This window comes from Vanessa cardui, chromosome Z (assembly GCF_905220365.1).
Source record: "Vanessa cardui chromosome Z, ilVanCard2.1, whole genome shotgun sequence".
Lineage (NCBI taxonomy): Eukaryota > Metazoa > Arthropoda > Insecta > Lepidoptera > Nymphalidae > Vanessa > Vanessa cardui.
In genome coordinates this window covers 12552908-12796700 of record NC_061154.1, presented here as the reverse complement: position 1 = coordinate 12796700, position 243793 = coordinate 12552908, and the positions used below count along the sequence as shown (strand labels likewise).

General features: G+C 31.2%; 12 protein-coding genes and 1 long non-coding RNA gene across 17 annotated transcripts; 7 read left to right on the top strand and 6 right to left on the bottom strand.

Annotated features, from left to right (window-relative positions):
- Positions 1-749: 749 nt before the first annotated feature.
- Positions 750-40558, top strand: LOC124542967 (proton-coupled amino acid transporter-like protein CG1139). The gene is made up of 8 exons (XM_047120931.1): positions 750-917; positions 31889-31968; positions 33034-33168; positions 35386-35658; positions 35742-36102; positions 36528-36709; positions 37143-37318; positions 38753-40558. The coding sequence occupies exons 1-8, from the start codon at positions 849-851 to the stop codon at positions 39058-39060; spliced, it is 1584 nt and encodes a 527-aa protein (XP_046976887.1). The 5' UTR covers positions 750-848; the 3' UTR covers positions 39061-40558.
- A 3117-nt stretch (positions 40559-43675) lies between these two features.
- On the bottom strand, positions 43676-51649 carry LOC124543142 (E3 ubiquitin-protein ligase UHRF1-like). Its single transcript, XM_047121212.1, has 16 exons — positions 51403-51649; positions 50469-50640; positions 49995-50352; positions 49064-49204; positions 48697-48899; positions 48437-48537; positions 47636-47840; positions 47372-47460; positions 46857-46941; positions 46481-46607; positions 45903-46052; positions 45516-45654; positions 45092-45281; positions 44736-44923; positions 44231-44329; positions 43676-43992 (listed from the first exon to the last, which is right to left on the bottom strand). Exons 1-16 carry the CDS (start codon positions 51550-51552, stop codon positions 43843-43845), a joined length of 2547 nt encoding a protein of 848 aa, XP_046977168.1. The 5' UTR covers positions 51553-51649; the 3' UTR covers positions 43676-43842.
- A 1119-nt stretch (positions 51650-52768) lies between these two features.
- On the top strand, positions 52769-55080 carry LOC124543334. The gene is made up of 7 exons (XM_047121534.1): positions 52769-52892; positions 53753-53845; positions 53949-54036; positions 54265-54384; positions 54461-54576; positions 54658-54793; positions 54873-55080. The coding sequence occupies exons 1-7, from the start codon at positions 52809-52811 to the stop codon at positions 55016-55018; spliced, it is 783 nt and encodes a 260-aa protein (XP_046977490.1). The 5' UTR covers positions 52769-52808; the 3' UTR covers positions 55019-55080.
- A 3574-nt stretch (positions 55081-58654) lies between these two features.
- LOC124543333 (large neutral amino acids transporter small subunit 1) lies at positions 58655-63765 on the top strand. Of its 2 annotated transcripts, XM_047121533.1 has the most exons (11): positions 58761-58775; positions 58963-59281; positions 59805-59907; positions 60109-60224; positions 61514-61639; positions 61782-61881; positions 61990-62158; positions 62495-62695; positions 62879-63028; positions 63164-63335; positions 63512-63765. In XM_047121533.1, the coding sequence occupies exons 2-11, from the start codon at positions 59077-59079 to the stop codon at positions 63571-63573; spliced, it is 1404 nt and encodes a 467-aa protein (XP_046977489.1). In that variant the 5' UTR covers positions 58761-58775; positions 58963-59076; the 3' UTR covers positions 63574-63765. The 2 variants fall into 2 exon arrangements, with proteins under 2 accessions (XP_046977488.1, XP_046977489.1); XM_047121532.1 differs by having other exon boundaries at positions 58655-59281.
- A 5212-nt stretch (positions 63766-68977) lies between these two features.
- Positions 68978-74412, top strand: LOC124543174. The gene is made up of 10 exons (XM_047121250.1): positions 68978-69050; positions 69240-69417; positions 69577-69809; positions 70284-70410; positions 70981-71170; positions 71531-71660; positions 72157-72238; positions 72973-73103; positions 73911-74001; positions 74229-74412. Exons 1-10 carry the CDS (start codon positions 69009-69011, stop codon positions 74309-74311), a joined length of 1287 nt encoding a protein of 428 aa, XP_046977206.1. The 5' UTR covers positions 68978-69008; the 3' UTR covers positions 74312-74412.
- A 933-nt stretch (positions 74413-75345) lies between these two features.
- On the top strand, positions 75346-98171 carry LOC124543451 (serine/threonine-protein kinase tricornered). Of its 3 annotated transcripts, none has more exons than XM_047121681.1 (11): positions 75346-75668; positions 77928-78008; positions 85717-85849; positions 86095-86242; positions 86360-86470; positions 86828-87069; positions 87882-88021; positions 88574-88757; positions 90737-90901; positions 92096-92259; positions 93529-98171. In XM_047121681.1, the coding sequence occupies exons 3-11, from the start codon at positions 85728-85730 to the stop codon at positions 93642-93644; spliced, it is 1392 nt and encodes a 463-aa protein (XP_046977637.1). In that variant the 5' UTR covers positions 75346-75668; positions 77928-78008; positions 85717-85727; the 3' UTR covers positions 93645-98171. The 3 variants fall into 3 exon arrangements, with proteins under 3 accessions (XP_046977637.1, XP_046977638.1, XP_046977636.1); XM_047121682.1 differs by having other exon boundaries at positions 85705-85849; positions 93535-98171; XM_047121680.1 differs by having other exon boundaries at positions 85705-85849.
- A 1558-nt stretch (positions 98172-99729) lies between these two features.
- On the bottom strand, positions 99730-159057 carry LOC124543171 (ecdysone-induced protein 78C). The gene is made up of 8 exons (XM_047121248.1): positions 158864-159057; positions 113565-113680; positions 106151-106292; positions 104985-105254; positions 103921-104096; positions 103343-103456; positions 103057-103236; positions 99730-102778 (listed from the first exon to the last, which is right to left on the bottom strand). The coding sequence occupies exons 1-8, from the start codon at positions 158985-158987 to the stop codon at positions 102539-102541; spliced, it is 1362 nt and encodes a 453-aa protein (XP_046977204.1). The 5' UTR covers positions 158988-159057; the 3' UTR covers positions 99730-102538.
- Positions 159058-181267: 22210 nt separating this feature from the next.
- On the bottom strand, positions 181268-189227 carry LOC124542942 (ubiquitin carboxyl-terminal hydrolase isozyme L5). Of its 2 annotated transcripts, none has more exons than XM_047120891.1 (7): positions 189069-189227; positions 186369-186456; positions 186134-186203; positions 185864-185969; positions 185341-185568; positions 184483-184640; positions 181268-184161 (listed from the first exon to the last, which is right to left on the bottom strand). In XM_047120891.1, the coding sequence occupies exons 2-7, from the start codon at positions 186439-186441 to the stop codon at positions 183822-183824; spliced, it is 975 nt and encodes a 324-aa protein (XP_046976847.1). In that variant the 5' UTR covers positions 186442-186456; positions 189069-189227; the 3' UTR covers positions 181268-183821. The 2 variants fall into 2 exon arrangements, with proteins under 2 accessions (XP_046976847.1, XP_046976848.1); XM_047120892.1 differs by having other exon boundaries at positions 186369-186463; positions 189069-189219.
- A 1480-nt stretch (positions 189228-190707) lies between these two features.
- Positions 190708-206951, bottom strand: LOC124542867 (pancreas transcription factor 1 subunit alpha). Its single transcript, XM_047120755.1, has 5 exons — positions 206772-206951; positions 205948-206170; positions 205147-205240; positions 196608-196709; positions 190708-191099 (listed from the first exon to the last, which is right to left on the bottom strand). Exons 1-5 carry the CDS (start codon positions 206948-206950, stop codon positions 190993-190995), a joined length of 705 nt encoding a protein of 234 aa, XP_046976711.1. The 5' UTR covers position 206951; the 3' UTR covers positions 190708-190992.
- On the bottom strand, positions 199473-200920 carry LOC124542866 (enolase-like). The gene has a single exon (XM_047120754.1). The coding sequence runs from the start codon at positions 200819-200821 to the stop codon at positions 199520-199522; it is 1302 nt and encodes a 433-aa protein (XP_046976710.1). The 5' UTR covers positions 200822-200920; the 3' UTR covers positions 199473-199519.
- Positions 206952-207671: 720 nt separating the features above from the next.
- Positions 207672-210458, top strand: LOC124542860. The gene is made up of 3 exons (XR_006967397.1): positions 207672-207765; positions 208690-208740; positions 210225-210458. It is a non-coding gene; the product is annotated as an uncharacterized LOC124542860 (long non-coding RNA).
- Positions 210459-211185: 727 nt separating this feature from the next.
- Positions 211186-214181, bottom strand: LOC124543044 (dephospho-CoA kinase). The gene is made up of 4 exons (XM_047121059.1): positions 213749-214181; positions 213358-213649; positions 212866-213069; positions 211186-211292 (listed from the first exon to the last, which is right to left on the bottom strand). The coding sequence occupies exons 1-4, from the start codon at positions 213858-213860 to the stop codon at positions 211193-211195; spliced, it is 708 nt and encodes a 235-aa protein (XP_046977015.1). The 5' UTR covers positions 213861-214181; the 3' UTR covers positions 211186-211192.
- Positions 214182-214692: 511 nt separating this feature from the next.
- Positions 214693-236279, top strand: LOC124542926 (autophagy-related protein 9A). Its single transcript, XM_047120869.1, has 15 exons — positions 214693-215195; positions 215465-215735; positions 215821-215941; positions 216021-216145; positions 218234-218361; positions 219152-219336; positions 220534-220712; positions 226584-226715; positions 228082-228256; positions 228839-228985; positions 230005-230065; positions 230332-230498; positions 230968-231072; positions 231549-231728; positions 233551-236279. The coding sequence occupies exons 1-15, from the start codon at positions 215036-215038 to the stop codon at positions 233653-233655; spliced, it is 2241 nt and encodes a 746-aa protein (XP_046976825.1). The 5' UTR covers positions 214693-215035; the 3' UTR covers positions 233656-236279.
- The last annotated feature ends 7514 nt before the right edge of the window (positions 236280-243793 follow it).

Genomic DNA, 243793 nt, shown 5'->3' with positions numbered 1-243793 from the left:
ACCTATTTGAGATGAAAATTTGTTTTGTATTATATTGCAGTTAATGCATATGTAATCCAGATTTATAAATATTTATAATATTTATCTAATTTTATATTTCCTTCTTCGCGCACGTATAAATGATTCGAATAAATGATCTCAGGATAAAATAAACATCTTATTAATAAGGATAAGTCTGGCATGGGATTGTTCATTATGGAAGTTGCATGCACCAAGCGTAAAAAACCAAGACAAGCAAGCGGAAAACCTAAGACGTTGTGGCTTTAAAACAGGAAACAGTACAATAGTTGTACTAGGCTACTAGTAACCAAATAGTTTTCCATATTCATGGTCAAGGTATCCGCTCAGTAATGCATACAATCACAACTTTTTGGCACATGGGGCTCCCTGGACTTTATGAAAAACACCGGTCGGTTCTCATATCTTATCGACGACGCCTTGACAATCAAGACCAGTTTCGGGAAAACTGGATGGTTAGCAAAATTTGGCGTGCGTTGAAATATCATTAAGTTACGCTGTTTTGATCTAACACGTTTCGAATAAGACATATAAATTATGTAGGTATACTCGATGGTAACATCGTCAATTGATACATTTATTTATCAGAAAATATCGTGTGTACTTAAGGGTGTTTACATTAATCTTGATTTTTCTGAAATTTCTTTGTAATCAAAGCGTAGGGTGCAGGAGCGCAGGCTGGTGCGGTGACGTCACGCCCGCAAGCATTATAAGTGCGCGCGCGCAGTCCCGCGTTCATTCGCTAGTTCGCGCGTCCGCCGCGCACCGTGTTATCGCCCGTGAACAGTGCACCCGCGAATTTTCAAACAAGTGATTTACTGTGCATCAAGATGCCGAAGAACATTTTAGCCGAGATGGGCTCCCAGGTGGGGCTCACCCCCGCCCGCCAAAATAAAAAGGTATGCTAATATATTTCTTTACAAGTTCAACCATTGTATAAATTGCGATTATTCCGTCACGCTTATATGTTTATACACTGCCCACATGCTAGTCATTTACGAAATAAAATTAATCTTTTCCAAAAATGTATTTCATATTTTTTAAGTCTTTAACTGGATGTATTAATTCGGAATGCGAAATTTTATATTTTATAACATGAGATGTATCCTGTATTGGCGATGGTATTTTCAGATCGACAGGTCTAAGTCGCGAGTGAACGGCAGCGGCTGTTGTCTCATGGTCAGACGTAAATAACCATGCGGACGGTAGCCGAAAACCAATGTCAATACCGCATTCGTTGTTGTCCCATTCGAAACATATAATGTATGATGTAACGTAGATTTTATGATGATTCTATTATAACACTCTTTTTCTATACCAAATAGGTATTAATTAAATCAAAATATGTAGGTACTCGTATAAAATAAACGTTAAAAAAGATTATGTTACAATAATCCATGTACCAAATGTATTTTCATTTTAAAAGTGAACATTCTTTATGTTACCAGAAGAGTCGTTAACGAATCCACGCAATTTTCTCATTCCACACATTACAAGAGCTTTGACTAAGACGCCTGGAGCGAGGCCAAGACGTTTTTTATCCATTAACACTCATATTAGATTTCGCATATAAAGGATTATAAAAGGTTACAAAACCCTCTTACAGGCCGATCGAAAGTTTTGTTTATCTGAATAATTTATTTTTATTACACCGAAAGAACGTTGTTACAATTACAATAAAAATGATGACGTCGACAGATTTTGTATTCTACCCATAAGATGGCAATATACGGAGCATTTTTCTCTAAACGTAAACGATGGAGTTTGTTATTTCAAATACGACATTTAGTAAAACTCTGATTCACATAATTATGAATAATGATGGTCTTTATATGTCGGTACAATGACAAAATATTTCTGTAACCTACCGTGTAATTCAGTGTAACAAGAACATTTGCTTAGGTTTTGGTTGTTTCAATGTATGCTTTAGTTCAGAATCTTTCGATTTCCTAGCTTCACAATTTTTTAAAACATTTGTTAAATATTCATCATACTTTTGTATCTAAATTCAATAAATAATTTAAGGAAATCAAAAGATTATGATGAGTAATCAAATGTTACCTCTCAAAAGGTCGTTTGCTAAAGAGACTGCACTTTTAAGAAGATCATAACAAGAAATCAGTACAGCGTTTGACAATAACGAGTAACAAATCCTTTGAATAATAAATTTAACACATAAAAATAAGGATCATTTGAATCAGACTTAAATTGATCCTCAATTTTTAAACATTAATTGTTTTAAATATACATTTCATGAACTAGTGATTCTATGGCTACAGGTGACTGCTATCTATCAAAAGATTTCTACCAAATAATGCGAACCAAAGCTACATATAAAATATCCATTTATTTAGTTTTTAATCAACGCTGTTTTAAAAGACATTTTCTTAATTTATAAGGAAAATCTGCAGGTAAACATGGACATAGTATAATTATAAGTAAGCAAGAGTGGTTAAAATATTTATTGTCATGTAGGAAATCATACGTGGTATGAGAATTAAATATAATGATTAGGTTCGTTAATTGGCACATGTTACCTTGATACATCATTAAATTCCCATTGGGAAATCCGGGGAAATTGCAAACACTTGATTCTTATAATTCAAGTATATAAGAACAAAAAACTTAATGATTAGTCATTGCTTAAATTATTACAGCTGTAGGAATTTTCCTCTAGTTTATCATCGTTAGGTTTGTAATTGAAATAAAAGTGGATACTTCTATTTGGTGTGTAAAAATAATATAATACAGTACGAACATAAACAAATACGTATAAAAGCAAACACTTCAAAGACATAAGGCGCACCGCAGTATGACCGAATAATAGTTATTTTTATCCAGATTCTAAACAAAATTTCTGCCAAAAACAAGGAAAGGGCAATTGTTCAAACAATTTTACGTCGTAATTAATAAAAAATAGAATACACTGATAATAGCTTCAATAAACACACCACAAAATCAAAATATGTACATCTTTTGACCATAAGCTTTATTTGAAGAAGCATTTTGTTCATCTAATATGGTAAATTGGAGATCGGTATCAGACCCACTGTTAGGTGGAAGCCACTTCCTTAGAAAAGAAGAGTAATATACAATACTAAAATCATTTGTTTATAATTAGATTTGGCAAACGAACGGCCGCGCCTTTTTTTCGACTCAATAATCGATATTATGTATTTTTTACAACTAGTAGACAACTAGAGTTACTTTACACGTAGTAGAAAACTAGAAATACCTAGAAATTGAATTCTTTTCATGCACGTGTTATTTAAACATCTACCTATTCGTTTTTATTTTACTTTGATTCACGCCTTTTGTCTTTGCTTAGAAATACAAACGTATAATGTTATGCTCGTGAATATATTAATACAATAAATTATGTGCTTTGCTTTGAATCCTTTAAGTATGTAAGATTAATATTAAATTAATAAACGTCTTCCACCTTGATTCTACATTAAGAAAAAACATATAATTCAAACGGAGGCTAGAAGCAAAACTTTTTATCGCGCGTCCAATAAATTTAATTTACCGGTTTTATTAAATTACTCACGCATGCATCATCTCTAAATGTTATTTGTTAAAAATCCAGTTCTAAAAACTTTACTATATTGCAATTTTATATATGGGTAACATTTTTTTATTCAAATTTTACTGAAGATTTATGAAACTAGTACAATTTTGTCCGTATGAATTCATACAACAGTATATTTGGCAGACTTACCGGTTGTAAAATGTTATGTTTAGAACATAACAAAACGGCATTACTACTAATTATAAGGTTTCTAATTACATTATGACTGATAAACACCCACGCAAGATCACTTTAGGAATACAAAAAGGGTTAGTCATAATCTTAATTAATTTGCTAAAAAAAAATCTTTTTTTTTTGTAACCTTATAGTATCTAGAGTGATTAAAATATCTAATTTCAAGGCATTCTTAAAAGTTAATATACCAATATATATATTGTGTCTCTTTTTCCTTGTTTTTATAACATACTTTTGTTATTTCTTCAATCTAAATTAACAATGACAAAAAAAACATAATGCTTTCAAAGTTGTCACCGATTCATGATTGTTTAAATCCAGATACAAACCTACATTATATTATTGTAAAAAACCTGTATAGGTTACAAGGATTTTATTATACTTCAATCCCTATTGACTATTGTATGTTAATACAATGCAAAAAGAGTTTTTAGTACGATTGATTCACAGTTTTTCAGTTATCTGTATTTTTTAAAACATGCAATATTGACAACAGGTCATGGACGAAATTTATGTTAACAAATTTAATTAACTAACTTAATGTTTAGCTAAACAAAAACGATCGATTATATTCGTAACTCGATGACATAATTCGTTGGTTTATAATTGTTGTTTTTATGGCGCGGTGAATGCGAATCTAACTGTATTCTTTATTTATATGCATAGTGTGTTAAAATTAGCCTTTCAAATACATAATAATCACAGTAATTTTTCTAGAGCAGCATGTCATGGTCAACAAGACTCGTTGAGACCACTATTTTGCCTTCATTTTATGGATAATTTTAAATTATCTATCGTTCATTAACCCCAATCAACGAAGTTACGATATTAAATACCATCTGAATCAATCTTATACTCGAAATACAGATTAAAAATATTTTTGGATTCGACTCTCTGGTGCGTCCGGTTCGTTTAGTTTTCTGTGGAAATAATTTAAAATTAATAATTAATTTGTTTAACATTACTTACATTTATATATGATAGTCTAATATTTAAATTTCTTATATTAAGTATTATTTTGATTACATACCTTTTATGCTATTTGTATACTAATATGAATGACATTTGATATGCTATTTTTTATTTTGATAAAAATAGTTTTCTCGACATCACAATATATTTCGTTCGCGACTTCGCATACGTGGTGTGACGAGATGAGAGGGGAAGGACACGTGTTTGATAGCCTTTGTGTTAATAGGTATAGGATATCCCTATTTATAATTACATCCAAGTGAGTGCATTTTTGAGTAGGAGACTTACACTATATTATTTTCTATTTAAACTTTAAAATTCATATTATGAATATTAAAAAAGCCGAAATGGGAATAAGCTATGTGACAATGAAATAAATAATTTACCGTCTTTAATAATATACTGACATTCACAAACTATATATATAATATAACATAACTATATATAAAAGTAACTTGTTTGGTTATATTTTTATATTACGTCAAAGCTACGCATACGATTGTTATGGAAGATTCATATTATTTTATTTTAGTTCCATGTCAGACATCGATTAAATAGTTAGTCAATCCTTACCTTCTTTCTGAGACATATCTTAATTTTAAACTTTTATAACATAACTTCAACTAGTTTCAGAAATGTTATATTTACGCGTTAAACAATACGTGGGCGACTTATACGATGCATTAGCACTGGTTAAGCTAAAGATCAGTGGGCGAGTGTTTATGTCTCATTAGCAAAAAAATACCTTTTTATCCAAATAAAGTCGGGACGGGCAGATAGTATATTAAGATGTGAGTTACTTGAAAAATGACACAATCTCGTCCTCGTTTATTTCAATTAATGCAATCTTTTTAAGGCATATTTTTAACAGATCTTATATTTATATAACTGATAATTGGACCGGCAAATATACCACCTAATGGTAAGTGGTCACCACTGTTTACAAACACTTGATCTGTGAGAAATATTAACCACTACATCAAAGCAATGCACCACCAATCTTAAGAGTTGAGTAAGTTTTGTCCCTTATGTTTACAGTTACACTGACTCAAGAACATTTCATTAATGGGTGGTACCCACCCAGACATGCACAAGTTCCGACCACCAATTAACATCTTTATAATACAGATTTATTGAAAATATTCTCTCTTAAATAACTTCGGTATCGAATGCCAACTAAATTAAAATTTCGTAATGTTTATTAATACCTATACTTTATATGTTTGTAGTTTAATATTATAGAGCGTTTTGTAAATTTGGCAATACTTACAGAAGGTTAGCTGCGCTAATATATTTGGCAAATGGCAACATTCTACTCCTAAACTGGTATACTGGATCAATTATCTGTATTTTGGCATACACGTGAATATTTCGAAAAGACATAATTGCAAAAACTTTACATAATAATATATTAATAGATATTTGAATTTTATACGAGTTTAATTGTAATGGAATATTTTTTATTGATTATAATATGATAACGATAATAACTAAATACATTTTCTTAAAAATAATTATGTAAAAGACTATCCTTGCAATGAGTCACATAAGTTTTTACTGGTTATATAACGCGAAACGAACGAAGAAATGAGATTTGCGATGAACACATAAAATGACTGGGTAGTGAATATTATTACGTCTATCGTTAATTATTTACGGCGAGTGGCTCTAAAGGCGCTAACTGACACAGCGCTAACATATCACACCTTGTAGATACATACATACTTACTCATATGTTGTATCAGAATTACGCATTCAACTAATTAGCTACAAATATCAAACCTACGAGTATGCGATCAAATCATAACGCATCTTTTTAAAAATAGAACATGTTCTATTCATCAATCTACCTTTTACACGCAGATACCGAATAATCAAAATAAGTGTTATATATTGAGCATAATAAAATACACACAAAACTTTTCATATAAAAAAACTTTAAAAATGTTCTTAGGTATTATAGGACCAGCGCCATAGATGTCTCATCTATTATAATGCAATCTGGGGTTCCTAAGACATAGCCACACACGCCTCACCGTCAAAACATAGTAAGCAAGTAATTTTGGAGGATATTAATAGTAATAAATGTTTTGTTTTGCATTTGTGTTCATTATATATTACACAGGTTCGTCTTTAAGATTAGCCTCCGAGTTAGTAATTTGGTCAGAAGGACTTAATTATTATGACTTAAAATATATGAATGTCTAAGCATTTATGAGGGAAGTAATTGCCTCGTAACATTAAATCATACGAATTATAACACAATATTATTAAAACGAATATTTCCGTGTATTGGCAAGATTTGCAATACACGCGAATAAGAGTAAATTAAAGATTAGTTTTCTTAGAAAATGCTGTATCTGTTTTATACATCAGTATAAAGGAATGCATATTTTGAAACTATATTTATTTTGAAACTAATATATATGTTATTTACATAACATTGCAAACCCTCAAGTTGATCACGATACTTGTCAATAAAGTATTATTAATTCGGATGAATTTAAAGTTTCGACAAATTTAGTTGGGGTTGACGGTACGGCAAAATATAAAGGATTTATACCTTCGGCTTCGACTGTAAAAATGTCATATTTCCTAGATGTCCGAAACTCCACATGAGCGCGATTTTAAGACATTTTGTACAACCACTCTGTGGAGACAGCTTTCGTCGACGGTTTTTCCAAACCGATACTTAGGAACCTTCAAAACAAGGGCGTCCTTCATTAAAGGCCGACAACACACCTGCAAGCCCACCGGTAATGCAGATGCACTTCCGTGAATTTGTGTTACTAGTTTGTCTTTGAAAGAGCAATAAAACGACAGACAGATTTACGTTCGCATTTATTAAATTAGTATAGATTATTTTTACAAAATCTATTAGTTCATATGCGTCTAATTACATTGCTGTTGCATTCGTTGCATTAGGTGTTAACCTCATTAGAAAATCATTGGCAAATTGGCAGCGTGAAAGGCCTACAAAGTTCTTGTAACTCTATCATATTTTATCAATGGCCGATATGTTCCAATGTGACGTTAATCACTGCGTGAAGAATTTCGAGTGCCGAGGCCTATCAAAATGACAATGGTTTCGAGTGGATACACAAATAAACAATTGAAATAAAAGATTATATATAGTACAAGTACAAGTATAGTAGTATAAAGTATTCGCTATTCTACCTTAGTAATTAATATTGTTGCAATACTTTGTAATAATAATTATTTAAAAAAAGTTACATTTTCTGAGATAGTAGATGATGTTTTTAAGATACAAAAAATCTATTAAACATATTCTTCTTCAGATCCTCTGTTTTTGAAGATGAAACACGAACAGCTGTAGTAACATCTTAGTAGACACACAGCATTGCGCTAAACATGTTTAATTACCAAAATGCAAATAGAAAACTTTATGTACCCATCGCAATCCACTGATGTTTGGATACTATGTACGAAAAACGATTCGTTTTCCTTAATCAATTTGTTTACGAGGCTACAATAACTTTCGGATATGAATACTATTGGGTACAAATTACGAATAGTCGGATTAATGTACAAAGTAGGTCGAATCCAATCCGAAAAGAATTAATTTTCAATTAAAACTTCAATATCCTACTGAAAGATCAAGCGGAAACGTATGACATGTTCATATACACATTTACTTCAAATAGACTTGGAGTGAATGAAAATGAATGAAACAGCGAAACGCTGCTTCTGTTTACAAAACCTTCTTTGAAACGCGCTTCACCTTTTAATATTAATTTTGTATAAATCGGCTTAGTCGCGTATTAAAAATAGTACCTTTACATAGTAATAATATAAGTATAAGTACAACGCGTCTACGACCTTATCATATGTAATAATATGCGGTGCAAAAAATGAACAGTAATTTACGTACATAACTACACTGCATCATATATTATTATACTATATGATATAGTTTTATATTTAAAGTTTTTTCTCTTGGTAAATGCAAAGCTATGTCTCGTTCATGTAGGTTATTCTTTTGGTCTGAGATCTACATTGAGTAATTGTCATGATGAATGTCAATTCAATTTATCTGAGAAGATGAATGATATTTCTGTTCTTTAAAGATTAATAAAATTGTCGTATCTTATATTTTGTATGGACTCTGCCTTGCATAGCGACTTATTTATAAATTGCAATGCGACTGTTAGCTTGGCGAAAATAGCATGTTTTGCGCATTGAACATTTTTTATTATGCCCATATATTTATTATATGTAATTGTTATACTTATTTATTTATTACCCTTTTATGTCAATTATTATGAAAAAAACATTTAAATATATTTTTCAATACTACAATTTTAACTGTGCGACATTTTTTTAATAAGTTCAAAAGGTTAAGTTTTTTTTTTTTTAAATTAAATAACAAGTTAATTAAATACTTATGAATGTATACATTGAGATTGTTCTAGTATTTTCGTTAATATTTAATGTGGCATTGATAAAGGCATTTGAAAGTAAAGGCCTATTGCTCAATGGGCTTTAGACCAGCTATTATAAGGCTACGGGCTGGAAAATGCATGGACAAGGCTATTGAGTCATTACTACCGCATTGATGTCTATTTGTCACCCTAAAGATAGATAAAGTTGACTAACAGAAATTACTGATGTCCACAAATTCTTCGAGATAAACAAAATTTAAAAAAAGAGTTCCGTTTTAGTTTAAACTTAGTAAACAGCATGGATCAAAAATGTGGAAATATATAAAAACTTTTTTTTCAACTACAAAATTAGCCAAGATGGCTCATTGATTAGAACATGACACGGTTTGTCATATACTTAATTTGTTTTTTTATAATTCATCGCGAGTTCGGTGTTGAAGAAAAACATCGAGAGGAAATAAACACATTTAACGAGTTTTAAGGAAATGTACTTGCTTACAAAGTATTTTGCCTACGCCTCTATGCAAACAAAACAATTTTATTAGACGAACAAATGCAATCGTCATTATTGCTCTATCTCAGAAGACCTTGCTCTTGATTTCTACGATTTTAATTATAAAATCAGGGTTGCCAACTTTTAAACAAAATCGATAAAAAGAATTCGAGAAACTTCGATTACTTAGCACTTAACTTCAACATTATTCTTAACTAGTAAAACATAAATACCTAAATTTGCATATTGAATTAATTACGACATTATAAATCCTTAACAATCAATATGACCATAATACTTCTGTCGGGTAAATATATTTTTTTATTAAAATAAATACTTTAGTAACAGTTAAATCAGCAGCCAGTAGACTCTTTAATGTTACTGCGCTAGGTTTGGTTTGATTTGTAAAATATCAACTTGGATAAATCCGAGGTATCCGAAAAGCGTAGTCACCGTGTTTACCGAACATTAGTTATTATTTGCAGCATCCAGTGACGTTTGTTTTGATTGAGGATAAATTGACGTCTTATTAAAGTTACGTCACGTCAATTGGTTTGCACTGAACACACCTACTATCGGGAAATTGTTACAATTAGCTGAGGCGAGTCCACATTCGCATCATGAGTATAATAATATCCTCAAACACCAAGTCTCGTGGTTCAATTGTGTGAAAGATGACATATGAAAGAATTCCAATACAACAGAATGTAACTACCCTGAAGTTACTAACGCAATCAACTGCAATAGTTCCAAAAACAAACAATAGTGTATATTGAAATCACGCGTAAAGCGTCGGTAAATATAGTTTTGTTAGGATTTCATTCATTTCCAGAAGCACGACCTTCGTGCACACTGCATTCCTTAACGAATTGCACCAAACGCCGCCATTTACTACATACTCGTATGTAGACATTATGCTTACAACATGCTATGCGCTGAATATACAACGTATGAATAACAAGATATATTTCATTCATAGCACTGACCAAAGACTAAATTTATTGCTCTGGCCGCTGTTGTCGACACTATTCAATACATTCCGCAGTCCGTATTCATTGTCAAGGCCCTAACAGCCGCTGCTTCCGACCCATTAGACCAGCTCATCGCGCTATTGGAGTACAACAACAAAGAGATTATCTAGAGATTATATTATTGAATACTAGCGACTCGCCCCGGCTTCGCGCGGGTGCAATGCTGATACTAAGTATACAACAGTTTTTTCTTGTTTTTCTTTCAAAGTACTCTATCTATTAAAAAAGCCGCATCAAAATCATACATCATATCGTATATAGCATATCATACATAAAAACAGGTAGCGGTAAGCGACTTTATTTTATACTATACTATAATAATATCTATATATAATCTAGCACATAATATATTCTTCATTTCCTTGATTGTAAGAGATATGATCTAGTGAGAAAACCCATGATTCTTATATGTAAATTCTGTTGAATTTTTATTCGAAATTATATAAAGTAAGTCTGAGCTATCTCCTGGTGGATCGTAATGCTGTGTTGACGTTATTTGTATTTGCCGCGCTGATGTATATTGTTATGTAGGTAGTCCTTGTAGGTGTTTCCTCAATCGTCACTTCCGACTGTGATCACTAACATCAGCCGCCTCGTTATAGTTAATCTAGTGGGAAAATTATTTTACCGGCCTTCAATACGATGATTCTAATCAAGAACCCAATGAAAACACAAGTAAATTTCAGCGCTTTCACGTCAAATATCATGTAAAATGTGCACGTGAATATAGCCATGAGATCAATTTTACGCAGAAAAAAAAAACGTTATCACGTTTGTACTTCAAGTGGTTTTATCTATACATCTAATAAAATTGGATGACTGTTTGTAATATTAAAATAGCCCTTTTCTACTCCATGCATATGTATGTATAATCGGTACATGTACCAAAATAAGGTTTTTTACGATTTTTTGTCTGTCTGTCTGTTTGTTCCGGCTCATTTCTGGAACGACTAAACCGATTTTAACGGAACTTTCACTGGCAGATAACTGATATACTAAGGAGTAACTTAGGCTGGAATATTTTTTTTTTGTTAAATTCAAACGCGTTTAAGGTCGCGGGTTTAGCTAGTTTATTTTATAAGATACATATATTCGTCGTCTAAACGCTGCGAACTGACAACAATCTTTTATAAATTATAAAATTATCGAACTTGGTATTTCCATTATGCGCAGGATTTTACCTTTGCGCGCGTATCCATAACAAATAATCTTTTCTGGTGAATCTAATTCAATTTACATCAAAAATATAGAATATTGATAATATTTCCGTTTTTTCAAATTTGATAATATAAAGAACTAAACTTATATTATTTATATATAAAGTTTTTAATGCGCATAGTGATACAATGTATTTTAATATACGATTGATTCTAATGGCGTACGGTGTAAAAATGATTACATTCATCAGTGCAAGCTTGAAGGACAACTTGTTTGTTTCCGCGTTTGATACACTCACACATACATTGTTGTATCGGTAATGAATTAAAGCTAGTATTATCCAGATGTAATATGCTAATACTAAAACCAGTACCAAAAGTTGCAAAAACAATTTTATATTCATTTACCTTGTAGAGTAAAAAAATTATTTATACACCTTATCCGTCTTATGCTCTACTGAGAGCAAGCGATCTAATTCATTTTTGTCTTAATAAAGTTTCGATCAAATTAAATCTTATTATACGCTTGTTATATTTATTATGATAAGTTTAGTTCTCAATGAAATTATTCACGTAATTAAACGATTTGCTACGATAAAGCTTTATAAAAGAATGTCGATGAAAGCATAACAATCGAACAACTGTAATATTTTACGGTAAATTATAAAATTGTGAAAGTGTGTTCATTATAGGTTTTTACGATTTTTCTTCAAAATAAGGTGACATTGATTTTTGGTACATTTTTTTATAAATATAAATTATAAATAGGATGTTATTTATACTTACTTAGTTTTCAACTTAATTAGAAACTTGCTTTAAGAGAATATAATTATAAATGGTACCTACAGTTATGTTTTTACATTTTACTTAGCATGTTGAATTCTAGAAGAAAAAAAAAACTATATTTATAATATATTATTAACAATAATAAAGACACAAGACATTATACCGTCATCAAAGCTATAAAATCGGAATTGTCGTCAAATTGACTTCAATTGATTGAATCCTCTCCAAACCGGTGTAGTGTTAAGAAACCGATTGACGCTTCCCCCTGATTTAATCAATTGCATTGCCATTTGTGGACTTGGATCGACACTTATATAATTTATTCACACAAAAGGCAGACAGCCTATTCATCAACGAGAATCTTCTTCCCAGGATCTTCTGTTTCCCATTTTGAATATAATATGTTCCCACTACACATACTTTCATTTTTGGTGGTAGGGCTTTGTGCAAGCCCGCCTGGGTAGGTACCACCCACTCATCAGTTATTTTACCGCCAAATAACAGTACTCAGTGTTGTTGTATCCCGGTTTGAGTGAGCCAGTGCAACTACCAGGCAGAAGGGACAAAACATCTTAGTTACCAAGGTTAGTGGCACATTGACGATGTAAGGAATAGTTAATATTTCTTACAGTGTCATTGTCTATGGGTGATGGTGACCACTTACCATCAGGTGGCCCATATGCTCGTCCGCCAACCTATACCATAAAAAAATGCAACAATACTCGCGCCAAATATCTGTATCCAGATTGCCGTGGTCTGGTAAACCTTAAATAAAATGCAATATAGTAAGAGTCAGATTATTCTTATTTTTTTAAATTTACGTTCCTTTTTTAAATTGTGACATTGTGTTGAATTCATAGTTTTAATCCATTTAGTTTTACAATAACTGATTAAAGATATCTGTTAAACTATTTTAAGATTTCTTCCAGTGCTGTGCAGCTGTAGGTTAGACACAAAGAGAATTTAAATTTTTTTATTGACTTACCCCTATTTTATAGAATTTATTTTAAATTTAAGATACGTATTACGTACACGTAAGAGAAGTTATGTAAGCGAATTAATATGTGAATCGCATTCCGTTTTTCCATATGCAATCCGATATTAATTTATGTAAAGCTAGAAAATCCCCTGGTTATTTCCCGGTAACATCTACACAACTGATATTATCTAGTTATTTAAAGATTTATCAATATAAATAAATCGCTAAAAATGACGATCGTACTAAAAATACTATAATATACATAAAATGCGTTATTTAAATATTAATCCGATGGTGATGAAATTTTGGTAGATTATTCTATTCTAAGTGCCTGGCCAAAAACATCCTAGATATTCTCAGTATGTTTCTCCTTAAATATAATTAAGTATATTATGTAGACTATTTTTCTACCCGTGCAAGGGCGTGGCGGGTTAGTGTACTAAGTATGTTTGTTCGTAGGCGTTGCTGTACCATGTATTTGAATTATTTAAGCCTTTGTACAGTTGTTGTTGACACTTGTGTTAAGGTGTCTGGCATAGTATATGTATGACGTAACGAACAGTATATGACGCACAAGCTCTGTCGGTTGAAAGCTTACAAAATATTTAAAGAGGCTTGCAATACATGACAAACACAAGAATTAAAATATTTGTTGGTAGTATAATTATTACATGTTAGTTTTATAACAAAATCTCCAATTATTTCCATGGCTTAAATTTTCAGCTCAAAAATCACCGCGCGAAAAAGATCGCACCAAAACGAAATTATCAAGTTCGTGGCCTATTGGGCATGATTCACGACTATTTGTTTGACCTTGGAGTAATCACAATCGAAACATCAAATCGTTTAAGTAACGCTTAATTGATAACCCACTGACCTCAGATACATTTCCTCCGTCTGGGAACTAAAAGTAGACTATGTCGGGGACTGTTGAGCAGAAAACTATTTATTTAATTCATTTTTAGTTTAGGTTATAAATAAAAAACAACAATAGCTGTGTTTATGAAAAATACAAAATATATATAGGTAAATATTTTTTTTTGTATCTGTATTAAATATCGAATAATAAAATTTTCTTTCTCTTGATTTTTTACAACTATGGACACAAGTCTCGCTTCTACGTACACATTTTTGTATCTGAATGGTCATTTGCAGGGCAGCACTGTCAGTAACTAGATTTTGAACTAAAGGTAAAAGTTGGACGACCGCTTGTGACATATATATTTTTATTCTTTTTATTGTATTCACAGGTATCGCAGATGGAACAACCTTTTAATTATTTGTTCCTTTTTACTTTGTAAAATTTCGCCCACGCTTGCGCTTAAGTTATAACATTGAAATAAAATATAGAGAGCTGATATTATGTTGTTGCGTTTGCGAATATCGCGCGTATTATTATATAAAAAGATCATAAAATGAGAACGCTCCATTGGACCTATAATATATCTTATTGTTAATCATTTATTCCTTACTTTAACCGGTTTCAGATTTATTTTTATTTTTCATTCGAGGTTTTGTTTAATTTATGCCAATAACATAATAAGGATAAACAATTCAAAAATCTTAAAACCCCTCTTATCAAAACTTGTTTAACTTGCTATTTATCAAAAAAGTGCTTGTTAAAAAAGGTTACCCAAACCGCTGTTGTAGCCTTACTATGCCCCTAATAGTACGTATGGATAGATATCAAACGGATACATATTAGACCCGACATAATGCGAGTGAGCGTAAGTAGATTCAAGGGTGGTAACATAATATACAAATCTATAGTTATACTTACACTTCTGACCTCTTACTAGTAGTCAGAGTTTTCGTCTTACTTATAAATAAAAAATAGTGACTCCTGAATTATGCTTCAATAATAATTAAAAATTTTAAAATGGAATATTGTGTTGAATATTATAATTATATGTTAACATCAAAGTGCACGGCTGTACCCACTCGTTATCCGATATCTCGGGAATAACCTGTTCCTTGCGTATGTCGGCAAGTCCCTGCTTCCTCGCAATTATCTCTCAAGTCCTTCAAACATTTTTAAGCCAAAATAAAATTATTCGTCACAGACAAGATATACTTTAGGGGTCAATTTTGCGTGTTAGCATCCACTTTAAAATTTGTTTGCATGCTTACTCCAATTTTGACATAAAATATTTCTTAATGAATGCTATTTGCACTTCATGTTATATATATAATATATCACGTTGTAATACATCAACGCGAAAATCAAGAGAATTTCGTCAAACTATTCGATTTTCTTTCAACAAGTCAACCTGTGAATATATCATACCAGATTACAATATATCATATACAAAGTAAGAAAAGTACGTTATTTATGAGAACGAAAAAAATATTTTACAAGTTTAATATTATTAATGAATTATATATATAAAATAATCTTATAATATTTAATCGAAAATGTCATTAAATTCTCATATCAAAACAATTTAAAATATAATTAAAGACCGGTGCAACATTAACAGGTACCTACGTGTAAATAGTGTTTATAAATCAAAAACTTTTAACACCTCTTTAATGCTATGACTATTCCGCATAAGTGCGTATATTAAAATTATCTTACCTTAAGCAATCGCTTCATTCCATGTGCAATAGCATCTCATTTCAGTCAATCAGCCCGCAATCAGAGCCATGGCTAGACCGGTTCTATCCGGATTTTACCAGTTACCACATTTTACCTGTAGCGAGTCTTGCGGTACCTCAACTTTGATGCGTTTTTGCGACCACGTTTAATGTTTACATTTCAACACGGTCAAGATATACGAACGGCAAGAAGCGCTACCATTAAATAAATATTATATTTTTTATTCGTTTGCAATTGGACTGTCGGATATCGCTGAGGCCATTATGGCTTTCCGTAACTAGTTTTAATGACAAAAAAGCGGTTGTCAAACGATAGAGTAATGTCAGGTCACTGACTTATCTTCTAAATTATTATAAGCTTAACAAATTATTTTTTTTTGTTTAACCTAGACGGAACACGGTACATGTAAAAAGCAAACATGAATATAAATAGCAACTGTATGTTTATATAGTTCCGTTTATGTGTAACAAACATTATGTAATATACCTATCTAAATAAGTTTTGTATTTGAAACACGTTCGTTTAAGGATATGGAAGAATTGCGGTGATTTATTTGCGAAAGACTCTAGAATGCAATTGTATTCAATGTGTATATTGTAATTTCTATAATATTATTTCGGGAAATTCTTAAAATATCTGGATATTGTAAATTATATAATACAATTTTAATTTAAAGTGGAATCGTTTCGCTACGTAGAGTTTTTAGGTAATTGGACCTCATTTTTCATAGACATGTTGATCATGAAGTCAAAAACAAAGCTATGTCATGTTTTTGTTGTTTTATTTTTGTTATTTTCTATAATGTAACCAAACAAGTAAAACCTTCATAATATAAACACATAAAACACTTCCAGCTAGCTAAGCACGCAGTAGCGCGGGCTGACCACGTGCACACGTACCGGTAGACCGGTCGGCGCGAGCAACCGGTTTTAGTGGAAAATTTTTGCTTTCCTCCCTCTGTGGGACAACTCAGGATCGGTGAAAGGCTGTAGTAATCGAACTGTGCTAATCGTTAAATGCTCCCTCTTTTCTGCTTTGTTTTTTTGTTGAAAATTTCTTCATATATATTTTCAGACACTATTTGTACCTGAAACATTATAGATGTTGTAAACGTATGATGTAAAATAATATGGTGTCATATGTAATATGACTGATAACAATGATTAGAGATTTTTTATTATCCTGTAGTTTGTAAAAGACAAGATTGGAAGATCCGTTTGGATCAATAATAATGATGAGCAGCAATATTTTCAAAGAAATGACCTGACTAAATAATTTTTCAAAAATATTCTTTTTCTATTTCACGTAAAACTTGTAGCTACGGTAATTTGTCAAATAAATATTGAAGATAGTTTACCTTTTGATTAGATTTAACAGTGCAGTGCGCCAACTGTCAATTAACTCATTATAAAACTTCATTGGTTTAGTGATTTGTTCGACAAACACTCATGCGCTCGAAAGTTAAGTATTTTTATCACTTAACCATGTAACATTTCTTAATCTGTAAATGTACTTTGAAGGTTTGATTTAACTGTTTTGAGCATTTAAATGATAAGACGTGTAGAATAGTTTGTATCAATGGTATATAACAATTTTGATTATTATTTGCTATAAGGTAAACGAGCCACCTGATATCCCGTGATAACCGCCCATAGACATTGGCGCCTGACATGTCATCCACATACTTATCCCTGACATAGTCAATACGTCGCCAACCTTGCCAAGGTGTCATATTCCTTTTGTCTACAAAACGGACAGCAGTATGGTATCAATTCAGCTTTATTATTAATTTTCCGGCAGCTTTAACGAATGTGAACTAAATTTTTCTTTTAATTCGATCGACGAAACAAACACTGATTCATTGTATTATTAAAAATGTTTAATTATTCTCATTTTACAAAATATATAAAGATGGGATTTCCACTAAGGTCTCGTTCATGGAAATGCGGGGCCTTGCAAGTCGCGTTTGTCGTCGTGTCGCGCGGTTCGTTGCGAGTTTTCTCCGTTTACATAGAAGCGACACAATTTCAAACAGACGGTAGTACGTAAGATCTATTTGTATCTTTGTTGTTGATATGATTGATCTATTGTTGTAATCCAGCGTGTGGTGGGGTGCATAGAGAATGACGGTTACCGCCACGCCACGACAACAGATATTCTCCATTTGAAAACGGTCAACAAAGACGTGTGTACAATGATAATTGAGTAAGATTATCTTACTCCATTCATATATACCAAGGACACATTACCACGCGCGTACGCGGGGTAGGTGGTGGCCGTCGTGACGCCACCGTCTGCTGCCGCGAGCACGGCTACGTAGTAGTAGTAGGACTTATTATCAAACAAAATGCGCTTAATCACTAGTCTGTATAATATAGTAATTAGTTACTATTCTTATATATATTATACGTATACGTATAATAACAATAAGTTTGATAAGACTGCGACACCAGACGGTCCACGCAACCTCCTTCGTCTCTTTGAACGAGAGCTAAGGGTAGAAACAACGTTACTCTGGACATATCGATGTACTCATTTTTAATATAAACATTTATTTATTGCTATATATGAAAATAAATTAATTTTAATAAATTGTCGAGACTCAAGCTAAAATATTTAGTGAAATTTGAAACCAGATATTTTCAATAATTTAATGTTTTTAATGATTTCCATTATTTTACATATGTTAATTCGATTACAATTTAATATAAATAGTGATTACATTAGTACCAAAAGGCTTTTATGTGAAATTATTTAAAAACGGCTATGTAATTAATGAATAGTTTTACGTGAATGCGCAATAAGCAAATGTTGAAATAATATTTGTCCTTGTATTTCGTTATTCAGCTGATATAATGTTATAAATTACCAGTACTGTACAATTTTTGTTTTCTATTAATTATAATTTAAAAATACCTTTATAAACATTTCTCAGTATTAACAATCATTATTTTGCACGTCGTCTTCACGTGATTTAATAATAATGATATTTATATATTTCACATATGTCAAGACTGAGATACATGTGCATAAATGTGCATGTAAAACGGTAGTTACAGCTGTCGGAGTCACGTTAGGCGGAGGCACTTGGCCAACTGCACATTACTTACATGTAATATATGATCACATTTCCATCAATAAATTTTCCTATTATCTGTAATAATTATGAAGAAAGAATTTTATGACATGTTTTCTACTGTTATATATTAATCATTATATAATGAGTGTGGTTTAGCTGACGTTTTATTTTAAAAAAGAGGTATTTTCCTAAAACTTTGTAATTAATAATATTTTTCTTTTTTTAAATGTTATTGCATATATGTAACCAGTCAAACATGTTATTTTTTGTTATACTAATATATTTACGCCTCTCCTATAAAAGTGCGGCAAAGTTTTTTTTTTAATTGTTTTTCCCCAACGACCCAGATTGTACGGTCGTCGGTGTGCACGGTGTCGTTTACGACGGACTTATGTGTATTAAAACTCATGACATCATTCATTGAGTACTTGATGCTGCGCCAATATTAATTTAGTTACATTTATATTACTATAAATTCTAATAATACACAAAAGATGACCAATCGAATATACAATTATTTCATAAATTTTCTATTTCGTCATCACATCAATTAAATAAGCATTAAATGGTTATTTTATTGCTTTAAGGGTTTTATTTATTTACTGGGGGTCACCCATTAGCCGAAATACGACAGTAATTCATTTCTAATGAGGTTATTGATTCGACAGACAGGAAAAATTAGGCTCAGCTGGACGTTAATATGTCATTATTATAGTAAAAAAAACAGAACGTAGACAATGAAGGTTTTATTTTATTTATGACACATTATGTAAATATTTTTGCTTTCCGCTAATCTTTCCCGTAGAATTTCTACGTTGAAACGTTAATTTTGTCAAATTTAATAACCCGTGCAAAGTGCTTAAAATGAGCGCATGTTCTTTCCACATACTACTACATATATATATACTATTGAATGATAATATTTACATGAACAGTCAAACTGATTTAAGCAGAAAACAATAATTAATAGTTATTTCGTCAGCGTTTGACAGGTATGCTAATTAGGAAACAGTTAAAAATAGACAACAAAAGCCATCTAGTTTTGCCCGACTATCCAAGAAGAAGAGTTTTTCTGAATACATCTAGTAGGTATGATATATGTATACAATCGATTCCAAAATATTTAACATAATTATGAGTTTCAAATGGGGGGACCAAAATCTACTTTCATATCCATTTATAAGCATAAAAACCATTTAAATAACCATATGATGAAACCTCTTTGATCAAAATTTAATTAAATTGTCGTAAACGCGTTGTAAACTACAAAGTAGACTGACAAAGTTTGGCTTATTTATTTTTAAAACAATGAAGTCTAATGAACTTGGTTGCATACAACCTTCGCCTCAGATTTTCTTGTACAATTAAAGCGTAACCAAGCAAGGGAATTAAGGTGTGATGACCCTTGGCCTTGTAACTACACTGGTTTAAACAGCCTTCAAACACAGAATAGAATAATGCGAACAAGTTATACTGATCGTCATTGAAAATCATTGGAAAGACAATGATACCCAGAATTGCTGCTCAAAACCTCGCGATCAATGATTTATAAGTTTCAACAAATTTATTGATTTTTGAGGCAGCATTTAATTATATTTAGTTACTTGGAAAACGTGTTATTAATGGAAAATTTCACGTCGTGACGGCTTTAATGGACAGGTCTACTAACTGTCACCGTCTACCGATAACAATTTATAGTTCCTTTCAAGAAAAAAAAACACTTTACTGTCTGTAAAGAATTACATATAAAATAAATAAAGATAACTCACATTGTAATTAAAAATATGATTTATTTTTTTTATTTTTTAGGTTTAGTAGAATATTATTAAATTATAATCGGAAATCGAGTAACGGAAGACTAGACTCATGATTACCGTTTAATTGGATATTATTTAATTTGTTTTCTAAAACAATACATAATATTTTACCCGCATATTTTAAAAATGTATATATGTGTGTGTAAGTAAAGTAACAGCCTGTAAATTTCCCACTGCTGAGATAAGGCCTCCCCTTCCATTAAGGAGAGGGTTTGGAACATATTCCACCACGCTGTTCCAATGCGGGTTGGTGGAATGCACATGTGGCAGAATTTCGATGAAATTAGACACATGCAGGTTTCCTCACGATGTTTTCCTTCACCGCCGAGCACGAGATGAATTATAAACACAATTAAGCACATATATATAGTGGTGCTTGCCTGGGTTTGAACCCGCAATCATCGGTTAAGATGCACTAGTTCTAACCACTGGGCCATCTCAGCTCCTATAGAAATAGAATCGGCTTTACAACGGCGTAAATGCGAAACAGTTAAATTTTAAAGTCATTTGAAATCAAATTTCTCATGACTAATTATACTGTTTACACATTTTAGAAAGAACTATTTTTAGTAAGAACATGTACCCACAAAGCACAGGAAAAATTTGCAATAGAATATTGTCATCGTTATTTTACGAAACTGAACTTCGCAAAAAAATGTGAAATGCTGATTAATGAGGGGCCGGGAGTGTTGGCAAGCGCCGGCGTCGACTCCTTACGAGCTGCGCCGACGTCCACGCCGCGTTGGCGTCGCTTTGACGTCGGTTGGCACGCCCGTATAAGCGCTGTTCGTGATAGATATGTGATTGTGTTGAGGTTTTTTGTTGTTGTAAAACAAAAATACACTCGTTTCTGATGAAACAATATTGAAAGCTCAACATTTTCAATATCCAAAGTCCAATGAAGCTATGACTTATAACTAAAATCGTCTCTCATTTATAATCTAATATAGCTATAGTCTATTCCAACCACAATACAGCTGAGCTATGAGGTATAAGCGTGGTATACGTAAATGTAAGGTTTGTTTATCATCACTCCTTCTTCGATTGGAACAGATTATACATCTGAAACTGTACTTTGATATTGCAATAATTTTAAACACGTGTATACGTCCATAGATTATACTCATTAATATATGTATCGTTACCTAAGACAATCTGCAACTAAATTGTTGTACGTAAATGATTTCAAATGTACGCGGACTTTAGCAGTCAAGTGAAAAAATATCGTCGATTAAACTGGTACCTACACCTACCTACTTAGTTTTTACAAACATTTTATTTTTTGTACTTTTTTTTGTGATACAAGTCTAATGATATACTCTTAGTTTCGTAATCATAATATGTTTCGTGACAATAACTCTTAGCGGAATAATTGCTTCTGAGACACGGAACGAACCAAGTGTCATATAAAGATAAAAATTCTTAATACATTTGTATCTGTATTTACAACACTAAATACAACTATTAAATTTTACACGTGACTTATCATGGCATTTAATAATTATAATTCTAATTACATAGTATATAAAGCAAAGTCACTCACCGCTGTCTGTCCCTGTTTGCTTAAATATTTAAAATTACACAACGGATATTTATGCGTTTAATTTTAATAGATAGTCTGATTCAAGAGATAGGTTTTTGTATATAAGACAATATAGTAAAGATTTTTATAGTAAAGAACACTGATCATTTAGAAGTTTGTAATGTGATGTCGTCATTAAACAAATTCTTTAGTATGTTTAGTATTTAGTGTAGCACCCGTGCGAAGCCGGGGCGCGTCGCTAGTTTAAAATAAAATGTCATTCCTTAATGTCCGCCTAACAATCTATGTCGTTGGTTTGGAAGGACGGATAACCATGATTCAGATATTCGCATTCATAGCTGTTAGTGGGAATTACTCGAGTTGAAACGATTACAGTGAAGGTCTTTCCGAGTTTTAGTTCCTGATATTGTTTAACAAATAACTTACATTGTTATACAACATTGCCCGGTTAACAAACACCAGCCATCCTATAATTTCCTTATACCAGGCTGAGTATTCTCAATGTTATTATAGGCAATTGCAAAAACATTCCATACTCGTAATAATCAGTGTTTTATTTTTAAAAAAGCTATTTGTTTAGATGTTATGTGTACAAAAACAAATCTAAGAACGCTTTTTGTACACTCGTCTTATAATGGTGATTTTCATATTAATAGAGACGCCTACGCAGGAAGATCATGCGCCACCGGATTTCAAATCCTCATTCGTCCTAATAGCACTACGTACTCTTGATTGTATTATATAAGCTCTTTAAACAAACTGTTATATATAATTTCCTTAGACTACTTGATGCGTAAGAAGATATCCTTAGTAATTATTGTAATACTTACTAAATAAAAATCAAAATATACTTTATTCAAGTAGACTTCTACAAACACTTGGATAGTCTTTGCGCGAAGTATGCCACAGCAGGGATGGTGTGGTACAGCGTAGGGAAGTTCCCTATACACTAGGAAAACATAAATCAATCGCAAGCGATTGAATGATGACCTTCGAAGATGTTAATTGATGTATTAATTTGTTATAAAATTACACCAGCAAAGAATACTTATAATTAACACTCTAGCGTAGGTAGTTAGCACTCATACAAGCGGGTGGGGCTTTTGTATACTAAAATGTTTAATAAAAACAAAACAATTATGTTTAAAAAAAAAAATCTGCATTATGAGCTCGACATGTAATCGGCACTTCAAAATAGAAGTAAGATTTAATAAAGGGATACTATATACAAGTTATTAAAAGTTCTACTTTAAACATAAGTTGTTTTTAAGAACTCAGCCTCAACGTTAGTTTAATTTTATTATAATTTTGAAAATGCTTTATGACATGATTTTAATCATGAAAATCATACAACTTTCTGTACCGACGGTTTCAATTAAACGCGATGACAAAACTTTTACTGTAAAAAAACGGATCCAGTAAGTTTACGTTTGAACCGTATCTTACAGAAAGCACTTTGATATTTTATCTCTTTGTGTATATTTTTTTAAGGAAAAGGTTAACGCTGTTAACCTTTTAAAAAAAATCATATTTTTTCGGTAACGATTACATTCACATCAAAAAGTTAAATTCTAAATATAAATTTACCGAGACGCTCATTGAAGGTCGGTCGGTACACTCCTCTGTGCCACAATTTTTTTATAAATCTCTATATGTGTTATTGTTTCTTATGCTGAACCAGTGTTATGGAGATATGAAACGTCATTACTTGGCAACTAACTCATTTTCCCGCCTATACCAAGGAATCTATTTTCGTCTACATACGGATACTTTGAACTTACAACAAGCCATGGCCGTGATAAAAAATAAACAAAACTACGAATAATTTCAGCATAACTCTAATTCGATTTACACGTATGTTTAATTATAAATGTTTATTGACAAACAAACTGAATAGGTATGTACACTATTCGTTGTTGGACAACCAAAACGAGACTATTCTATTCGTTATATTTTATTAAGATAAAAGTAACATTTTGTCGTAAAATCAATTAAAATAGTGTGTTTTTTTTTCTGGAAAATCAGTTTCAATGCTCAACAGTCGAAATGATGGGTACTAATAATAATCCATCGTAATTCTGGTTTTGTTAATAAGGCTATCGTAGGTTATGTACGTTGTGTTGGTTATTAAACTAAGTCCTCTTCAATATCCTGATTGAAGAGGACATATCAATATTGTTAAGTCACCAGAAGTTGAACAGATGGAGTCCAGTACCCACCCTGAGAAGTTCGCCCAAAATTGCAAACATAATTTTGTTACATTGATTTTTTTTTCTAAATACCTATTCAAAATAATAAAATTATTAATTATATTTTAGTATTAATAACATTATATTTAATAAGTTCAAAAAGTTTTATAATTGTATATATTAGCAATGATGACTTTAAGATATGTTTTGTTAATTTAGCTGAAAAAAAATTAAAAAAAACAACGATAATAATGTTTAATAAGGATTTATATTTTTGAGTCAAAATGTTACGAAGGCGCTGAGCCACGAATACCTACATCGCGCATTCGTATCGCCTTGTTTGTTGTCAGCCTTTGCTTTAATGTATTAATAACAAATTACCACTAGCCGCTTTGAAGTAATTATAATATTTAGAATATTATTCAAGTATTATCACTGGTTATTTTCCGTTTGTTAGACGCCAGCGATCATGATCACTTGTGCACGTCCAGTGTTTGTACAAGGTTCTTCACACGCAAACATTCGTATCATGTTAACCACCGTTTAACTTTAAAATTATCTCGGATGACTGAACTACGCATATTTTGATATTAAAAATATTTATTCTATACAACTTCTCGGTATTTAGCTACACTTGTTTACAGATGTCACGCTTCTCTAAAATGACAGCGTTTGTATTCATGTTTTCCTATGATGGCTCTAATCACTTATTTTTTAACACTATCAATTTCATACTACTTATAGCGAATGTAAGTTTGTATAAATTAACTTCACATTAAACGTTTCTCTTTACAAATAAGGGTCATCTCATATTATGTGAACGTGAACATGTAACTCCTGTTTGATAATTATTGTACGATATTGTTATTCAAGGTAGATGTTGGCACTGTTTAATGGACCGTAAAAACGTCGAAATATCGACGAGATAGTGATCGATGACATTAAAGTTCGCTGAGCGGGCGCAGTCGCAAGACTGACCGTTCTGGACGTGACGGAATCCCGTTGTTAGTTTTTATGAGAAAATAAAGTTATATACATTTTTATATGATACATTAAATCCTTGTTGTTTCGAGTTTAACGCAAAAACACATTATCTTAGTAACTGACATGTCTTTTTAGAAATCAGAGTTAAGGTGATATTTACGTTAAAAAATGTGGGTAATTGTAGTTAATATTTATAAATCCATAATACATACATAAGTTGAGATTGTAATATTGAGCAAACATAGTTCGAATACTCGGCAAATAAAATATGATCGAATACCTTATATTAATTTCTAAATTTCTAACTGTTTTAATATTTAAGTGCCCGCCCCGTTACAAATGATGTCATAACAATTTTGTTTGTCGGCGTCAATTAATAATAGTATTGGGATTAATAAATAATAGTATTAAGGATTTTGCAGTTCGTATATTTTAAAATGAGGTCATGTTAATAACTTCATTCACTTATATCATTCTTTCTAATGTTATGTTGATGTATCTATGCAACAGACTGTTGCCTAACAATATATGTACCTAGCTACTTAACACAAAAGGAACAAACTTCTTCTTCTTTATGTATAATACCAAATTACTTATTCTACAATATAATCCATAAAATTTTCAAGTTTTCCGAGAGATGTAATTCTTTCGTGCAATTTTAGAACTGATGAATATATATCTACCAAAGGTAACATTATCTGTACATTCGCTATTTCATTGCAATTAACTAAAGATTTCGTTAAAGATATATACAACCAAATTAAAATATCCTAATCTCTTTTACTGTTTTAATAACATAGAATTACATTCCATTACACTACATTACATTTTAATGTCAGGCCTTTATTTTTTAGGGTACCTACGTGCTCATATTTAATTGTATACATTAAATCTTACGTGTAAATTCACTCACCGCTTCCTCGTTGTGAATCCGAATCGAAATGTTCTTGACTTTTAAAAAATGTGTAAAACGAGTTTTTTTTTTTTAATTAAAATAATTTCCAACATTATTTTATGACCGACATAATCAAATCTCGACTTCGTACAAGTAGTTTCTTTACAAAATAACAATTTTATGGAATAATCCATGTAAATGAAAATTATGTTTATTGGATCTTTAATATAACAAGGCCAAAAACACAAAATTTATACTAATTACTCGGCGTTCTATTCACGTTATTGGAGGACAAACGTACATACGGAGAAAGATTATTATAGTTTTTATTACACCAAGAACGTTCGCGCCTGTACGAACAATTCACGAAATTTTATAACAATCAGAATGGCTTACAAGAGAGAACAAACTTACAACAAATACCTATTTATTTTATTTTATTTCTACCTACATATATTATTATTTATAGATGAACCTCTCTCAGATAATGTACGCAATATTTTCGCAAATTAACGTCAAGGACTACTTGTATGTTAAAGTAGCTGACACACTTAAACTGATAAAATCGTATAAAACTATACTCTTGGCTACTCATTGGAATACTTGATGTAAATTATATACTCGAGATTTTAGTATTTATCAGCAAATTATAATTACAAACCAATGTCGAAATTACAGTATTAAGTACAAGTTTTATCAAATCTAGTTAACATTTTACATAATCTCAACGAACATAAAGCGTGATTCACAATGTATATAATGATATTCGTGTAAGTAAACGCCCTTGCGTTCAGTAACACTTTTAAAGAATTGTTTAAAATATGTAATGTATTTTGTAAAGGAAAACCTTTATAAGGATTTCTCACTATAATCTTTTGCGATGTTGCGGCGTTACAGCCATTTGCAGTAAAATATTTTAAATCAAGCTAATAAAATATTTTATTTAATCTGTCTACTAAACTGAATAAAGTTCACTATACTAATTTAAACATTAATATTATTAATTAAGCTTGTACAAAATTCTAACTCAATAGCAAAACTGGTTTTAAGTTCAGTAGCCAGATTAGATATACTAACACATACACTTTTACATATAACATGTGAACTTAAACAAAAGCTTGTAAAAATAATAAGCTAAACACAACTGACGTTGAATGCTCCGGGAGTATGTTTGCCTTTCAAGAACTACGATCATATATCAACGATCATAGTGAGAAAAAATATATATCACAGAGGAAATAAACAAAATCAGATGAATGAGTACTGAGACCGATAAATATAGATGACTAGTTGAATTGATTGTGGCGAACAATATCCGATAGAGCATAATTGAGACATTTGCATACAGGATGGCAGTTGTTACGTGTACAGTCGGCTACGGAATTAAGGTCGAAGGGGATCCAATTTGCGCTAGGAATATCCTGACCTCACTAATTCTATTTTGGTCTAAGTCTGCCATAAACATCGTGTGTTGTAACGCGAGCTCGTGATTCATTCAGTAATCGTGCTAAGGTACAGCACTCTAAGGTTCGTTGCGTTGAATGAGAAGAGGAAATGAAATTAATTCTGTTAGGTATAGGATGTTGTGTCCGTTTCTCGTTTTTTATTACAGTTGGTTCAAGTAAGCTATGTGCTAAATGTACAATCGTTTATGATGTATACAAATATTGAAATGGCTATCCTATACTTACGGAACTATTCCTTAATAGCTTCATAATCCTTTGTTTATTATTAGTTATATTGACCATACACTTATTATAAGGCTGTGACGTTCTTAAAATTTGTATTTGTTATAAATGGTTAAGTACTAAGTATTAAGGTTGTTGAATGTTTTTTTATACCTATAGTTATGGGTACACGAATAAAAGTATCGTTGAACTCGCTATAGTCACCGCGACTACGATACGATAAACGATAATTTCTGTATTGTTTTAGAACATCTTTAAAGTAAAATATTTAAATATAATTCAGTCCAGCTATTATTATTAGCTTCAAATATAAGTAATTTCAGTATAACGGCTAGTATTTGGCAAAGACCATTTCTTCTCATGAAAACAAAAATAATTATTTATAGACATGTGAATTTCATTCGATACGTGGAGTCTTTCTCACGATTTACTCATTTTCTTTACCACTAAGCACGAGACGAATAACAAACACAACTATTTCAATAAAATATGATAGATTTTTTCATATATCACAATTAATAAATTCCTTAAATGTATAATTTATATCGATTAAGATTTTCTAACGTAATTGTACTGCGTCGCCACATAACTTCATAGCTTCGGCATACTTATTATTATTAATGCACTGATTGTATGCGTAAATAAAAGACAAATAGCGTATTTAAAAAAATATTTTAAGAACGATTTAGTACGGCTACAGGTCGATAGCCCTTGAACCTGTTTTGATGATCCTTTATAACCGTATGTATTCAACAAATAAAATGTAAATTAATTGCTTAAATATACATATTTACATATGACTGATACCGAATTTATATTCTATTCAAAACAAAAACCTCCTTTGTGGCAGACTTATCTGCAACGTCACATTCGACGCCACTCCTAAAGTATTCTAACGCCTTATAGCAATCGTTTCTATTGCGTTGCACCTATTTGCAGGGTGGGTGCGCCAGTACACTACAGGCCAAAATAGTATAAAGTTGGTGCTATCTTACCTGACTCAATGTTCTCAGTAGATGATGGTGATCAATAATTAATATATAATTTGAAAGGTAAAAAGCAAGTTTGAGTCCTAAGGACGTAGGCTTCTTTGTGCCTTACACCTGACCACCAATCTCTAAAACGTGAGGAAGCTGCAACTACTGTGTTTATTTAAAAAACGACACTAAACAGCCAATATCCTTAGGTGATAAGTTCATTTGATAGACTATCTTTGTAAAGCATTTAAAAAGTAAAGTGTTTAATGCTAAGGTAGTCTTCACTAATTTAAACACTAATTTCGTTTAAAATAATACTAATAGCTTAGTTATCAAACATGCAAGGTAACCTATTTTTATTAACAATATGGTAAGGTTATCTTTTTTAAAGTATAATATGATTAGTTCTTACTTTAAATAAACATGTTTTAAATAAATATAATTAAAATAAATTTAAATTTCAGGTGATTCCAATACTATAAATACATTTATTTATTCATCATTATAAAAATAAACATACAAACCACTTAATTTAATATTACCTTTCTGAGCATTTAAATTTTAGTTTATTTAGATAGATAGAAAGATAGATAAAAGGGTAGATTATTTAGTTAGAATTTAACAAAATAATAAAAGGTTAATATACATATACATATATTTAATGTGGACTCTAAAATGAAGATATCGTTTTAGGAAACGCTTTAAGTTTTCAACTTGTTTGTAACTGAGCTGTCCTCCCACTTTCTGATTGCGAATATAATCTAACACTTCCAGCTATTTAGTTGATTCTCCTCATCAGTGCATAATTTGTACATAATATGTTTAAATATGGTTTCATACATGGTAACTATGTAAGTACCTTTTTAAAAGATCGAACCGCGATATATTTATAGATAATCATGTTATTGTTTATGTATACTATTAGATATTTTAAGTCATTAGTAAAATTATTCTAACTTTAAAAAATAACAATTAGCATTCTTTGCGTATTAAAATAGAATGTTTCTTAGAAGTCACACATTATAAGGAAACAAAATATTGGTATAAGTGTTAGTAAATATTCAAATATTATACATACGTCAGAATTTTTCACCAATAATAATTTCGCACAATCTTAATTAGCACAAGATTCCTAACAAACTGAGTCAGGCGAAAATAAATGCGTAAATAACGTATAATACTACATCACGGTCACCATTGTTAATTTTTGGAAACCCAGTTATCACGCTATATACATTTGACAATTTATTGACACATTATGCTACCACGAGTGAATATTGGAAAGATTAATTTAACACTAGTTGTCACCCGCAGCTTCGCTCATATTTTAGAAGGTTGTTTGTTATGTTGTGGGCAAAAAAAGTAGCCTATGTCCTTCCTTGGCCATGAAGTTTGCTTCATACCAAATTTCATCAAATTATGTTCGCTGGTTTGGTCATGAAAGAGCGACAGACAGTCAGTCAGTTACTTTCACATTTATAGTATTAGTAAAGAAGTAAATAATTATAGATTATAACTCGACTTATAAGTGCACAAAAACATTTAGTTACCTACATATATTTTAACAATTAATAAAAATATTTAAACAGTAGTTAAATACACATACCATATTTTTATAAGGTAATCAATATATTCAACAATTTATATAGAAAATTAAAAAAAAAAACGTTTTTAGGTACGTATTTAACCAATGGTTCCATCAATTAAACTGTCATTATCCTGCGAGTAATCACGTATTAAAAAAAACATAGACTAGAAAAATGTCAAATCAATTTGAGTACATCGACACAGATAGTGTTCCATTGTACTTATTACTGTTATGGGGATTTGATGATGTCGTTGCCATTTAGCTTAGCGTGGGTGTCTAGCGGTTTTTACGGCACTGTATACAAAAAAAAAAAACCATAAGCGTATGAGATACTGTGCTATTGATTTCGCCCATATATCCTCCGTTTAGGTGGAACAAACCAACGTCCTTTGATTTTGGACTGTACTTACCCTTAGCGATGATTTTGTTAAGTTCCATTCAAATTTACACAGTGTATTTATAACATTTTCAATATAATTATTATTCAATCGATGGGATATTCAACGTTAAACAATATTTTATCTAGTTTTAGAGTAAACGCAATGTCCCCTTAAACGGAATTACAATTATTATTATTTACCCCTCCAATTGAGCTTAGAGCTAGTGTTTGCCATTATTTTTCATCGCTAGGCGACCCGTAAGCCGCTGCGCTATTCTAGAATTCTTGAGCTAGGCTATTAACGCTTCAGTTATTGATAATGTTAGTCTGATTAATCCAAAATATAATGAAGTCAACGGAGAAATCGATAAAAATAGAAAATAAATCAAATGACACTTTTATCAAGCTCTTGTTTAAGACATTGAAATAAACTTCTTATGTACTCATTCTATACAATACGGTATTACACATGACAACAAATTCAATTCAATTAATTAATAGAGATTTATTGCCATTTCTCAACTAAGTTATTTTTCTTATTTCAGGAAGCCGAAGAATGGGCCCGAAGACAGAGCGGTCCGATGGTCAATCCTTCTTTCGAACCCGACGATTTTCTCCCACAAAGGTAAGTTTCATCCCTGTTTTGGTAATGATATTTTATAGACATACGTCACTAAATCTAGTTTGTGACAGTGTGCATGTCATCCGAATAGCTTCTGACGTCACAACTTAATCGCTCATTGTATTTTGTTTATTGTTAAAACTCAATGAGAATTCATAATTGATTTGTATCTTAATTCCTCCACAAATTTCCTCTGAGTCATAAGAGACTGAATAAAAGAGTAAAATTTCCTTTCGTATGATCTAATGCAACTTTTTCACAATAAAAAAACAAAATATAAATAGGTTCTTAATGTATTATACACATTTATACAGGATTTTATTCTGCCCTAAAAAAAACCTCAATATTCGTCAAATCAAATCGACTGAAGTAAGAAATGCAATGGTTAAAGTTCGATTACGCGATTCTATATTTAAATTATATCGAATCACTGTAAATGTAGGTCACAGAAGAACATACTTTCAATATCGAATTCTGCTGTTTATCAACCTTTACAAATCTGAGAAATATAAAGTCGTAAATTATTTCCAAAATGACTTCTGTGGCCTCCATTCTATATTTCGTAGTTTTCTGGCCTAACATTATATTAATATCGTACTATTTTTAAAACAACCAAATCTAATATTTTCACATTATAATCGTAATGTTTACTAAATAGTTCAAATCGTTTAAAATTCAACCTTGAGTCACGTTAAAATAACATCTATAAATCAATAAGCCGCAAACATTACTCGTCTCCTAGCAATCGAAAATGGCAAAGTAAGTTGGTTCCACCGACGCCGCTTTAAAATCTACTTTACCTACTTTTTCAATATAACGCAGTTATTAATTTTGTTAATACAAATTCACAGGAAATAATCAATATATTGTAATTAAGCAATTACATTTCTTATTTCTCTTGTACTTATCTTTATAAGCTGGATTTGTCTAACATTATAACCAATGATCAAATTTCGTGAGTGCATAAAAGTAATTGATAAAAATATTAGATTTTAATTAAGTAGATACGTATTCCAATACAATGTGGTTCGTAGAGAAAAATATATTGTACGTGAAAATCTTTTTCAGTTTGTCACCAGTTAAAGATGACAAGAAGAGGCCAGGAGATAAAGGTATATTCCTCGTTAACATGAAAGAAAAAAACCTCCAGGAAGTCGAGGAATACGAACCTTATGATAACAGAGTCGTAGAACATCCTACCACGTAAGTAATTAGAATTTATCATAATTACTAAAAATAAATCTAGTCATGGATAAATAAATTATATAAGCAATGCTCTGCTTGTCAAATCAATCATGACAAAAAGAAAAACATTAGTGTTTAACTAATACAGAATATCACATAAACAATATAATTAATTAAGGTTGATCATCTTTTAAGTGACATTTACTAAATATATTAAATTAAGGTTGATCATATTTTAAGTGAAAATTAATAATTCACAGCACGTCCTGCTATGAATCAGGGTATTCAACCTTCTCGGCCATTTCCTCTTCCTAATTTCCTCAACGATCCATCATATCTTAGGGCCACAAGGACTTTCCTATTTTTCTCATCTAACATTGTAATAAAAACAACGTCGTAAACTCCATCTCGGCTTATGTACTAAAGAATTAATTATGACGTTTTACGTATAACTATTATTTATAAAAACGCTTAAGATCGTTTAAGTTGTAGTTTTTTTACTTTTAATCATAATAAATAAATTTAATTATAAAAAAAATAGTAATGAATATAAAAGACATCGTATTTTATATATAATTAAATAATGTTGTTATCTGTTCGTTTAGTGTAATGTTCAAGATATTTTCAAATTATATTTCATACGTAGATCCGACCTCGGGACATAAATTAAAATAATTTTGCAACACCACCGTTAATTTTTTTGTAGTCTGTTAATATGTAGTGATAAATTTAGTGCTATATATTTCTCACACAGGATTATGTATGTTACAAGATGCAATAACAACCCATAAAAAATATGTGAACGTATTAGCACTGAGTACGCGTGTGAGATCTTCTTACGTAATATTGATTATTTTATAATGTTTTGTTATATAACTCAAAAAGCTATCTAATAAAATTACTATTGTACACCCAGGCGAAATCAGGGCAGTAGTGACCATTATTAGAATGAGGTCCCACGTACCTACACGCACCTACCGACAAGAAACAGTAATAAACTTACATAGAATTTGTAAATACGCCGCGTAAATACATTACTAACATACAAACATTAACTCGTCATTAACATAACTCTTCGTTGATTTTCGTCGTATATTATAAACACGTCTCAAATTAATATTACCTTCACGTTGTTTTCACTATAATAAGGAGTTATTTTTTCCTTCTATGAATTACTAGAATCTTGACGTAATTATATAGGATCAAACTGAATAACAAAATCAGATCAAGGTCTCACGTACATAGTATTAGCAAAAACAGTAGGCAAGTATATACTTATAACAATCTGTTTCCTTAATTCAATTAAATGTATTTTTATTTTTTATTTTACGCAGATAGGTATATCCTATTTTAGGAACATTAATATTTCTTCATGTCATACGAGGAAGATTTGCCTTCATTTGCAATTTGAAAGGTTAAACTTAAGAATTAAGGTCTTAGTGTTTTCCATCGTGATCGGACTACCAAGTATGTTTCGTAATTCAGTACTTCCATCAGCAATATATTATAAGAGGTTGTGAACTTTCGTACTGCAATAATACCTTATACCCTCGATTTACTGTATTGTTAAACTCGTTGTTGCAAATATTTCTTGCTATTTTAATTAAATTAGACATTATTCTAAAAAAACATATTGACTATAGTATTTATTAAAAATACTAATAAACGTTTTGGTCCGTATTACATTAATGAAATTTATTAATTGATTGTACAAACAAACTGAATAGTATATATTTTTGTATATGCAAGAGAATCAATGCTATGTCTTGTCAATATATTAATTGAATGTGTAATTGAAATTTACATTCACTCTTAACTTCACATGTAATACTAGATCTAGATTTAATTCGAAATCCTGCCTAGACAAGTAATACATACAGTTAATAAAGGGATATGAGGCAATGTTTAGCGATAGTATCTATTGCTGCAATACCTTAGTTTATATAAGCTGTGACATTACTTGTTATTCTAGATAATTCAAGTTTGGTTTGTTAAAACTGATAAACTATTTAAGCGAATTACGGTTCCTGTTGCAATGAATAATGTGTTTATGTCCAATGAAGGATATTCAGATATCACTGGATAGGAAAACTTTAAAGGAAACGATTATTATAGGAACACAATAACAATAAACTATTATTATTAATAATATTATATTGCATATAAATTACATCATGTAAAATGTTCCATGAAGACGAAATATATAGACATTTGAAATAGATTTATTTTTTACAGGAATACAGAAACACTCCTGCATTTGCTAAAGGGGAGTTTAGGTACCGGTATACTGGCGATGCCGCACGCATTTGCAAAGTCCGGATACGTGGTTGGAACCATCGGGACCCTCGTCATTGGGGTACTCTGCACCTATTGCATTCACGTTCTTCTTGACTCGTGCTACGTTCTATGCAAGCGGCGGAAAGTGCCTTCTATGTCATACACAGCGGTCGCTGAAGCGGCTCTCTCAGAAGGCCCTGACTGGTGCAAAGCATGTGCTCCTTATGCCGCGTAAGTAGCCAAATTGTAATTTATAACTATAATTTATGAATACTTTTTATTTTAAGTAAGTTAATGTAAATATTTTTTTCCAGGCATGTAGTAAATGCATTTCTGCTAATCTATCAGATTGGCACGTGCTGTGTATATGTGGTGTTCGTGTCCGAAAATATTCAATACGTTTTAACCAAGCACTTCGAGCTAAACGTCACTGTAGTTGAAGTCATGTTGTATATTCTACTGCCTTTAGTACTGATAAATTGGGTTCGAGATCTGAAATACTTGGCACCCTTCTCAGCGATAGCCAATGCAGTAACTATCGTCAGTTTCGGCATTATCCTGTACTACTTGTTCAGAGAAGCTCCTACTTTGGAGGGTAAATTGCCCGCAGGGAAGATCGCTGATTTCCCACTCTTCTTTGGAACTGTGTTATTCGCTTTGGAAGCCATTGGTGTGGTAAGTAAAATAAAAGTTTATATTATTAACATTAAACTCATTAAAAAAAATAAAAGTACATATCTATATTCAAATAGGGTATTAATTATTCTTTAACTACTTTAAGAAAAAATTAAAATAATAAATATTTCATTTAGATAAAAGATATGACGTTATTCTCTATATTATAAACTTAATTATGCCAATATTGAAAAATTTCTCATTAACGGGAATCGCAGACTGCTCTCGCGCACAAAAAACCTTTTTCTAAAGTATGATAATAATAATAAATTTGAGTAATTCAATCGAACATACTTTTTAAGTTATTGCTATGTTCGATGTCCGATAATTATGTCAAGATTAGCTTTTTTCGTAACTTTCTAAAAACTCTGACTGATTTAATATAGGAAAATAAATATCTAAAATATTTAAATCTTGTCCTTTAGATTTTGCCGCTGGAAAACGAAATGAAGACCCCCAAAGACTTTGTTGGAAATTGTGGAGTCCTGAACCGTGCCATGATTAGCATCATAATTTTATACATTGGTATGGGCCTGTTTGGATACCTGCAGTATGGCAATGCAGCGGCCGGCAGCATCACTCTTAATCTACCTTCCCAAACTGAGACGTAAGTATACCTTGCCTTACATAATTACATGTCATTTCCTACCAAGATTAGTGTTTTTTAAATATTAAAGCAATTAATCCTTTGAATGATAAAGACTGAATCTACATTTAATATAAATTATGTTCAATAATATGAAATTTCTTGGACATGGTAATGGAGCTTTGAAAAAGTCCGTCTGGATTACCACCGAATTATCAGAAATTGTATTGACAAACAGCTGTACTTAGTATATATGTGAGGGAGCTAGTCTAACTGCAAACACATAAAATCTTAGCTCCCGAGGTTCGTGACGCATTAGTGTTATATTATAATAATTGGATGTTTCTTCCAATGACGATTTTCTATAAGCGGTGATTTTTAGTATTTTATTATAATGTTCGGTAATTGCACTCTTTAGATAGATACTATACTAGTGACAATCTTATTTTTCTAGGCTCGCAAGTGTTGTTCAATGTCTTTTGGCGTTTGCTATTTTCATCACTCACGGTCTCGCCTGCTACGTCGCCATTGACATTTTGTGGAACGAGTATATCGGCGTTCGTCTCCTGAATAGCAATCATCGAATTCTTTGGGAGTACGTGTTAAGAACCCTCATCGTGCTGGTCACTTGTAAGTTTCAATGTAAACAATTATTACGTATACAAACCCACTTTAGAAAATAGGATATAGTTTTTTACAAATTTAATTATGATTTTAAAGTAAAGTAAAAATGAAACAGTCTATAAATATTCGGTTACTGGGCTAATGTCTCCTCCACTTTTTAACCATAAGAGAACACTCCACCCTGCTTCAAAACGGGTCGGTGGATATATGGCAGATTTTCATCGGCGAGCATGAGATAAATTATGAACACTAATTAGGACAATTCAATGGTACTCACCCCGATTTTAATTCTGAGCCTTCATATTTTTACCACTAAGCAATCACAAGTTGATTTTGATGTTTTAAATTATATTGAGATGATCCTTAACTTGAAACATAATGTTGATTTTCAGAAAATCGACAAAATATATTAATGTGTGCAGTAGTTTCTCATTGAACTGTAACGATATAGTGCATTGAGTTATGTCAGTTTTATAGTAGGTACATTTTTATGTTAACTTTTGGTTTTAAAACGAATAAATGAATATGCTTGAACCTCTTAATGGAAAAATCAATTTAAATACTGTGTTTAAAGAATATAGAATAGTGTGAATAAGAAGGTAACTAAAAAGTTGTACTTTGCAGTAATTGTTAATAAGTAAATTAAATAAGTAAAGTAAATTGGTTATACGTATAATGTTTTAATCAACCAGCAGTTTTTTTAACGTTCTACGTATTTTTGCATTAACCAATTAACTCGAATTCCTGAAAAAAATATTTATTCGTTAATTTAAGTCGTCCTCATTATACCGATCTGTTTTTGTTTAGCTCGTATAAAGCCACAATCAAATAAATAGGCAGTTATTGTTATACAACAGACATACCTAAGTTTTATATTATATTTTTATAGATTCATATTTTCACATTGCATCATATTCAATTTTAATAGCACTAAACGTAAAGTAAGCAGCAAGTCTAGGTTTTGATTTATAATTAAATTTAAGATATTACGAAGATAATTGCTACCTAGTTGGAGCATAATATGTATTTAGGTATAAGGTGAAGCACACGTGATTGAGCCGAGATGGCCCAGTGGTTAGAACACGTGCATCTTAACCGATGATTGCGGGTTCAAACCCAGGCAAGCACTGCTGTTTCATGTGCTTAATTTGTCTTTATAATTCATCTCGTGCTCTGCGGTGAAGGAAAACATCGTGAGGAAACCTGCATGTGACAAATTTCATAGAAATTCTGCCACATGTGTATTCCACCAACCCGCATTGGAACAGCGTGGTGGAATATGTTCCAAGCCCTCTCCTCAAAAAGGGAGAGGAGGCCTTTAGCCCAGCAGTGGGAAATTTACAGGCTGTTACTTTACTTTTTTTTACTTTACTTTAGGTATAAGGTAGTATGTCGAGACAGGTAAACTACATTGCATTAAGAGGACATTCTCTTTTTCAGTTGGTTTAGCCGCTGCCGTTCCAGAGCTCGATCTCTTCATCTCGCTGTTCGGCGCTCTATGCCTCTCCGCTCTCGGTTTGGCCTTCCCAGCTTTCATACAAAGTTGCACTTACTGGTACTACGTTTCCGACTCCGAACGCATCAGAATGATAATAAAGAACGCTATTGTAGTACTCTTCGGCGCTCTCGGACTCGTCGTAGGTACCTGGACGTCCCTCGACGGAATTATCGTGAAATTCTCTGGCCATGGGCACGTCCTGAATGCCACTGAAGCCACCATCTTCAATGAAACAAGTTTGATGCCTTGAAATAACGTTAGCTTTTAGTGTATCAGTGCCATTATGTTAAAAACCGTCCTTGGCATATAAGTACAATATCGAAGAACAGGAGGAACGAACATCGTACAAAATCTGACACCATTACTACTACACCGTAGTCTAAGTTAACTCCATTATTTTGTTACTAATTTGTTATATTATATCTATGTAAAATGTGTAATATAATATGTAAATATAACAAACTAAAGAGTATTATAAATACATGTCCAACAGTTATGCTACAGAAATGAAAACTTTTAACACAGCAATATTTGAACGTAAAATTCATTATACTTACTAATAAAAAGTTTTGGTCATAAATCGTGTATAGAATTAAGCAATAATTTATTTTATTAAATAATATTCCGTACTACTATCGAATGAAACCTCTGGCAACACAAGTGCTTTAAATGTATAGAATTATTAATTTTAAAAGTTGACACATTATTATATTATTAAGTGTAACAGTGGCTGAGTATTTTTGAGCCTCAATTTTTTTCATTATTAGACAGCTGATTTCAGAAGTAAGCCGAATCAGTTGGGAGGTAAAGAATTACTAACAAATCCAGTTAAAATAAGTCGATAAGTTTATTTTAAGAAAGAAAATTATTATTTCGGAGTGAAATTACCAAATTCATTGTAGTATTGTCTTATGTTGTCTTCGTTATGAAAATTGATAGATATTTTATTATAAAAGCGTAGCAATTTTTTGAGTGGTGAAACTAAATTATAAAACTCGCTTGAACCCGAAAGGCTTTCATGATTTTTTTATTCGAATGTATTGTGTATTCTGTATCTTCTATGGACCGCTAGGGTTCAATGATGGGCCGGACCCACGTCGCTACCCCACATGCTACGCCTAACTGTAATACTTTACCTCGCAGCAGAAGATATTGTAGTTTATTGTATGATAAAAATGTTTAAAAATGTAGTTTGTAAGTAGTTTTAAAGTGACAGTGAGAATTTATAATTGAAACAATAGAATGGCATTTCGTTAGAATAAGACGTAAATTCAAGTTTTTCCTACCCATGCAGTCGAAGACATACAATTTTTTGACCAAATGATATCGTCATGTTCTAAATACAGGCATTTTTACTGTTATGACCTCGCAAAATTTGTTACCGAAACGATATTTTGTTATTTACATTTATGTTACGCAGGCCGGATGCATATCAATTATTTATAAAGATTTGCCAAAATAAAAGATTCCTATTTATTTATACAAATGAAAAGTTTATTTTATTTTTACGTATATGATATTGTTATTTTTGTATTATCTATATCAAATCTGCAACTATCACATAGACGGTCCGGTCGTGAATTTTAATAATTAATCTGTGATGTTATGTAATAGTAGATACAGTATTTATTAGGAAATGTCTTGGTTAATTATGTTAATTGTGAATGATGTGTTTTACACGTCGGTGATATTGTGCTCAGAGCTATGTTTGGGTTTAATTCCCATTACAAATAAATATATTATAAATACTTTTCTTTTTAATTATCCCTAAATATTCCATTCACTATTATTATATTTTAACTTACAAATTATATATACCTACATGTAAATTCTTAATATATAAAAAATATACACAAAAATTAAAAACACATATACAATTACTTACTCAATAGCTTATATTTATAAATAATATTAAAATCAAAAAATAATAAAGCGTTATTAAATAATAATATTGTTACTATTAGTGATGAGTCGACATTCGTTTTAGATTCGCTTTAACGCAATAAATATTTCGACAGCTTGAGCTAAACTTGGCTTTAGGCTGATATTCGGTTTAAATGTATTTGTAATACTATACTTATATTGTCGATCCTGACTTAAAACTATTAATTAAAACACATCTGGTCTATATGAAAGTGAAGTCTGATATACTCATTGTCATTAATTTAATTTGCAACACAATAAATCGAACGTGATAAAAGTAAGACTAGATTAAATGTGTTCTTAATTTGCCAGTAAAATAAATAGAAAAAGAAAAAATACATACATAGCAAAAATTAAATACCGGCGGGGTTCATCCAGCAATAATTGAAGGAAATCTTTCTCGAGAAAGCGTAGATAAATGTACCGAATGTTCGGCCCACTTTCTTATTCGGTTCATACCATTTCGGCCCTTCATTGGCTTATTTTACAAAATGCTTAACGTACGACCTTTTATGACGCCATTTTTTCATGAACTCATAATGAATACCAGAGATTATTTTCGATGCCGACCAAAATTGTCATGTTAAATCAAGGTCAATGTTATTTATTTTTCTTTGGCAAAGGAAAGACCTGTAAATTCATGAGACTTTATGAATTTTGTTAATAAATTAAGACATGGTTACTCCACCAAGGCTTAAACGTACCCCTTAGGGTTTCATTACATTTATTGTTACACGAAAGGATAATAGAAACAATAATGTCTAAAACAAATTATTTATTAGTCAAATCAACATTACTCCTATTTCGAAAAAAAACACCCGCTTCAGTAGATCAAACTAAACCTAAAATAAAATGGAATACAATAAACATAATTGCTTTTTATAATTGAAATAATATGTTATACAAAACAGCTAAATCAATAAAATCAAGTTAAGGTACATTTCTAAGACTTTATATTAAATTTAATTGTATATGATATTGAAATACATTATTTATAATTGCTATATATGTGGTTTCAGTGTCAAGATTAACATATATCGGATTTTTTTTTCAGGTTAATGTCATCATCGTAAAAATGAAATTGGGACACTAATTGTGAGTTTCTGAAATTATGATAAGTCAGAATAAAGAAATACTGTACTCTTATTGGTCTATTTCAAACATTCGCTGTCAATGACCTATCAGCATGAACGGGGTATCAAATTTGTTTCACTAACAAGATGACTATTTTCGATCGATTTGTTATTAACTCCATTTAAAAATTCAAAGTAATTTATATTCGTATTAATTTGTATCATTTTATACATTAACCATTTCAATTATCAATACAAATTCATAATATATGTACAGGAATGTCTACAATAAATTCATAGTACTATGACAATTTTTAAAACATTCTTGTCAGTATCACTAAAACAAAATGTAGAAATTTGAAAGAAGTCAACATATTGAAACATAATACGTAATTTACTTGAACATTGGGTGTTTTGAACATAAAAAAAAATGAAATAAAAATTGAAATACACATTAGAACAATAGTTATTGACAATTCAAAGTAAATCATTTATGGCGTATTAAATTGTTATATAATATTATAAATATTACTAAAAAATAGTTGCTTTACTTTAGCACTTAACGATTACCATAGAGAAATATAGACATTAGACATACAACGTTTTGGTTCATAATACAAGTCAAACATAGACATTTTGTAAGGCACAATTTTCGTCCATCGAACTTTATTTATCTAATCATCGAATCATATATTCGAAATTTAAAATTTTCCAAGCCTGCGTATACCAAACTATTAAACACGAATAATTATCGACACATACTAGTGGAGACTATAATTAAAGTAAATTACGAATGAAATTCAATTAAAAATATAAACTTTCCTAAATATAATGAATATTAAGTATAGAAAAATTAAAGTACATATATTTAACTACTAACAATGTTACATTAAATATCAATAATCCTAATACTAATTATATTTGTACTCTCGAGATTAAAAATGAAAATGGAGGTATTTAATATGTTACAATTACATTCATCAATTAATAATTATATAAATTTATTGATTAAATATATTGATATATAATAAATACACATATGAAGTGAGATATAATATACTACTAACTTGCTTGTCAGTGATAGTATACTAATCTGTCCAGCAGTTTATGGACTGGAAAGATCCATACATACTAATTAAACACTTAGAAATTAAACATGGTTTACGATGAATTTCAGATTCAATAAGTTTCATTCAAATGCTATATCTTTAATAATAGGATTGATACGATTATATATTCAATTATATATTCCATAACAAACATAATAATATTATGTTATAAATTTATTAAATAATAATTATAAATACTTGAATTGAATTTATTATATATTTGATGAATGTAATATAAGACAGAACATAAATATGTTAAAATGATCTTTTGAAATCCCCTTTTTAACATAAAATGGGGATCATAGATAAATTAAATTATTATTTAGTAGGAAAAAAAAAGAACATCTAAGTGTAAATCCTTACATTATATCACAAACTATTATCAGCATTGGTTTAATTATACTGAATTGTTTCCTATTACTTACTACTTTCAAACTAAAGAGAATATCGACTATTCAAAACGATGTGTTAAAGTACAAATAAAGATATATTTTTTACAAAAGGATGAATGAATTTTAATTGTTGGCAGTGAAACCATTGTGTAAAACTCTATGTTGAATTGTATGTATTTATCCACAAAAAGAGTTAAGTAACAGAATCATAAGCTAACTTGAAACTCATTAACTCATTACATTTATTTAAGTTTAATCATGAACTAATCATAAAGGCAGTAGTATTAAGTGTTACAAGATAGTATCCTAGGTGCCATGTCCATGAGCTATATGATATTCAAATTCAAAAGAAAATTTTGATGATTCTCCACACTGTACTATCGAAACATCATCGACGGTAGTCATGTATTGTAACGAAGGAAATGTCACGTGTTGAAACCATTTGCATCATAGAGTTTCCTCGATATACAAAGAGTCCACCAGTGGATATGGCCCTTATCTTCTGTATTGGTTTGTTCAAATTAAACAGAATTTTCTACTTCTTGCCGGCATCATAACCGGTCAAAATTGTACGTAGTGCTGTTTTTAAATTTTCATTTATTTGCAACTCCACTTTGGAAAGATTATGTCGACAACAGGGACAGCTTTGTGATTCATTTGACTTGAATGCCAACTTCATACAAGCCTATAACATAAAATATGTAAATATGAAATTAAACAACACCGCATTTGAACACTATTATGAATATATCAATAATTAATATTTCAAATACACGTAAATAAAATAAACTCTTTTCATATTTATTATTTGACATATTTCTAATTTAAATTTAAGATGACAATGACTACAAATGACAAACATTTTAAGGCATTACCAACTAATATGCATTGCATTTACCCTATATATTAATTTTATAACTTACCATGCAAAAGTTATGCAAGCATGGTGTTGTCACCGGACTGACGGCCACTTCTTGGCATATGATGCATAAGAAAACTTGTGTCACATGCTCTATAAATTCCTGTAATAGTTTAATTATTATTATTGTTTCACACAATTATACAAAACATGTCAATGAGGTGCTTATTTTAAAGGAGCCTCTCTGTTCTTTGAGCCCTTAAGATAATCTATGTTTTGGTTTTGAGTTTATTGACAAAACGACGTTAATTTGCAACAAAAAAGGCACAAGAAAATTCAGTAGTGCTCAAACGAATTCTTGGATCAGGGATGTATTCTATTCAGTATGATGTATGAGTAACATCTAATATAGATATTGTAAAGTTAATTTTATACCTCTTTATTGCAATGTTATTGTTGCCAAAAGATAAAGCAATAGCTATTACCAATAATAATTTAAAGTACATTATATTTCTTTAAGTACTATAATATCATATATACAGGTAAAGTAATGTAATATTATATAATACCTTTTTGCCTTGCTTTTCGCAAATATCAAGACATTCTCCCCACAGTTTAGCGTTTAATGTATCAGATTCAATAGCCTTCTTCTCGTCGGTAGTGAGACCAATTTCTTTCTTCTTTTTATTGGATTTGGGACTTTTTATAAACATACTTGGTATTTTCGTCTTTGGACTTAGCGACTTATCAGCTACATCTGTAATGCATAAAATAATAATAAAATATTAGACAAACTATAAAAGCAAAATAATATGCAGAAATAAACAATTGTAAATATTATTTAATGTGTGTCCATTCCAAGGCAAGCATCTAGGAGACTTATGTTAGAACCGTAAATAGTAATATAATATGACAATAAAAATACCTTTATTTTTATTCTCCTGTGCTTTTTTACTCCCCTGAGTCTTTCGTTTCTTAAGGGGAGGGGATGCTTCAGATTCAGACGAACTCCTATTGCTTTCACGCAGGGCTCTTTTCTTATTGCCTTTACCTTTGTTACCTTTCTCCTTTAAAGCTTTTTTCTCAGCCTCGGCTTCCAAGTATCCATCTGGATACTGAAAATAGTACATATTGAATAAATACAATTTGACCAGTATATAACGGATTTTTCATATAGTGTAACTTAGGTAAGTAACTTATTATAAACAAAATTGTAATGAGTGTTGGGCCAGTCTTATAAATAATGATCTCTTTGAAATTTGACAAGTAAGTGTAATATAATTAAAAAAAAAATAATATAAAGTTTTAAATAACATAATCAGATTAATAAGATATAATATTCAATTTACCACAATAGGGAATTGCTTAGCGCCTGGCTCCCAAGGCGCCGGATTGGGGTCATCTCGGCGTAACAAGTATTTCCACACACGATATCCGGACAAACCCTTTTCTGGGTAATACTTCACTACTTTGTAGATGCCATCATACCTAATCAAATTTTATTGTCATATTTATAACATCTTTCAATGTCATTTAAAAAAAAGTAAAATTGATATTATAAATATAACTAAGAATACAATGAAGTTTATTTGATAAAACTAGTTGATCCAAGTCCAAAAATGTATAGATCGAGCAAAATTTCAGCCAAATCAGTTAGGTGGCACTGATTCAAAATTCCCCACTCATCCTAGCTAATAAGAGTTAAATGAGCTTCTGAAATGTATGAAAAAAATTACCTTATGCCTTCCTTAGGAGCATACTTTGGAAAATGCTTAAGCATTTTATAAGACCGTACGACTCGTACGGGCTTGCCTTGCTGCCAAGCCTCGCGTGCGTCTGCGCCCTTCTCACTCACTTCTTTCACGGCGCAATTGCGTGCCAGTGCTCTGTTAGGTTATATGACAAATTAATATTTGAAGTCATTATCTTATTTTCATAGAATAGTCATCTAATATCAACACTGTGTTATAGACCCTACCAACCTACCAGCCAAGTAATGATCATATACACACAATATAAAACTAACAATTTTGTAACCAAAAATACCCAAAAAAATTGTGTAAAAGTCAAATCACAAACAAAGTTAATCACACTTGGATATAATAATATTTAAATTATACTCTTACATAATCTAATTGACTTTAAGTAATTTTATGTGTGTAATTACACTGCCTAAGTGACTTTACATTATATTAAAAATATAACACCACTTGTTATTAAATTCACTGTTAAATGCGTAGAATTTTATTTATCGGGCTATCTTAAGTTGATCTATAAACTATTCTTTTAATCATAAGTAATAAGCCTAACTTACTTATTTTCCCTTGTAAGGGTCTGATCACATGATTGTTCAGCTGTACGCTTGTTTCCGGAGAGATCTCGTCCACCACTGCCAGTGTATGTGAACTCATTCCCATAGTCTACATCGTCTTCATAGCCGCCTATGAAAAATAAAAAAATAAATTAATTAACATTCCTGGCACTATAAGTAATTAAAAAAGAAAAAACAGCCATTATTTATCCCAACTTCTGAGCTCAGAACCTCCTCCTCTTATATGTGAGGTAATTTTCCACCACACTGAACCTAGTGTTATGTCGATTATTAGTTATATGGTCTAGTGGGAAATTTGAACTCCGATAGTAGTAACGATATTATGTATAAATAAGTGAATTCCATAGATTTTATTTACCTGATAATACTATACTATAAGCACCCTCGACGTCACGACCATGTATGCCTGACACGGGTGGTCTGTGCACGCCGGATTCCGATAGCTAAAACAGGAATGTTTAAACAAACAAATAGAATTTATATATCTCTATATAATAACATTTTATATGTAATAAACAAAAAACTATAATTCAAGCATATTTTTAAAAGTAAACTTTATTTAAACATCTGTAGTGCACTTGTTCCTTTATAACTCTCAATTGTTAGAAAAACAGACTGATTTAAAAAGAGAAAATAAGTAGATTTTCAAAAGTGTTTCTGAACTGTCCTATATAACTAATGACTTTTTTCCAAGAAGAAACAGTAAAGAACTCTTCAATTATAAATTGAAATGAATAATATAATATCTAAGTTAAATATCATTTGTACACAAGATTCAGCAACCGTTTTTTAATAGGCTTTTCGATCAATATACATTCTAATATAAAATGATGAGAAATTGAATTTTCTTTATTGGCAGTTTAAATATAGTACCTGTATGCGAAATCTCCAGCACATTCCAACTTCTATACCAGGAATAGGGCCAAAATGGTTAGGTGGCATGGCACATGTTTTAGTTTTACCTGAAAAAATGAGAGTGTAATTTAAAAATATAGATATGATGGTAAGGATATATTAGAAAAATATAAATCATAACAAAAGTTTTAATTTTTTTTTATAATTATAAGAAAAGATGCCCACGCTCAGACTGCAAAATTTACACAGGCAGAAATATTTTTGAACATGGTAATCACTTACCAACACAAGCCATCCCTCTTCCCCAATCACGATTGGTTTTAGAGGCGTTACCCTTCTTTGTCTGTTTAGCTGCACCAGGGGCTATGACATCATTTGGATCTCGTTTACAGGAGGGACAGTACCAGTCCTCTTCAGGTAACTCAGTAAGTGGAGGTGTAAGACACTTCATATGGAAACCGTTGTTACATTCATCGCATAAGACTATCTGAAGAAATATATTAAATTAATTTGTTTAAGGCTTCTTGTATTAAATTAAATAATAATATAAACTAAAAAAAAAAAATGCATTATAAGAGAAAATTTGTTTAACCGTTTTTTTAAACCAAGATATTTATAGTACGACACAACTTAGATGTCGCATCGGCAAAATTCGTAAAACCGATCACATCCGAATTGAGTATGCTATACCAATTTATCAATATTTATTTCTCATGCGAATATGATCTTTGCATAAACGTAATAAATTGTAATATCATATTGGTCAATTTGACGGGTGGATTTACATGCACTTGCTTTCTCTGACGCGTGAATCCATAGCGACGAATAGCGTCGAATGGCGCGATAGGGAACTATTTGTATTGGTTGTGTAAATCGGCAGTAATCGGTTTTAATTACATTCCATTTCATTTTCCGATGCTACATCTAATTTGTGTCCTACTATACATATATAGTGATATATACAATTATATTATAAATTGGTTTTATTTTTTAATAGTTTTCTGTCTCAAGCCAATGTTTATGCAGCCACTGTATAGTCAATGTTGACATTTAGATTTATTACTGTAAACTATTAAATGTTACCTTCTCTGGGGATTCCTTCCCTGAACACAGATAACATCCACACTCCTTACAGGGTGCATCCTCATCGTCACGGCATTTTAAGCAATTCAATGGCTGTGATCCTGGTGTCAAAAAATAAATAGAGTTTAAATTAATATATCAAATATTACTATATAGCTTATTTATTAAAATATTTAATAGTTGCTACATAATATTAATGAATATTTTTTTAGGCATTTCATTTTTCATCATTTATTTCAATTTGTATTGCCATAGCTTACTTTTTTCAGGAGCTTCTGATGTAAGTTTCTTATATTCATTATCTCTTTCTGCAACTGGTACTGGCTCTTCCAAAGCAAATATCTTGTCATGAACTCTGACTTTGGTGTCATTTTGAGGTATTGAATCGGGCCCCAAATATAACGTTCCAACTAGTTCATAGTTTACACGTAGTTTCTTAACGTCATCTACTTTGAAATCATACCTGAAAAGTTTTACATAATCACATAAATAATCATACAAAATTTTATCCACAATCGGAAATAATGCACAGGAAAATACATTCCCACACTATTTATTGTTACATTCAAATTTATTTTATCATTTGGATAGTGTTTTTTTGTTCAGTAATATTACTAAAATACATACCAGTATCCCTTTTCTAGTGGATCATCAGTGTTATGATTTAACATAACCGTTTGTCCTGGTTTCAAGTCTTTTATATTGATTTCTCGTCTAGCTCTTGGTCTTATTTCTTTTAATTTACAATATAAATCGGAGTCCTCTTCGCTACAAATAGATAAGATATTTATTTCAAGATGGCATTGAACAACATAACAGAAATATGGGTTAAATTTCTTTTACAACAAAAATCTCACTATATAAATTAAACATATATTAGTAAGTGACAGAACCAGTTATAAGCACAGTCAGAAATTGTCTTAAAGAATATCCACTAATAAATAATGTGTTATTTATTAGTGGATATTCAGCAGCAGCTTCTAAAGACATTATTTTTACAATGCTTTATATAAATTCTTGAAATGTTATAATGACTACTGCATTTTACAATGGTAAATAAAGATAGAACTAAAAACTATGATTCCAATTGTCATATAAACTACAACCTAAAGTTTGAAGCGAAAGTACTTAAGCAAATTAAAAAAAGCTCAGTTTTAATTATTAACAAAATTACCAAAAGATTCTATCTTAACCTATCAAAAAAAGTTAGATATCAATGGTATATTTTGTTTTACTAGACTACCAAACTAACCAAAAGTTATATTTAGATTTTAAGCCTGTGGTTCTGATTATTGGTATGGTGCTAGTCTCTATTCAAAACATTTGTGCATATTTTTAAATTCTAAACTTCTACCACTGTTGACACTTGCGTTAATGACCCTTACAATTAGTAGCTATCAACATCCCATGTTAAGCAGCATGTTATGCCAGATAATTTATTGTGACAAAAATTAAAACAATCCTACAATGCAAGCCAAGTATATTTGTTAATAAATACATTAAAATAAAAGGCTGAAATCATAAATATAGTACAAAGGTATAAATTAAAAATACTAACTCAGCATCTAATTGTACTTTATACAAAATATTTTCATCTGTAATTTTGACAGTTTCTACTTTAATTTCTTTCGTTTGTTTTCTTCCTTTTGCAGCTTTGGTAAAATACTTAGCAATACCTTTTTTCTTAGACTTACTGTCTTCTTCAGAACTATCACTAGGTGGCTTATTTTCAACATCGCTTTCTTTATCATATGTAATATCACTACTGTTTAAACTTTCTTCTGCTTTTTCCTCACTCTCATAATTTATATTTGGATCTAGTACTATGCGAACTATTTTTCCTTCAAACCATGCCCCATGTTCTCTATCTTTCATATCTACTAAATCACCAACAGTGTATAGCTTGCTTTCCGCATCTAAAAGTTAACATTATATTATTTGAGCATATATGATGTCTTCTAATTATTGTTAATTTTTATTTTTAGTTAGAACATAATAACTATAAATTTAAAATGAGCTGTATTTTACAAACCTTTGTAAGTTTTTTCTTTACTTTCGGTACTATCACCCGGTTTTTCATCATTTTCTTGTGGTTCTGGTGCTTTCTCATCATCTAAGTTTTCAACAGGTTGTATTCTTATCATAAGTTGAATAACATCATTGAGCTTAATATTGTAATCATGGAATGTGTACCCATCTTCTAACTAAAATCATTAACAATAAAAATCAAATAATGTTTATTTTCTATTACACCTTTACAAATATAATGACATGTCATTTATATATGCTCTATCTTTTCAATATATAAAAATAAAAGTTACAAAATAATAATTTCGCAAAGATCCATTGCTATAACGCATTAGTAAAAATGATGTCTTACAAAAATACTATACCATAATAATAATGGTGTGTAAGCCCAACCAAAAAATTAAGATAAAATAAAATTTCACATTGAATTTGATGCAATTTAATTAGTCCAGAGCTTGAAAATATTACATAATATAAAGTTTCAATTCGCAAAATGAGGCATTTTGAATATTAACTAATCAAATTAGAACTTGAAAGCAATACAAATAATTAATGGAAGATTGCAGAACTTGCAAACAAGTATAGTTTGTAATGCACAATATAGCAAAACTAGTAGCAAATCGCATAGCAAATATAAATGTATCATTGAAACTTTTGTCAAAATAGGTTATGAATGACTTTTTATTGACGAAAGACACTAATTTAACGTTACATTTTTATTTAATTTTTAATATTAGCCAATCACAAATGTTAAACGTACCATACAATAATTTATTATGCTTAAGATTAAGGTTTACTTATGTTCATTTAATCAATTATATCAACATCACCTACTTGGTAACGTAAAATAGACGCAGCAAAAGCGTGAATTTGTAACACCTCATGAATTTGTTTATTTTATAAGTGAACTAAATTAGTACCTGAAACATAAAACTTACCAACTTTCCCCCGTAGAACAACCGTTGCAACTTAGGTTCAACGTCGAATTTATCTCTTATTATACGTCTAAATTGATCTATTTTTGTAAGTTTTGACTCAACAACAACAATAGCATCTGGTTTGCCAAATATTCGTATTCGCACATGCATTTTAAATGTTTTCAAGTGATTTATAAAGAAAACAGCATGTTTATTCAAATTACAAGAACTTTTGAATGTGGTTTATCGAAATCGACAGATAAACGTTACTGACATTGACACTAAAAATAGCGCGAATTAATAACGTAACAGATAAAACATTGGTTAAAAAGCTATCACAATAAATAAACTACCAAATAGTTGGCTAAAATATCATTTCATTTTAAGGACAATAGAACGAACGGTCTTTGTGAAATATTATGTGCTTTTGTATAATATGTTTTTGATATGAAGGCAAATAGTAAGTAATTGTTTAAGTTAAGTACACACACACCCCACACCGATGATATTCTAATAAATTTACTAGAATATCATTGCCCCACACACACACCCCATATGATCCTTAATATTTGATCATGATTAACATTTAACAAAATGTGGTCAAATTTTATATGAAAATAGCATAATACCAAACGAACATTAAAAGAGGAAATAATATAATTGCTTCATAAATCACCCTCACAAATTAAATATTTTTTACTTCTAAAAATTAATCAAAAATTATAAAAAAAATACTAAATATAGAGCTCATTGGTATATATATTTTCGCATTGGATTCATTGCAATATCTGTCAAAGTTTCGGAAAAAAAATAAAAACATTGGGGTCAGTTACCCCCCTCACTCATAAGGAAGATATCTCCCTTATGAGTGACAGCAGATACCTAAAATCACGGGTTCAAATACTTTGAGTGAAGACGTAATATAAAAAAAAAAAACTATATCGAAAGATGCCAGACCCTTTGGGCAGGTGTCACGTCACGGTAGCATGCGTAAGCGATCCCGTGGCGCCCGCCGAAAGACGGAGAGGGTACCGCTGGTTTTATAGTGGGTAAACCTGGTGGACCTGGGCGCACTAGGCGTCCAGGAAACCGGGGAGTCCCACACACCCCCCCACTTTCCATCTCATGGGGGAAGCGCGTAAAGCGTTTTTCCAGCATAAAAAAAGGTGTTAAGATCTAAGATTAACTGATATCACATCACATGTTATTTTTATACTTGCAGAAATTAAATGTAAATTTATTATTTATAACGTATTGAAAAAAAAATAAACAAAATACTTATATTTTTATTTTTTCCTCCTCGTTACAGAATTGAAATAAGCTATTAATATGAGTGGCGAGCGATAACATAAATAACAATGCCTCCAATTAATGCAGAGAAAAAAAATCCGTATTTTTCAGTACTATTTTATTTTCAGTCTACTAAAATGAAACACATGTTGCAAAGTGAATTATTTTTGCTATCTTTTGTTTTATACATAAAACATAATAATGCGAGACAAGCATCAACTGTAAGTCGAAATGATACAAACATACTTGTATTACATAGTTTACATTGTAAAATAACTTATTATTTAAATTACTTATATAAATACTCAATTTTTTTAATCAAACGACCATTACAGATCCTTATTTTAATATTCATAGGATTGTTTTTTAAGTAGGTACAAAATATGTTACGGGCGTGAGGAAAATATATATGTATATTTACAATATTATTATTAAAGTTATTGGTTTATTATTAGAGTGATTTTTTAACTCTAAAATAATTTTGTACATAAGCAATTTACAATATTGTTTGTGTTATTTGTAGGTGGTGCCAAATAAGTCAGTCATTATGGTATCTGGTTTCATACAGTACCAGTGCCTATTTATTCTCGCTTGTTCATTTTTCTACTTAGACCGCCTTAGTAAGCAGAAGAGGCTATTTGACTGTTTTTTAAAATCCATTTTATATTTTTTAGTAGAAATTAAGGAACCCAGTAAAAGATGTGTTTTTTATTTCTAGTACATATTTTCCGAAAAATATCATATTAAAAAATCTATATTTAAAAAGCGCGCCCAAACTGTTTTTTAATCTGTGGTACATATAGTAGAAAAGCAAAGTTTACAAGAAAGTGACTTCATAACATAAGCCCGGCCAATCAGGAGCGTTTTGTGTCACGTGACAACCGTTTGAAAAAATGCATTTTTCATTAATGGATTTTTGAATAAATTAAGTATTATTTACTACTTTTGTTAGTAAATAACCATGAACTCATAATATACACTGATTACAAAAATTCACAATTTAGTTTTTCGCATTGTCAAATAGCCTATTACCGCATCATGGATATGCATAGGTACATTAAAAATAAATCTTATTTTATAGCACCCAGTATTGGTTGCTCGATCATCATTAGATTGGATGCCAAGTAGAGTCAATTCTCTGTACTCCGATGTAGGAGCTTGGAGTGGTAAATTCGTAAGTATCTAATCGTTTAATGAAATTGTTTTAATCAACTTTTACTCTGTATATATTAGTATAAAGAAGACATAATGTGTTTTCTAACAAATAACATTTACAGAGACCAGTAATGGATGAAATAGAATCAGATGAGGCATTGAGATTTTATCAATTTTTAAATTACTTGGATGGAGGAAGTTTTGGAACTGGTAAATTGATTTTTTTTTTCGTAAGCAAAATAGCAGTAAAATATATTGGTTTTAATTTACTTAGTATACAACAAATCAATCTCAAATATTTATGATATGTAGATTGCAATATTATAGTTAGTACATATGTATATACCTAAAATGTAACTGTTGTTTGTTTATTTAATTGTAAAATTAGTTTATTCAATTAAAAAAACCAATTAAATCATTTATTTGTACGGGATCCAGGCCCAATAGACGAATTCGTTGATGCAATGAATAGATTGGCGACGTACATGAAACAGCAGAACAGTCGAGAGACTCAAGTTAGGGGTATGCGTGAGTTAGAAGCGATTAATGGAGAAAAAGGTCATATTTTAAGTATAATTTTTATTATAATAAACCTACTTTTCAAAAAATATTTACATTTAATATACTGCTTCAGGGAACAGCATAAAAACCGTTTTAGAAATAAGCACCGTTATAATGAGGAAAAAACGTAAGTTCTTCTGTACGGGAGAAGTAAAGGAACCTATTGTTAACAATAAAATCATATGTAAGGTAAATTTTGAGTTTGGTTTTAAAAAGGTATCAACTTTTGTATCTTAAAAATAGTTTGTAAATATTACCTCTAAAAATTAGGACAGAATATTACTTCCAATTGCTGGATCATCTTGTAGAGATGCCATTATGTATTGGCACCCGAGTCTCACTGAGGAACATTATTGTGTTGGAGCCCTTGAAACAAAAAGTTCAGTTCACATCATGTACGTAGAAGGTGAGAAAATAAATCATACTTAGCCATTAGTCAGAAAGAGAGGAAAAGAGCTGTGACTTATTTTAATTTTGTTTTTCAGGCGAATTGTTTTGTAAAGGAGACGACTACTCAAAACGCGAGTACTTATTAGCATGTGATTTTTATGAGGATCAAGAAGCACCGGTTGCTGATTTATTGCAATATTATCCGGATCCCGATCCGGAAATATCCCCAAAATTATTTTAAGATTATTAACACTTTAAAATATAAACATAAACAACATTAATTGATTAAATTTTAGAACTATAGATTTTAATTTTTTTTTTCAATAAATAGCCTACGTATTTGAACGATAACATTAAAAAAAAGCTTACGCAACTATTCAAACCTATTGCTACATGCCAATTAAATTTATTAAGCGTAGGTACCTGATTGTTGATTGGAACATAGTCCATTTTCTAAACAAATTTAATGAAAAATCGTGTAATATTATATCGTCATATATTTACATACAAGTTTGATAAAACAGAATGAAATGGAAGACAGACAGGCGAAATTATTAATACTTATTTATAGATTTTAATTTTTACTGAAGTAGTTTTTTTATTGCTTTGATTTATAATTCATTATTTTTATTTTTTTATTAATGTTGGATCCGTTTACATGATACAAAGAACGATAACCCAATAATTAAGAAAAACCTTATAGAGCTGAGCAGACTATGCTTATTAAGTTAAATTATTAACTTTCTTAAGTAAATGGAATGTTTAATACAAAATACTTTTTCTACTATGATTGGAAACTCCTGAGAGGAACGTTCTAACAGCTTTTTATTATTATTATTCAGTTCAGAATTATAACAAGCGGTTTCGACGTTGCCTCAATTCCTAATCGAACAACCAATACTAACAACCTTTACGGTGGTTATCACTTATCAGGGACGATGAACAGGCCCGCCGCTAGCTGTTTTGTCGCCCGCGTGCAATACCTATTATGCCGCCCTTTTTTGCTGCAATAACGCATACCACTATTCCTCCACATGAGGTGGGGTGTATACCTGCTAAAAAACCAACGTTAGCGTCCCACTCTGTCTTTTTGGAGGATGTTACGAAATGTGTATGTTTGTGCATACTACCGTGACGTCCTAACGGTAGGCTCACCTCTGCGGAGTTCCACTTCCTAGGGAATTCCCAGGGTACAGAAACCCTTAACCCCGGGACAATTATGGCGGGAGGAGAAGACATCCATAGCGAAGACCCCTTCTACTGGTCTTCTTCGGCGAAGCGGGTCAGCAGCACTGTTCCCACGGTCCCGTAAGATAAGAGCCTTGTTACGAGCATTAAGGGAGTCCAACCCTTAAACCAAAAATAGGTGTATTTTCCGTCCAAGTACAGAATCAGCAAACAAATCCCATACCATTGCATCAAGGTGTGAGACGAGGGGACGTTATTTCCCCCAAATTATTTACTAATTCAATGGAGGATATGTTCAAGACGCTGAACTGGAAAGGACGTGGCATCAACATCAATGGCGAATACATCTCTCACTTAAGATTTGCTGATTCTTCTATGCGTATCGGCCTACGGATGAACTTGGATAAAACCAAGGTCATGTTCAATGAACATGTTCTACCGGAACCGATTGCGATACACGGTACCGTCCTCGAAGTTGTTCAAAAATATATCTACCATGACCAGACTTTGCGATTAGGTAGAAACAACCTTGAGGACGAGGTGAATAGAAGAATTCAGCTAGGTTGGGCAGCGTTTGGAAAATTACGTCGAATCTTTACATCGTCGATCCCACAGTGCCTTAAGACGAAAGTCTTCAACCAGTGCGTCCTACCCGTCATGACATACGGAGCCGAAACGTGGAAACTCACGGCAAGGCCGGTCCACCAGTTTAAAGTCGCTCAGCGTGCTATGGCAAGGGCTATGATCGGCGTTTCTCTGCGGGATAGCATCAGAAGAAATGAGGCGATCCGCCATAGAACCAAAGTCATCGACATAGCCCACCGGATTAATAAACTGAAGTGGCAGTGGGCCGGTCATATTTGTCGCAGAACCGATAACCGTTGGGGAAAACGTGTTCTAGAGTGGAGACCGCGTCTCGGCAAAAGTAGTGTGGACGTCCTCGGGCACGGTGGAGTGACGACTTACGAGAGACGGCTGGTAGGAGCTGGATGCGAGTAGCCCAAGAACGATCTCAGTGGCGTGCAATTGGAGAGGACTGGACATATCCAGCAGTGACCGGAAATGGGCTGGAGTGGATTAGATTTATTTATTTAAAATAAATAAAAAATACAATGCCATAGAGCGCACGCAGGCAAGGTGTTTGGTTTGCTCATCAATGCCAACGTAGGAGGACCTCCTACGTTGGCATTGATGAGCTTTAAGCTGAGTTGGACAAAATGTTGCACGAAGCTCCATCCAGGATGAGGCCCTGACCCTTCATATGTGTCTGCACCTTAATTACCGTCTCTTGGAGGACGGTAGATGCTCCTCGAGGAGACCTCAGCAAGGACCGTGGATTAGGAGGCCCTCCGTATTAGTTAGAGAAACCATCAAGACCAGCATCTCGATTCGATCCACCGTGAGCGACACTCTGACTTTAGGGCCGCCATCTGAAAGGTTCGCCCCGTCACCGTGACACAACACACCCATCCCGGGCGAGGTCGGTGCCCGCAGGAGCCAGTCAAACCAACTTCAAACACCGGACAAGTCGTCCATCGCCCCCTCCCAAAGGATCACCTGATCCTGGAGGTATGCCCCAACGGCCTTCTGAGATAGGAAGGCAACTCGTGATATCGAAATGGTACTATGGTCTCGAAAGGAAGACGGCGAGCTTGAAGTCTAGCGAATATCTGCTGATGTTAAGTAAAAATATAAAGTATAAAACGCCAAAGTGTATAAATGTAAAATATAAAAAAGGCATGGGCCTATGAGCCCGTGGATGCCGTAAATTAAATTAAGAAAAAAAGAAAGGAAGACTATTGAAGTCGTTCGCCAAGTCCGGTGATACCGTTAGGACTACGTTCCCTTGGACCACCGCCTCCATTGTCCGGGTCTTCAGGGTGTTTTAGGGCAGCGATGGTTGAATGACCCGCCCTTTTTCCCGGAAATAGCTCCCCGATCAGTCGCAGAAGATCTGGCGGTAGGTATTCCGTAACAGGAGCGCCGTGTGTCCGGAGCTTCCCTCGCAAACCACGATAGGGGCGCCCTTTTGCTCTCTGTTTACTTAACGCCTTTTCTAACTCTTTTTTCAACTGACGATGTACAGCCCACAGGTGTACCTCTAAGTTTGTGTTGAGCACGTTGCGCCTGCGACAGCGAACGTATGCCCTCCGCGCCCGGTTTAACGGTGCCCGTAGCTCTGCTATTTCGAGCGACCACCAATATAACTTACGGCGTGATACCCTTCAAGCCGCCCTACGACAACGCCCTACTACAAGTAACGGATACCTAATCTACCAATTGATAAGGAAGCTTAAAGGGGATTCTCCTAACTTCGACAGTATTGTTTTTCATAGGATAACAGACGGACGGACTTTTGACTTTACTGAGTGCGATATTTTTCGATGCTTTGAATAATTTATTTTACTTAAGGATTTGTGGGAATTATAATAATGACTTGAATTAGGTACGTGATGTATTGCTCAATTTGCCGCCCCCTGGACGTGCCGCCCGCGTGCGGTGCACGCTTCGCACCCCCGCTTACGGCGGCCCTGACGATGAAGAAAATTCACCGAGGCAGGCAGCAAATTTCGCTGCTTCAGACTTCGCTTAGAATAACAACTCCTCAAGGCCAACTCTTCGATATATTAGCTTAGAGTAAAATAAATGCATGTATACTGCAATCAAAATAATGTAACGTGTGTTTTACTCTGATTCACTCTAACTAGACTTTTACCGATGTCCGATTACTGAATACCGATTGATGGCGATTGGCGAGTGAAACTCGGAGTTCGAATATCTATTTTAGTCTGTCAAAAATATCTGTGTCGGTAGGTAGCGCATTAACAAAATATTCGTAGGTATTTTAAAAAATCCTGAAAATGTGATTAGCATCTTCAAAAAAATATTATCTTGAATGTGAATGAGCCTGCTCTCATATGCTTCAGTTTTCACATACCAATTAAAAAGAGTAATTAGTCATGTGAGAGGTCAATTACTTGTTTCTGTTTTATATAGGTTAAGTTGGTCTAGTAACGGGAAAGATTGTGTTCTACTTCTTTAAAATAAAGCCTTACGGTCATTTGCAACCAGTGTTCAAAACAAGTTACGTAAAAGTGGTCATACTACAAAATGACTAACGAAAGGGTAAAAATGCGAAAACAGCTGGGGCTATTGGAAGGGGTAGCGATAATTCTGGGTATTATATTTGGCAGTGGTATTTTTATATCTCCTAAAGAAGTCTTAGAAAAAACTGGATCGGTATGGGGTGCGTTATCGGTTTGGGCTGCGTGCGGAGTACTAGCGACTCTCGGAGCTATGTCTTATGCCGAACTAGGTAAATAAAAACAAAGTTTCCTTATAACATCTAAATGCATGTTAAATATAAGACCTAACTTTATTCATAAGAACCTCACTCAGTAATAAAATCACTAGTTAAATATTTTTTAAGACATTTTATTTAAACTACCTTTATAATAAATATTATATGTTATTCTAGTATGGTTCTATGGTTTTACTACCTACATTAATGTGTAATAATATCTGCATAATATGAGCAAATTGTTTATGCTTCTTATGTTTGTTAGAATAAATTTAAGCTTAAAATGAAAAATCACATACAATATTACAATACATGCAATTTATATTTAATATAATTAAAATGGTTTAATATGATATTAAGATTAATTCCCAATTGCCATGTATTCTAATAAAATAGGATATTTTATAAAAATATATATATATGAATTGTGTGCACTACTTTTCATCTTTTGAGCCATTAATATGGATATAATTATGATATAAGCATAGATTATGAATAAAATTAATATTCAATCTTCAATCAAATTTCCCTTGCATAGGTACAACTCTAGCTCAAAGCGGAGGTGATTATCATTACATCAATGAAGCCTTTGGACCATTGCCAGCTTTTCTGTACTTATGGGATGCTAATTTAGTGTTTGTGTAAGTGCCCAGATTAATTTGAATATAGTTGTAAATAAATAATTTTGCTGGAACTTAATAGCAATATTGATATAAATATATTCTTAGTATGTTTTGGAATATTATTAGCCAATTACTAATTATTTAGTATTTTATAATTTATATGACGATAAGTTGTATTTTAGTCACCTATAAGATTTACAGCAAACATTTATCTTTCAGACCGAGTACAAATGCAATTATGTCCTTAACATTTGCAAACAATCTTTTGGAACCAATCTTTCCAAATTGTCCAATAGACCCACTTAGTCGAAAGCTTATTGCAGCAGTAACAATTTGTAAGTACAATAAATTAATAATATTAATATACAAACAACTAGTGAACTAGGGTATGAATTCTAACCAATGACCTGCCATTCATTTGTATGTTATTTTATTTTTATTTATTTTTATGGTATAGGTTGGCGGGCGAGCATATGGGCCACCTGATGGTAAGTGGTCACCATCACCCATAGACAATGATGCTGTAAGAAATATTAACTATTCCTTACATTGTCAATGTGTCACCAACTAAGATTTATGTCCTTTGTGCCTGTAGTTACACTGGCTCACTCAGCCTTCAAACCGGAACACAACAATACTGAGTACTGTTATTTGGCGGTAGAATAACTATAATATAATATATATAATGTTATGTTCTTTTAATTGAAAATCTTGTGTGGCAATTGGATTGAACAAAAATTCATATAAACAAAGAAATGGCTAGTGAAGTTTTTCAAGAGACAGCTATTTGAGTCCATCTGGATTTCTTGTAGGTTCTACTATACTTGAGTAGTATCCGCATAGTTGTGGAGAAATGTTTCCCTTTGATAAAATTTGAAATTATTTTAATTTAGTAGCTGATCTTAAAGTTATTTATTATTGAATACATTGTTTTAGGCTATGAGCATTTCTTAGTAATTGTTAATGACTATTTATTAATCTTAAAACTACTTGTCCATGCCTATGTTCTATTAGAGTGAAAATATAACCAAAATTTGTAGGCATAGGCTATAGGACCATTTCTCGGTAAATGTTATCGTCTAGACGCATTAATATAACAGAGGACTTGTAGGATTGTAGTTATTTTAGAGATCTACAATACAAATATTTCATATTTTGTATTATCAGTTTTTATGTCTTTGTTTCATTTTACTTTATATTTTAGGCAGTTTTTGTTGATATAATTAGCTCTTCAAATAAAAATACAATATCTAACTCTAAATATAGATTAATGAATAATTTTATAATTTGTATCTAAAAGTTAGTATAGAATGTTGAGGAGATAGAACCAGTTTCGTTCATTTTTTATATAAAGTTTCACCTATTTTGCATAATTATTATATTATTATCTTTGGAAAGTATAATAAAAAAAAAACACATAGCTAATATAAATAATAACATAGTAGATTAATGCTGATGTAACATACCTAATGTTACATCAGCATTAATCTTGTGTTAATATTTTTATTATTGATAATCAATTTTGATTCTTTTCTATCTGATTTTCCACACAAATTTTTCTAACACTTACAAAACAAATTATAATTTAATCAACATATAATATTTAAATGATTACTTGTTGCAGGTTTCCTAACATTCATAAATGCCTATGATGTGAGGTTTACAACCCGCATACAAAATGTATTTATGTTCACCAAGATCTCAGCACTAGTCATTATTATAGTTGGTGGTATTGTTTGGATGGCAGGAGGTAATACATATACTTTTAATTACAATTTTCTTGTGCTTATTATGATTTTATTTTTGTTTTATTTTATTTGAAATGATACCAATAGACATTTTTTTCTAATTTTAATAACAAGTAAATATTTCTAACTAAATTACTTCTACAGGAGGAGTAGAACACTTTGACAATGGATGGGTTGGAACAAAAACATCTGTGAGTGACTGGTCCGTTGCATTCTATTCAGGAATCTTTTCTTATTCTGGATGGTAAGTGTAGACTTCAAAAATTCCTTCTTATTTTTGTAATAAACGATTTATAAAAGTGAAATGGCCTTGAAATTTTATTTGTTTTATTATGTGTTATTTTTTTTTTAGGAATTACCTGAACTTTATGACAGAGGAACTACGGGACCCATTTGTAAATTTGCCTCGAGCTATTTATCTGTCACTACCATTGGTTACAGCTATATATCTCTTGGCTAATGTATCATATCTTGCTGTACTGGGTCCAACAGGAGTAAGAGCCACTGAAGCTATTGCAGTTGTAAGTACTTTTAATGAGTGAAATATTTGTGTGCGTTGTATTGATTTAAAAAAATGAATGTTTGGCATTAAATTTTGTCTTCAGAGAGTATTATATTTATTCCATTAACAATAAATTTATTGCCTTTTAGATAAAACTTTATTAAAATATAAACCCTCCATAATTTTGTGTTTGTTCATGTAATATTTGTTATTTATATATATTATTTATATATTATATATAGTTACATTTGGGCATTTGGGTTTTACATTTTTTAATTAATTAAGTTACCTAAATTATTGAAAAGTTTGGTCTATTAAGTGCCTCATTCATATTTGCTGAACTATTTTGTTACAGGACTTTGCCGTGTCTGCTTTAGGCTGGATGAAATGGGCGATGCCTACATTAGTGGCTATTGCTATACTTGGTGGTCTGTCTGTGCATATTATGACATCATCGCGTATGTGCTTCGCAGGTGCTAGAAATGGTCACATGCCGGAATTGTTGGCACATATAAATGTCAAATGTATGTCACCGCTACCATCACTTGTGTTCCTAGTAAGTATTTTTGAATATTGCTTCTCTGTGCTTATTTTTTATTTTTAATGGCTTATAAGGTAGGAAGCAGCAACAAGCAAAAGGTATAACAAAAATAAAGATTAAAACTTTAGTTTATGAACATTTTTTTCAGTCTGTGTACCAATACTAACAGAAGATATTAATTCTATGTGTAACTTTCAGATGTTGATCTCCCTTTTAATGCTGATCCCGAACAATTTGACTTCATTAATCACATACTGCACTGTGGTGGAATCATTCTTCACAACTCTCAGCTGCAGTGCGGTGCTGTGGCTGCGGTATAAAAAGCCACACTTAGTTAGGCCTATTAAGGTTAGTTTAACTTATAACTTATTTAACCATTCAACCTTATCATTGTATTTGAAATTAGCTAATATAATATATAATTTTATACAGTTAATATTTGGGTTTATCTTGTTATATCAAAACATTTTTTTATATTTTTAGGTGTCTCTATGGATGCCAATAGTATTTGTGACGGTCTGTGTGGTGCTGTTAGTGGTACCGATAGTCAGTGAACCTGTTGCCGTAGTGGCTGGTGCTCTAATGACCCTCGCTGGAGTCCCCGTATACTTCCTATTTGTGCGGTCCGAGCCCAAAGTTGTTAGAGAAGTATCGAGTATGTAACTATTAAAATTGCTTGATTATTATCAAGAAAAAGCATTATATCAGCTATTGCTGAAGGAATTTTAAAACAGTACATAAGTTGCACATGAATGCAGTAAATTATTGTAATTGCATTTTTTTACATAAATATGTATATATAATTCATTATATTAATTGTGTTTGTTACAGCTAAGTTCACTCATTTGTGCCAGAAACTATTCCTGTCTGCCGTTGAAGACAAAGAAGAATGATAATCTAGTTTGAGTGAGTAGAATAAATTAATCCAACCGTCTTATTAATAAACCATTAATACTCATCAACGTAATAACAAATTATGCTAGAATATAATGTTTATTACAAATGTCTAGCAGCTGGAGCATTACTGACGTCTGTCAGTTGGTCATGACTAATGATACAGTATTAGTAGTGTATCATTAGTCATGACAGTTTATATTTAATTTAAAAAAAAATGTTACTTTACTATCCTGTATTTCCCACCGCTGGGGTAAGGCCTCCTCTTCCTTTGAGGAGAAGGTTTGCAACATATTCCACTACACTTTTCTAATGTGGGTTGATGGAATACATATGTGGCGGAATTTCGGTGAAATTAGACACGTGCAGGTTTCCTCACGATGTTTTCCTTCACCGCCGAGAGATGAATTATAGACATAAATTGAGCACATGAATAATAATCAGTGGTGCTTGCCTGGGTTCACAACCATCGGTTAAGATGCACGCGTTCTAACCACTGTGCCATTTCGGCTCAAATAAACTTATTTAAAATTAATTTAAGATTCTCAAAATTATTTTACATTGATATTACACACAAAACGTTTATTTATATTATGTGCTCCACATATGACGTCAAGTTCAGATTACAATACAATAATAATATGTAATAAACACCCAACAACAGAAATGAAAATAAAGTTAAAAATGTTTATTAATAAGACGGTAAGAAAAAGTAAAATTTTTGTACTTTTGTATGCAAAACGTAATTATAAGAGATTGTCTCGAATCCATACGCTTTATATTATTGTCGTAATATAGCATGCATAAAGAATATAATAGAAAATATTTGAAATGTTAAGAAAAAAAAAATAACAATTATTTATTTATGTTAGTGAAACGGGTTGACTTTTGTAATACAAACTGTTCATGAAAGTAAAAAAAGATAGATCCGTTAAATAAATGCTTTAAAAAAGCTGATGAGTCTATACAAATGTAGTTTAAGTGGAATAATGATTATAGGATCATGTTTAATAGAACTTTATTAAGCATAATTATTAAATTACACAAGTGACGTTGTATCTCTAGACAAGTTTATGTCTTTATGAAAAAAGGAATCTGGCAATTATTTTAGGATATAGTTTTATCATGTGTTTACAATCATTGGTTTGTGTTAATCTCATTTATGAAAGCATAGGATTTCAATACATTCACATAGTGATAGTATTAATCTCATTAGAATATTAAAATGTAACAGCCAGTGCGATGAATATTTTGAATAGTAGGCAGGTTGTGCTTAATACATTTGAGGTTTGTTTTATACGATGAAACATGCCTCAAACGTAGAGTACTTTAGATACGGGCGGCGCTTATATAGACGAAAGATTATCCTCTAATTTACTAAAACATGTCTAGAAATAAATTGTTACTATTAAGTACGTTTTAAATTTGGTCAACATGTTCATTTGTTTTATAGATTATGCGTAGTCATAAATTAATACTAAAATTTAGTACATTGTCTGTCTACTACTCATGTCCAAAAATTAAATTTTAATTCTTATGTTTAAAACAAATTTCTGTATATAAATATTTCTCAATTTAAGTTAACGACCTACCTTAGAACTTTAGTCTTTTTATCGTTGTGGTTTTCGCTTCAGTTTGTGTGTACTTAATAACGTAACGATATTTATAAATTATGTATATATTAATAATATTTAAAACATATTTCATAATTTTTCGAATTAATGTTGTATGTATTTTAGGTGACCTCTTTATTATCACATTTAAATCGGATTTTGTACAGATTGGATATTATAATAAGAAATGAGAACATTGTAAACTGATGTTAACGAATTTAGCTTCCAAAAAAAGGTTGCCCTTGAGCGCTTATTGGTTAAAATGCGCGGCTCTCATTGGCTAAACCATTTCTTAGGATTGTCTTACATGTCGAATTTGCCTCGAGTATCTTTAGCCGCGTGCGTCGACCAACGAGTTGCTTATATAACTTGTATTTTGTACTCTAGGGGACTTGTATTTCCCCTCGTGAAATGAACTTTAGATGATACTATGAACCATAAACTCAATATAATTTTTAATCTGTAATAGTAAAAATAGATTAAACAAAATAAGTAATAATTCGTAGTTCAATAAGAAGCAAAGATCGCGCGAATATAGATCTACAAGGATCTGTTAGGTATGACTTATACCTTACCTGTGAAAAGTACTAATACGACTTGTACACGTACTTCCTGTATACTTACAAAACTATTTCTTTCCTTAAATACGGTAGGGCGAAGTGTGGAAGAGAGGTTATTGTATAATGGTTTATATAATCCATATGGGTTGTATAAGAATAATAAGACCACTTCTAGGAAAATATAAATAATATATTCCTGTGAAATGAAAAGGCTGATATTTCTTAGCTAAATATATTGTAATGGTTGATATGAATATTCCCATAATACTCTCTGATTATATATATTTTTATAAATTACACTTTAGTTATCTTCAGAACAATAAATCTTACTCAAAATATCTTATAATGATTCGAAAATACTTATTTGTTTTTTATTAGTATTAATTTTGATGATATTAGTGTACAAGTGCCATATGAACTGTAATTCTAAAAAAGTAACCTCGTCAATATAATTAACAATTCCTATATACATTAAATATGTACATAACTATTATTGAAACTAAAGATCTGATTAACACAATTTGTACTTAATTTATTAGTAACGAACAAATGTTGATGTAATTTTACTCTTGAAAGTATTACCTTCACAAAGATCCAAATAATGTTTGGAATGTTTTATTATAACTTACATGTATCAAAATGTAATTGAGCAGTAGTTATAGTTATCACAATCTTCGATAAGATATTTTCATAAACGATTTAGACAATAAAATCTTAAATTAAGTAAACTATGTGTATTATATAGTAGAGGCTAATGTACGATAAAACTGATACTATTTGAATTTTATAATTAACTCTAGAAGCTATATAAACTAATGCTCTTCATTAATGGGACATAGATGACCGATGAATGGCCCTAATTCATTAAAAAATATTAATAAAACTTAAATAATTTATCTACAATAGATGTCATGATTAAATGTTAGTAAATTATATGTTCTAGCCTCGTAATTTATAAGATCTACATTAGAAAACTATGAAAACTTGGCATTATGCCGTGCCAATACTGAGAATTTAAGACGAAATCAAAAAAGGACTTAATTATAGAAAATAGATTTAGAGTATCACTTTCACTATTAATGTACTACGTTTTTCTTTTTTTTTAAATATATATTACGTTTTTTCAACATGGCAAACTCGTGATGATATGTCAATGCGATATAGACGCTGAAGAAAGTCTTATTTTCTTGAGACTTTGTTCCATGTAAATATCCACGGTGTCTATATATTTTCACACCTCGGGTTTGATGTAGGTATTAGTGAATAGAATATCATAATATAAAAAGATTCGTTGAAACATTAAGTTCGCTAACGGTTTTGAACTATATTATATATTATTATTAATATTATAAATGTGAAAGTAACTCTGTCTGTCTGTCTGTTTGTCTTTCACGACCAAACTGCTGAAACAAATTTAATGAAATTTGGTATGGAGCAAACTTGAACTCCAAGAAAGGTCTACTTTTTTGTCTAACTCACGACAACCAACATCCTAAAACGCGACAAACGAAGCCGAGGGCGACTACTAGTATTATATAAACGATAAATTTTACTCTTGCTTATAATGTGAAATTATTTTCAATAGTCTTACGTAATTGACTCAATAAAAAGATCTAATTTTCGATAAATATCTCTTATTATATTAATAATATTATGTAAACTATGTGTTATTTACTTTGTTGTTGTTAAAAGGTTGTTGGATTATTATTGTGTTATTTGTAAGTGGTTTTCACAATTTTTTTTTTATTACAAAGTTATTTTATAATGTGCGTCAGTGATTTCTAATTTTTTTTACCAGTGATATAGCGTTTGATTTTTATCAGTGATAAAGAATAACTTTTTATTTCACTATTTTTCTCTTTGATAGTATTCATATCTATCACCTTGATAGTAGGTATCTATTTCTATTCTGTTCTTATCTAAATAAATCATAGATGCAAATTGTACAGGCTTTTGATGTTTTTTTTCTGAATTCAATCTGGTTTCTATTGGCTTTGTTGTCTTTTGGATCCGCTGATCACAGGTCTGCGTATGTAAGTGTTGCATAAAGCAAAAATTTATTATCGTTGAAATAAAAAACGAAATCACAGACATGAGTTTTTCTACCTAGTTTACAAAAATATCATTATATTCATGATATTGTTTAGTTTTTGGTGCTTATATAAATTTAGAATTTGCTTTTTGTGGAATATTGTTATTGTTTTATAGTTGCTTAAAAATGTAATAATATTAAAATTTTATAAAATGGTAACATCAAAACTGTAATTAAAATATAATATTTAATAATATCACGCATGCTATGCATGAATGTGATTTTTGGATTTGAAACCAATATAATTATATACTTTATGAAGCATATAATGTTTTAATTAGTTGAAGCTTATCGATATATCTCATCACATTTCAAATATCATGTAGTAATATTGTATTAATATCATAGAAGTTATTTTTTGTAATAGAAGAACAACTACTAACAAGACTTGTAATTGATGTAATATGTTAACGTTTCGTAAATCGATGCTGATATTATCCTTACGCCAAATAGATCTGGAATTTGTAGCTATTTTATAAAATAAACTTTTTGCTATGTATTTAAATCAAGTTTTATTCATAATAATAATGCTCCCAAATTTTCTTAATTTGACACTTAAAATAATTCTTTTACCAGGATATTAACTTGTATGTATTTCGAAAATTATTCACATTGAAAATTCATTACAAAATTGTTTAATTAATTTCGATTAATCGAATACTGTATTTAAATATTCGATTAAACAATCTTGGTCAATCAAGTTATGCTACAAACGAGTTTGAATTGAATTGAAATTTGAATAGAAGTAATGAATCCACATTATTACTTTTCGAAAAACTTGGATTTATTTATCTGACCTCGATAAACAAAAATATTAAACCCTGGAGGCCTCAACATATAAAATAAGTATATGGTCAATATTATAACATTTTATCGAAGCAATTTTTAGTTAATCCTTACTAACTGTAGCTTTTGCTAATAGCTAATTTTTTCGTATAGTATATATGATGTTTTATATTTATGTAACAGCTCCAGCAAAAGATTCATTAATTTAATGGGAAAAATGAAAGAACTCGCATAGTCAAATATAACACTTGTCATAGTTATTTTTGTTTCCAATTAGTTGATTTAATTAAAAAATATGTTGCTAACAAGTTACTTTTATTACTCAATTATTTTAATTAAATAATACAAAGTTACGTTTTGTTTCTATCGCGGCGTCCTACGAAATGTGGTTAGCGGCTTATTTGTTAGCAACATGGCTTTCTATGGTAAGAGAAAAGTAAATTGAACCAAAATAATAATATGCTTTATAATAATTTTCCTTAGCTGTAATTTTAAAATGTATTGTTTTTGTGAGATATTTTATACAAGCGGTTTAAGTTAGCATTTTTCAAAACTATAATTCCAATCCCAAACTGAAGATTTAACTTTGTTTCTGTTATTCCGCATTAAATAAGAGCGAAGCGTCGCGCGCTCACTACAGCAACATTTCCCACGAGTTCACGACTCCAGTGGATGAAATTGGTCCTATGCTCCATGACGAGGGCATGCAAACGTCTACCGTTATAGCCGGTCTCATGCCAGATTCGTTTGGTGAAATGTTCAACTTCCTAGACGGAGACAGTTTCGGAATTGGTTTGTATTTCTTCTATTGCAATTGCTATTAACGGAATATTTTTTAAGAAAGACTGTTACCTCAAAAAGTTTAAAGCATAAATTGGTGGTGCCATTTTTTTGTTTATTTTGAATCACTATCATCTACAACATCGTCATATACATATACATGTTATTTAGGTCCAATGCACGAGTTTGTTTATGGATGGCAAGCAATTGTAAACACAATGAGTATGAAGAATAACGTCGAAGTACGTAAACGCGCTGGTTTACAGCGTTTTGCTTTAGCGGGGATTAACGGCATAACCCTGATATCACATATTGGTGTAACGGAAATCATGATCAATGGAACTCGGACTTATTGTTTTGGAGGCGTCTCTCGACCGCCTGGAAGAAGAAGTGTTATTTGCAAGGTATTTTATTAAGTTTTTATAGTCACGGGACGTTACAAATATTATTTATAGATTTATATGAATAATTATCGCACTAAGCCGTTAGTCTATATTAGTGAACATGGATCCTACCCTCATTTGCCGCTGGCGCGTGGCATACTGTTAAAAAATTGGGACGTCTGTAAATAAGTAGTTCTTGATATCTGCTTAAGAATCCAAGTTTTTCCAAGAACCATTATGTATTTTATTAAAGGAAGTCAGGTACCTATAAAAAGGTATAATTTCGCTATAACCAACGTTGATTTGTCTGTATAGCCTGTATGTAAATACAGGTGTCTAAATTTATTTTATATTTATTTATTTTTTATCGAAAGTTCATAGAATATATACATAATACTATTATGTATATATTCTATGAACTTTCGATAAAAAACAACAGTGACGTCTTGTAAATTATTTTTTTTTTAAATATGATGCAAATTGTATTTATTTTAGGGAGCTATGTATCAGGAGGGACGTTTCACATGTAAAGTGCCCTATCTACGGTACCCAACAGTTTTGGGATACAAATACTGCATTGACTGGTACGCCGCTGTTGTGTCCACCAATGATACCTACAAAAGTAAGTTAGTAGTTTCTAGAAACATTCACATTAATCCTGCCTCATATAATAGAAAAAAAATGGTGGAATTATTCATAAGGTACCGAGATAGGTATATGGTACAAACATTGTAACTAATAATTGTTAACTCATAAACATTGGCACTGTGTGAAGCATAAGTTAGACATACGATGTTCTGTGTTTATTGTAACTCACTGCCAGGCTCACTCATCATTCCAAATGAAACTGCAATACTAAGCATGTTGACCATGATGTACAGCGATAATAACACATGAGTTATTGGTACCTACCTAGTACCTACTTATCACAAGCTTTTTGGAAAATTTTTCAACGACTAATCATTGAATCATATTGGTATCAATTTTATCAAGTAATCTTTATCTTCTGTTAGGTTTTGAATTGGCCAATATAAAACGCATCTTAACGTCCATCTTTTGTTTATACTTTTGTTTCTATTGTAATTCTTAAACGATATTAGATGCGTATGTGGGTAATTTTCAACTAATTAATCAAAGAATAACTTAATCTTAATATCAATTATAGTTAATTATTATTTTCAATTCGTTACAGCCACATATTGCGCTCGTGGTGAATCTGTTCCTAAATTTCATTACGACTATATTTGCGAAAGAAGAGACGTTAAAATAAAACGAGTCAATTTAACCGATCCTAATGAGAGATTCAATATACGTAATCCCGTAGTGCGACGGGCTGAGTACTATCGCGCTCCTTATGACATATTGAAGGCATGTCCGGACTGGTAAGATAGGCCTAATAATATATACTTTATGTATGATTAAAATACTTATATAATTGCAGTTACAAAATTCGTCGTTAATTTTATGACTAGCAAAAAAGTAATGGGTCTTTCGAAAAATATATTATTTATATATTAGATTCTCAGAATATGGAACAATTAAATATATAATAAAATATTTTGAAATCCGTATTGTGCGTAGTACTTTCAGGTACTAAAACGTTCTTTGAGACCGACGTTCCTTTTAAAGAGCAATATTATTCGGTAATATTAATTTTAAATAGTATAATTGTAAGACTTTCCCAAAACATGTTTGGTGTAAATATAAGGAATAATATTTATTTTCATTACTAAAACGTATAGGTATGGTTGTAATCTTCGTATATCCCCGGAAACGTTACATCAGCCTTTGCCGACTGGCCTATTAGACGCTAACGAAACAGCTTTCGTTGGACATGGAGGAAAATACTGGCTTGCTCTATATTATACACAGGTGAACATGTTTAATGAGTATAACTTCTGTACGTTTACAGCGTCCGGACCCAGGGTTCAGTGTTTGTGCATTGGCAAACTTTCAAGGTTGCCTCATCTATTTTATGCGTTCTCTAAATATTTTTAGGAATAAAACTATAAAGTATATCTCTAGTAGTTTTATAATTTGGTACACTACTATATATAATTTTAAAAGGCAACTTTCGTTTGTACTAAATGTGAGATCGTGATCAAGCCTTATTTGTATCGTTAGACGATTGCCAGAATCACGAATATGACCTTTGCCTTTATAGGTAGTTATAATGGATAATAATATTTTTTTTAGATTTTTAAATTTCGAATGGTTTTTGTGGGCTTCTCGACCAGATGAATAAAAACTTTTCACAGCTGACTAAATTCATTGTGAGACTTACGACGTTTCTAGTGATCAATAATCTACGGATAAAATATTATGTTGGTTTTATTAAAATATTTACTAATTAAAAAAAATACTTCAGCTCTCTACGTATGCAGTTTATTTCCAAGCTCATGGTGAATATCCTTGGCAGTCCAATAGACCAGTCGTGTCTATTGATAAGGGTAAGGCATAATTTCATACATATCATCAGCGATACTTAATGTCAATTGGAGCAAAGATTGAACAAAATAAATACTAATGCCGTATATATAATAGAACTCTATATATTATGTGTAATGACTCCCTGAACCTGCTTTGCGCACGTGAAAATTATAAAACACAAACTTCGTAAAAGCTGTTCTTAGCGGTTGTCTATATCCTATAAGAAATCTACCTTACAACATTAAAGTTTGGTGTTAGGTATAGTTTTTGAGAATTCATATTAATCAGTGAGCTGTATTTCGTTATCATGTATATAGATTATTAGGTCAGCCGAATTCACAGGAGATAATAAAGTGTTTAAATTTGCTTGCAACAACTTGGGTAGGTACTGTTTATTCGGTTTCATCACACTTTGATAGTACGGCAATCCTTAACGGCCGAAGAGAGTTTAACTTTATATTATATCCGACGCTTGCGAGTGTTAATACTGTCAAACTAAAGGCCACTATTGAGAATTTATTGGCATACCTACTCGAGATCTGCAGCCTCATAAGCTAAAGCTAATATAAGGCTAAAGGATCATAAGCATAAGCCACTAGACCAAACAGGCAGCAAAATAATACACAAATTTTACTGATTTTTGTTACTGCTTTTACAAATATGCAAATACAATACAGAAGCAAAATACATTGAGTGTATTTACTTAATTACGTCGCTATAGTGGAATATATTAATTAAATTTTATTTTGTTTAGGAGGTATTTGGGAACAGCTACTAAAAGCGAACATAGGTCCCGATATGAACCTGCACTACAATTTGAATGGCATCTACAACAGGTATCCAGGAGGTGTCGTTATGCCTGATCTTATGAGGAACGATGGTCAGGTAAACATTTTTTTTTGTAGAGATTTAAAAAAAATAAGCAGATATTATGTCTATCGATTCTTTGTTATAAAGTAGATCCCCACTATGTATAGTAAGTTACTTTTGCAGACTACTTATCAAATTGAATTAAGAGTAGGAAGATATTATCTTATTTATGAATTTTATTTGAATCTAAAAAATATCTTATTTATTTTTCATTAATATCTACCTAACACAGATTGATTTAGAGTTTTTATTGAACAACTTCGTATGGAAGATTGTTATCTTTTTTTTTCGGCTCGGAAATATTATGCTACAATAAAGACGTCGGAATTTCCGCTTAATGAAGCCTATGCAATTTATAATAATTTACAGTAACTGAGTTAAATAAGATCTATAATCTTGCTTAGCCTTATTTTTATCAAATTGTATTAAGTGATTACTATCTGCAATCAATATCTGGTGATCTGAAACTTGTACAATCATAACATTATTGATATAAACGAGAAATGGCTAGTTCTAAGATAATGGGATTACAATTATCCCTCGGGGATAGTAAGTATTTATTTGCAGACACAGCCCCATAAAGTGTTACTAAACTGCAGTTAACTAATACTTCCAAAGCATATTCCGGAAATGACTTCAATATGTTTAGAAATTAGTGTTATTTCAGGTGTTTAAATAAAACCTTGTACAAATAATATCTTGTATAATTCCAGTAAAAGGACAAGTTGCTTGTACACTATGCAAACATTATCTTAAAGAAAGGTACAGTTGAGGTTAACTGAAATATAATTGAATTTAAAATTTATCAAAATTTCCTTTTAGGTTCAACCATCTAACTTTAGAACGGAATCTCGAGATACTGCTCCAGAAGACGTTATTGTTGGTAATGCTCACCTTTCAGCCGAAGGTCCAGGTACGAATAAAAAATATAAATTTGATAAATTATATATAATTTTATATAACATATCTCATAATATATTTTATGTTTTTATACTAAGAAATATTTGAATTTGGTTAATTGTGACTGCAACAAAAAAAAAAAGATTACTGATATGATACTCAATCATATAATATTATTATTTATATGGTTAATTTAATTATCATTCTGAAATTTTGTTAATGTGATATTTATATTTCAAGGTGGTGAGCCAAACGCTGGAGAATATAAGTTTATTCACGACTCGCAAATTCAGCCAAGGTTCGAACACGGAAAAAATTTGTAACATATTTGAAAATTTAATGGTTTGTTAGAAAGACAAACAAAAGCTTGTTAGTCCAATACAAGAAAATTAAGGAAATTAGTCCAATATAATTATGTAACGAGAAAAAAACTAATATTGTTTTATTTGCTTCCTTATATTTTAACGTTTTATTTTCATTTTTAAAATACAATGATAAATATGTTTTTTTTTTCATCTTCTTTAGCTTATCCACATCGGCAATGGCTCTTTGACAATGCGAAAAATAAAGTGCCAATGACTGTTATCAGTATATATTGAGTTGTTGTGTTGAATGGTTATTTATTCAATTGGAGAACATACAGCCGTTGATAAACAAAACTTTGAAATACTTAATAACTGTTAGGCCTACAACAGTTCTCACATATAACATTATAGAGACTGGGAATAGAAAAAAAAGATAAGTTAAAAGTAATAATTAATTTATCCAAAAACCCGTAAATAAAAATGTATTCTTTTAAACGTTTGTTTGAGTGACACAAAACTCTCATGTTTGATTGGTCGGATTTATGGTGACGTCACTTACTCGTAAACCATGTTTCCCCACTTACTGGGTGCATGCGTTATAGTAGCTGTTTTAATAAGTTTTTCTTAATCTTTTAATGTGTTCCGGCTGGCAATGAAAAAATGAAAGGTAAAACTTAACCTTTCAAAATTATTTTCGGGCTGAAACCCATTTTCTACTGATAGTAATTTGTTATGTTTTATTCTATCTGTAACAAACAATAAATTTAATCGCAATCTTTTCGTCTAATGCTTATAAAAATCGTAAGACAACTAAAATACTACAATTTTCAATAAAATTTTTGGAAAACTGTGGAAATATGTACCAGAATTAATAAAAAAAGCAACTTTCACTAGTTTCCTCAATTTATACTAAAATAATATAAAAAGGATTAAAAACCCTGACAAATAGCCTATTATTAAAATGAATATTTTCATAATTACATCTTTAATAAAAATATCTGTGGTCAATGTATTTTTCATCTGTGAAATTGAATATCGAATCGTCTATCATCTGTGTTTCAACCTGACATTTTCTTTGTGCAATTTACTTAGATCGCTCATGTAAAGTCCCGTTACTTTACTTTCGTAATTCATTTAACAAAGGCATTTATTAACTATCTTCAACGGTGAACCACGGCTTGTGTCAAAGCCCGTGTCGGGAATCATCAAGCGCCGTGGAGTTCAGTGACACCGTTACTGACTCGAACTTTGTGATTGTATTTTATCGATTTTAACTTTCTTGTGCAACACATTGTTTTTATGCTGTTTATTTATTAGTGTGGTCGGGTAGCTGGCGAACAAGCAGGGGGATTTTCGTGTCGAAGGTCCAAGCAAGGTGAGTCTAAACTACAAAGTATCGTCAGGCTCGAGGTCATATTACTACGTGTATTAGAAACATATTTAGTTATTGATAATTGCTTTGCAGTCTAAAAATATCCTAACGATTATCTTCCTTACGATAGGACTGAGGTTTCATTCCAGGTCACAATATGATAAAATGTTACATGAATTATTTTTGGCTGTGATTCATCTTGTATCAGCATTGTAACTGTTGTTGTACATTGTCTTGCTAGCACTCCTTGAACCGTGAAATTCACGGGTACTGTACAGGCTTTCATTCTCAATATTATATTTAAAATTGTATACCTTGATAAATTAAATATATTTAATATCATCATAAAATTTATATTTTTCATAGAGTGAGAATTCTTAAAAAAATACAAAATATTTTTTTAGCTTCTGTATTTGTTTATTTATAATCAAATACATAGGAGTAATTTGAAGTTAGAAAGGTACATGTGCATAGTTGCTTATGTTAATATTGTAGTAAAAACTACTTGTGTTATGACATCTTATCATGATAAAAGAAAATGTATTAAGTGTATCACTATTTCTTATAGTCAACAGAAGTACAAATTAATTAACATCACCTAACCTTAATAGTTGAAATTGTAATATAAGTATATAACATCAAGTATGCTTTGTAAGTAAACATTTAGATGACTTTAGCAAGTCTAAAGTCATATATGGTTAATCTATAAACCTATTTAATCTTCTATGTTAACTTTGAACCCGTTAATTTGAATAGGTTAGTAAATAGTAATTAAACATGTATATGATAAACACCTTGGTATGGAATTGATCTCTTCCTGTCAGTTCCTTTAATATATGCAAAGTTGTAAACATATATTATAATAAGCAACAATATATTGACATTCTTTCTAAGTTAAAATATTTACTTTTCCTAACTTGTGGTTTTAATTTTTACTATCAATAAGTTAGGATAATGATTTTAAGTAGGATAAAGTATTTCCACACTATGAACATACTCTAATAAAAGAAATAAATACATTAACACAATAAAAGTAATATTCACATATTTAGTTAAATATATATAAAATATTTAAACAAAAGATATTTGTTATTCTGATTATTCATAAAACAATATGTATATTCTTATAATACTGATTGTATGCCTTATTATAAAGTGACTTATTAATTTAGAAAGCAATTAATTATAAATTGATAGTAATCAGTCACTACCACATATGCTGATATGACTTTTATTATTTTGTTTACATCCAATACCTTAGAAGTTGTTAGTAATATAAGTGAGATGAATTAACCAAGAGAACCACATCAAGAGATTCTATAAACATCTTTGAATAATAGTCTTAAATTAAAACCAATTTCATAGATTGAGTGGTTCATAAAAATAAATGGATAGAAAATTGCACAACTATAATTTATATCAATAAAGATTTCATTGCCACATCATCATTCATCTAATTTGATATTTGTATGTTACACAGACAAACTGTCATTTTCTAACACCACTAGGCTAATATTTTATACCTTAAATAGGTTTAATCTCAACAGAGTAAAATGTAGAGGTTTGTTATCAAAGTATTAACAGGAATTTATGTATGTTATCATTTACATGTTTCAAGAACCACTTGAGTTTTTCTATATTATTTTAGTTAAGATTGGAGTATGAACTTACATTTTCATATTTTTATTTCTAAATAAAAAACAAGAAGTTATTTTAGGAAAGAATAAGGCAAGTGGTTTAAGCAATTGAAATACAATTTGAAAGCAGAATTTACTTTGCATTCTAATGAATTCATTAATGTTTTTTTTTTACTTTAATTTTATTCCAGCTTTTTGTATTGACCTCAATGTTATCTGTACAAAACATAAAAATAAGGAAAAACAACATTTTTAAACATATTTATTTTTTAAATAAAGTATGTTCCTATTATTACAACGTGGTCACATTAATATCTACCAAAATATTTTGATTGATTATAGTACTTGTTTTAAATTAATAGCAGTAGAAATTAAAATTATCACTGATGTAATTATTGCATAATGGGTAAAGTAACTTTAAAAATATAAAATACATAAATGAATAAATAATGAATGAATGAAATGAATTTATAAAAATATAATTTAGAAAAGAAAACATAAAGGATAGTAGTTATGATGGTAAATACTTAGAATATCTATTTACTTACCATTTTGATTACAATTTCTTGTGTGTTTAGTTTTGAGTTTCAGTTCTAGTTTCAATAGAGAACATTTTGTTTTTCAGAGTAAGCCGTGTCTTGGGGTAAAAGCAACCCGGGCACTACGGTGGCCCCTGACACCCCAGCGCCAGCGCCCCAGCCCCCGGGTAATCTATTTTCATTATTATATGCCTTATAAATTTTTAGTCAGTAGAATTTGCAATATACTGTATCGATAGGCAGTTTTATGACCAGTAACCAACGACTCAGCAGTGCCAGTGCCTAGGTACAATAGCAAATGCTAGGTATTATAGCAAGCTATATGCATTACCAATGAGTACCCAACCTTTTGATTAGACTTGTTATGACCCCTGTGCCATTATTACACTGTCCGATTTACGCCTTCTAATCAAAACTCAACAACCCATTGTTATTTGATTGACATCCACATCCATATACTTGAATCTGTTGACAGTAATTATCTTCCTGTGATTATATAGTAAGGTAGTTATTAGGTAAATTATCAGTTATATAATAGTATGCATCATGACACATATAATTGACAAATATTGTTTTAAACAAAATGTTATTTATTTAAATAATTATAAAGATAAATTGAACAGTATCACTTAAACTCCAAATAGTCATAACAATTGTAACAGTTGTTATTATTAAATCAAACAACAAGCTATGAATGAAATTGATAAATATATTTTTACATCCATTTCTTCATTTGCATGCAGTTTCTCAAATTATATTTGTATAAAAAAATAATCAGTTTGTGGTCTCAAACTGGATATAATTAATGCAGAGTATTTTGTAATGTCATAAAAATTTAAAGGATGATATAGATAATTTATTATGAAATGAATTAGTATGGCATTAAATAATCGTTTCTTATCGCTTCAGTAATCGACGAGTGATGTATTGCATAAATCTCGTCATATTTTTGGAGAGATATATTAATAAATTGTAGGATTTCTTTGTTGATATGTGCCATTTTTCGTGTAACCTTTTTGGTGACCTTAAAATTGTGATATTATTTTAAAGCACAATGTTACTGAATGACTTCATTTATTTCTACATGACATAACCTATTTAAAGTGTGGCTACAAATATTTAAAAATATTTAGCGATTATTACTCGGACATAATTGTACAATGGTTAAGATTTACGAGGAAGCTCCTAAAAACAATGACATCATAACCTTGTGTTCGCTTCTGTTTGTTGGTTCACTCAATAAACACGTTCCAATGGAAACAAGCAATACGTATTATGTAAATAATGAAATATGTCACGATTCGTTATATCCATACTTACTAAAATCATTGAATTTATTTTATTCAGCGCCAAAAAATTGCTTTACATTGCCACTTCCGCGTTGCGTTTGAATGTTCAGCTATTTTTATCTGAATCGTAATATGGCATTGAAGATTTTTTTCTCTTGATTAAAGAAAGAAATAAGTGTTATTGTTGAGTTTTTTTTAATAGAATGGCTTTATGTAGTTTATAGATAGTGTCGCACTACAAAATAAGTAAAACAAACAAGCCTACTTTATTATCTTGTGTTACGTGAAACGCCTTAACATTTAAAAACTTTCAGCAATGAAATTCTATAATCAATATAATAATCAAAGAGAATGGCTGATATCTACTATTTTGATTTAATTGTTTTTATTTCTTATCATAATAAAATAGTTAAAATCACACGATACATGGTAGTGATACCGTGTGTATCGTTTCAAATTATTTCGAATGCGCAGGTTTTCGGCGATAGTTACAATTTGTCTATTTGATAAATCGTTTTCGATCGTGTTTGCACAGTTTCATCGATGTCAGCGTAACGTGGCAGGGAGCGTCATTTTATCGCCCATTTCAAGATCATGTCTGTACTAAAATATTTGTAATAGGCCGCAAAATATTATTAATAGGAGGAGTTTATCGTCATCTTTTAATCCCTATGTCATGTTTCATGAGCGAGTTCATTTGGATAAATTACTATCGACGCAGATATCGGTATCGTGTGGAGAACTTAGGGCCGTACGATAAAAATGTAAATTGAAAACGTTGCTGTGTGTAGCCACAATAACGAACATTTATTCGAAAAGGGTAGTTTAGTAATCTGTAGGTACTTTTTTTTTTAACTTTTATTTTTAATGAATCTGGTATTAGTTTTATGTATTAAATTATAAAATAATGCATTCTGCAATGAAGTCGCTTGACCGAACTCAAATTTAGTCGACATTAAGCTGCCAAGTGCAGGTCCACAGCAGCGCACGATTGCGCACGACTGCGCCCGTTTGACACGCTTCATGCAACGCAAGTGTAGCAGTAGTAGTTGGCAAATAGCAATCTTAGGGCTATAGAATATATATAGGTTTTGGTTATTCTGAAAGACAGAGATAAGACCTTTTATCGTTATACTTAGTATAACATATAATCTGTATTTCAGGAAATTATATTAAAGTGATTGTTAGTTTAGCTTAGATTAGATTAAGTAGGTACCTATGGCTGAAAGTAACGTCATATATTTGGAAAAATACGTAGTGATAATATATGCTTTAATTGTAATGGACTATAGTTATTATCTGATTTTATCAAAATATAGTAAAAAGTTTAAATTATGACCTAATAAGTAATTAATTTATAACTTTAAATCGGTTGTTAACTTAAAAATATTATGCTTTTAAAAAAATCTCCTTATTTATTATACTATCTGTCTACTGTCCAAATAGGACATTGAAGCGCGACTTTACTTTTATTTTATATATAATTCTAAAATAAAAGTAGCCTAAGTTACACCTTATTAAATCAGATATCAGCCAGTGTAAGTCTCGTCAAAATCGGCCCAGCCGTACCAGAGATTAGATGAAATAAACAGAATATACAAATATTGGTAAAAGAAATATTTTGGTATATGTAACGTGAATGCATATACTTATGCATTTACTGACACGCTGCATTTTATGACACTCCAATTTTATTATATATGTATAGATTGTAAAAGTCCAATCGTATTCATTTATTTTACTGTAATTATTGAATGTAATACAATTATGATTCATTTAAGATATATTTTTCTAACTGTCACAAAAATTCAATAAGAAACTATGATCCCAGCAGCCAAATATAAAATATAAAATTGCAGGAATTATTGTCGTATAATAAATTTACCTGAGCTTAAATTTGATTAGATTTACATATGAGATCCGGCAATTAATTTCCGAGCATTTGCCAATAAAACAACAAGGGTACAGTCAAAATTAACAAACGGTATATTATATATATGCTTTTTTTTAAAATTCAATGTAACTTTAGACTAAAGTTAAGAAGCATATTATTATGTTATATTCATTTCTATATAATATTACATATAGCGGATCTTTGGTTTTAACACACTTTCGTTATCTACACTTGATAGATAAATCAATATAGTCGTAAAATAAACTACAAACTTATTTTGGTTCATATCTAAAAGTGCGCTTTAAATTTTAAATGGAATTTAAATTGGAGATATTTAGACGTTGTGAATATATTTATGACTGTGTTGTAAACGGAAATTTTATGCAACAAAAAATGATCCAAGAAATCCTCTATCAAATATAAAATAGGCTGTTCGGAGCTACAATTCTTCCGTGAAATATTTTTTATAATAAATATTAAGATGAGCCGTCTCGTCAAAATTATATTCCTACTTGAAATTGCCATTTACGTAAAACCTAAGCGTAATATGCACAAAGTAACGGTATGTTTGTGCATTATAAGCTTACAATAATAATAAATAAATATGACTCATACTAACTTTTGTGAGTCATATCTTATTTGGTCACGTCGTTTTACAAGTGTAATCGAACCTTTGATTTATATCACTTGATTTAACCGAATTACTTTTGTAATACAATTTTGTAATTTCCACGTATTGTCTTATACATATAAAGGGGCCTACCATGCTTAATAAAAATCAATAGTGTTAAGAACAAAGACAAATCGTGTCATTTATTTATTTATTTATTTTCTTATGAATCTTATAAAGAGAGAAATAGATTTTATTAAATTAACCAGTGTTCCTCGGCAGGATCACTATTTGGTCCTTTGTTACTCGTATATTATGTTATAATACTGAAACAATAATACTATATTAAAACGGAAGGTTTTACGCAAACAAAATAATAATTTTGTACTCGTTGTAAAAATAAATTCTCATGCCCCATCGAATAATTGATTAGACCCAGTTTAAAGTTAATCTATTACAGTAAATTTCTGTAACTCAAATTTAAAGAAACAAGAAAGTTGTTATAATTTTCGATTTATGAAGAGTTTCGATATGTGTTGAATTATATAAGATTTGCAGCGGTTTGGGTTCATTAAAGCTAAATTCTGGATATTATAGATTTGGAATAAAAATATATTTTTTTCATTGTTTTCTATAAAAAGATAACTAAAAAAACAAAAAAAATCGACATCATAAGCAAAATCAAAGACGTAATAAAATAATATGTTATTATTATTAATACAATAGAGAAAAAGACACTTGTATGTATTCAATATTCAGCATCACCTTTTTAATAATACAGCTACAAGAGAGAATAATAAATGTATATGACAATTATAATAAATAAACCATTTTCGACCCATATTCCGTGTTGAGTGGATAAATATGATTGATATATATCTCTCATGTTAGTGTACAAATGTCTCATAATTCTTAGTATGCATTAGAATCACTTTATATTTTGGTCTTATACAAATCTTTAGTGTCGCTCAAGTTTTACCATAAATATATATTTTTTTAATGTAAATACTAGTTTTATTTAATAAAACTAGTATTTACATTTAAATACTAGCGGACATGATATTTTTTTCTTAACTTCAAAATTTTAAATGATAATTTGTACAGAAGAATCCTCAACAAATGCTGGCTTTGTATATATTTATTCAAAATGTTTATACACTTATATATTATATAAGAACGAACTTATTTTCCACTTTTATTAAATGACGTTTCACCGTTACCAGTGATCAGTTTAATGCTATAACGGTACATTACAATCTTTCGTTTGTTCGGAACGGTTATTTTTTCTTAGAATACAATTTATTGCATTTTAAAACTTCTTTGTCGATCTTTAGCAAATTTGAAGCATTTCAATTCTATTAAAACCGCATCTTTTCAATTTACTTTAGGTGCCGTCATGATTTTTTTTTTATTTAACAAAAGAAATGTTCAAGTGGAAACGTATCTTTTATATACATATATACACGGTTATGTGTTTTCTAATTATCATTTAAAGGGCAATAATCCTTTGACTCTTTTTTATCTGTTCATACTATTGTAATCATAATACAATATGCATATAAGTATGTATATATGTGATGTGATTGCATAAATGTTTCTTTGCAAATCAAATAAGTAAGAAGTGCTGGGTGTTTTTCAAAAGTTCGGTTTGATGTAGTCCGCACCAGGTCTTAAAAATATTAATATACACCTATCAGTAGCAATCAATAATGAATATTGATTTTATTTTTCACGAAGGCCATAAGGTTTATATCTATGTGAATGATATAAGTGTTAAGCTATTGCAGAGGCGCGCCTTTGTGCGTGAACAGATCTATCTATACCACTTATTTCGAAGCATTACATCAGACTTGAGAAAAACCGAAAACATTGCGCTTTGGCGAAGGTTGATATGAAGAGGCATCGTTTTGATAGATTACGTAACATGAAGCGCGTCGACTCTAAATGAATACAATTAAAATATTTTGAAATAATTAAGTTATTTTTCCTCTTTCAAAATTTCATTTACAATAATGCTGAGCAATTATATTAATGAAAAAATTAATTTAAAACTGAATTTTATCATCATCCAAGAATAGGAAAACTGAAGGATGTTTGAGGATTATATATATTACCTATATGTACATAGATTTAAGTAATTTAGTACTTTAACTTTTGACTGAAAGTTTAATTTGCTTAAAGGTTTCACACGCGCATGATAAAGCATGGATGCGCCACTCGTTAAATAATAATTGTGTTCGTCACATTTATTACCCATTTAAAGTTTAAATTAAATATTTGCATACAAATAAAACACACAGTTTTGACCGCAATGCAGAGGCTTAATCTCAGTCTTAGAATATACTAAATATATGAAATGTGCTTATAATTAATAAATAAGCAAATATCAAATAACAGGAATACTGATATAGTTTGGGATGATAGACGTACCTAAGAATTCAATTCTTACATGCCGTATTATTAAACAACCATTATAATAACATAACCGTAACAATCTTCTCTTAAGATGGTGTATTTGAAGTCTTCTTGAACGGTTTTGAATTGAATTAACGTCTAGTTTATACGTCTCGTGTTTTTGTTTAACCATTTTAGGTCGGATTTCATAAATATCATTTAAGTTTTAAAAATAAGACCAAAAATGAATAGCCCGGCTGTTCATTTTTTGTTAAAGACTACTATAACATTCGTTATATTTTAAAGGGATCTAATTGCAAGACTGTACCGTAAATATACTATTGTGAGAAATTGTCTTAACTTTACAGCGTGGTGGAATATGTTCCAAACCTTCTCCTCAAAGGGAGAGGAGGCCTTTAGCCCAGCAGTGGGAATTTACAGGCTGTTGTTGTTGTTGTTGTTGTCTTAACTTTTACCGACGTTATTTATGTGCTGACTCCAGTTAGCATTTCAATAGTAAGCTCAAGGAAATTTATGTTTGTCGACTATTTCGATAGTAGAACGGTTGCTTGTAAGCGCATGTAATAGTAGGTTTATAGGTTTTTAAATGGCATAGAAAGTAAAAATATATATACGTTTCGGTGTTGTGCTGTTCGCACAGGTTACGAAGAGTACGGTTATAGTGTTGCGAGCCGAGCAAATATACGATCAATGCAGGATTTAGTGTAATCCGCTATGTCACACAATAACCCGCTCGTTTTCACTGTTCACTCGCTCCTTACGAGTCAATGTATGAAGAATTGTTTTAAAGTGTTTGGGTATATGAAATATACTTGCGTGATTCTTCAACTATATAGCCTATTTTATTAGTTTTAACTATATTTATTTTTGGTTTAATCCGAAATAATCAGAAACTAATAATACCAAAACGATCGTAAAATTTACCAATACAGACTATATACTCAGATAATTTTAGTATAAATAATAATGCAACCATACCATGTATCTCAAACTTAAATAATCCGGAAGGTTAAACCATCTTTAAAAACCCCAAAACTTTGGATTGGGGTTATCAAAGATACTTTTTATCCAAAGACTATATTTATTCGTTTAATTTTATAAATAATAAACACAAACAACAGTTTTATTTGCGATACTCGATGTAATTGTATAGAACATATTGTAATTATGTTAATTCTATGTGAAATTCAACTGTAATAGCAGCTGCAGAATGTGACATCAACTTGTTAATGTGGTTTCAGTCCAACATAACTACAGTCCGTATTTGTCTCTTCTATTCTTGAGAATATTCTCTGATTTCAATAAAATTATGTCATTCAATATATCTCTATATTGCTTAAGAGCCTGCTTCCCTAATAGGGTACAACATGATTCTAGATTAAATCGAGGCAACCAAGAGCCAGAGCAATCTGGTTGGTTGAGTTTTTTCATAAATACAAAGCTATGAGCAAGGTTGTTCTTGCCAAAATAATATCCTAAGTAGTATCATTTTATAAATTAATATTCTTATTTATACTAAAAATCTAAGTTAATTAGAAACTAATGAAACTCCTTCAAATATGCGAGCTATGATATACTAAATACTTTATTAGGATAGTTTTAGTAATTTAAGTGTTTCTCTGCACTGCCTCGCAATAATCAGAGTATAATTACAGATGTTGTTGCAGGGGTGCTGGAGATGACTGGCACCGACAACATCCGCTTCAGCGGGCACACCCTCGACAAGGCCACCAAGGCTAAAGTGACCTTGGAGAACTTCTATACGAATCTCATCACACAACACTATGAGAGAAAACAAAGGTACGTTACTATGCTCTGACGTATGTACGTAACGTGCACGTAACGATTTCAATTGGAATGAGATATACGAGGCACAGACTTCCTCCAGACTCTTGTGTACGGTCAAATTAAATTTCTCAATGATCTGACATCGAATAACGTTAAATAGGCGGAAAACGTTAAATGATAAAAATGTATTTCCGAAATAAAGCTTATTTATTTAAAGTTGTACTCGCAAAAAGTGAATAAGTTCTGTTTTTTACTAGACTGGAGAAACTTGAGGAGTCCCTCAAGGACGAGAGTCTATCGGAGACTCAGAAACAAGAGAAACGTCAACAGCATGCGCAGAAAGAGACGGAGTTCCTAAGGCTTAAGCGTTCCAGGCTTGGAGTCGAGGACTTTGAGCCATTGAAGGTCAGTTGGATAATAATGCTCGTTCAGCAATCTGCTTTTATTTTCTATTTACTTGGGGAAAAATTGTAATAATATAATTAATAAGCTAGTAATAAACTTAAATGCTTTCTTCAACAGGTTATAGGTAGAGGAGCGTTTGGTGAAGTTCGACTAGTACAGAAAAAGGATACCGGTCACGTTTACGCCATGAAGATACTCAGGAAAGCAGACATGCTTGAGAAAGAGCAGGTAAATATATTAAAAATAGATATCGTTTGTATAACCAGAAATATATTTGCCTGAGGATTAAGGATCGAAAATATTAAAATACGCAAATTTCTCCGAATAAGATGTGGACATAAATAGGAAGTTTAAGAAGATCGATTGCAGCAATGAAATTATTTTTTTCCACAAGTCTGATATTGTTTGAACGATTAGGGTATTTGAATTTCGTCATTTGTAAAATGCGTTTAGGTACATACCTAGATATCGACGATGCTTTATAACTTTTATTTTGAAGGGGATGGTGTATTTAATAAAAAAATTAATTAGATATTTATAGTTTCCGTCCATGTTAGTGAAGTAACGAAATTCCTTAATCTTTAGGTCGCTCATGTCCGAGCTGAACGTGACATCCTAGTCGAGGCAGATCACCAGTGGGTCGTGAAGATGTACTACAGCTTCCAGGATCCCATGAACCTATACCTTATAATGGAATTCCTCCCCGGAGGCGACATGATGACGTTACTCATGAAAAAGGATACATTGAGCGAAGAGTGTGCTCAGTTCTACGTAGCTGAAACCGCTCTCGCTATCGACAGTATACATAAGCTTGGATTTATTCACAGGTTAGTATTTTATTTAACGAATCACTGACTTTCAGGCTGGTTTTTAATGGAATAGTCGCTATACTAACCTTCTTGAGTAGCTTGCACTTGTTTTTTTTTCTCAGTATAAATATAATCTCCAATAGTCTGAATAGTATTGCTTACACTGCCGATTTAAAGAGCACGTAAGACCATTTGTTCTTTATGCAATTGTTCATTTATTTCATGACATTCTATGCGCATAGTTACACCCTTTCTCGCACATTCCTTACGCCTGGAAACAATTCAGGCGTACGCATGAGGATTTTCAGGTTCCGTGCTGTTACTGTACTTTCTTTCAATTGAAAAACTCAATAACTTTTTATCAGCTCGATTTGGGGCTTAAACTCATAACCTCATGATCACATGTAGTTTAATATCAATATCAGCTACTAGGCCAATAAGGCAGTCAAATACATATGAGCGCAGTAATACGTTGTCTAACGACGACTTTTTGAAGCCATTACTAAAATACAATAAGGTAGTCAATCACATACAATCAGTAGTTTTATCTATTTAACAGCATTCAGGGAATTGCATATTATACGTTATAAATTGATTTTTTTTTTTGTTTAAAATGTAGTCTCACAGATTTTATTAAATGTTTGAGTGTAGTGTTTAGTTACCTTTGTTAACATGTAAGTTGTGAAATGTAAAATGTAAATACCTGTAATGGTGTATCACACTGTACAAGTTTTCTTTTGTTATTTTTCCTAAATATGATTTGTGAATATGCCGATGGTATTTCTAAAGCAATAAATAAATAAATTTATATATTTTGTTTGTATTTACAGGGACATAAAGCCAGACAATCTGCTGCTAGACGCTCGCGGTCACATAAAGCTGAGCGATTTCGGTCTTTGCACGGGCCTCAAGAAAAGCCATCGCACCGATTTCTATCGAGATCTTTCTCGAGCCACGCCTTCTGACTTCAGTCAGTATCCATCTCTCTATCATTTTATGAATAGAAATTTCACAAAAAAATCTACTAGAACTAAATTATTCCTTTACTTATAAAAAAACTTTTTATTAATGGTATAGTAAGACACAACTTAGATGTCGCATCGGCAAAATTCGTAAAACCGATCACATCCGAATTGAATACGCTATCCCAAATTATCAATATTTATTTCTCATGCGAATATGATCTTTACACAAACGTAATAATTTGTAATAACCTATGACCGAATATATTCGTCAATTTGACGCGTCGGTTTACATGCACTTGTTTTCTCTGACGCGTAAATCTATAGCGACGAATAGCGTCGAATGGCGCGATAGGGAGCTATTTCTATTGGTTGTGTAAATCGGCAGTTATCGGTTTTATTTTCATGCCATTGCATTTTCCGATGCTACATCTAATTTTTGTGATACTATACATGGTAAATTATCTTGAAATGTATATACTGTTAATGTATTATCACGTGCATACTTATTATGGCTGCTTGTACCTCCAATAGGACATATTACTAAATGCGTAGGACAGATTTCTTTTCAGTATCGACGTCGTCGTCGGCGATGGATTCGAAGCGTCGCGCCGAGTCCTGGAAGCGCAACAGACGAGCGCTCGCGTATTCGACCGTCGGGACCCCGGACTACATCGCGCCCGAAGTGTTCCTGCAGACGGGATACGGACCTCAGGCTGACTGGTGGAGTTTGGGTGTTATTATGTGAGTAACTTTTGATTTACTAACTCTTATTTGTTATATTATACAATAGCGACTCGCCCCGGCTTGACACATGAGTCCAATGATGATACGAAATATACTTAATTTTTTTTTCTTGTTTCTTTACTATATTGTTTATGTATCAACAACAACAGCCTGTAAATTCCCACTGCTGGGCTAATCCTCCTCTTCCTTTGAGGAGAAGGTTTGGAACATATTCCACCACGCTGTTCCAATGCGGTTTGGTGGAATACACATGTGGCAGAATTTCTATGAAATTTGTCACATGCAGGTTTCCTCACGATGTTTTGTGTCTATGTATATTATGTACGAAAAAAATCATCTCAAATCCCTCTACCTAAAAAAAAATCAACATCAAAAACTGTTGCGTAATTTTAAAGATCTAAACATACAAGGACAGACAGCGCTGAGCGACTTTGTTCTATACTTCATAAAATTGACGGCTGTCAAATGGCGAATCAGATATGCGAATTATACTCTTCAGCTCTGCTTATTACGTCGGAACAATATAAATATTTTAACGATGAAATGCAACGCTGCATTGAAGGTGTAATTTAACAAAACAAATACCGATGCAAATATAATGTCGTGCTAGTTTCTAATGACGTATTTAAAGCGACAGCTTGTGAATCTCTCACGGGGGTCGGTTTCCGTTGTTTTGTCGCAGCCGGTAATTACACTGATTGCGGGTCATTTCATGTTTTACATTATTAATATATATCATGAAATATACTTTGCGAATTTGTATTATCGATTTGTCCTTACTTTGTCTATGTCGTCTTTGTTTTTTACTGTGTTTGTTTGGTTTGTTTTGTTGTTGCTTTTGCGAATTGTATGCCTTTTTTATGACGTCATATATAAGAGGCGTTGCGAATGATAAAATAAGCTTTTGTTATATAATTATATTAAGTTATTGTAGACCAAGCTGCTGCTTTGTGAATGTTTATTGCCAACCATAAGGTGAAATTTATTATGAAAATATGTAAAATAGAATATAAAATGAATTTATGCAATAAAAAAAGGGTGTTTATTCTCTTACTAGAGAAGAGTCATAAAGCACACTCATTTCTTGGAGACTGCTATCCGATTCGATTATTATTTTGGACTATTACATTCTCAAATAATGGAAGTTATTGAAGATTTCTAAGCTGGATAATGAAATATAATATCTAGATACTAAATTGAAATTATGATATCCCCCTGACTTACTAACTAAGCGAGGCATCTTATAGTGGAAAATTGCGCAAGGCACTTTCTGTTCAGTCAAACTCATAAGATGGAACCTCAAATCTACGAAAAATTCAGTCTACTACTTGCATTTACTAGATTTTTGGGCTTCTACTGATAATATTTGGATATGTAAAAACAATATTTCTTTATCGATCCGAACAGGAGCTTTATCCCAAGATTTTGCAATCCGTGACCTCATATCTAGTCAATATTAGGCAAACAAAAGTTACATACATAATAATGCCATACAAAAGTTACAACAAAATTTTCAAAAATGTCAATGAGCTTTTAAAATTAAGCGCCTTGCATTAACATCGTGCTTGCGGTGTATGTCAGTTGAATAATTAAAGCGATAATTATTTATTTTGCAATGCGATACCGTTTAGAACGATAAACAATATTGTTTTAATAATTGTTTCAAGTACAATTGTTGTAAAATAATATTTCGATGTTTATAGTTTATTTCATAAATTTTTTGTATTTGACGGTCGTTTATTGCAATGCGAATTGATATTGCTGTATGTCAATGTTAATGAATTATAAACGTATTATGCTTGAATTATAAACGTATTATGCTTCAACATATATCCGCTTAAAATTTAAAACATAGGTAGTCACAGTTTTTAGTGTTAAATTATTATGTAAAGGGAACAAAATGTTCGAATGTTATCGTAACAATTTCAACTGTTATCATCGAATGTATTAATTAATAAATAAAACTTTGAACGCAGGTACGAAATGCTGATCGGATATCCGCCATTTTGCTCCGAGTCGCCTCAGGAGACGTACAGGAAAGTGATGTCCTGGCGGGAGTCCCTCACCTTCCCTCCCGAGATACCGATCAGTGAGGAGGCTAGGGAGACAATCCTGCGCTTCTGTTCCGAGCCTGATCGCCGGTAAGATGGGGCGATATAGTTACTAGATTTAACTTTAAGAATTTAGGCAGGAAATGGGTCATCTGATAGTAGGTGGTCACCTTCGCCCATAGAGACACATATAGCAATATCTTAGAATTGCTCCACACATCATCAACGCGTTGTTACACTGTATCTAGTAAAATAAGTGCCCCAAGCCCCAAAGCGAATACAGCAATGCTAAGTATGATTATTTTTGTAATAATCGATTCCTGTTTATAAATGTGAACTATGTATATTAATATATAAGTATGTTTACTAAACATAATTTTATGAGTAGTTAATGATAACATAAGTACATTGAAAATCTTATTTTAGCGAAAAATCATTTAAGAAAACATTGTTATAGAAATATTTTACAGTAAGGCCTTTTCTTTCTATTAGTTATATTTAATGATGCTATCAATATACGAGGAACAACAAAAAAAACAGCTACCAATACGTCGCTATTCCTTTTACACAAGTGAGAAAATGGTACAGATTCTTGTTATAGAATAAATAAATAAGTAACAGTCTGTAAATTTCCCACTGCTGGGATAAGTCCTCCTCTTCCATTAAGGAGATAGTTTGGAGCCTATTCCACCACGCTGTTCCAATGCGGGTTGATGGAATGCACATGCAGAATTTCGATGAAATTAGACACATGCAGGTTTCCTCACGATGTTTTCCTTCACCGCCGAGCTCGAGACGAATTATAAACACAAATTAAGCACATATATATAGTGGTGCTTGCCTGGGTTTGAACTGGCAATCATCGGTTAAGATGCACGCCTTCTAAACACTGGGCCATCTCAATAAATACCCTAATGATATCCCTGCGAGAGTACATACACGCAATAACAACAAATTCTCCCTTTTTTACATTAGTAAGAAAATAATTCAGGGTTGTAGTGTAAATAAATATATATCTCAGCATGGTATATCATATGGAGGGGTTCAGTATACAATAAATTATGTTAGCTTATTTAAAGGTTATTTTTAGTTTGTTGTTCGTATCAAATGTATACGTATGTAATAAGTAAAATGAAGTAAATAATTCAGGGTTGTAGTGTAAATAAATATATCTCCCAAAATAGTATATCATATGGAGGAGTTCAGTATACAGTAAATTATGTTAGTAAGCTTATTTAAAGGTTATTTTTAGTCGTTTTCATAAGTAAAACGAAATATTTGCAGACTCGGTTCACAAAGGGGCATCGAAGACGTGAAGTCGGTTTCGTTCTTCCGCGGCGTGGACTGGAGTCACGTGCGCGAGCGCCCCGCCGCCATCACCGTCGACGTGCGTTCCATCGACGACACGTCCAACTTCGACGACTTCCCCGACGTCAAGCTCGAAATACGTGAGTGTGATCGTTATAAGTGTTTGCCTCTGGCTTTATTCTTTCTGTATAAAGATAAGCGCACACTGACTTTACTTGGTGGTAGGGCTTTGTGCAAGCCCGTCTGGGTAGGTACCACCCACTCATCAGTTATTCTACCGCCAAATAACAGTACTCAGTATTGTTGTGTTCCGGTTTGAAGGGTGAGTGAGCCAGTGTAACTGCAGGCACAGAGGACATAACATCTTAGTTCCCAAAGTTGGTGGCACATTGATGATGTATGGAATAGTTAATATTTCTTACAGCATCATTGTCTATGGGTGATGGTGACCACTTACCATCAGGTGGCCCATCCGCTCGTCCACCAACCTATACCATAAAAAAAAAAAAAACTGAGGCGGGCCGCAACGCATAACAAAAATTCTGCTGAATCAGTTTCATACAAATTTGTATGGGCTATCGCACACCTCAGGCTGGCCGCAACGGGCCATCACTAGCCAGGCGTATTTTTGCGGCGATGTTATGCGTTGCAATGCGGCCCGTCTCAGCGTGCGTTAGACGCAACAAGTAGACGTCTGAATGAGTGCTGTTCGTCAGAACTATCCATCTTATTAGATTGCCAAAACCTGATTATAAGATATTGGGTCGCGGTACGGCCCGATGCGCCTGCTATATGCATTGGCGAAATTTTGCAATGCGATGCGTTGAGGCCCGCCGCGGCTATAGTGCGCGACCTTTAACACATACAAATACGTGCATCCAATATAGTGGGAATTGATTTATAAAGATAGACTCAATTTATTATATGAAAAGTCAGTTTTAATGTAAAGTAATTAATTTTACAAAACATAAACAAACCTGAAGCCAATGATGTTTTAGAAAACAGATAGTTATTAAAAAGTGAAGACTAGAAAACGTCCTAATTGGGACGTTTGCCTTTAGTCGTTTTACGTAGTAATACGTTATAATACATCATTATTACGTAGTAATACGTTTTGCGTAATTAAAATATCTAGTTATCCCTTTTACTTATTGTTTTTATCAAGCTATCCTTCTTACTTTTAACGAAATGTAAAAATAAACTACAATAAACAGTCCCCGGCGCGGCACAATTTTTTTTTTGTTTAGTATGGATATAACATATCTGTTTATTAGAATATCATTGCCTGAAGCTATGGAAACATTTGAAATATAATACAGTAAAATATTATTTATATTATTATTAAATTACTTTGTAACGGATAACATGTAATCTTTTTTGTCTTGGACTTATTATTGTTTTATTTCCAGCATCAGCGCCCATATCCCAGGAGGGCGAAGTCGCTTATAAAGACTGGGTGTTCATCAACTATACGTTCAAGCGGTTCGAGGGTCTGACGCAGCGCGGGACACCAACCAAGAAATGAGTATGAGAGCAGCCTGCCCCCAGACCGGTGTACGTTGACATACCCAGTGACCGTACACCGATCAAATGTTGCACCATTGTATAAGTTCACGGACACAATATTCATATCTCCATTGTCTATGTATATATAATTATTGTCTTTGTCTCTCAATATTGTATTATGTCTATTTAAAAAGAAATTAATGTAAATAATTGTTTCGATTCCGTTGATTAATTTCTTCGATGACGTCACTGATGTTCGTTTTTGTTAATTTATACAACGTAATGTACTATTAACAGTGGAGATTGATGTAGACTTATAACCGAAACATTACCGCGGAAGTGCAACATTAAGAGTTATTATAGTAAACAGTGTACCGTCACATATTCGGCTTGCAATTAGTGATACCTGGGTTAACTGTACATACCGAATTCTTGAGTCGAATTGTATGTGTGTCAATATGTACCGGTTGTTTGTATAAAGTTGAATGAATCGGAGGGTATTCCCACAAGCGTAGAGCATTATGTCAAATGAAACTTGGCCCCGTCAAAAGGAATGGTTTTGTGTACGTGACTACTGTGAATGCAATGGAAATTATATTTAACCGATAAATATATAGATATTTTATAAACAATTTACTATCTCTAAAACAACGATGTTCAGATTCAAGGGATCAGTTCGTCCGCAGAATAATAATAAATACAAGAGTATTTTTTAATATTTAAATATTAATTATGGAAATACTATTTAAATATTCCTGTAGTTGCTCAAGATATTTGATCTTTATAATTGTACAATAAATTCGAAATTTTATTTCTAAAATAAATCGGATCGCACAATATTTATATTTTTAAATTCTAAACTAAAATCTTAAAAAAGAAATCGATTATATATTTACATTAATAAATATATTGGACCTAAAAAAGTACACCGTTACTTCAATATTTTAGCACTTTATTTGAATTGTTATTGACGTGTCTTTACTTGAAAGGATTCTCGAATATGACGAACATGTATACTTAATAAGATAATAATAATGATGTTCTGATGAAATCGCTTAAAGAGAAATCGTTTGTCGTGAAAAGCTGAGTTTCATTTGAGGAGTTGTTTGCTCTGCGCTTCATGTAAAAATATATTACCAACAGGCAAATTATACCGAGTGTGTATTACCGAGCTTTTTAAGCTCCCATTACTTCTGAGCTTACCCAGGCAAAGTTAGGTTCTTCACTGTATTTGCTCACGTTAACATCCATTTTTAACGAAAATGGTTAAACTAGTTCGTAGTGTGTACATTCGCGTTTCGCTTTTATTATATATTTATTTCTATACGCCAAAAAAAAATACATAGGAATTCCTTTTTTGAAATTTAGAAATGCATTATATCTTGCCAAGTAGTTTTTATACTCACGAGCGAGCACTGACCACAGGTCGAGTACGACCCGACCAAACGCATGTCCTAGCGTCTCTGATACATATAACAGCATTCGCATTTAAATAATATAATTTGCTATGTATTTAAGTAAATGTAATTTTGATATATACAACTTAGTAATGAATCTATGCAATACTGAACGGATGTATTGAATTATCGAACAATCGTCACATAGAAGAGCAATTCCAAACAAAGTGGTATGTGAGTAACATTTCTTCCATATCCCCGCTGAAGTTTCAGTGTATCACAGAATATACTTCAAATCGTTTTTATATTAACTAGTCCAAAATGAAAAAGCGACTCGGTGTCATCATCAAAAATGTTTGTCCCTATAGTGAAGTATTCCAATCCCCTCTACACAGATATAAAATTAAATGTTTATGTAAAAGTATTTATGTATATAAAGATATAATGTATTATTGCTCATAATGTGTTGGTAAATGAAAATGCAATAGAATCCGTCCAAAACTTGAGTTACTATCGAATAGCAGTTTAATGAAATAAAATTATAAATTATATGAACTTGTAATTATTATTAATTTCGATATAAATTCTTATTTAATATAAAAAAATATTTATTGTAGTAGGGACGAACATTGTTGATGAAAAATATTTACTAAGTATACAAACAAAATTGCATTATTTTATTGCATGAATTATATAATTTGCGAAAACTGAAGAAGCTGAAACACAACGAACTCTATTCGTATTTAATTCTGTCGAATGATCATTCGTTTTCACCTTGTTCCTGACTGTAATATGAAGTTACCAAATGAAAATATTGAATCCGATAAGTTGAATGTAGCGGAATAATGTTATTTGAACAAATTAGAGCTTTTAATCCTTTAAAATAAGGTATAATATTGATAAAAGAAATGTCTACGAAATTGTCTATCACATTAGTATTACTGTACTTCCTAGCTAAAGTTTAGCGCCCTATATTACTTAGTGGTAGTTCTTGCCTGTAGCGTAAGTACAAAAGTAAGATATTTTGGATTTCTTCTGTCGATTGAAACACAGCCACGTAAGGAAAGATATTGCCCAATTCGTCTGAACCTTTAATTTCTGACGTTAAAGCCTCTTCCACACTCGCTGACAGTTACATAGCATTTGTTACATGATTGAAATTGACGAAAATCGATATTTCCGAATAATATCGTCACTGTCATCACACAATAGTCCAAAGTATAAGAGATCAATACGTAATATTTATCTAAAGATTATTTAAAAACGTAGATTCCTTACCTGTAACGATATTGAATTTATAAATAAGTGCGTACACAGCGGTCTGTTCGAAAAATGAACTGTGTAGATAATTAATTGTTTGTTGTTATACAGTAAGCACGCATAAAATACCTTCAGTAATATAAGACAATTTGTCGATGTGTGCGGACAATTGCTTTGTAAGGTCGTTAGCGTGAAACGAGCCTAAGATTTTTGCAAAAAGTTTAAGTAAGAATATAACTGCATGTACAATCGAAGTGTTACATGAAACGCTAACTGGCTTACATGACATACATTGGCATGTATTTACTGTTTTACGTAATGCAATATGTCCATTCTATGTATTCTGTATATCAGTGTTCCCGGATGATGACATGTAAAGTTAAGACTTTTCTTTGTATAATGTCCTATGTAAGCATACAACCTGTACACGTGTGTACGAAACCTATTCCTGTTTTTATTTCGCTTTGATAATTATTAATGTAGCGTATTGTAGAAACATTTGCGTAGTTTACTAATAATATGAAATCGATGTTGTATAATTTCTAACTGTATCATTGGATTATTTTCATTTTAGAACTAATTAATTATATTATTTAGTTAAATTATTTAGTTAGTTTGATAGATGTATTCGCGTTTTATTAGTCGCGTTCTGTGTACGGCGTATCGAATTAATGTTCTGTGTCGAAACTGAGATAGATAGATAGATATAATGAGTATTGTTGATTGTCTTACAGTGGTAAAATTTAAATGGTATAGAAAATTTGACGTTATCCTCACTTAAATAAGGTTTGAATTACAATATCCTTGAGCTTACAGTAACATTAATAGTATCACCGATCTATCCTCAGTGTTGTCCCATAGCGTTAACGTTCAAACATTATCTGTGTAAGCGAAGGTTAATTATTAAGCTGATTTCGAAAGTTTTCCGATATGTATGTGTTGTAGGTTTAAGGCATGCTGTTATATGGAACGCTTACGCAGTTTTGTTATTTGATGTTTTAGGGAGACACGATTATGTAATAGCCTATAGTGGCTTTAAGGTCGGGATACACCTGCGCGGTCAAGCTAACGGTATTGTTATAACGACCGTCGACAGAACAAATTTTTATACACTCAAGATTATATAATTTCTTTACTAATATTAAATTTGAAATGTATTTCAAAAAACAATACTATCCAAGTCATGTCGTTCATATTTTGGCTTTATCACGAGCAGAAACCATTATATTGTACACTTAGCCTCGCAGGTTTGTCCGTAGCTTTAGGGCGCCCGATTAAGACCAAAATACTATTTGGTCACTTGGATATGTAGTGTTTGCAAAGTATTTGTAAGATTGCTTGACGATTTTTCAATCGCTTATCCAAATCGAGTTTATAAATATATATTATTAAATTGCAATTTCACAAATGTATTTGTTAAAACTTATTTATTTACTTAGTTAAGATGAAATCAAATTAAAGTAAGATATTTGCTTTCTTATAAAAAAAATAACTTATATTATGTCAGTTTAGTTTATACTAATTAATTTAAAATACATTGTTAGTCCAAGCGAGACAGTAATAGTAATGAAAGCGAGAGAAAGATATGGTGATATCTTCGCTACGTATCCATGTACAGTCGGCATAATAATGTTTATTACCTATGTTACGTGCACTCATTACAGTTCAATGTTCACACTTTCTATGGAATATTATCGCTTCGGTGTACAGCGGCCACGGTCGCTTGTTTATTCATTGAATTTAGATGTTTGCTTTGTTATTGTTATTGATAAAAAAATATGAATTATTTAATTTCTTAAATTGTAAGTTTTGAAAATATTTTTGTTTAATACTTATTGTTTCTTCCATGTGATTTAAGAAAGTGGCAATACAAATAATCATTAAAGCGATATGATTTTTTTTTTTCTTATATTTTTAATCGTAGACCTCGAGTTGTTGTTTTCACCTGCAGTAATGACACACTGGACGAACTTACCTGCTTTTAGTGCGAACTGGCAACCATTGCTAGTGCGGTCGTTTGACGTATCAGATAAAACGTTACTTGGTGGTAGGGCTTTTGTTCAAGCCCATCTGGTCAGGTACCATCAATTCATCAGTTATTCTACCGCTAAACAACAGTACTCAGTATTGTTGTGTTCCGGTTTGAATGTAACTACAGGCACAAGGGACATAACAACTTAGTTCCCAAGGTTGGTGGCGCATTAACGATGTAAGGATTAGTTAATATTTCTTACAGCGTTATTGTCTATGGGTGATGATGACCACTTACCATCAGGTGGCCCATATACTCTTCCGCCGACCTATACGATAAAAATAAATAAACAAAGGTTTTATTAAAAATACCTATTCCATTTAGAATTTAAGGAACTTAAAAAAGGAACATTATATTCTGGTACTTCAGTGTGTCAGTAGTATTTTTTTAAATTCAAAATAAACCCCCTACCTCTTCCCAATCGAGACTTACATTTTACACATATTTTTCATAAACTCACTCTCGGAAAAATTCAGGTACGCACGCAAGAACTGAATGACATTTCAATCGAAGAAGTAGGTGTAAATATACCGGATTGTCTTAGATATTTTCAGTTATTAGATGGCATAGAAATTATAAAATGAGGATTACAACTAATTACAAAATGAATACAAGATAAAGAATTAACTTTGTTGTTTTGTTGTATTATTAGGTAAACAGTAAGACTTAATAACATTAATGTAGCTACTCTATAGTATACGCTGAAAAAAAAAATGCGATATTATTTTTTTTATAATCATATTACGACTCGTTGTCTGATGGAATTGTAATTCAAATATCAGATGGCTTCGGTAACGGAGATTGATTAATCCCTGATCCCTGCTTCCCTGCGAGGACTTAGACCTTGCTTTCTGTTAAATATATATATCTAAACAGAGATATAAAGATATATAATATTACTTTAATTAATAAATCAACTAATGAATTGGACATCTGCAAAGTATTTACTATGTAAACATAATTTTACCTTCGTCAAATATTGCGTAAAGTTTTGGTTGAATAGAGTAATCAATTTCAGTATAAAAATGTGAAAGATGTTCTGTACGGCTATCCAAGGACAGCCTTAGCAATTTGTTATTTTCTTTGACTATATATTTGTCTAGATAGAAGTCAATACTGGAGTCAGGAAGACAATTATTATTCTGAAAAAAAAAACCAATCATTTCATAATCTCAACAAAAGACTATCAGTGGGACATTTACAGCTTTTATTATTGTTGTTATATTTACGACATTAAATACATTAATTTTTTTGTTAACTCTTAAGACAAGTTATTATAATATAAGTTATAGTAATTTAATCCGTTTAGACAAACATATAAATTATCAAATTGATTCCATTCCATCGTGTGTAAATGCATAGTTGTACGGGGAGCTGACCTAAAATTGTTTTGTGTAAGGGAATAAATAAAAAAATAATTTTTAATTTTTTGTATTTCAAGTTTAGCAAATCATACACTAATCAGATCTTTAATAGCGGTGAAATTACAAAATATTAACAAAATACAACTAATCGTATGTCGCAATACATAAAAGGGAAATCAGTAACCAAGATTCGATCGAAATTTCTTTAAGATTTAAGAGGAATAGTTGAAAGTAAATGCATTTATATTGACTGTTCCCTTTCCGTATTACAATATTACGGACCACGCTATTAGAATTGTCAAATGTAAGCACGCAGCTTAGTTATCTAAAACAATGTAAGAAAAAGGTTGAAATCACTCCCAGCATGCAAAAATTTGACATTTGTTACAATTCGTGCGTTTCTATTATTTGTTTTCTAAATAAAGTATAAAACAAAATTAACTCTAACCGAAAAAACGAATTATGTGGAATCAATATTTAAACATATTTCAAATTCGTTCATCTCTAGAAAAATATACTGTATGCGCGTGCGCATAAAAATGAATATATCTAATCAAATTATAACACTGGACCAATGTTTTAAAAGAACACAATATATGTACAAAAGTAATTGTACCAAACTAAGACATTAATTGAATTGAATAGATTCCGGAACCGAAGTTCTTTTCACAATTTGTTGAATGATATCTTGTCTCTCGTTTTATAGCACCAACATATTCTTGAAACTGTTTTATTTTTCCAAACAAAATGAAATAGATAAATTTCCAAGTCAGACTTTCACGTTCGTTGGAAATTGATCTAAATGTCCAGCGGCCAGCGTTCAACAACAATCGAAGATCAAATGTATGACTTGACTTTAGATCGACAAATATATTTGACTATTAAAATAAACATTTACGTTCATCATATTTGACCATCGATTCTTTTTTTTTCAAATTATAATAATTAGTAGCAAAGAACCTGTGATCATTATATATTTTTTGATATTTGGTAAGTATTTTATAATTTGTATGTTATCACAGTTTATGTTTTTAAACAAACATAATTTTAAACCTGCTTTTCTTCTTATCGTCGGCAATAATGATCGCATTTCCTGCTTCAAATATATTTGAGCAAAACAAACAGACATGAAATACCTTAAAAGTAATAAGTTTTAAAATTGAATTGATATGTATGATGTCACCGGGACAACTCCTGTATAACCGAATTTACTTTTAGTAGTTTCTTAAACGAAAGTTGTTTTTATTTAAATACAACCTTAAAGGTATATAATTTTTTTATTAAGTAAATAAAACTTCAAAATTTAAGATAAATATACTATCTGTGCTGAAAACTTGTTAAAATATACCTCAGAAATGAAAGTCTTACAGATTGCGAATTGCTCAACAACAAAACGCTTAATATATCTTAATTTATATAAAAAACCCATAGATAAAAATCTTACAACTTACTTAGAAACAGAAAAAAAAACAAAAACAATAAAAACTCATTGCAACTTCCCAAACGATTTAAGAATAATTTTAACTAAAAGAATATACTTTTATTGTATAACAACTTAATAAGTAATAATTTTGATAAGGGATCACAAAAATAACAAATAATAATGAATTATTGAGACAATAGAAAAAAAATATATTAAAAAAGATACCAATGGTACGGTAACCATTAAATTTTTTTGATAAACTAAAATATCTTATCATCAAAAATTTTGAAAAGTAATATACTTGCCAAAAAAATCAATCGAATAATAACTACAGACTAAAAATTTTTATAACATTATAAAATGAAAAATAAAAAAACATAAGCATTGAACCACCAAGTTGCTATTAAGTATTGGCCTCGAAATTTAACAAATTACTGCCAATTATATTCCTACTTAACCCTGAATCCACGAGGAACTTAAAATGATAAAAAGGAAAATACAGTCGACATATTCTGGCACAATACCGTATTAGTATTTTAAATTTTATAGGAACTCAAAAATAAAAAGTTTTAAAGACAATTATAAATACAACTCAAGAGCGTTAAAGGCCTTCTAAAATAAATGCGTGCCTTGAAATCATTTCTATCATCTATAAATGATCAATACTATTGAGATAAAACTACACATAACTGTGAATGTACGTATAGGTATACCAAACTTTATGCTACAAGTTTAACCTACGATAGAGTAACACTAATACGTGGGTATATTATGACGTATTTTAAATACTATAATATAAGCTACCTGCTTGAACCCACCACCAAAACCTTACGAGGGATGAAGGTGTTATAAAAGTAACCCAAGGAATTCCCACTTTTAACGATCGTATTACTCAAAGCAGCAAATTGAAATCGTATTAAGAACGTTTCATATGGCTTTGAGAACGAATCGTTGGCGTTTCAAAGTAATTTGCTTTGAATGAAATTATGATAGTCTTTGCTTGGCTGTTTTCTTTAGGTCTTACTTTTTTCTGTCTTAAGTCCAAAGATGTCAATGCCTCAATTCCCTCGGATTTACCCTGTTCGAAAAAATATTTCGTGTGTGGGTTCCAACAATATTCCACTATATACGATTAATAGACACCGATATTACATGGTTATATGTTTAAAAAGGCCATTATAATATGAAGCCGTGTTTATTATAGAATAGTATTTTGAAAATAGTGGCTGAAATATTAAATCTTAGTGACGATGTTAAACGTCAGAAGCAACTATTTTTATTGTAACTAGCAGCGAAACAAACGCTCGTAACATAATAAGTGCACGGTACTGGTATTGTTCGGTCGATGCCTCATAAAAATCGAGTATCACTAATGCTTAGAGTAAAAATCACAAGGTCCGAAAGATTTGAGGCACCTAACATCTATAAGCATACAATCTATCCCTGCACTTGGGATATAGGAGCTGAAGCGCGTTCTGACGCAGCCGACTCGTCTTCTTCTGCTTTAGGGATGTCGAAGATTTCAGAGAACAGAGCTGGCAGGACCAGACGTTGCCAGTGGTCTCGGCACCACGACAGTAACTCGTTGTGACGGGCGCCCAGTGTTCGAACTTCTTGAGTAGCAAGCGCGAACGCATCAATTCGAGCTGGTACATCCGCTACGCCGGCCTCGGTCAACTTTGCATTCCAATAATTTAATTTAAGTATACAAAAAGTTACATAACAATATTAGATACGTAGGTATGAAATAAAAAAAAACTGAATTATTTTACATACTTTTAAGTTTAATAGTTTTAATTTCTTTTCTCTTCATGAGAATTTTAACATGATAAAAAGATTACGAAAAAACACATATACTTTTTAATAAAATTAAATAAATAATCCAATTACGGGAGATTAATGAAATGGTAATAATATTAGGATTTTAGTAATTTAGTTGAAAACTAGAAGCTTACCACTAATTGTAGTGCGTCGCCAAGGTTACGGCACATTGAGGTAATTGTCTCACGATCACATAACCCATTCCGTTGTGGATAAATGAGAAGATTAGCCGTGAACATGGCTAACTCGTCATCCGTCAACAATAATTTGTTGATGTGATTGACGTAAGACAACATGGCATTCGCAAACGGCGCCTGAAATCGATTGTTTTTCTACAATATACTCTGGTAACTAAAAATAAACAGCAATACAAAGGATTCGTAATTTACAATGGTTCGTAGTAATTTTTAAGCTACTTACGTCGTATATTATTTCCAGTTGCCCAAGGGTGACAACGGTGCCATCGTCAAAAATGATGCTTTCTTCATTGGAGAGTTTTGCGGCTCGTGACAGCCACACTTCGAAGAAACCCAGCTGTGGACAATTGACACTGCCAATTTTTCAATCATCAAAAAACCTACCTTAATGAACTCTTTAAATTTATTTATCTCGATTTCGTCACGCTTTTATTTGGAGCTATTAGATCTTAAATGTATGGTACATTTCTTATATAATCTTTGTAGTCGAATATTATACAAAATTAGTATGCATAACAACATGAGAAGCTGCGACTATTTGGTTCTTTAAAATAATTTATTTCTACGTGTTTATATCAAAACCATGAATATATATAATACACCGCGTAGCGTTATTAATAGCAATTCGCATATTTGGTACATTTATATCAAATTCGCCGAATAAAACCCATCGCAGTGCTTATGACTAATGACAACACACACTAAAATTAATATACATAAAATAACACGGCAACGATACTACAGTACTTAATATAAATCAGGGATTACATGATATAATTAATTTAACATAAGAATCAGTACCTTAATAAGTATCAGCTGATCATCTTGGGGCAGAACGTTGAATCCGGGAATTCGCTTCGCAAATTCTACAACTTGCTGCACTGAAGGTGTCATTCGAAATGCAACATTGTACCACAGAGTTGACAGCGCGTCCATCGAGCCGGTTGTAGAACTAATTACCGGCTCTCTACTGCTACCTATATACAAAATATTAAATACCTAAGTAATGGTGTTAATTGATTTTGATATCTTGTATTACTGACTTTCAGGATTGACCAGAGATATCAGACGAAAAGTCAGATTTTTTTAAGAGCAAAATTAAATACATATAATAGAGTGATCTATTAGTACTTCTAGGTATTTTAACCTAGGAAGTACTAATGGATCACTTTTGTGTACATTTGGTGTCTAGATAAGAAACCGATGCGGTTAATATGTTGTCTAACAACTAAGCTTTGAGATGCGGTGTTTTAATTTAAAGAATGAATTGGTCTGTACGGGTACATACATATTGTAACATCATAGTATAAACTAAATTTAATCAATATTGTCAAATGTATATGGTTGGTTGTGACTGACCATAAGATGTTAATGAGGGGATGAGATGATTATTCAGCCAGAGTATAAAAAGAAAACTATTGTTTATTGAAAGTATATAACACCGAAGTTTAATATTCAATCCAATCAAGCTATTGTTACTTTATTTTTGAACGAAACAAAAAACAATGTACTTATTAAGTTTCACCCTTCAAATGTATGTGAATGAAATGAAATGTTTCCCAACTAAGTCACCGATTTTATTTTACACGTTGATCATGCACTTTGCCCCTCTAAGTTCTATATTTTTTTACCACCTATAAAACAATGAAATCTGACTTGTCTTATCGTCATCCCAATCTCGAACGACCAAAGAAATATTAATAAATCTGAACAAGATATTTCCTCAGCAACAGCTCAATTACACAATTGACTTATGAATTTGTTGTAGCAGCGTTATATTATCAGTTTTAGTAAGATTTTGTTTAAGTTAATCAGATTTTCATTAATATAGAACGAGATCTTTTATGTAAAGCCAGTCCACGTACCTTCACCATTAGTCCTTTCTGGCTTCACCGGAATGCTTTTCAGCTGCAAGGTTCTTTTCACTTCATCTGTATAAGTGTTGTTATTTCTATGAGCAGTTATCACTACTTTAGCGAGTTCTCTTGTTAAATCATTCTGCAGAGTGTCCGCGTCCGGTTCTTCAGCTTCCGGCGGAGGAGTTGGTTCGGTGCCTGAACTCTTCGCAAGGTCTGGCATGTTCTCCGTGGTGGCGGCTTCTCTTGGACGCTTAGGCACTCTCCCGTACCTGACGGCTGGTAAAACACCTCTCATTTACAAAGGTTGAATGTGCGATTGAATTGATCCGATGCAAGTAATGAACTGCATTGCATCTACGGGTCGGGTCTCGACTCCTCAATTGGAAAATAGGCACGACGGTAAAGTGCGTTGATCTGTGTTCTATTTGTTTTCCAATAGCAAGGGTATATTCGGGTACATTTTAAGATTAGATTTTTTGTCGGTAGTTGTATAATTTTATAGTTGTCAAGTTTCTGTCTATTATCGAAATCATAAAATGTATAGATTAAATATGTAATGGTAAATATATTAAATCATCTCTTACTAAAAGAAATAGGAAAAAACCTTAAAAAAATATAGGTATATAGTTCGTGTTCAGTAAATAACTTTATGCCAGTAACAATAAAACAAAAATGAAAAATTCGAAACAGTACACAGCCTTTTGAGATTTTCCAATTGTTAAGTGACTGTAATATCGATTTTATTTCTAATCAAACCCGCCTTCGAATTTCCGCTTCTTTGCTACGTTTTTAATCAGCTTTTCCATAAAGGCGTTAGAATTTAATTTCTCGTATTGAAAAGGTTTTTCAAATATAGCTTGATTAATATTTAAAGCGAGGTCAAGAAGGAAATCGCATAATAAAAATACACCCATTAATAAACATTTTTTTCTTTTGAATTATAAAAGTGTATTTTTATCTTAAGCAGCAAAAGGAAAATAACATTCGCATTTGCGTGATTTTAGTCATAAAATTACAAATTAATATATTTATGTTAGTATCGCTCATGTAAAAAAAAATATCACTAAAATAAAAGAAGGAAGATATGACAATTTTAATGGTGTACAGATTAGTTAACTTCATAAATGTCACGTCACTAAGGATGATAAAGATACTATTTAAAAGGTACTCACAGTCTCTGCTCATGCCAACCGCAAGGCACTTTTTAAAACGACAGTATTGACACCGGTTCCTGTTCAATCTGATCACGAGACACTTCCCGTCGCGTAAGCAGCGGTATTCGATTTGTTTCTGGATGCTTCTACGGAAAAAGCCCTGAAATATAACACTTCAATAAATTTATATTATCTTAACATTTAAAATACGACGATATTGTCTGTACTATTCTATCTTTGCCTATTAACCACTTAAATGTACAATAATAATATGTTTATTGATATAGTTAAATAAGGCAAATAGTTAAATTTATACACGTAGTTGGTTATCATGTTTAAAATTGGAACACATAATTCCTTACTCGAATAAAAGTGATCGATTTGTATATTTTATTTAAAATTCGAATTCAAAGAAATTAAAAAAAAAATTAAAAAAAACCTACACGTTTTAAAGGAGAAAAATTTCTTTGATATCTGTTCGTTAATTTGTTAAGGAAACCTTTTGTATAGGCTCGTCTGATTTGAAACTACCCACTCATCAAATATTGTAATGCTAAACGTTAATACAGTGTTTACTTCTCCTATATGGCTTGGAGACGTCTTAGTTTGTATTTATTACAATTCAAATGTATATATACGGGCAAATGTGTGATTTAATATTGGCAGAAAATGCTTGCCAAACGTAGAAAAGCAAGAGCTATCGCAATCAATAGCTAAAATAAAAGAGCAACGGAATTCTAGTTTTATTTTTTATATCTTTAATAAATAGTAGTAGTAGTTATAATAAGTCTCGTAGTTCCTGTATTGTAGAAGCGCAACAAAGCTTTACATACTTCGTTTGTATTTACGAACAAGTATTTTTGTTTTATTCACTGCAGTTCAAATAAATTAAATATACATATAAACGTATATACTATATACGCCTATACAAATGTATGTATTTTATAAATGCTTCGTAATTTTTCTTTCATTTTACAATGTACTGAATATTTCTCTAACCTAGATTCAACTGGTTGCCAGTTTTTTTTTTGTATCAAGCGATTGCCACTTGACCTGTGCAACCCTTTAAAGGCTAGCAACACGTGTTATAATTTATATACGCTGTTATTATGTTTCAATAATAATGATCAGAAAAGTAAAAATTCTAGTGATGATATTATTTTTGAATACCAATATTCATCGTATAATTACACGAAGGCAACTTCGTGTAATTATATGATGAAAATGAGATGCTGAGACAGATGTATATTAGAAATTATTAATAAGTATATACTAATATTATAAATGCGAAAATATGTATGTGCCTGATTGTCTGTCTCTCTTTAATAAACAAGCCACCTAACCAAATTTAATGTTTTTATTTAGTAAGATTGGATTCCACGGATTTCGGCTTTTTATGACAAAAACATGTATGATTCGGGCTTTTTATGACTAAAACGAAACAGGGTTCGCTTAAGCCTCGGCCTTTTATTTCACGTTTTACATTCAATAAAATGATAATATATTAAAATTACTATAACAAACAACAACAACAACAACAACAACAGCCTGTAAATTCCCACTGCTGGGCTAAAGGCCTCCTCTCCCTTTAAGGAGAAGGTTTGGAACATACTCCACCACGCTGTTCCAATGCGGGTTGGTGGAATGCACATTGCACATGTGGCAGAATTTCTATGAAATTTGTCACATGCAGGTTTCCTCACGATGTTTTCCTTCACCGCTGAGCACGAGATGAATTATAAAGACAAATTAAGCACATGAATCAGCGGTGCTTGCCTGGGTTTGAACCCGCAATCATCGGTTAAGATGCACGCGTTCTAACCACTGGGCTATCTCGACTCCCACTGGGCCATCTCGACTCTTATATACTTACTATAAAGAGGAAAATTGGTCAACTGGGCATAAATATGAGAATGAATGAATGAAAATATGAGAAATAGCTAAAAATAGTCAAAGGATTCTCAAGTCCGATTGTTATGAAAATCGATGATTATGAATTTTTTATGAAAATTCAGTTTCAACTGAACAGCCCGTTGATTTAAAACAATAGACTATGTATTAGGGTAGTGTTGACGCGGAGGGTAGCGAGTAAAAACTTTGTTACTAATTTCATTGTCACATATTGTATTAACCGCAACTGCATATATGTACTTATGTTATTTAAAAAGTATGATGTAGTTATACAGATTGTAATTCATATTTTTAATTGACCATAAATTATTTGTATTTGTCTTTAATAAGGAGCAAATTCTACGAAGTAATGACATACGTGGATAAGAGAAAATTCTGATTTTAATATGATTGTTCTTTGTTTTATACATTATCCGTAGGTTGTTCGAAATGATTAACAATTTTTATTCTTTATACGATGTTTTAAAAATATAAATAAAAATAAAATTGTTAAATTAAAAAAATAATTTTATAATAAACGGGTTCATATGAGTCGAGTCCCAGTGGTTAGAACGCGTGCATCTTAACCGATGATTACGGGTTCGAACCCAGGCAAGCACCGCTGATTCATGTGCTTAATTTGTCTGTATAATTCATCTCGTACTCAGCGGTGAAGGAAAACATCGTGAGGAAATCTGCATGTGACAAATTACATAGAAATTCTGCCACATGTGTATTACACCAACCCGCATTAGAACAGCGTGGTGGAATATGTTCCAAACCTTCTCCTCAAAGGGAGAGGAGGCCTTTAGCCCAGCAGTGGGAATTTACAGGCTGTTGTTGTTGTTGTTGGGTTCATATAATTAATTTGAGTTATGATTACTAAAACCATGTATTATTTTAAAATATTTTGAGCACTCAGCTAGTACTTGTGTTTCTAAGAAACAAACGTCACAATTTTTAAATATACGCAATTTATAAAAAATTCTATATAAAATAAAAAACACAACTACTGAATGTGGCTGCTTCATTTTTCGCTCAGACGATCGGAATTGCAATTCAACGGGGAATTGCTGTTAGAATTTTGCTACTATTCTCCGTGGTCAAGATATAAGCCCTTAAGGCGAGAAAATACGTAAAGAGGCTTTATTTGAGCTGCATTAAAACCTTTTTCGTTGGCGATCGTTATCGAAAAGATTTAAAAAATGTATACCTTGTTAATTTACAACATTGAAAACATTACGAAACGAAAATTTCATAATTTTAAATAATAATTTTTGCTATAAAAATATTTTCAACAAAAAAAAATATGAACAACACTTGTGATTTTTGCATATTCTTTTCCTATGTTTTTTCAAATTGAGGCGCGTAAATCGCCATGCAATCTTTCTGACCTAATAAATCAACTGAGACTGTCAGCGGACTGAACAGACCTCTGACAGTTTTCTCCTCAAACAAAGGGCACGGGAGTGGTACCTTCGCAGGTAATATTTACTGGTAGCAAGGTAAATAACTTATATAACGTAAATCTATTTTATTTAAACAAATATTTACGTGACTTTTAAATATATTCTAAATTTAAAAATATTATTGCTCCGGAAAGATGCATTAATGTTTTATCATCTGTATCAAATGCTTTCGCGCATCGTTCATCCGAATGAGTCGAATGAGTCGAAACCTTTTCAGTCGTTGCATGAATTTCTAATGTCGCACGCAGCTGTTATCGACAATTGCTTATACATTTTAAAAATTGCAATACCCCGCTAGCCGGACATCAGCTATTTCTAAAACATGACATAGTATATATAAAACGAAGTCGCTTACAACTCTCTGTTCCTATATATGCTTAGAAAATTACGCAACTAAATTTTGATACGTTTTTTTTTTAGACAGAGTAATTCGAGAGGAAGGTTTTGGTATATAATAAATACATGGACAATATAGTAAAAAACAAGAAAAATCTGTAGTGTATTTAGTATCAGCATTGATTCGTTAGTAAATAATGAATCCAAAACAAACGACTTTTAGGCTATATTAAATCCTTCGCTCATATAACGTCATAGCCTCAGATACGATTTCGTGTCGTGACCTCGTCGCACGGATAGAACAAACCTCATCGAACCGTTCGACAAATAAAGTTTACTGAATTGTAATACTTCAAGAACAAACACTTCTATTAATCTATGTTATGAAGTATATTCTACTGTTTGTATTTATTATTTACTGACGTTTTATTGTTGACTATACCAATAGGTACATATATAAAATAAAAATTTGCACATTCAAACCCATACAAATGTAGTACGTACATATATTCGACTATGTTTCTCTTGCCCTATATTTTCAGAAACAAAAGGCGACATTGACTATTTAATATTTTTTATCGAACGCGTTATAGTAATAATGATTTTCAATGAAAAGAATTAGACTTATAGTTAAAAAGTAAAAATTAGACGAAATATTAAATTCGTCAAACGGGAAGTAGAGGCTATATCATCGTATCCACGTATACTCGATCCATACCAATTATTCAAAGTTAATATATAATATATTTTGTTAATAAGATCTATAATGAAAGTGTGAATTTAATATTTTATGTGATCATCGTCTAACAAATAACTCAATTGAATATCCTTAACTGTCCTCGTACTCATCATATAAGTGTTGTTTCACTAAAGTTAAATCCTCTCAACTGTCTAAAGATAAATGATGTAAGCACGCCAACCAAAATCCTAAAGTCTCAAATAATTCACTTTGAAAGTGCAAGCAATTTGTATCTACAAGGAAAGATTCTACCGAGCAATTATGTTTGGAGCTAAAATGCATAATCAGATGGAATGCAAGATATTAATATGAACTCTCTTGTACCAACCGCTAAAAGTTACTTTAGCTACTATTAATTGAATTCGGTATATTTGTTTGTAAACCGACTTAAACTTTGTTCATTTGCCGATTTCAAAGTTTCTGAGTTAATTGAACAAAGTTTTTTAACGTTAGATAATTAGGAACGTACAACGTCCGTTCGCTTTCATCTCACCTCAAAAATTTGACAAGACAAATAAACATGTTTATTTGTCTTGTCAAAATTACATTTTAAACATTATACATGTTTCAATGTTCGACCTGAATACGTGAAATTGATGATTGAGCTGCAGTTATAGGACCGAGGGTTCAAAAATAGAAATTTTGCATTTTGAACCGAATTGATTTTTTTTTTCATTTAAATGACATTATGCGCTTGTTCCATTCCATTATTTTAAAGATGAATGTGTAACATGTAATTACATATTTGGATTTTTTAATAAAAAACCTTCCTCTTTACGTACGGAACATTTATAGACTCATAATAATAATATGGCTTTTATTCGTTCGCCTCAATGTCGAATGTTTTAACTTTTATTGAGTTCGCATTTCTAATGCGTCACTTTTGAGTTTCTCTTTTGTGTAAAAATTCTACCGGCTTCCAACTTTGTAAAATGATTGCTGGTGCTAATAAAGTTTTTCTCTCTTTCAAAAACATTAAAAGTCCAATTGATCCGGATTAATGAGCGAATATATATCCAGTTATTGGATATTACAATAAAATCACTGTAGCAACTTTGCATTTTCAATTGCTTTATGTTTACATGCTGTTAAGCTCCTTATATGAATACAATTTGTAGTGTTTTCAACTCAGAACCAAATAATCCTTTGATAAAAAATTATCGAACATTTAATCTAAAGGATTAATTTCTTCTAGAGGGTTTAACGTATGAATACATTTTTTTTTCTCCGTGACACGTATTAAATTCGCTTTACTATATGATGGTAATCTTTTAATTATAAAACATTTTGTTTTGTTTTTCTATTAGGATATTCGTGTCGGATACAGTTTATGTTTAGTTAGATTTAAATAACATGTTTAATTTTGGGTCGAAATTGGAGCCAGCTAAGAATAGTCGAAACACGGCACTGGTGTTTAGTTTCAGGTTTTCAGTTTATTTTTAAAACTCATTCAAAATATATTACCTTATGCATTACCTAAAAAAGTTAATCCTAAGTAGAATGTTCCTGGACGAAAGGGTTATTTTTTATTTAAAAAAAAGACTTTCTGATGAATTTATAAACGTAGTTTGAAATTATAGACTTAGTAAGAATAAAAGAATGTTCCCCTCTTTTCAAGTATTTCCTAGTTATTCACATATAAAATAGTTTATACTTTGAATCATCGAACTCATATATGCACGAATAAATTTTGGCTATTCAACTAAATATCAATGTCTGTTTTGACTGAAGAAAAAATACAAAAGGCTATCGTAACTTCGTTGTGTTTCAAAAACAAAATTAAACCTATATCTGCTAAAGCAAATAGTGTATGCAATTCAAGCTGAACGCTTGGACAAGGCACGGCTTACTGGGACATTCGTTACATTTTTGTGTGTCAACTTCAGCACAGTTATTGACAGGCAAACAAATATAGAACTATGTTACATGAATTTTTGTTTTTGAGAAAAAAAAATACTGTGTAATCGAATAGCGTTGTTAATTGAATTAAATAATAAAAATTTAAATAAGTCGAGTTTTATTCATTAATATTTTTTCGTTAAGTATATAATAATATATTCGAATAGATGAATAGATATGTAGATAATCTTTATTTAAAATATAAAGATTTTTGTACCGTGTGTTAATCATCAATGAATGCAAACATATAAATGAATATGGAGAAAAAAATGACGATCGCAAACTATTTAAAATATTGCAATACGATGAATACCAAAATAATAAAATCGATACAATGTTCGTCATTTTAAGCAATTGTCGTAAATACGCAACGTTCGCGTTCATTATTTTTCGAAACATAATTTGTGGAAAGTTTTTGATCCTCGCAAAGCTTTGTATGAGCTTTCAATTCAGATGCAGTTATTCTGTTATTACGATTTTAATGAAAACAGTAAACTTTTTTTAACGGCCGATTATTTTATAGAATTGAAATTGAATACGTCTGGCAATCAATGTCTATTTAAACCACTTTTTGTACTTCATAATCCTATTAACATTTTATAAAGCTTTCCAAAAATAAAACTCTAATTCTCTATAATTTAATTTGAAATATTTTTAATAAGTGTTTAATTATTTTAAATAAATAATGAGTTCATTATATGTATATGTATTTGTGTATGATTAAATTGAAAACAAAAATTATACTAATTTTAATACAAGTAATATTTTTATTTACATAAATACAAAACGTAAACTGTGTTAATTAATGTTATCTTTAAATAAATTTTTGATATTCAATAATTTTTAAATTTTCAAAAAAAGAAATAATATAATCTATAAATTATATAAGTAATTAATTTATTAAATGATTGAATGAAAGTTTAATGCCCCATATAAAATACTTACCGTTTAAATTTAGAAATTTATCACAGGTAATACGAAGCGCTCTCAACGAAACTTTATGAAATTCAGCCGTAGCGTCGTAGCGTTAGGTTCGTAGCGCGCGTCTGTCCAGCACCCGACCCGGCGTTTCACTAACGAGAACTGCAACTGCACTTACCTTGCACCCCTCGCAGGATGTCACCCCGTAATGGTAGCCCGATGCCTTGTCCCCGCACACCTTGCATGGGGCTGCGGCTTTCCCGCTACCTGCGCCTGCGCTGTCCGATTGTTGCTCTGAAACACATAGCACATAATTAAAAACTCTATACAATAGCTGTAAAGACCAAACTAAACTTCGATCTGAATCGAGAGGGGTGGAGTCAATTCAGGGGATTAAAGACAATTGTGATTCAATAGCTTCTAGACGGTTCATTAAAGAAAATACGAATATCTCTAGCATTCAATTCAATTTTCTTATTCCTTGTAAAATAATTTATTCGCGCGGCGTTAATAAAAGAAAATATGAACAAGAGAGTACGGCACGTAATTTGTTTATTTTTTATGAAGAAATTTGTTTTAGCCACAGTTCAAAAATAAACTGAAAAATGTTGAAAGAACGTTTGTTTGTAAGGATATTATAAAATTTATGCCTTGATAGATGATGAGAAGCCTTGGGAATGAAACACTCACTTCGAGGCCTTTTCAAACAGAAATATGAATGATTGCATTGTAAATACATTAGTTGGAAATAGAAAAACTTTTTCTTTTCTTGGGTTTTCTTTTGCCAGTTTTCTGACAAGCAATAAGCGTTAATGAATATTTAATAAAGATTATGAATTATTCACTATAAATTTTTACTTGTATGTATGTTAATATCGTTTTTAATACAAAAATATGTATTACTTTCAGCAATCGCTTAAAAAATAATTACGAAATTAATAAACCCAAAGACATTTCGGTATAAAAATTTTTAGACGATCTATATATATTTTACTGAACTTATTTAAAGGAATTTATGTCACGTCTTTATAGCTCGTTTTTATTTATACCGACACGTATTTATTGGACAATTACTCATTAGGGTTATTTTTTCATATACTTGAAATAATCCACGTGTTTTACCATCGTTTCTTAATTTCATAATTGAGTCACCTCGTGCTCGGTGTCCAATTAAAAGCACTGATAGAACTTCCGCCTTATAATGAAGATCTTTGACATTTAACTTTACAAAGTGCAAATACATACTCGTATTATATGTGATACAGTAACACATAAAAATTAATAAGAATAGAATCGTAACCTTGCTAGTTAGAAAATCATGTTGCTTGTTAGGGCTGTGTATTGTGTGTTGTATCTATTTTAAATGGGTGGGTGAGCCAAAGCAATAACATCCAGTGATCCGAAAATGTAAAGAATAATTTATATTTCCTACAAAAGCAATGTCTATAAATAAAGCCTACTTACGATCAGGTGGCCTCTTTGCCTGTCTCGTTATTTATAGGAGGCTGCTGCTATGTAGGAAGAATTTAATCTATATATAAATGGTAAAATCCTGACTGACTTTGCAATGAAACATGCAGCGTAGAATTTCGAGATGAACCTTCGTTTTTTTAAATATATGACGAGGATTTAATATTGAAACGTTTTTTCGAAATTCCTCTTTAATACTGACTTTGTTACTTTTAATGAAATTCATCGAATCGATTTTATGTCTAATAAAAATAGAAATATGGAGGACTTAATTTAAGTATGTATTTTACATGTATAAATGTTCATCCTGTCACTCATCTCTTTTAAATTACTTATCATAATTTGACAAATGAAGTGTCGTTGTGTTATCGACCGCTTATTTTAGCCTATGTGGGCGTCACATTAAAAATAATGCGGAGCCGTCTTAAGGAAATAAATTCGAAAACGTTTTAATTATGCCTTGTTGGATATCTAATGAATGGGAAGCCAATTAGTTAATTTATATACTTATTTTTTAAAACTGCGATGTACATTTGGTAATTTTATATTTACAGAATCAAACGTGGCTTCGTTTTTTTGGTTTTTAAGAAAACATTAATGATGAAAATCGTGTAGAATAATGTACTCGTTTAATAATGATGCATTTAATTAATTAACAGATTAATTTGTAAGAGACAGCTGAGTTAATTTTTATGAAATATATTAGTGACTGATAAGATGTATTACTAAAAATTAATATTTTATGATTAAACTTATAATATACAAATATTATACTTGACTATGGATATTATTTTTAAATAAGGGATTTGTTTCACTTTGAGTTACAAAGCAGTGCGGCTAGAGTTCACGTATCGTCACTTTATGTAAAGGCAGGTAAAATGCATATATGGAAAACTTTCATTTTCAAACATTGCGGTATCGACGACGCTAAGACTCGATGAAGTTTGAGAAAGGTTGCCTATCCTAAACGAATTATAACGTAACTAATTATTGTACAAAGATAAATTAAAACTATAGCACAATGCGTATACAGACGGACATAAGTAGACGAGTCTAGTGATAGAAGGAAGTTCTTAATAGTAATGGTAAATAGTTTACTTTCTATATCACCTGTCACTTCTGACTTATCAATTTGTGTTTACAGCATACAATAATCGTTATTTTTTTTCAGGAAAGATTAGCGCAGCGTAATTGGCCTAATAATGCTTTTGAGAAAAACACTTTAATTCCGCCTGAACATTATTCAACTGAATGATATATTAATATATTTTGCTATTAATTTTTAATCAAATAATAAATTGTAGAATGAAAATTTTGTCAGCTAACTATGTCAACATATGTAGTTATATTTTAGTTGTTCGTAGTTTCCGTATGTATGTATACGTACCAATCTACTTAAGGTTTTCTTTGTATAATTTACTTATTCAAAAAACTAGGTATTTTGTACATATCTAGTAATTATAAATATTAGATACATATAATATTAGATTACATAGTGTAATTGAAAAAAAAAGTACATTATTATTAGTAAGGAATGTTATATAATTTCATACGTCAGTAAGGAAAGGTATTGTAAATCACAAACAAGAAATGACACGTGCCGGCGCGTCGGCGTGCGGCGTGATTTCTGGTTGTTTATTTTAGGAGATTTTCTGAAGCAGACAATTACGAGACTATAGTATTGAATACAAAAACGTAGATACGTATAGCATAATTATATAATGTACAAAAATTTATGTATGAAATGGTTACATCATCATTATCAGTTTTAACGAAGTATCGTTATACTTCTTCTCTGTTACTTACTCAAAATGGCCTATGAACAGGAACATAAATGAAACATTCTCAATGTTCATATTGCGTTTTATATAAGACAATACAATAAACGCGTCAACTTTTTTTTACTTTTTGTATCTTTAAATAATATTGGGGTTAGAATGCAAATAGTCGCTTCGCAGAATTGTTTTTTATTAATTTGCATTGAAACGACTTTTTTATTATTATTATTTACTTAATTATGAGTTTTTGTCAATTTATTATTACTTTTAAAATATTTTAAAAAAAGCTCACCTTAATGTTTGCAATAAATTGCTACAATATCTATTAAATAAAATAAATTATAAATGATCAACAAAATTGTATTATCTTTTTATATCGGGCTTTGGGATGATTCGGAATAGACTATATTTCTGCATAAAGCTTGTCAAGAATAATAAGAAGAAAATTCATATCATTCTTTGCTGAGCTTTGCAACAGAAGTTGTTTCACTTAAGCATTCTTGAAGGAAATCTTATAACGTGAGAAGTCCGGCTCTAAAAGATATCAACGCGCGCTTGTTGCTATTTTTACTTGTTCTCTATAGAACGAGCTTTAGAAATTATTTATAATTAAAATATATTGATAAAACATTATATAAAATTAAATATACATTTGGTAATGTAAATGGATCATAAAAAAATATAAAATTTGTTTAGATTTGAAATTTTGATAAATTAATACACCAGTTTCAACCAACCTATAATAAATTTTAAAGTCTCAACTAGTAAAATATTTGACGAGTAATATCAATTAAAAGTGATGTAGTTTGAACTAATCTGTGTCTACTCTATGTAACTTTGAGTTGGTTTAAGTAAATCCCTCGCAGTCGATATTTTAATTAAAACCTGGAAGCTTCGGTTGCTCTGCGTTCGTAACGTAGAGCGGACTTAACGAGAAGAGTGGCTGAATCGTTGTTATGCAAAAACAGACTATATATAAAAAAAACAACGAAATCGAATGGAAATTTTAATATCAGCACATTTGGGAAACACAAAAATAGAATTTTTTTTTATTTACATTTACTATGGGTGAAAAAAAGATCACAAAATTTTATATTTTAAAAACAGTAAAATATCAAGGGTAACTTGTGAAAAACGATATTATCGACCAAAATAATTACATTTTAATCATAAATGTCTAAATAATCAATTATTTTATTAATTCTTGTTTTCAACCATCTACGAATTAAGCTGATTAAATGAATATTAACGTCAACATTGTCAATAGATCTCGCTAGAAGTAGATACTAAGTTTCATTTGATTAGGTTACCGAACGCGATGTGATCACGAATCAGATTTTCGAATTTAATCGTAACATCAACGTCAACCTTATTATAGGATTTTTTTTTATTAAATAAAAATAGATAGTATTCTTATATTGTAAGTTTTAATACCTTCATTTAAACGAACACCAAATTATGAAATATTCGTAAATTTTAAAGTAAGTCATAATCATAACGAATATATAATATTATAACAGTCAATTCTATTTTATTGGATCCTTTTTTAAATAAGTTAACTGCAAATATCATTTTTAATGTAATCATTAAAATTACATAGAATTTCACAGTTAAATAGATTTGTCATTAATAATGGTATTTCGCAATTAATTAGAAATTTATTTCATTCAAAACTATTAGTTCAGTGAACAAAGCAAATGTTGGTATTGCACATACCAAACACAATCAATAATTAATATCAATCGAGTGTCCTTAATTATTAACGCGACATGATTCGCAATAATTATTGGTGTTACTATAATACGCCTATTGAAATGTGTGATGAAACTAGTGTTCTATTTTTTGGTGTTTCTCGCAACGAGCTGACGATACAGTTTTGGGAAAATTAGAAAATGCTAATGTTTTGAGAACGTGATGTTTTCGCGTTGCACCGGGTCTAGTAATCCGTAGTTACATGATTCGAGGGAAAATCCGGGTTGAATAAACAAGTGTTGCACTCTGCGAACTTTGTCCGACGGATTAGTGAGTATATCTGCTTCATTTGCGTTTCCAACAACGCTCGAACTACATATTCGTTTGATGTAACACATTTACCGGTATTTATACCGGATTACGTCGTTAGAATTAGATTATAGACATTAATTAGTTTTAGGAAGCATAAAGCTATATCCCAACGAAGCATCCTTTGATCGATCCTTTGATCGCAAAACTATTTTGGTATGAAGATATCCTCAATTAACCTAATTTTAATAAAAATCACAACTTGGAATAAGTTGTGATTTTTATATCTGTTATCTATTAGGAAGTCCTCAGTTGGTAATGCGGGATGCTTTAAATGTTTTAGTTTGAAAATTTTCACAAACAGGAGGACAAAAGATAACTTAGGCGAAGCAGGAGGATATACGTCGTTCTCCTTACTCCGTAGAATTTTATATATGTCATGCGGAAAACTCACAATCCCAATCACAATCCTGTATATAAAAAAAGTGAGACAGGTTCGTTCAGCACATCCTTTCGTCCGCACTGATTTTTTGTCTGACAGAGTTGTTATTTAATTCGGACGACTACGTTAAAAAACCCGTTTAAAAATACAATAATATTAAAAATAACCTAACGTTTTTTATTTGTCATTTTGTCATTTTCTCACTTCATTGTGCCTGAGCATATTAATGGCCAGTATATTGCAGTGTAAGCTTTAGAAACCGTAAATTAATTTCATTTCATTTATCTGATTTTTTTCGGAATATGGTCTTGGTGATATTTGTCTTTGTCTAACTCTGGATGACATTCAGTCAGTCTGTTCAACATCTGACCATTCCTTTTATATATATTTTATTGCATTTCAACTTTTTTTATGGAGAAAATATAAAATATTGTATATGATGTTGGGGTATTTTTTACATTATTCCCGTATTAGTCACTAATAGACTAAAATGTAGTCGATTTACGTCGCATATATATAAATATAATTTTTGGATATGTAGTTATACAAATTATACATTATATTATATAAACATAAAGTTCATACACTAATTATTACTTTTATCTATTGTAGAACAGTATAAAACTATACATTATTTGGAAAGCTCTTTTTTATCCTAGAAATAATATAATGTATTAAAGGAGGCTTTTGGTGTAATTTAACTTAAAGCTAACACCAGTTTATTACTAATCCCTATTCATATAATTCGAATTACATGCAAATAAGAACGTCTTTTGTTGCGAAACTGACGTTTGAATAACTGTAATAAAAAATGGTGACCTTGGCATTAAAAGTTATCCTATTTTTAATCCATAGATTCAAACCGTGAACAATTTTGTGATCTCAGTATCACATTAAACTACTCAATACATTTTTATATGATTCATATTTCTCTCTTCTCTCTTATATATCTTCGTCATTAAAAATAAATGTCGCTCGTAATTTGTAATAACAGATATTTCTTATTTATGACTTCATATTTTAAAGTTTCCAGCAAAAAGACGATACGTCTAACCGCATATCCACGTGGAAAGAACTCTGCGCAATCGCAAGTATAGTACAATCGATAAAGCAACGGGTTACGTAAGTTTGTACTTTCTTCCGCGAATGCCCTCTCTCGCTCATATCGCCTGTGAAAGAGAGAACAGCGCACGATCCCGGAGACTGGTGATCAGGGTTGTGATATGATTTAAATTGATACATAATTATTTAAATATATCAAAAAAATAATATGGACTTAATTAATTTAAGAGGATATTCTTGTACAAAAATCACACTTTTATGTTGTAAGTAGTTTAATATTACTTATCTATAAACAGAATTAATATATTAGTAATACGTAATATTTTTATACTTAAAGTATATAAGTGAGTATAGTAAGTATTAACACAGATAACCACTCCAATAAACATTGTACACAATTATATTTAATTTAATTTCAAATTAAATATTAAAAATTATTTATAAAAAATCATTCATAAAAATATTTTAGTAATATTTAAAACAAGCATTATTGTTTTCAATAATATGATAACTATAATAAACTATCATCTACTCTATAAAATAAGTAGAATCATATGATGTTATCAATTCAGCAATTATTTTTTATTCGAATTACACTACATAATTTGTAGAATTAAAAATACTTTATAGAATGATGAAAACTATGAGCAAAAGTTTAACAAGAAGTATTTAGAGTAAAGCATTATCGTTATATATAAAACAATACCAACTATCTGCGCATCACCACTCATAATGAGAACAAAAATATTATGTCATGAGCGCAATCGAGATGTAACTTTGAAAATTAATTAATGGTGAAAGAGAACAATACGACCAGACAACGACGCCTGTTATTTTACTGAACCATTATAATCGATATATCGGATATTACATTGTATCCGAAATGAATAATACCAGAATCGATAATATACAAGAATATTATTTTTATATATATTACATAATCATTGTCTTGTCAACCCTGACAATTTTCCAAAGCAATGATTGTAGTTCAACAAACTGCGCGCGAGTCGATCGTTGAACCTGCACTAACCGTTATTGCATCCCGCTCACACACGTTGCATCCTCCTCATTCGTCTCTCTCTAAAACATCACTTAGCTTTTGCGGCCACCTCCATTGACGATATTTCTCTAAAGGAAACATCTAAGCAAGCTTCTGACTAAGCAATGTATCTTTACCTATCTAATACAAAGTTACCTATATTAAAGAAACATGCACAAGTTACTCGACCATTCCTCTCCACTTTCTTGATGTACATATTTTAGTATTGTATATGAAATGAAAATATTAAAAGCTTCACGCGATGGTAGGATGTATCTTCATTTAATTCGAACTCGTTAGCAGCACGTTTATGCCTTATTTAATTGTCACCGCTTATTAATAGAAAGTAATATTCGACAAGCAATTAAAAAAAAATGACAAAATTATTATTTATACAAAATATAATTTTTAATAGAAATAATTTAACGGACCATATAATTTGTTATTCAAAACAATTAAAAAGTATTTTGATTTGAGGTCAGATCTGTGACTTATGTTATTTAATTAAAGCGGTTATATTCATCAAGCATATTTTAAGCGAAACTACCAATTCCAAATTGTCTATGTACGAAATAAATATTGTATATTATTAAGACGTTTAAGAATGCTATTCTATGTATAAAATATTAGACGCTAATAATATATTAGATCTAGGTAAATAACCACACTGTGAAAGTTCACTGAAGTTAATAGAATCCCGTTTCATTCTATTATTACAACCGAAATAGAACTCTAGGATTTGTTAAGTTCTATTTCAGGCTATTGTCTGGTTGTTTAATTCAACTTTATGCAATGATAAATTGTTTAATATACATACTCAATATAAGTATGAAAATTACATCATATATACATATACACAATACATTACGACAAATGTAATATACAATGATTTTTTTTTTAATTAAATGTTTGGTTAATATATAAATATATTTTAATTGATTATAAATATAAAATTATAATACAATTTGACTCTTTCTAAAGTAAATAAAAGAAGTATACTTTTCGCTGATTAATAATGTAAGTGTGTACATAAATACTAAACTATTTATATATACAATACTTTTTATAATTGTACAAAGTTCAATTGAGTCGGATGAACGATGCGTGAACGCATAGAATACGAACGAAACAAGCATAACATTTTTTTTAAATATAGAACTAGACTAATTAAAATGAAAGCAAATATTTTTTTTAAATACATTTTTTTTTAATAAAAACTGTTTCGAAAATAATATTACTTTTTTTTATCTATCAATCGAAAAGCACTACTTAATTTGTTTGAACTACACTTAAGCCTTCTAACACTTCCGTTATGCAACAATCTTTCATATCACAAAATTATATGTCATGCAGATTGGTCTTCTAATGCGCACAATTACCTCGACTTCTATTAAAAAATCAATAAAACTTCTATAATCGCATTCATCGATTCGTGAAATAATACTCTTCAGTCGAAATATTATTTCATTCAAATCATAAATGTAAATTTTATAAAAGAATATTTTGTTTTTTTACTTAGTATTTAAAATTACTTTAATTTAAATGTCGATTTTGATGTCAAAATACAATTTAAAACGTTTAAAAGATTATCTGCATCCTAATAAATTTTATTATGAAGATAAATTACTGCTTAAAAATTGTCAAATAGCGAAAACGCTAAATATTAGTTTCTAAGTTCTAAAATCGAATGTTTTATTTGAAAATCGAAAGTTGCTTTTTTTAAATAAGAATTATGATCAAAGACGGAAAATCTCAAGTGGATCTCGTAAATGTATTCAACAAAATACTGGAATAATTTCTTAAAAAATAATCATAGATTTTTTATTTAATTTTTGTGTCTTTTAATTGTGTTGACCTTCTCATGTACATTAGAATTGTTATAATGTCTCTGCAGGCCACCCACTAACAAATAGAAAAATACTTTTCAATGTATATGTAGAAAAGTAACATATAATGTCAGCTTACAAACAGGCATTTATAAGATCTTTTGAGAGCTTAGTAGATATAATGAGGCAAATAATTTGTGACAGTTAAGCTTTGTTATATATAAACCTTTCGCTATTTAATAAAGTAAGTGTTTATTCCATTATTATCATCATCGTTAACTCACTTAAAACAATTTATCAATTGTCTTTTGAAACAGCTAACCTAAGCTATATTAATTATTAATTTATTACTAAAATTGTATCACTTAACTTTATTATTAACAATAAATATTTTTTCGTGACAAATGTCAATTAACTTTGGACGATTGATTATATTTTATCATTCCTAACAGAAAATCATTATTTACGCCATTATAACTACAGATGCAACGTATTTAACGGACTACAAAAGGTATTAATGCCTTTAATCTAATATGCTTCCAACGGTCGCAAGTTTACTAAGATGTTATGTCCCTTATGTTTGTATTTACACTGGCACACCCTTTATCGAAACACCAATAAATTAATATTTAACTTAATATTAATACTTAGTAAATACCATCATATAACTAGCTGCATTTTGTAATCTTTCCCTCTTCAAATTTAGATTATAAACGTGATAATTGAGATTTTTATGTTCTTAATCGCGTTAATTAAAATGGCAAAAAACAAAACAAAACGAATTAATTGAGTTTATCTTAAAATGTGCTGTTAAAACATACCGATCTTTATAATTTAGCGTATTGCTCACTGTTTTATTACGAAAACATAGACATCCTTTGTATATGCAAAGGAGGCTTCAACGATATAAGCCAAGAGAAGAGACGAACGAATTTATTATATATTTCATATTTCTATGATACGATCGGAGCAGTACTCAAAGAACTTATTACCGTTGCCCGATCCTTGGATTCCAATAAAACACGCTCCATTTTATCCTTATGCAATAAGAAATCCTTGACTGCAAGTGAATGAAATTAGGAATCTCAAAAATATAATTGTGGAAACCATTACATTTCGATACAGTTGTTATTATTATACTTAGTTGAATTGATTATACTTACTTGTGAAAATTAAGAAATAATAAAGCATTGAAACTGTTAAGAACATTATAGTACGTTAATATCTCAAATTTAAAATGATTTAAGTAACCTTGAATATTCATCGTCACGTTCACAGATCGCTTTGGGGACAGAAACGTTAAATTATAAAAAGACTGGAATGAAAAAAATGATGATTTAACCATAGAGTTTTGATTTATTAGTGATACAAATGCTCGTACAAATTGTATAATTATTATGGGGATTGGACATCGCCATAATAATTGTTGTTGATTGTAGAGTTGACTCCTCATTTGTAATGTTCCTTATTATTTTTTTCGTTTACTTATTCTTCGAACCGGAAAATAAATACAATGTATCGCTCCGATAGCGGTAGATTGACTCAGTGGGGATTTCCTCGCCAAAGAGTTTCGTATTAGGCCTATATACAACCTACCTCTTCAAAATTACGTCTTACGATTCACCGTCATAGATTTAAAATAATTGTAATTAATTTAACAAATATTCTTTCGAAATTTGTTGATACATCGAATTCTTAATTTTATTATAAAAATAGAAAAATCCTGATTGGTACAAGATTTCAAAGGACCAATGAAATTTTGTATCGCTTTTTAATAAAACCTGCTCTGAAAACGAATGTATAGACTTTATATTGTAGAATGTAACTTGTGTTCGTACCTGTCGAGATGTTTGAATCCAACGGAGACACGTGTATGTTACACAAAGGCGTAGAATAAAAATAAATCCTTTACAATAGGTAACATGAAGTAACGCATTACCGCGCCTTATGACATCTACCTATTCATTGCAAAGTGTAAATACGATAGCTCTCCTAATGGTTCATGACGTGTGAAGATCGCTTACAAAGAGAAGGTCATGTTATAGGACACGAGATCTGAAAATATAATTAGAATTGCAAACTAGCAGTTCCTGAGTGAAGGCTGAAGGGTGCAGTGGTTAATGCATTATTGTTGCATTTAGTCGCGCAACCGATTATAACAAATATTGGATGTAGGTATGTATGAACAATTAATTATGTCTCCTATGTTATGATTATTCTTTTTAAACGTGAATGAGAAGAATTAATCTTAATAACTCTGCTTGGTGGTAGGTGTTTATGTATGTCCGTCTGGGTAGATATCACCCACTTATCAGATATTCTAACAACAATAACTATTGTGTTCCGGTTTGAAATATGATCAAGCCCTTATAACTATAGGCGCAAGGGAAATATCATCTTCAAAAATTTAAATAACATTTATAAGCTTCAAATACAAAGTATCAATCTAAAACTGTCTGTCTGGATGTTGTCAAGCACATGTAGAATAGAAGTCTACATAACGGTTATGTTGAAAGACAAACAAAAAAAGAAAAAATGTAGATAGTTTTGTTTTCGTTTTTATTTTAGTTTTAGTGCAAAACAATCAATAACCAAATTTTCATCAATATCTGACATAGTGTTTCAGAAGATATTGAAGTGTAAATAATGCTATACATGTATGATTTGGTTTAGCTTCGATATATTTATTGTCAACTGCATTTTCATAATAGAGGACCACATGCTGATGTTATTATTAGGTAATAGTTATGCTATTGAAGTAATCACGTGTAGGGCGTCAGTACCTCCCATAATCAATCGGACACTCGTCCTCAATATTGTAATGTCCCCAATTCAGTACATTACAGGCCTGAATTCACTGACAGTAATGGGGGCTGATTGAATACTAGATATCATACTTATCGTCTATCGTTTATTCGACAAAAAATCATTTGCTGCACAATTATATTTAAAAAAATTACATATAAATATATTTTAGAATGTTATTTACCTTATATTTCGAACCATATTGATGTGTATTGATATCGAATTTAATTTTTGTATCAACCAACTTAGGATTTTATTATCTGTTGAAAAAGCATAGGCCATTATTATGGGCTTTCACAAACAAACAAAAAAAAATTGTTGGAAGTTTCAAACCGATCACAAAGATAAATTTAATCATATGTTTATGAAAAAATGGTGAACCTATATTAAAAAGTATCACTTTTTATAAAATGTTACTTTGTTATAAATGTTTGACTTTTCAGTGACTATTAAAGTGAATAAAACTACAGAAAGAAATTTATACTTCAGTACCTTTCAATTGATTTGGCCGAGTAGTTTTATATCCGTTCCGATATAATATAATACATAAATATTAAACAGATGTTTGTACATATATGCTAAGCGTATTTCTTATTTCCTTCCTTTATAAACCAAATCCGTGCGATTAAACAGTTAAATTAGAAAAAAAGTTTAAAAAAAGAATCTGCTCAAAGACATCCTCCATTACTCTTAATATCAGATTTATAATTTTCACCACGCTGCTCCCAGTCAGAATGTATAGATATATAAAAACAGTATACAGGGGTGAATAGAATACGTGTATCTCAGTCGATGATTGCAGGCGCAAACCCAGACAAGCACCGCTTAATTTTCATGTGCTTAATTAGTGTGTGGTAAAGTGTGTAAACACGTACTTATACAGAGGAAATAAAAGTACTCACGCTAACAGTCCAGTACACGTATATTAGTCACAGTTCACAAAACACACAAGAAAGTTCAAAAGGTCAATAGAAGATAGACAGAATAGAATATAGACAGTCACACATAGAAATATAGCACAACACAAAAACTTAGGAACTCAGGAAGTATAAAGTGATGAGAAACAAAGCAAATCGCATCGAACGTTAAAGCCGACTAAGTATGTGACTTTTGTTCCGCAGTAGTCGGTAGTCGGAGAATAATATCCGAACGCCGTATACTACGGGTTTCGCCCGAGTATGCTTGTGAATTAATTATTTATATATATTTTATTATTTAATACAAATTATGATGTGTATGTATGTATGTATTAGTGAAATGTGTAAGATGTTTATAATATTAATACATAAATAAATATTAAATAAAATATTATATTATGTTTATGTAAAGTGTAATAAATAAAATAAACTAAATAAATGTAATAATTCGCCTACATTACTCCCCTCCAGAGGCCGTGTCTACGGACGATAATAATCTGGAAAGTGAACTTTCCTCCCAGAACGAGTAGTTTTTATGGGGGGACTATGGTATCGTGGCTGAATTGGTAGTTCGAGGTCAGGCGGTGGTATGTGCTGTGGCAAATCGTCGGACAGTATATAGGCCGGCTTAAGGCGGTCAATCGATACCGTCACGACTTTACCTTTAAAGTCTATGTTAAAAGTTTTAGCACCTCTGCTTATAACCTTATGTGGACCTGTGTATGCGGGTTGCAGTGAACCACGCAGCGCGTCTTCCCTAAGGAATACGTGGCTGCATGTGGTAAGGTCTTTAAAAATGAAGGTCTTACGTGCGGAGTGATGCTGTGCTGGGACTGGACGTAGCTTCTCGGCAAAGGACTTCATACGAGCGGAAAAATCGGTAATGTCGGTAGTGTAGCCTGCGACATTATGGCCGAAAAATTCGCCAGGTAAGCGCAGTGGCTCGCCATATACCAGTTCCGCCGATGAAGCCTGGAGGTCTTCTTTGAAGGAACTTCTTATGCCGAGAAGGACTAGGGGAAGTGACTCAACCCAATTGCTATCTCCGTGACAAATGATAGCTGCTTTTAGCTGCCGGTGAAAGCGTTCAACTAAGCCGTTGCACTGAGGGTGGTAAGCGGTTGTCCTGCGATGCTGAAATCCAATGGATTTAGCCAATTGTTCGAACAGGGCTGATTCGAACTGTCTTCCGCGATCGGTGACTATGTCAGTAGGGGAACCAAATCGGGAGAACCAGCAGGATACTAACGCTTTAGCCACGGTTTCAGCAGTGATATCGGCTATGGGTACAGCTTCCGGCCATCGCGTGAAGCGATCGACGGCTGTCAAACAGTACCGATAACCACTGGCTGGAGGTAATGGTCCGATCAGGTCTATATGGACATGTTTGAATCGCGCTGAAGGTAAAGCATGTGTACCCAACGGTGAGGTCACGTGACGGCTTACCTTCGTACGCTGGCAGGTCAAACATGCCTTAGACCATTGACGGCAGTTCTTGCGCATGAGTGGCCATACGAAGCGTTGTGCAACGAGCTTAGTTGAGGCTGTAGAACCGGGATGGCTAAGGGAGTGCAGACTATCAAAAATTTGCCGACGGAGGTTAATGGGGACAAAAGGCCTGGGAGTCGGTGTACTGACGTCGCAGTACAATTCAGTACGACTACCGGGTATCGACATTTTTATAAGACGAAGTGATGTGTCGCCTTTAAGGGTGTCAGCCAGATCAGGGTCTGTGGCTTGGTACTTGGCAAGGACTTCTAAATCGACCGGCATCTGCAATTCGTTGACTCGAGAAAGAGTGTCGGCAACGACGTTATCTTTGCCCGCAATGTGTCGTATGTCGGTCGTGAACTGCGAGATGAAGTCCAAGTGTCTATACTGACGGGGACTGCAGCTACTTTTCCTTTCATGGAAAGCGTAGCAGAGAGGCTTGTGGTCAGTATAGACAGTAAAGTGGTTAGCCTCTAGCATGTGTCGGAAGTACCTAATACTCTGGTATATTGCAAGGAGCTCGCGATCATAGGGAGAGTGTTTGGTCTGCGATGGGCTCAACTTGCGTGAGAAAAATGCTAGAGGCTGCCAAGCACCGGCCTGAAATTGCTGGAGGACGCCACCTATCGCCGTATCAGAGGCGTCAGTGACCAGTCCTAACTTTGCATCAGGGTTTGGGTGTGCCAAGAGCGCTGCTTGGCAAAGGCTGTCTTTGCAGCTCTCAAAAGCTTTGAGAGAATCTCCCTCTATGACGACCGGGTGGGAAGCTTTAACGGATCCGGTCAGTAAGGCGTTCAGAGGAGCTTGAATTTTGGCGGCATTAGGCACAAAACGTCTATAATAATTAATCATGCCCAAGAAACGACGAAGCTCCCTGACGGTTTTCGGGACAGGAAATTCCGAAATGGCCTTGACCTTGCTATCCAGGGGCTTGGTACCATTTTCTGAAATATGATAACCAAGAAATGTTACCTCAGAGGCACCGAAGACACATTTGGCGGTATTCACCAGTACGCCGTAATCTTGCATACGGGTAAAAAGTTGACGCAAGTGGTCCTTGTGCTCTTCCTGGGTCCTGGAAAAGACTAGAAAGTCATCAAGGTAAGGATAGCAAAAGTCAAGTCCACGCGTCAGTTCGTCAACGAACCTTTGAAAGGTCTGACCGGCATTCCTTAACCCAAACGTCATGAAGGGAAATTCGTATAGACCGAATGGAGTTGTAATAGCGGTCTTGGGTATATCTTCCTCGGCAACTGGGATCTGGTTATAAGCTTTCACTAAATCGATGACTGAAAAATACTTACAACCAGACAAGTTGTGAGAAAAATCGTGAATGTGGCGTATGGGGTACTTATCAGGTATGGTCCTGGCATTCAGTAGCCTGTAATCGCCACAGGGACGCCAACCGTTGTCCTTCTTGGATACGAGGTGGAGTGGCGACGCCCAAGGACTGTCGGAAGGACGAGCGGTGCCGGACGCCAACATCGCTTCAAACTCATGTTTAGCGATTTTTAATTTCTCGGGGGCTAGCCTCCTAGGAGAACAGGACACTGGTGGACCTGGTGTAGTGCGAATGTGGTGTTTAGTGTGGTGTTTGACTACACCCGGAGTACCGGCGGGACGGGTTATATCTGGAAATTCCGATAAAATATTATGATAAAGACTATCACCGCCAGTCGTTACTTTAACGCTCGTTACAAGGTTATGCGATTTATCTATAGAAGCTACAGTGCTAATATTAGTCAAACTATCTATTAATTTGCGATTACTAATATCAACAACGAGTCGGTAATGAGACAGAAAATCGACTCCGATTATGGCTTTGGTTACGTCAGCTACAATAAATCGCCATGGAAAATTACGACGTAAACCAATATTTAAAGTTAAATTTATATAACCATAAGTATCTATAGCTGAGCCGTTAGCGGCGCTCAGTTGGAATGATGTCTTATAACGACGTTCACTAATTGCACTAACTGGATATACACAAATATCACTACCAGTATCTACTAAAAATTGTCTTTTGGTACCGTGATCTGTGATGAAGAGGCGACCCGTCGAACTCCCGCAATCGTTAGTCGCCATTACCGATTGCTTGGAGCGTTTCCCGATGTGAAGTCGCAGGGCTTGTTGCAGTTATTAGCTTTGACGCCGTATTTACTGTGGTACCAGCAAAGAGGGTACCGACGATGACACGAGTCAGACCTACGTGATTGGGATCGACTACGTCGTCTTCCGTTACCACGGCCGCGTTCTCTGGATCGTGATCGCTGATTGACCTTATCTGTGAGAGCGCTGACCTGTCTGGTCAACTCAGCAACTTGTTTCGTCAACAGTTCAATAGGCGTTGAAGAAGATGTTGCCGCTACTTGGCGGGTGGGTGCCGCGATGTCGTGTATTCTGTCCGCAAGCTCTGCTATAGCATCGAGTGTTAGCGTTGGTTGAGATGCAATAATTGGTTGCATCTCCGTTGGCAAACGACTTGTCCAAATTGTTCGAATGAAATCTTCGGGGATATTGGGTCCAGCCAAATGTTGAAGGTGCCGAAGAAATTGAGAAGGTTTGCGATTGCCGAGCTGCTCGTGTGTCAGCAGCTGTTTAACATTATTTTCTCGAGACACCGATAACCGTTTAATTAGTTCGGTTTTGAGACGCTTATAATCCGGGGGACCAATTATTATATCTTCGACTTCGGCAGCGTAATTTCTATCTAAGTTCGCCAAAATGTGGTAAAATTTTGTTGCGTCATCCGTGATCGATAATAATTTAAATTGACTTTCCACCTGAGCGAACCATATTGCAGGCTTCTCTGGCCAAAAAGGTGTTGTCCTGAATTGTGCAGAAGCAAGTGTGAGGGTAGGAGCATCCGTGCTTTCCAACTCAACGCGCTCCATCTTCTTAACGCGGCGTGGACGCGTATTCACTTGCGAAGCGTGTGAATCACTGTCGCTACTCATCTTCTAAATAAGCGATCACGTCGGGGTCACCAGTTTGTGGTAAAGTGTGTAAACACGTACTTATACAGAGGAAATAAAAGTACTCACGCTAACAGTCCAGTACACGTATATTAGTCACAGTTCACAAAACACACAAGAAAGTTCAAAAGGTCAATAGAAGATAGACAGAATAGAATATAGACAGTCACACATAGAAATATAGCACAACACAAAAACTTAGGAACTCAGGAAGTATAAAGTGATGAGAAACAAAGCAAATCGCATCGAACGTTAAAGCCGACTAAGTATGTGACTTTTGTTCCGCAGTAGTCGGTAGTCGGAGAATAATATCCGAACGCCGTATACTACGGGTTTCGCCCGAGTATGCTTGTGAATTAATTATTTATATATATTTTATTATTTAATACAAATTATGATGTGTATGTATGTATGTATTAGTGAAATGTGTAAGATGTTTATAATATTAATACATAAATAAATATTAAATAAAATATTATATTATGTTTATGTAAAGTGTAATAAATAAAATAAACTAAATAAATGTAATAATTCGCCTACAAGTGTTTATAACTCATCTTGTGCTCGGTGGTAAGAAAACATCGTGAGTAAACTTAATCCAATGTGTATGTAATTCCCAAAGATAACAACGTAATGACAATAAGCTCTTGACGTGCGCTTCAAAGGAGAGAAGCCTAGCAGTGTTACATTTACAAGCTATTATTTTACTACTACTTTACTTAGATACACACAAAGATAACACTCACAGTAATGATGATATTAAGTAACTTAAATATAATTTACATTTTACAAATAATTAAAATATGCAATGATAAACTCTATAAAATATATTACTTTCTATTTGCAGCAAAAAATAGTCCATTTCCTCCGAGAGCTTATTCAACTGTTAATGCGCCATTGCCAGATCACTTCACATCAATTCGTCAAGATAAAACAAAAAGTAAAAATGAACAACATTAAAAATTATAATGATATAATTAACTAATATAATTAAATTGATTTAATATTTAATTAAAAAAAATGGATGTATGATTTTGCACCGATGAAATTAATTTATGGCGTATTGATATTTAAATAGCACTTTTATGTCATAACAATTAAACAGGAATTTGGATAAATTCATTTACACTGAGGCGCATGAAAATGCGTTGTGCATATTTACATCATGGCATGAAAATGTTCTTGAACCGAAGTAACTACTAACATAATGAAGTAAAATATTACTGTACAAATAATGACCGGCTCGAATATTAGCCAGAATGCTAGCAATCTTTTGTTTTGCAATTTTGATCTTCCGAGCGAAATTTAACCGAAGTATATATATAATAAATCGAAGTGTTCATCAGCAAGCGGAAGAAATAAATCAAATATAAGACATTCCACAAACGTAAAAATAAAAGTTTTTCATCGTTTTATAAATTATTTTCAAATCTAAACAATAGTACGATGTGAATACATAACTGTTGGTGAGCAAGAAAAAGTCCATTACCATCTTATTTCTCTACCTCTAGACACTAATTATAATTCAATAATAGCAAAGAACTCACTCAGACGAGAAAAGCGAATCTAAGCTCGATGGACTTTCTCGATGCAGATTCTTTGAGTATTATCCCAAGAGTTATATAAGTTTGGAAAGATTTAAATTGGATGTGAGTAAACAAATTACTCAGTTAATTTTCAGAACTTATTTAAAAAAAATTGGCCGTCACGAAAGGCTCAACAGATGTTTGTTATTTACTTTACTTCATATTTATAATTATTTTAAGAATTTATATATAAAATAAAGTAAATAAAACGGAAATTAACGATAATAAAATAAACATATTAATGTTTTTGTTACAATTATATAAATAAAGAAAGGTGAAAGTTGTCGTCGAGATGGTGTATGATGGTATAACAGTGCGTTGAGCCGTTTGCCGTCAGAGCACACGAGCCGGTCTTACATCAATCTATACTCACATTATTAATACAAAATTAACTCTGTCTATTAATATTTAGTCTTGAACCGCAAAACCAATTTTAATTAAATTTGGCCATAATTTGAGTCCCGAGATTAGAATATTTTCTTTAATCCACCCATTAAGGGAGTAAAGGAAAGAGGTACAGGTTCAGCTAGTAACTATCAAAACTGGTTAAAGGATTAGACATTAAATCGAAAAGGTATATTACGTGTTTTAAGTGTTTGAGAACGTTCGAATAATAAGCGCCAGTTCATATGTCACATACATTTTGATGTAACGATAAGGCGTCACGAGTATATTACGTAACTCAAACATAAGTATACCACGTGACGTAAATTTCTCAAACTAATAAGGATTTTCCTCTCGTAAACTGGAGCATATTGATCAAGTTAACGAGTTTTGCGGCCTATTCAGCGATATTTCCAACTTAATTATATGATTCCTATATGATTATGTATTGGATTAATTAGTTTTATGTATGGCTAGCGTAGTATTATATATTGGATTGAAAGTTAAAATGTAGCTATAGGGAAATTGTTATTGATAATTTTATTTAATACTTCATTTTAATCTTTAATGATTCAGTTAAACAAGTTATTTTTAGTGAGTTTGATACAATAACTTTAAATTGACGCAAAGGCGCTTACATATACATATATAAGTATTATAAAAATAATTGGTAAGTCTATATAATATACAAATAATATAGAAGATGTTTTTGTCAAACTACTCAACAAATTCGGAGATTATTTTGGCTTATAATATTACTACTTAGTCAATTGTCAAAATAATTACAACGTGAAAATGTACGAGTACGTGCTGTTGAAATAAGTCTGATCTAGAAAAACTACAAACGTTTTATTAACAGTTATTGTTTTTGTAGAAACGCTTGCAAAGAATCCGAAGAAACAATTTACAATCAGACTATAACTTTGACTTAATGAAAAATTTATAACTCAATACGTTATGATACTAAATTCTTCTTGATTTCAGAAATGATGGCTATTCGTAATGGAGATAAGAAAGCTGCGCAGGAAACATTAAAAATGCACGTTACGGAAACACAATTACAAATAAACAATGGGAATGCAATTCGACAGGAAGGAAGTGAGCCAGGCACAAAACTTTCCAGGACTAATGAGTGTAAACTAATGAGTGGCTTTCAAACTTCAGATTGTTACTGAGTAATTTTGGAACGAAAAGAAACTCAAAAAGTATTTGCGCATCCGGGAACTTAAGGCTCTGTACCCTTATAAACTATTCACGAGTCGAAGTCGATGAGAAAGAAGTCTCAGAGAAAAGATCAGGGAGTCGAACGCGGCGGGAAAATTTTAAAATACATAAACATACTTTGTATTTGATGTCCGCCCTGAAACGCAAACTTAATATAGCCTATTATAGGTCCGTATGAATTGTAATTAAGGAACATTAGAAACAAAATAAATGTATTTATTGATAATGAGTTTTGCTTTACTATGTATACGACTTGCTGTTTCTTGTAATTGAAGGCTTTGAAATATTGATGATTAAAGAATTCTTTATTGTGAAATTTACTTCAATACAATATATTTGATTTAATGAAATAGATATGCACGTGTAGGAGAAAATTTTGATACTTAAATTTTGAAAAAGCTACAAATCCTCATCACCCTGATCGATTCGAGTAGTTATAACAAGAAACACATAACGTTTTTAGTGTTTAACCTTTTTAAAGATATATGAATAATCATAGTTTTGAAACTATGACTATAGATATACTTGGATTTGGATCTATGAATACCTACTAAAGGATTAAAAATAAAATTAATATGAATTAATATTTTGCATTTTCACATCAAAAATCATGTTATAAACCTTGAAACGCCTTTGCTATGGTTATAAGGTAATTGTGTTATTTTAAAGTAAAACTAAGACTAAATAAATTAATGTACTTCACGATATTTACCCTAAGTGCACAACAACGACAAGTTGCCATTGACAGGAAATTAAATTCCACTAGAGCGCTCGGCTAGGAGTTAACTGACATTTGGTGAAGTAAATACTATTAACGTGTAGTAGCGTCCTATGTTTTTTTTTTAATAACAAATGTCGACAATCTGAATTGTTCATTTACTTTTAAATGAAACATGATTTATGAACCGAATATAATACTGTATAAGAAAGAAAATATTTAATCTATTCATATTATATAAATACGTTTAAAATATTTTAAAAATTTTCATTTTAAGAACAAAATGTGTCACATATTATTTAATGTATAGTATATTCTCTCATGAGGTACTTTCTAATAATGGACTTGAAATTATCAAAGACTTATATTTTTTATCTAAGTGAAATTGCTTGTTATATTTTATAAAAAATACTCAGAGCACATGCAATAAATAACTAATTGATGCACGAAGATTTCACTGAAGTCACAAAATTATTAAATCACAGCCAATTGACTAGTGTGAGTTTTCTTCGTAAGTAGTAGTAACTTTTCTTACTGTCAAGTAACTTGCTTTTAGTGAAATAGTAATTTTGTTATATTTTTTGAGAGATCAATTATGTTCGTTGCTAAAGTACACATTTTGATCTGCACAATTTTTCACCAAATGAGATATTTTCGCCAAGCGATTTATTCGCCCGTACTGCGCTAATGCATCGTGCAGCACACCTCGCGTAGTTTTTCACGCGTTTATTTTAAATATCTCGTAATACTTCTAAAATCGTTGGTTCGAATCGCAAAAGACGTAGGCAAAATTTATTATTCGCAAAATACAGAGGCATACTTAAAACGATATATGATGAAGCATTAAGGTTAAATCATTTTAATAAAAGGTAAAGAAATCTGGACATTCAAACATACAATAAATATAGCTTCAAGTATATTGAGACATAAATGTTTACCAGTGAATAGATATTAACATTTTGTAATTGCGGGTATTTTAAAATTAACTTATCAAGAGATCACAAATAAATAAAACGGACTATTTTTTATAAAGTATGAAGATTGTATAAGAAAAGTACGACTAAGTATTTATTAGTTTTATCAAAGGTAGTCGATGACTACTAAATGAGGACTCCGCGATAATTTAAAACAATGCTAGCTATAGCTCTATTTGATAAACAAAACTGTCTGCCACATATACGATAATGACTTTAACATACTAAATAATATACTATGTATATAAAACAAGCAATAACTTAACTATTTCTATTTTTGGGTTGTTAAAATGTCGAACACTTTTAAATAATTATTTATTACCAAAGTCTGTTAACGATTTATTTTATCATTTTTTTTGAAGGTAACGCAGGATCTTTCAAATTAAATATTTAATTCAAATACTCGTAAATTAAGTGAGATCAATATTTATGAATAATATTCACAAATACATATATATGTACGACAAGAATATTCTTGTCGTTGTGACCAAAAACAGAGTTAAACCAGTTTGATAGATACAAAGATTATTGAAAATACATAAGAAGATTCCTCGGATCATATCTTCACTGGAATTAGATAGCGCATGTTATATGGTTAAATAATATGGTCCCTACATTTATGAAGGCAGTGGCGCGTAACGGGGACATCCGACCTTACCACTTATCTATAAAACCACTTATGTTAGCTCCGGCAGATATCCAGAATATATTAACGTTTTGAAATATAAAAAATAAGTAAGCTGAAATTGATATATTATGTATTGTTTTCTAATTCAAGTTTGTGTACAGAAATACGAAAAATATGTTTGCGTATTTACTTTTATTATAAACTATACATACCAATCATAAAATTGGAGTGTCTGTTTGTGATATGTAAATAACCACTTTTTACTAAATGCATATGTGCATACACATACCAAATTTTATATAAATTTTTATTTCTTTGTTTGTATGTTTGTTACAGCTAATATCTGGAACGGCTGAACCGATGCTAACACCATTTTCACTAGCTGATGTAATTAGGATTAACGAAGGCTACAACAATTTTTTTTTTTTGTTAAATTCGTCGCAGGCGCATTTACAACAACAAACAACGACAGCCTGTAAATTCCCACTGCTGGGCTAAAGGCCTCCTCTCCCTTGGAGATGGTTTGGAACATATTCCACCACGCTGTTCCAATGCGGGTTGGTGGAATACACATATGGCAGAATTTCTATGATATTTGTCACATGCAGGTTTCCTCACGATGTTTTCCTTCACCGCCGAGTACGAGATGAATTATAAAGACAAATTAAGCACATGAATCAGCGGTGCTTGCCTGGGTTTGAACCCGCAATCATCGGTTAAGATGCACGCGTTCTAACCACTGGGCCATCTCGACTCTCAGGCGCATTTACTTATAAGGTATCCTAACTTGCTTCGCTCTTAATATAGTATAATTTGGGTATAGATTTTTGCTGTTGATTGACTTTAAATATTTTCAGAAATTGTTTTGGAGAATATCTATGACATAAAATTAACTTAGAAATGTCCCAGCTGGAGTGCTACTTACTTTCCTCTCAAATAAGATTTAAAGTTCATCACTATGGAGGTCCATGTGGTAGAAACGCATGTGACATCACATCGAGAATGCACGTGATGATTTTATTTTACTTTTCAAACGGCTTCAAAAAGGAGGAGGTTATCAATTCGTCTGTATTTTTTTTACTCATTTCAATAACATATTGTTCTTCTTTTGTGTTGTTTTTTTTTTAATTCTTTTTTTGTATTTTATTAATTTTATGTTACTTTCTTTTTTTTGTTTTTGTTTGTGGTGTGCAATAAAGAATAATTCATTCATAATTCATATTCATTTGAGTTTTGAACCCGCGATCTTCAGGTACGATATATGTATTCTAATCATTGAGTCATCTCGATGTATCTTTGGTCAGTCATATTTAAGAATTGGTATTTCAATTATATGAAGTAATAGGATGGGGGGAAGTAATAAGGGGGTTGTTAATACGCTTCTAAAGGGATATAATCGTTATGTCCCTTTCTCCTGTAATTATGTGGATCTCTCGTTCCTAAATCAAATTGTACTAATAAATAATAATGTATGTTCATTAGTAGATTAATATAAATGCGTTATTAAGATGTTATCTGTTATCGGATCTGTGTTATTTTCGTGTTAAATGAATTCTGCAGGAAATAGAATCTTATAACTGTTTTTTGAGGTTTCAAGTGACTGTTTACAAACTACATCACTTTAAGACTCAAACGACCAGTCATATTTCGGCTAATACAGACTTTATTTGAATATATACAAAAATATGTCGATGATATTAAGGAAATAAAATATCCACACTTAAACTAGAACTATAATATTTTTAATCGGTGTTAATGAGTCAATCGAAATATGTTTAGATGTCATGCCAAGTTGATATATTTTTTATCTTATGTGATATAATATTTACATAAATAATCATGATGTTATTCTTATAAATGCTATAAGTATTATGAGTTTGGCAAATATGGTTTCGTTAACCTTTTAGAGAAAGTACTAAATATTTAAAGTAAATTTAAATCTCTCAGCAACCTAGTGTTACGAGAGTAAACTTCAATACGGTTTTATGACATTTGATTCTATATCATAATTTATATCACATTATTATTGCATATTATTAATATAGCAGGAGCTATTGAATTTACTTTATTATATACAATTATTATTGTAATTAATTGATCAATAATTTGTAAAACTGTAATTAATATTATTTTATATGGCATAGCATTTAACACTGGCATGTAACACTATTTCTTATTTTAAATATGATTGAGCTGTCATTATAAAACAATTGGACTTTAGCGTGTGGCATTCTAACAAAAGATAGAGAGATGGAAGGATATTTGTAAAACTATAATATTATTTTGGCCATCCCGAACTACTGAAATTACACTAGTTTTGTTGCAATGCATACACAGCTCGTATCCCACATGTATGATATTTGAGGGTGGCATACAGTGAGGGATCAGGATTAGAATAACAATGAATCCTTGATTAATTCGCGACTATCCGCGTGGTTTCAAACGCTACTGCTCCGGCTGCCGGTCGTAGCGTGATGTTATTCAGATTATAAAATTTTGATTTTGCATTATTTCGATTACTTTAATATAAATAAATATTATAAAATCGTACGCAAAAAGATCAAATCCCGAACCTGATTATTGAGCACTTCGAATTAAAAAATTAATAAACTCTTGAGCTTTATTTTTTGCTATGTATTGAGGTTCTTTAATTATACGAAAAGCAATAAGACCTAATTCTATATTAAATTGTTTTCGCTAACAATAGGTCTCGTGTCCAAAGAATTCGTACAGGATTTTATTAGTTCCGTCTGCCATTTTTATCTCCAAACACAATTTCCGAACTTCATATTAAATATACTTTCGCTTTATCGCTGAACTATAAATTAAATATACTTTCAGAGTGAAAATCTAACATATTACAAATATATATATTACTCCTACTAGTACTAAATGAAAAGGTTATTTTTAAATGCCTCTTCCAGTCATTTAAAGTACCTACCTAGGCTACTTACTAATACATTTTTAGTTACTTAGTTACTGCATTCTTTATCCTAAAATATAGCTTACTACTTAATACCACGTATGTACGTGAGTCCCATCTCCGTTATACATAATAGTGTTAATAGATCGCAGATGTATTCTGTAAAGGTATAATATAACGACATGTTTAATAATAGAGTTTAAATACATTTCTTGTATTACACTAATTAATTTTACTTAATATATTGTTAAGCATACATAATTTAATATTATCATAACATAAAACTTAATATAGAATGACGTGTTCTAATTTTTCTCACCTGAAACTTGAAATGTATGCACCAATCGAAAATAGATCTTAATCACTGAAAATAGAGTCTGAACTTCACAGTCGTCTTAGAGAAATTGGATTGTATCGTCAGCTTACGACAGCACTGCGAAGCACAAGAAGGCACTCGACATTGCATCGGGATGTGAACAACTAAATCGTCATAGTGAACCAAGCTCAGCCCTGCATCTGCACCTGCGCGGACATGGCACCGCTTTCTATTGGCACTCAAATTTGTGGAGAAAACATGCATTTAGGTCGGGCGCTTTGCTTTGCTTTAGTAATTTCGATAAAAACAAACCCTTTACCCGTAGACTACATCAAATACATAATATCTCGATTATGTTGTTTTCCTGTACGACTGCAAATAATGAGCTCGCTGATTCAAATATCGAATTAAACGAATAATCATTAGTTATTCTGTGCTTTGTTTTTATTGCATAAAGTTGTTTATTAAATAAGAGTATTAAAGTTTTACCGTGCGACCGGTGCGTGCCCTCCGTACGGATTACTATCCCTGGATTATAACTGTGGCGCGAACCGGAACCAAATTTTAACTTTCCGCCATATCGCAACCGCATATGGAATGCCGTAAATCAAGCCTCAACATATAGATAGCATTAAAGTTGTATGCGCGTGGTCTTATTTTAACGATAAGATACAAGCTCAAGCATGTTAGTGGCGCGTAAACTTTGACTGCGAAAACGAGTGACTTTTACTCCTGAAAACTTTCTCGTGAGACTATGTAGTTTAGTTAGTTTCTACATTTATTGTTTTTGTCATAATGCTACACATAAGAATGTTTAGCTATGGTATTTACAAGAGTTTATATATATGATATATTATGCAATTGTTTCATCCCCAACTTGATAAAACAAAAAGTCGGTATAAATAGTTAACACTTGGGTATTTTAATTGTATCCATAAAACATAAGACTTTTATAAAAAAAATCATTTATTTTGCTTCAAATAATGTATCTAACAAATTCATGGTATTTAAAATCTGTAAATAAATAACGAAACGATTAAACAAACTTTGTGGATTAACACTTACACTACTAAACACAGCGACAAAATGTAAACAAGCTTAATATAATTTAACCCAATAGGCATAAAGCGTCAAAAGTGATTAAATCTTAAACGTTCTCGATGAGCAGTTAAGCTGAAATGTCGAAACAAAGGCTGACTGTCGCTTAATTATTTAAAACTCGACCGGCTCCTCAACTCGAAGCGAAAATGTTCTACTTACCTATGAACTAGTTTAATATTTAGTTTACATACATATTCTCATAACATCGACATTTCTATTTACTCATGTAGGCCTTTATGCAAGCTCAAAGCAAGGGTAGATATCTCATAATTTACATTTAAACCCCAGCAATACTCAGTATTATTGTGTTTCGGTTTGATGTGTGATTCATTTTAGTTCGCAAGGTTGGTGGTGCTTTGACCATGTGAGCCTTAATACTTCTTATAACGCCAATGTATATGAGCAGTAATTACCACTTTCCATTAGGTTCAATTGAAAGTCCATCTATATAGCATTGAAAATCGACAATATTTGTAACTAGTTTTGATTCAAAGACAAAATTTTCTGAAAGAAAACTAAAAATGGATAATCTTTGGTGCATTAAAATATAGCTTTCCTCTTTCCTTATCATAAAATAAATTGAAAATATAAATGTTTGCAGGTGAGATATAATTAAGTTGATAAAAACAAATATAGTTTTCAATATACTTGATTCAATACTTGATTCGATGTATATACATATATGTATGTATATATCATTTTTATATCTATGACTTTAGCGGCTTTTCATGTCCATGTGGAAATTCTAAATTAAATTCCTAAACCGATGCGAATTCGTGTACAGTCACGGATTCGAAATGAACGATAATAATGTCAATACCAAAACCTGCCACTGGATAAATCACGATGCCTCGAGCTACTTGTTTTCAGCATAGGAATATACATTTACACAAGCGAAATATTCCTGTTCCATTTGAAATATTGTACGCTTAAATTGTATTCGTGTTAATCAAGCCATTTAATCTATGCTTTTTTATTTTAGATGCGAATATCTATATTCTTTACGTATTTGATATCACAAATCAAATTATTCTTTTTTTAAAAGAAGGCTTATAAATATGCGTTTAAGCTGTCATGTTGAGGAACTTTAATCGTATTTTATATCGAATAGATTTTTTTTAAATTAAAATATTTTTTATAAATTAATTTAAAGTTTTTTCGAATTACCATAATATTAAAAAAATACAATTGATATAAATAATTATTTATCTTAGATGAAAATCTACGAATATTTATTTGTACTCTACTTTTGTACATTTTTATGGATAGAGTTTATCTAGTAATTAGCGATGTTTTTTCGTTGTGTAAGTCGTTCTTTAAGGGTACAGAAACAGTAGTGAGTATCATCACGAGATAATCCTCATTTATAGTTTAGCAGAAATGTTTCATTTACTGAATCTAGCCGTTTGAAACACGTTTTGTGAAATTCTATAAATAGATTATGGGGCATTGTTGCTAGAAATCCTTTCATAGAAATACAGACAACTGCTTTATTATGTTTGGTAAATTATATAAGTATATATTTTTAGATCAGATATTTTACTCGTATTTTGTGTATAAATCTTAGGTATTTGACCCTAAATATTTTTATAAAAATAAACTCTACATGCGTCAATATCTTGTCACTTAAATTTCTACGAAATTCGATGAAGATGTACTAAATTTTTCTACCTCGGGCTATTAAATCATGATTCGATACATGTCTTCAATCTTTTCGGTACAAACGTTCCAAACTGTCAGTTTTTGGAAGAAATATTTTTGAGTCGTACAGCACGCACAATAAGAATATTAACAATAACGTGGTTATTCTATAAAATATGCTAACACACATTTTCCAAACCTTATGTTCCAAAACCATCTCCTTAAAGGGAGAGGAGGTAAGGCCTCCAAAGGCCAATCAGTGGAAAATTTGCGTGCTGTTGTTGTATCTTAATAAATTGATAATCATTGATAACAATCGTTATTCGTTCGTTCGGGAGATGCTCTAATAGAGAACGACTTACCAAACAAAATAGTGGATATGTAAAATGTGGCTTAAAATCTTGTAAAGCAATCAAGACACACAAGCGAATAAGCTCAGTTAATTATAACGAATTGATAGTGGGCAAAAAAGAAATTGTCAATGTTCCTGACATTTAGTGAGTTCCTGGCATTTCAAATCCGTGCGTTTGACTCTTGTGCTCACAATTACATCGGTTCATTCACCCTTCACCGGAACAGAGTAATACAAAACATTATTGAATCGTCGGTAAAATATCTAGTTTGTTTCACTTAAATAATTATTATTTGTTTATTGTAAATAGGTCTCACAACCTTGTTGGTCTAGTGGCTAGTGTATAGGGTTGCAGATAACGAGATCATAGGTTCCCAAGCTAAATAGTATTTTTTGTTAGGAAGAGTTTTTCCTGTCTAAACTATCTGTGAACATATCAGTGTCATTCCATTACGAGAGTTAGGAAATAGTAACTGATCTGGGGGCTTAGACAAGGTAACATCGCTTCATAGCGAAAAGAAACTGAAGTTCGCTATCGTCTCTGAGATAACGATAACAATTTCCTAGCCAATGTACTACGACTGTCGTGATCGTTGTGGCGAAATTGATATTCGCTAAGAAACGAATATTTAGCTGTCATTACATTATTTTAATACCGATACAATGTTTTTTAGCAATCATTATGTATATTTTTTTTTAATAAGCTGGTTATGTCAAATGAATGTTTAAAAAATATTTGTTGAATTATTTACGTTGGCTCAGTTATGGAATAAAAATAATTGTTGTGTAGGTAGGAATACTTCGTTGGATTATTGAATTGTTGCCTATTTTTTTAATTTTTACTAATTAAGAGACTGCGATAAGACTGTTCGACTATGTTGTTCAATTGTTAAGACTGCTCCTAGTTTTTTTAAGTGTTAATATTAGTAAGGGTCACACATCGATACAATATATGTAAGAAATTTGTAATCAGTAAATCTAGCTTGCGCGTTAGATTATGCCCAGCAATTTATTAGTTTTATTGGATAATATATTACCTACGTATAAAAAATTATAAGGTTTACTGTTAATTAAAATATACTCATAAATAAAAGTTTTATTCAAAATCTTTATTCGGTCTAAAAAAGGCTTTTTTTTCTTAATCATTAATATAGCTACATTCTTCTAACCAAAACATTACGCATATCCTTGCCTCGAATGAACTCATTTCCATCGTCATTTGTGGTGGTGCTTTGTCGCACAGAATGGTCTTCATTACCTTCAAGACCACTGGCTGGCATGTCACTCGGAGGTGGTATTCTAGCAGCTACTGCAATGTTGTGTAGTACACAACAGGCATTGGTTATTTTGCTAGCCATGTCAGGGTAATAGTGAAGAACTCTGAGTCAAAGTAAGTTTATTTAAGTACAACAATCAACAACATTGTTCTCACAAGCACCTTAAAACACTGTTAGATTCCTAATATATATAATTTTTTTAGCTTTATTTCCAGGGAAATTTCAGTGGATCCTTTTAATCTAGCATGATCTTTTAGGTCGTCACATAATTTCCGAAATGTGTCTTTGTTTAGCCTGAAATGTTGTATGAACAACAACTCTGGCATTTCTTCAATTGTATCCAATTGTCTTCTTAATGTTAATCGCCTTTGTCGCTTCTGCCATTTGTTCTCAATGTGTGCAGCACGCAAAGAATGTTTTTTTTACTATTTCAACTGATAATTATTAAACATGCCTAGTTAAAATATCAGCTGACGAATGAAATCGGCCATTTTGTTTCGATATCTACAGCATCTTTGTATTCGCTTCGATAACTTTTTTGACAATCACGATCGCAACGAAGGCGAACAAAAAAAGTGCTGCTTGTCTACGCATTTCTATTGTAACGTCATGGATGACGTTCGATAACTATTCGCTAATCTATCGTTTCGTAAAGAATTTTAACATTGTCTACCAATCTGCGATAGCGATGTCGACTGACCACGTGATTTAACGCGGCTTATGTCAATCCCATACATTTTGTTCTTTTCTAACTTCGCTATCGTTTTTTAAATGTTACTTTGTCTAAGCCCCCTGATATTTGAGGTGTGGAATACACAAGAGTAATATTAATAAGTAAACAAAATATATCCCGAATATTCGCAAATAAAAACAATATACATCACAATAAGATTAATATATTGATTGTGTGTACAGTCAATATAATATATTAATATTATACTGGAGAATTAATTCGCATTTCTGTACGTATTCTATGAATTCACGCACCATCCACCCCATTGATTTCTGTACAGTTGAAACAGTTGCGTGAAAACTTACGATAGGTGGGAAACGTGCGAGATATATCATAATTGCTTACAAAAAATTAATGAGGCATTACACCGCGTGTATTAGCTAGTTGAATATACAATATTCCAACGACTTTAATATTGCTAGCGAAATAATTATATCACAATAATTTATTCATAGATTTATAAAAACAAATAATTACTTAAAAGTTAAGTATTATACTATTCAACACAAGAATATATAGATGATAAAAAGTGCGGAGCTAAAACTTGATAAGTTGCAGGCAAGATGTCGAAGATCTCAAATGTTGGAAAAGAGTAACTACTAAGCTTGGCGGTCCATCAATCAATATAATCTACATTCCGAACCGGTGGTAGTTTTATTTTAAATAGTTTTGTAAAATTACGATTTAAAGATGCTTGTAAAAGCATTCTTGAATAAAATTTATTTTGATTTTGATTTCATGAAATTAAATAAAGATAATTTGCTTAATTGATGTATTTCTGAAGGGAGAACCAATATTAATCGTATGTATATTAATATATATAAAGTGACATCAATTCAACCAGCGAAACCTGAGTTTATAGCCACATATCAATAAACAAGGCATATTTAAGCATTGAACTATTGATTTTCAAGTGGCTGAAACATATGAATATTAATCAAAAATTGCGAGTTCACGCCCGGGTTTCACATTTAATGGTTTTGGACATGAGCTTGTAAGTACTTGGTACAGTTATCTGTCACGTGTAAATCCACCAATTTACACTAAAGCAGCGTGGTGGAATCACAAGCCTCGGAGAAAGGCTATCTATAAAGAGGAGGCCTTTGTTTGTGTTATTGAACAATTATCTTAATGTTATTCTGGTCACAAACCTTACAGGGAAATAATTGTGTTTGAACTAAAATATCTTATATTCACACAGGCTTTACAGGATTAAGGTGACATATTACAGGTCTAGTTTGTCAGTTGAACTCAAAGCTAGCACCGGTAGTAAATCGAATAAAGTGTCACAGCCGTGCATATAAATGTCAGGTGAAGCGAACTGCGAATCTTATTATTAAATAGACGGCTGACATTAATTCGTTGTATACACATACAAATGACATGAATATATTATTTAAGCAAAATATTCAATAATATTGTTAAATATTTTGAGTTTATTGCATACTCTCCGGCCCCATCGCTTGGATAAGAAGAAATGTGTCTTCGTAGTAGTTTTTTATGAATGAAAGTTGCAATATTTTGTAAATAAAAAAAAATAAATAAACCAAAGTTATTATTACATAAGTAACGACTATAAATATTTTAGTAATAGTTGGAGTGACTTAGAGAAGCTGACCACTGTTTAAGTTTATACTCATATTTATTTTAATTGTGTAAGTAAATATTGTTTAAAATGTGAGGTGCCATGAATTGTGTATTGTGTAACTTTTTAACCGTGTATTATGTAAAATATATTTAACGGTACAAAATTAACCTGCAAATAGATCTACTATTAAATTTTCTAAGTATTTTTACCAACGACATCCTTACGAATCTACAAAAAAATATTCATTATTTTACACATACACAAATATAAATTATAGCTCAAGTAATCGAAGTTTAGGAAAGTTGAGAGTAAAATAAAAAAACCATATATAACACTAACGTAACATAAATATGAATAAAAAACATGAGTTTAATTTATTGATTACATATTGTACAACATACGTACCATTTAAAACAGTTACAATAAAACATACAGAAATATAAATTATAAAAGTTACGTCCAAAAGACAGTTATATTGCAAAAACGTATTCTATTCACATCGAATTAATTGAACCATGCGTGCCCCGATAGCAGCCATACCGAGTGCATTCAATGGCGTTTACAGTCATTTCGGTTCGTAGACATAAACTGCATTCTATATTTCGTATTTTTATACGTAGTTTTAGTAGTAGTAGTCGCGTCATCAGGTATTACTTAATGATTGTATAAGCCCGTTCTAAATTCTTACGAGTATGTGTCCAGTCACCATTAAATAATTTAATATAAATCTTTATATAGTTTCGGCTAAAACGAAAAGGACTATGGTTTTTTTTGCGGATTTACGATTTCTTATACATTTTTTTTTATGACATAGGTGGCAAACTAGCAGGAGGCTCACCTGATGGAAGGTGACTACCACCGCCCATCTACATCTACAACACCAGGGGGCTTGCAGGTGCGTTGCCGGCATTTGAGAAAGGAGTACGCTCTTTTTCTGAAGGTTCCTATGTCGTATCGGTTCGGAAAAACCGCCGGTGAAAGCTGGTTCCGCAAATATAGTAGAATAATGTTTTTTTGTAGGAAGATATTCTGATAAATATAATACTTAAAACCATATGTGACTTTCCAAAACATAAAGTGTAATTTTATTGTTTACCTAATCATATTATAATCACGCTTAATTTGATGGCTGGGTTTTGTACAGGCCCACCTGTTGGATCTCATCAATTACTCCATCACCAAAAAGCAATAATTTGTATTTCTGCGTTATAATTATAAGGGTGAATGTACTGGTGAAATTAAAGGTACAAGGAACATGAGAGATTCGTATGCATGAGATGATTCGTATTTTTAACACTAGCGACATCTATGGACGATAATTATCATTATAATTAAGAAGTAACTGATACGTTCTAAGATTTGTTAAGTCTTCACTACTATTTCCTTCTGATTTGCAAATTCTATTCTCGTTTTATTCTTCATCACAAAAGGAAACGAGATAAACCGATTACCGAATTTAATAATTCGTACTTATGCAATGCTATTTATATACATATGACTTTTAGGTTTTCAATACTAGTGATCATTTAAATATTTATACAAGACTAGTTAACAACGGCAGACGCCGTCTTGTCTGACTTATTTTCACAGCGATTGGTTAAATGCTATAGAACTTGATCTGTCGTAGCGCTTTGCTGCACAGAGTTATAACAAAATGGGTACTATAAAGACGAGTAAAATATTTTTATGTTCGAACTTTAATGTCACTTATTCAAACAGTGTAAACTATAATTAATTATGAACAGATATGCCAAGACTCATTTTATGATATAACTAACGACCCGCCTTGGCTTCGCACGGGTGCAATGATGATACTAAATATACATACTATTATATATACATGCACCATTTGTTTATTTATGACATCACATAAGAAACTTCGTAAATTGTCAGCGTTACTAAAAACATTCCTCTCGAATCACTCCATCTATTAAAAAAGCCGCATCAAAATCCGTTGCAAAATTTAAAGATCTAAGCATACATAGAGACAGACAGTGGTAAGCTACTTTGTTACATACTATGTAAAGATAAATGTATAGATTAACATTGAACACTCATCGAACAACTCGTAGCGGTCATTAATTAGCGTACGAATCCAAATCTAAACTTCAAGAACTCCTAATATCAGCAAGTGATAAATTGCAGACGGGGGCAATTAATTTTCGAATCTCGCCAATTCCATCATCCGAGCATATACCATTCTACATTGCATAGTTACATGTAAATTTCGAGCAGCCATATTTTCCGTTACCGTAGGACTTATCAATTGGAAATAGGAGAATGTAACAGGAACGGTTAAATAAACAGATACCGCAAAATTGATGAATTCCATACGAATCTAACTCAGTTTATTTAAAGCATACATATCGAATATCTAGTCAGACTTCCGTTTTGTCTATCTGCTCGTGGCTGCTCGATATTTCCATATCGTGATACATTCATAGATAAATTTATACACAATAGTTACCAAATCTATTTTTAGACGATTTTTTTTTAGAATTGATCCTCATTTAATTTTAGGACATATTTAAGTAATATTTTTATATATAGTTTCATTGTATACAAAATATATTAAACAATATTAACACATGATAGGAATCATTAACCCCAGCCCTAGATTGTGACCCACTTTCTCGGGGTCATTCTTACACCATATAGATGTCTAGGTTAAAATGCTCTTCAAACATGTAAATGATCCACATATTGAACAGAAGTTGATGGTAAATCAGATTCGCTAAACAGAAAACCCTGTATTGATATGAACTATTATACAAAAAATCTACCAAATAAAAGGAGATTTAAGTTTATACTTTGATTTTTCCTTTTCCCACTGCCGTAAGTATATTCGAGTATAAATACAAAATAAGTAAATTCGTAAAAACTCCCACAGACGGGTTGAGGACGTCTCAACTCTTACGAGGAAGGCTTCAGGTTTTCCCCACACACTTTAAAGAAAAAAATGATTATTATAAACACAAATTAAGAACATAAAAAATTAGTATTGCGAGGCCATTTAACTTATCTTTCTGTTCGTCTAACGTCTGTGAAATATTAACATTTTCCTGCAGCTATATTTACTAAAGTGAAACTTACTGAAATAATTCCACCCTGTACGTAGGTATACACTTAACTAAATAAAAGATGTAAATTAGGCAGTTATTTTTTATATTAATATTAAATGACTATGTGCAAATTGCAAAACGTTTATAATAATAATATATACTTTTAATTTTATTAACGATGACAAATAAACTAAACTACAGTTGTTGTTTATATACATAATCATGTCGTTTATGTACATAATATAATGTCGTAACATGTCGTTTATATACATAATATAATAATAATAAATTATATTTATAACATTAAAGAATTAAAACCAAAGAATCGTCAATTTGACGAATGTATTTGGATATATGATATAACCAATTATTATATTTACGAAAAGATCATTTAACATAAGAAATAAAAAAGATTGATGATTTTGAAGAGGCACTTAATTCGGATGTTTTACGAATTTTACCGAAGCTACATCTAAGCTGTGTCGCAAAATTCGCTATATTTTCCGTACACATTTTGGATGCTGAGCCAATGTCACTCACGTTCTCATGATTAGTGGGGCATCGTAAACATAAGATTATTAATCATTACATACCCTTATTTGTAATTAGTAATGTCGTAAATAAACAAATTATGTAGTATATTTAGTTTAAGTATTACACCTAGTATTTCTAACAGTAAAAATTTCTATAGGCGGTAACATTTATAGGCCACCTACCTAAAAACATTAAAAAATATCAATAAAAGGAAACACACAATAGTTTAGATATGATAATAAAACGCAACGATAATGTTTTGATAACTTTTACCAGATATCTGATCGTGTGTTAAGGCCCACACATGCAAAACGTGACAGTTAACAAAACGATCTCCTGCCTAAATATTTAATGTGCGTCAACACTATTAAAAAAAACCTTACAATTACATACAACAAACAACAACAACAGCCTGTAAATTCTCACTGCTTGGCTAAAGGCCTCCTCTCCCTTTGAGGAGAAGATTTGGAACTTGATCCACCACGCTGTTCCAATGCGGGTTGGTGGAATACACATGTGGCAGAATTTCTATGAAATTTGTCACATGCAGGTTTCCTCACGATGTTTTCCTTCACAGCTGAGCACGAGATGAATTATAAAGACACATTAAGCACATGAAGAAGCGGCGCTTGCCTGGATTTGAACCCGTAATCATTGGTTAAGATGCACGCGTTCTAACCACTGGTCCATCTCGACTCCTACAATTACATGAGAGCCAGTAAATTACAACTACATGAGAGTCAGTAATTCAAATATTTAAATATTTTCCTCATTTTGCCAAATTTTAATATAATTGCCTCTTTTGCTTCCCTGCTGAGCTAATTTTTTTAAAGGAAAAGGACTTTCTCCTTTAAAAAAATTAGCTCAGACTTAATTTAAAAAAAACCTCAGCTATTCCAATACGCGTCACCGATATGAATTGGTTTAGTGGTATTGATATGTATGATAATATCATCCATCACGTGCAGGTTTCTTTACGAATTTTTCGTTCCCATCAAATTCGAGATAAACTATAAGAACTAATTACATAATTACTTTAAGTCACGCAGCAATATTTTAATACCGATAGACGAAATATTGATTGACCTTACAAATTGATAGAAAACTATTTCAAACAATGTATTGCCCTTCAGAATATTTTATGAATTGTGATAATTATGAGTCTATCGCAATAATATGTATCTTTCCATTGAATACTATTCTTAATGCATGTCAAGTTTAAAGCCTTCTTAAACACAATACTATCGCAGTTATTGTTCTGTGTACTAATGGATTATTATACAAAATTATTCGATATTATTCGTACAATTGGCAAGGGGGTATCTTGCTAAGGGGTTTCCAATTGTATTCGTTGTACATCTAATGACCTTTCATTTCACAATACAATACATATTGTTACGAAAATGAAATAATTTACAAATTGATTCTAATATTTCGAGTGGTTGTTTTAAGCCAATTATCACTTTTCCACAATAGAGAGATAGATCTTTCTCAGACTCTTCGATGCCCTCACTTAACCTTTTATGTGTTTTATAGTCAATTACATTAACCATTATCTACTCATGGATCAATATTACTATACTCAATTACTAGAAAAAAAAACATTTTCAAAAATAATAACTTAAAATGAATATTATTCACTGAATCTGAAAAGGTTCTTTTAAATTTTTGTTTGGAGTATCCACTTTGTCGAATATTATTTATTAAAATAAAACCTTCGTAATAGCAATTTACTAATTTTAAAAAATCATGGGCTATTATAATTAATGGTATAGTTTAAGATAAATAGTAATTAACTATGTAATTAGGTATATATGATTACTTGTGTACGCATATAATATTGTATGAGTTCGCATATCTTGATGACAAATGAAAAATGATATGTTATCGACACCCAAACTATTTTATAATGCGTAATTCTATACTGAAAGCCTAATTAGGTTTTCTATAAATTCGAATGAATTGTTATTTTTTATTAATTATTTAGCTATTTTCACTATTAACGTGATTTTTGAATTGACCGTTGAATCAATGGTGTGGTACAGTTTGTTGATTAACTTTTTACGAGCTATTTGTTGTTTCAACAAGAATTTGTCCTTGACAATTTCTATATAAATGCTATCGTTTACAAATTTTTCAAAAATATTTTTTAATAAAATATATGTATATTAACAAAATATATTTGACGCGTAAGTATTTATAGGTACGATATTTGCCAATCATCTAACACCTTTCAAAGTCTCTATGATATTGTAAGGCTTAATTAATCTGTAGAAGAATTAATAAATGGGCTATAACTGCACATGCTCAACGCCCTGAGCTGAAGTGGTATGAAGCTAATTATAAACTCAATAAATTAACACACTCGCCGTTCCAAGTGTTATGGGAAAAGTAAGTTAACAACTTAAAGTAATAACAAGAACTTTTCGCGTATGGGCAACCAAACAGTTACCAACTTTTATTTGGCAATGATGCATCTGAGATATATGTAACGTTTATTTACATAAGAGTTATTAACATAAAGGCTTTTATTATATACAAATAAATAATTATTGTACAAGTCATGAACCCATGGAATGGTGGCATGCTAGCAGCATATTAGCTTTATCATATTAATTCGCATTTTTATGAATGATTTTTCATAAATTTCACTAGAGCGAGCTTTCTTGAAAAGACCACATTCGTTGCCCAAAGACGTTGTCCTTTTTATACAACCTTAAGGGGGGCCAGTGGTCAAAATTTGACAGTATCTTATTGCTAATAAAAATGAGACTCATACCGAAACAAGTATACTAAGTGTTGGCAGTAGAATATATGACGAGTTGGTGGTATCTACCCAGACAGGCTGAAATAACATTGCTTATTTATCATTACATTTTGCTATAAAAAGTTAAAATATTTTTAATACTGTGCATTTTGCATATTTGATACTTAACGCACGTGTATATCAATTTTTGAATGTCAGTTATTGCTCTGTTAACATTTCTTTAACTAAGTGTTACATATCAATAAACATATCAAGTTTTTCGCCGCAGCAGGCATTTGGAAATTGACACAACAACACAAGCGTGGATGTTAGTGTGAGTTCAAATCCTGCTGAATCATTTACGATATTCGAAATAATATACCTAGTCTCAATGAATAATAATAATATAATATATAATTGTATGACTCAAGTTATTTAGTAAGTATATCTGCTTTTTAATGAATATAATGATGCGTTTCCATTGAAATGGTCGGCAATTTATTTATCTGCAATGTTTACATTTCTATAGAAAATCACAAGCAATTGCACTACATTATTTCGTAATTGTAGGTGACTTTCGTTACATGTGTATACAGAATAAATAAACATTATTTTTTTAAAGTAAACTACATGGCAAACATTTTAAGATTTTATGCAGAAATGTAGTTTTCCGATAGAAGATAAAACTATCAGAGTTAACATTGTAGGGATAAATAGTGCTCTCAAATAGTACTTAACACTTTCAAGGGCCCTAAACTTGAAGTACATTTAAACGCTCTTACATCTTAGCCGATGCAGGGTTTAAAATATAGTTGATTAAACTGTAATTTTTTTTACTTTATTTCCTGAGTTAATCTCTTTTCTATCTCTTAAAAACAATTATTTTAAGTTAAATGTATTAATTTTCAACAAACAAAATGATATCGATAGCACAGTCAAGAGACAACGCGGTTCTTTAACAGACACACAATTTTATGTGCTTATTTATTGTTTATTCCAAATAAAATTTGAAGAAAACCTGTGTGTGATTAAATCGTTCAAAATATTCGTGTGTCATATTGATTCTATTAATAAAGACAGGCTCGCGTCATATGTTATGTAATTTATTATTTTATAATTCTCTAATTATAATAAAATAAAAAAGAATTAAATTTTAGTCTACTACAAATTGTATATGATAAAACCACAAAATTACATATATTATATAAGGAACCCAAACATTGTAATAAATCGATAGGAATCCTTCATACAGTTGTTTCTTAGCGAAAACGACCACATTAATTAGGAAATTTCAACTACAATAATAAGATGTCTACCTTTTATTGTAATCGCGCTCTTTCAATTCTTAAATCAAAATATATTATAATAATAACCTCAAATCGTTCCAACAAATTATTTACGAACAAACAGTTAAAGAAAACTTTAAAAAGCTGATACAACCTAACGAGTTACACTTAAGTTTGTATCTAACGTTCAAACAAAGACTCGGCGAGTCGAGCTAAGTTGGCTTTGCAAGACAAATTTCAAGTCCCTAACCTAAGATAATGTGAAAGTCGGCTGGTTCGCTGGTAGGGCGACCGAACACGTCTTATCGTCTTGCATAACGCGAGGCCGTTGAACCAGCTCCCCGCACCTTCCATCACCTCTCAGATTCGCTCCCAAGCGGAAAACAGATTAATTGTATTACGTGGCCAATTTGTTTACTTATCTGTTTCAAATGTTTTGTTCTCTACGCCTCTTCCGAATATTTTTAAGTAATATTATTTTATATTACTATTTCTTCCTTTGACATCAATCTAAAGATGACAACAGCTTGAAAACTATTTACACTTTTTGTGATCTAATTATTGATATTAAACTGTTTGACGTTGTCAATTACTGTTTTAGGAGATATAGATATAGTACTTAAGTTATAATAAGCTCCTTTGTTTAAATATAGTAAGTAATAAGTTTATTTATATTCTTTAATATCCTTTTCAAACCTCGTTAGATCATATCGTCGTTATTTGTGGAAGAAAGGCTGTTTTGTGGAAAAAAAAACTCGTTCTGATTATGCATAGAAAAGGTTCTACATTAGAGAATAGTATACAAAATGTAAGATCAACTAGTGAAGACATAATTAGCGTTTTATGCGAACGTTTTTAAATTAGGTTAGTAGTGTATACAAGAGGCGTCGTGAAAGCCTCGACATTCTTGAAATTTGCAACACAATCTTCAGAACAGCTTTAGCGGGTGACATTTGTTAAGAAAATTTATGTCTTTTTGAAATTCAATTTCGATTCATAAAATAACGTTATACTCGTTTATGTAGCGTTTTTAATAGAGATACTAAAACTGACATAATAAGATACTTAATCGTATTATAATAAAATTATTCTAGGTGCGAAGCTGTATAACCGATATATTTCCTTTGTAATCTTTTTTTTACCCTGTAAGCATGAATTTAAATATTACCTGTTATAGGTCAGATAGAGTGTTCAAAGGGATAATCAATATAAGAGATGTAAATCTCCAAAAGCTATTACGTGATGGACTACAGTGTAGCGACCGTAATGCTTATGATTTCAATAGCCTTTGAATCATTCCAATATTCTGTAGGAATTTATTTATTTTTCCATATATCATGAGTACATTACTTATTTTTAAAAACTTAATTTGCTACTTCTTAAATAGGCTGAATAATAGGAAAAAAATTAAAACCAAGGCTACAAAACGTATTCATGTATTTATTACATTTTTACATATTGAACCTACAATTTTAAACGTATTTAATATTATTTATTATTATTAAAAGTCATCAGAAATATTTTCGTAAAATAGAATTTAAATGACGATATTTAAACCGTAAAGAATCAGTGTCGCGTAATCGACTCGCTCTTTGCTTTTGAATTTTTCTTTCTAATTAAGAGATCTCATGACGAAAACAAACGGTATGGAATGAAAGGAAACTCAGCGAACTATCGCTATGTTTCTTTTAATGAGATTTCCTTACTTCTTATAATGAATGTCTTTAAAATAATTTCATACCGCAAACATTTCCTTAACATGTAAACAAATAAAACGCAATTTTGATTGGTTAAATTTCGATTTCGACCAATAGCTGATCCGCTGAATCGCAAATGTATGGTTAAAATAATGAATTGATGTAATTTGTCAACAAGTCGCAATAATTTGACCGTGCAGTACGGCAGCGCTGTTACGTTAACAACAAAATAATGTAAATCAGTCTGGTACGCTTTAATGTTGGACTGTTAAACGAATCCAATTAAAATTCCGCCCCGTTAATCACATCACCATATAGTTACGCAAAATCCAAAATGAAATATGTATTGTTTAATTTAATATCTATTGCTAATTTTGAATTTAAAAGAAGACACGCACCTTGTTTTAAATTTCTAATTATGTATTTGTGATTGTTCTTCTGATTTGTATCAACGAATTTGCATTGGAACAGGCAAAACTTTTCTTTGAAATGCCTTGCAGTTGTAGGATATTTATTATTTTACTAATATATTTTCATCAAGCTTACTTGTTATCTTATCAATTCATTCAATCAAATTATATACGATTTTGTATTCGCTTTTATTGATTGACTATCACTACGCGCTCCATCTGCTTTTTGTTTTATTATCTAAGAATCTTATGGGTCCTATTACACAATGTAGTGTAATATTATACAGTGAATAAAATAATATAAATTCGTGATTATCTATTAAAGGTTGGTTTTACTCTGTTGATGTACATGACTCTTAACCATATTTCACTATAAAATAAAACTAACAATTATTTTTTTAAATGTGTAATATTTAATTAAATAGTTTTATAATTGGAATAATTTCGTTTGATATGCCATTTCTAAAACCATGAATGGTTCACGCTTTATAGTAACTTAATGCACTTTTGCGTTTGTGTTTAGTGCATGTAGAGTTACAAGGGGTCAAGATCGAATCTATGATTATTAACGATTTGCGCAAGTCCAAATAGAAACCATACTCTTGTCATTGACTCCATCGGTGGATAAATAATACTTTGTATTAATATTTCATGTCTCATGGTTATTGAGCCAGTTTCGATAGCGCCAGGGAACAGGGACCAAGTCAGGAGTCGATTATTAACGGCTGATGCCACTTTTAAGATGATATATAAGAAATTATAATTACTTCTTAACAGGGCCGTATTTAGGGGAGGGCAACCGGGGCAACTGCCCTGGGGCCTCCACATTAGTGGGGGCCACAGTTTTCAACAAGTTAACAAATACCGAGATTTTTTAAATTATAATAATGTTATTATTTAATATTTTAAAAGTTACCGATACAAGTAAATAAATCATAGATTACTGATTGAAATAAAAAAAGTAATTAATTCATGATAATATAATTATTAGGTTGTTCACGCTTCTGTTTGTCTAGGGCCCCCACTGCATTGTGGCCCGGGGGCCTCTAGACCTTTAAATCCGACTCTGCTTCTTAATGTCAATGCATTGACGATCATAACGACTTAACATCGCATAGTCTAAATGACTGTCAGCTTTGTCCTTACAAATATTAAAATAAACAAATTTGTTATTATATTTTGTTTTTAAATGCAATAATTTTAAAATTGGTTAAATTAATGGATAGATACATCCATATGTAACAATGTCAAGTGAGTGACTGTTGTCATTGTCAATGACTGTGAGTATAATGTGGTGAGTCCTATATATAATACTATTTAATGTATTTCGTTCGTAATTAGGAAAACAACACGATGAAAGCTCTGAAATCTTAAATGCTTTACATTCTTCTCTATAAAGCGACAGGCAGTTCTTCTATGGAAAATAGAACCTGCAGTTTTTTCTTATGCTCGCTCTTTATTTAAAACCAAAATAAAGTTTCAACGAATATTTTGTTTGTTCTTTGATAAGCACTAACAAAGCAAATACCCTCTATTGATGTATAAGGTAATTGACAAAACGAGAATAATATTAATTAATTATTTTTTCCTTTCTTTATATTATTATAATATATATTTTTTTAATTTATTTAATGCTTGCCTTATTTTACAGAATTAAATAAAATGTAAATTATGTGGGCAGAGTGATTAACTGTTAATTAAATGAATGCAGAGCATGTTTTTGTTATTTACTATTTTGGCAATTTATCAATATAATTATTTTTATTAGTGGAAAAAGTCTGTTATCCTTAAGTTTATCTGAACATTTTCGACACAGTAACTGGTGATATACATATTCTATTACACGCGTCTATTTCCACAAGTATGAATGCGGAAACTTGAATACATAATGAATGCCGAAAACGATAAGTGTTAGAAATTCTGTGCAGTTTTATATTCAAAATACGATCGAATCATAGGTTTTATTTCAGAGCTATTCAATCGGTTGACATTTAAATATACGAAACGTAATGATAACCTTAATTAGGATAAAGTAACATTAATTAGTTACAAAGCAAAATATTTCTTAAATATTTTATTGAATTTTAAGTTATTCTGTCTAAGATTTCAAACAAATGTTTAAAAAAAAATATTTTTCTAAGAAAGAGTACGAATATATACTTATATAAATTTTTATAGTCATATATTTTGAATGAATTTTAACAATAAAGAATGCAGATAATATCTAAAGAAAAATTGTATGGCTACATTACACTACATACTTTTAAATAACAATAAACATCAAACAAGATTTATATATTTATTTTTATTAAAATTAAAATAACATGTTATTTATGTTATATTATTCAACACGTAGGGTTAATGTATTGCAGAAAGTATTTAAAAACGTAGATCACAATAAATATATCACTCACTGAAGCTATATTCATACATACATACATACATACACATCTTAATATGATACATAGCTTAAGTAAAACACATAACACACCTTGTTTCGGCTGTGGTGGTTGAGTTTCTTTATCGAAAAATGTGAGGGCAAACTCGTTCGTCTCGATGTTCAAGGGTTGTGGTGCGCGAACGCACGAAGCGGGAAGACCGCTCCACACGTCCATATTCCCAGCATACCGAAAGCGCACAACCGCCACGTTCAGCGTTACAACGCGCACTAAACTTTAGGTTCGATCCCAAAGCTAACCAGACTACGCTACCGGGCACCGGCCCACGCGCCGAGCTCGCCAGTGAGAGTTATTCAATTTTATACGGACTTTTTTCCAATTATGCTAAGGCATTTATATGCCTTGTTTTAGCTCTGTCTTATGACTATATACTTTTTGATGAACAAAATAAAAAATATTACATAATATGTTTGATGATTATAAATCCCTCTGAATAGATGTACACAACAGGAACATGCATAGTTATATATCTAACTTTGCGAGGATTATTTTCTTTCTCTATTTATTATATAAATGAACAGTGATCGCCAACAGGATAACTAAAACTGCCGCTATTGGACTGAGTTTTGATTTCGATTTTTTTTATATAGATACAGACAAAAAAGATAAACTAGAAAGTCGAGTTATCATAAATTAAATAGTTGATAATAATACATATATCTCTTCATCATCAGCATTGAATTTGCTTAGCACGGCTATCGTAATTTGATGAACTTTCTTCTCCTGGCCATTTCTAGTCCTCCTGCCTTGGCTCAGGTAAAATGCAAAGAGCCTTCAATGAAAAATGTCTATGATGCAATGGAAACATTATCTTTTATGTCGGGAAAATTAAATATTTTTTAGTTCTTTTATGGAATATGAGACAGTTCTGAACTACTGTTTTATTTTTTAAGTGAAGTGGCTCTATTATCTATACCTACTATTTTTTTTATTCATTATTTTATGTAGGTGATTCCAATCATCTCATCAGTTCGAACAATCTCAACAATCTCATCAGTTCGAAGCCGAATTTTCCTTGTAAAGTTTTTCTCGTTACATAAAGCAGTCTTAAAACTTTAATTATCGTAAACGACAAACTTATATCGAATATTCTGTTAGTATAGCTTAGTGCTTCTACGCTGTATAGCTTTTCATTAATATTCTTAGTTTCGTTGATACTGGTTTTTAAAAGCCATAGCTGCTATATTTTGGAAGATGATATCAGTAAATCTCTAAAAATACTCATACAGTGATTTGAAAAGGCATTTTGAAGATTTATAAAAGTGTACTTCTGTCTATTTTTATAAATCCTTACATGGAATAAGCCGTTCTTATAAGACCTTTATATATGAATACTTTTATTTCCTCGAAATGTAAATCTGATCTTCGTACAACGAAAAGTATTGTTCTTTAATATTTCCATATATTATAGAGAATAAAATATTAAAAATTCTAGCAAAATACCACGAAATGTTTAATAACACTTTAAATGACAGAACTCGACTCATTAAAATATAATGCAGTGGATTTTTTGTTAAATTGTTTATAAAAAAATAAATATAAGTAGATAACTTAAGCATAAAATTGTCTGTATATAAGTGCCGTCGGGGTGAAACCTTCAAAACACTTATTGAATTTCAAGCTACAATTTGTAATTCTTATAAGAGCGCTGCTGTCGGTGACGCGAGTGCGGCGGCGCGGGCTCACCGAAATATACGGTTTTTTCATCAAAATACATACCTACATATTATGTTAACATCTATATAAGTGAGAATACTTCATTCGCATCCATTTTTAAACATTGACTCGCCATCATTGAAAGTATTATGTTACTGTAAATAATGATTATACGTTTGTTGATTTTGTTTGTCAAATAAAAAATCAAAAATTGATTTTTTTATTTAGAAACTGGTGGTAAAAAGAATTTTGGGCAAAGTTGAATGGTGAAATTCTCATTTTTGTAATGCTAAACTTCTACAGTCTTAATGAGAAAGTAAAAGCTCGCCACCGAATTGAGGCGTAAATAGCTCATCAAAGCTTGTAGGTTAGTAAGTAGTTTTAAATAGGTACATGTTAAAAGACAATCATATGTATAATGCCAAAAAATGTTCAAGTATTATATTGTACACATTATACAAAAGCTTTTAAAAACAACTCCTGTATAAATTTGTTGAATAAAATGATAAATTTTGTTTGTTTCTTTTTTTGTTACACGCAAATCTGATTGATATATTAAAAGAATTATTCTGATAGATTAAAAAATATTTTTTATATCTTTATTATATTTTAAAGAACTAAACCATATTTATATATATTTTTATAATAACAATTTATTTTAATATCTGTCTTAAAATTCAATCTCAATTTACTGAAATAAAACCAGTTTTTTCTGTTTTTTACCTTTTTTAGATTTTTAAGGAACTTTCTCAATTAGGTTGATTTTAAGTCGATAAATCCTATATAGTACGATAATATGTTGCTTATTTTTTGAGGTACATGTGAATATGCTGACGTAGTCGGAAATAAAATTCACAGTCCAAGCGGTTTCGAGGCATACGTTGCCAAAACTAAAACAGATACAAAAAAACTTCGTATGCGATTTTAGGTCTACAAAATGTCTACCGAAAAGTCACTGACAGCATATATCTTTTATAGATAGCCCACAGCACTCTATGCTTTTTTGCGTTTAATAAAGACAAAAACCACCTACAGCAGTAGTCTATACTACTGTTGTTGATTAAACTATTTTAATTGTTACAAATTTAAAACACGCGTTTGTTATCTTATAATGCAGTCGCGATTTAAAAATAAAAACGGGGAAATCAAAGGATAGACAGCTAGTATTTAAAAGAACTAATAGCTATACATAAGATTTTATAAATTATAAACTCAATGCCGCTACTTTTGGGTAGATCTTAGTGCAAACCCTTCTTGGTAGGTCCTACCCCCTTTACTTACTGTAACTAAGTACTGTTATGTTCGGCTTTTAAGAATGAGTATACTGGAGTAATATTCAATATAGGCGGTAGTGATCACTTACTATAAGGTAGATTGTCTGCCTGCCTGCATATATTAAAAACAATGCTTTGACTTTTAAAACTCTTCATACTTAAATGTAGTGACTATCAATTCAATTGTGCCACCACTTTTCTTTTCTAAATAATTTTTATTCAGGATATTTTACGTTGAAAATGCAGAATTCCCTTTTTCTCTGGATATAAATAGCATGCCTGTAGCGGCGTTTATATTAGCCTTCCACGAATACAAAACTTTGTCGTGGACTAAATTAAAATCATCTATATATGTATACTTATATATATATTGAATTAAATAATTTTGCTCGTATTAGAAGTCTTACAATAAAGTAGCGTTACAAACGTAAAAGTTTTACTTAAAAATTTAAATGTAATGAAAAATATATATGGTTTTATATATTATTATTTTGTTAGGTATAAACAATAAACTTACGGAAATTTAGCATCGGAATAATGTATTATTCTGAAAAAACAAATCCTCACTGAGACATAAAGTAATTATAATATCATGCTACTTATTGTCAAGCAAGTGATAAAAAACGTACCATGAATCCTTATCGATACAGTTTTTAATAAAACAAAGAAAGTTAAAAAAGTCGAAAATGTACCGCTGTTTTTAAAGGCTTTTAGAGAGTACTTCGTTATTTAATGAAAATGAATTATCGATAAAGTTTTGTATGTGCACTTTCCTTTGACAATTTATTGTAGCTTTTGAAAAAGTCTGAATCAATATTTTCTGGAATTTAAAATTACGTCTGTGTGTCAATGTTTTGTATGTGGTTAAACTATTTTGTTTCGTATTACTACAACAAGTAATTATTGGCTTACATATATTTTAACACTTAATTATAAATTACTATATTGTTAGTTATACAATAACGAAAAAACAATTCTCGTCAAGGCTGAAAAATAAAATCGATGAAATAAAAAAAGATACTTTGTCAAAAGATTGATTGAGAAAGGAAAAGTTCCCGTTTTGCAGCATTATACATTCAATCGTAAAAGATTTCGTTCGTTTCACTGAATAAACCATTCATTTCGGATTTTAAACTGTTATTGAAGACGGTCTCATATAGGTTTTTTAAAATACGCAGACATAACCGTAAGGTACTTTTTATGGCAATGTTTTATATAAAATTGTGTGTGTATGTGAGATTACACATACAAATATAAATGTTTTTATTGAAATGCATCCATTTCTCAATCCAAGCTATTATACCTACATAGCACCTCTTATGTTTAGAAAACCGGTTCACTTCGAATGGCGTTTGTGTTTTGCTATCGATGGGAACTAAACATAAATTGTCAATTGATGCTACTATGATAGCTAAAATATAATAAAGCTCAAAATCAAAAACCATGCAACTTGAACTTGCTCTCTATCCTTAAATCTTATTGGAAAGATTATTCGGACAGTGGTATTTTTGAGTTCATTGTCTTATAAAAAGCATCAAATAAGACAATTCATTCTTTAAATTATAACTTGTAAATAAATGTTACTTATATAATAGGGAGCTATGAAAAACGAATACGTGTAGATACTTACTGTAGTAGAGAAGTACAACATATCAAAATATCGTAAAGAGACGACTGTTTTTTTGTTGTGCGTTCATAAATACTTAGCGCCTCAACAACTTGTATACTGGCAGGAAACCAATCAGCAAAATAATTCCTAATGAGTGTATAAACATCGCGTCTAAGCCTGTCGAAACCTTTCCATTGCAAGCAACACTCAGCGCTGACTCCAAACAAATGGCATAAGGGCAAATAAATTGTTACGATCTTAAAAGAATTGTTTCGTTTACAATATTTAAAGTACGTATTGTTCAACAAGATCCAAGGCTAATGAAAACTAAATTATAGTTTTTTAACAAAGGAAGCTATGAAAAACCAATACAAGAGGAATAAAGTGAGTTGTTATTGTATAGCCGTGTTTATTAAAGCTCTAATTGATTTGTATGAAATTTTTCACGATGGACATCCAGCTTTCATTCCATTTGTTTGTAAAAATGTTTTTCTTTTAACAACTGAATTTCTGGTAGCGGAGTAAACGAAGTTAAACCATCACGGCGTACCTTCCGCGTCCTCGCTCGGACTGCGTTATATCAATTTGACGAACGGAATAAAAAACATCTAAAATCACGCCACGGCCAGAGGCCTAATTGTTTTAAGTCCGATTGCATAAATCACTTTTTCCAGTGAATATTTTCTGCAAAGCACTAGAATTCGTTATTAAAACATTTTTAAATAAATAAGATATATAATATAATGATAATCGAATTAAAACAGAAATCGCCGATGTTTTTTTTTAAGTGACCAATCAAATGAGCGTTGTTTAAAAGTTAGACGTATACAGAAAATTTATAGACTATAGAATCATAATGCTGTTTTCTTAGGTACCTCGTAAAATCTAATAAGAGAGAATTGTGCACGCTTAGCCTACGTGTAGATGTGTCATGTAAAAAGCACTAGTCGCCATGGCGTTTGCGCAGGAAGGAAACCTTTGCACAGGTCAGCGAACCCGACATAGCTGTTAGAAAATACAACTTAATCAAAAATATACCGTAATACTTGGAACATAAAGTGTAAAGTCTGTTGATCGCAGAGCTCTGCGAATGTTAGCATCTAATCAAACGTGTTGTAAACTATTATTAATAGAATTTGAAACGTATCAGATTATGTTAAAGGTGGATTTCCTTTGTCTGTGAAGATGGAAGGTTTTGCAAAGCAGCGCCATTAGTGGATAGGCTCGGCTGTCTCATAAGATCTGCTGATAACAAAGATTAAGTTCAGAATTAGTACTGGAGGTGGCTCACTTCTGCCTTTTCAACGCGCGCAATAAATCCTGATGTATGACGTGATAGGTACTCTTAGACAATTATATATGAACGGGTACATCGGGCTGGATACTTAAACAAGAAAATAAATCCTGCATGTCAGTTTGACACTTCTCCTCTATTAATGGATATGTTATTTACGCAACTTACCGCACAATTTATATAATACTAATATAATAAACGTGGGTTCCTTGTTATTCTCAATAAATATATTTCCCTCACTTAAATGATATATACCTACTTAACTAACTTTTCGTAAGAGTCTTAGCTAGAAAAAATAAAGAAGCTCATCTGTAAATAAATAATAATAATAATAATTGAACTGTAACACCCAAAGAGAAAATAATTCATAAAACTAAATTTCGAATTATAAGATATTCATGGCACGCTAACACTTTATATCTGTATTAGATATTAATTTGTATCTATTTAAGATGTGATAATTTAAAAGGTTTTTCTATTGCAAAGCATTATCTTAATTAAATATATGAACTGTATCAATTGACAATAAAATAATATTTTTTTAAGACATTCTTTAATTGTTCCAAACCTTTTCAGTTAGAAAATTTCTTCTATACATAAATAAGTTAAAATTGATTCCACGGACGAAGCCACAAGCAACAGCTGGACCATAAAATACGGTCCTTACATCCCGATACCTGGACAGGTTGTTTATTTCTCCTCTTTAAGCGGCCCCGCACAAAGTTACGATCACTAAGTAATCATAGTTATGTAAACTTGAGGTTGTACGGGTTACAATGAATGTCTCTGATTACTTACACTTTGGAAATTATTTACTATATATGTTTTATGGAACTTTAAGTTTGGTCCTGAAGTTGCCATTTACTTAATAAATGGTTTTTAATTGAGTTTTAAATACTAATTAAATGTAGCATTTAATTTGCTAGCCATAAAGCTAAATATAACAATATTTTCTAAGAATAAATCCTAACCTATCTATGTTTTACTGTAAGATAATTATATACTCAAATAGATGAAAATCCGTTCTGTCTGTAGAACGTACAATTTTAGTGAAATTTACATAATTGTTTAAACTGCCATAGTTTAGTTTTATGCGTGTGGCTGCCTACCTAATACCTGCTACCTAATAGTATTTAGTAGACTTGTACCTATATACTAAATACAAGTACCATGGATCGCAAAAAGTTGGAATAATTGCTTTAGGCGCTCAATTTTGTGTCCACATCAACAAGGGGGCAATGAACTTCAGCTTTTATACAACCAACTAAAATGTCTGAAAAATGTTGCACTGTTTCTCTTTTCTGTTCAATTTTTTTATGGACTAATTGAATAAATAGTATTTAGTACATCTCGGGGCTGAAATTCACACAGATTTACTACTGAGCATCAACGTGATACATTCAAATTAAAGTAACAATGCAGACTTTTGAAATATATCTATTCTTAGTATTGAGACAAATTTCCAACAACTGATTCGTACAATTTTTTTCAATTCGGGTGTTGAGATTGAAGTAATAAAATTACTTTAAAAATTCGTTCCGAAAAAAATTGTCAGTGGTAAAAATCAGTTAAGTATAAATATTTGATTGGTATAAAATTTGTTTCAAGAAGCGAAGACCTGAATATCGAAAACATTACTGTGCCCCGTGCACTTTAGTGCATATTCTATCAAAACCGGTTAAGTACTTTCTAAGATATCGCTTAAAATATATGAACGCGCACGAAGCTTCAAACGCTGTAATATATGTACGTGCACAAATGTGAAAGTATATATGTAAACTTGTAATAATATTAAATTTATTTATAAACTTTTATTTTCATAACAATTATTGATATTTCGGCCTAAATATATCAAAACCAGCAGTGCCCGTAATTTTACTGCATGTTTGATTTTAACAAAAATATGATTGTCGTTGCCTAAGTTGCTCCTTATTACATCAGCTTTCTGATAGTGAAAGTTCCGGCTTAATCGGTACAGCGGTTCCAGAGGTTAGCCGGAACAAACATATAGATAGACAAAAATGGTAAAAAATGTATAGAATTGTGGTATATATGTATCGTGCATATACATTAAGTAACGCGTGTTGTCGAATCGTGGTAAATAAAATAAAAAATATAAGAACAACCTATAAACTTACTACTACATTTTAATTGTATACGATTTATAATATATATTATATGTTAATAATACCTAATATTTAAAGAAAAGAATATACTAATTACTATTCACAATACTGAATCGTTGATTGCTTGAGATTTAATTTATCTTGTGAAATAGCAATTCAAATAAAGGAAATTTTTTTTTAAGTCATTAGAGTAATAATTAAATTTACTCTTAATGTTGACTACTACCAAAAAGGTATTTGTAATATTATTAACTAAGAACTATTAATCAATCCAACTTAAACGAATTCAATTAAATAAAATTCTAGATTAAACATACGTCAACAGTACTAAGTGTTTGGCAAATTGGATGAGACTATTTTAAAATCAATGGCTAGATTTGACGTATACATACAGATAAAGTAATAATACATTAATAAGCTTGTAAAACAGTTTAATAATAATTAAATCATTAAAAACATTGTATGTTTCCTATTACATATTTAGCTAATAAAGAAAGACTATCGTTTTCTTACGAACATTTTTTTAATGTATTATTACAAGTATTCCCTGCCGTATCGCTCTGACGTTTCCTTGTAATCGCGTTCTATTGAGAGCGAAAATATATTTATCGCGTAACCATGCTGAATACTAATTCATAAATAGTGAAAATCCATAGAAAACAGGATGAGTTTTAATATTTTTTACTGTCATGTATTATGTAGGAACGTCCATATCCTAATAAAGTTCAGATTTTTTAAAATTTAGAAATTGTATTATGTATATTTTTTATATAAAATTATCTATCAAAAATATACACTTCTCATTTTATTATGCTGAATCTTCAATTTAATATTCATCATAAAGTGTCTAAAATAGTCTTATTAATGTAAAGACTAACTATTTAAACGGTATGCTCGCAAATATCTCACGTAAAGACATCATTGACCAGATTCTCAAACCGCAAATATTACTCACCTACCAAGCTCGATGGTTCCGATAAAGGGTCGCTTGTAGCTTATACAACAAAGATAATAGCGAATGAGTCACCCCCAAGCCATTTGAATACATTAATTGTAAATACTGACCTACATTTTAAATAAATGTAGTCTTTTCTTTATTATTCGAAGACAATCAATAAAAAACACGACCTTTAATTAACACACCGTTTCTCTGTTCATAAGATACGAGGGGTTATTTTTACTGCTCAGTTACAAATGCATTTGATTTACATAATAAATTAACGAGGAACGGAGCGTTTCACCTCAGTATGTCTGTTTGTCTTAATAATACGATGGCTGAGCTTACTCAAGCTATCACAGTAAATGTGTGTTTCAGAGTACGAAAGGTAAGTACTTAAACATAAATTTAAAGATTTCGTCACAAAATTTTTCAATGTGTCCTCATATTAGAACTATTTTTGAAAAAAATACGTTATCTCAAAATATACCTTAATATATTATCAAAAATAACTCCAAATTAAGAATAATATTCTATTTTAACTTAGTTTATTAAAAATAACATTTCCATACACACATAGCGCTCCATAGCATATGTTATATAGCTGTCGGTGCTTCACAGGGATCGAGTTAGAGTAGGCTCACTGTACCTTAACAGGAATCGGCTTGTTTTTGTACCGTTCGTGGTGCTTGAACTCTGATTTTATTAGAAACTAGTCATCTAACGCGTCTTCGTTTCCTTATCGCATGAGTCTAAATAAAAATGGTTCGTAGCACTCACCTGGTGAGTTCACCAACACCGGCGACTCGGGGTCTTCTCTGAAGCTGAAAAATATACAATAAATTATTAATTTCATCATTATCACTAAATTTTTTTATTTATAGAACAAATTATTTTAAATGTCATTAATAAGTTACACTTTTTTTATACTTTAGGATAGAAAATTATTCGGTGTCACTAGAACATATTTAATACATAAACGCACTGTATGAGTGTTTACTCATGACATATTGGATTTCATAGCATTCATTTTAAAAAAATGTCGTAATATTTACTTAATCTGGAAGTGTTAACTTGTAATACACCAATTACAAGTTACTACTACTTATGAATTTGGTCACGATTAATAAGACTTTTATTCATCTATTACCGCTGCAAAACCGAAGTTGAAAGCTCCTTAAATAGGCTTCTTCTATTGACAGACTAATATTACTCATTGGTCGGATAATTTTTTTTTATTGTTACAAACACTAATATAGTCCAAGTGTTCTTTCATAAATGAGCCTATACAATAATATCGTTAAAACATTTATAATATGTCCATCTTTAAACGTCCGATAAATAAGTTGACAAAAGTATGTGGTGTGGACACTGGCGTGTCGACTTTCCTGTATAGCTTTATATTTATCTGAATAATTTTACACGCCTTTACTTAATTTTTTTATGGTGTTTGATTGCATTTGAAGTTGCGTTTGAAGCCATATTTATTCAACTAAATAATTTATAAACTATCCGATCCGATTGCCTTACATTACGACTACGTATACGACGTACGATAATACCCTATCCCTAGCCCTATCGTACGGTTTAAGATCCAAAGTAGTTATTCCGTAATACCGGTAAAAAAAAACAAACGAAACTCACCTCAAGTGGAGCTAAAATATATTGAAAATTACCAAATTATTGGTACTATATTACAATCAGTGGTTAGTCGATAATTTGAACGGTTCAGTCGGCTTTATAGACAACGAGGATTTGCGGCAATTTCAGGTCGCTGGTCTGACCTAGAAAATTAATAAATAGATCTTCCAGACATCGTATACTGGGCCACTTTGAACTTCGATTATAATTTAATTCGTAGCTCGGGTATACTATCACTTCCGTTTTACGTTACAAATTCCTAGATTACTATAAATTATAAGCACAATTAGTGACAATGCCTGATTATACCCCATCGCATTAACTCGCATCCAACAAATGTAAAGTAATTAAACAAATAGAATGAAATAAGAATCGATATTAATAAATAGTGATTCTGTAAAACTTTCGGATATACATACATACATATATTGAAACCCTGTTTTAATTCCCGTTTTTAGATCAAACTCTGAAAATATTATGTATAAGTTTTAATTAATGTTTCAAACATAATGATAAATATTGATAATGATAATCAAAAAATGCATCGCTTCCTGTATATCGATTACTATCGATACATATAATACTATTATAACATTTAATTGTAGGTTCTAATCACCGGAGCTAGTGGTCCAATTCTGTTTTTTTTCTTGTGACATTACTCCTCAGTGCTTACTGACTTACTGTTTACTTTTGGCATGATTTTTTTTTTGTTATTATATTGTAGCTACTTTTGGTTGTGGTTTTACATTACCATACAATCCATTAAATAAGTTCTATAATAGTAAGTTATATAATAAATAAATTAGTTTTACAAATAAAAATAATGTCGACATTTTTAGTAAAAGTAGTTAAAATGAAATGCTTTTTGCTATTCATTAGTCACATATAGCATGTGACTAATGAATAATTATCGTTATTAGTTCGTTCTAAGACTAAGGCTTATATGTTAAAAAAACTTCATAGTAGCTTAGATTTTACATAATAAGTGTTCCGTTAGGCCCAACGGATGTTAGTAGTGTTAGTTCAAGTATGATAATATGAAAAGTTCTAGGGGTTGAAAAGGTTTAATTTTACTTCTGTAAAACCCTTATATTACATAAACATATTGTAATACAGATTTTGTCTGAATTAAATATAATATTTACCGTTTAGTTTACAAATAAAATATTCCATTCTTATGCTTATTATATAACAAATGCTTATAAAAGGTTCTTCAATTTACCGTTAGAAAAATTGTTGAAGCACGATATCATCTTCCCACACTACAAATATTTGATTTACGAACTTAGATTTTTATTGCAAAACATAAACAAATCGGAAAATAATCACATATTCTTAATTTATTTAAATTTGTTTAAAAAAATATTATGTGTACATTATGGTATTACGCTTTGGACAGAATAAACTTGGGAGTTGATATCGTCTTTTGTTCTAAAGATATACGAGACGAAGAAAACGCTTACTAGCACACGTATGTGAATGTACATAGATACAAAAATAAACGCACACATACATACACGATATATATGTAATTTGCTTTTAAGTGCCAATTTGCTTGGAGTGGTCATTTTTCGAAATATTGTTACTATAAACGAATTCCATCTTTAGGTTTCATATTACAATGCATTATACTTTGTGAACGTTACAAGTGTTGTATAGCACTAACATATAATTCAACATCATTTTTATAAATTTATAATACAAACAGCAGAAAATAATTAATCTACTTACATTTACGTTCACGATTGCAACTACGCTGAACCAATCGAATATGTACTTGACATTTTATCAAATTGTAACCCAAATATTTGGTAGTTACACTGTATTAAAATAATGAATTATGCAAGTTCGTCCGATTTCGTTCTTCACTACGTTTATTAATGACAAGAAATTAGAGGGTACTATCATTTTTGTTACCTAGGAACAAAGGCGTAGGCGCCATCTAGTTGTAGCTTATAAGAATACGTTTTCAAAGACATTCAATATTTTCCTAAAGTAATAGATAACACGGCCAGTAGGTTAGTGGGAAGACTTTACCTACAAGGACGCGTCAGTTTTTATGAAGTTTTTTTTTCCCTCGGCAGAGAGGAGGCGACGGGATTATATTTTTGAATTGTAAACCAAATTGACGAAAATCACATATGCATTAAACGCGCTGTCGATATTCTGAGTCCGGTTTTGAATTATATTCACAAATTCGTCAGTAACAAAATACAAACCGAATGAAAAAGTATTTGACGTGCTCTCTGATACCTATGTAATTGAATTTCGTTTAAAAAAAGTTTTAATATACGTCATACGGGCATTAGCTTGATAGCATTTTCGAATTTTAAAATATATATGAGAATTATAAATAATATCGATATCCCATAACTATAAATAATTATGGGATCGATCGATAAATCATTTTAATTTTAATTTATCTTAAAAGCATATAAAATATGTTTTTTAATTTATTTTATAATTTTGACGTCACGAGACGCTAAACAAAGTCTTTCGTCTTCTTTCGCAGGTATACATTATCAATTTAATAAAAAACTTCTCATAGAAACTAATATAGCTGTTGACGAGTGATGAAAATGATAACCCGCCTGGATAAATGAAATAAAACGACAAACCTAGTTTGATAAAATAAAAATGATGATTAAATAATAAAAAACTAATTTTATCATTGAATAATTAAAAATCAATGAATGCCTGACTAACAATTATTATACGTTTATTTTCAAATTAACACAAGTTTTTTATATTATTATTATTTTTAGAGTGAGCCAAGCCAAACATAACATTAGAACTTACAAATTATGAACTTTGATAAAAAACAAAAATTATTTTAATTTGAGTCATAAAAGAGCATTACTTTTTTTCATATATTAAAATTAAAAATCACGTGACCTAAACACATGCCATGGTGTGGCGTCTGATAGGCAACCCTGTCATTTCATTCCCTTGGCACTACTTTAAACAACTTTTCTGGAGCTTTAATACTAGTATTTGTATATTACACACCAGTGATAATTATCGTAATTCATTATTTTTCCAAAAGCCCCAAATATATGTAGTTGTTAACATTGAATGAGCGCCAGTCGTACCTACACAACTGTTGTTTTATCAACCGACTTCAAAAAGGGGCAGGTTATCAATTCGTCTGTATTTTTTTTCAGGTTTACCTCATAGCTATTAACTGGGTGGACTCATTTTGCTTTTTTTTTTTGAAAACTAGTGCTTCCTGTGTGATCTCATTTTAATTTAGACAATTTTTAAAATAGACACCGGCTCCAAATATGGCGATAATTATAATCGTAAATATATATACATAGTTATATAATCGTAAATCGACATGTAAGTAGTCTAATATTTTTCATCTCATTTTACTTAGAAGGAAACTAAAAAATATTTTGAATACGCAATTAATTTATTTATTTTTTAGTTTCGGAAATTAATATTTTAAAGTAGTTTTTCACACATAGTAGAATATGCTATTGTAGTAAAATTTTTAGTTAATTCTTAACTTCAGTTACCATTTAAAATGAGCCTCCTAAGTGTGCGGCAACGAAGACTTGGCAAGTTAAGCTTCCTTATGTTTTATTTATAATCCACAACGAAAACAACTCGTTACTGACGAAGTAAGTATTTATTTTATACCAAATATCATTCATATAATTAAATTAATACATATACTTGTTATTTGGCTGTTAATCTACGCAAAGTATTAATTAGCTTTCGTTTTATTTCGTATAACCTAAACCTAAAATGATATGATGATGATGATATATAAGAGTGACAAAAATTACTCAAATTATTTTGAACTTTAGAATAGACATATCTATTTCTAATTAGTTTGTTTGAACCTCCAACAGACACGTATCGAAGGGAGCACCCCCGTAAATATGTACATCGGGATAACTATGTCTATTCTACTCGCCGGTGCATAAACTAACGCATCCAACAAATCACGTCAATAATTTCCTTTGTTGCCGCAGAAAACAAAGGCCACGACAAAAACACAGTTGCATTCATAAATTAATTAGAAGATATAGCGAATTAGTTTACACTGCTACTGTGTTCTTAACAAACATAAAGATAAATTAATATTATTTATTTATTCCTTTTTCCAAGCATCTTTATGTTACAGAATTAATTATGAATAAGCAATTAACAAAACTTAAATATATATAAATATATTTTGTAGTTTCATACTAGATTATATTAATTCATACGTAATATAACCGGTGGCATATAAAGTAAATTAATTAAAAACTTATGAATAAAATAGGCCTCGCTTTATTCATTAAGTATACATACACGCTAAGTAAGCTACGATCTGTCAAGGGCAGAAAGCAAGCGCACTTGGCAGTGACCTTGCATCGATTCATTTGCTTATTTCATAATATGAGTAACTTGACTAAGAACGCTATCGAGGCCTGTAAAAGTGGCTTTCGTTATTGATTAACTACTACATGCATCAAAGTTCTATGTCTCTATATAAAATAACTCACGTATAAAGGTCGTCAGCAATATTGGAGGATGAAGCTTCTACCAGCACGGAACAACTCATTTTGACAATTATTATTGTCTATTGAATACACACATACACCAAATGTTTCAATGTTGACTTTTACATAGTTATTGGTTCACTGTGATTGTAGATCTGACGGAAAATTTGGATGAGCGTAATGCCGCATTTCGGAAAAAGATTCTTAACATATACAAGCCGGATTTTGGGATTGAAATCAGAGTAAGCCTAGGGCGGACGTACGAAGCGGTAACATTGTTTGAACGTAAAAAAAATCGTCAAAAATACCACACTCTACCGCAAAGATTCATTAATATTCAACTAAAATCACATGAAACGAATTTTAATTTGTTTATATTACATAAATATTTTCTATTATATTTAATCAAGTTTATAATAAATTTGACGTCAATCAATAGTTATTTGGAGAAATTATTATAATATTATTTTAAAATATCATCGAAGCAACACTGCACATTTGAATATCCAGTCTGATGATAGAATGATTATATTCAAAGACGCCCTTACAAAGTCACCCTATGGCCACAAGAGAGCAACGCGCATGCGCGTGTTTAACCTTGAGAATACTTCCCGGTTCACAGACAGAAACTGTCACCTGCCTTCTAGGTCAATGTGTTTTAGTGCCTACCCCAAACTATGAGCGTAGCAGCGTAGGCGACACACTTAGAAAAATAGATTCCAATAAATCATAGGTCTTCGTAGATTAGTTTCCACCAAGAAAGAAAATATTAGAAAATAAAATTAAGGTATAAGTATTTTGATTAAAATGTTTTGTTTTTCAATATTTTTTCGAACATAGATGCTCGATTCAAGGCGATAAGATAGAAGGTTAATTTTGCATAAAAAATACTAACACGAGGGGAACTAATAATTTGAAGCTGAATTCAATACAGACACTAGCTTTAATCTGTGAAGAAAATTCATGATCGATATCACGATGCTCTAAAAATAAAATTTCATGTAAAACACAACCTGAGGAAATTCACACGTAGAGGCATAGATTAGTAGGGGCTACAAGAATATTAAAGACAAGAAAATAGGCAGTAGAATTATTTAAACAGTACGACTCATCTTTTTTGCGATCATATTTGATCTTTCCATTAAGTGACTTAAAAATGCAAATAATGCATTATTTGCATTATTTAAAAGAAATTAATGTTTGTTTGTTTATTTTATATCACATCATAGGGATATTTTATTAATTTATACATGTAGTTACTATTTATATTTATAAACTGTAATTCTTGTCCCTAAAAACGAATAGCCTGTTATCGCATTACTGGGCGAAAGCCTTTTCTCCTATTGAGGAAAAGATTTGAATCTCTTACCACTAGTTTACTTTTGACTGATGTGGATACGGCTCGCTTTGTGTATTTTAGCTATTTCCACAGTATTATGTCGTTTGACATCCTAATCTACTACTAATGAAGCTGACATTATTACTATTTTTGTACCGCAAAGGAGGGCTATTCGTGCAATTTATAATCCAAAAGATTCGTTAAGACGTAAATTTAAAGAATTTAAAATAATAACTGTCGCTTTTCTATTTGTTTTTGATAATGTTATGTATGTACCAAAAAACATAAACGGAATATTCCGAATCGGTGGTAGATTTTCGTCTATCATTAAGAAAGTGTAAACACTTCCATTTTGAATAAAGGTTTTTGACTTTGACTTTGACTACGCTGCATATTCTGCCCGATACTTCATAATTAACTTACAAAAAGGTAAATTAATCAAAACGTTAGCGATATGTGGATGTGTTAGCATCAAACAGATTTGACGATAGTAACAATGCATTTCCCATTGTGATTGTTTTTATTTATAAAAAAAAATCGGTTCCAAAAACGAATAATGTATGATTATACCGTACCTATTGTTACTATTATAAATGGTTTAAGTTATATTATATGATGTTGGACCAAATTAATATTAGTGTCGTTAGTAGTATCTCCCAGATATACTAAAACTTATACAGTTTTATTCCAGTGATATTCTCATTTATCATTCCTTGCAAGGTTGGCAAAGTTAGACAGCTAACGAGCGGAATGCAACACGATTAGTACATTTGGCATCATTGTATATTATAATCGGGTAATGCAACACAACTTCAAAATAATTCAATATTCATCCTTAAAAAGAGACGGACTATCTAAATACAAGTTTTTAAGAGAGTCATAAATTATATATACATTATCGACAATACTATTATTTTTCTTACAGATAAGCTAATCGATGAGACACCACTACTATATGCCGTCTACGCCTTGAACAGACATGTATTACATATACATCTATGTAAAATTAAGGTTAGAGATCACACATCATCTTTGTATATCTAAACGAAGGCTCCTTATCCCATATACATACTTTTCTCCTATCCCAAATTTCTCCATCCTATATACGACGCTCTCCCTCCCAAATTTCCTCGTCTTATTAATTGTAAATATATTTTTTTTAATGTTTGTGATTAGTACATTTTTTTACGTAAATATATTGAATACAATAACATTAAGTTGTGAATAGTTTTATGATTTTCTTACGTGTTTTAATAGCAATTATTATTCTTTATCGAATTATTTATTATTGCGTTGTTTTCGGTTATGCATTCACAAACCATCTACAACTATTATAGTTCAGGAATTTTAGCACCAAAAATATTAACAATAGGAGGAAAAGTTTGATATAAAAAGGTGGGAAATTTTGTTCTCCACAAAAAAGATTTCTTCGGTTTTTAACGTAAAACTTACCGTTTCCGAGATATAAGCAAAAAAACGTTTTCCAAGATGGCGGCTAACGCTCGCGGTTTCGGGCGACAGAAACTCGGTTTTATACTTGGGGGGCACCCTCCGACATAATCCAATCGAAAAATCCCGTAGAAGGATTTTATGCAGAGCGAATATCTAAAAATCTTGGACTATTATGCCTGCAAAAACGAGTCTGTAATCTTAACTCTACCGATCTATTTCCATCGCACGTGACATTAACGAAATCTGTGACTTTTTGGCACAAATAAAAGCCAGAAAAGATTTTTTTTTTTAAATTTTATAATAGAGAAAAACATTTTATAAAACATGAGAAATAAAAAGAAATAAAACGTGTCAAACAAAATATCTGCCTCAGCAAGGCTAATTGATCTTTCCTTTGATAAGATGTTCGCGTTTATGATAAATATTTTTACTACTTGTATCTAAATGTTTAATACATTTAGATAGAAGTATTATTCAATAAAATTTCTTGTGTGTATTTCTCAGTGGAATATACAATTCCAAGTGATCGTCATTTTAAATTTAATTTCGTGTTGTCAAATGATGAGAGTGTATTTTAATTTAATGTGAACCAATGATAATTTTTTTTTTTATTACTAAATTGTAAAACAACTGATAATCTGTTTCTTTTATATATCTTTTGCCTTGCTCTCCTTGTAGCTATAAAAAAGTCTTTTGAGACGTTGATGTAGACGTCGTAGCCGATTTAAATGGTTTTAAATAATAAATATACTTTTTTCACATTTTATTATTTCTACTATTAACGAACGATAGAAACGAAAACAAAAACCTCTATTATGACGAATTAAGTCATAAAACATAAAATTAAATTCCCTTTTTTAGAATGATTTCCTCGAAATTATGTTAATCATTGACTAAATATCACGAATAATGACATAAATATAATACACTAACATATACCCGTTGATTACCGTAATTTGCCTGACCCACATCTCCGTAGCCTGAGCATGACAACTAGGACAATGATCAATAAAGCCTGTTGTATACACATTACCAAATTATTATTTCATATCTTCACTAAAATTTCGTGTACCTACAAATTTTTAAAAGTTATTCGGTGTGAAAATTAAAACGTTCCTCTTCTATCTTGCAGTAAGATAGAATTAAAAAAGTAAACTATCCGGTTTTAGCGTAACTAAATTTTGCTCTCTTAAAGAAAATTAGTGTCTTATATTCCGTCCTTCGACAGCGTTTTTGATAAAATTAAGCTACTTTATAAAATTCATACTTCATTTTTTATGCAATTAAGGAAAAAATGCATATCTTTTTTTACTTTATTATCGTCATCAGGGGCTAGCATAAAAAGTAGCCTTCCTTAGACCGTGCTTGCTTGATTTCATCAATTTCGTTTCAGTGGCTTAGCAATGAGAGAGCAAGACAGGCTGAGATTATTTCGTATATATAATATTGGTACAAATATTTTTGCTGAGATACATTTTAAGTAATTGATCTTTTATTGGTGGATAAAATATTGTTATGGTTTCTTTATTATATTATTATATCATATTTAAAATAAAAAATTCACATTTTATTTATGTTATGGCTTATTATAATTCAGAAAAAGAAAACTTGTGTTCGAATTCGTTGCACAATGAACGCTATGTAGCTCACACTAGTAACTACTATAAAAATATTATCTGAGTAAAATATACCGACATACGAAAAGTTTACTGGATTGTTTTTAACTTTAACATTATAATAACGAAATCGAATTGTTAGTAATATTTTCCGATATCAATAATTTTATTCGATGTCTAAATCTCAATATCTTCTATAGAGGATGTAGATGTAGAGTGTCTGTTTGTAATATTAAAATAGCCCTTTTTTACTCAATGTATATTTTATACACACGGTACATATAACAAAATATATTTTTTTACAATTTTTGTTTATCTGTCTGTCTGTTTGTTCCGGCTAATATCTGGAACGGCTGGACTGATTTTCACGGGACTTTGACTGACAGATATCTGATATAATAAGGAGTAACTTAGGCTATAATAATATTTTTCTGTAAATTCAAACGCGTACAAGGCTGCGGGCACAGCTTGTTGTATATATAATATTTAGCAGTAGGACAAAAGGCTATATTGTATGCCGTTGTACTCTATTGTAACAATCAGTACATTGTAACGTGTATAATGAAATGAAATAATCACAATCAAAGACTAATTATTAAATCAAATGTATATAATGTAGCCAATCCAATTGAGGTGTACATGAATTAAAAATATAACGTAACTGACCAGCTGTGTTCTTCGGACTCATTTATAAATTTAGGCCATTTGAAAGAAAAGAAATAATCTTTAATTTTAGAAATGTTCTCTAATTGTATCTTAAATATTTACTATATAACTTATTTGCCTTTTTTTAGAACAGATATTTCAAATTAATATTTTTTAAGTATTATGCGCTCACTTTGCGATTGCATATGTCGTAACACGGCTTAGATGCTCTGGATATTTTTGAAGGGCAAATGGGCATCCCTTCTTTCTTTTGAGAGAAGTTCAAATTGAGAAGCTTGTTGTATGGTAGAATCAATCAGTAAATCATCACAGACAAAAAAATAACTGCACAATTTTTCTTTGGTACCTATTATACCAATAATTATTAGAATCGATGTCACATGTTCTGTTGAGTTCAAAACTTGGAGGTAAACTTATTTTTCTCATAGTTCCAAATATTATGAGACTACTCAGACACAAGGATTTTGCAACTTCATTGCTTGTAAAATAATTGTCAAAAGTAACGTTTCTGATACTGCGAAAGTACGGTTCACATAACTGGTTGACTATAGTGTAAACCAAATTTTCCGCTTTATTTTATCCTTTTTCCTCAAATATGGTATACTAAATAGAGTAATACGTACTATTAAATAGTGTAACTGGTTTCATTGTCACAGATCCACCATTTTTTTATATTATTCTTGTTAGGTTCCTAGACAGATATTGTTTGAAAGATACTCGTCCTCGATAATATACCAGTTGCTCAGATTCTTCCAGGCAAAAAAAATCGAATACCAGTATTCTCTTAAATCGCCACCTACCTATTTATTGATACTTATAGCCAATAAAAGACTTATAAATGCTTGTATCTGTTGGTTTCCAGCGATTTTGTAACACTGTATGGGCTTCTGATTTGGTATATACATATAAGTATATTTAATAACTGTCTGTTGGATTCACCATATGTTGTCCCCGAGGAAGAACCACCTTAAGAATACCACCTCTAAATATATTGTTTCGAGGAGCTCGTCTTTGCTTCTCAGGTTCGGCCTTCGTAAGTTGACGCGTATTCATATGTCCGTTGGACACTTGTGGGTTGATAAGTTACTATTGTGTTTTAAGGGTAATAAATATTAAATTATTCATATTAAAAATATTTTTATTGTGTATTTGTATTCGCGAAACCGTGATAGTAGAATAGATAAAACGGTTTTTTTTTTTTAAATCAATACTTTAGGTTTTATGAGTAACAGAACGTAAAATTGTGTCCGCGAGACACTTGTGGGCTATTAAAAGTTTAATGAAATTTTAATTTTAACCATACAGGTTTTCACTGTTAGATAAAATGGATATGATTTTGATATTGTCCTAACCGATGTCGATGTGAACGAACAAGGCGGCCAATCTCAAAAGAGACTAGCCAACTACGTGGGATATATTATAGAGCACAAGTGTGTGCACAAACATAGGTGCACTCTCAATTCCTTCACTCTCGTAACCAATTGAGACGACGAACCCGACATAACTTTAGCGCAGGATCAACGGCTTTACGACAAGGACCCGTGTACACAATTCTATATTCCATATCCTGATTCTGAGCTGTCACTTTTAAATTATTCGATAGAAGAACCCAATAACTCTTTATTTTTCCAAACAGGGAGGAAATCTCGGAGTATTATAATACAGTTTCAACTAGGCCAATGATAATATGATAGGCAAACACATTCAAATAAAAATGCGATAGAAATCAAATTTCTGGGTACACAAAGCGGTCTACTTCTGGACAAAAATGGTCTAACCGAAGAAAACTACTTCCCTAAATGCCGATTTCATGTCAAATCATCACCGACATCACTGCTGGCGTACTGAGGTTCCGTCGAACTTCGCGGGCCATGATCTGCCTGTCCGGTAGCCACGGACAGCACGTCCGTAGCTTACACTTGGCGCTATCCAGAAATGCTCATCGTCATCGTTTCGTTCGTCCTCTTTTACACAACCTTAAGATTACTTAAGAAAGTCAAACCTTAGGGACTAGGGATTGACAAACAGAATGGATCCGAAGCATCTTGCGTCCAATTGATTACTTTTTGTTACGCTAAGTGTTATTTATTTACTCTCGGAATAAATTCGTTTTACGAGGATTCGTATAATGTATAAAAACTATGTTCGTTGATGATAATTAGTATTTTTTTTTAATTCATAATTCATGTGATATTTCGATAAAATGTATGTTACCATAATTTATGTTATCAAGATGACTAAATATATACATAGCGGGATTTATCCTCTCTCGTTTTATTAACCAGCAGATAAAAGACATTAATATGAAACAAATAATAAAACACATCAGATCTTTAGCATCACTATATTTATTGACACAAAAGGAAAGCCATAGACTAATTTTAAAGGACATCGCAGATAAAAGCCTATTACTCTAAAGATAACATTGAACTCTTAGACTTCAAAGATAGATAAAAGTAGTCGCAAGACCAAATACTTTGAACTTTGATTCTATTGATTTTCAAATGCACACAAACGTATCATACGGATTTCATATTAATTATATATTACGACCAAATATATAATAAATTATAAATATACGACCACAAAAGTCCAGTTAATGTATTCAACATTTTTTCATTTTGCTTTTGGATAGTCTTATTAATTTCATACATTTAACCAACTCAAGTTATTCATAGTCTTTCCCTTAAAGTAATAATCTGACAGACGATTCTGATCTACGCTTAGTAGATAATTTTATAATCAGCAAAACGAAGTTTGTTGAACACATGAACAGGACAGAAGTAGATTATCGATTACACTGTGCTTTTATAATTCAATGTTACGGACTGTACTTAAAATAGATACAAACATTTTAATATTTTATCTAATGCATATTGATTACGATTAATTAACAATTAAGCAATAAAGGAAATTACATCAATACATTAATGAGACATCAGAAATTAGGACAGTGCCACGGGAGGTAACAATTACATAAATGACTATATTTCTCATATTGGCAGCTACGAACCTAAATCTAACCTCTAAATGGAGACAAACTATTTTAGCATTTTGTTACAATGTTTACGTGTAGTATTCAAACATCAGCTGGTATTTTCATGTGATAAATGAATAAATTCTTTACATAACTGTTTTTAATACTTACACTGTAAGTTGATCCAGCGAAAAAGACTAGAAATATAATATACTAATTACATCAATAAGGCCACACGGAACGCCGACATAATATTGTATCCTTTGACAGGATCCGGCAACTCAGTGAAATAAAAAACTTAATTCTCATATTCACGAGCATAATACTATGCATGGTGTATTGATTAACTTATTGATTAACGGTCGCACTTATAATTGTCTTCTAGCGGGTTTTCAGTTAAGCACTGACTTCTCTTTCTCTCTTCATTGATCTGCCGTTCGAAAGAAGAAGACAACAATGTTTAACCGATCACGACATAAATAACATTTATGGGTAAAACCGTATGTTTCTAGAATGAAAATCAGTGTCCAAAACAGCACAAAAGACAGCAATCTAATTATAATATTTCAACAGTTGTATCATCTCATGTGACCCCTTTCTGAATTTTGATGTTTTTCTGCAATTTAAAATATTTACATATTGATATTTCATTTCTTTAATGAGATATTAACTATAAACAATTAATAAAAAAAATTTAATCTGTATAAATATTATTGTAATTTTCAATGATTTTATTAATCGAATATCAATCGGTATCAGCATATAACTTGATTATTGTTGTACTGTATTGTGGATATAAACAAAAAACAAATATTTTATTTATATATCTATGTGAAACTTTGACTTATCTAAATGTTATATAGCAATAAAGGGTTACTACATGGTCACATCTAGACACATAATTACTTTATCATTGAAATATTATTAAAAGTCACACAGCATTAACGGTATGACATTCAAGAATATTTGTTATTAAACTTTACAATAACATCCAATAAGTACTTTTTAAAAGCAATATATTCTTTAAATCAATTTTAAAGATTTAATAATACAATTAATTTCTTTTAGAACTAGAAAGCAATCTTCACCGTTTAGTTCATTTAAATAATATTTTATTTTAATAGAAATAATTTCACAAAAGATAATATTGAATTTAAGTTTTATTAAAAAAAGGTAAAATGATTCATTACTATATCTGCAAATATATCTATCTCTGCAATTTATGAGAAACCAGCATTTTACTAAATAAAAATTTTAATACGATTTTTTTTTAATCAATCTACAAAGCGATAACACCGCAAAAGCTTTTAATCTAATGAATACCGCATGAGAACAAAATTTCATATAATATTATATTTAATGAATCTATGACTACATAGCAATTATATCAGAAAAGCTTTAATTCTATTAAATATCGCAAAATGCAGCGTGAGACCACATAGTTATATATCAGCATGATGCAATGACTACTCCAATTTGTCCTGCCTCTGTTCAGGCTCCGGTTGACTCAAATAGTTATTTATGAGGAAGTCGTCTGCATCCAATATATCGCCTTGAGGCATATCGTCGGTGCCGAGCATCAAACTATCATCGAATATATTGTCAACGTCTAAAAGACTGTGTTCCAAGCCGGGCTCAAGCATAACGTCCTTTAGAAAATCATCCGATGGCAACATGTCCATATCTATACTATTGGGGGATTCCATGAAGTTCTCTTGCATCCTCTGCTGCGGTTCAAATTCAAAGTTTTGACTACGCGAACCTTGTGGTTCTATAAATATAGAGTCTAAATCTGCTAAAGAATATTGCATATGTTCAGAGGGGGGCAGCACTCGCGAGGGGCTGGAAGGGGAGACGCGGCGGGGGGGGCGTGGTCGTTCAACCCTGCGCCCTCCCGAAGCTTCCTGTTATACTCTCACTTTCTTCTGGCCCTTCTTGAGGGCGCGCTCCTTGGCCTTCTCGTATAGCGGCAAAAGCTTTTTCTCTTCGGCCAATATTTTCAATAGCGTTATAATAAACGGTAAGTAGTTGTGTCTCCTACGGGCCATCTCCTGACGGTATCTCAACATTTTCGCATCTTCGTACTCGATCAACATCCTCAACCTGCGTATTTCCTTTTCGGTGTCGTCCGTTTCCATGCCGAGGATTTGAGTTTCGCGCATTAATTCTTGTATCTGTCGCTCATATAACATTTTTCTATCTGATATGAGAGCCATCAAATTGAAATGGATTTCGCCTTCAGTATAGCTGTGAAAATAATATCATAAAATATATTGTGCAATAGTTACATTGATAAGTAAAAAATAAATATTAATGAAAGCATTTCTTAATGAAATAATTCAAGTACACAAAATAAAAAATAGCAATTATCTTTTTAGTTTCCACCTAATTGATACTAAAACTTAACTGCATATCCAGAGACATTCTAAATCATTAGCATTAGATACAGTTATTATTCGGCAAAAATATACCACGGGTTCAATGAATATTATCTTACATATTGTGTTGTTTTAAATAATATGAAACAACACAATAGTACATAAGAGTTGAATACAATTATATACTTACACATTAATTCTCTTCATTATGATAGGATGCACGACATTGAGCCAGTCTTGTCCAGGTGCAATTGGCCCATGGTCGATTGGCCCTTCCCGAAGACCATCCAACTCATATAGACGACCATTTATAGGAATGTAACCAATAAAATGATAAGCATCTTCCTCCTACAAAATAAATAAATTCATTTTATAACATTTCTAAGTTATTGAATGCAACAAAATTTACTTCTTATATGGGTTGGAAATTAAGGGTAGATCATTAACTGCCTTAATGTTATAGCTATAGAATAGAATTGAACGTTGTATTAGTATTAAAAATATCACAATTGACATTTACAGATATAAAACAAAATCTGCCTGCATCAAGGTTAAGGCAATCTCATATTTGTTTAATGAAATTTTAACTTGTTACTTATAAGCATCAACTCTCTAAGGAGTTCAGTCTAACTGTACTATAAATACCATACAAAAATAACACAAAAAGGCATTTCTTTCCAAATAGCATACACTCATTTTAGGTAATAACAAACAAACTGGAATATATTCCATTTTGTAAAATAATAACTACTGCTGATTAAATGATAAGTCAGGGTTTCATCTATATCTGGTGTTTATGGTGTTAACTTTTTTGCTGACAGTACTATTCTCTTTAAAATGCGTAAATACCAAGAGAACTATGCTCAAATTCAATAGTCAGTTTTTTTAGAATATAGTTACACACGACCTGTAGCTATACTTGATGTGTGAGCTATGATGCTACATCTCAAATATCCAACGAGCTTATTTACTTGCTTTTGTAGCTATTACAATTGAACAAAACTAGCTTAGTTTTAACTTAAGAAATGAAATAGTTGCAACTACTTACTTTTGTTGGTGCCTTTTGATCAAACTCAAATAGTGTTTGGTTTGACATTGAATTGTGTGCAGTGCGTATGGTCTGAGAGTTGCTTAGGGTCAGACCACGCATTCTTGGATCAAATGACATACTAAACTCCTTTAATTTCGTTAGTTCCGGTCCTAAATCTACATCTGGATGGTTGCAGTTCAGTAATAAGCTTACGACGGCTTGTGTTGCACATGCATTGTTTATAACCTGAAATTTATATCAATTAACTGTCAATTTTTTTTCAAAATCATGCATTCTACAGGTTTCTGTTATTTGTTTTTATTTCTAATTTACAGATTATTTTATAAAGATAACAGAAAACTAGAAAATAACCATAATCTCATTTAATTATAAAAATTGAGCTAAATCATGAAAGACATTTCCAAAGTATAGCAAAACAATTTATTTATGCTTATATAAGAAATGGTCAATTAATATTATAAAATACCTATAACTACCTAGAAAATTTTTTAAAAGATCGTATAGATATATAGCATAATACCTGTTTCGCAAAATATATCTTCTCAAGACGATTGTCTGTCACGACCGGATGTGGTGGTTCCTCGTGTTGCAAATATTTGAAGAGAAATATAAGTCCATGAACCGGCCTATAAGTAATACAAAACATTTTTATCACTCCCTTTAGTATAAATATATTCCTTTTAGCTATACCATACGTATTTTTGGATTATTGTATTCTTTATTAGCAAAATAATTTGGTTTTTAGAAGTTAAACGATATAAATGATAGTAAAAACAAGAATAATCCTCACCTTAAATTATCAAATACTCCCTCACCTTCATCCATTGACCACATTTCTTCCACTTGTACTCCTTTAACACCTACAAAATGATTAAGATTAAAAATGTAAAGAATCTGTTCTATTAAGTATCAAAGTGAATTTCAAGGTTTAAAAATAAAATTCTTCATTTTAAAACATCAAAGGATATAAGGTTATACAATGATATGACATAATGTAGTGCATTAAATAATAAATATAAACTTACCAAATGTTTTTATTAACTGTGTGAATACACCGGGATCACTTTCAATGAGACACCAATCTCCTGCAGACTCCATTTTGATGGAACCGTACTGTCACCTTAAGAATAATTCAGAATTAAATGTATTGTAAAAGGCATGTTTATAATTATCATTGAACTACAACTAATTTTATTTAAAACAAAATATCACACAATATTTTTTAAAAATATTACAAGATATAAATTTCATAAATTGTTTTCTTAATTAAAGTCTAGGAAAGCAGTTTAACCAAAGTCGTTGCCAAAAAAAATCATAGTGTCTATGGATGAAGATAACAGCTAAGATATTTTGCAACATTCATTCAATCAAATTATGTGGAACAAGTACTTGTTATATATCATAACTGCATTAACTGCTTAGCTGAAACTAAGTTGAACAGGAACTTCCTTCAAATTTACCTTGATTATATTAACAAGTATATTTTTAGAACAGTGAGTGGATTTTTGGAACAATCATGTGAATTATATGAAGTAAATTCATACACTCTGTTAGATGGACTAACCCTTTTATGAATACAAAATCTTCTTATAAATATACCTATTTACATTGTTATATAGTAGATGAGTTGAATAAACATTTGTATATACATGACACATTTATAATAATTTGCCTAAATAAGGTATTTTTATGTTTTTGTAAATAAATAATAACTATGCTGATAAATGAAGTTGGATGTGATTGATTTAACAAAACAAACATCTCACGGTTGAGACTGGTCAGTCTCAATTATTATCTAAACTTTATTGGCAATAAACAACAATATTTTAACAGAACATTTATTTAAACACCATAATTTATCTATGTAATTACTGATTGCTGTATAAAATAATTTGTTTACATATGAATAAGTTTTTTAATCCAGGTCAACTGTATAAAATAAAGACCAATCCCAAACATTTAAATTGTTATGAGGAATGATTAAATATTCTCAAAAATATTTGCAAATTATTTACAACATGTGTCGGTGTACATATGTCGTGTGTATTGATTACTAATTTAACTAATTTTTAAGTTACTCAAATATACAGTAATTCCTTAACAGATTATTCTAAAATTCAAATGGTGGAACTCCCTTCCACATGAAACAACTTAAATAATTTATTATAAGTTAGTACTTATAACTATTTAATAACATAATAGGTGTATGCATAATATGTATGTACTAATTATATATTATACATTACTTTAAGTTCTTTTGTTACTTAAATTAGTTGTAATAAAAAATATGCCATACATGAGAAGATCACCTTCTACAATCCATCTATTTATCTTTTTTTTTTTGTAAAAAGTGCGAATAAAGATTGTAGTTGATAAGATACATTATATTAAAGGATATAGCTTTTTTTAATTCATATATCATTATATCAGTTATACAGTTAACATTCTTGATTAAATTTATTTTTTTGTAGATATTGTAAGACATGATAGAGTTTAAGAAATATTAACCATTTCTAACATTGCCCGTGTATGTGACCTTAGTAACAAAGATGTTATGTCCGTTGTGCATGTGTTTACAGCCACTCAACCTTTAAACTGAAACACAACAATACTTAGTATTGCCAATTTGTTGTACAATATTTTTGGGTGGGTACCTACTAAAACAGCTTTGCAAAAAGCCCTATTGCCAAGGTATATTGTTATGTTTGAAGCTAGATTTGGCAAACTTCTAAAAATAGCTATCATATCCTATCTTTCTATAAATGTGAGTAGGTATAAATAAAGTATATTATAAAATTGATACTGGAATTTACAGCACGCATTAGCAGAGTTAAAATATTAACAATATTGTGCTACCAATAACATTACAAAGCATGCAACATACTTTGTAATGTTATTGGTAGCTTTTTGATCAATTTAGTTTAATGTTTAGAGAATCATCATAATTCCTAAAAGAATACATAAAATAATATGATGATTGAGCGTGACGAATTATAAGGATCAGAACAATATTATTTTAGTTTACATGGTTAATGAAACTTTGCCAATTTATAGAATAATATACATATGTCATTGACACATCTATCAATGTCTATAAGCTATGACGATTACTGAGATCATTACAATCCTCTGCAAAAAAAGAAATCAAATCAAACCATTTGCATTATTTGATCACTTAATTTCACAAATTCACATATAATATTAATTTTTAAAATGATAATGACTTATACACCAAGTTGTATACAAGCAATCAAAATACTATATGTTAAGTTATATTGTAAGAAAGCGCAGGCGGCGTTATTTTATTCAACACTTAAAATCGCGAAATAAAACTACTAAGTAGTCACTTAGTATTGTTAGCAAAAACAAATAAACCCACGGAAACCGGTCTGAAATGCTGTTTTTGATAAGTACGTTTAACATCATACGTTTAAGTCATAGGGCAATTAATTTATTTTAAACATTAAGCAATGAGAAAACCGGTGTTTTTCATACAATACCAAGACTCAAGAAGAAATATGTTTAACATAACTCTGTTATACTTTTGTTACAAATAATTTGTTACCATTATAGTATTCTGACAATTATTATGGATTTTATAAGACAAATAAATTGAATCAATAATTATTTGCCAATAGCGTTTTGACTTCTGATTATTGACATGTAATAGTGTATTTTACAGGTATTTACAAATCATAACAAATATAAAACATCTAACAACTTACTTAGTAATCTTATAATCTTCAATCTTCTTCCAAATCCAAATGTGATGATACAAAAATTTAACTCATTTATAATACTCTTTGGCTTTGGTTAAATGACAATTGAATTTAAAATAGTAATCTGAAATCTCATTGTATTAACCATAGAGCACCGATAGTTTTTTAAGCTATAAGTCCTTAGTCCATAGAGTATAAAGGTAATGGTAAATATCAATAATGGAACATCCACACATTAGTCAAACTTTTGGAGAAACAACAAAAGAAATCAAACTTTTAAGTCTTTAAACTATTGTCACTTCATCATACCAGCCTACGGTTCTTTCCTAGACAAACAATGTATGCTTAATAAATACTTAAAAAGACGCTTTTGGTAAAAAAAATCTGGCTTGTAAAAGACAATGTTATGATAGCCAGAGTCCAGACTTAAGTTTGAACGCAAACTTTTAGGATCTGCAGCTTATTATGTTAAAGACATTATCTATTTGGCCGTCGACCTCTCTATACTATAAACAAATTACAAGCAAATAATGTGCAATTGTTAACATTTTTTTTAAATAATAGAGTATATGTATGTGTGTTATAATTTAATGTACATAGGTGTCTTGGTATTCAGTTGAATAATAAAATATTATGTTAGTAATATATACATAACTTTATATAATTTAATGTGCTAAGTAGTCTGGTTTTTGTGAACGAGGTATTTAAAAATTTTATTTCATCTTTAACCTTTTACGTTATTAATCTTATTTAATTTTATAAAATAATTAGAATTTTTTTTAATCTATATTACATTTGTTTATCACTCGCAATTCATTCACGTAATGTAATAGCAACATCACTGATTTGTCACAAATTTTCTTTTGGAAATGATTATTGCTTACACACATAAAGTGTGCCCTACTTTTTACGTTAAACTAAACTGACCTTTAATACTCAACATTCAGTCTTTGTAGCATTTTCAATTTCTAATTATTCTTTGTTTCTTTTTCTGTCTGGTAATTCGTTTGTGGCATACGTGTTTTATTAATTATTCAGTAATACATGGTTTATGTTTTAAGTATTGAAACTGTGAAGCAGCAACTTCAAAATATATTCCAGGTAGTTTTACAATAATTCTAACATGCCCTATTTTTTAACGTATTTAAATTGGAAATTTGGTAGTTGGGTATATGTTAGTAAAATTATAAGCATACAAGAAAAATGTAACAATTGATTTTCGTTATATGAATTTTTTTTTAATTATTGATTTTAAACTACTGTATAAATTTGTTTTGTTCACTTACATTTTATTTTATTTGTGATTTACTTAAAATTAGAAGTTCTTTTGAATGCATTTTTATGTCAGTATATTCTATTATATAACTTTGTTAACAGGAAACATCATCATGATTGGCATCTTTTTATCTCTGCTAAGCTGGATCGGACTCAGCCCGGTACCATTAGCAGCTTACCTGATTGGCACAACAGAGCCAGCATTAAAGCTATTAATTTCTATCCTACTAGGATATCCTTTAGGCATTATATATAACAAATATGTGAGAGAGTACAAAGAATATAGAAATATTTACTTTATTGTTACTGGTCTGGACATTGCCTTATACAATTTTGGTTTATCTTTCTACCACAATGCAATACCGGCTATTGTTATTTATTTAAGTACAAAATTGTTAGGACCTGGTAAACACAATGCAATTATAACATTTGTTTTTAATATGACATATCTATTGGTTGGATATGTAGTAACAGAATCAGAAGATTATGATATAACTTGGACAATGCCTCATTGTGTCTTGACCTTAAAATTAATAGCACTCTCGTTTGATCTGTGGGATGGAAAAAAAATGTTAAAGGGAGAGAAACTTTCTGATACTAACAAAAAAACAGCCCTGGAATCAACTCCGCACTTTTTGGAATTAATCGGGTTCATTTACTTCCCGGCATGTTTCCTTGTTGGCCCAATATTCTCATTTAGACGATACCTTGACTTTATATCTGACAAATTTCCAATTGAGAAAGATGCACAATCTTTGGAAGATCAAGCTATGAAGAGACTTGTGCAGGGTTTAAGCTATTTAGTGGCTTTTCAAGTTGGAAGTAAGATTTTTTCACTTTTAATTGAATTGTTACTGTAGCTGTAATTATGATAGGAATAATCTTGAGTACATTTTTGCAACCAGCTATGCTAAATACAAAAAAACGCATTTAGTTATCATCATAATCTTTATTGTTTTTGTAGAGAAGATTCATAATAAAAAAATTGAGTTATTGGTTCAAATAGATATTCCTGTGTTTGCTTGCACTTGTTAAATTTTACATCACAACATACAATACTTAATCTGTGTCAAATAAGTGTTTAACTATAAAAATTTAAGTATTATTACTTAATTTTTTATTATTACAAAATTCATTAAATTAAGTTAATAGTATTTACTACTAAACTTTTTATTATTTTTTCAGTATCTGTGTTTAGTATGAAGTACATGCTCTCTGATGAGTTTTGGGAGACATCAATAATATATCGTCACTTTTATAGCGGCTTATGGGCACATTTCGCTCTGTACAAATACATAGCATGCTGGTTACTGACTGAAGGTAAGAAATTCCATAGTTTTATTTTTTCATCTTAAATTTTCTACATCACTGAATATAACATTTACAAATATTTACTTAATTAAATATAACCTTTGTTGCAGCCTCATGTATTAGATTTGGATTATCTTATAATGGGAAAAAGAAAACAGAGATGGGAGAAGTGTCTCAGTGGGATGGTTGTAACAATATAAAACTTATGAGGTTCGAAGGTGCAACTAAATTCCAACATTACATAGACAGCTTCAATTGCAACACAAATCATTTTGCAGCTGAGTACATCTACAAGCGTCTTAAGTTTCTGGGTAATAGAAATCTCAGTCAATTTTTCACTCTGTTTTTCCTGGCAGTCTGGCATGGCACTCGGTCCGGTTACTATGTGACATTTTTCAATGAGTTTATTATAATTTATATGGAGAAAGAACTGGAAAGCATAATAACCAAAACTGAAATTTACAATAAACTCTGGGCCTCTAATGCTAAATACTTGCTGTATGCCTTACTTAAAACTTATACTATAGTTTTCATGGGATGGAGTTTGATTCCATTTGATGTAAAAGTATTTTCAAAGTGGTGGCGACTGTATGCTAGCTTGTATTTCTCTGGTTTTATGCTCTTCTTGCCTTGGGCATTAATTTATAAGCCTGCTTTAATAAAATTAGTGAAAATGATATCACCACCATCAAAAGAAAACTAAAGAGATATGTTTATTAAAAATTTGTTTATAGATAAAAGCAGTATAAGTATCTTTTTTGAGCTTAAGGCATAATTAGTTGTACACTTCTAGAATAAAATAACATTACAAAAAGAACAAAATTAGGTTGTAGTTTATAATTATTTCACTAGAACTGTGGTCGTGGATTAAACCATTTAATTTCCTTATAACACCTTATATCTGAATTCTGATATTTATAAGATATGAAATATGTATAATATCAAACAAATATTACACATGTGTGTTATTTTTGTACACCTGAGACACAAGTAAAATTTATATTCTAAAATAGGTTAAAATTACTTAATTCACTTTAATTCTGTAGTGTAGTTGAGGTATTAATCCTGCGAGTAATTGTAACCACATAAAACAAACAATAAGTATTCTTAAAAATATTGCATTATGAGTGCTGTCGATAGTGACAGTAACTAATTTACATTGTCTGAATCAAATACACCAAAAAATGTATAAAGCATAATGTAAAGAAATATAAACACTTTGTAGCTAATAATTGCTTGGGTCAATCAAGTAGCGTTAAGGTTATAGAAGTATAGATGAGTAAGATGTAATATGATAATGGTTAACTAATTTTATATTTTAGTTATTGTAGTACTGTAGTAATTACTTGCTTGTACAACAATGTTCGAAAATTGTATTTAATTTTTCCATTATTTTATGCGTTCTGTTTATTTTTTAGTAATGCAAATATAATATCCTATTTGCAAGAAACAACATTAGACATAAAATGTTGATACTTCAGGTCAAGACTAGTCGAGAGTTCAAGTTTTGCTTTTGCTATGTAAATAATTATTCATTTAAATATTTAACTATTACTATTTTGTATAGTATTGTAGAGTGAGGTACAATTACAATAAAATGCTACTTATGATGATAGGTTAGGTTTACCTTTCTTTTGAAAATCCTATCCTATCTCTATCATAATAGATAATTATGTTATAATATTATATCTCAATGATACCTACAATCAATATAGAATTATTTGTAAAATTTTGGCTCAAATAAAACATTATATGTAATATTACATAATTTTACTGTTAAAAACATTTAATATTATATGGCTACTTTCATGACAATAAATGAAATATTCAAAATTTGTCTATAAATTAATAATCAATTTAAAGTAGGTTATCTACATTAAAATTATGAAAATATTAAATTATCTTTGGGTATAGAATAAAAAATACTATTTTGGATAAATCTTGCCTAATAAGGTGTGCTATGTGTAATGTAATTAAGCAAATTGCCTCATTAGCATTATGAATTAATGCAAAATAATTCAATTAAAGTCCCACTTTTTTGAAAACACTGAATATCGAACAATAGATAATGAAGACATTCTATATACTAAAAATTACAACAGCTTTTTTTTTAATTTGTTGAATTCAAAATAAACATTTTGCTATTGGTCGAATTCACTAAAATATTCATGAATTATTTTTAATGAACTATATTATAAATGTTAATACTCTTCTAATATAATATCAATGGGAAGGTTCAACATAGATAATAAAATTGAAATCCATTTTTGTTTGTTAACAATTGGCTGAGTATATTCGTCTTTAGTACACAATTATTATTTTTTATATGTTTTGCACGTGCTCTTTCGCCCTTGGCCGAAAAGATAAGATGGCTTATTTAACCTGAATAAAGTCAAGTCTTAGTACATTTGCGTGAATAAAAATTGATTATTTTGATATAATTTAACAAATAAATAAATATATACAAATATGAGTCTGCTATCTTCATTTTTTTGGGGGTTTTGAATTAGTCTTTATCATAGTGAATATAAGGGTACGCTTTAAGCCACTTGCAAAAGATAGTTAATATTTCCTATAGTTTTGAGTGACACTTTAATGATTAATGTGTATATTTAGAATAAATTATTTAGTCCCAATTTTAATTTTTACAGTTGTTAAATTGTTAAGACAGGAGATTGAAGTAATTATTTGAACTTAATCTATAGTATTTAATGCTTAAAATATTTTTTTAAAGACTGGGACATTTCTTGCCACAGCGATCCACTTTAGCCTTTAGCGTATGGTTTTTATAGACTCAAAATAAACCTGTGAATTTGTCAAAATTGAGTTAAATGGAAGAATAAATACAAAGAAACGCAGTTTTGTTTTTATTTGGCTCCCAATACTATAATAATTTATATCAATAAATATATCCTATGCAATGGGAAAGATACTCATTGTCACCGTTTATTACCTTACTGTACAATTCTAGTATGCAGTCTTAACTAATTAGTCACTAACAATAACATTTTATATTGTAGTTTTATTTAACTTATGATTTAAGTTACCACATGCTCCTATTTTACAATTTGCCTGCACTTGCAATAAGTTTCTCATAATATATCTAATTATATTTATGCTATAGTTTGAAAACTGTCTTACCTTTGCTATTAATTTACAAATGAATAAAAAGTAATAATTAATTAAGTAATTACAGACATATAAAGCCGAGGACAGTAATTGTAAAATAGGAAAAGTGTGCCCTTTTTTAAAGAAAAAGTTTCTTTATTACTGGCAGTATTTGTATGCGAAGGGCGGTGAGAACGAACACCTGCAGCCAATCCGCATCTTTCCCTCTTATTGATCCAGTACCGCCCAAAGCCTCCAATTTTCAGCTCACTCACGCTTTAGGGTTCCACGTTAAAACGAAATATTTTTTTATATATCAAATTGAGACATTTATTTAACTCAATTAAAAATTGGGTTTAAATTTGTTTTCTCAAAATGACCAACCAACGAAAGCTAGGCGAATATAGAAAAATATGATTTTATTTTAATGAAATTAAGCGATTTTCTTAAGCTTTTTCGTAGTTTCTACATCTAAAACAATAATAAACATAATATTATTCCCTAAAAGTAACCACGTAGGTATACTTATGGTTTTATTTTGTATCTACATAAAAATATATTAAAAAACTGTGGGTTCCTTATTTGTAATTTTTATGTTGATATAAGTTTAAGCAAGACACAGTCGAAACTTGTAGAATATCATTCTCCAGACGAAATTCCCTGTGGGAATTTCACCATCTGGCCTGGGCGGTTCGCCTTTCCACTAAGTATAGACACTATATATGCTTGCTTGTCAGATCAAAAAGTGGAATCTAAAGAAAAAAACTTAAAAGAACAGACGTAAATGCTTTTTTATTGATCCTCTATTTAATAAGCGTAAACCAACCTGGGTCATGCGAATGTCACATTAATATTTATCAAAACCTATTTAATTTGATTGTCTCGATCGTATGCATAAATTCTCAGCATTTTTTCGTTGTCGTTAATAGTGATAGATAACTTTGTAAATTATGTTACAAAAATGCTAATGAACACTGACAATAGACACTACGATTATTCAATTTTAAAAATAAGTAGCAATCAATGAAGTGACTAGGGTTTCAGAATTATTTTCGTTACGTTTATGTAGGTACTTATTTTTTTTAATCGCCTTTAGTATCTTATCCCATTATAAATGTTTATAAAAGAAGACAGGTACCTACTTATTTAATAAAGTGATGAACTGGTTACGGGCCGTAAGAAAAGCTTGAATTAATTTCTTGCTACGGCCCTTGACTAGAATTTTTTTATAAGTACTTAGGTGATTCGAAAATACACAGATCTATTCAACACGAAGCCGCGCCCCTTGGCCATAAATTGGTATCGGCGTTAATTATTAGTATTAAATCAGAGATAGTGTCGTCCATACTTATAAGACGTCCTACTTCTTAGTATTCGAGATACGATGAACTAAAATATAAATAAAACCAACTTATATGCTCTAAGGAGTAAATACAACAAAAAATATCCAAATTAGATTGCATAATTACCTTAGCTATTTAATATTTAAGATGTAATTTAACGTATAGTGGGCGCTTCTTAGTGAGTGAAAATATCTTATATAAAAATGATTAATACAAGTTATATATTACATCAAATTAAAATACATTTTATTAGCAATCATTAACTATGTAACAAAAAGTCTCTTTAAGGAGTACATATATGACTAGGCATAAATTACTTACACGTTATAGGAATGGCTTGGTTGGTTAATATAATTGACTATTTTGTTATGAAACTTCCGAGCCTTTTGGTAGAAATACGATTACACGAATTACAACAATGAGATCATTACTTAATCAATATTGAAAATTCAATTTTCATCTTATCTTAGTTCTTCCTTTTCTATTACATTGGTAGATCTATTAAACATTCTAGGATCTTCTGGCACCCATATTTTAGCGTGCAGTGTCCCTCCCGGCGGTCGCTCACCGCGGCGAGACCACGATAACGAGTGCGCTTGAAAGTTACTGCCTGAAAAATTAAATCATATAATCTATCTTGTCAATTTCAAAGTGTGGAAACATATGAATATAGGTATGAATAGGTGTTGACCATAAGAAGAAATAAATTACATTAAACATATAAGAAAAAATAATAATAATTGAAACAATACTTTTTGAAATGTATGTAACAAAGTATAAAAAATATATAATAAAATATTGTATTATAACATTTAATTCTGGTGTTTTGATAAGTTACGGTTTATCAACCTAATTATTGTTAAGCGACGAGAAATAAGATTCTTAAATTATTGTAAAGTTCATAATTATTATAAAAATATACTAACAGATACACGGCGAAGTTTCAAAGTATGAAATTCAATATTTTGAAACTCTACACATTTCTGATTTTTGCGTTTACAATACAGCATACAATCATTGGGCGCTGCTAGATTAAGTCGTGTTTTTTTTCTAAAAAAAATTAACCAAACAGAAATCAATTAAATCTGAAGGATATCAAATATCTAATCCAAGTAAAGAATAATTCATACAAGTTAAACTTTTAGCGACCCCCACCGGTTTCGCCCGAGAGCAATGCTATGACATCACATTAGAAACTTCTAAAATTATCAGTATTACTTTATTATATTGTCTATTTATTATATACAAAAACCTTCCTCTCGAATCACTCTATCTACTGTTAAAAACCGCTTTAAAATCTGTTGCGAAATTTTAAAGATCTAAGCATACATATGGACAGACAGCCATAAGCAACTTTGTTTTGTACTATGTAATGATGATGTAACAATATTAGTTAAAATACAATAAAAATTATGTATCCTTAATGTAAGGAAGACGAACAACCTGCAAGATTTTTCATCATTTATTAAGATTAGGTATACGAGTGTTAAATAAAATAACAATAATTAATTCAAATTCTATATTTATGAAAAATGGCTGTGTCAGCCATTCTTCATAAATATAGTAAATATTCTCTAAGCGATAAGACTAGTAACAAAGCTCCTTTATCTATATTGATATTATAAATGTGAAAGTAACTCTGTCTGTCTGTCGTTCTTTTAGTTTCTAATAATTCTTAATTTGGCGGTACAATTAGAATTAGTAAGAAATTTTGAAAAATTATCCACATTGTGAAATTTAAGATGCATAAGGCAATCAATTCAAAATCTTCGTGTTCTTATTCAGGCAGCATTACAGTAAAAAAAATTACACAATCTACGAAGATTTGACATAAAATCTTTGTAAGTAAGTCTATAAATATATTAAGGTCTATAAATGGTTCGTAAATAGATTTTGGATTGCTATTGAATAGGGTCATTCTTCTCTTTATGTTATTAATTAACAACGCTCAACGCTTACGAGCCCTAAGCGAGCGTAAACTTAAGTTTTATTTATTAACAATTATTCCGAAGATAGTGAATACAATCCCCGGGGGCTAACTAAACTTTGCAAATGTGGTAAAATGGGGTGCGATTGTTAGAGGGTGGTGCACGTGCGCGCTGTTATAGCCCTTAGCCCCAGTGTTTACAACCACCGATGGGGCTGACCTGTGCCATTCGATTATTTTATGATAACATGCATTTTTACACATGGCACAAGGTGCATTAAATTGTTCGTCTAAATTTGAATATTACTTCTCAATCGTTTTTAACGTAATATATACTTATATCGATAAATAAACAATATTGTAATTCCTTTTATATAGGTACCCATGATAGAACTAAAATGCACTTCTTAAAAAAGTAGATACATGATCGGGACCTATTTAAAATAATTAAATAAAGTTAAAAAATATATCTATTCATATTTATCACCACTTACTATATTGACACACAAATTACACATACTATTTCCGGTAATTTGAACACTTGTCATGTTCATAGCTTTTATAAACATTTTAAGGTAAGCTTACAATTTAATAATGTAGATGTGTGGTATAACAAACAATACAATTTATTTAAGATTTTTTATTCGATAAGGATTAATGCTGTATTGCTTAAAATCGCTTCGAAAATAAGCCATTATTTCTCGTTAAAAGTATAGGATAATAATAATTATTGTGGGCTATCCCTAAGAGATGGATATATAACATAGTGGACTTTTTTGAAAATCTCTTTAAGGTGTACAATACTGTAGTAAATTATTTTGATTTATCTCGATCTCAAAAAAGTGTTATATAATTCTTATTATATTATATAATTAATACGGCATCACTTTAAAACTACGATTAGCAGTGTGTCTCATATAAATCTTCCTCTTGAATCCATTTAAAAAACTACATCAAATTCCGCTGTATAACTTTAAAGATCTAAGCATATATAGGGACATACAGCAGGAAGCGACTTTGTTTTATACTGTGTAATGATGATAAATAGTTTTGTGCTCTGTGTATTATTATCACTATTGAGTTATCAGTCTTGTTTAAATACTTATCAAGAGTATAATTTATTGTTATTATAGAGTTCCTTGAGCTTACTGTAATCATGCACAGGCTTCTATTTTATTATAAGTAATCGATGTCGATAAGATTTAGACGTAATTTTTTTCTACTATTCCTTTTTAAAACGTTATGTATATGTTATTTAAAATATGCCAACCCCCAGCGGATTAGTAGCGTGAGTCTGCTGGGCAAGCAGAATAGTTAGGGTTAATATTCAAACAATACTTGCTTTAAATTGAGCATAATAATTTGGTATTCGACTATAAATATGTATTTTATATCCATGACCTTTAAAAAATCAACCAATTCAAATGAATACACAAAGATTTTAAAACTATTAATGTATTGTTTATTTATAAATTAGACAACATAGCGTATTTTTAAACTTGACCGCGATAATTTTTACCAGCGTATTTGGATAGTGCACCCAACTCTTCTTCAATTCTAATAATTTGGTTATATTTACCCACACGTTCACATCTTGCTGGGGCACCGCACTTCAACTGTCCTGCTGATAAACCTACTACTAAATCAGCTATAAACAAATCATCTGTATCTCCCCATCTATCAGAAACGACAATGCCAAATCCATTAGACTTCAGCATTTTATACGCTTCAATTACCTCAGTAAGGGTACCAGCTTGGTTTATCCTCAGAGCTAAAGTATTACCGGCCTTTTTTTCTACGGCTAATCCAATCCTGCGTAGGCTGGTCTGAGTTAGGTCGTTCCCAAAAAGTTGACTCTGCGTACGAGCCGTAAGAGTAGACCATGCCGCCCAATCATCAAATTCGAATCCATCTTCAATGGAGCATACAGGAAACTCCTTAATGTTGTCTAAATATACTTCAGCTAGTTTGTCAGATGACATATAATCTTGGGGATTTGAATTAGGATTTTTAAATTCTACATCGTATGCTCCGTCTTTATATAAATCTGTAGCTGCGGCGTTTATTCCAATTTCCGCCTTGCCAATGTATCCACATTGCTTTATAACATCCGTTAAAAATACTAATGCATCTCTGTGACTTTCTAATGGAATAGCGAAACCACCTGAGTCACTCACGTATGAAGCTTCCACGCCATATTTTGATACTATACTATTTCTAACGTAGCGATATATTTCGCTTCCGATTCGCATTGCTTCTGCGAAGGATGCCGCTCCAGTTGGCAAAATAAGATATTCTTGAAACGGTAACCCATTGCTACTTAAAATACCGCCAGTCAATATTGTGAAATGTGGCACTGGTAAAATAATACTAGCAACGCCGGCCATGTCTGATATGTGTCTATAAAGAGGGACACCTTTTTTAGCAGCACCTGCTTTAGCCACCACTAGAGATACACACATGATAGCATTCGCACCAAGCCTTGATTTGTTTTCAGTCCCATCGAGGGCTATCATAAATTGATCGATTTCTTTTTGCATTGTTACTTCAAGATTCTGTTTAATGAGTTCCGGAGCGATGATCGTGTTAATATTTTTTACTGCTTTAGACACTCCCATGCCAAAAAATTCAGAGGGATTATTATCACGTAGTTGTACTGCTTCCGCAATTTTCTTTTGATCTGTTGACGGAACACCTACTCGAAATAATCCCAATTCCGTCACCATATCAACTTCCACAGTAGGTACGCCGGTTGCATCGAAAATTTGACGAGCTAATAAAATTTTGATTGGCATTTTTAAATTTTATAAGTAAACAATTTTGTAAGTTACGAATATAAAAATAACAAAATTAAAATATTGATTAATAACAAAATTGAATTAACAGATTATATCGTGACATATTATACTATTTTTTTCTAACAAAATACTTTTCGAATTTATACTTTTTATTTCAAGCCAGTATTCTAAAAGATTTTATATCGCAATAGCGATAAGCAATAACAATAGCAACGTTTTCTATTTTTTAAAAACACACAGTAAACAAAAGTTGAAGAGGTCACGCGGGGGTTGGCGCACGTGCGCGATAATCCTTATGTAAATCCTACCATTCCATTTCGATAAGGTGTAAAGTATTAATTGAAAAATATATTACACAATATACTTTCCTTAAATCGCTTAATCTTTTCCCGTTTTAATACCATTTTATATTTACAAAATAATTTATAGTTAATTAACAAAAAATATTTATTCATAAAATGAAACGAGTAAGTGATTGAAAATACTTGAATACAGAGGTATAAATTACATAATAAATTATTATAATCCACACATACGATCAATTTTTAAGTAGTTTTCTGTTTTTACGCTTGCTTAAGTGTTCACATAATAGTATTATAATTCAAGTATTAAAAGCATTGGGGGAGATGTAATGGTTTTCTAATACACTCCGCCTCCCTATTTATAAAGTGGCAACTCTCAATTTGCTATGGTGTGATTCGCAAATGCAATACTATAGACACCCTTGTTTATTTTTCTCCTAATGTACTCAAAATGATAGAGGCACGAATTAGCGGGAAAAACGATCTACAACATATTTCTATTGGGGAGGTAAATGTTTATAAAATTTCAACTATGTTAAACACTAAGTATATTTCTATATTTTTAGTTAAAAGGGATATATAGTGTCATTAATAAACCACGCTTCCCACAGGCGCATCATTACGTAGGATAATATGAGAAAATATAATGAAACTATTACGGTGTTCTCTTCCATGGTTCGCAATCGTCACGCGATGCACCGTGGGAAATATGGCGTGATGGCACCTGGACTGGACCATCGATTGAATGATAACAGTTGTAACACGCAACGTTTTGTTCTAATCGAATAGATGATTATGCGAAATTACGCGCTCTTAATAATTAAATACGTAATCCTAATAAACTGGCACTTAATAATTTGGTATCAAATCTATATTCATTGTCTTTTGAAAATTTCATAATAAAATCTTATTTTTCGCACTAAAAATAAAAGAAAAGCCTGTGTCAATTATTCTACAGCTTTTATAAACGACAAAATACCAATATACCGACCAATAAAATGACTGGTTCAGATCCCGTGTCAAGTTAATAAAAAACTTATTAAGCTTTGCAAGCAAGACATTCTTAGAAGCAACTCTAAATTATATTATTACATTGGTCATTGTTAAGTTCCTAGGAATGCAAAGCAGTTTTTCCAACAAACGAAGAGAGAGTGTCTTTTCTTTCGTGTTTAATTGCAATTCTATCGGACTTATGCAGTGATTGTATTACAATTTTATTGTTGTTTGTTTATAATTGTTGTTTATATAACTACATATATTACAGTATAGGAGTATGGACTTAAAACGAATTCGTATCAATGATAAGTCATAAGTAAGGTAGCAATTATAAGTTTTCTGGTATGAATAGAATAGTTGAACTAGTGAATGTTGCAATAATGTAGTAAGTATCGATCGTCGAAAGGTGCATAAACAAAAATTAACCCGGGGTCGGGGCCTGGCACTAACTGATCCACCAATGGGGGAGACAGTGCGATTTTAGATTTTTAATTATTATGACGAATTATTTAACTATTATTTATTTATGAATAAATATCGACACTAGTTTTAATTCATTAGTAAAGATAAATATATTAAATAAAGACGATTAAAGGGTGACGTTATTTCCCTAATTAAGTAAAGTTTGAATTGTTTGCTTAAAAACATTACAAACATTAATATTCCGGTAATAACTATGGCTTATGTTACGGCTAATAACATAATTTTCGATAATTGATTGTATTTTGACCTACAAGTTGGATACATTAAAAAATAAAAGTAGTATTTTGCAGTACCTTATTAATTACAAATAAAAAATAATGATTAACTATTTGATAAATTTCAGGCCCGAGCAATTACAACCGTGATAGTCTTTTTCAGATAATAGAAAATTACGCAGGAGATATGACAGCCCTCAAGTGTGTGCGCAAACGCAGGTGTAGGTACTTTCTATTTCCTCTCGTAATCCGATAAGAGACCAATTTGACATGACCGGAGAGAGTTCAGGCGCTGGACAAACGGATGTAAGTTTCAATCTCATATCTCATTTTTATATTGGGGTTCAAGTTCAAGACCTTGGGATGTACTGCCTAATTACTTACAGCTTATAGCATAATAGGCTATTTGACTGGCTTTTAAAATTCATTTTATATTATTTAGTAGAGCTTAAGGAACCCAGTTAAAGTTTATTATTTTTATTTCAAGTTCATATTTGCCGAAAAATATCATATTAAAAGTTCTATATTTAAATAACGCGCAAAAACGCTACTTGGGCACTATGGCGCTGCAATGGGATCGGTGACGTCACTTGCCTGTATTTTAATCTGTGGTACATATAGTAGACAATCAAGGTTAACAAGCAAGTAACTTCATCATAAGCCCGGCTAATCATCAGCGTTTTGTGTCATGTGACAAACGTTTAACAAAATGCATTTTTATTTATGGATTTTTGAATAAATTAACATTCGTTAATAAATAACCATTTTTAAACTCATAATATAAACTGGTTACAATAATTGACACTTTATTTTTCGCATTGTTAAATAGCCTATTAGGTATAAATAGCCTATTAGGTATAAATTGCCTGTGACGTCTTTTTTGGGTTATCCGTTGATTTACATCTGTTAATTAGTTTTTAATATTTCATAAATAGTACAAAATCATATGAAAGCATAAATATTTTACAAATAATCTGATTAATGGGTTATGTATGGACGGAAAAAGTAATTACATTGCATATTTTGATGTTTAATAAACAACAAAAATTACTGAAGAAATTATGAGAGTATTTTACAGAACGAAATTACTTACTTATTTATTTCTGCAAGTAGGTATTTGTTAATCCCACGCTTCGGCTTAACTTAAATGTAAAGAGCGTTTTAAATCGTTAATAAATCAAAAATTACATATTATAATAAACTTTAAACATGGTCATATACCTTTGTGTGAAATGTACAACTCAGTAAGAATGAAATGCGTTTATATGAAAATGAAGTTTGCGTAAATAAAAGTCTGTAGTTAGGTTAATATGAACTGGTTATTGTAAAAGCCACATAGGAGAAAATCTGAAGAAAAAGTCTTAAGATTTTGTACAATAAGTATATTCTAGATGGTTAACAGACGTGACTCCTTAATGTGTAAATTACAGAAAGAGGGACAGCTGTATACATAGGCATAAATAATTTTGTACATATACACTTAAAATATCACTCGTACATAATACGATAAAATAATAAATATATTATATTATTAATGTGGATGCATAATTATATTTTTTTAATATTCAAAAATACAAAGCTAGCTGATGATTATTAAGTATATAAAATACGTGGATATTATATGAATAAGTACATACACTATAAATTACATAAAAGTGGTTCGAATCCGGGTAAGATTCACTGAGTTTTCATAAGCATAATTTGGGCCTACAATTCATCTCCTGCTCAAAGGCGAATGTATACATCGCGTGGAAATCATGTATCGGATGCAATTCTGTAATATTTACCTATTGGTATAAATCGACAGCATTGTCTACAAGTATTATGACAAAACCTCTCTGTCTCTGCATTGGTTTATTTTGATTAAAGTGTAGCATTTATATGCATATGCAAAATGAGAAGATTATGTTAGATCAACTGTAAAACCATACAACTTTTTTGCTATCACTATTAAAAAGTCTTGCCTTAGTATTTCAGGATTAATTATTATATCAGTGTCTTTAAGCATCGCCTTTGCGCATAAATAGCCATTGGCAAGAAGTTGTAGTCTTAGATAATTCTATTAATTTTTAATAAGTTTATATATTCCTAACACAACTAAACAATAATTTCGGTTTTCAGTAAAGTTATTTTTGCTAGGCCCAAACACAAAATGTAGTGTTATATGTTTTATTGAATATTTTTCTGTTTCATTAAATATATTATAAATAAAACAGTTCACGGCGGATTATAATTTCAACTTGAACATATTTTGTCGCTGAATAAGACGACTCTTTTGGACCAAATTTTAGTGATACTATAAATGAAAAAAAGAGCTAATTATTACCTCTTATGATAATTTTCTTTTGTTCGTGACCCGTGTTTTGGTTGTTGGTGACTCCCGAGAGCATTGTATCTGGCCCACTTCTATCAGCGCGTACCTATTCGAATAAAAGTATTGTAAAAAGTATTTTTTGAAACACAACGCTATTATCATAGCTAACAAGCAATAATTATATGGCAAGCACAATCGATATGAACCCTTATTCCGACCGTAACGCATGGACTTAACATCGATTTTTTTAATTGCTACAAATAACATTCTTCACAAGCCTCCTATTACATGCTTAAAGTGGATAAAAATAGGCTCAGAGTTATTTAAGCAAAGTAAGGCACGTTTCATATTACACCTTCTTTAAATTAATACTATGAAAATGTTTAGTTAAATGTAATTTATGTGATACTAGTAGTCGCCCACGGCTTCACTAGCATTTTAGGGTGTTGGTTGTCAAGTGTTAGACAAAAAAATACAGACGAATTGATAACCTCCTCCTTTTTGAAGTCGGTTGAATAGTAGCCAATGTCCAGTCTTAGAGTTCAAGTTTGCTTCATGCCAAATTTCATCGAATTCGGTTCAGCGCAATGGTCGTAAAGACGTCAGACAGACAGACAGAGTTACTATCACATTTATAATATTAATATAGATTACTTAGATACTTATTCAAATAATTGATAAAAACAATAATTAGATATTAAAAATTTATCCTTCAGCACTCTGAGAAAATTTATTATTACCTTATTATTAATAGATACTGAATATTGAATAATGTTTTATCTAATTTCAATTGTAAGTTTCAAATTAACTTACCAATTCACCGAGAAAACTTATATATCCTATGGCTAATTTGAGAGTATCCACTTTTGAGAGTCGTTTTTCATAAGGTAATGTTGGAATGTGTGCCCTCAAGCCTTCGAAAGCATCATTGATTGACTGCATACGGCGACGCTCGCGCAGGTTTGCCGCTTGTCTTTGCTGAATCTGCTGTTGTGGACAGCGCAAGCGACGTTTATGCAGTCTTCGATATTCCGATCTTAAAATAAATATTTGTTGAAACATTTTTACAGTATATACAGCTGAAGTTTATCTGCCACTAAAATAGTCGAGGTTGTGATTGTTTAGGTAAACAAATATTTAAGATAGTTTCAATTTTTTAATATTCGAATATGGTAGGCACACAATATCTTCGAATACATTTTGCAATTTGATTTAGAAGTTTGTTATAACAAGATTTTGCTCAGCTGTTTCATTGTGCATTTAAATAAAAACTTATTTCAATAGGTAATTCAGTACATAGTATAGTCGCAGAGCTATAATATTAAAATGTTGAACGTCGTTTACTATAGTTACAAATATGTATAAATAAGTTATATCAATTCTGAATCTGTATATCTATTGCATAAAACACCGCAATCTACAATTTGTGTGTATTATTAATTAAGACAATACACCTACAATGAGAAATTAAGTGTCATGACTTTATATTTAATTTTCATGCATTTTCACTTAGACGTACTTATTTCAATTTTACGCTAGCTTTTGTAATAATAACATTGGTTTTAATAAAAATACATGTTTTAAAAATAATGTCACATGCGAAATGTTATATATTAAGAGTGTAATATAAAACTCACCTTTTCCTCGGTACTGAAAGATTTTCTTGGTCACTGGCATACAGACTACCATCTGACATTGAAGAATCATCGTACAGAAACATATCAGAGCTGTTCCCCGAAGTCGGAGATCCATTTAAGGTTATGGAACTGGCGTTTGTCTCCAGGGACGCACTGTGGCTTTCATTGGCACTATCCATTTTTTATAAAATATTATCCTTTTAGGTTTTTACCTATAACATATTATTTATATTATCACTCATTATTGCACTCCGATCGTCACTGTTGCTGTGATGGAAATACACTCCACGACGAATTGAAGTGTAGAGGGTTCATGTGGAGGGCTGAGGTAACGATAGCAAGACCCGCCCACCCCCTACATCCCGCCCACTTGGCATAACCATTCACTGGAGATTTCTAAAACGAAAATAATAACAAATAACATTATGAAAATCCAATAATATCAGATTATTTTGGAGTTCATAAGATGTATTTTATTAAAATGTTCAGAATAAGTACGTATTGAGTTCATTGACGTTTAGTCAATATGTACAGAACACTTTACTTATTTTCTAATAATGTGCAGATTTTCCTATTACTTATATGAATTAGATTAATAACTTATACGATTATTAGGCAATAAATAATATATTTTTAATATAATGCATAAATATTAAGTAGGTAGTTTTTGTTTTGATATTTCGATACTATGAAATGATTTTAAATTATTTAATTAGTCTTTTTTTTCTGTAATGAAGTACCTAATAGTATTAGTACTAGAAAAAGTAATATATTTATAAATTGTAGTTCATAACTGCGAGAGCAATAATTTCACGAGCCTGATTTCACTGTATCGCCACAATACCTAGTACTTACGTAGTTAAATAATTTTTATGAGCTCACTTCAAATAAGTATAACATTTTTATTTATTTTCATCGAGATTGTAGATATATTTGCACTAACCAAAATGTTTTTTCGCTATGTTGTACTTTGTATTACCATTTATTTTAACCAGTAAGTATTTTGTACTGAAATTTACAATGCTACGTACCTATACCTAACTTATAATAAAAAATAAATTGAATACTTACTCTTATTTTTTCTATTATCTATTCTATTTAATAAATTAGTTTTTATTCTAAGATTTATTAAGATTAGTCTTTGTCCAGTGATCACAGTATCTTATTGTTATTATATTTTTCCATGACACTCCATTTATGTCTTTAATAATATGTAATAGGATAAATCAAGCCTGAATACCAATACCTACATATAAATATGTATTGGTATTCGAGCGTAAAGTGTAGTCATTTCTTTTATACAATAGGTCCAATATTTTTATTTATTTATTATATTTTTATTAGGTTACATAACGAATTACTTTTAAACGAATCAAAGAATTTTTGGAACTTTTATAATGATTGCAGATTACAATATAAAACATTAATTAAGTACATTAACATTAATACCTATAACTATTACAAAACGGCTTCAGGCCATGGAGGGACTGTTCATGGGCTGATTGATCCTGATGATATTTAAAACATTTCCGTGGGGTTATGAATATCTTATCATAGAATTATCATAGAACAAGTATCTGCGCTTCTTTTTTACTATTTCTTTTACATATGTATTAATTCAATTCAATAATATATTCTATTTATACTTTTGATTATTTTATGAAATATTTTAATTTTTCCAATATTGCTGACCGGTCTATTCCAATCAAAATATTTTCGGATAAGTCTTCTTTCCTGTAGGTAGCTCTTTTTGCCATTTAATTTTTCATCATGATTACTTGTTATTGAGTATTAAGTTTAAATGTTAAATCAAAATACATAACCAACTTTATTTTGTAAAATGAAATAAAATAAACATACACACCTTAATTGCATACACCAAGATAATCCGAAATTTATTTATACTTTGTATATTTAGCGCAAATCAGCTTAAACTTCCTCGTTACGTGGTGGAACCAGACGTGAAGCCGTAAGTAATTCATTTCTTACTTTAGTTGTATTACTTTAAGAAAATCGTTATTATCTACTAGAGTGTTTAAAATATGCATGGTATAATTTTGATTCTACTAAAGAACTGAATTTCAGAAATGATTCATAAATCTAACATCTACAACATGATTTTCGAATCAAAATAAATACGAATTATAATTACATCGTTTCAGTTAGACAAACTGATACGATAAAAGTTTTAAAAATAGACTTTAATCTCAATTTACGTTCTTGTTTTATTTATTAGGTGTTTACGTTAATCTTCACTTTATCTATAAAAAAAAATAACGATCATAATCGTTGATATTTAACCAGTAATTGTATATTTAAAAAATGTTTGTATCTATCACCCAACTACATTTTATTATTTCCCACATATCAAAATTATTTAAGTAGGTAGCAAGATACCTATTACCTGCTGCCTCAGTAAATTTCTGCAGATTTATTCACTAATAATTCTATAAAAAATAATAACAGTGTAGCGATTTGGTGTAAAATATATTCTCAAAATGAATTATTATTTACCATTGTTTTTAGCAATGATGTTGTAGTAAACAGATATGTTATTAACGCGCAAAAAGTGAAGACTAGAAAACGTCCTAATTGGGACGTTTGCCTTTAGTTGTTTTACGTAGTAATACGTTATAATACATCATAATTACGTAGTAATACGTTTTGCGTAATTAAAACATCTAGTTATTCCTTTTACTTATTGTTTTTATCAAGCTATCCTTTTTACTTTTAACGAAATGTAAAAATAAACTAAAATAAACAGTCCCCGGCGCGGCACATTTTTTCTGTAGTTTAGTATGGATATAACATATCTGCTTATTAGAATATCTTTGGTTTTTAGGCTATTATTTTTATTATTTATAGGCTAAATACATACGCCATCTCTCTGATGAGTGGAATGTCTGTGTTTAATAAACGAAAATGGAAATGCATAAGAAACAACACACATAACTGCATAACATTAAAAAATAAAACAATCTTTTGAGCAAGGTCGAGGTTTTCTAGCTTCAGGAGTTGGGGATTTGTTTAACCCGCTGTATGTAAACATGTTGTAGTAAACAGATATGTTATTAACGCGTAAAAAGTGAAGACTAAAAAACGTCCTAATTGGGACGTTTGCCTTTAGTCGTTTTACGTAGTAATACGTTATAATACACCATAATTACGTAGTAATACCTTTTGCGTAATAAAAACATCTAGTTATCCCTTTTACTTATTGTTTTTATCAAGCTATCCTTTTTACTTTTAACGAAATGTAAAAATAAACTAAAATAAACGGTCCCCGGCGCGGCACACTTTTTTCTGTTGTTTAGTATGGATATAACATATCTGTTTATTAGAATATCATTGACCACACTCTAAATATTTGAAAGTACATTTCTTTTTATGTTCCCTCTGAATAAAAACTTTTCTATTTAAAAACAATCAAAGATTTTTGTTGTGATTTTTCAGGGCAATATTTGGATCATATAGTTATGATGTGATAAAAGGAGATTTTGTTCTGCAAAATAGTACTACAACTGACATTAACTTAACCGATATAATTTTTAACAACACTTCGACGTTAATCGATGATAATTTCAGAAAACATGTAGGCATTACCAACACTATAAAACCATTAAATTGGTGGACACGTGCAAGATTATTGTTAAACAATTCCACTCTTCATTTTAAAACCAATCAAACAAAAGCTTAATAATTTACAATATAGACAATGGTAATACCTATATTTCTCTTCTCTACTTGTAATTGTTGTTTTGGAATAAATATTTTTTGAAAAAAATTGAAGTTTAATTAAAATTTTGCTAAGCAACTACTGACTATACATAACTACCATATTTTTATCTATATAGATAAAAATACGGAATTTGTCTGCCTTTATTTATTAATAAACAATAAAGTCTAATTAACAATAAATCTGGAATAAAAAAAATTGGCGCGATCAATCAACGGGAAGATTAACCAGTATTGTCCAACATTTAGCTTACATTGTACGTTTATAATACCATATTATAGTCTAAAAACTAAAAAGAGAATCCGAAGAGCCATCCTGCACCTGCTGCCCTATTCTTACCAGGTAAAAAGTATGTTTCATCAATTATTTTCTGATAAAAACATAGCACGGTTTCATTGCCTATTAAAAAAAAATTACTTCTTTAATTAAAAAAAAAACATTATAGAATGTAGAAACTAGAAATACTCTGTGCAAAAGAGAAGGACGTAGCCATGCAGATGAGCACGACACTATTTTCATGAAAAATATAAGACAGAATATAGCCATACATAAATTTAGTAATATATGTATGCAACAGATTTTTTTAATTCCATTGTGTGCGTAGGTTCAATTCTCTAATACAACATGTTCCATTATTTCAATTTGTAGGAGGTAAGAAACAGAAATAAAACAAATATATTCTATTTTAAATAATGGAAGTTTTATTATAAAACAAGTTACAAGCTAAATGAGTCATGCCAAACATAATAGATAACACAGCTATTCCAAATATTGCTCGGAAATACCTGGAAAAGAAAATATCAACATATTAAATATATTTAAAGGGATCAGAATCTAATGTAATTGCAATTTATATAAATGAATAAAGTCAAAATTATAAATTCACAACACTTGTATAAATTACATTGGTAAAGAAGGCACATTATTCAATACTAGATTATATACATAATAAATAAATGTGAAGTTAATACTTGTTGACTTCCAAACAGGATGTATTATATACATACATATGTTATTCTATTTAACTTCTCAGTTAAATCTAATTACATATGTTTGTAATATGTAAGTCATGTTTGACTTTATACTTTTAAAAATATTTTGTAAAAGAATAACTGATTTTCTTGCTGGTATTTTTCAATAAAATGTGCATTCTGAACCAGTGATAGCTTCACTTAATATAGTTTGTTAAATGGCAATTCAAAATTGCTCGTAAAAGCCTACTTAAATAAATTATTTTTTATAGTTTCTTAACAAAGATGTCTCACTTTGTTCGTTTTTTTTTCTATTCTTTCTTTTATGTCTCACACACTCAATTGTAGCAAATGACAACCTATTACTATTAAAAAAAAAAATTAACAACTGGATTACTATAATGATTAGCAAATATTTCAATGGATTTGAAAGGGATATCTACAAAGTTCTTGATAGACTATTCCAGTTTCTCTGAAATGATAACTTGCCACCAGCTCCCATGACAGATATGATATTATAGACATTGGCCCTGTGTAAAACAATAATTATTTCAATTGGCACCACTTTAGGACTTACTATGACGTCCCTTGTGCCTGTTAATCAAACTATAAACTGAAAAACAATATTAAATATTGCCCTATGAGGTAAAATATCTGATGTTATGGGTGATATCTACGTAGATGGGTTAGCACAAATATAAGAAATAGAAACTATTTTAATATTACATAATATTTGTAGTTGTTAAGCATTATTACTATGGCATTTTTGTTTTATTTCTTAATTTATCTTTAGAGATAATTGTTCCACATTATTTGGTAACCTATATTATCATGTATTTTATCTTTTGCTACTTATCTTAACAATGTACCAAATTGAGTTTTCAATAGCACAATGCATTATTGCTAACAATACAGTTTTAGTGATATGTCTGCTAACATTGTCTATGTTATCTCTATTGGCCATCTACTGCGCACAATAGCTCTATCTATAATATATGCACTAAATTATAATTTTATATTATATGATTCTGCTGTTTATTTGTATTTGGTTAGACTAAACCAATTTTATAAATTATCTATCATAATACATTTATCATAAATTAAATAGCAAATAAATTGTAAACTTAATAATTATCATAAGGTGAGAAAGAGGCTTCAATTTAGTTTTGCCACTGAAGTTTCCTAATTGTTATATGTTATATCTGCCAATGTCTGAAAAATCTTCAGATCACTTTCAATAGATTTATTGCTGGACAATTTTCATCCATACCCAAACTATACCATAAGCTGACAAATTAAATTTTTATGAATTCATCATCCATCATTTTTTATTAGTCCCATCTTCAAAATTGTAGTAATATATGGTAATCATATATGAATTACTTACCAAGTGAACTTTGATCGGCTTAACACTTTTATTATGCTTAGAGTTTGGATTTTTGTGTTTTCAATATCACCAGAGTTATTTATCACAAAATGTGAATTGGCTACTTTCTGTTCCAATGGCATTTGAGTGTTTATTCTCTTTATGGCAACTTTTTCCGAGAAGTCATTGCGTTTACACAATCGCTCTATTTGTTGATGATCTTCACTGCAACAAAAATATATTTTAATTAAGCTATCATTTTCATTATGAGCATAGTTAACTATGTGGTGATACTTGATGTTACACCAAATTCCATCTTTGATTATGTAGTGCCATAAACATTACAATTATTTTGTTTAATAACTTGAAATGAACAATTTTAGAAATTTACTTGAAAGATTATTGTGCAATTCCCTGCTACAAAGTTCTCTACTGCCATTTGATAATAGTAAGAAAAGACAATTATGTTGCTGCATTCAAGCAAGAATAAAAGTAATTCTAAAATATGCTCACCATATGACAGTGATAATTTTATGCATGTAGTTCAGCATTTTTCCAGTTTCAAAGAGTAATGGAACCTCCATAACTATATATTTGTGAGCAGAAAAGAAATATTTTAATGCCATCATCATCATGGCTCTTTGAATTCTTGGGTGAGTTATGGCATTTAATTTGCGTCGTTTTTCTATATCATCAAAGATCACTTCTCCTAATTTTAACCTATTGATTTTTCCATCAGGATATAATACATTTACACCAAAGTAACTTTTTACTTCCTTCCACGCGCTTGTACCTGGTTCTAAAACTGCAAAGTACCAAAAGTTGACACAGGGTAAGTCCAGGGATTGAAAATTTCAGTTAGATATAATTCTATGTAGGTATATTAAAAATGGAAATGTTTTACCTTTTCTGGCTACTTCGTCTGCGTCTATTACAGCTATTCCATTGTCACGAAATATTGAAAGGACCGTACTCTTTCCAGTGGCTAACCCTCCGGTTAACCCAACGATAAACATTTTAAATAATACTCATGTACATATATGTGTATTTCTTATTTACACATTAAAATAGAATTAATTAAGAATTATGTTGAACACAATTTTTAATTAGAATTAGTTTGGCGTTATTGTAAAAAATATATAAATAAATTAACGTATATCTAATAATTATTTAATTGATTCGATTAAATTAATTTATTTTCAACAACAGTTTTATAACTGTGTAACAAAACTTAATTCTTCGTTTTAAAAGTTGTAAGCATTAATTCTTAAATGATAAATGTCATAATATCTTCTTTTCTCTAGACTATATTGACAAATGTAATAATTTTTTGCTCACTACGGATTCGCATTGATTAAACTATAAAATACGTACTTAAGCGGGCGACACACAATGAAGGTTCTAAAATATTTAATTTATAAAAGATGAAAATATTTTACTTAATATTTATTTTTATATTTGTATATTTTAGGATACTCCAAATATTCTATTTAAGATTACATCGTAAAATAAAATATAGTATCTTCATCGTGTGTAATTGCTTTATTCAGTGATGTCTGTAGTATTATGCAATGTTACATCTTAGCTCAGTTATTTTATTTACTTTTTAAATAATTTATTTAAAGGTTAAAGGTTTTTTGTATTTAGTTACTTGGGCAATATCATCATGTTTGTTATCCACAGTATTCATTTTTCAATAGTACATTACTTTCAAAATTAAGTCAATAACCATAGACCAGTTAGTTTGACAAGTTTTGTATCTATCTGTTTTAGTTCGAAATTTTGTTGTATAACATCTGTGTTATTGTTGCGTAGAAAGGATTTTTTTTTATTGTTTGCTATAATCACAAAGCTGCTGTCAGTATTACTCGTTTATTTTCGACATTTGGTTTGTAAAGCGTATTCATCAATACAGACACTATATAGTTTTTTTTTTCTTTCAAAATTGTTTGTATCCTTGAACTAATTTTTGTTTTAAAAAACACGAAGTGTCTAGCTTTATGCGTAACTATTGGTTTTGATAATTTTAAGATGTAATGTAACAAAAATCCTTTGTATAAATGTACAAAGTCATTTCATAAGAAAGTTTTTTTACGTTTCTGGGCCAAAGTCAAGAATGTGTAGACATTAAGTATCATCTATCGATTAATAAGACGTAGAAACAGCGCTTAGTTTTAAAAATATCTTGAAAATGGCACACTTTAGACGTGATATTACGTATAGCGCTCTAGACAACGAATTAACTCCGCCACTGGGAAGATCTGCAGAAGTTACTCCAACAATGATCACCCTGGATCAGGAACACGACGATGCTACAAACGTTATCATTCACAAAGTACCTCAAACTAAAGGTAAATAACTCTTCATTTCTGCAAAAAAAACATTTAATAGCTTTATTCAAGTATATTGTATAATACTAAACTAATTTCTAAATATTACGATTTAATCGTTAATTTGCTTTGTCTTTAATCTTTACAATTTTGAAACACAATAACAACGAAAATGCTAAATCATCAGATGTCAAGTTTTGTAAATAACTTTTCAATTAACCATGTGACATATTGTCTAACATTTATTTCTGATAAAATTTATTTACTAAATCAATTTTCTATGTTTTCAGTGGGATGGACTCATATAGAAGATCTCGATTCATTTTTTACAAGAATGTATAGATATTATGTCAGAGGAGGCTTTTATCCAATGATGATGTCAGATTTATTTTACCTATTACAGTTTATATTTATTGTTTGGTTCTCTACATTTTTGGTGCATTGTATAGACTATCCAAGATTATTTAGAAATGATCCTAATGCAAACAGAAGTGAGAAACTTAGCTTAAGTGATGTCATTTACTCTTCTTCAGTATGTGTTAATAACATATCTTGGACATGGTAAGAATGTGAACATGTTACATTGATATTGTTGATATTTTATAAATAATCTTTAGTTATCAATGCAATTGTGTTTTTTTTTCAGGTGGTGTCTCATTGTGTTGTGTTCATTTATTTGGTTAATGAGATTAGTTATATCAATATATCATTTGTATTATGCTTATGACACAAAATTATTTTATAACAATGCTTTAAAAATTAAAGAGGTCAGTTAAATTTGGACTTTTGACATTATATATTAAAACATTTTCAAATATTAATATTAGTTATTTGAATTTACTTCAGAGTGATTTAGCATGGGTAAACTGGTCTACCATACAGGAGAGAGTAAGAGAGGCACAACCGGAACATCACATGTGCGTTCACAAACAAGAGATAAATGAACTAGATATTTACCATAGAATACTCAGGTACCTAATACTATCTAGAATGATATTTTTAATATAAAATAGCTTTACAAACTTTTGTTATATTAGGTTAGTTAAATGATTACATATTATTTAAAATATATAATCGCAATATAGTAAATGTAAGGCATTTCTTATTATTTGCAAATTTTGGCGAGTTAACTATATTGAACTCAAATTAATTTTATTGCATTTACTAATATAAGCGAGCATCTACATTTCATGGTAATTACATGAGATTGAATTATTCACTACATTCTTTTATATTGCGCAATTTCATTAATTTATTTGTTACCTTTTTATGTTCAAAATACATGGCATATACTTTTAGAGCTGGCAGCTATTTTAATTTTTACTATAAATTTGTATATTGATTGCCCCATGCGAACTAACTACTCCATATGTACAAAGTGTGTATTCTTATTTCTTTAACCTCTTAATAAATATAATTTAATGTTGTAGTAATCTTATTGAAAGGAATTTTTAAAACAGCATTATATTGTTACTTATGAATAGCAGATAGCATTTATTATTTTCTTTTTTGCTTCACATTTAGGGCAATATTTATATTGTATATAAAACTATATGAAATTATCATCATAAATTTGTGAATGGCTATGCAAATATCATTTTTAAGAAACAAATCTTGATCGGCTATTTGTATCTGCAGCGACTAGTAAGCATTTCAATGAAGCATGCAGTCTACAAATGTTATTTGATTTGCTAAACTAGAGCTGAATACTCAGACAGTTGACCTCAAAATAAAATGGAATATCCTAGTTGTCATTGTGATTGAACATAAATTCCAGCACAACAAATATTCCAATAAATTAACAAAATTGACTATTGGTGTTATAATTAAGATAACGATAATTATTTATATAACATAAATAAATAATGAAAATAATGACTTCAATTCTATACATAAGTTAAAGCTTATCTATATGTACATATATATATATATATATATATATATATATATATATACATATATATAATTGTAGTCCTATAATGTATGATGAGTAATTTGCATAGATCCGTATTGAATTAGATAGTGCATCATAGCACACAAAGCCAAGCGAATGCATAAATCTTTTTATTAATTCATGTTCATGATGCTATTGTTTGTATTTAAATAATAATTAATTAAACATATTTTAAATAGCTAAGTGCACGCCTTATGTTATAAATATTTTGTATGTAATCATAATTATGCCCATGCTGTGTACGCGTGTAATTACATAGGATGTAATTAATGACTTTATAATGAGCAACAATCTGTACAGATACATAAAAAAACATCACATTAATGATGCCTAAGCCATGCATTTGTACATATGAATATTATTACAATTTATTTGTAATATTATTGAAATTTAATAAGTTTTTTTCAAATTCTTTTAGTTAGGGACACCATCTATTTGTTTCAATGGAAAGTGGTCATATCCATATGGACTGCAAAAAGTATAGACCAGCCACATAGTATACTTCTATTGAAACAGAGCTAGTATTATCATGTGATTACACAGGCTCACTCTCAATAGAAGTATTAATGAATAAATAGCACTAGCCAGCGATAGGCCTACTTAATTACATAATAATACAAAAACCAAGAATTATCGTGTGCTTGCAACGAAGTTGCTTTTGTTCTTGATATTATATATTAAATAATAGACTCAATGAAATATATTAACAATGTTTGACAATAATTACATTACAATAACTAAGTTTTTGTGTGTATGTTTGTTTCATGTTGTAACCCGTATGAAAATAATAATAAAAAATACTTTATATAATATTATATAGAACCATATATAATAGCATTAAGACAGAGGTAATGAAACGAAAAGGTCGTGTTTTCAACCAGTTCAATCGACTGCAATGTAAAATGACTTTTTCTAAAAAATGGGATAATTTTATTTTCTAAATATTGCCTACTTGGCCGATGAGCGTAAAAATGTGGTATTTCCTCATACTTGTAGTGAGGTGCTAAGCGTTTTTGTAATTATGTTATATTATTATACTTCATGCCGTGCGCACATTTTCCAATATAAGATAAATTTTATTTTCTTTAATCTGATAATGTTATAGGTTTAACAATTACATGGTGGCGATGGTGAATAAGAATCTACTTCCCCTGCAAATACGTGTTCCTTGCATTGGAGATTTTCATTATCTAAGCAGGGGCTTGAAATGGAATTTGGAGTTTCTTTTATTTTGTAAGTATATTTATATTAATGTAAATAATTTGATTTTTGGAAGTGAAATTCTGTAAACACTATGTAAGAAACATTTATTTATTCATATTTACTTTGATTTAAAAAATAAAAATGGTTATAACACTGGTTGCTACTTATAATTGATAATTATATACTTTAGGTTTTAACTCGAAAGATTTATATACCATCCTAGATGCAACATAAACATTGTAATCATTGCTTAATTATCAAAGTACATAATTTTCGGTACGGTTATACTATTTTACGGGTAGTGATTCTGTGGTGGAATAACCCCATCCGTAAATATTCGTAGGGCTAACGAGAGGCACAATGATAAAAAGATTTGAAAATAAAAATAATAGACAAAATAAATGAAAGTTTTACCCAATTTAAATTAAATTATTCAATTGAGCAACCTTATTCTGTAATCATACTAGTCTGATATTTTCAGAATAATACAATATTTATTTTTGCTTGCAGTTTTTTAATCAATTGCATACTGGCTTTATTGTGTTTTGCGCAACATTCTATTTTAAAGATGTAATAAAAAAGCTATTTACATATTTTAGTTTAAAGTAATTTAGCTTAATGATATTTGCTCTTTTTTGCAAAGCTAATGTTATTATTTTACTTGATAGTCACAATACGAAGTAAATTCAAAATACATGTGACGCACGTGTTAGAATTACAGCGTCACACAGTGAAATGATGAATATCTAATCTTGAAAACACTTCTAACATTACGTCGTTGTTAAATATGTTATTTATATTTATATTATCTCGTTAACAGATAGTCCTTGGAGTCCGTGGGAGAACTGTTGGCAGCTACGATCAGCTTATAAGGATAATTCGAAGCGAATGATTCTAGCGAGACAGCTACAAAGACAGATATTACTTCTCGCTTTAGTAAATCTCATCTTGTCACCCTTAATACAAGCCTGGCAGATTCTGTATTTCTTCTTTAATTACGCGGAGGTAAGAGCTTTAAAATATACGTAATTTTTCATAAATTTAATTTTTAATATTTATGTAGGAGTTTAGTTTACTTGTTTTACGGGCTTTGTGTGTGTGTGGCCCGCCTCGGTGGATACTACCCACTCATGAAATATTCTATCTCCAAACAGCAGTACTCTATATTGTTGTGTTTCGACTTGTGTGAGCCAGTGTAACTACAGGCACAAGGGACATATCATCTTAGTTACGAAGGCTGGTGAGGCATTAGCGATGTGAAGAACGGTTAATGATTCCTTTAGCACCATTGTATATTGGTGGTTGTTACTATTTAGGTAGCCCATTCGCTCTACCAAATTAAATAAAAAAGTTAAAATGGTAGTAGTATTCAGGCAGTAATTAATTTAGTTTGTCGCAATTAATTTATAAATATTCTATTCTATTGTAATCAGTGTATATTATGAGTTTAATAATGGTTATTTACTAACGAAACTGAAAAATAATACTTAATTTATTCAAAAATCAATAGATATAAATGCATTTTTTCATTGTCCGGGCTTATGATGAGGTCACTTTCTTGTAAACTTTGCTTTCCTACTATGACGTCATCGACCCCATTGCAGCGCCATATTGTTCAAGTATCGTTTTCGCGCGTTATTTAAATATGGAATTTTTAATATGATATTTTTCGGCAAATATGTACTAGAAATAAAAAAATCTTCTTTTACTGGGTCGCTTTACCTCTACTAAATAATATAAAATGGATTTTAAAAACCAGTCAAATAGCCCATTATAAGGAATGATGTAGCAATGAAAAGCAAACCATTTGTTATTCGATTATTTATGAACTTATTCCGCTTATAATATTATTGTATTGGCGTCATAGATAATCTGTTATCTCGATTCTCTTATAGTCGTTCATGCGTATAACTTGTAATGATTCAATGACTATTTCGTATGTATTTGTTGTTTTATTTAAATCTATTATTATGTAGTTTCATTGATCTTTAATGATACGATCGCCTCCTGGCTATTTCATCTCATATTAAATTGTTTATATAATATATGACAATAAAAAAAAATCCCGCTGAGTTTCGCCGTTTCTTCTCAGTTCAGGATATTTTCTTTTCCGAACCGGTGGTAGTGTTTCAATTGACCATCAATAAGAATGTGTAATGCTTTTATATTGAATGAAGTTTAATTTCTGTTTATTTTCAACAGTTAATAAAGAGGTCGCCGGGATCTCTGGGCTTGCGCACGTGGTCGCTGTACGCTAGAGTCACCCTGCGACACTTCAATGAACTCGAACACGAACTACGGGACAGACTCAACCGCGCACATAAGCCCGCCACTAAGTATCTCGCCAGCTTCAATTCGCCAATCACGACGGTCCTAGCTAAGTAAGTAACATATAATATAACACCAAATGGTGTAAAGTCACAAATTATCTCTTTAAAAGATGAATTGTGTTCATTCATGTCTTTGGTATAGTAAGACACAACTTAGATGTAGCATCGGCAAAATTCGTAAAACCGATCACATCCGAATTCAGTACGCTCTCGCAAATTATCAATATTTATTTCTCATGTGAATATGATCTTTTCGCAAACGTAATTACTTGTAATATTGTAGGAACTAAATACTAATATATTCGTCAATTTGACGCGTCGATTTACATGCACTTGTTTTCTCTGACGCCTGAATCTATAGCGACGAATAGCGTCGAATGTCGCGATAGGGAGCTATTTCTACTGGTTGCGTAAATCGGCAGTAATCGGTTTTATTTTTATTTAATTGCATTTTTCCGATGCTACATCTAATTTGTGTCGTACTATACTTTTGTATCTGTGGCAGAGTTTTATCACATATTTACGATTTCTCATGTATTTAGATCGATAATTGACATGTTAAAAGTCCATTTAACACCTCTCCGTATAAGAAGGTCATTAAAAAGCTTAAGTTTAAGCTTATTTCACAATGTGGCTCCAATGAAAGCTGGTGATTTGTATTCACTGTCCAGCTAGTAATCTTTATAAATTTGGAAGGAACTCTGTGTGTCTGTCTGTCGCTTTTCACGATCAAAACACTGAACTGAATTTGATGAAATTTGGTATGAAGCAAACTTGAACTCCAAGAAGTCCTTTCTTGGAGTTCAAGTTTCAAGTTTTCAAGGTTCAAGAGTCAATGGGCTACTTTTTTGCTTAACACATGACTACCAACACCCTAAAATACGAGCGAGCCGCGGGCGATTGCCTGTGGTTTATAATACATTATTAGGCACATGGAAATTAGATAATATTTGTATACAGGCGAGATGGCCCAGTGGTTAGAACGCGTGCATCTTAACCGATGATTCCGGGTCCAAACCCAGGCAAGCACCGCTGATCCATGTGCTTAATTTGTCTTCATAATTCATCTCGTGCTCAGCGGTGAAGGAAAACATCGTGAGGAAACCTGCATGTGACAAATTTCATAGAAATTCTGCCATATGTGTATTCCACCAACCCGCATTGGAACAGCGTGGTGGAATATGTTCTAAACCTTCTCCTCAAAGGGAGAGGAAGCCTTTAGGTCAGCAGTGGGAATGTACAGGCTGTTGTTATTGTTGTTGTATAGAGTATGAACGTGCTCTAACACATCTTTGATATAATTAACAAACACATATGTATGTATATACTTACGTATATGTATATTAGTTATGTTTATGTTATGACGTCACCCGGTTACTTATTATGTATGATTTAGCTAAAGCGCAACAGATCGTTATTATGTTTCACGTTTTGTTATTTCGAGTCTGGGCTGTTGCCAAAGATGTAGTTAAACTATTTTAAATTTTGAAAGGACATTTAAAAATAGTTAAATAAGAACAAAGTCACAAAAAGTCCGAATATGATTTGCGATATATATCATCATAAATATATGATAACAATAATTAATGAATGAATTATACTTTATTGCACACCACACACAAAAACAAAAGAAAAAAGAAAATTAACACAAAATTAATAAAATTCAAAACGTTAAATAGAATATAAAAAATAAGTATAAATATAAGTATAAATAATAAATCTAATTAGTCTTCTTAACACGAATAACACTCTTATTGCACAGTTTTATTATATTTATTTCAATGGTTTTTATAAATCAACTCTACTATGTTTTGTGCAAGCCTTTCTATATCATCACCAATCAGAAATCATATTGTGTTTCGGTTTTAAGATTTACTTAGTGTAACTACATGCACCAGGAACATAATATCTTTGTTCTTAAGAGCGGTGGCGATCTTAGAAATGTTTAAAATAGTTTACCTTACCATCAGGTGGCCGATTTACGTGCACCTACCTACATCAACAGCCTGTAAATTTGCCACTGCTGGGCTAAGGCCTTCGATAGAAGGCTTCTACTCAAAAGGGATACCTTTTGAGTAGAAGGTTTGGTACATGTTCCGCCACGCTCTTCCAATGCGATTCGGTGAAATAAACATGTTGCAGAATTTCTCAATTCTCACGTTTTCCTCACCATCGAGTACGAGATGGATTACAAACACAAAATAAGTACATGAATATTCAGTGCTGCTTGCCTGGATTTGAACCCGCAAACATCCGTTAAGATGTAAGCGTTGTAACCACGCGGCCATCTTGATACCTATCTATTATATGTATAAAGTAGCAATAAGCAATGTACCTTTACTGTAATGGATCATCGATATTGTGTCAACTATTTTTATTGAATAAACTATTGAATTGAATATTATTTTTTTTTTTTTTTTTTTTTTTTTTTATGGAATAGGTGGCAAACGAGCAGGAGGCTCACCTGATGGAAAGTGACTACCACCGCCCATGGACATCTGCAACACCAGGGGGCTTGCAGGTGCGTTGCCGGCCTTTGAGAAAGGAGTACGCTCTTTTCTTGAAGGTTCCCATGTCGTATCGGTTCGGAAAAACCGCCGGCGAAAGCTGGTTCCACAGAGTGGTTGTGCGAGGCAGAAAATGTCTAAGAAATCGCGCTGTTGTGGATTTTCGGACATCAAGATGGTGCGGGTGAAACTTAGAATTTTGACGAGATGTCCGAAGGTGAAATTCAGCAGCCGGGATTAATCCGAACAATTCCTCGGAACATTCCCCGTGAAAAAATCGGTAGAAGATGCAGAGTGATCCAACATCTCTACGCAAAGCCAAAGGATCAAGGAGATCGGAAAGGGCTTGATCGTCGATAACTCGAGCCGCTCTACGTTGGATGCGGTCAAATGGAAGGAGCTGGTACTGGGGAGCACCCGCCCAGAGGTGAGAGCAGTACTCCATGTGAGGCCGAATTTGCGCCTTGTAAAGTTTTAGGCGATGGGCCGACGTGAAATACTGTCTCGCCTTGCTGAGCACACCGAGCTTCTTTGAAGCCAATTTGGCTTTGCCTTCCAATTGACCGCGGAACTGAACGAGGCTCGAAATATCAACGCCAAGTATTCCGATACTACCTGTAGCGGCTATCGGGATGTTCTCGAATCGTGGAGATACGACAAATGGTGTTTTTTTAGCGGTTAACGCGCAAACTTGCGTCTTTTTGGGGTTGAAATGGACTAAATTTAGCCGGCCCCAGTTCGAGACTTCGTTTAACGAAGACTCGATTTCAGACACAAGTTTGTTCCGGTTTTCTTCGACGTTTTCCCGAGAAATATTAGCGCGGCCGGTGTATAAGATGTCAACGGTACTGTCGTCTGCATAGCAATGAATGTTCCCGATTTGCAACAAATCATTGATATGCAGAAGAAACAGAGTGGGTGATAGAACGCAGCCTTGTGGAACACCAGCATTGACGAATTTTAAGTCAGAGCATGCACCGTCGACAACGACCTTGATGCTCCGATCTGCCAAAAAGCTGGTAATCCAATTGCATAATTTCCCGGGAAGCCCATAGGAAGGAAGCTTCGAAAGAAGCGCTTTGTGCCATACACGATCGAAGGCCTTCGCTATGTCCAAGCTGGCTGCTAATGCCTCCCCCTTGCTCTCAACTGCTTCAGCCCACCTGTGAGTAAGGTAAACTAGAAGATCACCGGCTGAGCGACCCCGACGGAAACCGTACTGGCGGTCACTAATCAGCTGATTCTCCTCTAGGTACCGCAGGAGCTGGCAGTTAATAAGGGACTCCATTATCTTGGAGAGCAAGGAGGTGATGGCTATAGGCCTATAATTGGACGGATCTGAGCGGTTGCCTTTTTTAGGGATCGGATGCACCAAAGCAGTCTTCCAGGAGTTCGGGACGACGCCTAATGCGTAGGATTGCCGGAAAAGACGCGTTAAGACCGGTGCCAACTCGGGAGCACATGTCCGTAGCACGATTGGAGGGATGCCATCGGGTCCACTCGACTTGTGAATGTCCAAGGAAAGAAGTGCTTTCCGAACTGCACTTTGCCGAAATTTAACCTCCGGCATCGTCGTATCACATCGCGGGATTGATGGTAGTGACTTTCCTTGGTCATCCAGAGTCGAGTTCGACGCGAAGAGAGACCCTAAAAGATCGGCCTTCTCCTTCGCGGTATGGGCCAATGACTCACCGTCCCTGTGCAAAGATGGAAAAGAAGGCTGACAGAAATTCCCTAGGACAGCCTTAGCGAGAGACCAAAACGCACGTGTTCCTGATGGGAAGCGCATCAGTCTCTCGCCAATTCTGCCAATGTACTTCGACTTCGCCTCAGCTATCACGTTTTTGAAGGACCTGGAGGCAGAGTTATATTCCTTTCTGAATGTGCTGGTGTTTGTATCACGAGACGCCGATGCGTTAGCCCAGTTTTGGTAGCGTTCCCATTTTCGGCGTGAAGCCGTCTTACAGAGGCGACCAAACCAGGGCTGGGACTTGCCACCAATGGGCACCGCAGAATATGGAATGAAAAGTTCCATACCCTGAAGCACCACATCGGCGACAGAGTCAGCAACAACGCTCGGATCATCCATCGAGAAACAAACTCGCCCCCATGGGTAAGATGCAAAAAAGGACCGCATCCCATCCCAATCTGCTGACTTGTAGTGCCACACGCGACGACAGCCCGCGAAACGAGGTCGTGAGTACCGTGTAACTGGCACTGTACTCCGTACGAGACAGTGGTCCGACGAGCCCAGAGGGGGATCGACGACAATCTTATAGCCGTCCGGATGCGAAGTCAGCAGAAGGTCCAACAGGGAAGGTGTATGATCCTCCACATCCGGTATTCGCGTTGGCGAGGTGACCAGTTGTGTCAAATCATAAGCCAAAGCGAAGTCGAGAACAGATCTACCCGCATGATCAGTGGTGCGTGATCCAAGCCACTCTGTATGATGAGCATTGAAATCGCCCAGAATAATGATCTCTGCGGATGGAGTCTGCTGCAGCACGGAATCTGTAGCCAATTGGACGTGCTCAACCAGTCGGTCGGTTTCGGCATTACCGCTATGGGACCTATAAAGGCACGCGTAGATTCGCGGATGGTCGTCGCAGTCTACGCGCAGCCAGATAATTGATAGGTCCTGCCCTTCAAGGCTGCCGAGGCGTCGAGAGCAGATATCATCTCTGACGTAAACGCACACCCCAGCTCGTGGCACAAAAGTATGCTCCAATTTGTACCCAGGGTAAGAGAGAAAAGACGTATCGGCAGGAGAAGATATCTGGGTCTCGGTAAGAAAGAGCAAGGCCGGCTTCGCCGTCTCAAGGTGAAAGTGAACGGCATTCAAGTTGGAGTTGAGTCCCCTTATATTGCAGAAGTCCACAGCGAGTGTGGTAGGGGTTGCCTTATGATGCCTGCTCCGCTTGCCCCGAACAGTGGCGAGCGCAAAATTGCCCCCCCCAGAATTCGGAGGGCAGCCTGGGCATCCCTGCTCAGGCGGTGTACGTCCTGAGCATGGATGCCCAGAGAGGGATTCTCCACCGCAGTCGCTGATGGTACCCTCCTGGGGTAATGTCACCAAATTCTGCACAACCATGTTTAGGGGGAGAGGGATCGGGCCTCCGGAACTCTCACTTACCGGACGAAACGCGGTAGCATAGCTACCACTTCACGCCGATTTTAAGTGAGAGAGTGGTACTTCCCCGGGCGTGCCGGCCCATTCGACTGCAACCGAGAGGTATGCAGTGTGGCACTACCACTTAAATTATATTATATATAAATATTAATAAATATTTTTAAAATTTTAGTAGTACATATAAAATCTGTCAGCCCTTCTCCCGAAGTCCCAAAAATGAAACTATAACTTGTTATAATTTTGGGCTTGGTTGAAGTATTTTAATAAAATTTCGTTCAATTACAGAAACGTGGTCTTTGTGTCAGCGAGTGTGCTCGGCGTGCTCGTAGTGTTGTCAGTGTACGACGAGGACGTGCTCACTGTTGAACACGTGCTGACCATCATCACCATACTTGGCTGCATCCTCGCTGGCGCTAGGTAACATTAAATATGAGACAACACATACATTACTTTGATACCAATGTAAGTAGCTAAAGCACTTGTGTTATGGAAATCAGAAGTAACGACAGTACCACAAACACAAAGACCCAAGACAACGTAGAAAACTAATGGCAATACATTGACACGGCCGGGAATCGAACCCCGGACCTCGGAGTGGCGTACCCATGAAAACCTGTGTACACACCACTCGACCACGGAGGTCGTCGTCGTCGTCGGTCATTTATACTTTAGTCAAGTTTTTTACGAATTCAGCAAAAGCAACCGTTAGCTTTTATATACGAATAAGATTATTAAAAGAACGGTTATACTACTACTATGTGGCTATACTTTTTTCTAAAACGTCAATTATCAAGCAATTTAATTTTTTATCAAATAGGTTACAATTTAACAGTGTTAAGAAATATATTAGTCAATAGTTTGTTTTATTCCAAGGTAGAGTTCTGTAAAAGATCTTCGTATAATAATCAGTATTAGTAAGGAGTGGTTTTTGGTTCCTCTACTGAAAAAACGACGAACGTTATATACGTAATACTTATAATATTCAGTGCGTTCTATTGAAAATTTTAGTATATTTAATATATGACAAATAATACCTGCCGACGGTTTTGCATGTTATAACTGAATTAAAGTCATACCAATCGATTTTATTTATGTTGGTACTCCGAATTATTGTAACGAATCTAAATACACATATATGCAACTAATTTTACTTTCTTGCAAATATATTGTATTATTTTATGTGATATTATAGTTTGTTCGCGTTAAGAATGCAGTGAGTTGTCATTGTTTAACGGCTTTACTCCGCCCCCTGACCAATCAAATCTTTTTTAACAGCAGGGTGAAGGTGTATGCATATTTGTGTTAAAATTCCAACAAATTATATTTGTTTTAAAGACTAAGTATAATGAATTTAAAAAATACACATTAAAATAAAAAATCGAATCGGGGTATTAATCAACAAAATTCTTAACACTATATACAATCGTTTGCGAATCTTGCCATCGCTATGTAGAAATTTACATATTTTGACATAACGTCATCTTGTAGCTATAGGTTACATTAATTATTACGTGTACAGCTTGAATAAATTAAATATAAATTTATAAATAAACAAAATTTAAATTATAAAAATAAAAATATCAGTTAATAATTAATTAAATGTGCACTTGACTTTGTAATTTGAAAAGATTTGATTGGTCAATGGGGGCGGAGTCAGGCCGGTAAACAATGACAACTCACTGCATTCTTAACGCGAACAGACTATAGTTTCATTATTGACGATATGACGTATGGAGCTTGTATTTGGAATGACGTGTTAACAGTGTAAAATATTATATTGTAGGGCTCTAATTGGTGAGGAGGAGAGGCTCGGTGGGGCGTGCACGGGTCCGGCGCGGGGGGAGGAACTACTGGTGCAAGTGTTAGGACACGTGCACTACTTGCCGACCGCCTGGAGGGGTCGTGCGCACACCAAAGACGTCGCAGCACATTTCCAGCATCTGTTCCAGTTCAGGGCGGTAATGTATTCTTAAATTTTGAATATAATAATAATGAAATCGTAATACAACTTTGTTTAACCCTTCTAAGTGTAGGCGAGTGTCCATAGACCAATAATTCGTTGTGATTTTCATTTGTTTAATTAAGGCAACATTAAATAAATATTTGATTAACAAAAATAAAACAGTGAAAATAAATACGAGCGAATAACAGAAGAATCTAGTTATGATAAATTTGAACTAAAAAGTGGGAAACATTAATAATTCATAAGTTTAAAAATATATATAACACATCGCAAACTGTAATATAGGTAATAGTAGTAAAGGAAAATAGAAAGAAAATATGCCTACTCACTAACGAAGGCGCGCCCTTCTACGTTAAATTAATTATTTTTTAATAACATAACTTACAAATATGATCTATATTTTTTGGCTGGCTATGCTCTTAGTTGGTTCATGCACATTGTGACGAGTGACGAAATAGTCACCGTGACAAAAGTTACCAGTGCGCGCTAGTTCTTACGAATGTAACTTTATAGAACTAATAAGTGTTAATGACCATATTTACCATTCCATTCATTCATTTGTTTCATTCGTTCACAGGTTTACATAGTGTTCGAGTTGCTCAGTCCACTGCTGTGTCCACTAGTGCTCCTGTCGCTGCGAACGCGTGCGTTAGACATCGTCGACTTCTACAGAAACTTCACTGTGAGCGTGCTCGGTATAGGTGATGTCTGTTCCTTTGCTCAGGTATTTATCTTTATATTTTATAGATTTTAAAATAAAAATCGACATGTCTACGTCGAACAAAACTCATGTATAGTATGACACAAATTAGATGTAGCATCGGAAAATGCAATGGAATGAAAATAAAACCGATTACTGCCGATTTACACAACCAATAGAAATAGCTCCCTATCGCGCCATTCGACGCTATTCGTCGCTATAGATTTACGCGTCAGAGAAAGCAAGTGCATGTAAATCGACACGTTAAATTGACGAATATATTAGGTCATATGATATTACAAGTTATTACGTTTGTGCAAAGAACATATTCGTGTGAGAAAATAAATATTGATAATTTGGGATAGCGTACTCAATTCGGATGTGATCGGTTTTACGAATTTTGCCGATGCGACATCTAAGTTGTGTCGTACTATACTATTATATTTTTTATACCAAATAGTTAGATTGACTCGCTGATGTTAATTAGTTACCATCGCCCATAGATATTTAATTGCTACGATGTTTTTTTTTTAAACTAATTTTGGACAAAATCCCATCTATTATTCTGATCCCATTGTCTGATCTAAAGCACTTGTGTTATGGAAAATCAGAAGTAACGACGGTACCACAAACAGGCAGACCCAAGACAATATAGAAAACTAATGAATTTTCTACATCATTTCGAAGTGCCGTACCCAGGAAAACCGGTGTACACATTATTTGACCACGGAAGTCTTCAAACCATTGAAATATTAACTATTGTTGACATGGTCAAGATGAAATAGTCCTAAAATGTTAATTTTGTATCTATACACAAGGAGACAGTAGCTTAACCTTTCAAAGCGGAACACAATAGTACTTCTATCGTTTGGCGATAACATTCCACTGGTCTTATATATCAGAGCTGCGACGTTTTAGACAGCATAAAACCCAGTGACTTTTTTCAATGCAGGCCTGATCTCTTTTTTATCATATCGAATTTCCCGTGTTGACGTCCATATAGAGTAATGGACTTTGAATTAACATGTTTATTTTATTTTCAGTTGGACATAAGACGTCACGGTCACCCGGATTGGCAGATACACGGCAGAAATGGAAATAAAAGTAATCATTTTTTTTAATGTCATTATGATACGAATAATATTTCGCGGCAATTGTAATGACACATCTAATATATAATATTTGTAATTAACAAAAGGCGTTCGAGTTTCCCATCCCATAAAGAACAAATAAATAGATAAAGAACGAAAACTGGGTCTAGTTAAAGAGTTAAATCAACACTTTTGATTGTAATCCTCAAAAAAAAATTATCATCATATTAATATGCTTTGAAAATGATGCAGACATTTAAGTTATTTTTTATTTTCTAGCATGCAACACTCAATACAACCAAGGAGAGGTCGGTAAGACTGAGCTCTCCCTGATTGCGTTTTCGTGTCGCCACCCCGGCTGGCAGCCTACCGAGCTGGCTCAAAGGCAGTTCCTACGCTCCCTGCGGCAGAGCATACACCAAGCCAAACCCAACCTCAATGGACTTGTAAGTCATATTGTAGTCAATTTTATCAGTGTTTTTTTCGAATATTGTATCGAACTAAAACCGTCGACCTGCTAAACTTCTCTTGGTATTCATTGATTGTTTTTACTTGGAAATCTAGTAAATTGCACATTTTGTTGTGCCATATTTTATTGTTAAGGCGAAAATCTAAGAGGACCTCATAACTAATGTCACCGCACACTATGACGATTTTCTGTCAATGGCTATAGTGTGCAGTGATATAGTTATACTTATTTTCCAAAAAAAATTTATTTATATTTTGCTGTGTTTGGTTTTCTAGTACAAAATTATATAACTGCTTTAGAATTTTTAAACAAATATTGAAGGTAATTAAAAATAATTTCATAACGATTTTATTCAAAAGGTTTTCCCTGTCTGGCAAAAACAATAATGTTATTGTAAATGTTAGTTAAACCTAGGCTAGGTATAATAGTACGTTTATTATTTTCAGAACAAAACAATGCTGGGCTCCTTCATACAGCAGAGCATATTTGGCACCAACACACCTCTCCCTGCTCTACTTTCCTATCAACCAAAGCAAAATTACAGACTACCTGTAAGTTGTATTCTGTTTATTGTTAATTTATATTATTATGTATTTAAATATTCTTCCATTCAAAACGGACCCACATTAAACAAATATACAACAATTTTATATATCTTTTTATATTATATTTTATATATCTTTCCAATTGATAATTATTAAATAAAACAGATTTTATTAAAATTAAATAATTATACTTCTAACTCGTTGTCTAGTTTTGTGTTTTTGGCTCTCCAATCGTTTGATAATTTATAATTTAAGTATGAATAAAAAAACCTTTAATATAATATAGTAAAAGAATTAGTATATCTTGAATTTTAATCAGATTGTCATTCATTACCTTTTCAATGTATTGAGTACTTTACTGCTTTATTGTTATCTCTGAAAATCCCATGATTTACTGTTACCTGGAAAAACTTACTCAATTTGAATATGCAAGTTTCGAGGATAATAATAATACTAATAAGGAAATATGTTTGATTCTATAGGATATGGACGAGACAAGTGACGAGGAGGAGGGTGGGTTAAATCGCTCAGTGGGCCTGGCGGGTGCGAGCAGCGTGCTGGGAGCGAGTGTGTTCGAGTTGGGCGCAGTGCCAGAGGTGCCGGACGAAGTGCGAGACATGTCAGTCAGCACACTCCATCTTTACGACCTGCAACACTCACAGGTATGCACTAACTATGAAATAATACATAACATGGTTATTTTTTATTAGTATAGTTATTTTTTCTTATATTATATGTTGGTGGACGAGCAGATGGGCTACCTGATGGTAAGTGGTCACCATCACCCATAGACAATGACATTGTAAGAAATATTAACTATTCCTTACATCGTCAATGTGCCACCAACCTTGGGAGCTAAGTTGTTATGTCCCTTGTGCCTGTAGTTACACTGGCTCACTCACCCTTCAAACCGGAACACAACAATACTGAGTACTGTTATTTGGCGGTAGAATAACTGATGAGTGGGTGGTATCTACCCAGACGGGCTTGCACAAAGCCCTACCACCAAGATTTTATTTTTAATGCGGGGTGTTTACAATGACTCCTCGTTCATGTCTCGTGAACAAGACATTCGTAGATAATGTAGAAATGTCGAGCTTCACCAAATAAAAAAAAAATGTATCCCGTATTAAAAAACTGTAATTATTATTACAGGTCTTTATGCTAACAAGATTAAAACAGTGAAATGTTGAATTTAAATACACGATAGGTCTTTACTATTTATGTTATTATTTTATCGTAAAAAAAAAATTACCTTCAATAATTAATATACCCAAGTAAATATAAATCAAGTATTGTCGACAGTGACGATTTCATAATTTCTTCTTTCTCCAATTGCTTGAAAGATTTCTCTTATAGCTCTTCGGAATGGAGTTTTTCACAACCATCTATGATATACAAATAAACAATATACGAGTATACAATATTTAAAGTCTCTTACAAATTTATTAGTTATTGGACTTAAAAGTGCGAGCCTGTTTTACACCTGATTATTTATACCGTTGACTTAAAGTTATGAGTTCGATTGAGTGACCAATCAGGACGGCTGATTGATATTATATATTTATTCTTGTTTTATTAAGAACAAAAGCTTGTTTCCATACCATTTGGAGCACTGTATATTTTGTAATACTGATCGCAGTATTTTTATCGAAAAATGAATGTAATTGGCTGATTGTTACGGCTTCCTGCTTGATAAACTCTTTTATAAATGTGCTAATACAAATTTAAGTGGGATGACCTCACGGCTTGTTGGGGGTGATACTTTCTTATGTAATTAGAAAAGCATGAAATGGGCTCCCTGATGGTAAGTAGTCACCATCACCCATAGACATTGGCGGTAAGCAAATGACAATTTCTTACGTCACCATTGGGCCATCAACCATGGAAACAAATATGTCATGTCCCTTATGCTTTTATGTACACTGGCTTACCCCTTCCAAACTGGAAGGATGATCACTAAGTATTATTATTTGGCGTAAGAATATGTGATGAGTACCCATCTTAAATTTTATGCTTAAGATTTCACTTGGTGGTAGGACTTTGTGCAAGCCCGTCTGGGTAGGTACCACCCACTCATCAGTTATTCTACCGCCAAATAACAGTACTCAGTATTGTTGTGTTCCGGTTTGAAGGTTGAGTGAGCCAGTGTAACTACAGGCACAAGGGACATAACATCTTAGTTCCCAAGCTTGGTGGTACATTGACGATGTAAGGTAATATATCTTACAGCGTCATTGTCTATGGGTGATGGTGACCACTTACCATCAGGTGGCCCATATGCTCGTCCGCCATCTATACCATAAAAAAAATATTTATTAATAAATCATTTTGAACAATTTGTATACGATAGCATTTATATAGATATTATGAAGGACAAATTCTAAATATATCTTACAGCGTCATTGTCTATGGGTGATGGTGACCACTTTCCATCAGGTGCTCTATGCTCGAAGTAATGATAATATGTTATTGTAATTTCAGGCCCGACCGAACGTTTCGGCGTGCTGTACCAACAATTGCAGCGAGCGTCCGCGCTCCAGCCGATGGGAGTCCGGCGAGGACACGCCCCTCCTGCACCGTCCATAACAGTGGAAACACGCGACCCGCGCCGACCCCGTCTGGGTGTAGCGGGTGTTTGTATGTAATCTTACTTCACTTCTAGTAAAGGAAGAATTATATACAAAATTCAAAACATACTTCTCCCGTTATAAACATGAACTCTTTCGGACTCTTACGTTGTTTTTGTACGCATTCTCCATTCACTCGTAACGTAGATACTTACGACTGTTTGCTGTTAGCGGCATATCGAATGTACGACCTTTGGTATGGAAAACATTAATTGACAATGACTTCTGTGCCAAACTGCCGTCCACATCGTAACGACATACAACATACACTAATGTTTAATTTAGAATCACATTTTTTTTTATTATATATTTCTTGGGTACATAAATTCATCGTCGTTGAAAGATTTAGGTTGTGAAATCTTTAACTCAATCCGTACTAAATAAACTTTAACTAATAACTTTTGTTTAAATATAATTCTATAATATGTAACAGATCACGTGCAGTCATTGGGGTGTTTGAATGTTTCGTTACACTAAAGTAAGTTGCTTAACATTATCTGGGACAGAACACGTGTAAAGACTTCATATGAATTACTCGCTTTTGTGTCCAGTGTACTGTTCCTCAGGGTTTCATGTGTGTGTGTTCCTAATTTAAATTAATAGTAACGCTTCTTTCATTTATGTATCGTGTTGCACCGTTTTTATATTATGTATTCCATATTGGTGCGCTTTTTCTTGTATATCAGTTGCACAGCACACTAACGAAATAATATTCAAAATGTCATATAAATGCTGATATGCTCAAACTAATTCCGATCGGTTAAATCAAATGATAGTTATTTAAAGTACACACCGGGAAGCGCACGAATGTTACTGATGATAATTTTTAATAAATTTTAACACTTTTAGTTTTACACGAAGACATGTTTGCAGTGAATTGTGATTGTTTACTATGGGGGACATGATGAATAATAAACTTGGATATTATCATTTCTGTGCGTCAACTAAGTCTATGTGTGTGTGTTTTTATAGATTATAATAAAATGTGCGCTTTTTGCTTTAAAATTTAAACGTAGATTATCACTTTTAATTATGTGACAAATATGTTATTATTGGTTAAACGCGCTGTGAGAAATTGTTTAGATGATCGAGGCGTAGATCACGTTTAGAAATCCAAATATAATTTAAACGCGCACAAAGAAAAAAAATATTTTAATTTATGAATTGTAATGATAGTTGTTTTGTTTGTTTTTATTATTTAAAAAATTGGCTTCATCGTAGAAATCGTGTCGCGTAATGTCAATAACACTTACTTGCTATCGCATAATAATTTCTGTGATGAAGCCGTCGTGTTATAGAATGTAAATGGTAAGTAGTATGACTATACATCAAGCTCCTTCGTCATTATGGAAAGATATAGTTTCGATGACGATTAAACAAACGTCTCCGAATAACATAACCTGATGTGATATACGATAGTAACGTTTATTAATATATATTTTGCTAATATGTAACATTCATAATATTGGTGATAAAACAGTAACCGAATATCATATTAGCTGTTAGGTAGTATTAAGAATGTTGAATTAAATTCTCACTTAAATACAATTTTTTACATTTTTGACATTACATGACTAAATTATGGCGTATGTAATAAATATTGACAATATATAGATATCACAACAGATTGCTCTGTGATAGAGTTGTAATTATAAATGAATAGACATACATCTGATTCCGATTTCGGCGTTTCGTGATGTCGTGTCTTTAGATAAAACGCTAGCGGTTCAACAAAACTTAAATAGTACAAAAATACGTATAGAAGCTCTTTAAGTACGAAATATCAAATATGAAATAGTAAGAATTTATTTTAGGTCCCGAATTTTTTTGAACGACGAGCAATGTAATATAATACATTTATTGATTACAATTTTATAAATGATCGCGAGTTATTTTTATAATATACATTAATAAATACATGAAATATGTAATGAAGATCAGCTTAACTAATACACAGAGTTGGCTCCGTTGTCTTACTGCCTTAACTAATGTTACTTCATATAACCTTTCAATAGATTTTAATTAGGCTTTATTAAAAGTAGATTAGCCACGCCTTGTATATTTACAAGCAGGTTTTATTCGATGATATGAAATTACCAAATTAGTGATTTATAGTTTAATATAAAAATGTAACGTGCCTGAAACAGCCTTGTTAAATTGACGATAATGTAATGCTAGCTTATCATATTTATTGATATTAAATATAATTAACAGAACAATAAAGCAATAAATATCAGTAACGCGAAATATAAGTTTATACGGTATATGCATTTTTATAAAGTACTACATATAAACTATTACGTAACGCCGTAATGAAGCAACTTGGGACCTTTATTACATATGACACGATTATCATCATTTGGCTCGAAAAAGTGCACTCGACAATGAATATTTAATGTATTCAAAGACATATGTCATTCTTTGAACAATTACAAAATGGCATTTTTTTGCAAACGAACAATTGTCGTTATGTTATAATATCCAGAGATATTCACTAGATTTGCGCTCGGTTCCATTTTCTATTTTACAACCTTTTTATCTACAAGAACCTTTTTTCATGATCCATTAAAATTTAAAAGAAGACGTACACGATTGCAGGTGATAACCTAAGCGCAGTCTTTCAGACGCTTTCTGCTTTTTTGCATATTATTCCCTGGTGGAGATGAGGTGCACCAGTAATACCTTCGTCTCCCAGTATTTGATTATTCCCAGTACCACAGTTTTAAGACCTGCCTCGATGGATTTACACTCTTGAGATTGATTTAAGTGGTTAATCGTGTTCTCTTCAATGCACTCTGGTACCCCAAGAAAATCCACTTTTGCAGTGATACCTACTTTGTGAACAGTTTGCCCAAAAGTTACCCAGTGCCATTTCTTTAAAAAATTTTCCTATTATATTGGGCAAAGCCACAGGTGAGGTTTTTTATGGTTGAAAATGGTTCTTTCCCTGTTACGGATGGTTGGATAAAAATAAAAAATAGTTAATCATAAAAAGTAAATACCAGATACGAAAAGTAGTGACAATATTAAATACGAAAAGCAAATTTAAAAAATATCTTTCATTTAAAGTCTTTTGAGAAAAGCATCGTTTGCTATTGCTTATTTTGTCACATGCATTAGGACTACAAACATGGATAAAACAAAACGATAACACAATAGCAATATTTGATTTCTAAAAAGTACTTAATAGTTCTAGACACCCTGTTACAGTTTTTGTTACAAATAGAGTGAAAACATCCGTTATCTTATATATGGTATTGAGTATGACAGTTTCACTGCAGTTGCCTCGTATAAAACGGAATTTATTTCAAACGATATATCAAATCTAATGTAAGAAACTATTTCTGTTAAAATGTTTCAAAGACATTTATGTAACATGTATTCAGTGACTATGTATATAATTTATTGCTTATATGATTACTTATATAAAACGAATATGCATAAACTTAGCTTTTACAAATCAACGTTGTCATAATCAATTTCTCGAGATATAACCCAAAATAAAACATTGAATGATCATTTCTGTAAAATTTGAGTTATGCAAATATTGTCGATTAATAAAAATAATTGTCTATGATCCAGAGTCACTTAATACATGTGAGTGTTTTCGTGCAGTCGTAAAACATATTGATTAACGTTATAATATAACGTATTTATAATAAATTCCCACGATTGCCATAACGGAATATTGATATGCACGCTCTGTAGTATATATATCTTGTTTTTTCTCAATGAATAAACTTGTAGGTTACCTTGTGTACTACTGTTATATTTTTTATTGATTAAATATTCTGCTTTTTACAAAACACTCAATTATCTTCACAAGTGTAGATTAAACACAAACAGAGCCGCGTTTAGACCAGATTTAATGTCAAATAAAATGGTACTAGATGAAAATAACAAACCTAGAATATACTTTAAGGTATTTAAATTCGATGATAGTAATAACACAACAATGATATTGTATTTTAATAATATATACTTATTTTTTAAATGATATATACATTTTCATATAAAATTCGTCATTTTATGCAATAGATTTTAATATAGCACGTAGGGGATTCATCGAATAAAACCTGTTGTGAATAAATCACATAATTTTGTATATACATGTACACATACACTTTGCCCTTATAACAGCGGAAACGGAGAGGGTAAACTTGTATTTTAATATATGCAAAATACAAAACAGTAAGACGAGCTAGGATGTATAAACAAATTAATGATGTTTATTAATAAATCCGCTCTATGATAGATATTTGAAAGAAACCGTCATTAAATTTTAGTTTAGATCATTGTCACGTTTACATCTATAATTTTTATTTTAAAATAACAAAGGAGGAAATATATATTATAAATCAATTGAATAATTGTGTTACGTTACATATCTTTCAACTAATAGGAATTATATTTGCATATATATCAACATTTATAATCAGGTCGACGTGTGTAATTACAATCCAGTCAGTCATCAGTTTTTGACCTTTTATAATTTATGAATTCTTCTAAATCAGAGGTCTTATGAACTGGTTTAGTTCAGTCGGAGCTTCCTATACTTAAGAAACCCAATGTCATAATGGGTCAAAACTAGTTAAGTATAAATAAGACATTTCAAAATTGTTCAAATGTTTACCGTTATAATTAATCATATAGGCATAATTAAATTTAATAAAAAATAAGCTTCTTTTGGCAATATCATGTTTTACAACTTTCAATTAATTATGAGTAAAAATTTTTATTACAATATTACATATAAAAAAATGCCTAATTATTCTGATTATCTCCATAATAAATGAAAACCTACTGCAATAAAATTTAATTAAGTCCTAACAGTTCGAAAATTACTCTCTGTAAAATATTCAGGAATTCATTAAGCAATTTCATACTAAGAAAAAAAAAAGAAAAAAAGACAAAAATATTTTTTCACGTTTTTTAGTCAACTTATGGATCAATATAATTATTAAGTGGTAGTTTTCCCGAATAAGATATATTATTAGACGCTAGGTACAGTCGGTTTTACTCCGATCGTCCTTTTTAAAATTATAGTCATAAATGAAAAAATGATATAATTTAATTAAAATCTCTAACAAATTCTGTGGAAACTTGACAAGCCGATAGAAACACATATATTTCTATGATTAGTTACGAGTATGAAATCCTTTTCTTGGATATTATGTTATATAATTTTATAGAAAAGAAAAGCTGAATTCGTTAAGTATAATTTCGGTCTACTTTCTTTTAGTAAAACAGAGCCTCTTATAACTCAATAACATACCTTCTAAACAGGAAATATTTTATGTCGCCGTCAACTAATTATCAGATTTACATTTTAAATGTAAACGAAAATTTAGTTTCACTTTATATATTGATTACTTCCTAGTACTTATGATTATAATTATTTATTTTTTGCTTTTGCTGTAATGAAGATTACATTTTTATGTATGTAGTAATTATCAGAAACAAACATAATAATTATTTATTGTTTTATCGATTTACGATACGAATAATATTATATGTTTTTAGTTAAACGTTCTCGATTTGTAATATAATGCCGAGGCGTTTCTTTTTATTTTCAATAGTTACCTATGTGTTGTTATTTCTTATAGTTAAGCGCAGTGATTAGCTTTTGCAAAGGAATTGTTAAAATCGATTGATAGTCACGGTATAGTTTTTTTTTTTTTGAGCTAGTTATTGTTTTATACTGCGATATTAACTGTTGTAGAATAGGTCCAGTTGTACAATTATAACAAGGTAGTGCTATTTTGACGTTTATGTAAGGTGTGTCAGAGAGCGAGGCACGTCTGAAATGCTTTACATTTTGTTACTTATTTTATGAAATATTGAATCTTTAATCAAATGAAAAATGAAACGAAGTATAATCTTTTAGACTAAGATTTCTATATTGTCTTAAATATTTGTATAATTACTATAACAACACATTTTGATGACATTTTTGTTATGATTAAAATGTCAAACTAGTTAGATACGAATAAACTTTAGTCGTGAATCTCGCAGTTACTCAATATAGAAGAAATAGTTTTATCTAAATAAAGCAGTTGTTCGCCGAGGTGCTGCAGATTAGTGACCATACGATCATTAACCCGAACTGCTACTCCGTACTCTGAATACTTAATTAAATAACGTTTTAAGCAATAATAACCAAGTTCTATTTACCTGTGGCTTTTAATATGACACCAATAGTGAGAGAAAAATGTGATCAAAAGTGTTGTAACTAACCTACTCGTCGGTGTATTATAAGTTAGGTAAGTGAAGGAACTAAGTTTAATCGATATACGCGCGAATATTGTTTCGTTTTATCATAATAAAGTATATAAAATGGTTTATTTTTCGATTATATGATCTCGATAGATATAAAAATATATACAATCGCTTTCACGTTTTTAAACCAATTACTAATTAGCTAGTCCAACGTTTTTGATGGAGTCGAAATCCTGTGACTTTTGAACTAAAATTTTAAAAAACATTACTTATACTTTATACTGTGAATTCTAACAAAAACAAGTTTTCATACCATATGAAAACTCATTTCGTGCATTAATAATAAAAATGATAATTACTGAAGTACTTTATTTAGATGTTGGGTTACAGTTTTTTTTATTTCAACATGATACAAGGCACGCGAACTGTACACGTTTAATTCATCTGAGTAACGCAGTGTAGGTACGCCATCGAACAACGACCGGTAATGCTTTGAATTTGACTCTAGTGTAGTATTATCGTCTGAAAGGTAGAGCTGTAAGTTAGTTACATAGAAGTAGCCTTAAAACGTTTAAAATCTTTATTTGGAATATCGTTGTAAATATATTAGAGATGTAAGTTCATATTAAATATTTCAAACGTATGATATGCCCGAATTTTTCAAACAATAAATTTAAACGCGTATATTCGCTAGATGCACACTTGTGTGACAATTGTACTATATGCGTATTTTATGATAGTTTTAGGTAACTGTCCCTAATATATTATACAATACGTGCCATCGTTAATTGCTTTATCCGGCATTGTTTTATATATACGGTATTCTATTTAAATAGTTTTCTGATTCTGCCATACGTTCAAGCTATTGAGTTCGTCATTATATTCATGTTACGAGGCTATCAAAAGTTTGGACAAAATGCGAAATAATCTTTGTGATTTTGTGATAATTATGTATAATAAATGCAAAATAATTTTGAGTCAGAGTCGACTGCGTTGTGCGTTACGGATTTACTTAAGTTAAATGTAAAGGGTTATATATTTAACGGTGTATCATGCGTGTAAATAGTCTTAATTATTTTATATCTTTGCTATATATCGTAATGAAATAATAAGCTTCCATTTAAGATAAATTTACGACGCGCTCGTAGCCAGGTACTGGATACAACCGTTGTTTAATTTAAAATGATTTTGAATGCTTACATATATTAATAATATTCGTCTTTTAAATCACAGTCTTACAAAATTTTAAATATTAATGGGTAATAACTGATACCACAAAACTAACTCCTAAATTAATGAACATATTTTTTAGTAACTTTGTCATCTGTTTTGTGTTTAAATTAATAATTGATCGTTTCATTATTGGTGTTCAGACATACTCATATTCTAAAATGTTTTTTTATTTAATGAATTGAATGCTGTTGACATTTATGAACATTTTTTTTCTGATAATTGAAATCGAAATTGTGAAAATTGTCGGCAATACAATGTTATTGTAAAATAAATATTAAGCAACCCCCGTTCTAAAGTGAAAGATCAAACGTAATATTTTACTAAATCTGTTTATACTAGAACTTTTATAAGTTGTTTATAGTATGGGATTTGATTTATTTCGAACAATTAAAATAAATTACTAACGATCTTACTTATAAAAATTGTTTTGTTAGTTAAAAACTAATTTATCTCTTTCTGCCATTATTGATTTGACATTCTTAAGAAGATAACGTCGTTTAAACAATTTATATATAAAGCCGTCAATTTGAAAAAAAGAAATACTTCTGTTCTCTTAAAGACTTTTTTTTTTTTAAATTAAAAACGTTTCGAAGTCCTGCTTTCCTGATACCTCTCTGAAAGGGAACAATACAGTATTGTAAATATTGATTTATAAAAGCGAATTAATTCCTCGTTTATCGTATGTAGTGTTAAACTTTAGATATTCATATACTTGGATCATCATTAATTGTAATCTCGTCTTCTTGCTCTAGTATATGATACATAATAAGTTACTAGTATCGAATTTGTAAATGAAGGTTTTATTAATTCGCTTCGAAATAAAACCTTTATTTTATGAAAGGAATGGTAAAATGTGTTCACTTAGTTTTAAACTGCCTCGTCATCAATGCGGACTGGTTGAAAGTCTTCGTATATTTTGTACAATGCAGCTGCTAGAAGATCGTAACTGTGTTATTTTAATACGATCTATACTTTTGTATTGACGAAACTCGATTTTTAGTAAATTTTAGTTGAGACTTGCAATAAATAATTCTCAACGCTGACCTTTTATAACCTTTGTAAATATTTAGTTCAATTTATGTAGTATTAGTTTTGTAAGTATATTGTGATAACATAATTATATTTTCGTCTCGTTTTGTTAAAATAAATATAAGTAGTTATTTTTAAAGGGATTTCAAATTTAAATCATACAATAATTCATCATTATTTTCTTACAAGGGAATGACAATTTTTGAAAATTTCATTATCTATAATAATAGCTATGTTGTAATATTCATTAAATATACTTATTAAAATCAAACTGGTATTTTATTTATCCTTTACTGACTAGATAACCCATATTATTTTCTCTAAGAGTTGTTAATTAATATTGTTTATTATGTCATCTTAAGTTATATTATTAAAACAAGCAGATTTGTAATAAGTATTTTAATTGTAAGTGTGATTTAAAATATGTGATCAAACAATATTTATCTAATTATAGATTGAGGAAATATATTGTCGGTATTTCTATATTACAAAACTGTACAATATAGTTTTTTATTTGTTTTAAGAATTCATCTCGTGCTCGCCAATAAAAAAATATCGCAAAGAAACCTGCATGTGTTCGATGATATCGTGCCATATATTGACTACAACGCACGTTACAATATTTCAATGAAACTGCATCCTCGATGACCTACATCTAACAAACTACACTTATATATAGAATTTTAAATATAATGGTACTGAAATTTTATTTGTGAAGTTAGTTCAAAAGCACCTGTAAAAGGTGCCGATAAAGCCGTAGTAGCCGATAAATTAAAAATGAAATGTTTCAATCGAATCGGTTCATACAAACATCAGGCATCATGTAGATTGTAAGCTATAGCATTGTGAATACTAACCACATTGTAAATGTGATTTCTTATAAGAGAGCGACTACGCGAGTTTCTTACCGTTTCTTTTCGCTTTCTGAATCGGTGGTAGAAGCAAAATATTAATGATCTATTAACGCTATACCGTAAACATTGCTAGATAAAAAAACATTTGATTTAATTTGATTGATTGGAGCAAATCGTACATATCCATTCTACGTAGTGTGTTGATATATATCGGATATTTTTCCTCGTTATGTTCGGTGATCAACTTTAGTGATGTTAACGAAGTTAAGAGTAATAAAATTTAAATAATACATTTCTTTAACGATGTTTAAAAACAATGTTATGGCAAATTACTGTTTTTTTACACAGTTCAGTAATCTTTACTGTACGTTTACGTACAATTTCATTTCAAAATTAAAACAAGAATATGTTTATATATGTCTTAAGCGTTCGATTTTTTTTTAAATAAGATGATGAAAACTCGTTCGACTTGATATCGCGACATGTCCTTGACTTTTGATGCATTCCTTTCATTTAAATAGACGACATTTTTTATAGATTGACCGAGGGATGCTCTTTTAGGAAACGACAGATGTAAAAGACAAACTAATTAGACAATTTTGTAATATTTTTAATGAGGTCACTATCTGATTGATACGACTTACATCAATTTAAATTGGGTAACATTTGAAATGTTTTTGATATTTTGACTTCTGCGTGTTATATGTATACATCTTAATCATTCTATCCATCCATCAAGGTTGATTGCTTCGCTTCTAGTTC

Bases quoted from the DNA above. Each gene is read 5' to 3' on its own strand.
- LOC124542967 (XM_047120931.1), top strand. From the start codon at position 849: ATGCCGAAGAACATTTTAGCCGAGATGGGCTCCCAGGTGGGGCTCACC. The intron at 36,103-36,527 runs GTAAGTAAAATA...CTTGTCCTTTAG, and splicing joins CTTTGGAAGCCATTGGTGTG to ATTTTGCCGCTGGAAAACGA. The intron at 37,319-38,752 runs GTAAGTTTCAAT...TCTCTTTTTCAG, and splicing joins CCTCATCGTGCTGGTCACTT to TTGGTTTAGCCGCTGCCGTT.
- LOC124543142 (XM_047121212.1), bottom strand. From the start codon at position 51,552: ATGCATGTGCGAATACGAATATTTGGCAAACCAGATGCTATTGTTGTT. The intron at 50,353-50,468 runs GTTTGTAAAATA...GTTAACTTTTAG, and splicing joins TAAAGAAAAAACTTACAAAG to ATGCGGAAAGCAAGCTATAC. The intron at 48,538-48,696 runs GTAAGCTATGGC...TTTTGACACCAG, and splicing joins ATCAGAAGCTCCTGAAAAAA to GATCACAGCCATTGAATTGC.
- LOC124543334 (XM_047121534.1), top strand. From the start codon at position 52,809: ATGAAACACATGTTGCAAAGTGAATTATTTTTGCTATCTTTTGTTTTA. The intron at 53,846-53,948 runs GTAAGTATCTAA...TAACATTTACAG, and splicing joins GAGCTTGGAGTGGTAAATTC to AGACCAGTAATGGATGAAAT. The intron at 54,577-54,657 runs GTAAATTTTGAG...TCTAAAAATTAG, and splicing joins ACAATAAAATCATATGTAAG to GACAGAATATTACTTCCAAT.
- LOC124543333 (XM_047121532.1), top strand. From the start codon at position 59,077: ATGACTAACGAAAGGGTAAAAATGCGAAAACAGCTGGGGCTATTGGAA. The intron at 62,159-62,494 runs GTAAGTACTTTT...ATTTTGTTACAG, and splicing joins CCACTGAAGCTATTGCAGTT to GACTTTGCCGTGTCTGCTTT. The intron at 62,696-62,878 runs GTAAGTATTTTT...TGTAACTTTCAG, and splicing joins TACCATCACTTGTGTTCCTA to ATGTTGATCTCCCTTTTAAT.
- LOC124543174 (XM_047121250.1), top strand. From the start codon at position 69,009: ATGTGGTTAGCGGCTTATTTGTTAGCAACATGGCTTTCTATG. The intron at 69,418-69,576 runs GTTTGTATTTCT...CATGTTATTTAG, and splicing joins CGGAGACAGTTTCGGAATTG to GTCCAATGCACGAGTTTGTT. The intron at 71,171-71,530 runs GTAAGATAGGCC...TAAAACGTATAG, and splicing joins TTGAAGGCATGTCCGGACTG to GTATGGTTGTAATCTTCGTA.
- LOC124543451 (XM_047121681.1), top strand. From the start codon at position 85,728: ATGACTGGCACCGACAACATCCGCTTCAGCGGGCACACCCTCGACAAG. The intron at 87,070-87,881 runs GTTAGTATTTTA...TTGTATTTACAG, and splicing joins AAGCTTGGATTTATTCACAG to GGACATAAAGCCAGACAATC. The intron at 88,758-90,736 runs GTGAGTAACTTT...CTTTGAACGCAG, and splicing joins TGGAGTTTGGGTGTTATTAT to GTACGAAATGCTGATCGGAT.
- LOC124543171 (XM_047121248.1), bottom strand. From the start codon at position 158,987: ATGGACGTGTGGAGCGGTCTTCCCGCTTCGTGCGTTCGCGCACCACAA. The intron at 106,293-113,564 runs GTAAGTGCAGTT...GTTATATTTCAG, and splicing joins CATCCTGCGAGGGGTGCAAG to GGCTTTTTCCGTAGAAGCAT. The intron at 104,097-104,984 runs GTACGTGGACTG...TTTTGTATATAG, and splicing joins AGAAAGGACTAATGGTGAAG to GTAGCAGTAGAGAGCCGGTA.
- LOC124542942 (XM_047120891.1), bottom strand. From the start codon at position 186,441: ATGGAGTCTGCAGGAGATTGGTGTCTCATTGAAAGTGATCCCGGTGTA. The intron at 184,641-185,340 runs GTAAGTAGTTGC...TTTATTTTGTAG, and splicing joins ATCAAAAGGCACCAACAAAA to GAGGAAGATGCTTATCATTT. The intron at 184,162-184,482 runs GTAAGTATATAA...TTATTTTCACAG, and splicing joins ATAATGAAGAGAATTAATGT to CTATACTGAAGGCGAAATCC.
- LOC124542866 (XM_047120754.1), bottom strand. From the start codon at position 200,821: ATGCCAATCAAAATTTTATTAGCTCGTCAAATTTTCGATGCAACCGGC.
- LOC124542867 (XM_047120755.1), bottom strand. From the start codon at position 206,950: ATGGATAGTGCCAATGAAAGCCACAGTGCGTCCCTGGAGACAAACGCC. The intron at 205,241-205,947 runs GTAAGTTAATTT...TTATTCGAATAG, and splicing joins TAAGTTTTCTCGGTGAATTG to GTACGCGCTGATAGAAGTGG. The intron at 191,100-196,607 runs TGTTTAATAGAT...TCATAGCTTGAT, and splicing joins GGTGCCAGAAGATCCTAGAA to CTTCCAAAGATTGTGCATCT.
- LOC124543044 (XM_047121059.1), bottom strand. From the start codon at position 213,860: ATGTTTATCGTTGGGTTAACCGGAGGGTTAGCCACTGGAAAGAGTACG. The intron at 213,650-213,748 runs GTAAAACATTTC...GGTACTTTGCAG, and splicing joins AGACGAAGTAGCCAGAAAAG to TTTTAGAACCAGGTACAAGC. The intron at 213,070-213,357 runs GTGAGCATATTT...TTTTTGTTGCAG, and splicing joins AAAATTATCACTGTCATATG to TGAAGATCATCAACAAATAG.
- LOC124542926 (XM_047120869.1), top strand. From the start codon at position 215,036: ATGGCACACTTTAGACGTGATATTACGTATAGCGCTCTAGACAACGAA. The intron at 230,066-230,331 runs GTAATCATTTTT...TTTATTTTCTAG, and splicing joins CGGCAGAAATGGAAATAAAA to CATGCAACACTCAATACAAC. The intron at 231,729-233,550 runs GTATGCACTAAC...TTGTAATTTCAG, and splicing joins ACGACCTGCAACACTCACAG to GCCCGACCGAACGTTTCGGC.